The sequence below is a fragment of the Carassius gibelio genome, chromosome B8, assembly GCF_023724105.1.
Source record: "Carassius gibelio isolate Cgi1373 ecotype wild population from Czech Republic chromosome B8, carGib1.2-hapl.c, whole genome shotgun sequence".
NCBI classification, from domain to species: Eukaryota; Metazoa; Chordata; class Actinopteri; order Cypriniformes; family Cyprinidae; genus Carassius; species Carassius gibelio.
Window position 1 is genome coordinate 8112840 of NC_068403.1, and position 235630 is coordinate 8348469.

The following is a 235630-nucleotide window of genomic DNA, read 5'->3' on the forward strand; positions in this document are numbered from 1 at the left end:
AAGATGCTTTAGTCAGTTTAGTCTGTTTACATGCTTTGACTTTTCTTGTGGAGTCCGAAGGTGAATATGAATAGTTTATTAAAATGCAAATTAATTTAGACATTTCAGATGAAAAACGCCCATTTGTGTCCCTGCACCTCTATGTCTGAAGTTTTCTCTAAGAATAACTAGCTGTGAACATTTTATTCAGGTATGTTTCTGGTGCTCACTACTATTTCACCAAAGCTAATAGTAGTTAAATATGTTTCTGATAGAAACGTTAGCAACTTAGAGCAACAAAAAAATGGACAATGTTACTTGGTCTTTGTTTTTTCAGAGCTAAAAGGGCATGTTTATCTTGACCACAGTGCCCAGGAGATTTGGTCCATCTCCAGAATGGGGGAGTGAGCTGTATTATCGGACTCTGACGCAGAAGGAAAAATTGAATATTGTGATGCCGACTGTGTTTCTTATCTTAGACCCAAGCAGCTGTAAGTTTGTCTCAGCATTATAAAACCATCTCCATCTCTCACATCTGAAAAAGAATGATGCTGAGACTGCAAAAAAATGGTCAAGGCCTGGGAAACACATTTGTTGAAATTCTACATTGTTGGTTACAAGTTTCAGTCTCTTCCTGTAATATCAAGAGTGACATTCACTGCAGTTCAAAAGGGGTCACTGAATGTGTTTGTTTGTTTATTTAAAGAAATGCATACTTTTATTCAGGAGTGCATTAAATTTAAAATATTTTTCTAATGTTACATTTCTAATTCAAGTAAATGCTGTTCTTTTAAACTTTTCATTCATCAAAGAATCCTGAAAGTAGCACAATTTCCCCCCCCAAAAATTGAACTATTTTCAACACTCCTAATGTTTGCTGGCCACCAAATGAGCATATTAGAACGATTTCTGAATCAGAATCAGATTGCACTGAAGACTGGAGTAACGATACTGAAAATTCAGCTTCGTATCACAGGAATAAATTACAATTTTAAATTGAAAAAAATGTTTAACAAAATTACTGTTAATGAATAGAAGTCTTCTTTAGAAAACTCAAAATCCCAAACTCAGAATCCCAAACTTTTCATCTGCAGTAATCACTGGTGATGATTTCACAATCACAATGATGCAAATGATGTCAGAGCCCTGACCTTTGGTATAAAACTTCATATATTAATAGAGACTGTATGCCAGCCAGTTTACCTTAATGAGCAGGTCATGTGTGTAAATCATGCTCTATGTGTGTGTGTGTGTGTGTGTGTGTGTGTGTGAATATGTGCTGTGTCTTGGAAGCTCAGATTTGTCACCTGTGAAACTCCAGATAAACTCTAGCATGTCTCTTATCACAGCTCAAGGACAGAGAGGGCCGAGAAAGAGCGTTTCATCTGGACAGACCTCTCACAGAATGATACATGACTGACTTTGAATACCTCTGCCATGTTACACTCATCACTGATTTTACATGAAGAATCTTATTTAACAAACGACACATGTTAATAGTCACTGACAGCAGTTCACAGAATTGTTTAATGACAGTGAACAGCTATTGTAATTAGTAATATACATGAGTAATATAGCTGACCCTCATAAAAGTTGATTTTAGTTTACACTTTTAAATGTGTAGATTGTTCTTAGACTTTTTGTTTTACTATACTATACAATTCTTTATTAAACATCTTTGAACTGTTTTTATTTTTTTGTCCTGTCCTTGTTCATCTTGCTTGTTTTTAACTCTTTCATCACTGCTGCTCTACTGCAATGTAAAAAATGCGGCCTGCAAAGCTAAAGACCTTTGTGAAGAACAACCAAGCCATAACACCAAACTTCACCAATGCATACCAAAAGAAACTTATGCCATGTTTAGATAGTGATAACACACCAAGGCTGTGGTGATATTATTTATTCCCCGTAAACAGACTAATGTTTTTGCCTTAGAGGTCACATATCTAATAATCCAAAAAGAATCTTGGAAACATGCAGCGTTCAGGAGTTCTCACTAGAATATCAGGAATCTGGCTTTATTAATCGTTTTAAATAGAGCTGTTCTGAGTATGTCAGAATATGAAGGGCATTAGAAAGAAAATTAACAGCATGGTAACCTCACAGTTTTCTTTTATTAATTCTATACAAATCTGCTTTAGACACATATTTTACAAGTACCAGAAAACTCTAATCTAACAAAACATAAATTAAACATTAAATATATTCACTAACATCACTAATCTTTCATAAAAGTCACATTTACATTCAAAAAGACTTACCTCAGCCCTCATCAAACACATTCAACTTTAACTTGCTTTGAACTCGTTTACCCACAGACAGAGCGAAGCTGAAAACAAAACTGAATGGAAAAATACAATTCATCTTGTATTCAGCATATGCTTAATGGAACTAGTACAGCCCGTGACAGTTCAGGTTCACCCTGCTCTTCACTATTTTATGGCATCTTAGGCATCCTGTCCTCTAGTTTCTCTTACATATTGCTCAGTTTATACATCTGCCAGGACAGAAGTGTCTTTTATTACTGAAGGAAGGTGATTCATAGGGTCCACACAGGTCAAAAAAAGAGCCAGGACTATCTGATGTGGGGGTGAAATGTTGGTCCTGATGTCATTCTCTCAGTGGAAGGTTGCTGTTGTGTAGAGGAGGGTTGGTTGGTTAGTGAAACTGAATTTCTGGAGTTCCACCGGTAAAGCGTCCGTTCTCTGAGTCTTTGAGAAGCAGCGTCCTCATCTCGGTCCATCTCCGCATGCTTCTGATATCGCTGCTGAAACACCAACCAAAACTGATCTTCCTGCAACAAACAGAAAACGACAGTGTGTATAATTTAAGCAATTTGCTGGGTTTCAAAGTTGCAAGGTTTTGTTCGCTGGAATTGGCAGCATTATTACTTGTGACTCATAAAACACAAAAGGGTTGTTTCTGAACAATATACTGAACCCTTTTTAACCAAACAAAAGTAAATAAAAAGCTATCAACTTCTGTATAACTCGCGCACAACATTCTTGTCAAGTCATATGTGAGGAATAAACTGGAATTTGTGTCATTATTCACTGCAAATCCTCACATCCATTCTAGATCATCTGTTCATGGTTGATTTATGAAAGATGTCTTTTCAAATTCAATTAAAATTTCAATTTCAATTAAAAACAGATGTTAACTGAAATAGAAATAGTGTACACATACATATGCATACATATAAGAATTTAAATGAAAATAAATGGTGGCAACATGGGGTTAACTATGTGAAATAAAATTAGTTTTAAGTACAAAAACTACTCAAACAAAAATACATGGTCTATAAAGGCTAAACAGAAACTAAAAAAGAACTCCTATTCACTGTGATTGAGTGACCAGTTTTACAGAAGAAAGTCAAATGGACTATTTTCATTTTTTGGGTGAACTTTTCCTCTATGCTTTACAAAGGCAAATCAGGTGAACGGGATTTGTGTGTGTGTGTCTGTGGAGTTGAAGTCTTACTGGAGTCTGTTGCAGAGATGCAGGAACGTCACGCTGCAGTCTTTTGGGTTTGGCACAATACGACTCCAAATGCTGGAGGTCACAGCCACGCACACAACACTGCTCTACGATCCCTTTCCCACGAGAGCGGGGACCGCCACTACGGACTGCTCCAGGTTTGCCTAACCACCAACACACACAAAGCAAACTGCTTTTAAATGCCTGTGCCCGTTACATTCATGTGAATTAGCTGCAACTCTCAAACTGCCAATATGGGGTCATGCAAAATGTGCCATAATGTTCCTTTTAAGAAAAGGAGTGAGAGAAAATGTGAGCGAAAAGTGTCAAGGCGGCCTTGGATACGGAACAGGGTGAAAAGGCCTCAGTTAGCAGAAATAAAAATGTTGATATCAACAACCGCAAATCAAGAGTACATGTTGGTGTGGTGAATTATATTGTCATTTATTAAATGTAACTTCATACCACCTACAACAGCAGTCGGTTACTGTTTGCTATTGGTTGGTTGATCTGCATCAACACTATAATGATAACAGCTTGACTTGATAACACTGTCTTTATCTTTAGGGCAAGGCCACTTTTAATACACTGATATTAAGTGTTATGAATATGATATGGTGTTATGAGTGAGCTTAATGATTGAGACATGCAAGTCACTGTGTCCCCACCAAATGGTACATGATAAGTAACTATGTCAGGGTTTGTCCCACTTTCAGCACATGCATCTTTGAAAATACAGGACTTAAGAAGCATAAGATGATGTTAGTCATCTCACCTCTGTAAAAGCCACGGTCTCCACACACAAACTCCAGGTCAGCAACTAGTTCTCGCCCACAGCGTGCTTTGGCAGCCTCGCCGGCATCTGGCAGGGTCAGGACACAGTACAGGGAACAGAGGACACACACACTTCGCCAGCTGGGCACCTGCTTCACCAGAAACAAACACTCTCAGCCACCTGCATCTTATCAGACAGATACTCTTCTTTTTGTCAAAGCAATGGATACAATTCTTGATGGATGACGCACTGAATATTTTGTTTTGCAAACCTTACTGATTTGAAAGCATGTAAGAAAAGTCCAGATGTGAGATCCTTTAAATACTTCATTTCCATGTTGCCTTACACTTGAAAATAAAGGTTCCAGTGATTCTATGGAACCATTTATATTCCCCAAACAGTGCTTTTTCCTGTAGAACTTTTTAATAATCTAAAGGGCCTTTCTTCCACTAGAAATAACTTTTTGTGTAACTGATAGGTTCCACTGATGTTCAGGTTCTTCATCACTTCCAAAAACTAAAAGATTTTACTTCCTCTACAGTCCAAAATCTGGGTGTTATATTAGACAGCAACTTGTCTTTTGAAAACCATATTTCCCAAGTTACAAAAACCGTGTTCTTCATTAAAAACATTGCCAAGCTACGAAACATGCTACCTGTTTCTTATGCAGAAAACCTAGTTCATGCATTCATGACCCCTAGACTGGCCTATTGAAATGCACTTCTAGGTGGTTGACCTGCATCTTCAATAAACAAGCTAAAGGTAGTCCAAAATTCAGCAGACAGAGTCCTTACCAGGTCAAGAAAATAATCAAATTACCCCAATTTTACAGTCCCTGCACTGGCTACCTATTTATCAGTTACAAATTATTATTACTTACCTATAAGGCCCTAAATGTTTTAGCTCCTGCGTACCTAACTAGCCTTCTACCACGCCACAATCCATCACGCTCCCTAAGGTCTCAAAACGCTGGACTTTTGGTAGTTCCTAGGATAGCAAAGTCCTCTAAAGGAGGTAGAGCTTTTTCACATTTGGCAACCAAACTCTGGAATAGCAGTGACTGCATCATATAATAATTGCTGTTAATAGTGTTCTTCATTTAGTTGACTACGTCTTGTATTAATGTTTCTGAAAATTCATGTCATATGAGCATAAACTGAGTCACCACTTACAAGCTACTACTAAATATTGTAGAAATGTAATTTTGCTATAAAGTTTCTTTGCAATGATTGGTATCGTAAAAAAAAGAGATATACAAATAAACTTTAATTTAACTTATTCTAAGAGTGTACACAAAAAGCTGCCGACTCCTAAGATGACCTTTTGCAAAAGCTGTTATAACCTTTTGATATGATGTCATGGATTGGAGATCTATATTTTTCTACATCCCACATGACAAATTGACATCATAATAGCTCCCTGACATGCAAACCTGCATTGGAGGCAGTAATTGTTACTCATAAAAAGGTAATTTGACTCATCCATGGAAACTAGTTATTTAGCAAAAAAAAAAAAAAAAGTTTATTTTTTACTAACTTTTGAGTCTAAATAATCCAAAATTAGATAAAACAAAATTAGCATGAAGTGATCTTTGCTACCCTAATTCTACACCCAGATGACATGCAACATCTGTAATCATCCTTAGTTTCGAAGTCTGATCCCAGTTCAATACAATTTTCTATGGAAGTGCATGTGGAATCTTACCTTCAGGAATTCTTGAAGCATCTGAAGGTGTCTGGCATGACAGATAGACATTCCGTCTGATTGCATGTCTTTTTTTTCAAGGTATGGTCTCTCTAAAGAGCTACTGACGTTCTTACTCCAGTGTGCTCTTATAGGATGACCAGGAGGGGACGGACCAACATCACACACACACACAGACACATCCTACAACTCCTAATCACAAAGCTTGTCTTTTATTGGAGATGCATGAAACTACAAAAGAAATCAGATTAATAAACAACAATAAAACAAAAGTGACACCCTCATGTCTATCATTAAATGCTCAGAAAATTTTAAAGGGATGAATTTATCTGACAGATATTGTTCCTTTATTATGTGCAACTATATACAGCTTTGAATTGTCATCATTATCTTATATAACGTCAGTTTCAAGATTTTCTGCAGTATGACATTGAAATCCATCATAAGAGTGACGACAATGGAGAAAGAAATTATCATGAGTATCTCTCAGCGAGAAAGCAGTTAAGTGATTTTGGAGTGTGTAGGTTTCAGCTGAAATGATAAATGAAACTAAAGATAGATGTAGGAACGCACTTGCAAAGCTTACAGATAAAATATAGACAAAACGTTGTTAATAGTCAGACGTGTGAGTACATTATTAACTTGAGGTACGAGGCACAGCAGTTGGTTTATGAAATTAAATGACTAATGCTCAGTACGACATAAAACCTTTTATTTGAACTGAGAATGAATGTATAATAATTGAAATTCTAGAAGCTACAATTAAAAATTAAATACAAATTGATTTTGTGGTAACTGTCCAAAACCAAACAAATTAGTCACCGTATTTATTGCACAAACATTATGTTCATGAATATTTTTGGTCATAAATATTTTATTTAAATGACAGTATTTGTTCTTTTAAATAATAAACATTTGAATTATTTTTTTTTTTGTCATCATTTACTCGCCTTCAAGATGTCCCAATGCTTTATCAATTTATTTCTTGTCTGATGAACACAAAAGAAGATATTCTGAAGAATGTGGGTAACCACAGAATGGCTCGTATACTATGCAGGCCAACGTCAACCTGCAACTACCCACATTCTTCAAAATTATCTCTTGAGTTCAGCAGAAGATAAATTGACACAGATTTGAAAAACTGGCACAGAACTTGAGGCCGAGTAAATGATGACAAAATATAATTTTTTTGGGATAAACCCTTCCTATATGCTGTTCACATTAAATGATGCACTAGCAACTTGTATACCTCCTGAACTGACATCTTTGACGCAGTCTGATCCTCTAAATCTGATCCGTTGGCTTTGTGTTAAAGATGCTGAGCGCGGCTTCCTTCTGTCTCAGCCGAGCTCGTAGGTGGTTGATTCTCTCCTCCTGGGCCAACTGTTCAAAATCAAATGCAAGACAGCTCTCAGCCCTGGGGAGCAATGCACCCTCTAGACGCTCATTGTCATCCTCGTTCGTCTCTCTTTCTCCTCCTGCTGCTGCTGCTGCTTCAGGCTTTTCTGAGGCAATAGAAGACATGTGGATGATCTGAAGCTGCTGGAGGAGAGTTGGCTGGGAACTAGATGTCTCTTGATCCTCAGGAGGTTTGGGTGGGCTACTCAGTGACCTGGACTCATCTTCCTGTGAATTCAAAGGCAAAATTAATTAATAAATATGAGATCGCAAAGGTTTTGAAACAGCACTAATTACTTAATCACTGTCCTCTTCAAAACTTGTTTCACACAGAGTAAAGTAAAAGATTAAAGCTTGACCTTTTGACCCTCTTTGTATTTCCAGCATTGCACAGGCATTTTTTCAGAGACTTTGTGCAGAAGTGGTGAAATCTGTATGTTAATGTCAAGATCTCTGACTGGAGTCTGAACATCCTGTCTCTGTGGATTGGAAAGAGACGTAAAAAAGGAAAAATTCAATAAAAATCTGTATCACAACCTAAAGCAAACAATGCACAATATCTTACAAAATGTAAAGTGAATAACTAAAAATAGTTATTTTTTCTGAACATTTATCATTTAAAAATGATGTTACGCATGAATTTATCTGACAGATTAAGATCATTTATGTAGAGGCGTAAACAGCTTTGAATTGTCATCATGATCATATTTAGACCTGCTTTCAAGATTCTCTGCAACATGACACTAAAATAAATCTTAAGAGTGATGATAAGAGAAAGAAGTTATTATGAGTATCTCTACAGAAGACAATAGTGTCTTTGTTCATTCAATTCAGTTTAATAACAGTTTCTATGTTGCAAAGTTAGTGTCATTATCCAGCTTATTTCAGTTCAAATTTTGTTCTCATCTGACACTGTCAGTGCAGCTAAAAGGACAGTTAGCCCAAAAATAAAAATTCTGTGATCATTTACTCACCCTCAAGTTGTTCCAAACCTAAGTTTCTCTCTTCTGCCGAACCCAACGTTTATATTTTGAAGTGTTGGTAACCAAACAGTTGCAATAAGCTACTGACGTCCATAGTATAATATTATATTATATATATATACATATATATTTTTTTTGTTTGGTTACCAACATTCTCAAAAATATTAGTCTTTAGTGTTCAGCAAAGGGAGGGGGGCATACAGATTCATATCCATAAGGGTGAGTAACTTATGATAAAGAATTGCATTTTTGGGTGAACTATCTATTCTAAAATTTAAAAATGTGCAATTTAAATCCCAAATGAGAATCAAATCACATTTACACCTCCTGGCAATAATATATTTTCCAGCACAGACTGAAAACTATAATAAAAGATGGGAAGTGTCCTACCTTGCTCTGTTGTGGCCTGGGTGAAGTTTCCAGAAGCGGTTGGGCCTGACAGCTAAGTGTATTTCTTTGGTTCTGTTTACTAGGAGAAACAGGACACACACCTGAAGGTGCTGAGGGAGAGTTTTGGAATCTCACTCGCCTGCAATGTGACTTCCTCACTGAGAGGAAGATCTGGCCATTATACACAATAATAGCATTCTGCCGAACAGATTCCCTGATGCTGGGCAGAGAGGCAGCATCATTTTCCAACCCTGAAAATTTTATTTTAGGCTTATTGACTTTTAAAATAGTTCTTAAGACCTTATAGGCAGTGATGCTGGAACTCACAACAGGCAGTGAAAACTGGCCTGGAGTTATTTTGGAGACCAGTGGCCTCTGGATCAGTGGGACCGGTTCTCTGCTGTCCTTGCCCGCAGTCACTTCTTTTTCCCGGAGCTCAACCGGACAGATCCACGTCACTGTCTGTGGCTTCTGTTTCTCTGATCCATGCGGAAACAGAGCCCCACTGATCTTCCTGGCTGTGGAGCTGGACAGGGACTGCAGAGGCATGTTTTTGACACATGCTTCCTTGGGAATGTACACCACAATGTTTTCCATGCAAGACACTCAGAAGAGTTTGAACCTGTAGGATTGGTTGAATAAAGCCTTCATATTGTTGCAATCTGTTGTTTTATGTACGAGTATTTACTTATCATCTGTGTATTTTGTTTTCACTAAATACTTAACATGTGGAGGTCGCAAATGTAAACTAAACGTCTTAGCATATAAAATCAAGTTAAATACGAGTGCCTTTAACAGAAAACGGTAAAATGGTAACTAGCCAACATCCTTGTTATTTCAGTTTTTTACTAACGTAACGTTACTACTATTATGTAACGTAAACAAACAAAATTAGGAGAGATGACGCTGTATTAATGTATGGTATTTTGTCTGAAAAGATTGTTACGAGGTTGAACTTCCTGGATTTATCCTTAAACACGATCAACGACCTGACAAACGTACACGTTACAGGAAATAAATACCAAACCAAACTGAAAACAAATGTTGACATGTAACGTTACCTAAAACAGGTCACTTGACTTGGGGTATAAGCGGTTAAAATCGTGTTTTCACACCAAAGACCACAACTTTAATTCACGCGAATCTCTTCCGCAAAAATAAACCTGTTTCTTTTGAACATATGCAGCCAGATTCAACACTTTGCACTCGGCGAGGACTTCCGGGGTTTGTTGTCAAAATAAAAGTCATTGTTCTACGTCGTGTGCAATCCTAAGTAGACAGCAGACAGGAAATCAAAAAGTTGGTTATTTTTTTAGTGAATAGTTTATTATTATGCAATTTACCAGTTTATTACCTGGTTATTGTTGATAACTTTTAGTAATTACATTAAAATATTCACACCAGTCGCCTGATGTTAAATGACCGCTCTTCAAAGTCAGGTGGATTCTGGTTGGCTGTCAATGTTTTTTATCGTTCATCATCTGGGGGAAAAACAACATAAAAACTGAAACGTAAAACAAATAATATAAGAAAAAAATATCAATAAAATAATTTAGATTATTTTAATACGATATTATTATACAAACTTTCCTCTCTGTAATTTATCATGTTGGCTATTATAATGGGAGTTATTAACTCAATGTGGCATTTTTTGTTTTCTTCCAATTGTCTATTCATACGTGTTCTTTGTAAACTGCAACTCGTTTAGTTACTATTATCTATATTTAACTTTATTGTAATCGTTATCTTATTCAAAACATACAAAGAAGGGATGCAAAAATGAGTTTACCTTCAAGCATGTCAGCAACGAATCAGTCTCTGGCAGAATATGTGCACTGTTGACCCATGGAATAATGCAGTGTGATGCATACATTTATGATAAATCATGCAGATTTTTAATTACTTTGAATACAAGTTTAAAAGATGAATGAAAGTTAAAGGCTTCCACATGATCTGATCAAGAAATTGCTTGTGTGTCTGAACGTTTTCTATACCGGGGTGTCAAACTCCTGTTCCTGGTTTAGGTCAGACCCCTTTTTTTTTTCAAATAGGTCTGAAGGACATGATAAGCTGGATCAGGCGTGTTTAATTAGGGTTAGCTAAACTAGGAATTAAGTTTCACACCCCTGTTCTATACCCCAAAACACCATATTTTGAACATGTTTTAAAAAAAAAAAGGTCAGATAGGAAAATACATATTCAGGAAATCTTGCTGAGCTGCTTCACTGACATGAAAATGCATCATAAAAATAATTATTGATATGATCTATTGATAGAAATATAGTAGAAAGTATAGATACTTTTCTTTTTTTGTGAGCAGTGTTTTCAGAAATGGGTAAGATGCTCTTGCACCATTGCCTTTTTTTTTTTTTTTTTTATTCCCAGCAAATATTCTAAGATTTTCCTCCAACGGTAAGATTTTATTTTATTTATGCTGCCGCTATATGTTCTGTAATTTCATTTCATTTTTTTTAATTAGGCATACACATCACACTCTAACACAGAAAACAGAGAGAGAGGAACGTGTGGAACCAATGAGAACATAGACACCGATTTTAGCAACAGCAAACAAACAAACAAACAAACAAATACACATACATACAGACTAACGTCATACATACAAACATACTTAGTGATATAAAGTATCATAACTGGAGTATAGTAACCATAGTATTAATTGTCATAGTTTTAGCAGAAATATAACCACTATAATAATTGGAACAATAATGTTATTAACTAAAAGGCGATAGGAGTAATCCTTAAATAAACATCTTTTTTGTACACTTTCCTTAGGCTCACAGTCTTTAAAATCTTTAGTCAGGGTCCATGCCTACACACACGTAGATCCATCTCATTGTTTTGGGTATTTCTTTCCAGTGCAACATACTGTATGAGAACATAATCGGTCACTTTCATGCGGAACGGGATTGTCTTTGGGTCACACAAGACACTGTAAAGAACCACTGAAACATTTTGAAGCAGTGAATCTGTGATAGTGAAAGGAACGAAGATTAGGTACAGAAATAAGCGTTTCTCCGTCTGGCTGGCAGTCTCAATCGGCTGACCTCTGACCTTCAGAGGCACGTCTCCAGGCTGTGCAGAGGGCTCACAGGGCAGGGGGAAACACTCGAGCCCAAGTAGACGCGGTTCTCTGCGGCGTTGTTGTTGCAGTTGAGGGTGACCGGCAGACTCTGCTGCCTCAGTGGGCGAGACGGGTAACGGGATCGCGGGGGCCTCTGGGGCTGAGAGTGAGGGCCGGGGTGACGAAGCGCCACACGCACGTGGTTATGGTTGGAGCGTTCCGATTCGTCGTCCACATCAGTCTCGTCGATCAGGGGGATGTTGTGGACCGAGTCCGTGATGATGAACTCCGGGTGCGCCTGGAAGTCATGAATGGAGTTCCGCGACTCAGGCCGCTCGATGCCATCGTAGAGGGAGCTACGGAAAGCTTTCACCACCCGGATCTATACGTCAAGGGTGCAGGGTAGGAGATGTCAAAGGGAAGAAAATGGAGGGATCAAAGGGACAGAGAGGTGGAGAGAAGTTTAGTCCCCCTTTTGCACCACTCGCACACTTTCAGCTAGCTGAGCTGCGAGAATTGAAAGTTTCACATCCATTAAGGCCTTTGGTGCAGTAGGCCTTTAAAAAGAAACAAAACTCCACAGCCATTCTATAGGCCTCTATAGAATGACGCCCAAAAACAATCATTGAAACCCAAGTTGTAATTACAAGAGGAAAAGGAAATCTCAAGATGATACACAAGACGGCAAACACAAAAAGTTCCAATAAAATGGAAGGATAATCTGTCAAAGCAGCCTTAGCCCCCTGACTGTCTTTCATTTAATACAATTTCAGCTTTAATAATGATCATGATCAAAAAGTTTGACTTTTTTAACCTATGATGTTTTATGAGCAGAAAGGCATGTTAAATTAGTGAACTTAAAAATTAAAAGATAAAATAATTAAGAAAATAATAAAAGGCTTGTATGTCTGGTCAAAAACGGAATTACAACTTTCACTGTTGCCAGTTCAATACCAGGTGATTCAAATTCATGGAACACTAAGAAAAATAAAAATAAAACATGCAAATAAACGACAGTAAACACATAGAAAACAATGATTTTGAAGGCACACACGCCACCATGTGGTACAAACACACACATACACAGTGTACACAGAACACACACAGAAAGAGTGAGGTTTACACTACACGGCTGTGCACAGAATACACAAACACAAAAACATACAGGAAATAAAGACATGCGTATTCACATACTGTTGGTGTTGACAAATTCTGTAATACAGATTCAACAGTCTTGAAAAAACAGATTGCAATAGTTACTGTAAGCATTATTTATTGTTCTGACATCATCAGATTTCTATTTGTTACATTTATAGGGTATATTTGTAAGCCTTTTGAAAATCCACTTTCAATAAATCAATGAAAAAAAAAGAAACATAAAGCAAAGTATCTTTGATTATATTAGCTCATTCTAATACGAGGACATTTAAAAAATCTTGATTGCCTTGTTTTTGTGGAAAGAAAAACCAAACTCTCTATGCCCTCAAAAGTATGAACACATTAAATGGGACTCGTCTCCCATGCAACCATGCACAATAATTCAAAATTCCTCTTCCCGTTCATGCATAGCATGCAAGTACGCATTCAATAGGAAAACATATCCGTAAAAACATTGATCAAAATGGTCCATGTTCCTTTTTCTGACATCCTTTTTCTCGTCATGTGTGATTATACAGCAGCCGTGGTGGAAAATCGTTCATGTGTAACCATGCATGTCGGACCGTCACATTCATCAGACGTAAGTTTTTTTTTTTCCTGCTCTCTGCATTCTACATGCATAGCCAAACCACGTTCGGGAATGACCACAAAGCAATGTGACTGACAGAGGGAGGGGACTTCACAACATGGACACAACAGCGCTTCTGCGGATTTGTTTTTCCAAAGAGCCATTCGTTTTGAGCTTCCTGCTTTTTCATTTAAAGCTGTATTCTTTGCTACGCAGCACTGACATTGTAAACTTTCGAGTATAAGGCCCAGAATTTGTAATGGTCATGATATCAAAGAGGGGAAAAGATACTGTGAGAAATCGGCTAGTCTTTTGTAATTCAGGCACTGGATGGAAAAACAGAAAAGGGATTGTGTTTGAATAGCTCCAAACACATCACATCAGAACTCCTCATGACAGACGGCAAGAGAAGGGAGGTGAAGGATGGAGGTCTAAACCTACAGCACAAATCATGTTCTTTTGTTGTGGTGTGAAGGCCCAACAAAAGCTTTTGAGAAGCAGCCCTCTTGTGCAGCGTCACCAAGGCATATCTCCATTATTTTGCGATAAACAATAATATGATTTTGCTGGAACTTTTCTTTCTCTGTTATATTTATCTAAGATAACAGCACAAAATGCTAAAGACGGATGAAACAAGAACAAAGACAAAAAATTAAAACACTATACCGGACAAGACTGACAGGACAGGACAGGATAAGACACTAAAAACCTATGTTGAAAAATGGTGGACAAAACAGATTTCATTTTTTAAGGTTCATAAATAAAAGGAACTGAAGATTAACATTGAAGGGGAAGTGATAATGATACTGGGGGGCATTCCAGCTGGGCTAATGCTCGGTGGTCTCTTTGAAGGGATTTGGAAATGCTAAGACGCAGCTGTTTTCTTTAGACCACGGAAAAGATCGCTTCTGGTACCTGGAGGGCAATGTTGATGTTATATTTGGTGCATTAAAAACCCTCATAAACAAATCACTGTCTGTGAGAATGGCTTTCAAGAAGACAACTACAGCAGTTTAGTGACAATAAATAATAGCAGCAGATAGTAAGAAAGCTTTTCTTATGTGTAGAAACTCAAGCAGCAACAATCAGCAGGACATTTTCATTAGATGTGGCAGGTTATAACACGAAACCTGTGAAAAGAGAAAGGAGAATCTGAACAAGGTGCACAAAGACAGAGCAAAAAAAACACGGCACACCGTAAGTATGCTTTTTATCCTGAACGGGATAGAAAAATGTTAGCATTATCGATGCTAATATCCCTAATATGAAAATGGCAGCAGAAACCATTATGGGCTTATACTCGCAGGTTTACAACAGTCAATCTTTCGCTTTCATTGTTCCCATGTTGTCAAATGGATCAAACATCTCCACTTTAGTTTCTCTATTCATTTCAATTGTTGATTGGCTCTTTTGAGTTAAATTCTGGTATCCCTTCAAGGCAACATTGATTTGAGGGTGAATTATTGGCAAAATCAAGCAACGGGAGAATAAAAAAAAAGGCAATAATAAAAAGCAAACCAGCCTTATCTTGGCAGCAACAAGCCAGAATTAAACAGCAAGAGCAAGAAATAAGTTATGAGGTAGCAATGAAGGAGGAAAGAAAGTGCGAAAGAAAGTGCGAAAGAAAGAAAGAAAGAAAGAAAGAAAGAAAGGCCACGAACGAATAAGCGAAACTAACTAAAAAGCACATGTAGAGAGATGAAGCAGATGCTCCAATGATAATCTGCTCTCTCTCTCTCTCTCTCTCGCACACACACACACACACACTCAACATTCAGCAAACTAGTTGCGTTTGAAGGCAGGCAACAATGCAGATGTGTGTGTGCGTGTGTTGGTGTGTATGCTAGTCATCTGAGTGCACGGGCTCTACGAGGTGCCGTTAACGGAATGTAAGGACTCACTCCCGGGGGCACCAGTTGCATTGGCAGTGGAGAGAACTACGTGAGAGGGAGTAGAATTATTGGTTACGTCATGGAGCTGGCTGAGCACTGAAGAGCGGCGTCTCGCTGCACCCTGAAACGAACCACTTCTCTTGAAGGTACTCACTACCTCCATCTGCAGGAGAGAGAGAGAAGGACATCACACAGACAGGCGAATGAGCTTCATGAAATGAACGGGATGGGGCTATAATCACTTGAGGGGGTTTTGGGGAGGAACGGCTTGCAGGAAAGCAGCATTTTAAAATTTGCCAGTGTGCACACCAACCAACCAGGGTGTTTCTTCAACTATAAGCACTTTTTTTTATTATAAGTATATTTATTTTTAAGTATAATGTTTTCAATTTTCTTGTTATGTGAAACATTAAAACTACTGGATCATTTTTTTTTGTATCGTTTCACCCTTCAAAGAGCCCAACTTTAAATCTTGAAATATAAAAATACATCACAAAAGTATAAATTTTTTAAAACTATTAATTTGTGAAATAATCAAATAATTCAACTATTTTAGATAAATATCACTATTACACAATTACACAAATTATGACTGTACCTCAGTAGTGACTTTATTTCTATCACAACCTATAATTTTGTTTCTAGCATAAAAAGAAAGGATACAATAGTGTCAGTGAAAAGCATGGTTAAAATAAAGAGAAACATGATGCATTAATTATTTATATTAGGCTACGTTTTATTAGCATTTCCAATCAAGCTGTAATTTTGTAAAATAAAAATAAAAATAGTATATTTTTTCTATTTAGGATACATAAATTGCTACCTGAAATTTGACAAAAATAATTAAAACATCATATCTTATCAAATAGTTTGATACGTCGTGAAAATTACATTTGTTGGTTCAGAAAGTTATTGCAAAAGTGCCTATAACTTGAAGAAACAGGTAACAATTTAAGTATAGGGACCAATTCTGACTATTAACTAGCGTGACTATTATTAATATATTGGCAGTTTATTGGTGCTTATTAATCAAATATGCAGGACCATATTCTACATCCCTAATTCTACCCAATACCTAAACTTAAAAACTATTAATAAGCAGCCAAATTAAGAGTTTATTGAGGCAAAAGTCGTAGTTAATTATTTGTTAATAGAGAGAATTGGACCTTACAATAAAGTGTGCCAAAGAAACATTGTAACCACAATAATATTTATAAGTTAAAAAAAGGCCAATAATAGTTACCAAGGAGCGACATAACACATGGAGACACACGCGAGTAGCAGAGCAAAAAGGTCTCAATAAAACAGCTTGATATAGCAGCAAAGAGAATAAAGGATGAAGTGAGGGAGAGAGAGAAGTTAAGATCTACAACACAGAAAGCTTGTTAAATAATAAATATTTCATCAATTTATAAAGGCTGGTGAAGAAAGAAAAATAGGTTGGAGTTATGAGGAAAGTAAAGTGCGCAAACTACAGCATGTGGCACAGAAGGCATTTGGTATATTTTAAGGCAGTATGCGGGAACAGCTGTCCCTGTCGAAACAACGCAAAAGCAACGTTAAACCAGACAGAACTAGACAAAGCCTGAACGTCACCTGAGTCTGAATTCGGTTGAGTCCTCTGAACCACAGGATCTGTCCTCGTCTCAGCTCTCGCTCGGCATGGTCAATCTCCTCCTCATCCTCAGCTAGATCCTCATCCATGATCATGTCTGGAGCCGACCCATGGCCCGCTTCTTTCAGACACTTCAGCTGATGTGTTGGCACTGATGCGATCACCTAGAGAGAAAACAATACAATGAAGTACAACTAAAGCTGATATTATTTGAAAGTGATTTTCAGTGAGACCATCACATGGCAGCACTTACCTGTCCCCAGACCAGCTCTCCCATTCCCACAAACAGGCACCAAAGCCACTGCTCCACATTTAAAGGGGAACAGCTGAAAGGTTTCCCACCAAACTGCACAATCACAATCTACAAATCATAAACAGAGATATAGGAGTGGACTGGTTTACTTTCATCGATGTGTAAGGCACAAATGCATCAAGTTGTACAAATATATATGATGGAAAGTGTATATTTGAAATGTGTTTTCCATGTGTTTTCAAGCTCTTTAGCATTTGTGTCCTTGCTTAATAATATTAGCATATTACAAAGATTTCTGAAGGATCATGTGACACTGAAGACTGGAGTGATGATGCTGAAAATCAATCTTTGCCATCACTGAAATAAATTACATTTTAAAAATATATTAAAACACTTGTTACTATATTGTACTACAATACTAATATTTTTATTGTATTTTTGATCAAATAAATTCAAACACAAGAGTAAGCATGACATACTTTTTTATAAACATTTACAATAAACAAAGCAAACTTTTGAACAGTTGTGTATATACGTATGGCATTTAGTTTATAAGTAGAAACGGATATCAAGAATCTAGATTTCTATATCTAGAGATCTGTATGTGTTCACCTGTATGGCGAAGGTCCCCAGCACAATTGAACAGAAGATGGGGTTTGAAAAGATTCCATCAAACACGTTCCTCTCTCCGTGGATCTTCCGGGCATTGATCTCATTGAAGAGTTGCATGAGGACAAAGGTGTTAAAGATGATGGTGTAATGCTCGGAGGGAGGAGAGTGAAGTGGAGCGTTACGTCCACTGTCTATGTCAAAGATCCTCTCACCTGAGCACAGGGTCAGGAAAGATGACATCAATCTACAATATCAACTGAAACCAATAAATTAAAACAATATATAATGTTGACCATTACTAATTTGACACATATTGAAAGACAACAATCAAATCCTTTGACGGAAACAGTGCACAGAGTACCGTACCTACAAAGAGCAGGGTGAAGATGATGATGAGCTGGTAAACTGCATGGCCGAGGATGTTCTTCATCATGGTTGTGGATATGAGGGGGTTGTTTCGGCCATAGGGCTTCCTCAGGAGCAACGATTCGGTGGGTGGCTCTGTGGCAAGAGCCAGAGAAGCAAATGTGTCCATGATCAGATTGACCCACAGCATCTGCACAGCCTTAAGGGGAGAGTCCTACATACACAAAAACAGACCAAAAAATAAATAAATAAAACTCAGTTTAGATGTCAGGTTATATTAGTGCATATATACACACACTACCATTCAAATGTTTCAGGTCAGTAAGAAATCTAAAGTTTTTTGAAAGAGGTCTCTTAAGCCCACCAAGACTGAATTTATGTGATCAATAACAGTAAAAACAGTAATAAAGCATCACAACAATTTTTTAATTGCTGTTCTTTATTTCAGTGAAATTTAATTGATTGATTGTGGTGTTCAAGCTAAATTATAATCAGCGTTACTCAAGTCTTTAGTATTATCCTTCAGGTCTTTCAGAAATCATTCTAAAATACTGATTTGGTGCCCTTGAAAATGATTGTGCTGCTGATTTTTTTTGTGCAAACCATGATATACAGTTTTCAGGATGAATAGAAAGTTCAAAAGAACAGTATTTATTTGAAACTGAAATATATGTGTGTGTGTGTGTGTGTGTGTGTGTGTGTGTGTGTGTGTGTGTGTTTGTGTATGCGTGTACCTGCGTGATGCAGGCACCAGTGAAGGCAACTATGACAGCCACCACATTCACTGTGAGCTGAAACTGTAAGAATTTGGAGATGCTGTCATACACATTCCGTCCCCACATCACAGCCTTTACTATGCTTGAGAAGTTATCGTCCGTCAGGATGATGTCAGAGGCCTCCTTGGCCACATCTGTACCAGCAATGCCCTATGCAAACAGAGAAATCAATTACTATTTTGGAGAATTCAGACATATTTAAATCTGCTATGTTTCAATTTAACATTGAATTAAAAAGATAAGAAAATTGTTTTCAATATCGTCTCATATTTAGCTATGTAAAATACATAGCAATGTTTCACATATTTAGTGGATGGATCTTCTCACCATTGCAAACCCAACATCAGCTTTCTTAAGAGCAGGTCCATCATTTGTGCCGTCGCCAGTGACTGCAACCACCTGCCTTTGTTCTACAATGGTGCTGTCTATGATACCTGAACACAAGACACACACAAAGAAATTATACTGTATTGTACTGTAAGTGATTATAAGGGAATTCCATTAAAGACATACAGGAGAAGTGATCATCCCCATAGGAACAAAGTATGAACTCAACTGATGAAGAGACTCACCTTTGACAAGTGTGTGTTTGTCTGTAGGGGAGGAACGAGCAAGAACTCTGAGCTTGGGCCAAATTTTGTCAATGCGCTCTTGCTCAATCTGCAACAAAAAAAAAAAAAAAAAAACAACAAAAAACAGCACCGTTATAAAATCTGAGGTATGTAGGATTTTTAAATGTTTTAAAAAAAGACTCTTATGCCCGACCGGGATGAATTTACTTGATCACAATACAGTAAAAACAGTAATGTTATATCATATTCATATATTAATATTATATTCATATATTAATAAAACTGAAAGCTTATTATTTAAATACTACTTGAATAGATTCTAAAATGTAGTTTATTCCTGTGATGGCAAAGCTGAATTTTCAACAGTCTTTACTCCATCTTCAGTGTCACATGATCCTTCAGAAATTGTTCTAATATGCTGACTTATATAGAAAGAATGCATAAGTTCTGTACATATCTACAAAACTTAGAAGCATACCTCTCCTTTCTCATTTCTGATTCGCCTGTTGAACTCCTTCCCGTCCATACACAGGAAGTCGTCGCCAGGATGGATGATGCCACATTTGGCAGCGATGGCACGTGCAGTGTTGATGTTGTCACCCGTCACCATCCGCACAGTGATGCCTGCTCGCTGGCACTTCCTGATGGCTTCTGGGACCTGATTAGAATCATAATCAGCAAATCAGAACAGATATCATAATTATGCATCAAATACAGCATTTTAAGATTTCTAACTCAGAAGTTATGTTTAGGGTATGTTCAGTTTCTCAGGTAAATAGGAGAGAGTGACTGAAAACTAAGAGTACACAGACATCCAAGACCGTAAACTGGTTTGTATACCTCAGCTCGAACAGGGTCTTCAATGCCGACCACTGTGATGCAGATAAGGTTGGAGACAATGTCCGTCTCATTGTCCCAGTCTGGCATGGGGTCAGCTGGGAACTCTCGGTAAGCAATGCAAATCGTACGAAGGCCTTCACATGCCATCGGTTCAATCACCTTCTTCACCATTTCATCTTTGTCCCGTGGCCGAAAAGCACGAGCCTCACCATCACGGCCCAAGACGAACGAGCACCTAAGATGAAGACAGAACTGTTCAATTAATTTATCTTTACAGTTTATTTTGGACAAAGTGTACACTTTTTTATTTTATTTTGCATGATACTTATTTTCAGAAAAAGTCAACTTTGTTTAACAAATTAATTTCTAAATTTGTGGCAACAAAAATACTTTTCACAAATTAGGTACAAATTAGGCCTTGAAGAAAGTAGTAGTCTTTAGTTTGAGCATTTTTAACAAATGGCCAGTGAACTAAGATGCCTAACCTTCCCAAAATGTTGATCATCAAAATCACAACCAAGTATTATAAAAAATAGTATAACTAAAATAGACTAGCATTTGAAAAGATTCTTGTTCGCCAAGGCTGCGTTTACCAAAAAATGCTGTGAAATATTTGTACAATTTCAACTTTCTAAATAATCTAAACGTTTTAGAATTTTAATATATTTTAAACCAATTTATTCCTGTGATGGCAAAGATTCATTTTCAATAGACATTACTCCAGTCTTCAGTGTCACACGACCCTTCAGAAATGTCTCTCTTCAGGATTCTTTGAAAAAAACAAAGTAGAAAAGCATTTATTTGAAAAAGAGATGTTAGTTACTTTGTGAGCAGGATCTCAGAGGCTCCTTTGCTGTATAAGCGGAAACTTCCATCAGGCATTTGAATGACGGTGCTCATGGATTTTCTGACAGAATTAAAGGTGTAGACTTTATAGAGCTTCTCTTCCGGGATCTGCTCCCTCACAGCTTGGTATTCTTGCTTCAGGTCCAGCACGAGTCCCAGCAGAGCACATTCTGTCTTATTACCCACTTGTTTGGGCAGCCCACCTTCCTTATCTGCAGCCTGGGAGGAAGAGGTGAAAAGAGTGGAAGACATGAAATGACAGAAAATCTGCAGAAATATTATTGTGATGCTGCAAAAGTTGAGTGCTAAAGTAGCCAGTATTTTACTAAAGTACTCTCACTATTATTTTGGAGGTGTAGGCGCAGTTCACGGCAATAGCACTGGTGATGAGCTCCAGTGTCTTTGGGTTAATCTGGTCAGGTCTTGGGATGTTGCGGAAGAGCTGGTCCCCTATATAAATCTGCACTACTGTCATCCGGTTAGTGGTGAGGGTCCCTGTTTTATCTGAGCAAATTGCCGTGGCATTGCCCATGGTCTCACATGCATCCAAATGACGCACCAGATTATTGTCCTTCATCATTTTCTGTGGAAAGGCATTAATAGGAAGAGTGTTAATCTTTGTGGCACTTGCCAATATGAGTGTGTGTGTAAATGACACTTCTATGATGGACTCAACGTTATAAAAACAGGTGCATTCTTCAACATAACTTCATTTTTGCCTCACCTTTACGGAGTAGGCCAGTGATATGGTCACAGCCAGTGGCAAACCCTCTGGCACAGCCACCACCAGAACTGTAACTCCGATGATGAAGAATTTGACAAAGTACTGCACATAAATAGGCGTGCATTCTGTCAGCCAGACCACCCCCTGAATGACGAACGTTTCGATCACGAAGTACAGCATCAGGATGATCACAGTGATGGCGGACATCACCAGACCTGAAATAAATCATACATGTAACTGCTTAGAAATATAATAGCACACCTCTCCTCAAAGAGCCACACTATTTGAGATATCATGGATAATTAATTGGCTGATTTACTGACTGAAATATACACTACCAAGTGTTTGGGGTTGATTTACTCATTTAGTTTTTGACAGAAGTTCAATGCTCAACAAGAATGTAATTATTTGATCAAAAAAGTATTAGTATTATAATACAGTATTATAGACAGATAACATTACCATCTCTATTTTCTCCTTTTAATGGCAAAGTTGTCATTTCAGCAATCATTACTCCAGTGTTCATGGTAATGTATAACATCAGAAATCAAACTATCAAGCAATAAAATACCTTGAAATACCCACTTTATAATATTCATTCACCTTGGGTGGTACAAAAAAAAAACTGAACTGAGAAAGAGACCAATTGTTCTTTTTACAAAATAAATACAAATCTTACTGACCCCAAAATTTTGAACAACAGAACAATACTTCAAGGTTCAGTAAAACTCCTATCCGTTATGTATGAGCAAAAATAATGCTTGACTTAGCAAGCCAATATGATCAGGAGAACTTGCCCTAACTTTAGACCTCCCCACCTGCTTTCCCGATTTGCACTGCGAGCTTGGTGAGCTTGCCCTGAAGAACTGATTTCTCCTTCTTGGCCACACTGGATTTTTTCTTCTCTTTCTCCTCCACTTCCCCTCCTTCTGCACTCTTCAAAGGCTGCATCTCCATGGCAACAGCCTCATCCTGTTTCTTAGCTATAGTGGGTGGAGACAAGGTGATCAGGCAAGCAGAATTATAGGTAATTGTTAGAAATAGCAAACCACACAGAATAGCAAAGAACACTTTTTTTGTAGTTTGCAGTATGTCTACTGCACACAGTATGCACAATATCATTATCAGAACTGACTGACATGACATAAGACAAAAATTATATGAAACATTAATATCGAAAATTGATAATAAAGGCAGCATTCGGTATGTATACTGTGCATTATGCAGTGTTTCATTCTCAAAATAGTTTATCATAATGAGTATTTTATCTCGCCATGAATCAATCTGAACTCGTAACTCAATTCTAATTAAGTCCTGAAAGTCACCTTTATTTTGATTGTTCTCCAGGGTCCCGTCTTGTTTCCCTGTGAAGGTTAATGCAGACATTTAAACGAAACAAATATCGGTTCCACTGCTTAAGGGTCAATGTTGCTGACATGAGAGAACAATAAAGTGCATGAGAAAGAAAACATAAAACATGGAGGGATAATATTCGACAGATATGGAGAGTTTAAACCAGGATGTCTGTTTATGAGTCAACTCTCTCTACTGTGAATGTCACCTACCATTTATGATGTTGTGGTCTTTGGCTTCAACACTGGGGAACTGCGTGGATGAATTACTATGGGCCTCTGATAGAATTGTTGGAAACAGGGGATAGGACAAAAACGAAGGTGGTATGTAAAGACATAAAACAAAACCTAAATGCTGAACAAAAGCAATGAAAAATCAACACAAATGAGTGAGCAAAATTTCTGAGCATTTCAATGCATTGAAACAGAATTGACCCAGACCATTAGACATTTGGTGTCTGGATAATTCCACGTGGGTGTTCAAGCAAAATGGATTTATATTTTATGATGTGAATGTTTTAATCATGCTCAACTTTTAAGCATTTCTAAAATACTTTGAAAGAATTGACAGACGCCAACCTTTCTTGCAGTCTTTCTTCTCTTCCTCCACTTCCCCGGCCCCCAGGAGGGTGAAGATGATTCCCGTTTGAGAGTTGACACCAACAGCAGTCACCAGCATTTTCCCCGAGCCCTCCATTACATGAGTGCCTAAATTTTGGGAAAAAAAGTTTTTTTTGTGTTTTTGCAGTAAATATTTTCAACAATTTCTTCACAACTCTTCCCTTCCCTAATTAAAAAAACTCCACACTACAGTTTTTCCATTTTTCAAACTAATATTAATAATTAAAATAGCTTATTGGCGCCATCTTGTGACTCGGTTGGCTAGCTACTGACTAAAGGACTTCAGTATTCATTGTAATAAATATATTTTAAACATAAAAACCTTTATAAATGACTAGACGTTCAGGTGTCTCCAGTTAGAGCATGTTCAATCTAAAACAATTCATTACACGTTACTGTTTATACAAGTAATGATTTCAAGGAATTCTAAGTGTCATAAAAATATTTTAAATGCATATAAAAAACAGCTCAGTTGTGGAACGCTTACTTAATCTACAGGACTTTTTTAATCTTAAAGTGATGTTAATGGGAAATAAGCCTACACTTTTTTTAATCAATTGTATGAGTCATAGCCTCATTTCATTTACTGATGTTATTTGTTGTGCTCTCACTAGCCCCTGCACTTGTCTAAAACAAGGAACAGAATTAAAGCTGAAGTCTCCTCCATGGCCTTTCCTTTCAGTATTAATGTGTAATACAATTAAATTAAACTGAACCAGATTGCTTCTTTGTTCCCTGATCCACTGCACATTAATTCTTGCTTTCTTTACCGTTATTTTTGTCTTGTTTTCCAGAAAGAAATACCAAGAAACACTTAAAAAGATAGTTGTAAAAACAAAATTGGATAAAAAAAAAATAATCCTACTCCATTGTTTTTTTTAAGAATTCTGTTTGGTTTATGTCTATTGTCAGTGAGAGAAGAGATTTTTTACAGAGATAAACAAAACAAAACTACTGATTAAGACAATTATTTTGTGCAGCGTGCATTTCCTTCTTCACAACAGAAGCCTTCAAACATACATGTTGAGAAGAGATGACTCTCCCATAATGACTGAGAAAATAATATGCACCCCTTGATGATTAATTGAACACACTGATGAACGACAAAAAGGTTGTCAATATAAACAAAAAACCTTCACGGAAACTAGTTATCTTAAAGTTGAGAAACATGAAGCAGGAGATCCTTACTGAGAAAACATATTAGTTTGCACAAGAGTTTCACTACATTTTTCCAAATTCACCCTGACAAATCAAAGCAGTTTTAAATTAAGAACCTTCTGCCTTCAAAACAAGTTTTCCCTCTGGCCATCCACCTCCTCAATGACCTTAAGAACCGACTGCACAGGCTGGAACAGATCCAGTACCGCTATACTTCAATCTACCATCATATATCTTATGAAATCACATCAAATAATAAACTGTTAGTCTTTTTAATTTATTTAGTAACAAAAAAAGTTTAGGATTTTGAACAAGGAACAGTTACGATGTAAAATGATTAAGAAATATTTGCTATTTCTAGGTCATAAATCAAATAAATAAATCAAATTGTGATTGTGAATTGGACACTCAATGGAGTTAATGATATTCCAATTTTTTTCTTTGCTACAAATTAGTATTCATTATTCTTCGTTAATGTCAATTTAGCTATGCAAGCCCACTCTAATCATGTTACACATGCCTTTTTCACATCAAATGTCTAAAAGCATGTTATGTTTCCATTGATTCCATTTCCCATTTTTCCCATTTGATTATGTTGAGGTCATGGGGTAACGCTGCGTGTGTGGCCGAGTGAAGAGAAAACAGCAGCTGCTCTGGTGAACTGCGATCATTAAGAAGAAGTGGCAGAGCAGGTCTCTGGAGGGCCAAACACAAATCATTCTCCAGGAAGCAGTGATGAGCAGGAAGCTGATTAACCTGTTTATCAGACCTCAGGGACGTTCTCTCATTAAACCAGTCAATGGGATTTAGCCCAAGCACTGCACAACCTGAGTGTTAAAAGTACTGACAGAATACTTAGCAAAACCCCCATTCTGCCAAACAGCGAATTGGTTCAATTCAGATGGATTGTAATAGTGCCAGACTAAATTTAATTGATACTGGTAATTCTGTTAAACCTTACAGTATACTACACACGTGATGTCACCATATAATTAAAGGGAATTGTGCCCCTGGGAATAAGGAAACAGAACACCCTTTCCATGTCCAAGCCTGGATTTTTAACCACTAGTCTGTCCCAAGGATCTGTTTGCATCCCGAATCATCTGAATCTTAAACAGATGGCGAATATCTTTTAGTATTCGTATGGTTTTTAATATTCAGAAATATTTATGTAAAAACACACAAACATTCATCACAACCTATGGCCATATGGCCAACCCAGTCCACACAAACCCACGCAAGCATATGTTCGCTTATATAACCTTTACTCCCTACCTGACAGCAGCATGGGATCCTTGGCAATGGATTTGCGTACGTGATCAGACTCTCCAGTGAGGGAGCTCTCATCGATCTTGAGGTCGTTCCCTTGGATGAGAACACCATCCGCAGGCAGGAGGTCGCCTAAGAGACCCCAGAGTGACAGCAACAGATCAATCTTACAAGCCCTTGAGTACTACTACCTTTAATGACCAAAATTAAAACATTAATTATTCAAAAGCATCTTCAGATTCTTTATATATAATTTTTAAAATAACATATATTATTATAATTTATACATATGCACAATTTAAGTACAATTTTAAGAATTTGCTATAATAATAATACAATACTAATATGTTAAACCCATTATAAAATGTACAAATAATTTTTGAATGCAATTTATATATTTTAATTTTACAGAAATTATTTAAGTTAGAATTTATATACATGCACAAATTTAAGGATTTGCTATTTGAATATATTAATAAAATAATAATAATATAGTAATCTAATTATAAATATGTATAAATAATTTATTAAAATTTTTGAATGCATTTATATACTTTAATACTTTATATAAATATATATTATTTATTTTTATACATGCACAATTTTAAGTGTAATTTTAATTATTAGTTATAGAAACAATATAATACTAACAATACAAATTGATTATATGCATAATCTTTTTGCTATTTGAATGAATTGGTTAAGGAGTGAGCTGGACCGCAGACAGAAGGCAACAGGGCCAACAAGTGCTAAGCATCTCTCGGGGAACTCCTTCAAGACTGTTGGAAGACCATTTCAGGTGACTACCTCTTGAAGCTCATCAAGAGAATGCCAAGAGTGTGCAAAGCAGTAATCAAAGCAAAAAGTGGCTACTTTAAAGAACCTACAATATGACATATTTTCAGTTGTTTCACACTTTTTTGTTATGTATATAATTCCACATGTTAATTCATAGTTTTGATGCCTTCTGTGTGAATCTACAATTGTCATAGTCATGAAAATAAAGAAAACTCTTTGAATGAGAAGGTGTGTCCAAACTTTTGGTCTGTACTGTATATAAAATTTGTTCGTAATTATACATAATTATAACTAGAAGTTAAAATCAACTATGCTTAGCATTGTTAACATTTAGTTAATTTTATAAATTGAGTTCATAAAGAATTTAAGCAAGATTTTGTAGGAATCACAGGAACTTAACAGTGCACTTTTAATAGAGACAAGACTCCTAAAGATTTTAATTTTAAGTTTTAATAAAGAATCACCACATGTGGGGCTCACACCATCCAAATTTATGAACCATTTATTCATTAATAATGTAAGATGCTTTCATATAAAACGATTTGTGGAGCAAATTTTGAACTCTACTGACCATATTTGATCTGGGCAATATCCCCCACCACCATCTCAGCCACGGGGATCTGAATGACCGTGCCGTTCCGCACCACAGCGAAGCGCTGCTCCTGTTCAATACGGCTCTGCAGGCCACGGAACTGCTTTTCTTTGCTCCAGTCATTAAACGCGGTCACCAGTACCACGCAGAGCACCGAGAGCAGGATAGCTGCACCCTCGATCCAGCCCGCCTCCGCCTCTCCCTCTTCCTCCGCACCTGCACTCACATTACCACACGCTGGAGAGAAACAGAAAGACAAGGAAAGGTAAAAATGTGTGGGAGGACAATGAGTTTGAGTGTCTACTTGTAATCCTTTATATTATTTTATCTATCCATCATCTCGGACTCTATTCCTTCTATTCTTTGCTTTCTTAGCTATTCATGCCTGGTATTTACACTCAGGATTACTTAAAAAATGCATTCGAATGCATTTCAAATTAACAACACAAGACACACAAGACCATTTTAGGGATGAAACTCTGAAAAAATGTCTAGATATAAGCATGTATGAGTAGCAGTGTAGTTAATATTAGCAGAATAAAGGTCACCAGACTGTTAAATTATTGAAATTTTAATGGGGCTACGACATGAAGCATATAACATCTTCCCTGAGCTTCTGATGAAAGGCCAGAAATCCCTTTTATGGTCATATTATGTATGCATTTAAAAATATATATATATTTCACTGAATACTTAGAGCCCAATTCACCTTCAGTGTCCCCTCCTGGCGGCTGGTAAAAGGACAGTCCGAGGGAAATAATGGCCGCTATTTCCAGGATTATAAGGGTAACATCCTGCAGAGCCTCCCACACGAGCTGAAGGAAGGTCTTGGGCTTCTTAGGAGGGATGAAGTTCATCCCAAACACTTGCCGACGTTTCTCCAGGTCCGCAGGATTGTCCGATAATCCTTTTTGAGGGAAAGATGGTGCTTAAAATCATTGTCACCAATCAAATCTTACTAACGAAACAATGGAAATTCTATGGGATGTAAATTGCTATAATAATATTAGGGTTGCAAAGGGGAGGAACATTTCCAGAAACTTTCAAAAAAATCTCGGAAGACTCCAAAAAATCATTAAAAATATTAATGTCAGTTAAAATAAAATAAATCACAGCAAAGTGTCAACCCGAAATGCATGAAACATTTTCACCCATTTTTTTAACAGGATTTGTTTTACAGAGCAGAAGTAATCAGCCTAGGAACATGTATACTGGTGTAAATCAGAGTTATGGTGCTTAAAGACCCCAAAGCCCCTTTCACACTGCCATTCCAGCAAGTACACGGGAAAAGTGTTCCGGCAATTGTTCCCGGGTCGCTAGATTTTGCACTTTCTCACTGCCAGTGATTACCCGGGATATGTGCGTGCTTTCACACACAACCCGTAAAGATCCCGTAACGACACTTGACATCAGGGCGTGATGTGTATTGTACGAGTCGAAAACGTTAGGCATGTTATACTTTCACGGAAGCAAGCGAACGATCTCGGCGTCAGCGCGGAAAGTGAGGAACTAACTGATCTCTGCTTCATTACAGTTTGCACATATTTTTTTGTCGCGAACGTTGATCTTTCTTCAAAACAGCGGGTAAAAGAGTTGCACGATAACGCGCGTCATCAATTCGACACGGCATTAGATCTGGCTTTTGTTCACACAGCGCTTACCGGGTTAAACCCGGCAATGTTACTAGGTCCCCGACCCGGGTTCAATGCCGGAATCAATCCCGGGACATGTTTGCTTTCACACAGAAGGCAACCCGGCAATGTTCCGGCAATATACCAGGTCCGACGTGCAGTGGGAAAGGGGCTCAAATCATTTATTAATGGGTTTTTCTCCATGCAAATTGCTGGATGCTCATTAGTCATCACTCAATTCTGTTAGCACCAATCCCTGACCTCTTAGGGTGACAGGAAGGAAGGCAAGAGGACATAACAAAAGAACACAAGGCACAGACGGTTAAGTCAGTGTGTTTCGGATGCACCACAGGGTGTGATTTTTGGCAGCAAGACCCAGACAGACTGTCACGCTCTCTGCATCCTCACCCTGCCAATCATCACCTGCTGCCCCTGGCAACCTCTCATCTCTCATCAGAGCTACCCTTTCACTCACTGTTAAACCTAATTGAGTTACTCCAATGGGTTGTATGAAATCATTTCCCTAACTCATTCCAGTTGCCCCGATTAATTCATTCAGTCTCTGTTGAGCACAATATGGCAAGTAAATTAAGACAACCGAAAACCCCAATGCAATCCTCTTTCCACGGACTACAAAAAATGAAAGACTTTTGCAGTACATCCAACCCTCTTTTCGACCCTTTCATCTTTCCATCCATGCCTGTAAGGTTCTCTTTTTGTATCCCTGTCACGCTTTCTGAAGAGTGGATTTTCAAAGAGCAGCATTAAAAGGAGGAGAAAGAGCTTTACAATAAACTTAAAGTAACCTCAACGTGGCTGCATGACTTGGTCTGAAAGCAAGTGGTCAGAACAAGATGCGAATCAATGTGATTATCAGAGCGCAAAGTAGGATCATCTACCCAGAATAGCTGCTGCAATAAAAGATTTCCAGCAAGATGATTCTTTTTTATGTAACTTTGAATGTTTATATCCTAGCAAACGAAACACCGTGATTATCTTTAGTAAACTGTTTCTGATCATTCCAAGCATGAAATATTGAGGCATTAAAAAAATGCTATTCAAGTACAGTATGCTTCCTGATTTATCTCAAAATATGAATGTAGATTTATTATGCAATACAGCAGTGTGACAGAAGAAATGAGAGCTTTGATATTGTCCAATGATGATTTATGAATCACTACTTCAATAAGTTTTAAAGTGCATTTTGAGTTTGCATATGCTTCTGTGTTATTATAATATTATTTATATACTACTATAGTATTTTTAAATGACCTTTTATTTTAATATTTTTTGTTCTCTTTTTAAATTTTAGGACTTTTGTGTGATTTGTATTAATTTTTATTTTTCTATATAGATGCTTAAGATATATAAGTTGCTGAAGAAACATTACTAATTTTAACTTAAGGGTTTCCTCTAATATCTAGATTTTATTTAAGGTTTATTATATTTATTAATTACTGAAAATGATTTGGCAAGCTCCTTTTTAACCTATAAGCTACATATTACATATCATAAAACTTGTGTAAAAATGTGTTGGAAGAATTAATAATTTTCTCTAAATATAAATAAAATGTACTATGATGTTGCATAAAGACATACACAGAGATGTTATGAAAAACTAGAATTTCTTCATCCAAAACCTACTCCAAAAACAGAATAGCAGAGAGATGCTCTCATCTGATAACATGGGTAATGCAAATGTAGAATAAAATTCAACACCAGGTGCTCTTCAGGGATGTCTGCTTTCAAAGGCAGATAAAGGCACCTGGCATCTGGTATTCTTTCCGTGAAGGCAGGCTTGTTTTGAAAAGGAGTGTTTGTGAATATAGGTGCATCTGGACTTTTCCACTCAAAAATGAATTATGTCATAATTTACCCAACCTCATGTCATTCCAAACCTTTGTTTGGAAAAATTTTCTTTTGCAATGCACAAAAAGACCAGCAATAACAATGAATGGGGAATGAAGCATGAACGTATCATAAAAATAGTCCCTACAACTTGTGCACTACATTTAAAGTCTTATCAGTGAACAATTACTTAAATTTTGGTCCATTCCTGATACAAAAATGTTGTAGAGCTGCAGAAGAAACATGAATATGTAATTCACAAGTCTAATGGAAAGAATTTATGATACTTTTATGGTGCTTTCGCATCTTTTCTGATAAAAGCCTCCGTCCCAATAGGCACTAACTGCATGGTACACAGCAATCAGTATAATTCCCCATTTGTGTTCCACGGAATAAATAAAATCGTATGGTTTTGAATTACCTGAGATTAAGTAAATAACCACAACATTTTTATAATAGCTAAAAATGTCTGTCTGTTTCAGGATGCACGTGTGATGTAATTAGCAAGTGACATGGTCACATCCAAACAAGTACTACTCACCATCTGCAGGTGAAGTCTTGAGTCTGTGACAGAGGGTTTCTGTGTCTGTGTAGTTCTCCTGGATCTTCTGCAGGGCCTCGGGTCCCCTGAGCTCCATCAGTGAGCACAGCTCCTCTACTGTCACCCCGAAATCTCCCTCATGACCTCCTTTGTCCAACCCTGGCTTCTTAGGGTGGAAGTCTACTGTGCTATTACCCAGATCCCCCATGATGGTGTGTTGGTTGTGGAAGACTGGAAGCTTTTTAGCAGATGCTATGAGCTAAAAGATGGGTACCTGGGAAAATGGATGATTTTGTCTTATTTATATTCCTAGTCACCTATTTCTAAGATGTTCTCTATGTAGTTCTCCATACTGAGACATGAATTGTGGGATTGTTTGGGGTTTTATATTTTATGGTGTAGCAGCTGGGGTTCCCCTGAAATATCCCCCCATGAAGAAACAGTCAGCAAATAAAGTGGTAGCCATTGTGCCAATCCATCTCTATGAAGACTAAATGAAGCAAGTGTTAGTGATTATTAAACAATAAAGGGGATCTAGTGACACAGGAATAGCGTTGGCTCAAAACCTGAGGAACATAAAAAGCAGAACGTTAATAGTGCACTGCTGAACTTTCTTAAACCAAAAACACACAGCTCTGAAACATCAAAATGCAATCCTAAAATCTTGAGACAAATTAGACATATAATTTTTTTTTTTCATTAAAATGTCACACAAATAAAAAATAACAAAAAACACGATTATCATGGAACATAAAAAATAGCAGCACTATTTGAAAAGTATACTAATCGTTAGGCTATTCACTAATATCATGAAGAAATTAAATAAAGTTTCAACACTAAATCATATCATGAAATTATAAGAATTTTGTTTGAAATATGGCACAGTTTTCGCCAATTATTTAAACAGTAAACTATTACAAAACAGCAAAAAAGAAAAGGCAACAAAACAAATACATCAAAACATTATTTTGGCTTGCGAATTATGAGAACGAATTATGTAAAACTGCAGCATATAAACCACGTGACAACGTTCCCCTATATTTATGACAAAAGCATAAAAAGTGGAGTCAAGCTTTTCGTCTAACATCTGCCTTTACAAGTTAGTAGACTTTTTGTCATATAGCGTTAGCATTATTTTATTTATATATATTTTTTTATTTTACGTTCACTGTTTACCCAGCAGGTATATCCCCTACTTAACCATTAATGTATGCCCACATCTCTTAGATTTCATCGTGAACGTAGGATATTTCTTCCTTATTAAAACGCTCAAAATTGGTTATTTAAACGCTCTGAAATGTGAAGGTGGCATTTTGCTCATCACCAAGGTGTAACAGGTGTAGGAAGTTTGTAGGAAACAAGGAGCCAAGCGTTCATAACGCACACCTACTGCAATGGATTGTTTGCATAACATCCAAAGGAAACCGAGGGCAATCACTTCTTATCTAAACGCCTTTTGAAACACTCTCTCTTGATAAAAGCGTTGTATGTGCGCCTCTCCCCAAACCCATGTACTTCACAGTGCCGCCTCTCGACGCAAAATCTGCCTTCACTCAGACCGAGACGCCTGCGCATGCGCACTTAAACACTTGCCCAATCCTGCTGCAGAACAGATTTACGAAGGCAGCACTACCAGCCATCAGGCCTGCCGTTTCGGATGACATTACAATCCGCTTGAGCTCTGCGCCTCCATTTCCCTGCTGTGACACCAACTTTTGGTTACTGAACATTTAAACCCATATTCTGTGCGCGCTTCCTCATCTTTTATTAAAAAATGGCCAGAAGACTCCTCAACAAACATGCGCTTTATAGACGATAATGCCCTTTCCTGGTAACCTTCAGGAATCAGATGTTCACCTTGGTCCACTGTACAGCTGCTCACAGCTTATAAAAGTGCCTGTAGCATTTGTGGGATGATTTTTCGTTTTAATCATAGCGAGGGGAAGGTAAAACAAATGGTTATTAAAAACATTTGGCGGGGATTCATATGAAGGCTATACAGACTAACCTGACAACTAGGTTACATCCATCCATCACTTTCGTTTCAGTCTATCAAAAATTAATAATTTGTTTCATGCATACAGGTATTTATAGATACACTGCTCTTAATTCAGTTTATGGCATAAAAGTGAAGATTTAATATTTATAAATGTTAAAGAGTTGTTATCAAAGGGATTATAACACTATGGTATATTTGTGATTACTCATTTTTATTATATTAGTTAATGTTGATTTTATTTTTTACTAATATATGATTATCGATCCTGCATTACTATTTTATTTTATGACATTAAAAACAATTGTTGAACAATCATGATCATGAATGACATAAAACATATATTTTGGTGAATTATATCAGCATAAACGTGCTGGGCATACTGTAGATGATGATAATAATTTCCATGGAATGCTTACCTACTGTAATCATAATAATAAAGCACTTTAATAATACATTAGCAGGCGCTGGACTGCAACAAATAAACAAACCCAACACAAAACATATACCCTGTTGACACCACAGGGCACTTGTGAACAAATATATTCACTCACCGCGCAGGCCATGTTCCAAGGACATTTGACGTTGAGTCGAAAAAAAGACAGGAAAAACGGAATGACATCCAGTGATTAAGCCTCAAATCATGCCCATCATGGAGAACACAAAAATGAAAGTCACATAATTTGACCTTTACGCTATTCCAAATGCAGATGGTGCGCAACGGTGCAGAATAGAAATCAAATGAAGGGAGCAGGAGGCAGCAGACGGTGGTGAGCACTTCATCTTATGCGGAAGAAAACCTTAATGATGCAGATGAGACTGTACCATGTCCGCATTAATTCATCGGTTAAAAACGGCGTGTTGTACAGTCGGGAACGTAAAAAGGAGGCTCGTTTTGGTCACATCGTTGCTGTTATTTTTGGCGCTGACTGATAGAGTGATGGGTGAAGGAGAGATGTGGGTCTACATGCTGATGATGCCCGATTGACGCGCATCTCTCAGTGATGGCAGCAGCAGCATCCCAGCGCTGGAGGACGGGAAATGGGGGAGGGGCGTATCGACATCCAGGCCTCTCTCTCTCTCTCTCCGCAATCCCTTCTTTTTCCCGGTAAAATACAAATTCTACTATGGCAAAGGCTAGTTTTTTAATATTCATAACCCGGAGTTTTTTTTTTTTTGCCTTTGGGAGGTAGCCAAGCAAGGTGACAACGCAACGTCAGCACGACTAAACCATATTCATAAGCAGAACATTCGCCATTGGTTGGCTGTCAGGATACGTTAGCATGGTGTACTTAATATTCATGAAGCAGACGTTTGGCATTGGACGATTACCACGCAGCGTGAATACGAGTTTATTAATATTTATGAGCTAGGTCTTATTTAGTCATAGAAGGGTCGCTAACGTGACCACAGCGAGCTGAAATTTTGCGTTCTAGCATATTAACGATATGCAACAACTAATAATAATAATAATAATAAATTCTAGAAAAAAGAAAAGAAAAAAAGAATAAACACTTGCCTGAAACCAAACAAGGTTAGTGACCTAATATAACAACAATAAAAATAATAAAAATAAAAAAGGCAAAGATATAAGATATTGTTAATTTTGCTCTTTAATTAATTTCTATCCCTCTCTTTAGGCTGGGCATCTGAGCATTAATTATAAAGCGAGAACTCATGCAGCCTGCCGCCTGTAGCTCCATTAATAAAACATATTAACAAAGGATTTGAGAACGAGAAAGAGCCTTGGTTCAATTCATATTCATTTCAATTTCAAGTACTTTATTGGCTCAATTATTTTGCATACAGTATTGCCAAAACGTCACACACACACACACACACACACAAACACACACGCACACACACACAGGCACGCACACACAGACACTTTAATTGGTTCATTTTAATTTGAATTGCTGTCACGACAGTTACTTTGTCGTTTTACTTTTAATTTCATTCTGATCATTTAACTGTTTCTTTTGCTAGTTTTTATTTATTTATTTACTTTTGTGTTTGTTTATTTATTTTGTCATGTTAGTATAGAATACTAAACTACAATTATACAGTGGGAAAGCAAAAATGAGGAAAAAACACTGAGCATATGTCATCTGTATCTCTATGCTAGCCACTTAAAATAATTTGAAGTAAGTTTACTTGTTGACACACACTTACGTGGACTGTGTTCGTGTCCTCTACGGTTCTGCTGCATCCAAGTGAAATTAGTGACAATGTTGTCCCCTCTAGTGGAGGGAAATGGCATTGCATCCAGCAGCAGTCACATCCCATGTTGCTGCCCAAGACGTCTTGATTTCTGAAGCCATTCGTGATTAAAGTGATGAATCTTTTACAAGGCAATGAGCTGATGTCTACCATAAAGACTGTATATTTTAAAAGTGCTCTCTCACCCTGCTGATGCAAATAGAGCATTATACCCAGACCAAAAAAGATTCTACTGGACTGAACGGAAATTCTGAAATATAGGAATTTTAGCTTTGCTTCTAAGAAAATTCTTCTTTGACTGGTTCCAAATCATCATAGATCTTCATGATTGCACTCCTTTTAAAATCCTTGAGTAAGAAGTGGAACAATGTGCAGTTTTCCATTCCAAGCTTTCAATATTCCATACTTCTTCTCAAAGGCCTGTTTTAATGAGTCAGATTCAAATAAAGGTTTTAATGTGGATGGAATGTGCTGTAGTAATCCCCTGACATAATCTGTTTTTGAGCCTACCTCTCCCTCTCTCTCTCTCTTCTCTTTCTTTCTTTCTTGCACCAAACACATGATTCAGATCAAGTCCCCTTTTGAGGCTAGATAAACGCACAGAAGAAGTACAATCTGGGCCAAAGTTCAACTTCACGCTGTTCCCAGTCCGGTATCTATGCGAGTCACCATTTTTTTAACAAAAAAATGTGATGGACTTTGCTTGCTCTTTTGCAAGGCTTCCTGCCAGATCAGGAATAAAAACTGCACTGTTATAGGGCGTTCTTTCACACTGTAAAACTTCTCTTCAGGACATCGCAAACAAACCAGGTAGAGTTTCATTTTAATAGTCTGCATGCTTCAGATGTTCCATTTTCAGAGCTGCACGGGTAGATTACTTAGAAACTGTAATCCGTTACTGATTCCTAACTACATGACAAAAATTGTAGTTAGTAACGAATCTATTACATTACAGATTTTAGGTTATAGACTACTTTTTGATTACTTTTAGATTTAGATACAATGATCTCATACCATATCACATTATATAAAAATAGGCTACAAAGAGTAAGAAAATATATTCTATTCCTTGTCATTAATACCAGGAAGTGCATTAAATATTACGTTACTTCAAGGTTTCCCAAACTGCGGTTTGTAAATGAGCTGCAGAGGCTTTATGAGTTTAATGAAAAGCTAATAATGAATTAAATCATAAAAATGAAAAATCAAAATAAGTCATTTTAGAATAACATCAAAATACAACACTTGATAAAAAAAATTTATAGGCTACTTAATTCGTTTACATGTCATGTGAGCATTAACCAACAGAGAATCGTAAACATGCAAATGCAATACTTAATTATGAAAATCACAGGGTACTTGAATTAAATATAGCCTATATTAGTTGAAAGATGTTCAGATGACATTTTTTAAATGCCTGCATTACATGTAAATAAAAAAATAATGTGAATTTGTGTATTTAAAAAATTGTGCATTCATTGTGTAAATGTCCACTAAAAGTTTATATAAGCAGTAGCTATTTTATGAAAAAAAAAGGAATTAGTAAGAATCCATAAATTATGAAACAGTTATTGCTATTGTGTGAATAATATGTAATCATCGATAAAAAAGTAACTCTTGTCCGATTACAGTATTTTAACATTTTATTTAACCCAATTAAAAGTGCTTAATTTTGGGAATTTGATTACATAATCCAGATTACATGTAATCAGTTACCACCCATCTTTGTCCATTTTGCAGTTTAGGTAATGGACATATTAAAATAGATTATTACTATTGCACAGTGTCATTCAGAACAATGCACATTTGCAGTATTTATTTATTTTTTGCAATGAGTTATTAAAAGTTATCAGTTTAAAAACATTTGTGCAAATCACTAAATTGCTTATACTGTGCAACCTATTTAGCCAGGTTTTGATGCTCAAGTCATTGGTATGCTATAGTGTATTCTCAGATGAATAGCCTTTATATAACACATCCATTTAGCATACATGTCAGGGACATATATTTGTGAAAGTTATATGATCGGTGTACTCTATTATCTTTAGTCTCAATGTGTTCAGCTGAGATTGTATACTAGTTCCAGGTCAATGTACAATGATTCTCTCAGATAGGGTAAAGGGGCAGCCACTGCAAGTGAAAGATGAGTGGAAAAAATAAATAAATAAAATTACAAATGAGATTGTGATATCAATTTGCAATCATATATGATCTGGGAATAATACTTCTTTTACACTAACTATACATTATTATCAAAAACATTGTACACTGCCTGCTTTCTGTAATCATACTAATCGATTACTTTATTACAGCTTACAAAATAGCAAATTAACTTGATTTTTTTGAAAGTCCAAGAGGTCCAAACAACACTGGACCCACATTGGTTTCTAAGTTATAAGCACAAGCAATTTTTCCATTGGCCACATTTTGATTATGACTGCCTAACCAATCATATATTTTCAGACAATGTTGCTGCATCCCTCAGTCTTTGTCCTTGTTGCCTTCCTTTGGAGTGTCCCGCCCCTTTCCCTGGCTGGGAAGATCCTGGTGTACCCAGTGGATGGAAGCCACTGGCTTAACATGGACATTTTGCTACGAGAGCTTCATCAGCGAGGTCACAAACTGACAGTTGTCCGTTCTGCCAACAGCTGGTACATCCCAGAGAACACCACCCACTATACACCCATCACCATCAGTGCCGATCATCTCTCCAGCCTGGAGGACCCAGAGTACATGGCGTCCTTTCTAAAGAGAAACATTGAGATTCAGAGAGGGGAAGGATCTGTTTGGTCATTCATAGCACTGCAGAAAGAAGTAATTATTCTTTTAGAAGAGTCTCACAAGTCTTCTGCTGAGATGGTGAAGACCATTCTAGAGGATAAAAAGCTTGTTAAAACACTTAAAGAGTCCAAGTATGATTTGATGCTAACCGATCCTGGTTTTGCAGGAGGGGTCATATTGGGCACGTACTTGGGTTTACCAATGGTATACAATGTACGATGGATAACAAATGCAGAAGGGCACTTTGCAATTGCACCCTCACCGCTTTCTTACATCCCAACTATTGGATCTAGGGTGACAGATAAAATGAGCTTTGCAAATAAAATGAAAAATATCTTGCATTATGGAATCGGCCAATACATAGACCGCTTGATCGCAAGGCCTCTTTATCAAGGAGTTATCGGCGAACACATAGATCCAAACACCAATGTGTACTCTCTGATCCAAGGAGCAGATCTGTGGCTCATGAGAGTCGATTTTGTATTCGAGTTTCCTCGCCCTACTATGCCCAATGTGGTCTACATTGGAGGCTTCCAGTGCAAACCATCCAAACCACTACCAGATGAATTGGAGAAGTTTGTCGAGAGTTCTGGAGAGCACGGAGTGGTGATAATGTCTTTGGGTACTCTGCTTGGAAGTCTGATTCCTGACGTATCCGAAGTCGTAGCCTCCGCCTTTGCTCGCTTGCCACAAAAGGTGATTTGGAGGCACGTAGGAGAAAAGCCATCTACGTTGGGGAACAATACACTGATAGTGGACTGGCTGCCTCAAAACGACCTCTTAGGCCATCCTAAAACTAAAGCTTTCGTCACTCACGGAGGAACGAATGGAATCTACGAGGCTATTTACCACGGCGTTCCGATGCTTGGACTCCCGCTCATCTTCGACCAATTTGACAACATGATTCGCCTGGAAGCCCGAGGGGTGGCTCAAATGCTTGACGTCGCAGCCTTGGATGTAGATACCCTAACACAAGCCCTAAGGGACATACTGGATGAAAATCAACCCTACCAGAAGAACATGCGCAGAATGTCAAGCCTACATCGTGACACTCCACTCAAGCCAATGGACAGTGCCATCTTTTGGCTGGAGTTTGTCATGAGGCATAGGGGTGCGGAGCACTTACGCACCGAGTCCTACAGACTTCCTTGGTATTCCTACTACTGCGTAGATGTGTTAATGCTGATAATGAGTTTGTTTACAGCAGTCAGTGTGCTCTTGATCTTGATGAGCAGGGCATTGTTGAAAGTTTTGCTCAAGAAAAGAAAATCCAAAAAAGAGTGAAGTCAAGTCTTTGGTAACACTAGTTTTTTGCTAAAGGCTAATATCATTAATGGTGCTCTATGCACCAATTCCAGTGTGGAAAGGTTTGGTTAGTTAGCATGTCCCTGTTTAACCCTTCTGGTAGATGTTGTAACTACTCCATCTGGTAAAAATATTTTTTTCCATTGATAATTTGACAAGCAACATTTAAAACGCTAATATACTGATGTATTAAAGTAGACCTTTTATAAACACTTGGGACTGTGGACATTCTTTTGGCGCCATCAGCCAATCAGTGTTGTTCACAGTGAGCAAACAAACCAAATGTAGATTCAGATGATTGGCTAAAATCCAGGCAGCATAAGCAAGTGCCATGGAGATAAATATAAATGCTGTTGGATAACTTCTTTGAGGCGAGATTATATCACATTATATATTTTTGCAGGATTGCAGTCTCTAAACAACTTTCCCAAAACTTCCCCCTATCTTTTGGTTAAGAATGTTACTAGGTCAGGCAGTTCAGGAAAACAAGCCAATGTTTTGAGAATGCCACAGATCAAGCATTTGTAGTTATTTGGAAAAGATGTTCTTGAAATTTGAAGTTTCAGTGTACATAAAATTGCACACATCATACAAATACATTTGGTCAAGTAATGTGTTGCTAACAGGATATTTGTAAGTTTTTAAGAAAGCAACTGCAAGAGATTGTATTTTTCTGTTTGTTTTATTGATTTGTACAGACATTGAATGAACCAGCTTTCTATTTTGCACGTAAATATTTCACTTAACACAACCACCGGCATGGTCAACAAAAATTAAATTATTCATAATGTGACAGATGGCCGATGATGCCGAATGTCTCCTACATTTTGGAATGGTGTATTACTATACAGAATATGGTTACAATAGGTCAAATACTTGAGAGAGAGTAAAAAATAAAGTGCTCCGTCTTCATCTGTTCTACTTGTGTCACTTTGAGAATACTCATCTCACCTCTCCAAAAAGTAGCAATCCCATTTCTTTCTCTATGAAAAACAAAGTATAAAAAGGTTAGAAATGTCTAGATATCTCAAATCTACAGACCACAGCTCAATTGTCACTGTGTGATATTTGTAAGGGGATCAATGTCATATACATGCAAGATATAAAGACAAACACTTGAACACAATCAATAGAACATGTAACCTATATAATAGATACCAGTCTGTAACTTTGTTTAGTTCCATTAGGAAAACATTACAAAATGCTTTTCTTCCTTCTGTAGTAATAATAATAATAATAATAGCAGTAATTGATCCACAGCTAACTTTTCTAAACGTCTGTTCCACTCACCCCACAAGTCACCAATTTTCTTTCAATATTTCAACAGTTTTATTATATCTTAACAGATGGAGGAGAGAATGAGTAAGAGAGAGAGAGAGATATTTAAGGGAGAATGAATGTCTGGGAACAGCTTTGGTATTTTAAAAGTATAGCAAAAATATCTCAAGTCACTCAAATTATACATCTTCCTGCCATTGCATGTTGCTCAGGCATTTTTCTTTCACTTCAGACATGTTAAAACACAGGTTGCACTCCAGGTTGGCACATTTTGTGTCATCTTTCAAAACTTGTTGGACAGAGGTTACTGCAGATTATTTCAACATATAAATCCTGGCAGAGGACACATTTGCTTGAATTCAAATGAGCAGAAATTATAAATATAGCACATTAAATACTGCTATTAAGGAGCAACCCAAAATCATGAGACGAGAAAAAGGTTCAGCTTCTGGTCATGTGTGCTGCATTGTGAGAACCCATTTAAAACTAGCAATAACAGTACAAATGTTTTTACTAGAATCTAATCTTTTTTTGGACTGAACAAAAGTAGCCAATTTGAACTGCCATCACATGCATTTGAACTTTACAAAGGCATATCTTTGTATTATAGCGTTCATGATGCAATCAACGCTCTGCCCAGAAATTCAACCAATAACAAACAATGAAGATTAATTTCAGAGTTAAGTTGGTCCAACATGGATATTAATAGGCCTAGAGAGCCCAAATGTCTTAATCTTTTTGGAAAATTCGGGACAAAGAGCACATATTATGTTGCGAAATAAAAGTGAATATTTGACAGGGTTTAGTTTTTTCCATAACCAAAAGAAAAAGCAAATTACAGGGACATGCATGAAAACACGAACTGCAACAAAGTATATCATAAACCATTCTGAAAAACAATTATCCATGCTTCAGAATCTTCTTTGTGAATTTGCTAAAACCAACCCAATTATGCAATAAATTCAGTGATGAAACAAATGGAGAATAAGTTAAATAGTCATAATTCAAAAGCAAAGTGCAGTGTTGCAGTGTGCAATGAAGATTTTGTGTGATTTAAAAAAAAAATTAAAAAACAGATTCTGCTTATGCAAGTTTACATCCAGAAAAACATGGATGGCTAAACAACATTGAGAGGAGAATGAAGAGAAGCAATGTGACGTTTTAACAGCAAACCAGTCAATCAAACCTTACGCAACCTATCCGCGTTCTTAAACTTTTAGGTGAACATTTCATTTAACCAAGAGAATTTCACTAAGGTTGTGCAACAAGACTTAAATGGAAATGTAGCACAAATAAGAAAAATAAACTAATTCACACAGGCCTAAAAACAAAAGTATTAGTGTTAATTACGCAAGAATAAAGACGAAAGAAACTAAATGCCTTCTTTGTCCGATATTTCCCCCTTCATCTTTTATTTCCACAACTTGAGATACTCAAAATAAAACAGAAATAATGTGACTTTCCAGAACACTTTTAACACCTCTTTTCATCCACATTTGCTAAAGATGCAAATCCCAGCCTCTTTGTAGGGTATCTTTCTTTTAAGAGTCACTTCCACTCCGTTTACATCCCCCCCCCCCCCCCCATGTATACCTTCTCATTAGTGTCCAATCTCTCATTAGGGTCTCTCTGAATTTCCTCCACTTACCGAGTCAATCCCACCACTAGGACAAGGGACCCTCCCTGCTCCCCGTCCCTGCACCAGCACCTCCCGCCACCAGGTTCCTCAGCAACTTCCTCCTGCCAGCTTGGTAGTCTTCCTCATCCACGTTCACCAGGAGCTTAATGGCCTCATGGCCCACTGCCTGCTTTAGAGAGTCTGTGATGAAAACACCCTTCAGGGCTTCCAATAGTGAGCCATTGATGTAGTCCCGCCAGAAGGCGTCCAGGTAGGTCAGCTCTGAGAACTTGATGTCACATATGATGGAACCCAGGTCACGGGATTTGAGGATGGTGTTGGCCTGGTTGAACCGCTCAAACTGCCTCTCCAGCGCCTCCTGCTTGTTGGAGAAGACATTTCCTTGTAGGGCCGACTCGTGCTGACAGTACTCCGCACGCACCCTCAGTCGTATGTCTGCAAGATAAGGAAGCAGGATAAAAAGTTTATTCTGACTGACTGGCTTTAAAAGAAACTTTCAAAGAGGCTGCCGAAAAGTTCATAATTTTAGATTTTACAAACAAACGGTTTTATTCAAGTCACTTCTTATAGGAAAAATTTGGGGAGGAGTGCCGCCTAGTGTTTAACTGTGAATTACAAATGTGTTTTATCATTGCATCAGTGTGTAAATAAAACCATTTGGGGGGGTTGGTTTGTGAGGTTATGATCCAATTAGGCCAACCTTTTCATTCTGAGCCATAAACATTTTTCACTCTTTAGCAGGTTTGTTGTCTTACCACAGGTCTGTTTTTCTCTGCAGTCAGCTGTCGTGTGAGACCTCTTTCTTTTCCTGCTTGGCAGAGGTGGGGTTGGTTTAGCACGGGATGGGCATACCTGGGGTCCTGATGGAGGACAGCAGATCAATGGCTGGTGTCCTGAGAAACAGAACATTGTTAAAATCACTACCACAATAACTGTCTCGCTTTTAGTACATGCATTTCCACCTGTCACGATTAAGTTAAGACCGGAATACACAAAACAGCATTTGCCTCCATTTGAGAACATCAGACCAAGTCAGATTTTGGGCAGTTGGGAGTTGACAGATTTCACAGAAAATCATGTAGTTTATAAGCACAGACTCAAAAAAAATTTTTTAGCTTCAGAATACAGTTCAATCCAGTTCGAAGTCATCAAATGTGTTTAATATTTTGACCTGGTTTAAGAATTTGCTGAAAGTTTGGGAGTTTGTGATCCTGAACCTTTGTAACCATTTACAAACCCAGCAGATTTTAAATCTGTTCATATTTTAAATGTTGTGTTGTGTATTCCAGTCTTCTGTTGTTCTGGAAATTCTTCCAAACCTATGGTGCGTTTGTCACATTGGAAAGATTGCATTTAGGAGTTGAGCACATATGAATGCCACAACAATTAACTGTAATTACAAGAAACTCAGGATTTTCTTTAAACCCCAAGTTTGCAAGTTTACAATAAACCTAACTAAACTGCATGTACAACATATGATCGATTAAAATAACTATTACATTTACAGCACTTTCATAAATTGAATAAAAACAAAGCAAAAACAAAACTGATGTACATTATTCATTACTAGGGCTGTTGCGGTGAAGTTAATATTGAGTGGCTCAATAGCGTGATATGCTATTATATATATATATATATATATATATATATATATATATATATATATATATATATATATATATATATAATCTGTGTGTATGTTACAATATATCGAGTTCATATTCCAAAACCAATGAAGCTGATATCAAATAGCATTGAAACTGGAAGTGAAATAAACAGAAGAGAATGACAAAATAATGGTTCCCATAACAGCACATAAACCTGGCAATAAGATTGTTAGGCTACTGTTAGCCTATATGTATAACAGATAGTTCTGATCATCGAATCTGACTGGACTAGAGACTTTCTATTGATATTTCCATCTGTGTGTTCTAGACAGGCTGTCAGTCAGTGCAGTTAGACTGTTAAGCCACAAGGTGGTGGACCTTTTTATTCTGACTATTCAGACAGGTTCGGGTAGGTACCGCTGCGGAGTAGCCCAGCACCTGCATAATTCTCCATAGACATAAACAGAGAGAAGTAGCTCCGGCTACAATGTTCTCCGCGGTTATGTTTATTAACCGCTAGATCGCCAAAATTACGGACTGCAGCTTTAAATAAAATTAAAAAGTAATACAATAATAATGATAATAATTACAACAGCTCTATTAATACATTTATTATAACATAATTTCACACATAGTATTAAAATTTGGGATCTGTAATATTTTTTGTTTAAAAAAAAACAAAACAAAAACTTATGGCACCAATGAGAAGTCTAAAGCCCACCTGTTCTTCTGTAAGGAGTCTCCTGCTGTGCTTCTCCTGCTCCTCTGGGAGAAACATAACGGACTGACGTCTCCTCCAGGTATTTATCGACTGGATCTGGGCACACTGGAAAATCATTTGCAACACGTTACATGTGCACCTTGCCAAAACATATTGCAGTGATGAAACTGTAGCTTCACTGTACATAATAATCATCTCTCAAAAGTGTAATTGACAAGACCACAAACCTGTCTGTCTCTTGCGCAACGTGACGTATGGCAGCAGGTCATGGCGAGTGATGATGCGGAGCAGCTGAAGAACATGCCGGAAGTTTGTCTCGTCACATCGCCCCTGACGCTCAAGCGCGAGTAGGAAATCTCGCCCGCTCCGTATCCCTCCTCTCTCGTACTCATCAATAACGTCCACAAAAAGGAAGGACAGCACACGTACGTCTCGGTGCGTCAGCTGCGCGCCCACAATATCAAACATGCGGTGAAGAGAGTAAAGCCCATATGCGTCATCCACTGCCTCCTCCGGCCACGGCTCCACCCGACCAGAAGCAGGTCTCCGAGACGAGGAGGATAGACTGCAGGACGCCGGAGCCAATCGGCTCAGAGAGAGCGCAAGAGAGTTACCATGAGCTGCTGCAGATGAGGACCCTGCAACCCAGCCTCTCCGAGGAAAGGAAAGCCCAGAGCGGGAATACGAGTCTATCGGGGAACGGGAAATGTGTTGCCTGCCCTGACTTGATGAAGAGTTCTGTGGCGAGAGGAGGGCAGGGTTGGCATTCCCATGCTGCTGTGAGGTCATCACTCTTCGCTAGGCAGATGACGGGTGAAGGGATGGTGGAAGGCCCTGTCAGTAGTGTGAAGCAGCTCTAACGGTGTCAACACACTCGGCCCGCAGCTCTCACCTCCAACTGCACTCTAGAAGAGAATAAAATTAATGTTCAAGCATTAGTTCACTGACAACACCACAGTATTTAAGATTCATATAACATATTGAATAATAAATTGCCAAACATTACCACACTGCTTTTTAAACTGATCTATTGCTCAACTGTTTTTTTTACTTAATGTCAAAGCGGTCATTGCTCAATCATGCAACAGATCAACAGATCATATACATTATATATTCTGGTTTCACGTCTACATATGAAAAGACAGATTATATATTACATACACCATTACATCAACATATAGATTAAACATTCTGATAACTAATCTACTTTTAAAATCATACAGATTAAATATTTGATCACATCTCCTCTACATATAGTAAGAACCTATTTGAAGTTTAACTACTATAAACCTTGTATTTAACCCTGTTTATTCAGTTTGATCTAATAAAATCTAATAAATAATGATAGACAAAATATTTAAGAAGAGGAACAGTGAAGTTACTGACCTGGTTAGCCTTCTAATTAAAATCTAATAGGTTTAAGGGACTGAAAATCAAAATAGCAGAATGCATCAATCATCTGACTTCCATACCATGTGGCTTTAAAAACACTAACATATGCTCTTTTTATATGCAAGTTTAAAGACTAGAAACGACTGATGAATAAGCAGTTACACATCAACAATCTTATGAAATCTATCAGGACAGCTGTGTGTTAGTTAGCTTGATGCTTAGCATTCACAAGGAATGGCTGAAGAACACCGTGATCTTTTAAGAAAACATATTTTACTGTCAATATTTTATTGCGATCCCCTCTAATGTTTCTATATTCCCACAGCAACTTAAACGTTATTTGTTATTGATATAAACTTCGCTTAGCAACTGCCTGTTGGCTTGCTAACGTCAACAGCGTGTAGCAACACTGAATGTACACAACTGTCTTACCTGTTCGATTTCATGAATCACTGTACAGACACGGAGACTGTGGACGTGGACTCTGCTCAGAACTGCGGCCTGGTCCTCATACATGTACAATAATCGTGTGTGGGGATAATTTAAACGGTTTGGTGAAGCTTGATAATGAGCCCATTTTTTGTTCCTCTACTAAAATGTAGGTACATCCGGGACATGAGCAAGCGTGGGGCAACATCCGGGGATGTAGGAAACGCTCCGCCTTTCAGAAATAACAATAAACTGTCGTGATGTGTAAATAAGCTTTTTTTGACGATTTCGAATAAAGGTACAAGAAAAACGTGAATCAGAATAGGGCTTTGTATAGAATATAAATATTTATTTTTTTAATGATAAAAAAAAACACAACACTGCATTTCCCCTTCACCTTACGAAAAAAATCACCATGGTAACCACGGTTTCATCCTAGATACAATTAGCTTCCCAGTCATTATTACTAATGTAAAAATTAGTAATAATGACTAGGTTCGTTTTAAACCCTGTAAGAAGCTTTCATAGTCTTGAACATTTTGTTTAATGTCTTTCTCTCCACTTGTGGATGATTTTGAAGTTTGACAAAGTTGACAGTTTCTTCCCCCAGGCAATCTACCTCATGAACAGTTAAATGTTCCCCACTTATGCTTATGCAAAAAAAAAACAAAGTGCAATATCCTTATATTTATTTATTACCCATCCATCCTAGTACATCCCTGCATCTTATTCAATCCTATTCCATTATCGTTTATAGCACAGTTGTTTATACACTTATTTATTTGTTGTTGTCTCTGTGTACTGGATGCTTATGTCACTAAAATAAATTCCTTGTATACGCAAGCATACTTGGCAATAAAGCTCTTTCTGATTCTGATTCTGAAGTCAATAAAATCAACATCAAATTTTTTATTTTTTTTAAAGAAACTTCACTTTTAGAAGATATACTTAAAAAACTTCTGGTCTATTCTGCTAAAACAGTTACCTGTAGCCAGGGGCGGACTGGCCATCTGTGTGATCTGGAGAATCACAGAACGGCCAGTACTCCTGGATGGCCGGCGGGCTGACCCACCAACTGCCACACACGCAGACATCACCTGTTTTTTTTCTCCCCACTAATCTGTTTCACACTCCAGTACTGTAGGTGGCAGCAATGGGCCTTTAAGTTGGATGCAAGCTGCACTGGCCATGGCCGCCAAGTAAGGAGAAGAAGAAGTTAAAGAGTAGGAAGAAACCAACAGCAAAGACATTAGATACGGAGCCCCGCACATGACATGCAAGAAAAAAATAAATAAATTGTGCACACAATTTAATTAGTTCCCTCAGTGTACTAAAACGTGTACACAATTACTATTGCATTACCTCATTATTATTACTATTGCATTACCGTGCACGATTTAGCAAATCAAGGGAACGAATTAGTAAATCCTGCGCACAATTTATTTACGAAATAGTAAATCGAGGGAATGCAATAGTAATCGTGAGCAGGTTTTAGTACATTGAGGGAACTAATAAGTAAATCGTACACATGATTTAGCCTTATATTTTTTACTGAATGTCATGTGCGTAGATAGAAGAAGTATAGAAACAAGCAAACAATATGCATATGGGACCGCGGTTAAAAAACGAAAAGAAAAGATGATGGGATGGGATGATGTTAGGAAGTGATATTCAGGTTGCTACATTTTTAATGATTACAGTAGTTAAAACAGCTAAACTTCAACATTTTAGTTGTAAAATGTCACATGCAGTAGCTAATATTAAGAAATATGTTGTGCTTTTACTTTTAAAAATGTTGGTAATGTTACAATTAATGCTTATAAACTTTGAAGATTTTGAATACAGAAGTTACATTTGTAATGGTGTATTTTAATTCAGATGTGGTATTATTGTTTGTGCAGTAAGATTAATTATTGCATAAATTAAATAAGATTATTAAGTTATAAATTCATTTTATGACAGCATGGAATAAATAGATTGCATAATATGCTGTTATAACAGCATATTATATAAACTATTCCATGCTATCTTGGAATAAAACAGTAAAAAAAAAAAAAAAAAAAAAAGGTTTTTTTTTAATCCATTGTATCATTTGTTTATTCAGGTTGAGCTTAGACCAAGAGCAGAGAAAGACACCCACTCCAGCTCAACATCTAGTCAACATCAGTGCTATTGCTGTCATTTGGATGGTATAGTATCATGAGCCACAATTAAAGTCTTGTGACACTCATGCCAGGCGTTATTGTTGTTGCTGTCGAGTTTAGTAAAAGTCCAGGGCCGTTTTTTTAGTCCTAGTCCGTCCCTGCCTGCAGCTGATTAATAATTAGCAACTCTCATGCTTTTGGTTACAATATATGTTTTTAGTTACATAAAACCTACAGAAAATGTTATTTGAACATTATTTGGACCCAAAAAATAATAATTAAAATGGAAACCATATGCTGACATTAGGGGAACGTTCTGTGTTTGCTGGGTGTTGGCTATTTAAAAAAGATGAACTCTTAGATATTTCCCAGATGTTCTGTTGCAATAGACGATGCATTAGCACAGGAAAGAAATCTGCACTTTTCAAGCAATTTAATGGTGTCTTTGTAACTGTGGTGTAAACTGGAAATATGAGTAATAGTGCCATATTAGTTAGAATTGTGAAAAGGACAGTCAGAAAGATGTGAACAGCTTTACTAAACATTCAATGTACATTTTAACTGTATATTTTTGCTTAAAAAAGCAGGTGTAAGATGGTTTAATATGGTCTTCCTGCATAACCAAGCTGGTGCCCTTAACCCAAAACCATTTTAAAACCAGCCAGCAGAACAGCTTGACAAGGCTAGGAGACTAAACAAGACCCTCAGGCACACTGAAGAAACCACTAATTTATATACTATTACAGATCACTGTGAAGAACCCTTTTCCATGACATCAAAAAGGAATCTTAACTGATTTAATGAGTGTGTGAGAAACATCCTTAATCAAACATGATATATATTATTATTGTGATAATCTGTAGTTCTTGGTATTCAGTAGGTTAACTCGATGGCACAAGGAAGCTAAATGATTCTGTAGACTCCACACATTCCTTGTTTTTGGGCTTCCCTGGAATCTGTTAAAACAAAGGAATCAACATCATGTCAGAATAGTCTAAATAAGATGTACAGAACACAGAATGTCTATACTGTTCAATTAAAGCTTTCTTTTTCATGAACTCACCTGATTGCACATAGCTTTACCGGAGCGGACAAATGTGGCAAAGTGCTCACAATTGTGTGTGAAGAGTTTGTAAGTATACTCTTTGTCCAGTAAAGCATCTCGTCGTTTTCTAATTTCATCCACAGGTGAAGGCTCGAGATCGTGCTGGTTATTGCTCACTGAAACACGAGCACCCTTTGGTACGTTAACTTCAGCCAGAAGCTGACGCCTTATCTTAGTTTCTCCAAGCAAAAGATCACCACAAACAGGGAAGATAGTCTGCAGACAATTTCGAAACTTACTCATCACCTGGGATTCATCTGGAAAAAGCATATTTGGTATGAGACAGTTTGAAAGACATATTAATATATATGTATGGATACATATAATTGTAATTATTTTTTAATAGGCATTTAACAAACAAACAAAAAAAATCTAATGTTAACATTTTTGTTTTTACATGCCCTTATTTATTGGGGTAAATTATCTCAGTGTAGTCTGAATTGTATAGTAGTCTAGTCTATATTATTGTGTTGTATAGCATGATTACATCATTATAGAAATAGTATTAATACTAAGGTGAACGTTCTCGTGCTTACCGGCAACCGAGAAGTGAATGATGTATCCATCTCCGTCGTACACGCCCCAGTGTGAGTAGCCAATGGGGTACAAGAACTCTATCAAATCTCCGAATTGCGCGGTGGATACAACCTGCTCAACCTGTGCATGATATTTTTAGTCTGTCAGGATTACACCCGTTTACAGCTGGTACAGGTTTTAAAACAAGTTTGACCACATATGACGGCTGCATTCTTTAATGACGTTACTGATAACCGATTTATAATCACTTTTCTAACAAAGTAATGATTCACAGTTGATAGCTAATCCTAAAGGCCTTTTATACAACACTATTCTAATAAACATACTAATATAGTAACAAAATAGAACACATTCTAAAATATTCACGTTCGAATTTACAGTCGTAACTTTAACGTGACATGATACAGATTGTTTAGGCTATAGGCTAGTATGCAAATATTAATTTATGTCATCTACGCATCAAGTTAATTCTGTAAATATTAGTAACCTTACCTGTTCTTTGTAGTCCATCTCTCGTGTCGTTTAGTCTTTAAGAGCAGAAACTATACGCAAAAGAATTAAAATGACTCTGCCACGCCTCGTAGGCGTGGTCATGCAACCAGCAGAAGGACTTGTTTGTGGAAGCATTGTCTTTTTCAGCGTTTTATGTGCTCCACCTTCACATCTCCTGCCCCTTCTGGGAGGTTATTTTTAATTATACTGAATGCATTTAGGATCTTGACTTTAAAGTTAGAAATAAACATCCTGTAACCTTTAATGTTGGCTGTCTTGTGATAGCACTATAAACATCCACTTTATTACAGTATTACCATGATGAATGATTGACAATCAGCCGTCCTGAATGACAAACTGCGAATTTATCTCAATATTTAAAGATGCAACCCATGAAAACTAAGCAAATGAAGCTGTTGATAGACATCTCAAGGAGTCATCAATGCTGTACTGTATATCAACTTGATTAAACAAAAAGGCATTTTGTGGAATATATATTCATTAATGTCAGCAGGGAATTACACACATTAATATTCAGTTTTGAAAAAGACCGGTTGGACTTTGTCTTTGGTTTAAATGGAGTCCATGTTTCTTCTGAATTGTGCCTCTTCTTCTTCTCCACTCAAATATCTTGATTTACAGAAAATATGGGCGTTTTCCTCTTGTTCTCCTCCTGGATTGGTTTTGTGCATTTTTTTATTTGTTTTATTTCTTGTGGTTGCCAAACTGTACAGCCATCTGGTTACTGACACAGCGGAAAGTAGAGGGCTGCACCTCCCAATACCTGATTGGGTTATCAAAGAGGCTGATGCCATTGTAGAACACCCTCTTCACTCCGAAACCCGTAGGGCAGAAGTCATCCTCTCCAACATTAGTGATGTTGTTTGAATGGAGGTAGACAACCTGTAAAGAAAGTGTGGTTTAGTTTATTCTGTATAAATGAACTAGAATTAGTCGAATCATGTACACAAGCACACCTGCAGATACTTTAAGTGAGGCAGTCCGCTGGGTACACTGGACAGACGGTTGTTGTCAAGGTGCAGGTCTCTCAGGTCAGTGAGGTAAGATAAAGCACCATGCTCAATGTGGCGAATCTGGTTAATGCCAAGTCCCAACCTAAACACAGAGACAGAGGGGTTTTAGCCACTAGAGGACACCCAAAGCTAACTTTATTTCTTAAGTCCATGCAAGTAGTTAAACTGAAGGGAAATGTTTAATTTAATATCACATTAGAAACAAAAACAGTCTGTTTACATATATATATAAACCACACCAAAAAAGTAGGAATGTGTAGGGTTTACCTCTGCAGCTGGGTGTACTGGCTGAGATCCACCAACTCAATGGCCTGAATCTGATTACTGTCCAAATGAAGCTCATTGAGAGTACTGGGAAGGTCTGATAAGAATGAGACAAATTCCACATGGAACAGAATGAGTTGCATTGTGTTTAGACAAGAATGGGAACCATTCCATGTAGAAAAGAATTTTGTATTCTGTAACACAACTACACCCCTACACTGTGTTACCAATTAAACATATGAAAAAATGCCAAAGAGATTGGCAGTAAATTAAGTCAATTACATTTTGAGCATCATTCATATTACCTTTGGGAATTCCGGTGAGTTTGGCTTCAGAAATGCGCAAGTAGTTCAATTTAAGGCCCATAAATGCTCCAGGTTCGAAACCACTGTTCTGAAGAGGATTACGACCCATTTCTGCAATATCAACCAGTGTTTGAGGCACAAATCAAGTCTTCAGTTTTATGTATATAGCTCATTTTATCAGTGAATATCGCCAGAAAACAATGTTACAGGACTATAAACCTCAGCGAGTAACTATAGACTTTAGTCAGGGTAGTGCCATATATATTTTTTGACAGGAATGAAAATGAGGCTGTGAAGTACACATTGTGTTGAATGGATTGTACTACTGTTCAGCTCACAAAATGTCTTTTTGAAAGAAAAAAAAAGTTTGGTAGTCAAAAAGAAGTTTGTGAGTTGTGAAAATAACGTGATACAGTGTATGCCATTGTAATAACTCTATCCCTCATCTGTGATGAATTCAATATGGCATCTTACCTGACAAAGGTCTGTTAGACATCATGAATCAAACACACAGTCTTACCAATGACATGCATGTTGTGGAGGCCTGAGAAGCTAAATGCCGGCACCTTCTTGATGTGATTGTCATGGATACGCAGCTCCACAAGGGATGGAGGCAGGTTTTGGGGGATGGAAGTCAGAAGGTTGTGTGAGATGTATAATTTCTGCAAACGCTTCAAAGGAAGGAATGCCTTGGGATGGACTTTGGAGATCTGGTTATATCTTAACACCAGGGCCTGAAATAGGACAAGGACTATGAGGGAATGCTGTACAAACTTTTATTAACATTAAGCTAAATATTGCATATCTCAATTCATTCACAAAAAGAGAGCAAATGTGATTGTGATACAAATTATGAAATAAAGATATGTTAGGTCTCACATAGAGGTTGGTCATTCCTTTAAAGTCTTCCTCCCTGATCTCTGTGATCCGGTTGCTCTGAAGGTCCAACAGAAGTGTGTCTTTAGGAATATCATATGGCACGTAACCTAAACCTGTTGGGGAAACAAACAAGAACAGATACAATGGTAGAAATAAGATATGGAACACTAAGGACATTGTATAACATTAATGTAACGACAGATGGCGCCAGTTGTGTAAGTAACGAAAGCACCAGTGCACGGTGTGGTATACATGAAAGTAGCGCGGGTCTCAGGTCAGGTCACTTTGCTAAGACAGCACACGGCCTAAAATAAAACAGTTAAAATACTGATACAGCGTTGCCATAAAGGGTCAATGGCAAACATCAGGAAATATCGCCGCCTGCCAGAACTGGCCAATCAAAATCAAATATTCCAGAGAGCCTTAATAATAGACGCTATGCTTCAATTAAAAAAATAAATAAATACAAAAAAAGCATTATGATGCCTTCAGACAGCAGGAAGGCAGTTCATTTAAGAAACAGTTTCTTCAGAATTAACTTCAGAGTCTTTGAGTTCACTTGTAAACTTTTCATCGGGCTATAATTTCGGAAATGCTTGGTAATTCTCTGGGCTTCGGGACTCTGTGTGTGTTTGCTGTGCTCTGTTGTTGTGTGCTAGCATTCCCCTCTAAAAAGCTTCCCATATAATTAAGATGGAGCCAGATGACCATGGCTCCACGTAGCACATTACAACGTGGAGAGAGAGAGAGAGAGAGAGAGAGGAAAAAAGAGAGAAATAGCTGTATTATATGAACTTCACAGAAGAGAGATAGGAAAGAGGGCAGCTGTGCTTGGGTGGTAACTGGCATTCACAGAAACTGTCCAATTTGCTTTGAAATCCATCATTCCTGGTGACCGACATCATAGTTTATGGCACGTTTGCTGTACCGAGTAGAATAACCAGAGCGTCTGTCTTCTCAGGTGACCGACCACACACCACATGTGCTGTCTGATGTGGATGGGCCAGATTAGCGGTGTGTCTGAATTGGTATCCGTCCTCAGGCTAAATTTGATCCTGATCTCATTCAGGCCTTTGATGTGGATTTTAAAACCTGACATTTCTCTTTAGCTTTCAGCTAAAATGTCCTGCTCACTTTCCCTACTTACAGTCACAACTTTCATTAACATTTGATATATAACTCATAACTCATATTCAAACCAATGCATTTCATACCACATTCATTCATACCACATTTTCAAAATGAAATATGATAGGAAGGTCTTTGATCTTTCCTTGATGTCACAGGCTAGTAATTTTGGGATAAGATGGGTGATATAAATGGGATATCCTTTAACTCACACCATCCTAATCACAAACCAGCGTAACTCCACTCTTTACACCAGTAGTTACCAAATGGTGAGTTGCAACCCAAAAATGGGTCACAAGTTTGTTCGGATAATGAAAAACTGTATTAAATAGAAAAAAAAAACAAAATTGCTATGAAATAAAATAAGTAAATTGCTAAGCTATATTTAGTACACCAAAAAAAAAAATTCAAGCAGCAAATATAATATTTTGTTTTCATATTCATCATGTGCATTCCATATTAATATTTGTTTTTCATATTTTTAGAGCTATGCAGTTCATGGTATTTTTCAAAGTTTAGTTTTAAGGACTTTTTTTTCATTTGTGCAGTAAACTATTTTGGCACTGTGTTGTCCAATATAAAAATTTGGGTCTAGAAGCCAAACCTCTTCGTCTAAACAGTCATTATCTTTTCTGTCTATACCAAGACACCACTGCAAACACATATCATCTTAAGCCCACCTAAATCCGAGCACTGTACAACTCTGAGGTCGCACCGACAGCCAAATGGACATGTGGGATGTTCTGGTTGGTATGGATCCATAGCTGAGCCCTCTTCCTGGTCCTTCATCATCATCATCAGCTCTTTCACATCAATGTCCTTGCCTAATTCCCAGAATTCATTCTGCTCGAAGGGAAGGGCGGAAGAGTCTAGTGACAGGTGGGCAGTGCAGAGAAAGAGAAAAACCACATAGACCGACAACATGGTTGCTATGTTTTTAATCTGCGAAAAAGAGAAACACAGAGGAAGTAAACTTTCAAATTATGGCAGTAAAATTGTTTTCCACACTTTTATAAAAACCATAAATGCTACTTTGCATCCAAGAGCTGATTCTGGTCATATCCATCATTCTGTGGTCTCATTAACAACCGTCTCACTGGCAGTCACAATAAACCAATCTGCTCTCCACATTGACAATAGGGAAAATATCTCATTGTTTCTAAAACTAAAGCCTGAGACAGGGAAATAAGTGTTTGGGTCAGATGCATCAAAGTGTGTAAATGTGTATTTTCGTAACCTGTCTTCATGATATATTTACAGTCTGTTTTTTTTCTCCCAGAATGGGTGTATTTCAGTGTATTTTTGCATCCTTTGTTTAGCTGAATTACAGCTGAAACTACACCGATGCAACATCAGTAGGAGATGAAAGCCAAGTGAAAAAATATTTAGCTATTATTGTCCTTTTGGTTCATTTGATCATATGGCTCTACAGAAGAAACGTGACAGATGTACATAATTATGTAAATAAATTAAAGATGTGACTTGATTCACTAATAACTAATAGCAGTTCCATCCTAGAAGAACATTTTATTGCTTTTTCATAGTTCAGGGTACTTTGTTTCATTTAAGTATCAACAGTCTCAGATGTTTAGTCTAAAATTCCTTGGAAGGTATAAAAATGGAAATTGTATAAAGTATAAAGCTATAAAATATGTGTGGATTAAATAGCTCAGATAATTTAGTAAGTCATATCAGAGTTCAGAATAAAACTGATTTTCAGACTGCATTATTTCAGATCCAGTGTTGCTAAAATTATCAACTATTTAAATCTTTTCAGTAATTGAAATTAATCTGAAATAAAAGAAAACATAAATATAAAAAATGAAATTACTAATTGAAACAAGATTATGCTGACGTACTAAAATCACAAAGACTAAAGCTGAAATAAAAATAACAGTTATAACAAACAATAATAAAAATGACAAATGCACATAACAAAATTACTCAAATTAAAGCTAATTGAAAATATTAATAAATACTACAATCGCATGAATGCAACTAAAATAGATTAAATAGATAGATACTAAAAATACTAAAATAGATCATTCACATGCAGACCCACTGATCCATCTGTGACCATCCAGATCTGCTGTAACTAGTTTTTTTGTGCCACGTGTTGTGCGTGTGGTTTTAAACTGCCTCTAAGCTCTTTCTCTCTCTTTAAATTCACTCCCACACCCTTTACCACAAAATGGCAGAAGAACCACATTACTGGCAAGTTTAACAGATTGTTTTTGGAGAGCCACCCTTATTCATGCACCAAAATAAGGCACCAAATTTACCAAAATCATATCCTCTTAAAATATGACAATAATGTTATGTAATAAACTGACAGACTTCATTTAAAAGCACACAAAATGATGACATGCACAGCCTGATTTTACCACTGCCACAACAATTCTACTAATAGTATAATAAAAGTACTAATTAATGGAATGGTTTTTCAGCTTATTAAGAGTCTTTGCCTCAGTCTAAAATAGTTTGCACCCACTTACTTACTTATGAGCTTGATATAGATGTCTTTTAAAAAATAAGAATAATATGTCTAGATTTTCCTTTAAAGATGCATAACATCCAAATGATGCCAAATGGTCAAAGCTGAATTACATCTTATATTAAAGAGATGAGATGGGCTAATTAAAGACTACATTACTGAATGTTGTCAAGATTATAGAGGTGACGTGGATGACTGAGTGACGCACAAAACTACAGAACAACATTTCTAAAGGATTTAAAAATAATTTAAGTGGTAGTTTTTTTTATGTGCTCAAATAAGCTTTGTAAGCTTTTCAAAGAACTGAACTGGTCGCAATGGAAACAGATGAATAAAGTTACTATGGAAACTCATCAGGCGCACAAAACTGGGGAACAGGTCAGGAAGATAAATAAGAGCATTAAAGCATCTTACCTGGTGTGTGAGATGTATTTGCAGGTTATTTCTTCTTTTTAAGGTATCTGATGGCAGATTGATTTATAGTTTGATCATTGTTTTGGATGACTGTCTATTAGGTCCTTGGCTGCCAGCGGTCACACAGCACTGAACACTACCTGTAGTTCAAAACACAGGACAGCTTGCAAAAAGAGGGGAAAAAATGTGCATTTGAGACATTCCCACTTAAGTTGGCTTTCCCTCCCACTGTTTTTCTCTTTCTTTTTGGGTGAAGAGAGAGAGTGAGAGAGCGAGTGAGAGAGAGAGAGAGAGAGAGAGAGAGAGACAGTGTGACATATACAGACAGAGAGACAGACAGATATAGAAAGACAGACAGAAAGCGAGAGAGAGAGAGAGAGAGCGACAAGTGTCTGTATGACATGCTAATAGTCTCAGTGAATACGTTACCACAGACTTCCAGGTTTTCCCACTAAGACTGCTGTTACTCAGGGATATGCTCTTTTAATATAAGGAAGTTTTTCTTCATGGTTTAAGGATATGACCCACGCCCTGGAAATGAAGAGTAGTCACAGAAATATATACATCAACAGAGAATCAATGTAGGGACGGCCCAAAGAAAATAAATCTGGGACAGAGGCCTGCTGTGAGGCAGAATAAGAAGCACTTGTGGCAGAGAGTTACCACTATAAGAGAGTTTCTCTGGACAGAAATAGAACAAGCAGAGAGTGCCAAAGCCCAGTGTGCTAGTCTACAGAGTCATAATACAGAATGATGAACGTGCGACTCAGCACTGACTGCATTTGACTAGCAAGACAAAAAACATCCAGTCAGAAAATGACCTTTTAGTTCATATATTTTTCTCCACTAGTGTAAAGAAGCAAAAGAAAGTAGGGCTGTCAATAGGCCTACATTAAATTAAATGAAAAATTGTTGTAGGGACAAAGCAAACATTTGTCAATCACATTTGTCAAAAGTGACAGCTCAGCATTTAAATGTAAATGTAACTTTTGATAAAAATATATATTTTATTAAATAAAATGTGTAACAATTCTTTTATATCATTCCTTTTTAAACTGTTTTAGGATTTACGTTTACTGACGCCTCCTAGTTGACCAATGAGAGAATCAGGCTCTTCAAGCATATGCTGAATAACTAACTTGTTGAACAAATAGCATACATCAAGACACCAGTGCACCGTTTCCATCAGACATGCACTCATAATATTAATGATACAAAATGCTGAAAAATAACTCTATTTGACACCAGATTATTTGTCACCTCTCAACTTTATTGTAGTTTGTGACAGAATACAAAAGCACATACAACACACGGTATCACAAAACTAAATATAAAAGTCAAAGCCTTAGCTACTGAAAATTGTTAAAACGGTATAAAAAAAGTGATGCATTGCAGTTTAATCAAAATAAATAATGTAAAGGCGATCTATTAAAAACATTTTGCATATAAAAAGAGGGAATTTTCTTGCACATACAACTCCGCTTTATAAGAGATTGTAAATTGCAGACATGCAGGTATAAAACAAACCAAGACAGACATTAGATATGGAAACAACAACAACAGACGTACACAAAATATAATGCCAACTGCAACAAGAAAGATGCACATTTAGCACCATGTAAAATAAAAGGCCTCTGGTGTGAAAGGGGAGCTGCATCTTTATCTTAATTTCACTTAAAACTAATATTTAAGCATTGAATTGAGATGCACTGTAAACGACAGCCCCAAAAATCGCTTTCATTCATGGTGCTCTTCGTATCTCTGGGGCCGCAGAAGGACGCTCTGGTAGGTTTTAATGCAGGAGAAGGCTGTTGGTGGAATCAGGCGGCGGTCGATCAGGTTGTACTCCAGATGAACAGACAACAGCAGGGAGTCCTCACGGGCCGTGGTGTCACACAATGAGTTCATAGTGATGTAGCTACAGAGAGAAGATCAGGTTAAAAAGGCAAAGCAACAGACAGACAGACAGAGAGACCGGCTCACTAACCTGATGTAGTTGTGGTTCAGTCTCAGGTGCTGCAGGTTCTTTAACTGTAGAATGCCTCGTGGGATTGATCTGAGCTGGTTATGGTCCAACAGAAGTTCAGTCAGCGAGTTGTACAGGCCCAGGAAGGACACTTCATTTATCCCGTCCTCACGCAGACGGTTGTACGAGAGCTGCAGGGAGTCCAGACCAGGTCGCAGGTGGCCGAACACATAGCCAGGGATGCGCTCAATTTGGTTGTGATGCAAGATGAGCTGTCGCAGACCAACCGGCAGGAAAGAGGGAACGTGAACCATCTTATTGTGGGAAAGGTCCAAATACTCCAGTTTCCTGTGGATAAAGACATTTTTGAAGATAGTTTTGAAATACTAAAAAGTACTTTGTGTTCACAGTAACACTAATAGTTTTTTGTAAAATAGGGGCTTAATTTTGAGGGATAACTTTTCAGGAAATGTCAGTTTTAGCTGGTTTATTGTCACAGTTAGGTGCTTCTACCCCCTTGTTAATCAGATATCATTTCCCTCTAATTTTAGGAATAAATTATGAGTAGAGTTAGGATTAGGGGTATGGACTGGGTTAATACTACAAAACATGTTGACCAAGGAACATGTCTTACTTGCAAAATCATAGAGACCCTAAACTGTAAAAAATATTCCCTAAAATATACAGTAAAAAAACGGCAGCTGTGGTTGCCAGAATTATACCATAAAAAAACTGTTACTGTTTTTTGTTTAACGGTTTTATAACGTAAAAAAACCCAGCAACAGCGTTTTAGGTTTAACGGTTTTACCATAAATTTACAGTTTAATACTGTAATTTAACAGCAATGATAAAATATTAATATACCAACTTATTGAAAATCTGTTTTGTATATTTGTATTAAACTGGTAACCACCAAAAGCAGGTGGTGATGAGAAAGTCACGTGATGAAACAAAGCCCATCACAAGCAGCTTTTAAATAATAAGATAAATAGAAGGTGTAGAGTTTAAAGTTTAAAGGAAATTACCGTTAACTATTTAACAGGTTTGTACTCTAGCATTTTCACAGTTTTTTACCATTAAAATCACAGTCATTTTTTACAGTGTTAGTGTTCATAAAAGAGCGCTCTTTATTCACCATATAATTACGGTACTTGTCCACTAGATGGCACCTAACAGCAGAGAACTGAGATCTGAACTCACAGCAAGTGTATCCATGCTCTTGGATGAATGCGGTCTTCTCGGATTCGGTTATGGCTGAGGTTCAGGACTCTCAGGTTTGTGGTCTTGTTGAGGAGCCCTGAATGGACCACCTCTATCTTGTTGTCAGACAGGTGTAGCTCCTGGTGAAGTTACAAATCAACAACAATCCATTACCTGCTGCACTGCACCGTATAAAAACACCTCAATACACTTGGCAGTGTCACCAAACTAAAATCTAGTGCACGTTTTACACGAGTATATAGTATGTAAATGTACTGCAATTTTGGCGTTTTGAAAGACAAAATGTAACTGACCTGTACTGAAACAGGCAGACCAGAGGGAATAGCCCTGAACTTATTGTCATCCAGCCTGAGGTAAATCAGCCTCCTGAGAGGCTTGAAGGCCAGAGGAGAGACATTTCCATCGTGGAAATAATTATCCTCTAACTCCAGTGTCAGCAGCTGAGACAAACCTGAGGACAAAATAACATTAATTACACAAAATATGTCATTTATGCTTAATATATCAGTATTTACTGGTAATTGGAAGCTTAACATTTTAAATGTTTTTGAAAGAAATCTCTAATGTTGAAAGACCCTGCATTTGTTTGATAAAAAAATACATGTATCCATTTAATCTCACTGCTATCTTGGAGAAACATTAAAAAGTTAGTGTAATATAATAAATCAAGCAAGTCATTTTAAAATGGCCAGATTAACCCCTAACGTGAAAAACTGATCTTTTAACGGACCAGAGTGTTGAATACGTTCGTATGGACACTGTGGTTTTGTGTTTACCCTGAAAGCTGTGGGGAGTGAGAGCACTGAGTTTATTATCGTTGATCTTCAGCTCCACCAGCGACGGAGGGAGAGATGGCACTTTAGTGAAGTTGTTTCCATCAAGGTTCAACCTCCTGAGCTTCGTCAAGTTCTGCAACAGGCCGAGAAGATACTCATGACACTGTCAAAACCAGACTGGAAATATTTCAAAGCTTGCTGCAAGTCACAGAAGCATCAGTTACACAGAGTTCTGGCATCTGCCATGAGGAACAGACGTTTCTTGATCATGCTACCGAGTGAAAAAAGCACTATTTTGCCCTGTGTCATATATATGTCACCTGTAAAACCTGTGCTTGGCGCCTAATAGATATGACACATGGGTGAGAAAGAGGTCAAAAATGATTGTGTTTCTTTTTAGGGGGTAATATCTATTGACTGAAAATTCCCATGTTCGCTGCAGCATCCTGGTGAGAATTGTCTCGGTGATGTCAGACTTGACATCTTGCGAAAACACGTCAGCTACTTGCTAAATATCAAGCTTGCACTGTGCCGCACCATAAGGCCTGATAACTCACCATCATTACAGATAACAGATCACAAAGCAGTCTCTATTTTTGCAGATCTACATTAATCTGTTCATTATTAGAGTCCAAAGAAATATCACAATGATTGTTATGTGTAAACAAACTGTATGTGTTATGTGTCAGTATGCTTGCTAATATAATAAGCTTTCTTTGACTTTATCTCACCCGAAACACATCTGGACCCAAAGAGAAATCATCCAGCTTGTTCTTGCTGAGGTCGAGCCACTCCAGGTTGGGAAGACCTGCCAGAGCATGCCATGGGATCTTGCTGATTTTGTTATCTGCAACATACCAAGACGAGAGCAATTTTTAACCTTTTTCTTGATCATGGTAAGCTCTGTTTACACTTCTCACATTTCAGTGCCAGCTCTTGCAGTGTCACATACAGTCAATCGTCTGATGGGCAAACAATAGGACACTGCCAGATTGTGTTAGAACTCAGTAAAACATGCAAGGACATCTCTCAAACTCCCTATTTTCAGACTCTTTACTTAACAAAATTTTGTGAGGTTTGTACTTTTTATGTCACATTTTAAATGTGTATACAATTTTTTTGTATGTCACAATATCATATTCTCACAATATGACAAATATTTAAAATAAAATAAAACATAATTTTACATGTATGCTCCTGTTGCAATGTTTATTTGACCAAAATACAGTAAAAACCTCAATATTGTGAAATATTTATACAACTTATAATAACTATTTTCTATTTTAATATATTTTAAAATGTTATACATGTTTTGTCAAGATTCTGTGCTGAGGAAAAAGTTTTTTTCTATTTTTTTACTATTTACTATCACTTCTGATCAATTGAATGTATTCTTGGTGAATTTATTTATTTATTAAAAATAAATACACCCACAAAACCTCTGAATGGTATTGTATATGTAGTATAAAAGGAATTAGGTGTAGCCTAAATGAGAGAAAGAAAGAAAACACTAATGAGGTAAGGAAACACACCTAATTCAAGGTATATTATTCATAAAATGTATTATCTTTTACTATTATTTTTTTACTTATTGTAAGAATGTTCAGATGTTTTTATTGTAAAAAGAGTCAAAAAAACCTGAGATGAGAAAATGATATTCACAGTGTATAATTAGTCCTCATGTGCAAGGAGACCTTCTCTCACCTCACCTGCTAGAAAGAGACTCCGGACCCCAGCATCTTTGATGATGGGCATTTGGGTAAGGCGAGTGTTTCCACAAGCAATAAGAGACTCTGAAAGCAGGCAGCCTGCTGGGAGAGACTCCATATGAACAGAGGTACTGATGACTGGACGGCCAATACCTCGATCCACCAGTCTCCGAGTGGGGGCTGGCAGTGGCCTTCCAGTGGGCAGGATCACAGATTTTCTTGTAGGAAGAGCAAAGGCTGGCTGTGCTCGTGGTCTGGCCGGTTTGAATGTGGGCGGTATTACTCGTCTTTCGAGTGCTGCAGGACGAACAGCAGATCTGAACACCGGAATGCTGCGGTTATCATCGTCATCATCATCACTGTCGCTGTCGTCCTCTAGATAGTCGTCATCATCATGGTCGTCATAATCAAAATGGACTGGTCTCATAAACCTTGGTCCTGTGGGTATTACAGGGGTCTTAGGAGGTTTTCCAGGATCCAGACTCACACTCACCTCCTGGTTTTTCTTCACTTGCTTCTTAGGAACATTTGAGGGAGGCTGAATAAAAAACATAAGCATTTAAATACAATTAAAAGGTCAAATCTGCTTAAAACTAAAATGGTTTGCTATTACTAGCTGGTCTGGTTCGCTGGTTTTATACTTTTGAAATAAAGGTTCTATATTGGCATTTTCTATATTAACATCCATAGAATCTTTCCATTGCACAGAAGTTATAAAATGTTCTTCATACTGTGCACTGAAAGGTTATTTGGGGAACCAAAATGGTTCTTCTGTGACTTTGCAGTGAAAACCCTGTTTATCTCTCATAGCGTTCCAAATCTGTAAGACCTTTGTTCATCTTCAGAACACAAATTAAGATATTTTTGATGAAATCCGAGAGCTTTCTGACTCTGCACAGACAGAAATGCAACTGACACGTTCAAGGCCCAAAAAGTTAGTAATGTCCAAGTGACATCAGTGATCTACCAACCTTAATTTTTTGTGCGCAACAAAAACAAAAATAATGACTTTATTCAACAATTTCTTCTCTTCCGTGTCAGTCTTCAACGCACATTCACAAGAGTACCACCTTGCAATTTGTTTTCCAAAGATGAACGAAGATCATATGGGTTTGGTATGCAATGAGGGTGAGTAATTAATGACAGAATTTTCATTTTTGTGGTGAACTATCCCTTTAAGAGGGGAGAGTGGTTTTCGGAAGACCGACCAGGTAAACCAGCAGAGCACTAGCATAGACAGACTAAAAAAGCAGAAATACCACCTTAAACCAGCTAGGACCAACAAATACACATTTAAAGAAAAAAAAGTACAATAATAAGGGAAAATTAAGTATGAAGTATAAGACATACATTAAATTTTCTCATACACATCCACATACTTGTTTTGCTGGGGTGATCACCAACTTGTTCTTCTTTGGTTTCACCTCCAGAACCTCCATCCCCACAGGTGGTTTTCCATTCCCTGTCAGTCTGTTTTTCGAGCTTGTTTTCCCTACAGATGTTGGACTGGGCTTACTGGCCACAGACTTCAGGGTGGGTGAAGCTAGACATGGTGTGGTAAACAGAAAATCAGTACCCTCCACCAAGCATCCCACTACCTGATGGCACATTTCCCAGCACTGCATTGCACCACACTAGGAGCCAATGTTTTACATAATTCCCAGCCTGCATCACCACAGGGATGCCCACTGTTCTCTTTAGCTTTTACTACAAATTGCTAATCCATTTACTATTTTAAAGTAAACCCCAAAACAACAATCAAAAAGCAAGAATGGAACATGCACTAGGACTACTTAAAAGTTAGAGGTTAAGATTAAATGTATATTTTTATTTATATTAAATATATTTTTATGTTATTTTAACACATTAACTTGTTTTAAACAGGCAGTAAAGACATGTATAATGCTACAAAATATTTATATTTTGAATATTTCTCATTGAAATGCTGTTCTTTTGAGCTTTCTATTCATCAAAAAAGAAATGATGGTGGTTTCCAAACCTCTGGCTGGGCAGGGGATGGTTCGGCAGCTTGCGGCTCCATCTTTACACTGGCACACACTGCAAGGCTCTGGAGACCACACAGCCCCCTCAAACAGAGAAATCCCATTCACCAAACACTGGCTGCTACGCCCTGGCATGTATCCACACAGACAAAATGTAAGAATTCAGCACACAAGAATGACACTGCATAAGATAAATGAATATAATATAATATAATATAATATAATATAATATAATATAATATAATATAATATGGCTGTCAGTAAATTTTTTTTTATCTAATTAATTGCAAATTACATTTGGCTTTTAAAATACCCCCAAAGATTATTTAATGCTATTTTTGTGTGTTTTGAGAAAGTATTTAAGTAGACATTATAAATAGTAGCTTAAGAAAGAAATATTTTATTTGATTCAACATAAAATGTATTTAAACGTTTATTAAACATAAACGTTTAGGCTAACATTTTTCGGGTTCATGCAATGGAAGTCATTGGTAACCAAAACTTTTTTGTTACTAACAGTCTTCAAAATACCTTTTTTATGTTACACAAAAGAAAGTAGCCCAAGTCATTCGGGTTTGAGTAAATTATGACATAAATACAATTTTTTTGGGTGAACTATTCCTTTAAAGTTATTTTTTTTTCTTTTCTAATTTTTTCACTTTAAAAAAACAAAAAAGTTAAATAATACCCTAAATAAGAAACTAAAAATGCCAGCATGTGGCGGTATATGTCTTCACGAGTCTTTTATACATTCGAATGGCTTATTCATTCAGGAATGAAGTAAATGGCTGAATAGTCCTTTGAATCATTGATTCACACGATTCGTTCAAAACGTGGATTCATTCAGTAACGCTTGCTAGGAGACACGCAACAGTTCTGCTGTGCTGTGGATTTATAGAAAATATTTTGATGGCAAAACTGAGCAGAAACATATAATGTGTTTAAAATATAACACAATACTAACTTCATATTTATGCCACATCCTTGTGCCACAAGGATGAGCTGTTTCTATGTGTATTTAGCTTTGATGTGAAATAATACAGCGCATCCTTACGGAGGTCACCTGTAGGAGAAAAAATAAAACAATCCGTGCAGACTGTTTTGCAATCCGTCCCCTCAGTTCATAAACCGTACTCATGAATCCTTAAAATGTTCCCCTGGTTTAACAAATTGCACATTCGGATTAATAAACCGTACCCACAAATTTCTAATCCGTGCGCTCCTTGGATTAATAAACCGTTACCGTACCCACGAATTTCCAATCCGTATGCTCATGGGTACGGTTATTAATCCATGGGTACAATTTGTTTAACCAAGGGAACAGTTTAAGAATTCATGAGTACAGTTTATTAATTTGTGTGCACTATTTGTTAAACCGAGGGAACTATGTGTACAGTTTATAAACTGAGGGGACGGACTGCAAAACTGTAGGCAAGGATTGTTTTTTTTCTCCTACAGGTGACCTGGTCCTTGTGGCGATGAGGACAGCAAGAGAAGAAGAGCGTACACAGCACGGTGGTATGGAGTGACACAGAGGAGAACGTTGACAAAGGAATTATTGAATAAAGTTGTTCTTTTTGTTTTCTTCGCTTACAAAAAGTGTTCCTGTCACTTCATATAACCCAGATTGCACATCTGAAGGCAGATGGAGTATTGTGACGACCACTTTTCATACCTTTTCTGGACCTTGACACTGTTATTTACTTGGCAGTCTACGGGACAGTCTCAAGCCTCCAGGCCTCCAAACATTTTTTTAATTGCATTATTTTTTCATAACTAATTAATTAAATTAATGAGTTAATCTGACAGCCCTAAATATAATATGTTTTAATCAATTTAATTAAAAATATTAACTATAAAAAAATTCAAAACTAAATGAAAATACAATTTATTTTTAGTGTATGATGTCTGTTTCCTAAGGTGTCCCACAAAACAAAAATTGGTTTTAAATTGTTTTGCTTGAAATGTGTTTGTGTTCTGTCAAATGAATGCTACTTGGTTTGATGTTTTGTTGTAATGCAAAGACATTCATACATTTTTAAGCATGACTTTTGTCCAAATATTGTACAGACCTTCTTCAATTCAATTCAGTGTAACAAGTTATTTTCAATAAATAATACTGCACAACGAATTTAAAATAACATATACACACATACATACATATATATTTTACTTTTTTTTTCTTTTTTCTTTGCTTAACCCCTTTTTTAAAACAACAACTTATTTTTACAACAATTACGCAATAAATTTACATATAAAATCACAATATCAGAAAACGATATATTCTCTGATTATTTTTGACTCAAATAAAAAGATGATAAAAGCATTGCTCACCTGGAAGGAAAGGGTTACCATAGTCAGGTGCATCCTCAGTGGATAAGAATCGTCTGGAGCTCTTCTGTCTCTCTCTTCTTCCCTTTTCTTGTTTCCCCTCAGCTGCTAAAAGTGCTAAAAACAGACACAAAGCTAATGGCTTGTACATTGTAAATGTATGCCGGAGATAGTTCAGGTGCAATCTGCCAGAGACAGCTGTCTCAATGACTCTGAGGACTGCACCCTCTGAAAGGCCAGTTATATTCTGCCTCTGGAAATCATGGTCAGCCCATCACCCATCCCTCTGAGGGAGAAAAAAGAAAAAGAAAAGCAAAGGTGAGAGCAGAGATTGAGGAGGCAGGAATGGTACGGAAGCAGGGGAGTGAGAGGGAAAAAATCAAATCAAAACAGTTTCAACAAAGCGCTTCTTTCACTTGCCCTAAAGACCCACCAACCGCCTCTCAACCAACGGCCGTCGGTCTTAAGAGAAAAACAAACTATTAGAGCGTCCTCAAGGGGAAAATAACCTTATCTTTGACATGTTTTAATGTTCTGACATCAATGTATGCACTTCCGGTGTGTCTCACTTTAAGTCTCTCTTAAAATGCTCTTTATTGTTTGTGCTTCTATGCTAGTGCACGTTTGATGGAAGAGCAGAGCAAACATTGGTCTGTAGGGAGCCTGTTGTCATGAAAGGTAGCTCTGTTTGTCCAAGGGCTAACGGCACCACAGTCCTGAGAAATTCTTCAAGTTCCATTGCCTTTTGCAACCTTGCGGCCTCTTTCTGTCCAGTGTGGCCATTTCACTGCATACGAGCACTGTTGCTATAACAACCATTTCATTAAATAGCATTAGAGAGAATTTATGCCATGTTCTATCTGAGAAGTTCTATTATTGACTAAACTGAAATGATCTCAGTGAAGCACGTTTACATTTTTGGAAAATTATTCTAGGCTATTGTAGGTTGTGGTCTAATATGCTGATTTGGTTCTCAGTAAACATTTCTTATTATTATGAATGTTGAAAACAGTTGTGCTGCTTAATATTAAAAAAAAACTTAGATAAATAGAAAGTTAAAAAACGTTAATTGAAATATTGAAATATTTAATGTCACATTTTACTATATACTAGCTGAATAAGCATTCACTTTAAAGTATTTTAAATTCAATACTTTAAAAAAGGAATAAAAGTAAAAAAAAAAATCTTAGTGACCTCAAACTTTTGAACTGTGTGTATATTAATCAAAATTTAAGTACAAGTCACATAAACATACTGAAATAACCTATTATAAAATATTATATATTTTTTATAATGTTAATATCTTATTCAGAATATTAATTTAAAATTTTAATTTGTACTTTTAGGTGCTATAACTTTAATAAAAAATAAATAAATAAAACAGTGTTTGAAATGAGAATGAATATCAGTGCAAGGAAATGTGGTCAGCACAACATTAGCACACAAGTGTAAGCTTGTTTTGATTATATAAAATGTGTTTGGAGAAGGCTGGGACAAATAACTAATTTAGTTCTACTTAATTATTTTTTCATCTCCTACACTCCAGTTTGTTATAGCCTTCCTTTGTTTTTGCCTCCCACACAGAAAATTATTAAGCAATTTGATGTAATGCTCCCCTCCACAAGACATGCCCAGAGCTTCCTGTCTTTCATTCAAAAATAAAAACCCTGAATGTTCATGAAGACAAACAATCATTTTAAACAGGCAAACAACACCACCCACATCTTCCTGCCTTCGGGTTTACCTCGTTCACCTGCTCAGAGTCCAACCAAAAAACAGATTAGACCAGATATAAATGTCACAAACAAATAACGCAGAAATCATTTTAGCAACATCCTTCATCCGTGGTCCGCTATTGGAATGAGTCTGTATATGAAGACCTTCCAAAAATACAGTTTGATATACAACTAAAGTAAGCCAACCTCAGACAGCAAACAGTCTAGTGCGTTCATTTTCTTCATGACAACTTGAGAATCAGTGTTTACTTTTTCCTAGAATTCCCCATCCGTCCACACACACGGCTGGAGCCAAGCCTGTCGAGAACATGATAAATCTACAGCCCAGACTGTTTAGAGAACGTGACTGACCCTAGATAGATAGAACGGCAGAATGATAGATAGAGCAAACGATAAAATGACAGAGCAAAGGAAAGACATAACAAAGATGATAGAATGACAGAACAAAAGATAGATAGATAGATAGATAGATAGATAGATAGATAGATAGATAGATAGATAGATAGATAGATAGATAGATAGAACGATAGAACAATACATAGATAGATAGATAGATAGATAGATAGATAGATAGATAGATAGATAGATAGATAGATAGATAGATAGATAGAACGATAGAACAATACATAGATAGATAGATAGATAGATAGATAGATAGATAGATAGATAGATAGATAGATAGATAGATAGATAGATAGATAGATAGATAAGAACATCTGCAAAGAAATAGATCTCTTCTGTTTATCTCTAGCTGTGTGTATTTGGGAACAGTTTTCTTTTCTTGACTCATTAAAAAGCCGCCTACCACTAGATACTTCTCAGTCCTCTAACAACAGTGATTACTGTCTGTATATTTTTAGTGCTCAGAGGGAGATCTGACCATAAGATTATGGTGCAGATTACAGCGATGCAATATAACTGACATTTTTACTGTCCTTCTTTCTCGCTTTCTGTATCTGTAATGGATCTCTTTGATAGGCTTTGGATATATCCTGTTGCTCACTGGCAAAAAAAGCAGTGCTATATCTGATATATATTAGATATTATGGATATGATACAGAGCTTGAAGGAAAAATAATGGAAATGTTTGCACCTGATATTTAAAAAGTGCAATGAGTTTAATTTAATCACATTTTTTCTAACATATTAGAAAAATATCTATGGTAAGACATGTTTTAAATCAGTTCTGAGGAGTGATTGATTGCATGTATGTACAGTGTTGAGGGGGTAATGCATTACAAGTAACTAATCAGAGTTATGTAATCAGATTACTTTTTTCAAGTAAGTAATGCATTATTTTTCAATTTACAGTAAAAGTTACTTTTTCAAATAAGTAACACCAGCTACTTTGTTTTCCCATTTATTGATTAACAGTTCTCCTATTTCCATGTTGAGAAAAATCAGCAGTAAGTGCAATGTGTAAATACAATGGTTACTGTAGCTCTATGCTAAATGTGAACATGCCTTTACTCATCTCACTTGCACAAAAACAGATTTAGTATTCCTCAAAATGAATAAAAACTTAAATGCAGTCTTAGAATATGCCGCAAAACCTGCAATAATTAAATATGCAATAAAGTTAAATATGGCTTTTACATATGCCAAAAATATACCTTTTCTATCATAAAAATATGCAAGCCCAGCCCAGATGCGAAAAAGTAACGCAAAAGTAATGTAATGCAAGGCAACGAAGAGCAATTAGTTACTCTTTAAGGAGTAGTACTCATTATTGTAATGCATTACTTTTAAAAGTAAAATTCCCCATCACTGTACTATGTATGTATGTATGAATGAATGAATGAATTACATTTTTGGGACTGGTAAAAAAAAAAAAAAAAAAAAAAAAAACTTACCAATTAAGCATTTTTGGCGAAGATTGTAGTTAATATTTCAGTTTTGTTTCAGTCTGCATGGAGCAATCAATATAATGTCACAAACAATGGAAAACTTAATGGGTCATACACTTTTTACAATTCATATTAGGTTTTTTTTTTTAACCAAATTGTCCCTTTTTTATAGACTTATGAACGAACGGGCGTGTTCATCGAAAACTGTCAGTCACAAAAGGGTGGTAACGTTATATAAACCGATTTTACCTCAGTCTCTTTGCCAAGCCACAAGCCAAAGCTGATTCACATAGATTATATGATGCGAATTCGAAAAAACTACTGATGACCCACAGAACATAAATTAACAGTATACGTTTTGTATTGCATATGGAGGACTAACGTGAACTTTCAACAATCATTACAAAATATTTTGGTCCAGTAACATTCCGAGTGGCCCTTGTTTTGATCTACATTCGCCCTCTGGTGGAGAGACACATGAGCAACACTCGTCATAGCCCTTCAAGAGCTCGTCATAGAGTTAAACCAATCAGCGCGCAGATCAGCAGAACCTGCGAACCAATCAGCGCTCACATAAACAGGAACTGCAACAATGGAGGCGAGCATGAAGCCCGTGGGTGTATGACAGCATGTAAACGGCAAATCAAGCGCAAATCCACCAAAATCATAATGCACGCTTTCTAAACGGACAATTAAATGTTCTACGTGTGAAATCGACAGAATGGCTTCGTGGTCGGAGAAAATGCTACAACTGCTGCGTCGAATGAATAACTTTCATTTACCAGGTGGGGAAAGAATCATATGACAGAGTAATCCATATGCATGTGATCCAGCATGAATGCATGTCATATAAAGTTCAATGAAAGATTACTTAATCCGTAAAAATACATTAAAATTCAACTCATGCTGACAAAGTTTTTTTATTATTATCATTATGAACATGTTATCAGTGTATAAATTCAAATATTTGTAACGAGTAAAGATTTATTGATATCCATGACTCACGTTTAATGTATTAAAAAGTCAAGAAAACCTCAAAAATAATATTTGTAAATATTATAAATAATAACTGATGTACACGTGTTACCTTACATTTTTGAAAACCTCTTTAAACTTCTGTGTACTCACCTGTATTCAAGGAAAACATGTTATTACTTTTTATTTTTTTGTTGTTTATCATTGTATAATATAATATGATAATATACATGTCAAATTCATATGCAAATGCATTCATTTACTCAACATCAATGCATTCTTTTACACCAGGTTCTAGTTTAGAGAGCTGTCTACGTTTTAAGGTGGCTGGTGAACAGGTTGGATGGATTTCCCCAAAAGTAGCATCAATTCTTGGGCGTTTTCCTGCTGTCTTCAGACCATACGGGAGCACTATAACCTTCAGCTCCGGTCTTGACACTTTTGAGAGCAGATCAGTGGCCGTGGATGAGGTCTTGCATGAGCTGAGGAGAGAGGCAACATTCACCTGTCTCATAGGCTGGAGAGATGAGGTAAGACATCTCTGGTACTTGCTAGATAATTGCCCATCTTCATTCTTACTTCTTGAGCAGTTGTATGTCAGTTCCTTCCTATGTCAAAAATAATGAGCAAAAATAATGTTTTATTTTTTATTTTTTTTATTAATGGAGATTATTTGCTCCATGCACATGATTTAAAACAACACATCATGCCATCAATTTGTATTACATAAAAAACCCAGAATAATTCACTACAGGGTCATTTTTAAAACTTGATACCTAAGGGCCCTCATTTATAAAGATGTCCTTAGAATCCTAAATGTGGATGGATGACAATTTTTCGTAAATGGTTCTAAAAACAATTTTTTGTAAATTTCCATATGCACAAAATGTTTTCCTAAATGCATACCACTGTATACATTGCAGTGCTACTTCAGTGTAATTTAGATATATTTTCATTTATATTTTAATTTTAATTTTCCATTTTATTTTTATTTCATAATGTATAAATGTCTACATAGTTTTTATTATTTTTTTATTACAGTTTTAGTTAAGTACATCAAGTAAACCGATCAAACTAAATGAAAATGAGAAATAATGATTTTTGTATTTTATAATAAAATTAATGCATAATGTGATTTGTCTGTTTATCTTTGCATTATAATAAACATGAAATTTGATTGGATTATTTACTTAATTAAAATTGGATTACTTTAATTACTGGTAAAAAAATATAATAAATAATCTACGCATTCCGTTAAGTTATACATACAGACATTTTCATAGCCTTTCCTGCAAATTCTGATTTGTTCCTCACTTTTGATACAGGATGAACTTCATGGAATTCGGAATCCAATCTGATCATTCATGCATTTTATAAATAAGCCCTCCATTTTTTTTTTCATAATTATCGGTGTGTATTTATTTTTAGCAATATGCTGTGATGCCCAGGTATTGCGACCCTCCGCTGATGTATATGGAGAGAGCAGCTACAAGTATGTTAATGAAATATGAATTCCCTGCTTCTACTTTGTCACAGAGAGTGACACTTCAAGCTGTTTCTAAATAATGGTCAAACACAGGTCTGTTTGGAGTGAAACGGTACGGCGTCCATATCAATGGCTACACTCGGGATTCAAGTGGCAACCTTAATATGTGGCTGGCACGACGATCTCTGACCAAACAGACATATCCAGGAAGACTTGACAACATGGTAATTTATTAATAAACTAACTAATCAGCTCATAACAACAAGTGACACACCAAACAGGCTGAGTCAACAGTAGGTTGAATCATACTGTTAATTTTAACACTTAAATCTATGACTCCTTCCCACTACACACTCATTTTAAACAGTCATATCTCATGTCGTATCACTTGCCGTCAAAACTCTTTGCACTTCAGTACCGTTCTACCTCAGAGATTCATCCAATTATATTAATGCTACATTTTAACTGCTGCTGTTTAATGACTTAATGCATTCAAGTACATACAACATTTTAAACCCTTCTGTACTGTATTCTGCCTTTGTGTGGGGTTTTGGAATCTGTTGTTTATGCAAGTTCGGTTTGCACTGTTTTTAATTTTTGCACATTTCATTGCTGTCTTTACCTGTGGGAATTTCCCAACTAAGAATTAAATTGTAATATGATGTACCCTGTATCTATGACCGTAAAAAACATTGACTTTGATGTTGGACCATTTAAATACAATTCCGTTCAAAAGTTTGGGGACAGTAAGATTTGTTTTAATTAGTACTTTTATTCAGTAAGTATTAAACTATTTATAGACATTTATAATGTTACCAAAAAAATTATATTTCAAATAAATGCTGTTCATCAGAGAATCCTGATTAAAAACGTATCAAGACTCCTACAAACATGTTTAGCAGCACAACTGTTTTCAACGTTGAGAATGTAAAAACAAAATTTAAAATTAGAATATTTGAATGATTTCAGATCATGGGACACTGAAGACTGGAGTAATGCCTGCAGAAAATTCAGGCTTACCAGTGTAGTAAATAATTACATTTGAACCCTTTAACTGTCACGGGACGCCTACATTTACTTCACTATATTACAATTAAATCTAATCTAATCTTGACAAACTATATATCAATGGAAAGGTCTAAGACTCCCAAATATATATTTTACCAATGTTTTTTGTTAAAAATTATGTAGGAAAAACAATAGATTAATTTATGACAAGAGTGGACCCTCAAAAATCTACATTATAACAGGAGTTCTGACCTTGGTTAAAAAAAGACTTCTTCATTGCATTTTCTCTATCACATTTTAGAAATCATGAGGAATTATATATCAGCTGAAAACTTAAAATCTCAAAATTCATCCTTTAAAAACCATTTTAAAATCAGACATTGCATTTCCATGTAAATGGTACATCAAAATCATGTCACAAAATGTTTTCATTCATGAAAAGTTTGGATTGTGCACTATAAAGTCTATGTTCAAAAATTTGATATTTCACTATTAATTGCTAGATTTTAATCAAATAAATGCGGTCTTGTTGAAGATCAGACACTTTTATAAAGCCAATCCTAAACCTTTGAACAGTAGTGTATAAAACAATTTATATAAATATACAGAGTAATAAATTGTGTATTTCTGCCATAAATTAGTACATTGTGTTTTTAAAGATGACCTCAGAGCTAGCAAACACTTACTAAAAACCACAAATCTCCAATTGTGATGCAATGAGTTCTTTAAAGGATTTGATTTATCACTCAGGCGGCTGGAGGACTGGCAGCAGGCTGTAGTGTAAGGCATACCATGGTAAAAGAGTGTGAAGAGGAGGCCTGTATCCCTCCAGGCCTGGCAGAGCAAGCACGTCCTGTGGGAACCGTGAGGTGCTTAACCACTTTTTTAAAATTATTATTGTTTCTATACTACTATTTAGGTTAGGTCATTAAAGATAGTTTACAAAGCACAAAAGAAATTGCTAACTGCTGAATTTTAAGATTAAAGATGCATGTTAAGAGTTTTTTTTTCTGTTCAAAACCTTTCCAAAATACAAGGGTAGATATAAACTCTCTCAACTCTCCTGCAAGAGACTGATTAATACTGCAGAAATGCCAGAAATAGCTTCCAACTGGCAGGATTTCCAGAGAAATATTCAGTGCGCACGAATGAAGATGACCAGAACTCAAGTTTTATACAGACTCAAAGACATGAATGCCTGTCACAGGAATCATTTCTGCCTGGAAACGGTTTACTATGTTTAGCTAAATTGAAATCCGTTCTGCGATCTTCAATCTCCAGTTGATGCCTCCCTCTTGTCTTTTCTGTAGCTACACCTACGAAGATGACGAAGGAATATTTCCGGAGTGTCAATTTGTCTTTGATTTAGAGCTGCCTCTCAATTTTCAGCCTCACATTGGAGACGGAGAAGTGCAAGCGTTTTACTACTATCCAATAGAGAAGGTGAAGGCATCCCATTGATTTGAGGTTTGAATGCTATGTGATGTGTTTTATATAAGGATAGGTGTGATATGCAGAAAAAAAGTGTGTTTAGCATTAAAAATGGTTACTTTCCTCTCAGACAGCATTCTAAAATATGTGCAATGTCCTAGAATAAGGGGTGACACATCTTACCCCCATTCTCCTATTTATCATTTGTTGATTTCAGGTAAAAGATCTCCTGGTCAGTGAGGAGTTCAAGCCAAACTGCGCAATGGTGGTTCTGGACTTCCTCATCAGACATGCCATTATTGAGCCAGACTCAGGTTTGTTACACACTGGAGGTCAGATGTTAGAATTTGAGATTAGAACTTGATGGCATTTACTTTTAAATAGGAAGTTTAACAAGAGAGAGGCTGTGACTTATGTTTTTCTCTCATTTCAGAGCCCTATTATCACGAATTTGTGGCTGGATTGCACAGATCACTGTAAAAACTGACTGTAAGTGTTTAAGGGTTACTTTACCCAAAAATAAAAATTAGCCCTTAGATGACTCATCCTTACGTCATCCTAGGTGTATATGACTTTCTTCTTTCAGACGATCCAGTCTGAGTTATATAAAAAAATTTTTTTGATCTTCTAAGCTGTTTAATGGCACTCAACAGGTGTTGGAGTGCATCAGTCCAAAAGTTAAATAAAAAGCCCCCATCCATATAAAAAGTGTCTCACACGGCTCCGGGGGGTGAAAAAAGGCCTCCTGTAGCGAATCGATGCGTTTTTGTAAGAAAAATACCCATATCCATATTCAAAATATCATTTTGAGGGTGAGTAATTTATGGGCTAATTTTAATTTTTGGGTCTCCTTTGAAACTTCTGTCAACCTGCAACAGTTTGGTATTTTAGTTATCTACCTCCGCTTTTAACTCCTAACATCGCCAGCATGTGTACTTGTTTACTGAAGACCACATCTGGCCGATGAAGACATTTTACGCCAACATAACCCGAGAAGAGAAGAGACACAGGAGAAGAGACAGAGAATAATGACCCAAGCAAAGTTACCCTATAAGAATTTATTTTTTCAATACATTTCAAATGAGACTGTGGAAATCCAAAGATGCACTGGTATACAAAAGATAATTGATGCATCAAAGGCTCTTTTTTTTTCTTACAATGAAATGTAGAATCTCTTCTAAGAAATGACTTGCATTTAATAATATGGCATTAAACAGCTCTCTCAAAGTCACATTTTCGCAACCTTTCTCCTTCTTTCTTTTAAAACGTTTAAATTCTACGATACTAGAATTTGTAAAATACGCAAAAACGATATTGTGTAAGCCAGTAGAATTTCACAATAAAAAAAAGAAAACCAATACAGTACAGGAGAAAAAGAGGGGAATAATGAAAAGAAAACAAACAGAGTGAAAATGGAGAGTTTTTTTGATTTGTAAAGTGAGATAAAGAAATCTCACGTGTATTTCCTAACACCAAAAAAAGCCTGTCATGCAGGCAAAGAGGAATATGGGCGAAAATAAGGTTACTGTCACCTTTTATAAAACTAATATATATATTGCCAAAAACGAACAGTGTCTGACAGTCAACATACAGAGCTGTGGTTTCGCTTTGAACTCCACAAGGGCTGATCAACCCAAAGTTTTTGTCTTTTTTTTGTAATTACAATACATGAGCAAGCACATAAAATACTCACAAAACAGGTAAATTAGTATGATCATTGCTTAATGCATCTCACTTTAAATTTTATAGGCAAATGGCAAAAAAAGTAGATTGGATTAAAGAATTGTACTACCACTACTTTCAGCTATTTTAAACCAGTGACAAAACCGCCAATTTTGCGACAGGACAGGAGGGCACAGGGGAACCAGTTGTGTTAACCAGCAGTATTAGAGTGTTAACGTAAGAAAAAATACCTTTTTGAAAATCATAGTGCGAAGGACAGGTGTGAATGTTTTACATAAGATGGCACCTGGGAGCTTTATAAACGGGGATCACAGGAGTCAATGTCTTGATCCAAAAAAAACACCTCCCTGCTTGACATGTAGCATACATGATGTAGAGTACTAACTAATGCTTTTTACACCCTGACTAATGCACTTTGTGCCAAAAAACTTTTTAGACCAAGTCGTTTGTTTCTGTTTTTGATAACAGTGCTGACCTTCTAAGCAGAAGATGTGGTATGGGCCAAAGAATACATCGCATATAATCCCACCCCAAAAGCAATCGGTGATTGTGAGCCACTGTGAAACCACATCAGTCTTTACCCTACATATTCACTATCCTTAGACTTCTGATCATTTTGAAGGCTTAAGGTCAACTAATCTTGATTTAAAAGAGGACTGATGACCATAAAAATGCTTAAGTCCCTTTTTGCCGGTGCAGTTGTCCCTACAATCTTCTGTAGTTTCCTTTGGCCTGGATTGAAAATGACCCTCCCTGACCCCCGAGTACATATTTAACACTAGGGGCGTTTCTTCCCTCTATTTGCAAACTTATATAGCTCTTTCATTTTCCTTGGCCTAGTCTGGTTACCCCCTTTCCCTCCCTCGTTCTTTTCCTTTCCTCTCTCGTTCTCTATATCAAAACGCAGGGATTCTTCTTGCCACGTTTTTTGGCTTGGAGCGCCGCTCTTGTGGCCATTTCGAACACTTCCCTCACGCCGTCCTTAGTTTTAGCTGAACACTCCAGGTAGCCGAAGGCATTGATGCGATTAGCCATGTCTCGCCCTTCCTCTGGTTTAACTGGTTCCTGTTCAAGGGAGAAAGCATTGACGGGTGCATTAACTATTATAATTAACTTATGTTATTTCCGTAAAAATATAGTAACTGTTAGTCCACACACCTGTTTCATCTTCTGTAGCTCCCGTCGAGTGTGATCATCATTCCGTAAATCTTTTTTATTACCCACCAGAATTATTGGCACATTTGGACAGAAATGTTTTACCTCCGGTGTCCATTTTTCTGGAATATTCTCTGTGTGAATAGAGTATGGTTATCAATAGGGTAACCGCAGGAATGTGGTCGTACAGTATAAAATACTCAAAGACTGAAATTAAACCGAAATGTAATTCATATAAAGACTGGATACACCAGAAAAAGATGATCTCACCCAAACTGTCAGGACTGTCTATGGAAAAGCACATGAGGATGACATCAGTGTCTGGGTAGGACAGGGGCCTCAGTCTGTCATAGTCCTCTTGTCCAGCTGTATCCCACAGAGCCAGTTCCACCTGCCAACAAATGGTTCAAAATTATATTATCAGCGTAACACTTTGCATAAAAAGTGATTAAACAAAATGAACGTGAATTTCTAAGCATTTAGCAGCACTGTCTGGACTCCACACGTTTGTGTAAAGTCCCATTTTACATTTTGTGCCACAAATTTGAATAATGCCAAATTCATACAAATATTATTCACAAAACTACATGCAGTTGTTATAGTTAACTACCATTCAGAAGTTTGTAAGATTTATTTTTTAAGAAATTAATATTTTATTCCGCAAAGATGCATTTATCTAGTCAAAAGCAAGTTAAGACATTTATTTATCAAAGAATCCTGAAAAGATCTATCACAGTTTCCACAAACATATTGAGCAGCACAACTGTTTTCAATATTGATAATAATAAGAAATGTTTGAGCAGCGAATCAGCATATAAGAATGATTTCTAAAGGATCACGTGACACTGAAGACTGGAGTAACGATGCTGAAAATTCATCGTCGCCATCACAGGAATAAAATACAAATGTATATAAAAATAGGAAATAGTTTTTAAATTGTAATACTATTTTGCAATATAACTTCATTTTTCAATCAAATAAATGCAGCCTTGGTGAACATAAAAGACTTCTTTCCAAAACATTTAAAAATCTTACAGACCAAAAGATTTTGAATGGTAGTGTATGATGAATTTTGTATATTTGAACTATATTTTGATCATGTGTTCATATAAATACACTTATTATAATGATTTTAATGAATCATTTCAAAGATGCACACAATGTTTTCCAACGCAAGCAAAAGACAATCAATCACTCACTGTTGACCCAAAATAAACCCCATTCATTATAAATGAACTCTACATAAAAATGCACAAATTATAATACAGGAAGAACACTATCAAGAAGTTAATGAACAATGTGAGGAAGTTACTTGTTTCAAATGGCTATAGAAGTGACACATGAATGCTGTAACAGACCAGTGGTGATTCTGGTTTTAATGACATTCGTACCTGTTTGCTGTCCACCTCAATATCAGCAACATAGTTCTCGAACACGGTGGGTACGTAGACCTCAGGAAACTGGTCTTTGCTGAAAACGATGAGTAAACACGTTTTTCCACATGCTCCATCCCCAACGATTACAAGCTTCTTACGAATTGCAGCCATCTGTCACACAAAATGAAAAGATCAGCCAATAATTACAGGAGGCAGGTGGAAATTGTTCCTACACTGGAATTGGCAACCATTTTTATTACATAAATCAAACCTTTTTAATAAATAGAGAACTGTTTGTTTATGCCTGTTTCATGTGGAAGAGCCATTCTGAGGTGGAAGTACTCCAGACATTCTTCAAAAAAATATGTAAACCAGGCACAAAGCAGTATTATTTAACTATTTATACCTATACTGTCATTATTCTGACAGATCAGTGTTTGTACAGAGTTCTAAAGTAGCTGAAAAACATACCAGGAACTAATTCTGTGAGAAATTGTCTTGATCAAATCGGATTCAGAAATATTACAAATTCTCAAAAATCAAATATAATAATCTCTTATTTTAAAACGTATGTTATCATAAACCAACGAAATTAAGAGCTTTAGAGTCTGGAGTGGACTTACAAAGCCCCGTGTGCACTATTTAAAGTCACCTGTGTTACATATAAGTGAAAAGCTTGTGTTGTGAGCACATTTAATTCAGCTAATAACTTTTTATATCAGTCTCATTGGGCTCATTAGGAATAACAGGGGTCTATGGTGCTGTTCCCTGCAAACCAACTTGATTGCTTTTAGTTAGAAACAAGTAATTTATCCAAGGTCTTTTCTGTCATATATTTAAAAATAAAACAACAAGTGAACTCATTAGGGTTCCTTCCCCCATGTCTACATTCATATCTTAGCCATTTTAATGATCTGTACACTGGGTTCTTATGTCATTATAGCACTGCAGTATCAACCCCTCCTCTCTCACACACACACACACACACCTCCCAGGTGCTGTCACAACACACCGCACCTTACTCAATTCACTTATCAACAACGGCAAAACACATGAAAGCATTACACATACGTTACATCTGGACCCACGGTGAAACAGCTGACTGCAGTCAGGTCAAAATAGTGTCGCTCAAGTGACCTTTTAACTTTTAACAATGAGGCAACCAATGATTTAACGAGAGTGAACATACAATAGCCGTTTAAAGGGCTGAGTGTTACATTGCAGACAAAAATTAGAGATGGTGATAATAACAGTCGCGTGTCCGCGCCGAACTGGGTCAGTACATGGTTTACTCCCTATGCTAACTGGGACGCCTCATCTCACACCCTAATAAGTGTAAAATAAAAAACGTTTGGATTAGATTCGACTGGCTCCACAGATCAATTCTAGTATTAAACAATCCAGACGTGTTACAGTCGCGATCATCGGAGTTTAATGCAATTATGAACTCGTGCTCGGAATCTTGTTCCTCCGTTTCCGTCATCATCACACTTAGCCGTTTAGCAGTGAGCTAGCCGCATATAAAAGGCATATTTTGTCTCACTGGAGCGGTTTTAAAAAATGCTAATCTGTTGTTTTGGCTCTAACCCGTATGTAAAATTATCAAACATATCGATTATAAATACCAAAGGTGTTTTTGTATGAGTATTTACCGTTTCTGTTTCAGATGTCCTCGCTTTCTTTATCTTTTCCTGTACGACCCAAAGCCCCGCCCCGCAGACGTTGCCACGCCGCTAAGACACGCCCACTCTTCTCTTTTCCACCAATCAGAGGCAGAGACGCTGGAGTGACGTCCAAAAGCAGGAGAACAGCAACATACTTTCTAATTGAAATAGACTTTCTTCTCATATCTCTTAATTTGAAGAACAATAAAAGAGATGACTATATAAAATGAGTCCTAAAACAGTGCAAGGATTGTTTGGAGATAATATTGATGGGGTTCAAGTTACTTCAATATACTACATATTTCCCCTTCCTTTGTTTCCTGCTTTCATGTTCCACTGAAGGTGTACAGTATTTCTGTTTCTTTAATAACAAATTTTGAACTACTGATATATGTGGCTTCTTCAGAAAAACACCACAATACATTAAATGTTTTGTTTTTGTTTAAAGACACCACTGACCATTTTAGTTTTTTATGAAAATAGTCTAAAGATATCGATAAACATAATACAAAATTATTCTCTTAACATATTCTCTTTAGATTCTGCATTTTCACAATCCTCCTTAAAACATAAAGTTTTCGTAATTTTAGCCGAGGTAGGATATTTACCATTTAAATATATATATATATATATATATTAAGTTATATGCCCAACATTATATTGCACCACAAACCAACTACATTCAGTTCTTGTAAAGCATAGAAATACTTGGGCCTTGTCTGTAATTCTAAACCATGTTAATAGTGCATCATTAAAATAAGAAAGTTTGATAGGTTTAAGTTAAGATAAGTTTGCAAACTAAAAGCTGATTCTACAGGTTCATGCTTTTTCAAGTTATTAGTTAAAAATACCACAAACCACAATATTATAACATTTTTATTACATCATAGTCGAAGGGAGACAAATGTACAAAGAAACACAAATTAACAGGATAATTATTGACAGAACGTTGTCTATTCCTCTCCAGAGGATGGCAGAACAATCGTGCTGGGATCGTAATAATTTTCAGTCATGAGGGGAAGACCCTCGGCTTCCCTCTGTTTGATCAACCTTTCAGCTTCCCGGCGAGCCCACTGCCTCATACTGGAAGAGAAAAACATGATAGAGACGGAGATTATGGACATTAGATTAAAGAAAATTGCAAATCATTATTCCTTCAGATTAAATGAAACAACGGAAAATGCACACTTTGAGACCAATGCATTGAAGCAAATCATTAATTAGCCAATTAATGTAGGTCAAGATACAAATAGCTTTAAATTACAATGATGTATAAGCAGCATATTCACCCTCCATATTGCACTTTTAAATAGCTAAATGCTTTTTTCCAAGCTTCAAATTTGAGATGCATGTGTTAAAATCAATAAAAACCCTTACACGTTTTTTGGGGACCTCATTTTATGCCTGTTTTTTTTTTTTTTTTTTTTTTTTTTTTACCTTCTGAACAATTACAGCAAAAAAGTATTCAACAATATCATAATGCTCTTTTACAAACATTCAAACATACAACAATCGATATAGATATTACCTGTCCTCAAAACTCTTCCCAAATATCTAGATTATGAATAATACATTCAAAAACGTTTCAATCGAAATAATGTGCAAAATATAATTGCATAGTAGTAGTAGTAGTAAGAGCTTCACAATTGAGTTATACATTTCATGGTTCACTCATGACTTGTAAAAAACATATTTATTAAGGATTTTAGATTCTAAATGGGTCAATCACTGTATTCTGTTCAAAATTACTTACCCATGATCTGGTAAATAGTGGATGAAAGTCCCTCCAACAACAATAGCCACAGAAATGCCAAAGAAAAATGCCAACCTCATGTTCCATTCATCCACAAAAGAGTCATGATGATGGAAGCCATGGAAATCTGGATTCTGAACAAGATAACACAAACATCACTGCAGTAATAGAAACATAGCAGGCACAGCTTTGCAATATTACAATACCATTGGAGTTGGATCACACTGTGCACAATGTAAACATGTCAAAGCACGTCAAACTTCAGTTTAGAAGCCTCTGCTAATTACTCTTCGTGCATCATTCACATGCGTTTGTAGGCTCTTAACTTACCTTCTCAAACGGGCTGACCTCTGCGTGTCCATGACTGTCCTGAGCAGCGGGAGACAAGGGCTGCAGATCAGACGCCACCGCCGCTCCAGACGCACTGGAGCTCGGCGTCTGCGACACACAACGGCTCCCGAGAGCCGAGCTCAACCGAACCCGAGACAGGGTGGGCCAGATCCGGCTCAGGCGTGAAGCCATTTCCCCCGATTATCTGTACAGAAAAGATATTTCGAGACAGCCACTCTTCCAAGTTATATTTTTCCGGGTTAAAATTAAAGTTTTCTGCGAAATTAGCGCCACCCGGTGTTGCGGATGTATTATAACGCAAAAACCGCCAGTTGTAGGAACCATTGCCAAACAGCAGGTGCCTCCGTTTCGATTTCTAATGTTTACAAATCTAATTTTTCATACCATTACAAACCCATGCCATGAGTGCAATTTTTTTAATATACACATTTTTTTCCTCATTGGACATTTATGTCATATTATTTGTACTCTCTGCACACACATATACACATCTGCATATTATACCATTTTCTGTACTTTTCAGATTATTTCTGTATAAGCTCTCGTTTTTCTTCATGTAGGTTGATATTCTGAGTACCAGACATTAATGTGTAAAAAAAAAAAAAAACTTTTTTTTTTTTTAATTAACAAAGTTAAATTTCCTGTTTGCTTAAGCACTCTGACAGCTTCAAAATGTGCATAAAAAGGCTTTTAAAGGTGTACTTTGGGGATTAGCTGATACACTATGATTTTAAGCATAAATGTATCTCTAAAGGTACATGTGTGTGATGTCAGTTGTCTTCCTGGGTTTGTTATCTGACTGTAGAAGCAGGAAGTTTCAAAACCGCAGGCGTTCAGCTCTTCAACATGTTCCTCCCTCAAAGAAATCCAGTTTACACGCATGAACTTTTGCAAATCTCTTTGTTATATCTCGCATATAAAAGTACGCATGAACACACTCTAGTGCACCATCAGATCCTTTTTGAATTCACCACTATAATATATCTTGAAAAAATGCTGAATATTTAATCATTGTACATTTAGTCTACATAAGTTTTTGAGTAACTTAGGAGTACAATACAACTACAGTACAATACTTTTCAAACAGTGTGAAGTGTACAAAACATTATTTAATAACAAGCTATTAACAAACACTGACAATATTAAAAAGTATCCTTTTTTTCAACGGCATGAGGTCTTGGCATCTAGCAAAAATAACCTTCCTTCATTCAAATCAGTCTTGACTTTGAGGAAGAGAGATTTTATTTCTTCTTATGAGGTTAAGGTATTTCCATATCTCCATTTGTAGACAAACGCTTGTCAGATTCACACCCTCCTCTGCTTTCCACGTTTTCTTTGCTTTCCTCATCCTGCTCATCTGATTTCTGCCTCAAACGTAGTCCTGAATCCTTCTGCGAAGGGACGCGAAAGCTGGAAAAAGATCCGCTTCCTGAGGGCCGCTTTTCTAGATGATGCAAGCAAATAAAAAGAAGGAAGTTAGAGGGCGTGTATTTATTGTGAAATCAGAAAAACAATGGTGAATTATCTTAAAAGAGCTGTCTTAAGGGAATGAGGTTATGTGCTTTTTTTCTCTGAAACCACAGTTCAAACAGACCTAGATTGCATGTCACTCACACTCTTTGCATTAACCTCTTACTCAGCCTATGCTGAAATGTTAACTTAAACCAAAGATCTTGATTAAATATATGTTTTAGATGAATCTTCTCAATATCAGCCAAATTCAAACCATGAAGCATAAGAGCTGAGGAAGTTATAGTCTTGTTAAAGGTTAAACAGTGTGAATGAGATTGTTTTGTGTCTTGAAATTAACCTAACCCTAAGGTAATGTGCGTACCTCCTGGTCCAATTGGATGCATTAATCTGTTCATCTGAACATTCCAGTGTTTAACATTGGTGCTGGCCTGACGAAGCTTCCTTTGAGCAGCCTGTCAGAAAAAAACAATACAGACTTATGTCACCATCAGTTAATGTCAGTTAAAAGAAAATATTACTAATGAATATTACTAATCTTGCAAAAAATAAACCACTGTTCAGAAGTTTTGGGTTTGGTAAGATTGTTTAAAGGGTTAGCTCACCCATGAAAATTCCATCATTAATTGCTCACCCTAATGTTGTTCCAAACCCATAAGACCTTCGTTCATCTTCAGAACTCAAATTAAGATATTTTAGGACATCGACAAAATAGTCCATGTGACATCAGAGGTTCAAGTGTAATTTTACAAAGGTCTTGCAGGTTTGAAATGAATGAAATAAGGGTAATTAATTACAGAAATTAAATTTTAGGCTAAACTATCCCTTCAATGTTATCCTTATGCACACCAAGGCTAATTGATTTGTATATGATTTTATATATATATATATATATATATATATATATATATATATATATATATATATATATATATATATATATATACACACACACACACACACACACACACACACACACACACAGTAATATTGTGACATTGTAAAAAAAAAAAAAAAAAAAAAGGAATATATAAAAAACAAAAAACAATTCATGTAATTGCTCCAGTATTCAGTGTCGAATGATCCTCCAGAAAACATTCTAATATGCTGATTTGGTGCTCAATAAACATTTCTTATTAATATCACAAACAGTTGTGCTGCTTAATTTTTTTGTTATATTGAAAAACATGTTAATGTCCTCACTGTCACTTTTGATCAATTTAATGCATACATTTCTGTTGAATAAAAGTATTAATTTCTTAAATACACAAACACTTTAAAAATGACAGTTGTAGGTCTTTATCAATAGAAGTATTCATTTCGTCAATAAATATAAAAACAAACAAACAAACACTTTAAAATGGTAGTGTAGGTCTTGCATTAAAAACAACAACAACAAAACCATTTATATCCAAACTATAATATATAAATCTGAGCTAATCTCTCTGGCCTTGTTTAGATCAAGACTCACCACCACATCCTGGTCCACTCGGTGGCGATTGGCTCTGACCTCCTCCAGCTGCATCTGTGCCTCCTCCAGAGATCGAGACTTACTTTCCATTTCCTGTTTGAGCTCTTGTTTCTCCCGCTGGGCACGCTGGATATATTCCTCCTGCTCCTCACGGAGAGACATAAGGGCCTTCATCTTCTCCTCTTCCTCAGCCAGTAGCCTGTAACAGTGAGACCGTAAGCGATCAAGCACACTGCAGGTTAAAATAGCAATAGTGTGCTCAAATTAGGCAGGTTTTATTAGCATAATAATTTGAGAAAAATGTTGTGCTTCACTGGATGGAAGAACTTCTGATGTGGCACAAATGTGCTTAGAATTTTAAATATTTTCACATTAATTTTACATTTATCATGTAAAAAAAAAAAAACCTATATATTCAGTGTGGTCTCAGATTAAATGTGCTCTCAGCTGTAAGTTAATATTTAAGTGTGTTTGCTTACAAAGGTCATACTGCATGCATGTATTGTAGAATGAATAGATTTGTAACCGTAGTAGAGTCATATTGTATTTACTTCCATAGAAACAGGTTTTATATCTATATATTATATATCATTATTATGTATGTATTAATTTCTCTGTACAAATATATTTGTTTAAAGTCAATTATTCCTCGGGTAACTTCCGCTTCATTAATTCCTGCATAACCTCATGCAGTTTTACATGGGAGAGCTTTTGAAACATTATATTTCCTCCCTGAATAGAATTAAAGTGCTTAAGCACCTTGTTTTGAGACACAACCCAACACGTTTAATAGAAAATGCAAAGAGGGCACCTAACAGTCTGCAGATGTGCCACTGAAAAGCCCTGTTATGACATCAGTGCATTTGTGTGCAATTCTGAGCATGGGTGTGTTGCTCAACAGTGTTTGTGTGCTGCTGCTCACCGAGCCTGTGCGTAGCGGAAGGCCTCTTCGTCCTGCCTGGCTTTGATTTCCTGTTGTAACGCCTCCTCCAGCCGCTGCTGCATGGCCTCCAGTTCTTTGATTCGTTTTCTCTGTCTCTCAGCCTCAGCCTCCTTCAGCGCCATCTCAGCCTGCATGCTCGCCCGCGCCTGCACACAACAGATATACCTCACACTGACCAATCTTCAGCCACCTATCAGAAATTCATTCAAAATGCTTTTAAATTCCAGTTTAGTTACTGCATTTAAACTGAATTTAAATTACGGTAGCAAACAGGATGCAAAATTGCAATTTGTAATTAAATAAAAAAAAATATTTGCCTTATTTTAAAGCCTTATTTAAAAAGTTCTAAAAAAGGTAAGATTTTCAGACAGACAGATGGATAGATAGATGACCTCTTCAGCCTCTTTGAGTTGGATCTCCAGGGCCTGCTGGAGTTGTTCGTGTTGCTGTCGTCTGCGGAGTTCGTCCTGCTCCAGCAGCGCCTGCGCCTGCCTCTGCGCCTCCTTCAGCAGCTCCAGCTCTGCCATCTTCCTCTCGCGCTCCTCCTGCAGGGCCCGTAAGCGCTGCAGCTCCTGCTCCTTCGCCTCCCTCCTCTTCTCTCTCTGTTCCCGCTGCTCACGCCGTTTCTGCTTTAGGTCCTTATGAAGAGAAGTTTTACCCTCCACTTGCAGCCGGATGGCTGTTTGGATTGCTGGCGGAAAAAAAGGAATAATATAAATCCAATTTTTTTTTTTTTTTTGGTATCAATGTATTCCAAGATGTTTTTTGCTATGCAGTTGCTCTTGTGTTGTGTGTGGTTTCTAGGTAACTACTTTCAGGCCCGAGTCTATAAAAAAAAAAAAGCCCATCTTCAAGTCTCTATGATAACTGAGGCTTAAGTTTATGGGATTTTTTTCCACCTGTGTTATTATCCACCAGGTGAAAATACGTAAGTTTCCCTGTGCAGTTTCATTTTAGAAAGTTTTTCATTTCACAAAACACCTAGTGAGTAAAAAATGTCACAGGTTTCCACTAACAAAGGCGTTTCCATTATAAATAAAATAAAAATCTTTAACCCCTTAACTGTCACTCACATTTTTGAACATAGACTTTATTGTCAACAATTCAAACTTCAATTTTTATAATTCATGAATGAAAACATTTTGTAACATGATTTTGATGTACCATTTACATGGTAATGCAATGTCTGATTTTAAAATGGGTTTTAAAGGATGAATTTTGAGATTTTAAGTTTTCAGTCGTTATATAATTTCTGATGATTTCTAAAATGTGATGGAGAAGAAAAAGGCAACGAAAGAGTCTTTTTTTTAAACAAAGGTCAAAACTCCTTTTTAACAAAAAGCATTGGTAAAATATATATTTGGGAGTCTTAGACCTTTCCAATGATTTGTCAAGATTAGATTTATTTGTAATATAGTGAAGTAAATGTAGGCGTCCCGTATACAGGACAGGGTGACAGTTAAAGGGTTAAAGGTTACACAACAATGGCCAATTGTAAATATATAGAAAAGTGTCCTGATGAACAAGGTGTCTCTTGAAGAAAGGGAAACTAGACAGGGAAATAAACATCTTCGAACTCCCTACAATCTACAGAACACCTGACAAATGATCAAAAAGCCAAATCATAATGTATGCAGACCTGTAGTCCACTCCTGCCTCTGTTTGGTGTCAGATGCACTGAGTTCATAGGTCTTGCTGAGCGTCTTCAGACAGAACATACACCTCTTCCCATCTCTGTCAGGAAGAACCTTATATACAGAGCAGAGAAACATTTCACACATGACTCTGGTGATCACAGAAGCAGTGTTAATGGACAGCCAATAACCAGCTAATAATGCTGACAAGTTCCTGTGTCTCATGCATTCATGAGGTGATACTGATACTACACCACTATAAAATAATACCAGCTTTACTTCTAAAAACAACACATGCAAACCACAGCCACTTGTACACTTGTTCCCTACCTCTACACAGCAGTTTCCATCGAGCTGAATGTTGCCTTTGCGGTCTTTGCGGTCCTCGCTAGTGAAGTAAATTAAAGTGCTGGGTTGGAGGGTGAACCAACGTTCAATCCAGTTTCTTCTCAACTGACCTTTCTTCCACAGATATCCCTGGTGTCAAGAAGCAATGATTTTGGAAATAAATAAATCAGATATACCCCCAGACACATAACTGCATTAAGAGTATTTGCTGAAATTTGTCGGTATTTCAATGTGCGCATGTGTCGCATTATAATGTGGTGATGTTTCACAGGATCTTTCTCATGCCATGCATGTTTAAGGTGTCTTAGTGTCATACTACTGATATTTTAAAAGGATACTGAAACTTAAATCACATTATTTACCTTTGTTTAGTGTGTCACGCCAACCTTATTTTTTATTAAATGTTTTTCATTGAAATGGTAAAAAAAAAAAAAATAGTATTTTGCAAAGCTGTAACTACACATATAGGCTTGGGGTCAGGGTTGCCAGGTCTCCAAAACAAACCAGCCCAATTGTTACTCAAAACCAGGCCAATCACAGCCAAAGCTAACCCAATCATTTACTGGAGAGTCAAAACCTCCTTTCAGGGGGTTCTTAATCTAAAATAACTAAAATAACAACCCACGGGAACAGTATAAAAGTAGCCAAAGTATGGGTGAAAACCATGGACTTGGCAACTTGGGGTAATGGTTTAAGAATCCACTATACACAAACTTATATGATTTAAAGGACACAGACACAATTATCAGATAAATAATAATGTAAATAGCTAATACCTCTTTCAACACATCACCCACTATTTCCCGGTACACCTCCTCTATGGCCATACTGATGGTTTCTTTGGCAATGCCCCTCGTTAGTTTCCCAGAATTCATCATCTCCAGAAAGGCCCATACAATGAAGCCGTTCTGCTGAACAGAATCTTGGGAAATAAAGTCTTCCAGTTCAACACAGTTCAGCTCAACGCTCATAGCCATGCACAACTTCTTCAGTAAATATTCAACCTGTGAAAAAAAGCATTAATATTTATATGTGAGATTGTGCGGAGATAAAAGCAGCCATCTGACGCTGCTGCAGATCATTTAACAACCAGCTTCAAAATACTGGTCAAACAGCACTCGAACGCCAACATTTATGTTTGTACTCCATTTCTTTCTCCTCTTCTGTGAAACTGTAACAAGTTACATTTTACCAACAGTGCCAAAACAGGGCACAGGAAATCAACCAAGCTGCAAGACAAGAAACACCACAGCGGCGTTGGGAAAACAGACACATTCAAGCAAAGACATAGAGAAGAGAAAGAGGACAAAAATGACATTATTTTAACCATGTACATGCAGTTGCCAAAAAATGATATCTAAGAGTCTATAATATTGTAAACAACACTTTGTAAAGGCTTGACCGTAGTATTTTATCAGTCAAATCAGTGACAGTGACATCTTCCCAGTGACATCGCCCTTGTTTCCTAACAAAAGCAGACGACTGCTAGTTTGAAACGCATATGAAAGCGTTTGTGTCGATCACAATGAAAAGCAGACAGGGTACTGAAGAACATGACTTAAGGCTAGACGCAGATTTGGCCCTATGATTATATCTGAAACTGAAAAACCTCCAGGGCTTTTGTTGGTAAACAGTTTCGGTTGAAGAGGAAAAATAGAAATAAGCAAAAATCATACAGCCAATGGTGGTCCTGTGGTTAGCAGCAGGTTTGCAGTGCATGATGTGATTTCTTTAGCATTCAAAGAGTCAGGAGAGAGATAAAGGTACAAAACATATTCTAGTTTTAATAGGAATGATATAAAGAACTGTGTGAATCTCAAAAGAATTTCAAATGTTAATAATCGAATCACATTTTTAGTAGATGTGTGACGTCAGTTCTCCTGAGGATAACCACATGTGAAGTTCATCATAACGTCAGCCAAGATGACAACCAGAAACTGCTGACACATTTGTGTCGTCTTCACTTTGAACAATGTATCTGTTGTTCATCATTTGAAACATAGCCAACTTATTTATCTTTAAGACAGATGGCACTTGGTTTAAAAATGTCCAAAAATCTAATAAAACGTATACATTTACATGGATCTAAATGACACAATGCATGAATCTCACCTCATCAGGGACCATGACCAGAGGATATCTGTCCTCCGAGAGAAATATGAACAGACACCAGAGCCGGAAGGCGTCTTTTCCAGGTAAAACGCACTTTCCCTCTGGTCGATAGTTCTTCTTGGCAGTAAGAGTCCAGCAGAGCTCGTCCACATTCTCTTTGATGAACGTGCCTTCCACCACCTTACAGAGAGGAGACAAACACTCAACGAAATGATTTCCAGTTTGAGTTTTACTGACCAGCAGCTATGCATGCACAAAAAACACATGGCCTTACACAGGATGATATATAAAGCCTGTGTCTCCAAACAGAATACATACTGTAAGAGACTAAGAGAGGCTGTGTACCTTGTCCAGGATGTATTTGTTGAGGTAGGGCATGTATCCCTGACTGGACACTGGACCATCGTCATCATCTCTGAAGTGTTCCTCGAGAGCCGCTGGGTCGTGTGGGATACACAGAACTGTGTAAAGATTATGAGACAAGACCTGCAGAGCAATAGCACAAATCTTAAACAATATTATAGGCCAAAACTCACATACACACAAAGTATTACATGGGAATTTATAATGCTACGTGTCTCCGAATCTGTTCAGATTAAGAAACAAACTCATCTACATTTTGAGGGCTAGTAAATTAAATTTTCAAAAGATTTTCATTTTTGGCAGATCCATTTCTTTACGTTTTCCACCATTTCGCAGTTCAAGCCTGAAACTCGATTTTCAGACGCATTAATATTTCATGCATCATTACATCCTTGAAAGGAAGCAGGCCACAGTTAGAGGTCTGCTCTATTATACACACTCATTCTCTGCTCACACGGAGGTTTGATTTAACCCACAATCACGGGATCAAAAGTCATATTTAATGACTATAAAAATATTTAAAACAACACCAGGCAAAATTTTTAAGCAAACCATATGCTGATAGACTCACAACAGCAACCGCAGGGCTACATTGCATTACTTCTCTAACTTTGCTCAGGAACTTCTCTAAATGATTCTTTAAAAAAGACAGCAGAAGTTGTGGACTAGACAGGAGTAGATCAAACCTGTGATGTTTGAATGTACAAAGGGTGTGATCTCACTACAAACATCCGGTGACCACCGTTCACAAAGCTTAAAATTCAAAGTTGAACAGTTTGAGCCCATTTACAGCGTCAGACCCAAAATGCCCAAGAGTAAGAGATGCTCCGTTACAGCTTGTCAGCTTGAGATATGGACTGGAAAAAACCTAATCAAGGGACTGCAGTCTAATATATATGCTACAAGTTCAGAGATAGCCTTTATAAATGCAGAAAAAAATGAAAGAGAAAGAAAATAAGAATTTCCATTAAATTAATGTGACTATGAATGAACAGGTCTCTTCAGTCTTATAAATAGGCAATTGTAAAAGAAAACCTGAGATCCAGATATTCAGTAAGCTTAAGACCATGTGGCATAACACACAGGAAACACATCGCAAGCAGTTAAACAAGTGCATGGCATCTTTTAAGCATAACACGGAGGAGGAGGAGGAAGAAAGAAGGAAAAAAAAAACTTATGCATGAGTTGATTACTGATCCTTCTTTCTGTCTTCAGATCAAGGAATATTTTAGAGCATCTTAAGACCTTGACATCTGAGAATCATACGGGACCTCAATTTTCAGCCTCCAACATCTGAAAGTTTTATCATAGTGCATAAATGGATTTGCAGCTCACCTTGAGTTGAGACTTGGACACCTTTCCACTCTTCTCCACATCTAGAGCGGTGAAAGCGTACCAAATGGACTTGAGCAGTTCTGAGCGCAAGTCCATGACTGCAGCAATTTTACTCTCCGTTTTTTCTTTTTTCACTGCCTTCTCTTTCTCTCAACACCCACACCCACAGCAAAAGTGTGCATCCTCCGACAGGCAAATCACACCCCCTGCTGGGCCAAAACTCAATCAAAAAGCAAGAAAGTTCATGTGTTTAGATTTGAACCCAAAACAGAAGGCATCAAAGCAAAAATGGGTATATAAAAGTACTTTCGGAGATCAATGAAGTGTTATCTCACACAGAAATTATTACTCTTGCTGGGGCCAGGTCATGATGAACTTGACATTTTGGATCAAACTCAAGTGATCTGCAAGAGCCGAATCCCCTTTCTAAAAACAGAGAGTTTCCTTTCTAAGTTCATATCTTCATCTATTTATAAGCTATGAAAGAGGAAGCACCCATTTGGCTTTGTGAAGTAACTAATTCTTAAAAGAAAGAAAGAAAAAGTTATCTAATATATAACACATTCCCCAAATGAAAGCCATTTGCAAATTACAAGACTCCTCTTAAATAAACAAGCAAAAACTTTCTCTGTGAATATCACAAAACCAGTCAATATATTTGTCAAAAAATAAAAATATTACACATTGTAAACCATAAATCAAATGAAGCTTACCGTAGACCATTAAAATGTCTTGCATATTGACATTTTCATGACAGTTTAACAGTACCACATTTACAATAAATAAATAGATAAATAAATTAGTTATTTGTCAAATGATTAATCATATTCAAAATAAATTATTGTTAACAAAAAGTGTTTGTACTGTGTATATTTATTATGTATGTATAAATACACATGCATATATATATATTTAAGAAAAATTTAATGTTTAGCTTTTTAATATAAATATACATATATACACATGTAAATATATTAAATATATATACTTTATGTGTGTGTGTTCATATATACATAATAAATATATACAGTACACAACACATTATGTAAACAAAAACCTTTATTTTGGATGCGATTAATCATTTGACAGCACTAAAATAAATGTACACCTTTCTAGTATTTATTGTACTGGATTTCCTCAATGGAGGTTTTAATTTAAAGTGTGTTTAATGTAAATGTAAAAAAAGATCGTCAGGAAATATGCTTAAATGTCATAAAAAAAAAAAGATATATGATATGTGAAATATGATCCAGACACTTACCCAGACACAGTTCAAGTTTCTTTGGATATTTGATGCAAAATCTTCTGCCTGTGCAAACATGTATTTAAAAAGCTGGTTTTCCACTGTGGTATGTGCAGATAGATAAATATCAAATAAACCACAAGACCGGATATCTATTGCTATTCCAATTCTTCTGATAAAAAGTAGAGAATTCTGCAAGAATCACGACCCGTTCTTTAAGAACTGCACAACTAGGTTGTTTATTTTGTGATAACTGATACAGGATAAATGTTATACATTCTTTTTTTCAAAACACTGATATTTTTCTGTCATTTTTCTGCTTTAATATGTAAAAATTACACCAAACAAAAGCAAGGATTTGGCGAGATCGATATGATACATGATCGGGATGTTTAACAAAATCGACTATAAATCATGAGCAGTGATTGACGGGTGACACTGGCGATCCTCCGTTCAGTTATAAGAGACGATGAAAACAAGGAACACAAACCAGAACTAAAACAAGGACGTTGCGGACGTGCACCAGAGAAACATCATTTTTCCAAGTCATCATTCATAGCCAAGAAAATGCAAACAGAATAATCTTTCTGCTGTATATATATATGCAATTGCTCGAGCTCTTGAGTCGACTTTACTGTACAAAAAGACACACAGATGTTGTAGACATACTTTAAACCGAATCTCTCAATACTTCAGTATAAACAAAACAAAACTCTGGTTTCAGGAGCTAAAAACTACAATGGACTTTCTTTAAAAAATAATAATAATTAAAAAAAATTGACATTCGCATTTCTGAAACGTCTGGTAACTGCGTCGATCATGATGGACTAGTGTCGAGATGTGATGCTTTTCAATGAAGCATTCCCTCCTTTGAGCAGCTGTCTGTCCTCAAACCACTCCTGTCTGTTCGTCGTGTCTCAGCCAAGCATGTTTCAGCTCGGCCATTTGAAAGAGTGAGCGAGAAAGAGACAAAGAGAGAAGAGAGAGAGAGACAGATCACCAAAATCCATCCCAAGGCTTGAGGTTGTTACGGTGAGGCGGGGGCCTTGCTGTTATAGTGCACCTGGTACCTGTTGACATGTAAGCCTTTGACCTGCATGGAAACACAGGTGGTCTTGCAGGGGATCATGTCCTCGTCCTCTTCTCCCATGAGCCAGTCCTGTACGCTGCGCTCGGCGCTGGAGGACACATGCTCGCTCATCCAGCCCCGGTGCCACTGCTCGAAGCGCTCATGCTGGGCCTGTGCTACTCTGTGCTGGGACTAGAGGAAGAGACGGGACAAAAATAAATACACTACTAGGGGCTTTTGCACCACGTGGTTCTAGGAACTAGCCAGCATGGTTTCGCCCACGAGCCGTTTCCTGGCCGCATTCACACCGGCAGCAGAAATACTGAAGCGTCTTTATTTGTGGCATTTACAAATGTCAACAATGGAGGATGCTGTGATCAGAGCTGTTTTTGTTGTGTGTCGCGGGATTCGTGCCAATGGAGATGGAAATGCACAATTTATGCAACTGAAAAAGCATTTTAAAAAAAGGTTAGATATCATCAAGGCTGAGAAAAGAACAACGCTGCAGACAACAGGCAGCTTAATTATAGCCGTTATTGAAGTTTTCAATGTTGGTGCAGAAAACATTTTTACATGACTTTTTAAAAATGCTGGGTAGCTGTTTTTTTTTTTTTACTTCTTCAGGAAGGATGCATTAAATAGATCAAAAGTGAGAGTAAAGACATTTATAATGTTACAAAAGACGCCCATTTCAAATAAATGTTTTTTTTTTCCTATTAATTAAAAAACACTGAAAAAAAATATGCCAGTTTCCCACAAAACTATAAAGCAGTACAACCATTTTCAACATTTATAATAAGAAGAAATGTTTATTGGACATCAAATCGCCATATTAGAATGATTTATGAAGGATCATGTGGCAGTAAAGAGTGGCATAATGGCTGCAAAAAAACTAATTATATTTAAAAATATATTAAAACAAAAAATGTCATATTTCAAAGTGTTTATTAAATAAATGAAGCCTTACTGAGCATAAGAGAATTCTTTTGAAAACATTATAAAAGTCTTACGGACCACAAACTTTTGAATAGAAGTATATATGGGAATTTGGTAAGATAGTTGAAGCATTTCCATCTCTCTTTTAAAAGTTATTTGGTTGGCATCATTTATTATTTGAATTTAACAGTTCTACAAGTATTTTTGAAAATCGTTTTATAGAGACTGCACTCATTTAACTGATGTAATACCAGAACGAAAGTTTTATATTTCCTGTATGTATATTGTTGTATTTTAGTAACATACCCTCCGAGCCTTCACCAGCGCCCCTCGGCGGTACATGTAGTCTTCGGAGTTCATCACAAACACCATCTTGTGGGTGTTTAGTTTGAAACGGCAGTCCAGGTTCCCAGCTGTCTCCACACCCATCTTCCGATGCCACTCTCTCCGACAGCGCATGGCTTCCACCTGCTTGAGCTGCCAGCCACGGAAATGCCTCAGATTTCTAAAGGTGAGGTGCAGGAAAAAAAAAATTGAAACAAAGTCAATCTAGTTTCACCTTCATTCGACATTTATTATCATCTGAACAAGCAATTTTTCGTTTCTAACACAAAAGCAGTGTACGACTTTATACTGAGACAATCAGCTTCAATTATACCTAATTTATTCCAGAAACAAGGTCAGATAATACATGGGGTCTAAAAATAATGAGTGTTGCTGAGAGAAAGCAAGTGGGCTTGTAAACAATACAAAAATTAAAAAGTAGATTAAAAGTAGAATTCATGCACCTCTAAACAAATGAACAATTAAGCTTCTGGCTACAAAAGAGAAAGAACAGGCATAAATAACGCAGGTTAAACAGTTTTCACCTGGGCAGAAACACAGGCTTGAAGTAGTATCCTTCTGTCTGAGAGCATACAGATTCAGTTCCTATATACTGCTCCATATAATTAGACAGGCTCTGAAACAAGACATAACAATATTAATGCACTAGAAAACAAGATTACACTCCTGCCTCACCAAAACAGTTTAACCTATTAAATTGGACACTTTTAAAATTTTCTAGAAAAAAAACAAACAACCCATGTTTCAGAAATATTTTCTGTCATAAAATACAGAACTTTGTGTGGAGGCACCTGAACATCCAGCGGGTCATCGCCTTGGGCCTCCTCCGTGTCCAGCAACTCGATCGTTAAGGTCACCTGACCTTTGTTTTGAAGGAACATGACCTGATGAGAAACAGCCAAGAAATTACAAACTAAACGGGGTAATATAAATGCAACTGAGGAGGTGAACATGACATCTGAATTTAGATCGCCACATAAATTTGTAATAGGTAGGCACAGCATTAGGTCAAGCACCTTGAAGCAGTTCTCCTCAGCCATGACTCTCTCAGCCTTCCACTGGTAGCTGGCCTCCCAAGCGGCACGGACACACTGGGACGAGAGATTGCCTCCAGCGGCACCCCTCTTCCTCTCAGCCAGGTACAGCTCAGTGACTTGCAGACACACCTCATCACTGACCAAGTGCTGAAGCTGTTGGAGTCAATCAGAGAGAAGAGCAGGTTAACACCGAAGCCAAAAACTAAAAGATTCCTTGTATGCGCAAGCGTACTTACCAATATAGCTCTTTGTGATTCTGAAAAACTAGCATTTAAAACATTTTAAATGTAAATTTCATTGTGAAATAACATTCACAGCCTAAGGGGCCGTTCACACAATGTGTTTTTTCCTTTAACAAACGACTTTTTCCATTGTTTTTCTATGTAGACATGCGCTATATGGATGTGTACAAGCGTTGCGCTCACATCTCTTGGACAGTCTCACATGAGCTTGCATTTTTAAGATACCACGTCAAGCTAAAAGAATTTCAACATTTACACACAGTGAAGTCAGTGGTTCTATCAGAAGACCCTGGAGGCAGGCCAAATGGTGCAAGGTTTTGTTTACAGAAGAGAGTTGGCATGGCAATTGTTTAATTTGACAGAAACATGGTGCGGTGGCATTCTGCACTGTGGTTTTTTAAAACCATTTTCGAGCTCTGCGTGTCATGTTTTTAGATGCAAAGACGTGCTACTTAAGGTTCCCTTCACAGTCAGCTCACGCCGGCCATTTAAGAGACACAAACGGCAAAAAATGTTAAAGTAATTTGGGAAACGTAATGCTTATGATGTAATAATATATCTGAATGATGAATTCGAATAAAACCTAAATCATATTGACTTGAATGCAATTTATTTCAATAAATCTGCATGCCTGTTTAGATACAAATGACAAATGAAGATAATGGGTGAATCAGAACTGAGGTCATTTACATAAAGTCTTCCGAAACTTCAAGAGAAAAACTTATTTGTAAAAGATCTGAGAGTTGAAAATTGTTGTAAAAAGTATACAAATGGCCGAAGAATCTTAGCTCGGTGTAATGCAACGCTTCAACCCACCTGTCTTACGATGTTCTGAATGAGCTTGTCGACGGTAAATCCGATGTAAGCGTGGATGGTGAACATCTCTCTCAGGGTGTCCTCGTATTGCGTGGACTCCAGGTTTCCATCCAGAAGACTGCGTACCATGTCTAAGAATGCTGGGTAATATTCCTCTAACTCTACTTCACCTGATACAACAGACATTACTTGTGAAAATTTGTGCAAGCCTGTTAATTTAGTTCTAAATCTAGATGAGTAACTATCCCAAAGCAAATGTTGTGCACTTGCATCCAATGCAAAACTTGTGTAGGTGTAAGTATACATGTGCATCGTTCAGGAAATCTACTCACTGGGCTGTTTTAGGCGCAGCTCCATAGCCAGGTCGTTTGCCTTTTCTCTGCGCCCCTCTCCCATGAGCAGCCGTTCCCGATTCTGCTCCGCCCTGTGTTCCAGTAACTGTCTCTCGGCCTGCCTGTAAACCCTCAGCAGCCGTGAGCACAGAGTCTGGTGCAGCCGCAGGAAGAAGTACCAGTTATTATTGACGAAGAACAGGTTGTAGACTCCATCCAGCTCCTTCTGGTGCTCAGCCTCTGGGTCCCGCAGATCCACAGCCTCACCTTCTGGATTCATACTGTGGGCGGCCGTAGAGGTGTCCATGCTCTCAGGGGAAGTGCATCGTCTTCGTCTGGAATCACCGTTCAGCTGTTGCTGGCCGCCTGTTGTTGAGACTCCACCTCCTGCGGTGGCGCCGTCCTCACCCTCGGTTTCCTCATCCGTGAACTCCTCCGTCTCGCTAAGCTCTCCACGACGGGCGAAAAAGATGTCGGGGACAAAGTGCTGGATGATACGCTTGATGTGGTCCTTGTCGTCCTTGTGGATGGTGGGTTGTCGCTTGACATGGTAGATGATGAGGGAGGCAGCATCCTCCAGGATCTGTTTGTCTTCGTAAGTGAAGATCATGTGGGGTTCACTGGTCGAATTTGTGCCTGAACCGTCACAACCTTGCTGGCCCACGCCGCCCTCCTCTGTGCTCTGCTCCTGCCGCTGTAGAGGGGAAAAGACAAAAGCACTAGTTATCTGCATGACATATGAAACTCTTGTAGCAAGCATCCTGAGATGAGATTTCACACGGTGTACACTGTTTTTATTGAGAAGGAATGCAAATTAAAATGGTGAAGATGATGAAAATGTGACAAGTTCTTATTGTTTATAAATTAGTTTATTTCGACAATAAAGAAACAGATCTGTGTGTTAATCCTAACTTAAACTGCTTTTACATGGGACTGTACTTGTCTCAGTTCAACCCATTGAGAAGATTGTGTTATTTATTGTAAAAACGAACAAGTAATTCCAAATGTTATTTTGGCAAATAAAACATATCTGGTCTATTGCATTCCCTAAGAAACATTCTCAACGTTATGGATGCTAATATGGATTGAAAGTGGGAAAAAATATCAATAAAATGACCGTGAAAATTGAGAAGAAGTGAGAAACCTCCACTGCGAATACATTTAGTCAAGTCTGTCATTAGCATCATAAACTCTACATAAACTGAAATGATTACCCCTATTGTTAAAATAAAGTAGTATATGAAATTAAAATGGAAAAATGGTTCAGAATAACGAACAGATTAGAATTAAGGAAAAAGCTCTTTTCTAGATCTTGAGAATGAGTCATTAGACCGTCAGAAACAGAAGATCAGCTAAACTCACCTCGTCATAGATGCTCTCTATTTCATTGAGAAGACTCTTGGATCGAAGAGCCTTCATGTCGTTCTGTTTGAAGTTGACACCCTGGTGGTCCAGTGATTTCAGATACGCCTTCTCATATTGCTCTCTCCAGATTTTGTTGAAGCCCTGCTGAGCCTCCCTCCACTCCTCCTCTTTGGCTTTCAATCTATGGCAAGACAACCTTCAATTTATTCTGCAGTCAAAATGTCATTTCTGCTAGACTGAGGAACTCTTAAAACTTTAGAAACACAAATGACTGCAAAATTATGTATATTGTAAAAATGACATCCACTGTTTTCAATTTTGATTAACCATGCTAAGTTTTATTAACTCTGTATACTCTCTTGTAGATCTCAATGATTTTCCCCCTTGTGAGCTAAGAGCAGCAATAAATGAGTTGATGACCTCTGAGCTATTCTATTACTTTTGCTGTCAAATGTAACTGTAGAGATACCCTGATTGGCATTTATGTGAGAGAAAAGAAAAACCTTTTGAGTACGACAGGGACTGCAGTGGCTGGACTCCTCTTTAACCCCTCTATGATTTCTGGAGCCTTGTCACCGTAGATACGATAGATTGCACGACGCTGGATGACCTCAGAAGTTCCACCAAGACAGTCATCCAATCGGAAGCGCTCTTGATCCTCTGGCGAAAGGCGGGATAATTTCTTCTGCACGCTTTCCAAAACTCTTATCGTTGCCAAATTAGTCTCAAGCACAACATCCAGCTACAAAGCAAAAAAGAAAAGAAATCGATATCAATCTCAGCTGAGTTTCAGTTGAAACCTAAATCTCCTGATATTTTTCAAAGAGATCATCTTACCTCAAACCTCTCATCCTCACAGCGATGAAGTTGCTCTTCGTATGGTGTTTTCTTGGAACTCACAAAAGTGGAGTCTTCTGACCAGGAAGGGAATGAGACCCAAATATCATTCAGCACCTACAACAAAATGAGTTCAAAACATTTGTACATTAGCCTTAGCAATAGCTGGATGCACTTTTTAAAGATCTCTCATTCACCAGACACTTCAGATCTGGCATGAATATCTAGCTTATTTTCTACATACAAAATTACTGTTTACAAACAAGCGTTTGGTGGCGACACATCCGGGTTCTCCAGGCACCCTGGAAATAGAGCTATTTATGATAAGTGCTTCAATTCAAATTCAGCTGAAAAAAAGATCAGTGTGGGGGCTGAAACACCCCATTTTCCAAAAGATTCATAGATATTTTGGCTTCTGCGGATTTGTACCATTATCTGTTGATCGGGACCAAGCCAGGATGTGTATCATCATTTACGCCTCTCCTTTAAAGACCTAATGGCAACATTGCTGACATGTTTGTAACGATAGGTTTGTATTTTTATATATATTATATTATTAGCAGATATTTTGGAGGTGAAATATGCATTAAAGCAGTAAAGAAAAAAAAAAGACACACGCAAACACATTAATTATATATAGTCAAAAATGAGTACAAATACTGAGGTAATATGTATACTAACAAATATATAGACATAATTATATGGCATTATTAATTATATTAATACCAGTACAAACATCACATTACTTCCATAAAATTTAACGATTTCAACTATTCCTGAAAATGCAGTACCTCTTTGCATATAGCAGTTCGGCCACTGCATTTGGGCTGCTGGTAGGTCTTGGGCAGAGCTCTGTAGCTGGAACCCAGGCGTTTACAGGAGGCGTAATCCACTTCTCTGCCTCCACCCTCCATGTAGCGGTCAGAGAGGCCGGTGAGGGCATGAGCCAGTTCTTTATCACCCAAAAATGACTTAAACTGGGTATACAGTTCTGGAAACTTCCTGCAGAATGAGGCACCAGTGGCAAATGACTCATGACCGTCATGAAAGGGCTGCGAAACGCACCATATAAAAACAAACAGGATTAAATAAATATGCCGTATTTAAATCTTCCTTACCCCAAGAATGGAGTCACAAGCTGCAAGAGTTCGGCCCCTGAAACCACTTCCTGATTGAACAGAGCTATACAGCGTAAGAAATTCTCGTACACCTCCTGACTCTTGAGCAGACGGCGAACCTAAAAAAATAAATGAAATTGTTCAATGGCTGTGACTGCGTAATAAATCCTATGGCAATGGTGGACTTACTACCATTTACGCTTCAGAGCAATTTTGTTTATGAAACGCACCTTGTCGAAGAACGTGAATTCACGCAAAACTCCATGCTTTCCGACAGAGGCGAAAGATGGGTCCTTGGAGCAGGAATATTTCATTTTTTTCTGTGAATAAAAACAAATAAATTGTTTAAGCACAAGTAACCTGCATATAATGCAGATCTTTAGGAGACAGGGGCATATGATATCCCTGCTATGGCAGAGTTTTGTGAACTCTGACCTTCAGAAGGGGGGTCATGTGGGGCATTAACATGGGTCTAGGTCTCTTCTTGCTGTGTTTAATCATTTCCTCTTCCTCTGCTTTCTTCAGGCTGTCTTTGCCAGGCAAAGAACCTCCAGTAAACTGAAATCAAAGTTAGTCAGAAATAAAAATACTTCCTCTACCTTTCAAAAGTCTGGGGGCAGTAAAATGTTTTAATGGTTACGAAAGAATTGACTTAGGCACTCCAAGACTGTATTTGTTTGATTAATAATAATAATAAATGCAAAAAAAAAAAAAACACAGCAGTTTTCTATTTTAATATATTTTAAAATGTAATTTATTTCTGTGATGGCTAATCAGAATTTTCAGCAGCCATTGCCCCAATCTTTATTGTCACAAGATCCTTCAGAAATCATTCTAATATGCTGATTTGGTGCTCAAACACTATTTTCTTATTATAAATGTGGATAACAGTTGTGCTGAACGTGTTTTACTGAAACTATCACATACTTGTTTAAAAAAATCTCTTACTGACCCCAAACTTTTGCATGACAGTGTGAACAACTGAAAATGTTTAAGAGAAAACCCTTTTGTGGCAAATCAATACAAGTGCAAGAAAATATATATATATTTTAAAGCAGACACAGGTCATTTTCTAACCAGAGATCTCTTTGCATCAGGCAAAAACTGGCCAAACTCTGCAAGCAGATCCTCTTGACCTTTGAAAAGGCTTGCCACTTTAGAGAAAACCTCATCTTCAGTCATTCCTCCAGTGCTACGCCCTCTGCTCTCCTTCACCTCCAGCTGCTCCTTCTGCAGATGGACACAGGACGCACAAATCAATGAACATCGATAAGTTTACGGGATGGGTAGGAAAACAGTCCAAGGGTCTATTTCCTTTAGTGCTAGTAGGTAGTAGCCTAGTTTCAGCCTCAGGCAGAACACCCACGGATGGCCCACAGTCCGTTCACTGACAGTCTGGTGCATACTGCATGAAAAAGGCAGCCATCTGCTAAAAATCACAAGCTGCAATCTGATTGGCTTGCTGAAACTCAAGACACCCACAAGCAGAAATGTATATTTAATGTCTGTGAAATGATGAGAACTTAATATTTTTACAGTGACAGACATTCAGATCACAAGGGCTACAGACATTTTTTGCTGACATAAATGAAAGATAGTAACAAAAGGAAAGTTCTTGACCAGAATATGCTGCGTGGTGGACCAGACTTTATGTTGATAGTCAAAAGTCTTGCTCTGTGATATTGGTGGTAGGCAACCGGTTATTATCTGGGTTGGTAATACAAAAGGTTGCAGGTAGGGTCAAACCTCAAGAAGAAAAAAAATATATAAAAATGTGATTTCACTATTGCTCTCACCTGGTATGTATGTAGAATTTCCAGAAAGGCTCGGTAGGTTTCTGGGTTGTCCAAAAATCGGTTTTTGATCTTATTGACATAACTGATGGCACTATCAAACTCCACAGGACTGGGCTCTGATGTGGGAGGGGACACGGACGTGGTGGCCGGCTGTGATTGGCTCTCTCGGCTGGGCAGAGGAAGTGACAACCTGCTTGATTGTTCAGGAGGTCCAGATGATGAGGTGATGCTCTCCGGAGAGGTCACGGCTTCATTTGGAGCTGGTCCTGCTTCAGCCACTGCTGATGAAGAGGCACTAACAACAGAGCTGTCCGAGCTCCTTCCTGGTCCCGGAGAGACCTGAGAGAAAAGAAACCAAAGAACAACCTTACATTAATACACCAGGAAAGCCAACATCCCCACATAGGTTATTACAACAGGAGAGCAGGAATATTTATTCAACCTTGCTGAATAAAAGTATTAGTTTCATAAAAAAAAAAATAGCTTAGAAGTTGTCTTTTACATTTAAGAAAAAAAGATATAAAACACTCATAACTGGTATGCCTTGAAGGTATGAACAATTCATCAGCAAACTGAAGTCATTGTAAAACTGTGTAAAGTTCCTTTGAATGGAAATACCCAGAATTGGTGAATAGAAATTTAAAGAATTTATTATTATTTTCAAGTTATTACAACTATAAATGATGACCATAACAATCAAAACGACATGGAAGCAATAATAAAGCTCTTATAGATTTTATGAAATAACGGCCCATTTATTCTAAAACTCAAAGCTAATGTCATTTGGACTACTCTCTGACAGTCTATGTGGCATGATGTCACCAAAGTGTGAACTCAAAGGAAGCTAGCAAGGGGCCCATTTGGGACACGGCCAAAGTCAACATGAAATCAATATAAACCCCATTTTCTCTCTCAATACACATTCCAGTCTTATTGTGCGAAGTTCATCAGTGCACATTATTCCAAATACAAAAATATTTGTCTTTGCAGTCACTCATTAAAATGAAATTACTTGCTCCGCCTCTTCTTTCGTCTTCTGCCAGAAAGCCCATGCGTGTTATTAAAAAGGCAAAAAAATAAAAAAATAAATAAATGGCAAACAGCTAGTTAGGCATTGTTTTAGCAAACTTGCATTCTAGTATGCAAAACTTGCTTCACAATCTATTCAAGTACCGTAAGCTAAAAAAGATCTACCCTAAATAGTTTTTCTGCCAATATCTTGCTCCATTCAGAAAGGTCACACAAGTAAAATTAGTTGTGAACGTAGTACAATGATGACCTTTTCATGGTTAATGAACTGAAACAGTGAAAATTAAGAACAAAACACAGATGCAAATAAATAGTAAACTGAAGCACCTCAAGTCCTACCTGTGAGGACAACGGGGACTGAAGAAATGCCATTCCATTCTTGGGAATTTCGATCCGGTAACCAGGTGGTAGAAAGGCATTAAACCCCAGGACAAGGTCAGGATGCCCATGGAAGAGCTGAGAAACTCTGTTGATAACTCCTGGTGTGTCAATGCTGTGGATGGAGACACCAGGAATACAATCACTGAGTGCTTTTTGTGCATCGAAGACCATTTAAAGTGCACAGAAATGTACATACCTTTGAGATTTAAACTCTTTCATGATATCCAGAAACTTATTGTATATTCCCGGATCATTTCCGAACCGTATTTTGACTTGGTCCAAGTAAGATAAGGCATCCTCCACCTGCAAGAGATATAAATCTTGTTTACCCAAATTATGTTTCCAAACAATAGAATACAATATATATGTATACACAGTTACAAAAGTACTGTGGTGGTACCATGGTACAGTAAAGGCATTGGACGGTAATAACATGCATTTATGTCAGTTACTTTTTTGACAAGCACAAGGAAAGTACCTTGGAGCACAATACAAAAATACATTAATTTCACTTGCATGGTATAAACTAAAGTACCATGGTATTACCATATGACAGAACTAACTATACCACAGTACTAATTCTAATGTACTCTGATGAACACCATGGTACATGGCCAAAATACCATGGTGGTCATTTTTTAAAAGACTGCGGGATATCAAGTACAATTCTATTGTGGAGCCACATCAAATTGAATGACTTTTCATTTGCTTCTACTATTGAAGTAACATTGTCTACATTCTTTGAATTATGCAAGAGAAACGAAAAAGCACTGTGAAATCTAAACAACTAAGTACACACAAACAAAACGAAAGTTATTCGATTTTTCTCTGTTCACAAGAACAAAACCCAACGAGAGAAAAAAACGCACGCCTAAATAAACCTTCAAGAAAAAAGAAGTTACAATGTCCGACCAACCAGTTCAATGCAAAAAACTGACCCAAATCAAGCGGCCTGGGAGAAATAAAACAGCCGGTTTATATTCTCTTTGTGGTTTTATTAATATTCAGTGAGGAAAATAAAGGCTCACTGACTCTTTTAGCTTTGCTGCGTTAGCACTAGTGCTAGTCACAACACACAACAACCGCGCTACGATTTCACAACCAAAACAAACAAAACGCGATTCAAACTGCTTTTTAACAGAGAAACGTTTCAGATGTGCTTCACATAACACACACTTTTCATTTCTTTCAAAGGTCGGGTTAAAACGAAAATGGACACATTTATGACAAAATCAGCTGTTAGCAAAGCAACCCCCCTTATTTCACTTATCTACGTCAATTATATAAAACAAACCGGTTTAATCTTAAACAAACGGAGTGTGGTTTTTGGCGAAGCCTCAATAAATATACACCGATTTTTGTTTTAACAAAGAGCAGCGGTGAAAACACGTCCGCGTAAGGAGAAAACATTAGACTTTAATTCATCAGATACACTTCCATCACGTTTGACTGCTAAACTAGCATTGCTAGGAATCTGTGCGTTATGCGACAGCAAATCGACTTTTCCAGCTTGAAATGATGTAAGTTAACGTTAAATAAGTGCGTAAGATTTTCAAATCCATTTACACACACTCAGTGTGAATGCTTTGATATGCTCTATATGCATATGAACAGCACAGCACTTCCTAATACACAATGCGGTGTAAGAGAGAAGGAAACACATGCACTTGCTGCAATGCTTCTTACCTTTAGTTTCTGAAAGTGCTGCTGCTGGACTTGTTTCTGAACCACATAGGCCTTGTCTTGGATCTGGTTGATTTGCTTCGCAGTGCTGCTGCGAGCCTGAATTTTCGCCATGGTGCGTTTCTTTCCCCGCCACCGAAGCCACGATGATTTACCGTCCCTCCGTGTTTGCAGGTTGTTCTGGCGTAAAAAAATCAGTTCGTTTTGGGGGGCCACCCAGCTCTCTTCCCCCCCGACAAGTCCGGAGTACTTTACCGACGGCCACCCAGTTAACGTACTCCAGTATTGACTTCCAGCTCAAGCCCTGCAAGTGTTCAGACCTCTCAATCCCTACTAAAACTACACCGTCAAGTGCTCAGATCAATAACGAACCTTCCTCGATACCCTCGAAGAGAACCAGAAACAACGCATGTATTTTTTTTTTCCAATGGTCGAATTTTTTAAACAAATGATGTATGTCTCTTTAAATTCGGCGGCAGCTGTGCGTTCGATCCTAGCGTCCGGAAACGGAGGGAGTTGTGGAGAATTGAAAAGCGCATGCGCACAAACCGAAAGAAGGCGGAGTGTACCAAAGTGTACGGGATCTCAGCGGCCGCGGGCATGAATGGGATTCTGCACACGTTTTTGTTCATTGGGAGAATGTTGTAGAAAAGTTGTTTTTCATTGATTTAAAATGTTTTATGACGCATTAATTGCTTTGACCATTAATTCTGATAAAATGTATTATATAGACTACATGTACCATTACATATTATTTATTTGTATGTATTAGAGGTTCGTTTTTTTATGTAAAAGTTCACCACACTCTAAACGAGAGATTGCACAAGTGTCACGTTTACTCTTGCTTTAGTCATACATTAAAAAATATATCACATTTGAATATTCATTAAATTAGTTACAGGAGTCGGTCTGTTGTTTTTGAAAAGTAAAATAAAAAGGCTGACACAAAATGAAGGTTTTAAAAATAAGCGTGGTTTATAAAACCCAAATATGACAGGATCACCAAAGTGTATACAGAAACACAAATGAGATCATCAGTGGAACCATCATAGGAATACACTTAACATTTACAAACTACTCTGTAAAAGGGGGACATTTTCTCTCTTTTTATATCTCTATTTAATCACAGAACCACATTTTTTTTCTATTTTTTTTCTCTAAGTCTTTACTACCTCAAAAGTACAACCATCTATCATCTACAAACAGCATCACAGTCAAGTATTTAAGAAGGGATACAACATCAAGATAGGAGTTAGAAAAGATGCAGAGATATCAAGCACTTAACATCATTTTTAGCAAGCAATCAAGTCGACATAGTTGTCCCCCACATGAAGAAATGATGTCAGGGCTTGTGTAATTTCCCAGTTCTGTATTTGTAATAGTAAAAAAAAGTACAAAATAAAAATCCTACATTTTGAAGGTTTGTCTCATAACAGAACCCCTAGATAGGGTGCTAAATGAGAATGTTAACATGTCCCAATCGTCTCCCAATCCTCCCCAGCCAGATCAGTTCACGATATCGACCTAAAACCACCGTCACCCAACAAGTCCTGTCAAATAAGCACAAACCCTGTGAATGAAAGTGTTAGGAGTAGAAATATACACCTACTGTGGATAAAACCGATCACATTCCGTATTCACAAAAGCGTCTTAAGTTACACTATTTCGACATAATTCACATATGTAAGACTGCGACTAATCAAAAATGCCCTTCATCTACCATAATACTGCTCATTTAAAGCAAGTCTCCAACTTGTACATAAATAATTAGTACAATAAATGAACAGACATTCTTTTACACATTTAAAATATCAAAAATTAAACTATTTACAGTGCAAAACAAAAGCAGCATGCAGGCAAGACAATTGGCAATGCATTACAAAAAGCACTGGATGGGGCAAATTTGTGCTCAGCATCCACATACGGTGATATTGGTTCAGAAAGTGTCTCATTTCTACATTTTTTTTGTGTGCCACTTGATAGTCTACTCAATAAAGAATTCAGTCAGTTCTCAGAGTCAAGAACTAAAGACAGCAAAGACACAGTATGCCAAAAGATCATTTTGAGAACAACAAGATTGACATTTCATTAATATTAAAGGACAAGGACCACACGTTAACACAGTAACACCACATTTTCAATGAGGATAGCACTCTATAATCTTTTGCAACCACAAATCACATGTAGTTTTTCCTTTCTTCTGTTAGACTTGTAATCCAAACTATGAACATTTAAATTTAGCCTTAATGTGTAAAAAAATAAATAAAAAAACCTTAGTCAACAAAAATGTTACAAACACAACACCTGCTATCTGTACATTGTTTTTCGTTAGCATTAACACTATTCTTTTAAAAAGCAAATAAGAAGAAAGATTGTGAAGACAAAGCCATCTTTTCATTTGATTTTAGTTACAGCTGAAAGATTGTGCTTGCAAAAATACAAGGACGCATGCTGCTGAAAGAGTATCATAATAAAGTAAAAGCTGGAAAAATTAAGCAAAACATACATATCAGCTAAAACAGCCCTGGTGTTTTCTTTTCTACTTTGATGAAAACGATGGATATTAATCATAATAAAAGTCATTGTAAGTTAAAATGACAGTCCTCACTCTCTGCTGTCGAAGCATGATTATAAAGAGGCGAAAAACAGACGCTTTTCTCCTAAATAAGCTGTTTGAAATTCAGACACTATGTATGAAAATGTATGAAAGACAAAGTAGTTGTACCTGTCTTGCAAAAATGCACATTATAAATGTGCATTATAGAGCACATACAATCAAATTTTTTCATTAAAATGTCAAACTAATTCTAAAGATATTGCCACATTCATCAAGCATACAAATAATCAAACTGTGATCTTATTTAAGATGTTGGCGAGGAAAAAGCTGGAACTACTTTTTGATGCACAACATTTCATATAGATTAACACAATACAAAACTGATATCCCAACCGTAATAATTATAATCGACTGGCAGTCTTAGCATTTCCTCTTTGGCTTGCAGTGGTAAAGGCAATGCTTAATAAGTGATACAAAAAGCCATATAGGAAACACATTAGTTCAATAAAAATGTATCCACTTCCATTCAGTTTGCAGTTGGGTGACAATTATTCCTGAATCTATTCCATTTAGTGCATCATTACATTTGAAATAGTTCACAGAATCATCTGATCTTTTTTTTTTTTTTTTTTTTAAATAGTATTTGAAATATTAACCAGCAATGTCAGGTTTACTTACAGTAGTTTCACTGGTCAAAGTATCAATGAAAATAACAATTCTATTCATCAGCAGGAGGACAGCAGAATATAAACTTTTAGTTTAACATCAGCCATCGTTCCCCAAAAGAACACACACACAAACTCCATTTTTTCAAACATAAACCATACATGGCAAAAATATGACAGCTTTGATATCAAAGCAATGCATGTTTAAAAAAAAAGTTGCATATTAAGTATGATGAAACAATAACTCTCTTAGCATTATACATATGTTTTTCATGATTTAGAAATATGAAGCATTTCCAAAAAGTGCCACCAGGGCCGTACTCTGATGTCATGACAACTAATAAACTTATAAAATGAAAGAAAAAACAACTAAAAGAATATAACAAACATCAGCCACTGAGCTGTAGTTATTTGTTAATGCGCTGCAGTTATAGTGTGCGACTTGAGTCCGTGCAGTGTACGATATATTATTCTTTCATATCATAACTCTCCTCCCTGTAGTTCCTAGTTATTATTTTAAGTTTGTAAACAGTCATATGCAGTAATATAGATTCAAAAACCTAAACAAATGTACAAAAAAAAGTATCAATATAGAAGAACAAAATGACAAAGTCTAATAAAAAAAGTACCTTGAGGAAAACTCCACACTTGGCTTTTCCGTGCGTGTGTATATCTTGTTGTATGTGTGTGTTAGTGTTTGTGCGATGTCACTGTTGTGTCCTGATATGTCTCACGGCTGTTTTTGTGCTTAACTCTGTCCACTGCTCTGTCGTTGTATGGTTTGCTGAGTGCTGAAAAGAGAGAGTGTGTATATATATTTTTGTATCTGTGTGTGTTTGGGGTCAGGTGTGTTGAGGCAGCTCTGTGAGGAACCAACAGAAAGCAGAGACAGGCAGCGTGACAGCGAGATCTGGGTTCAGCTGAAGGCCTCATCATCCGTATCCTCAATGAGCACCTTAGTATCTTTCTTAGACCTGTCAGAAAAACACATATGTATTAATATGCCACTTAGCGACTTCAGATATTTGAAGATTTTGGTTTTGCCAAAACGTCATATCAAATAAATATCGTTCTTTTGAACTTTCATGAAAAAAAGGGTTAATGGTCATGGCTTCCACAACTGTTTTTGATAAAAAATAAGAAATGTTTCTTTAGCACAAATCAACATATTAGAAAAATATAGTAGCTATTATATAATAGATCAATTTTTTACACCATAATTTTTTTTTAAAGTGCGTGTGTGTAACAAAATGCATTTAAATAGGTTTAATTTGGTGATGTTAAATATTAAAACTTGAATAAAATCAATTAGTTTTAAATTGTTACCTTTTTCTTAGTTCATTGTATTATTGATGTTAAATAATATTTATTTTTTACTTAAAGCTGCAGTAGGTAACTTCTGTAAAAATATATTTTTTACATATTTGTTAGACCTGTCATTATGTCCTGACAGTAGAATATGAGACCGATAATCTGTGAAAAAAATCAAGCTCCTCTGGCTCCTCCCAGTGGTCCTATTGCAATTTGCAGAAAGTCATGTGCTCCCGGTAAGAAATCAAACAATCAGAGCTGCGGTCCGTAACTTTGTTTGTGTTCAAAATGTAAAACAATTTATATAATAAGCGAGTACACCATGAATCCATTTTCCAAACCGTGTTTTTAGCTTGTCCTGAATCACTAGGGTGCACCTATAATAAGTGTTTATATTCAGACTATTTTAGATTGCTTCGGGGATACCGCGGCGGAGTAACCCAGTACCTTTGTGATTCTTCATAGACATAAACAGAGAGAAGTAGTTCGAGCTACGATGTTCTTCCGCAAGAGCAAGCAGTTCTGTTTATTAACCGCTAGAGCATCAAAAGTTACCAACTGCAGCTTTAAATACTTTTTTTCTTTCAGTGTATTGGATTATTGGTAGAGTTCAATAATATTTTTTTTAACTTGAATAAAATCAATTCGTTTTTTATTTTGAACATTTTTGCAGTGAATTGGATTACATGTTTATTAATGAGTTGTTTATGAAAGTTTTTGAAGTCTTATCAGTAATTTTATTGAATATGAATTATATACAGGATGTATACAGGTTATACTTATAACTCTGTTTAATATGTATGATATATACAATATAAAAATCTAAATATAAAATAAAATCTAATATACAAATCTCTTACTGTGAGGATAGCAGGGGACGTCGTAAGGACAGGCTGTAACTCCGTTTCCAGCTCTTTTTGCCCTGCCTGTTCCGGACTCCATCCTCCTGGTCCATCATCTGCTCCAGCAGGGTCTGGTCATCAGCGTTTAGAGGAGCCACTGAGATGTCCCGCACCGCTCGGAACTCACCGCAGTTATTCAAGTGCTCATTCTCAAGACGGAAGAAGTTCCACACGAAACGTCTACAGGGAGAAAAAAATAAGAGTTTCAAAAAATGGGCTTTGTGAGGGAGCTGGAGGGGCTTTGTGAATCCATGAAAAACTAATAATTACTCAAATCAGAAAAATTTAAAATAAAATAAACATTTTATTTCTTTACCGCATGTCATGTGACCATTAGCCAACAACAGAAAACAACGAATGTGGATGTGTTGTTAAATTACTGAAATTCTGAGGGGTAACTTTTTTTAGCTCAAAGGGACTGGGCTGATAAAAAAATTGGGAATCCCTGTTTCACACAATCATCTCACCTAAACACTTCCAGAGGAGCTAAAATGGTGACCACGATGTCCTCGATGGAAGGAATGGCAGGAATGGAAGTCAGAGAGATCTGCAGTGTCCAGGCGAAGCGCAGGATCACATCTTCAATAATGGCACAGTAGTAGTAGGCCTAAGAGGAAGAGGAAGTGACATCATGACAACTGGTGGTGACAGATAAATATCCCTGCTGAAAATGAAAACATCTTAAACCAACCTAAGCTGGCCTGCTGGGCTTCAACTGGTTTTGGGCACCAACTAAACCAGTTTAAAGGCATACTCCACCCCAAAATGAACATTTTGTAATTAATCACTTACCCCCATGTCATTACAAACCTGTAAAAGCTTTGTTCGTCTTCAGAATACAATTTAAGATATTTTGGATGAAAACCGGGAGGCTTGTGACTGTCCCATTGACAGCAAAATAAATTACACTGTCAAGGTTCAGAAAAGTATGAAAGACATCGTCAGAATAGTCCATCTGCCATCAGTAGTTCAACCGTAACGTTATGAAGTGACGAGAATACTTTTTGTACACAAAGAACAAAAATATTGACTTTATTCAACAATTCCTGTCAGCGGTGTCCTCTGTGTCTCTCCACATCACTCAAACTGCCTAAGCTCTTCTGTGTCAGCCGCGACACAAGGATGCACTGTTTCTATGTGTATTTATGCTTTGATTTGAAAAAAACAAAAACAAAAAACACAGGAGACTGTTGACAAAATAATTGTTGAATAAAGTCATTATTATTGCTTTCTTCATGTACAAAAAGTATTCTCGTCACATCATAACATTAAGGTTGAACCACTGATGGCAGATGGACTATTCTGACGACGCTTTTCATACTTTTCTGGACTTTGACAGTGTAATTTACTTGGCAGTCAATGGAACAGTCACAAGCCTCCCGGTTTTCATCCAAAATATCTTAAACTGTGTTCCGAAGACAAACAAAGGTTTTACAGATTTGGAATGACACGGGGGTAAGTGATTAATGACAACATTTTTATTTTGGGGTGGAGTATGCCTTTAAGGGCAGCAAACCAACTGTTAAGAAGGATTATTTTGCTTTGCTCCTCGGAAGGTTTGAACCTACTTTGTGCTCACCAGAGCAGATTTTTGACCATTACGCAACACATTTTACAATATGTTTTGACATTCCATATGGTGCATTAAGTTTGTATTATTATTTTCTGCCATATCTTACTTTATGTGGGTAAACAATCTCCTCTCTCAGGAAGGTATTCTCGCCTGCATTGCGGTCAAAAAGACCCCAGTCCATCTTCAGATCCCAGATCAGTGTGTAGAGTGAACTGACGACTGAAGACAGGATCAGCATGTAGAAAAACACCTCAGCATCATTGTGTTTCTGATCTGAAACGGAGGAAGTGAATTTTACATCACCACTATGTCCACTAGAGGGAGACGGTTTACCATCCATCTACACTTCAAACATAAGTTGGATTCAAGATATTACATATTTTGTTTTTGTTTGAGACCAGTGTTTGCAGTACTAATGCCATTGTGTCTATGGTTTTTCATCCAGGACACTGAAAGATCATTCAATTTCAAATGACCTTGTAATATAACAAGGTGTTTATATTATTAAAACAATACAATGACTAAAATGCTTTGCCACCTTTAATTAAAGTTACTACTAGAACAATAAAACTATTTTGATAAAGAATAAAATCTAATTAGCCTGTACTATTTTTAACCTTTGCTGCATATGCATATAATAATGCAGTTTCTTGCAAACTGAAATAAGCATATTAGATGGATTTCTAAAGAATTATTTGACACTGAAGACTAAAAACGAATGCTAAAAATCCAGCTTTGCCATTAAATGAATACATTACATTTAAAATATATGAACATAGAAAACAGTAATTTTTTTTAACTCCTTTAAAATATTTTTACATTTCTGATCAGATAGTTGCATGACAATGTATTGTGGTGACAGTACATTTTGGATCATATAAATGAAACCTTAGCGAGCATAAAATACTTTCTTTCAAAAACATCAACAAATCTTACAAACCTTCTGAACAACAGAGTATATCCAGGCATTTTTACATTACTCTTTCACAAAATTAATACATCACATATAAATCTTACTATTCTAACTCCTTACTCTCATTTATAACAAGTATATCTACATGTAATTTGATCAGCAGCTATTTTTGCTGCAACTAAGACCAATATTACCAATAATACATCCCTTAAACATAAATAACCCAGGAGTAGCTGCATATAATCTGTTGAAAGGCAGAGGATAAAAGCTGTATGGAAAATGAAATTAGCAGCTAGTATTGATGATGAGGCATGGGAGAACATATGGAACCATGCCAGACGATATCCATTTTGCACAAGGGCAATCCAATACAAAAACAGAGTAGGCAGAGCTGAAATATAAGAGTAAGAGGCATCCTGCAGTACAATATAAGAGCATCAGCTTAAGTTAATAGGGGGCGAGACATTTAGAAGATAGTGGAAAAGTGCAGGTCTCAGGTGAGTGAATGGTTAAATCTCTTAGGCCTCAGACAGCAGACGGGGCTGAATCTGGAATAGGCCCATCAGTCTTAATAAAGCCTCTCACACGCTGCCATCCAGGCACCAGGAAACCAGCGGAGGACATTCTTCGCCGGAACACATAATAGCCATGTCCATCCTATTTCAGCCTGATCTACGAGTGCCCATGTTGAATATGGTGTCCTGAGATTACCCGAAAATCGAGATGTTCACCCCATGAGACCCTTTAAGAGTGCAATGCTAATCTCTTCACACAGGCCAGAGGCAATCTGAGAAGCTTGGGCTGATTTTCAGTCTATTGTTTCACACTTTACAATGCAAGATATTTCTCTATTTAATACACGACAGATCATTATTATTGCACTTTGACAAAACCTTTTATTCAACCTTACCAAAATTAGATCACCTACAAAAACTAAGGCATTTACCTTTAAAAGTCTTAAGGTACGGGGGCAAAAATAGCAAAAGTAATTCAGATTTTTATGGTGCTTGTAACCTTCACTAATATTTTATGACAAATAAAATACTATGAAAGTAAATTTAAGTGATTATCTACACCATTCTAATGTTTGGAGTAATTAGTCAGTAATATATATATATATATATATATATATATATATATATATATATATATATTTATATATATATTAGGGGTGTAACGGTTCACAAAATTCACGGTTCGGTTCGATACGATACACTGATGTCACGGTTCGGTTCGGTTCGGTTCGATACGTTTTAGATACAGCAAAATGTAAAAACATCTCAACTTTTCAGAATGCCGCAAGCGCACCGCGGGTCATGTGACAAGAACCAACCAATCAGCTTCATCCTTTCCCGTAACAACGTTGAGAGCTCAGCCAAGATGAAGGAACAGCTGATCATAGTTGTATATGGATTGCAATTTTGAAATAAATTCAGTAGCAGAGCTACTGCAAGCGATTTTTAGAGCTGCAAATCCATTTATCCTTCGCTGAAATTTCCGCGTCTCATGGAGAGAGCACGTCATTGTTGCTTAGCAAAGACAGACGCCTCATGAGCGCTTCTGCCCAAGCGCTTTGGAAAGGAGGAGAAAGACGCGCTTAGCGTTTTCCATGCGTTTTTAGGCACGATATGTGAACGGCCCCTAAGGCGCTCGCTCACTCAGCACGCGCTGAAGGCTCGTTGCAAAATGTCTAATGCATTTAACAGACCAGAAATATAAGATCCTAAAATAACCAACAGGTCTGGTGTTTGGGTTGGATTCCCTGTAAGCTATAGTGTCTAAATGCTGCAGGGATAGTTTGCTGCGTGCATGTTTCTCCTTTTTTTCGTCTTTTCCCAGATAGTACTGACGCATATATCCCAGATATTCCCGCTGTTTTTTTTTTTTTTTTTTTTTTGTATTCCCGCTGGTGTACCCTGTCATGTTGCAGATGCGACATACCGTTGTTTTTTTATCCACCACTCTCTTGCCATCACCATTATAGCTTAAAGGGAATCCAAAGTGCACCCAAACACCAGACCTGTTGGTTATTGGAGGATCTTCTCATTTCTAGTCTGTTAAACGCATTGGCTATTTTGCAACGAGCCTTCAGCGCGTACTGAGTGAGCGAGCGCCTGCTGAGTAGCCTAACATAAACATATAAGATGGTGTTTTTTTCTTCTTCGGGAGTGTCAGGGGCGTTGCCTGTTACGTTGTTTGGGTTATTGGGCTACCTTGTTGAACGCATATCATTATATTTCTTTCTCTCTCTTTTTTTTTTTTTTTCAAATATAATTAATTACTCCAACGAACCGTTCGGTATACATAATGCGTACCGCGTACCGAACCGAAAGCGTCGTACCGAACGGTTCAATACGAATACGCGTATCGTTACACCCCTAATATATATATATATATACACACACACACACACACACACACACACACACACGCACGCGCACGCAGTCACACACACACACACACACACATTAATTAATTAATTAATTCATTCATTCATTCAGCAAGCCTCTATTTTATATAATTGCTGTTTTGTTTCTGAAAAAAAAAAAAGTATGGTGGTCCCAACAAAAATATTAAGCGGCACAACAGTTCATTTGAATATTCATCAAAAAGTAAGGTTAAAAGTTAAAGTTTAAACTGCATTGTTACACATGGTGTTTACTATATTTATTAGATTTTTACTGTATTTCTGATCAGATAAATGCAGCCACTGTGAGCATAAAAGACCAACCAACCTCTAATTTTTTAACAGTAATGTTCACGAAAATATTTGGCCCATTATATTTTTTCTTTCAATAAGACATTTGGATATATATCAAATGGATATGCAAATTACGGCCAAATTGAGCTTAGCAACATTCATCAATAACTGCAAATTAGGCCAATAAACAGAAGTGTTATCTATGTGTTATTACTTATTGTATCAATTCCAGACTCCTTGTCAACTTATAATACACATTTCTGTTTTCAATGATTCAGTGAAAATTAAGTGAATATTCTATTAAATATTTGATCTAATTTGTCATCATTATATTTAAATACAGGCCATCTGCCACCCTACTCTTTAGATATCAGCATCGGCCATTAAAAAACCCATATCAGTCGACCACTACTGGTCACACTGAACTTTGGGTTTCTCTCATTAATACAATGGCAGATTTATGTAAACATGAACCACGGTGACCCAAACCCATTTCCCAGAGGACCACCAATCCCTCTCAACATCCCTGTGTTGTGCTCGGATGCACAAGAAATTGTTTTCATCCTTTCAACACTGACAGCTTTCAAGTGTCTTCGGTAATAGAGTACACAATGGGGAACAGAATGTGTCAGTCTCTGCACCTGACCACGTGATGGCTACATGACAAAAGAAATGAAAAAACAAAACAAATGAATGAATAGAATAAAAACAGCATCATTTATTTTTATTTTTTAATCCAAACCAATACTGACCATAAATGTTAATCTGTCCTAAACTCTAATATTTATGCACATGCTGGGGGTCAACATTAAAACAGTGAAGTTAAAAATCAAGCTGTGATGTGTGACTACATAGTCAATCATTCCTGCATTATCAATCTTGTCCATATGTATTCCTGGGTACATGTGGTCCACAGGAAACAGTTTAAACCAGTCTAATGAAGCCATCAGAGAAGATAAACACCTGTCCATGTACACATCTCTATAGCTCTCCTCTAAAATGCTTGTTTTGATCAAAGATCCAGGTCTGATATAGGAGTGAGAGAGAAAAAAAATCCAATCATAGTTTAGTGCTTCAGAGCTTCATCATTATTCTAGCGATACACTCACACTGTTCTGTCTCGCCACAGGCAGGCAATTACAGCTCAACCTCCTCTGGATAGGCAATTTTTCTTCATTTCCTCTTTTCTTTTTCACTATCTCACTTCATATTTTCTCTCCCCTTTAATCGTTTGTTAGTGTTCACATAGCATCGTTGTTTGCATTTTGCTCTGTCTTGTTGGATGTCACCGAGTTCTTCAGCTGAGTTTAAGCTCAAATCGACATTTCTCATTAAAGTTTAAATAAAATCTTTGAGGATATTGACTCTCTACCATTTCTGCAATCAGTTCTACAATGAAACAGAGCAGTTAAACATGAAAGCAGGTGTAATGATGGATAAGAACCACTTACCAATGCAAAACTTGTGTTCATAATGCCAAGATGCAGGGTGAGTAACACATTTAACTTCAATAATTAAAGTTAGGTTTCAAATCTAGATTTTTATCACTAAGCCACTCTCCACATGGGGAAACAGTGATGCTATTCATCTCTACCACTATTCTCAATCCCACACATCTGTTTGGCTCATGACTATGTTAATTTAAACATTACTTTTGCTCAGACATGTTGCATTCCTTTGGGATTTGCTTACATGAAAACTAAAATAAATTGAATCCACAGACTCATTTATCCGGGCAGCTTACTAGAGCGAACATCAGTTTCAATCAGGGCACAAATGATGGAGGTGATTTCTGATGAATTCATATATTAAACAGGCTCTCTGCCAGGAACGTCTCGAGCGGATCCTAATGAATGCATCAAATGCGTGGCAAGGTTAGATGAGGCCTCTTTTAGTCATATGAGGCAGATGCTCTGGGCTGAGGTCCAGACTTCATCTATATCACTGATACAGAGATGTTTCTAATACACACTGAAGTCTAGAGCAAAACGCACCCATGCTTGATATTTAAACTGACATTTAAGGGAAAAAACTGGAAAATAAATAATGAAATGGATGAAACGGCTTAGCCGAGTGCTTCGAGATCGATTTTGGCTGAAATTGTCTTTCTGAAGAGATACTGAAAAGCATGGAAGCTGACTGTTTGATAAGAGAGTGAAACAGACATGTTTGAGCAGCAGATGGATTTCAGTGGCAGAATATTCAGAGGGTAATTGTAGATAGAGACGTGGGATATGTCTGGAATCTTAATGGCATGCTTTTAAACTCTTTAAGAGTTCATATGAACCAAACGCAGGATTATTACTGTGATTGAATGCATTCTGTTTTGCACTGTTTTGGTGGAGTCTCAGGTCATGTTCCCTCATAATGTTTATTTATTTGTTTGTTTGCTTATGTTATTTTTGTGCTATTATTCACACACGCATGTTGGTTGATAACATAACTGCAATAAAGTAACAGCCTAGTTAACAATACTTGTTTACATAGGATATATAATGTATTTTATATTATTTAGGCACTTAGGCTATAGTTTGATAGAATGTTCTAATTCAATTTGCCATGGGAAAGTCAATCTAACTTAACATCTTCTTATGTTGATATTGTTTATTTCTTTCTCCCTAACAGTTCGTCAGGCTCTTAATGATTTAATTCATGCCATCTCTTGGACTATGTGAAGGCCATCATTAAAACCCTTACACTTGCTCTTATGAAAATGTACCATGGTTCTTAACTGTAGAATGTTATAGCATTTTTAAGTGGCAATTTCTCAATAAATTCAAATAGTACACACATTTTACCATCAGCTTCGCGATAGGAATGGCTCATGCACATTTAAAAAACTGTGCTTCATTCATATTGTGCTGAAAACTGCTCCTTTCGGTTCGTACATGAAGTTAGCACTTATAAAACTACAGAAGGCACATTTTAAATAATTAATTAATAGCTTGATCCTGTGTTTCCATTAACCATGGTATAAATATTTGGTGGGTTGTACTAGGTTTTGGGTGTTTTGTGGTGTTTGCTGACAAATTAGTTTTTATAAAGCATGCAGGTCTTTTTTAAATGCATAAATGTAATGCCAACCGGTTTTCTATAACTCTTTTTATGTTATAAAAATGTCCCAGTTTTTGTGCAATTCATCTCTAACATACAACTTGCTATATAAATCAAGAATCTAACAGACAAGGACAGGCTCAGGGTCATTTTTTCTTTCTCTGCTTTTCTCAAAACATGCTTTTGTTGCCCATTCATCTGTATCTGTAGGCAAACAATGGCACCCAGGTGCTCTCTTTGTACTGAACATTTTACATCCGTCAGTGCTAGGTTATAAAAGCAAAAAGATGAAACATATAGATTTTCTTTAATCTGCTTTAAAGGGATAGTTCACACAAACCGAAAATTCTGTCATTAATTACTCACCCTCATGTCGTTCCAAACCCATAAGTCTTTTGTTCATCTTTGGAACACAAATTAAGATATTTTGATTAAATCTGACAGCTAGAAAAATTGCATCTTCAGACATACGTTGTGTTGTGGTACTGTTGAGAATGGTAGTTGAGACTGACACGGAAGAGAAGAAATCGTTGAATAAAGTCTTTATTTTTGTTTTCTTTGCACAAAAAAATTATTCTTGTAGCTTCATAAAACTGCGGTTGAATCACTGTCGTCACATGGACTATTTTAATGATGACATTGCTACCATTCTGGGCTTTGAATGTGGTAGTTGCATTGCCTTCTAAGCAGGGTCAAAAGCTCTCAGATTTCATAAAAACATCTTAATTTGTCTTCCAAAGAGGAACGAATGTCTTACAGGTTTCGAACTACATAAGGGTGAGTAATTAATGACAAAATCTTCATTTTTTGGGTGAACTATACCTTTAAACTACATTCACCAAACTTGGCACAGACTTTTCATACTGTTGTTTGTCAAGCTGATTATAACAACTGTAACATGCTTTAATAAGTGAATGTACAGGTTACATTATTTGTAATTAATTTCAGTTTGTTTGTTTTTACCTTTATGAGTTCTGTAGAGGGCTGCAAATGTGACCACAAAGAAGGTGGTGGAGTATTTCCCAGCATTCACCAGGTGAGGGAAGGCCCTCTTGGTGTCACGGTAACGTCGCAGACACTGAACAAACCGCAGCCAGGCAGGCAGACAGTGGATGATGGCCCGAACTCCATAAGAATAGCTGTTACACCTTTCATCGCCTTATGTAGAAGGAGACAATTATGAATGCACAGGAATATTTCCAAGACTGTACTCTCAATATTGTAGTAATGTTAAAGTATATAAAGTATACAAACATAAAACCTTATTTTTTTTATATGCATTTCTACAAATCAAATGATAATTATAAAATAGCACAGGACTTAACAATTAGAATTTTTATTTGAAATCTTATGCATTTAGTTTTGATAACCTGAAATATATTTCATATACAAAAATATGTAAATACGGAAACTACTGATAACTTGACCAGACTGTATTGTTGAGCTCTGTTGCTCACATTCTGTTACTCTCTCTTTGCCTTGCTCACACACTTTCCCTCTTCTTCTTTCTCAATATACTTATTCCTGAGCTGGTGTGACATTTCTGCACCATTAGACAGCAACTGCTGCTGTGAATTTCCTGGTCCATTTCACAAGATAAACTCCACTGAACCTGAAGAACTCCTGTCTGTGTTGACACTGCCAGTATAATCTTAATTCATGTGCAAGAGCAACTAATCATAACCGGCCATTCATCTGCCATTACATCTAATGCTGAAATTAGGAGTGTTCAACATGAATGGCTCAGTCATTCAAAACTGGAACCAGCACAATAAAGGATGGCTTCATTCTGAATCAATTACCATATGTGGAGGGCAGTAAGCCGCTGCGATCTCCCCACTGCAGCTCCATGCTGTAGTAACAGACCAGGTACTCCAGATCTGACAGCACAATGACCAGAGAATTGAGTTGATCTGCCAGCCAGAAGTCTGCAAACTCCACGCGGTGGAACGGGGCGGTGAACACACGGAACTACAAACACAGAAAATATGAAGTTGAAATATTTATACTGTATACAGTGCTTAAGGTAATCACTGAGGACAATAATAAACAGGAGAAATCATCACTGGTGTTTTTTCTCTTAATATGAGGTTATGTATATAACAGCTTATCCCTGAGGCAGGGTTAACTCTATAAGACAGCGAGCAAAACCCTTAATGAGAACTCAGCTGGCTAAAAGCAAATCAATGGGGTTTTTATTTGTTTGTCACATGACTATTTATTTCATCATACACAGCTGCCTGTGATTGAGAAATGCATATGAGAAAAGTAATAATAACCATTTTTAATGCTAGAAACATTTTAAAATAGGTTTTATGCAATGTCAAATTAAGTTATTTGGATATAGATCATGAATTATTGAATGAAGTATTTTTTCCCATGTGTGACTTCAGAGTAAACAGTCCCAGCTGCTTTGCCTTCAAATTTAGAAAATATTATTAATAATTGAAATACTAAAAGGTTGAAAAATGTAAAAAAAAATTATAGTAAACTAATACGGGTTTACTAATCAAAAATAAAAACAAAGATTAACTTTTTATATGCATGCAAATAGAATTTTGACCAATTATAAAATAAGATATGTAAATAAACAAATAACACAATTAAACTAATAAAAGAAATGAAATAATGTGAAAAAAATAAATATACTTTTAATAAATAAATAAATCATATGTACTGTACATATAAAAATAAATAATAAAAATGACATAATAAGACAACAAAAACAATTGAATAAAAATGATGTGATGAAAAATAAACAATATATTTATAATAAATAAAATAATATATAACAAAAAATATATACTATATATAGTATAATATATACTATATATAGTATATAATATACACTATATATATTATACATACAGGATCCATGCTAACTTAGGTGAGTTACCTATATTGCCCTTGAGTCACATTGTTTTTTTTTGTGGTTAAATCACACTACCCTATGAAATGAAATTTTACCTCTCTCAGCCTTCAGGCAACTGCTGACATTTCCCAGCGACACTACACCAATCTCTGCCATCATGCTCTTGAGTCTCAAATGCCAGTGAAAATCGATTTCTCCCTACAAAAACCCTGATCAGTTATTTTTACCTGATGAAACAGGTGAATGCGGTCCACAAAATGCTTTTAAACATACAGGACTAAACGTGAGGAACATCTCAAGGTTACAGCTGCATGTGCGATGCACAGCTTGAGTGTGACAGCACGTTTGAGCTCTTGGAGGAAAGCCACCCACTGTTTGGCCATTACGTGTCGGCTTTAATCTACAGGAAGTGTGTGTGTGCCTGTGTGTGCTCCAAGGAATAAGGCTCCAGTCTAGGTCAATTAGATGTGGGGAGGGCAGTGAGACAGAGGCAGGCGGCTGCTGATGACTCCATCCCAATAATGATTGCACAGGCACAGTCTTCACATCCGAAGAGAGAGAGCAGCAATCTATATTCCTTCACCTCACTGCTCCGTGCCTCACACAGAGACACACAAATAATCACACACATGTATGCACAAAGACCTCACTGAAACACTCTGCACAGACAGTTTGGGGTCAGTAATATATTTTTTAAATAGATACTTCTATTCAGCAAGGATCATTAAACTGGAAAAAAGTGAGAGTAAAGACCTTTATGATGTCACAAAAGATATATTTTCTAATAAATGCTGATATTTAGAACTTTCTATTCATCAAATAATCTAATATGTTATATATATATATATATATATATATATATATATATATATATATATATATATATATATATATATATATATATATATATATATATAAAGCAGCTCAGCTGTTTTCAAGAAAAAAAAAAGAAATGTTTCTTGATTGCCAAATTAGCATATTTGAATTCTTTCTGCAGGACACTGAAGACTGGAGTAATATCTGCTGAAAATTAAGCTTTGCCATCACATAAATAAATTACATTTTCATTTATATTAAAGGAGAAAACTGTTACTTTAAATTTTAATAATATTTGACATTATTTTACTGTATTTTTGATCAGATAAATGCACCCTTGGTGAGCATACAAGAAAAAAAAATATATAAAAAAAATATTACAGACTACATGCACACATTATCTTTTTTTCACAAAGGCCAAGGGGAAAACAGTTACTGCTATTATAAAACTAATAGAAACAGAAAGAGAAGGTATGTAGAAATAAATGAAGCTGTTTGAGCATTGAAATGAGCCAATTAGCTCTTTGCTAATTTAACTGAATTTGTTAGAAATGTGTTTGAACAGGTGGTTTTGCTATTAGCAAATTAATTCCAGTGGAAACATTAACATTTTATCGTTTTAAACAAGACAGGATATGATGATTGCAAATGCTGTTTATAACCACTTTACTTGTAATCTGACACAAGTTAAACAGGATCTTTAATGACTTTTTAAATCCATCTGGAACTGATTTGATCATAAAATACGGGTGTTGCATAACTCTATGGAGTCAATTAAAAGCATGCAATAGCCATTGCCGCCAAAATTATGTTGGCGTAAAAGGTTTTTCACTATTTATCATTAAAAAAAATTGTGGCTATAGAAGCTGTATTTTTATCAAACGTAATGGTTTTGTCTCTCACCAGAAGTTTGATGAGCCAGAAACGGGATTTGTAGTAAGCAGTTTTGAAAGGGTTGATGAGGAAGAGCACCATAAAGCCGTAGAGGATCAGGGGGTTCGCCTGCATAGGGACCCAAGTGTAGTCCGCAAACAGACAGGATAGGATGCTGAGACACCACAACACCCCCAAAAACCCAGCGATCTACAGCAAAAGAAAGGGACAAAAAGACCAAAGTCAACATCCAGATGCATTATTATTCTTTCTGATTTTCAAAACCTGGAAAGTTTTCCCTTCACTTTTTCCCTTTCCTAATATTTTATCCGTCAGAATACAATGTCCTTATAGCTATACAATAGTTTTTTAGAAACTGAAGTTTTATTCAGCAAGGATGCATTAAATAGATCCAAACCGGCAGTAAAACATTTATAATGCGACAAAAGATTAAAAAAAAACTGTCTATTCATCAACCAATTCTGAAAAGAGATATATCAGTTTTAACAACATATTTAGCAGCACACATGATTTTTGAAGGACCATGTGACAATGACCATTGAAAATTCAGTTTACATTACAGAAATAAATTCCATTAAAATATATTAAAATAGAAAGCTTTTTAAATTTATAATAATATTTCACAATACTACAGTTCCTTACTGGATTTTTCATTAAATAGATGCAGCCTTTGTGAGCACTCCTTTAAAAAAACTAAACAACAAAAAATCTAACAGACCCCAAATTTTAAAAGGCAGCATATATACAAGTCTTCCTATAAATTTCCCTTCTACGTGACGTGTCTCACCTCAAACAGATGTTGATGTGAAAGATTGTTTCGAGGGTTCAGCTCAAAGATCAGCACATGATTGACACCCGCCTGCCTCCAACCATAAGTGTTAATGCCCAAGAGGAAGAGAAACTGAATCAACAGGAAACCACCACGGTAGATGCGTACCAGTGGCCAGATGTTCTGATTACGAATGAAAAAAGCACCTGAGAGGAAAGGATCAGACAAACAGTTATCAACAAGGCTGTATAAATTACTGCACTCTTCTATCATAAATGAGTGGTATATCAGCAGAAATGCTGGAATTTATACATTAATGTGTGTAGCAAGATGTACATGGACTACGTGTGAAACAAGGTTAAAAAACTGTACCAGTAAGGACAAAGGAGACAGCCAGGACAATGAAGACCCCACAATAAAGTCCCACACGAAAGGTGGTCCAGGCAGGTGCAGGCTGAGAAAAAGCACATTTAAATCACTGCAAATCATTATTATTCTACAATATTCACCCAACTATATTCATGAAAACAAACAAAACACATTTCCGTGTAACTTTTCTATTACAAAACACTCCTACATTGAATAAAATTTATTTGCATTAGCATTTGCACTTGCACATGGGTAATTGTTAAAAAAAAGAGCCTATTTTAGTCACTACAACTTTTGAAGTTTTGAATTTAATAAGAATAGTTATTACAATACATTACAATTAATCGCATCCAAAAGAAAAGTATTTGTTTACATGATATATGTGTGAGTACTGTGTATATTTATTATGTATATATAAATGCAAACACATGCATGTATATATTTAAGAAAAACATGCTACATTTATAATATATTTATATATAATATAAAATAATTTAAATGTATATACATGTAAATATTTTCAAAATATATACTGTATGTGTGAGCATTTATATATACATAAGTGTGCAACAGTACACATACACATAGTATGTTAACAAAAACGTATTTTGAATGTAATTAATCATGATTATTCTTGTGACAGCACTAATTTTTTTATTTATTCTACAAGCACAATTTTTTAAATATTTGTCTTATCCAAAGGAAAGAGAGACATATACATTCTCTCTATTAAAAGGTAAAAGGTACTGTACATGATGTTCCAAGCACAGGTGTATCTCTCCACCCACGCTGCCTTTTACATTATGTAGTTCCTAAGTACTTACTCTTATTGACCTAGAACTAAAAGTACTGCATGAAAAGACACTGCAGATATTTTTCACGTTTTTCATTGGCTTTCATTTGCCATTATGTTATTTTTCTATATTTCTGCATAGAATTTGCTTTAGTATTTTGTTTTTATCATAAAAACAAACTACATGCACTTTATTAAAAGTCACTTCAGTATATAAAATAACTTTGATTCTTCCAAAAATAAAGGTTAATTAACACAATTGCTCCATGCGTGTATGTGTGTGTGCGTCTGCATGTACTATCAAGAGTTTCTTTCTCACCTGTGCTGCTCCAAGAGGTGGGACTCTCAGTCTCTTCATGGCCTTCTGACGGTCACCTCCTTCCAGCTCTGTGGTCACCAGAGCCTGGGCACACAAGGGTCAAAGGTCAGACACCATTCTCTAGTTTAGTCATTTCTGCCCTCAATTCCACTTTGTTCTAATGTGCTCTAGGGTTTTAAGCATCATTTATCAGTTTCAGCAGCTACTAACACCAATACAATTAGATCATGATATGAGCAGGAAGTCAGAAGTCCAAATGCGGAGCCAGGCAGTCTACCTCGGTCTCAGAGATGAGCTGTGTGATCTTCTTACAGGTGTAGAATGGAGCCACCTCCACATGAGCCACACGCCAATCAGCTCCACGCTGCGTGTCCAGAATCTTGTCATGTTTCTTCAGGATCTTACGGAATCCAGTGAAGTTCAGATTCTGTATGTGATTAGGGTAAATCAGTATATGCAAATAAGAATTCACGTCTTTATTTTTGCTATTTAGAATAATGAAATAAAATAATGAAATAAAAAACTCATGCAATAAAATACATAACATGTATAGTGTTTAGATGTGTAGTGGATGCCTGTTGAATGCTTTTTCTTTACCATCCAGTCTAACTCATCCATTTAAATGTAAAAATTAGGAATGCTCCTATTAACCGTTAAAACGTTAACCGAAAGTAAAACAACTGACCAATATGTGAATGTGAAATCGTAAGTAAAAATTAACAGGGAGCGCACATTCAAAAGCGATTTCAATAAAATTATAAGCAGTATAACAATGTATGTGGAAGTTGCCACAAATCGTGGGAGTGACACACACACGTTGCGGGAACGGACAGTAATGGTCAGAAAATTCAGCGGAAACAGCATTACGAAAAAGTTCCACGCAGAGCTCTATTACAGACTATGCGCACAGCACATTGACATTTTAGGCGACTTTTTTAATATATATACTGTATATATAAACTATATATAGACACATTGTGCACTGAGGTAGGCCTGCTATTTATTTTTGTTTCTGACAGGAAAAAAAAAAGACTCGTTCTTTAATGTGCATAGGATTCAGTGTGTTTTCGTTTCATCGTCTTAATGTTAATTATTTAGTTGTAAATATTTATTGTACGCCTATTTTAGTATTATTTTGTTAATTTATTCTGTTTTTCTCTGTTCTTAGAAGTGCTGCAAGTGTGTGATAATAATATCGATTTAATTATAATTTGTTATTCGAATCTAATCAGTTAACGGATAATGTTCGAATAACAAGTAATGGTTGTCGGTCGGGAAAATAAGCCGAAATGAACATCCATAGTAAAAATTTTATATATATCTATGAAACATGTTTCAAGAATTTGAATATCAATATTTAGATCAGGGTTTTTTAAAGGAAACTGGTTTCTGAATTGATGAAAAGCTAATAATTAATTAAATAAGCATTTACATAAAGAAACAGCAGAAAGGTCAAGAAACCCAAGTTCCTCTTGACAACATTGACAAGAGAAGACAAACAACAAAAACAAAAACCATGACAAACTTCAGACCTGGTAGTTCTGCAGGAGGATGAGGCTGAGGTAGAACTCGCTGAAGGCCAGCTGCAGGTCTTTGATGTTGCGATGTTTGTTGCGCTCTTTGTTGGACAAAGGCAACACTGTTTTGCGGCGACTGCGGAGCCCTGGAGCATTGCTCTCCCGCTGGGCATCCAGAGACGTCTGCAGCTCATTCTGCAAAGTTGCAAAGCGGCGCTGTGCCTCAGCAAGTTTCTCTGAGAAGATGCAAGAAGAGAAGACAACATTAATAATTCAGTTTTATGGACAATTACCACTTTACTTGATTTACTGCCTTTGAGAGAACGTGGAAAACAAAAAGCCTGGTTGTACACCAGAATGGAAAACTTGTATCTTAAATGTATTAAAAATTATCCGACTACATCTACTGAGAGACATAAAGCCTGCTTGGCTTACAACCCGGCAATGAAATGCACCAGAATCCATTTTACATGACAAATAAATCCCTCATTCTACCCATCAACTGGAAAGTAAAGCAGACAGATTTCCTGTTAGAGATGAGCCTCTTCCTGGAAGGGTGATATCTCAGACAGCATTATCCACGCTGGCCTGCATCCTAGCGCAGTTTGGTGAACAGGACCCTGCTAACCCATCTCACTTTCAGAGGAAGGAAATGGGATATTATGTTCATCAGACATGTAAATACTAGGAGTCCTGTTGGCGTATGTGTTATAACCCTTAGTAAGGCCCTGAGAAGTCCGAGATGAAAACTGGAGTGAGGAAGATAACTGCCACACTTTGTTCCCAAGTTAATGATTACCCAATTATCTCAAAACCATATTATGACTATAGTTTAAAAAATTGTTTTTTTTTAATTACACGATATTTTAAAAAAGTATTTATTTAACTATATATTTAAATACCATTATATACATTTTGTAACATTTTTATAAATGTTAATTTATTTTATATTTATATTCATAATACATAAACTTATGTTTTATATTAATTAAATATATTTAAAATATACATTTAATATTAGTTATTTTTTAAATAGTATTTGTCATTATACATTTTCATATATTTGAATGTAATATTTGACCATTAAATGGTAAATGTTTTTCTTACAGGTAATTCCAAGAGAGGAATAAATTCATAAACATAAAAAATGCATTCATGGCAAAAAAAAAAAAAATTCGTAAAGATGTTCGTCAGTTAGAGAAACGGTCTAGCTTACAAGTTTAAATAGCTTACAAGCAGAATTTGCAAACAAACAACACATAAAATTAAAACATAAAATGTATGTTTGGAAAGCATTGAACTTGACAAAGATTTGATCTTGTAAAAACAACATATTGAATAGACTGCACATCAGTGTAAATATAGTGTCCAGTCAGCTATAATAGCCTGTCTAAGGTCTGTGCTTCTGCAGGCTGAACATGGTTAAGATGGTGCTAAGATTTTATGTGCTTAGCAGATCTCCTCCACTGGGACAAAGACTGTATGCTCTCAAGGTTTAGAAGCTATGTTGTTAATTCAGGACCACTCAGGGGGGTGGCAGGGGTCTCTGCCGTAACACAGTCTGGGTCAACTAGACAGAATTAGTTATAGTGCACTAACAGTGGCTGCCATCCTTATATAGATTTCAGTACTAAAGGCCAGCACATATGATAACGCCTTGCATTTCACTAAATAAACCTTCAAATCTGACCTGTTTACGGACAACATTACCTGCAGAGCTGAATAACTAAACTAATGTTTATGTTTGAATACTGTTCCTTTTTTGTTTTATCTAACTCTATTTTTGAGCAAATTAAACTTTATTTTATCTTATATTGTCGTTGTGGAAAAAAACATCCATGACATGACAAATATCCAAATAAAAGAATGGGGTCAGAGATTTTTCCAGCCTAATGGACTTGCCAGCTTTCTTTGGCTGGGCAACTCGATTAGAGTTCATTTTTGTCTGTTTGTCAAACCTGCAGCACTGAGGGAGTGAATGATTTTCAGTGGCAACTGAAATATAAAAAAACTAAACCTATTGATGCTTTCTTTTTATGTTAAATTATTAATGGGCATCAGCTTCTTTGTTTCAGAATTAAAGCTGATACATTTGTCTCCGCTCATTCTGAGATTTTATTTAGATGTAGAATTGAGTAGAAATGAGTTAGATCCTCAATGCAATACAACAATGCATCAATGTGCAAAAAAACCATTAATCTTATTCTTTAAAGTTCTTGTTTGTCGTGCCATCCCCTAACCAGCCACTAAAGGCAGTAGAGCTCAAACATTCCTTCTACCCTGAAGTCAAAGCAACAACACAGCTTATGTTGCAGTGTGCATATATTATCAGTACAAACATAGTCTATTGCCCTTTATGCATGTCAAAATGACTACAGCAGGCAGTACTTATTACATCAGGTTTCCAAATAGTGCTGTACAGCCAGACCTCATGCACAGGGAATCCCTTTTTGGCATTTAGCGGTGCACTGCAGTTCAACCACACAGTAAAGATTGTTTCCACTCGTGCTATTTATGAGTTACAAAAAGAAAGCAATGCTGGTAGCCAAACAGTTACGATTATTAAAAGTTAACTATGAATGATTTAATGCTCATCAAAGCTCTCTTTTAATCCTCAAAAAAGATATTGTAAGACTGATTAAGGATATGTGTAGTTTATTTTTGTGGGAAGATGTAAGTGCTTATTACATAAACTCAGTTTTGGAGCCATTAAGATTTTTAAATTAAATTGCAATAATAATTTTATTCAACAGGACCGCATTAAATTAAACAGAAGTGACAGCAAATACTTATTACAGTATTGCAGAAGAGGAGATATAAACATCACTCATCCTAAAATAGTGGAATTTTCAGCAGTTTTGAATGTATGACAGCAAAATTTGTCTTGTCAGTTTATCTTAATTTAATCCTATTATAGGTACTTAATTTTAGAAATCTGATTACATAATCCAGATTACATGTAACCAGTTACTTGCCATTTTTTTTCTTCAATATTTTTGAAGACATGGAGGGAAACGATACCTGAATAGAATGTGTTGATCTTGGAAAGCTCCTTTTCACACGTCTGAAAGAACTTCTCCTCAAACTTGGCATAGTATCGTTTGACGGTGTCTTCATCTGTGACTGAAAGAGACAAAACACAAAGATGTAAATCTGTGTTCATTTGCATATTCAGCATTGGGCACTAATCCACTCAGACCATGTCCCAAAATCCACATCAACATTCACAGCCTCCATCCTTTATATTCACTCCTCAAAGCCAGTTCTTTGAGCTTCAAACAACAAATCTACATTCCAGATTTCAAATGTAATATGTTAAAATGTAAGTTGAGATAAATGTTTGATGTTTAAACATGTTTTACAGTGCAGCTGTCTCTCTCTTCTGCGACTTCAGTAAAGGAAGGATGCCTGAGGCATTTGGCTGTCAAAGTTGTCTCTCTCTATAAATAACCCAGTCAGGTAAAAGCTTTTAGCGTCTATTACAAAAAGATATCAATCAGATACAAGTCGGATTTATTGTTTAGCCTTAAAAACTACATGAAATCATTTTAATGCATGTTACTCATCTACCTGTCTTTTCTTCTGATGATACCAAGGTTGTGTGGGATAAATAATATCACATAACATCAACAATTCAATCAAATCCATATGGATAAAGATCAATTTCCCACTGAATGCTACAAATACATCTCGTTACATACACTAAATAAGTCATAAATACAATTTCATGTCACCTCGGCAAGAAAATTGAAACAAATAGCACAGCTTGTTACAATAAAAGCATGTCTACTCATTAGGTCTGGGTTGTCACGGTAACAGAGGAAGCTCTGTGTGATGTCTTAAGTGGTGTCTTCCTGCTGTTCACCGCGAGAGCCCTGGTTAGCCTTATAATGGTTTTATGGCTGTTTCATGACCCGGACACAAAAGAACATGATTTCAGCAAGAGACCAGACCAAAAAACATGCATGCAAACACTAAAGGTGCAGTGTGTGTTTTTCAGTATTAAAGAAATCAAAGTTGAACAATCCCCTTACTACCTTTCTGAGCCTTGAACGTGTCAGTTACGTTGCTGTCTATGGAGGTCTAGAGAGCTATCAACATCAACATAAATATCAACATTTTTGCTCAAATGAACAAAGGTCTTACGGGTTTGAAATGACATGAGGGTGAGTTTTTTGGGTGAGTGAACTATCCTTTTAATATCATTCAGATTGTTGATGGATGTCAGCCCTATAAGACATACTGTATCATATTTGATACACAAATATCAACATATGAATAACTTTTATATTGTTATTAATATTTCAAGAGAATATACAGCATTTTTAAGAAAAATGTTTAAATACAAAAAATCTAGCTTTTGGAACGGTTATTTTAACATACCTCAATCATTCATGTATTGCACTGCATTATGTTTTGCCCTCAACAATATTAACCCCAGAGCTTTAATCAATAAACTATGATATTTATGTGCATTTTACGCTTGTGGTCTGTTATATGGTTATAAAGATCTCGATTTACATTACAAGCTATCAGAATTACATCTTACCATATAAATAACAGCACCACTAACCCTAACTGCACCAAAATGCATACAAATTTTTTTTTCCTTCTTGAGTAAGAGTCTATATTCTCCTACATAATACTAAAAGTACTAAAAATCAAAAACATAATCCTGATGTTTCAGACATGATACTCAAAATGTCTTTTAGACTTTGTCTAAAGGTCAACTAAAGTTAAAAAAAAGATATATATTTTCTGGCCAAATATTTCATATGTCAGTCTTTACAGGGTTAAATCTCAAACTGAGACTGTATCGTATTTGTACACAACTAAGTTTATGCTTTAATTTAGAAAGTGAAGCACAGAACCCTGACACAGCACACTTTCCCTGACTAAGGAGCTTTGCTATCCGTTCAATCCTGCACATAAATCCCATAAAGCAACGAACACTCGTTTTCTTTTCTGGAGTTATATCTCTCTCTATCATACTCTATCCTGGCAGGCTCACATGAATATAACATTTTCCCTCTGGGTGCCTAGATTTACCAGACCTAACTGTGCCCATGGATCAAGGGATCAAACTGTGCATTGTTTTACCGAAAAAGCCCTGCAGGAAAAGGATTCATCTGTCTATTCTTTCAGAATAAACAGCTAAACATTTTTTTTCTTTCCCAATTCTTTCCCACCAGGATTACAATGCAGGACTGGCAATTTCAATTGAGCATGTTTTACAGCATAGCGCATTGCTTGGCAAGCAGGGATTCCTCGAACGACAGCTGTATGACCTCTCATTTTACAATCCATTTAACTGCCTCAATGTGGTTTATCACCCTCGTCTTGCTGTTTGCATTATCGCACTGTTGAAAACATGGGTGCGAGTCCCTTATCTCCCATCTACACAAAGATCTCAATCATCGCAGTTGAATTAAACTGTTCGCCTGGCGGCAATAAAGAGGCACAGAAAATACTCTGTTGTTGGAGGTTTTTACGAGGACCCATCATCCCGAGTAAGTTAGAGAGGGTGATTATTTGCTCTCGCTGGCACGCTCTATTAAAAGGCTGAAGTGTGTGGGTGGGATTGCAGGAGGACAGCCGAGCGGCAGAACCTGTTAAGCAGGAATGATGCATGCTGGGAAAGAGACACAAAGTGAAAACATGAAACGCAGCACATAAAAGCCTCTTCCATCCATCCGTTCGCCCCCCTGCCCCCTTGCTAAGTTCAACCAGATCCTCTGAGATGAAGGAAAACCCTCAAAGCTGCCCCAGTCTCTCCATCAGCGCTCTTGTGCCTCAAGCCACAATTAGCTCAACCAATCAGGAAGCTTCTATAGTCTGGAGATGATTAGCAATGCACATCAAGTGTCCGTGTAAATAATGTGTCCTGTATAAAAGCAAAGTAAGCATGAGGGAGAATCTCTCAGAGGTCTCAGTCTAGACTCATTCATCAGAGAGCTGTGCAGCACATTGAGAGTGTAAATCTTGGTTTCTGTAGGGTAGGGGGAGGGGGTGGGGAGGGTTTCCCGGCAGCATCCAGACCGGGCGAATGCATTAGGAAGCGGGGTGGATGACACAGATGGGATGTGAAATGGATGGTGAGGAATGAAATCCGAGCAGGTCAGAAACATGACGCTGCCACTGAGTTGGTTCACAAAAATGACACAATGAAATATTCAGCTGAACATGTCATTCTGACAAGATACATTTAGCAAGTGTCTACTAGTTCCTGTTCACTTCTAAATTTAGCCCAAGTATAAGATTTGGGTGGTTTTCACTTATTCACATATTTTATATATATTTTATATATATAGTTTTAATTTGAACTGAGGAAAATTATATTGTGACAATTACTGTAACTGTTTTATCACATTACTATTATTTAAATTTTAATCAAGGAAAATTATATTGTTATAATTTTTTTTTCATTGCCCAGCAGTTCAGTGGGCATTATATTCACAAAGTATTATTTAAAACAGTTATGGTTTTATAATAGTAGTGCATATTTTCAAGAAATCTCTCTAATATATATATATATATATATATATATATATATATATATATATATATAAATAAAATAAAAACTTTAAAGGAGATAAATTAGTGGAAAAGAGAGGACACGGAAATATAGACAGAAAATGAACAGGGATCCACTAGAAGGGAGGAGATCCTAAGAGAACGATGCAGAAAGTAAATAGAATCAAAATGATGCCTTAAAAAGGGCAGCCATATAGTTTAAATAATTTACAACTTAATGAATATAGTTTGAATCATATTTAGCTGTGCTTCGCATGCAACAGGGTGCTAGAAAAGTTTCAGTAACACTTACTGCGATTTAATTTTGTTCATGAATATGATTTTGTTTTGTTTAAAAAACATGTTGATGTTTGTTTTAAAATTAAACTTTCTTTCTCCTGTAATAACCAACAATCTGTTGTTGTGTGTGACATAATATCCTGTGGTGTGACACATAATAGAACTACAGATTTGTTTTGATCTCAAAATATGTTCAATAAAACAGCTGAGTATTGCAGAAGAGGAGATATAAACTTTACTCATCCTAAAATAGTGGAATTTTCAGCAGCTTTGAATGGATGACAGCAAAGTTTGTCTTGTCAGTTTGTCTTAATTTTATCTTATTATAGAACAAAAAGACAAATGATGTGTCTTAACAAAAAGCTAAATTGAAAAAGAAGGGAGTTCCACTGTTTAACAAAATTAATTGGTGAATCCAAGGTTGAAAATATTTTAACATTTCAAATGTTAGTTAATTCAGAATTCAACAATAAAGAAACTTTTTTGTTCTTGGGGAGTGTTAATTTTACACCTTAGAAAAATCATTGAATTAATTCAACATTTCTGAGTTCAGGAATGGCTAGTGAATTAACAAACATATTTTCCTGGCTTCATTTGAAAGCACTCATTAGAAGATACATGAGCTGTCCATGGTTCTGAAATTGTGTTCCCAACAATCCCAAAAAACTATTTTAAACTGTTTATTTAGAACAATCCACTTTTAAACTTCTATAATGAGACATTCCAATTCATTCTCAAAGCACTGAGAGAAAAGCTACAATTAAGGCATTCGTGATTCCACAGTTTGACCTAAATCTTTCAAACTGCATCACAGGAGCCCTTCAAAGTGCACAACTATTTCAGTGTAAACTTTGTTTTCATCCTCCAGACTGTTTATCTCAGGATATCAGATGGGAAGATCTGCTCCATGTCTTCATACTGACAGATCAACACAGAGTCATTCCACAAGAATGTGACTTCACAGTAAACGCTTGTAAACAAGCAAACATAATTTGGGTGATTTGGGCGACTCTACAGTCTGGAGTCTGTTAAGAGAACAGTACAGACAGGATGTTCTCCATTTATTGTGTAAGAGGTTCCTGGGGTGGAAACATCGCATTAGAATTAATCTGGAAACATTAAAGACTGGAGACCTTATTCTTCCTAACTGAACAGTTTAAGGACACATTAAGAGAGAATCTGAGAGGGAATAATAGGAAACATTTAATATGAGAACAGCACTTAGTATAACCACAAATGCATCTCTAAACAAGGAGTGACTACTTATCTCCACAAAATCCCTCATAACACACACAAAAAATATTCAGAGACTCAGCCAGAGATCTGTTTTATTCTGAGATCTGTCTTAAAATATCTCTGTCTTCAGCTGATGTGGGAATGCAAAGCTGACGCTGAGACTGGCAGTGTGCCGACCCCGCTGAGCATCTCAGCTGTGAAGAGTTATCAGTCCAGCTCACAGTCAGACACAGGCCAGACGTCTGCAAGCTCTGCCTTAAAAACAGCTCCATCACAGCCCTGTGAAGATTTCTCTCTTTCTCTCTCTCTCTCTGACTCTCAGGAAGCTAGAAAGGTCAGTGATAAAACATCCACTGAAGATTTATCTCCTTTGCTTAACTCGGATACTTATTTTAAATGCCACGAGTTTAGGTCCACAATAAGAGGAATGTCTGTCTGGCAGATTTATTCAATATAGAGGTAAACTAATAATGCAATATATGAATTGCATATGAATAAGAAAACATTTCTAATAAAACATTAAATACACAGGAAAAAATATTAAAATACAATTTAAAATTACATAATAATAAATATCTGATATTGTATAAAACTAAATAGTAAAGTTCATAGAAAAAAGACCTTAGTATGAAACTCAATTAGCATCAAAACCCTAGTCTAAACCACAGTATGTTTTTTATTTCACCACGTTAAATTAAAATCAAAGCTTGTGCAAGATATTAATTTTAAATACACAGTACAATACTTTTAGGTGCTTTCAGCACATCTATATTTAGTCTTTAAAATGCAAGCCGTTTCTTGAATTAATCATGACATGAAAACATTGTCTACCTCAGCAAGCATTCACAGCAGAGGCCTGAACAAAAATGGAATAAGCACAATATTTAAACTTATTTCACCTGGTGTTTTTCAAATGTGAAGTTTGTTACAAAGTCAGGGTTCCACTGTGACGCTACAGAGGTAATGTCACCTCTGAGAATGGCAGAACGGAGCTTTCAATTATCTTCAGGCAGCATGTCTGCAGGCCAAGAGGCTTATGAAACAAAAGGCTTATTAATCTCGTCCCCAGCGGTGAGCTCTGTCCTCTGAATTAGCAGGGGTGCATATTTTAACATCTCTGTGCACAAGTGCTGCATCTCATCTCCGCTAAATGTCAGAGAACAGAGCTCTAAAAAGAATTTTTTTTTATTAACTAGCTATAGCTTAAAACTTTGGGGTGAGTATGTTTTTTAAAGTATATGGTCACCCAGGCTGCATTTTTTGATACAGTAAAAACAGTAATATTGTGTAATATCATTATTGTTTTATGTTTTAAAACGTATTTCTGTGATTGTAAAGTGAGAATACTCTAGCTTTTCACATGATCCACAAGAAATAACTAACATAGGCCTACTGATTTGGTGCTCAAGAAACATTTCTTATTGTTATCAATGTTGAAAACAACTGCTTAATATTTTTGTGGAAAATGTCATGCAGTTTTTTTTTTTATTCACTGATGACTAGAAAGTTCAAAAAGAACAGCATTTATTTGAAATGTCAAATTGTCGAATTGCCATTTTAAATGTCGTTACTGTCACTTTTGATCAATTTAATGCATCCTTGCTAAATAAAAAGTTAATTAAAAAAAATCTTCTACATCTGATTTCAGTTTTATATTACAATACAAACACAATGTGGCCCTTCTTGTCCAAGCAGGCTGCATTTTGACAGAAAAGTGAGCATATTTAATTTTTTACATTTTGTCATATACTACGCAATGTAAGTCTCTTTTCACCCTGATTCAAATAACACTATTAGAGTTCATATGTTTAACAGCCATGTACAAAGTACTAACATATAATCTTCATCTTAAGTTTTACAACCAATTAACGCACAGCTATTACCTTAATAAGCTTGCTAGTTCACAGATTAGTCTAATGAATAATGAGCTGATTTAAATGCTTTAGGCAGAGCGAACATGAGTGGGTGGTTTAAATCATGTGACACATTACTACTCTCTATTCTCTCTCTCTCTTTCCTCTTCAAACCTGAATAACACTACTCATTATCACCTCCTCCCTTAAATATCTTTGCAAAGACAGTAACCAGTTTATGGATACATTCCACTGCTCTTTCAGACCCATTACACACACACAGGTGCCCATACAGCTCTATTACAGCTGCCAAGGAAGAACAAGAGCCGGATGGAAGCATTTTGACAGGATCTCAAGATACAGAGGACTCTGATAATGCTTGGAGCCGGATACAGTGCCTCCAGAATTGGATCCAGATTTTTAGCGGATATCCTACCTCTTATGCCTCTGAAAGGAATTTAGAGTCACTGATCAATATGTTTGGTCTATTTTCCGGGAACAGAAAGACTACTCTGATATGGACTAAAAGCTACAAATCATCAAATTTGATTAATCCAGTCCATCTGTAGAATATGCTGTCTTACTAGCAAAATAATTAATATAAATATTTATAAAATGATTATATTAAAGCAAGTTATAACAATGCACAACAACAAGTTAGGCCATGTCAACACACCTGTTTCAGTTAATCTACATTACAAGTGAACATCATGACATGACACAATTACATTGCTATCACCATAATCAAGGCCTTACGCCATTCTACGTGCAATCTAAACAGCTTCACTGATTTTAATGGGAGCAATGACATTCTGACAGGGTGTTAAACACACTCTTTTTCATTTTTGTCACTTCACTCCTCCACCTGCCCAGTCTATCAACATCAAATGTGTTGTTTTGTAATAATATTAATTTGTCTTTTATATGGTAGAATAGACATGTTGAAGCAACCTCTGTATAGTCGATTGTAAAACAGGAAAGTGCACCATGCTCAATATTTAAGTCTTGTTGCTGATGACAGTCTTAAGCTGTCTCGCGTCTGTAGGGCACTTCAACGACACATTCAAACAGCGGTTAATGAGATGTCTCGCATTTCTGCCTCCTCAGGCCCTCTTGAGACCAGCACAAGACACACAGCAGCTGCTCCCTGCTTTCTGAAGACTCTCCATATGTATGTGGAAGAGAGAGAGAGAGGCACACACATATATACACACACACACACACACACACACACACACATATATATATATATATATATATATATATATATATATATATATATACACACACACACACACACACACACTTATTGTATTCAAATATAATATTACAATAAAGTGTTTAGAATAAACAGTTGCACACAAAAAAGTTGTATACAATAAAATTGTGCTTACATTTTTCATTTTTTAAAATACTTATACATACTATTGCATCATTCTGAAAAAGCAACAAGCACAAAGTTTCAAACATTTATTTTTCTACTAAAAAACATTCTAAAAAATCTGTCTTTTTTCTTTCTCATATGTTTTCATCTGAAATAATGACATAGCCTAGCAAAGAGCAATTTTATGTCATCTGTGCTTGTGGGACTGACATTGCTGTTATCGACCCGTCACTAGGCTCCCGCCGTTACCTTGTAGCCATTAGCAACCGCCACCAGGAAAACGGCCTTTCAAACGCCCAGCCAACTGCTTTGACATGAGTGTGTGTGTGTGTGTGTGTGTTTTTGTGCATGCATTCGAATGAGCAGGTGTTTGCTGCTTTGTGTGTACATGCATTCCAGCATGTGTGTGTGAGAGATGGAGCCACAGTGGCACTTGTTTTTTTGAGCGTGCATTGTTTCTCCTTTTTTCAATTTTCCATAGGCGACGAAGCATAGCTAACATTTATCCGCATACACAGAAGGCATACATTTCAGATTTTCCTTAAGCTAGAGCTTGTTGCAAGCAATCAGCAGGCAAACTCATCAATGCAGCTTTGACTGGGAAGGCATCCTGCCTTTTCGCTGCCTGGAATCCACCCACCTATTGATTATGCATATGTCGTAATCAATAATACATACAACTATTACCGTCCACAGCACCATTACACAGCAGCGCGTTATGAGATCAGACAAAATCTCCATCACAATGTGTTTGATGATACCAGTGACCAGGCAACACAAATTAGTCTTACTATTTACAAATAGAAACAAATAAGAATATTATTTTATTCACTACCATTCCAAAGTTTTGAAGATTTTTAAATGGTCTTAAAATAAATGTTTTGATTTTACTTTCAACCGTTGTTGATGACAGCTTCTGCTAGATTTTCTGATGGTTTTGAAACACAGAAAACCTTTTAGCTGGGACATGTGTGTGACTCTCACTTACTGGCGCTCAGCTGTAAAAAGAAAGGGATTGTGGGTAAAACCTGTTGTCTGTGTTTCTTTCATTGTATTGGGCTCATCTGTAATTGGTCATGTTTTTCACACTGGTAATTAGCAGAAGGCCTTTGTCTACTGTTACCATGGATACCAGGTCATGTGACGAGCTGGAAAGGTGTGAACTGTATGTATGAGGACCTGTGGGATATACATATGTGTTTGTGGATCTGAATATTTATTCATCCCTGTAAAAGCTCTTAGAGTGATGATGGGCCATGTAACCTCCAGAGATTCACCCCACCCCAGTCAGCCCCACCCCCTCATTTAGCCCCACCCCCAACCTTAACACTCACTGCTTGAATGGAAGAGCTCTGTTGAGCCTGCAATCCTGTCACAAATTCAACACCACACTCTCCAAACATAATCACCAACAATTTTAAGATGCATTAAGATGCACACACCTCACTGCTCCGGGTGTGTGTTCACTGCTGTGTGTGTGCACTTTGGATGGGTTAAACACAGAGCATGAATTCTGAGTATGGGTCACCATACTTGGCTGTATGTCACGCCACTTAACCATGATGCTTAAATTATTTGCTTGATTTACATATATAAATTTGTAGAAAATAAAAGTTACTGGATTTTCTAAAGTTTACCAAGTTGACACATTTGACAGGGCATTTGACATCTACAAGCAGAGCTTTTTTTTTTTAACAAAACATTATATTTGGACACATTTCTTCTTTTTTTCTGTATAATATTGTGATATCAATAATGTTTCTTACCTTGGGATACACAGATATTGATAAGTCAAAAACGATTTTCATGTTATGGTCAATGACCAATAAATAGTCCATATTAAAACCATCTGTAAATTATATTTAAATAAACCAAAATAAAACACAAACACACATACACATACACATACACATACATATACATATACATATACATATACATATACATATAATTATCAGTCCCTCCATGATTTCGCTGGGTATTTTTTTTTTTTGAGATGCAGATAAAATAAAATTTTGTAGCTGTCATTCATAATATCAAAATATAATTTAATAAATGCAGAAAATATATATTAGGGATCGGAAATGACTAATAAGCCTAAAAGTACTTCTCTGCAGAGCTTTCAAGTGCTGGAAAAAGTTGTGTGAAGCATTTAAAAAGACTCGAAGACATTAGACCATTCCTGTCACAAGTTGTTCCTGTAGTTTTACCATTAAAACCCCACACATGGCTTAGGCAGGCATGTATACATGATAATAAGTGGGGTAGATGGTGCCTGAACCCTCCCGAGGTCAACAGCGCTCTAAAATTTTGCAATGTAAATTTGTGGTGAAAAGGGGAACTGCAGTGTGCTCTAATTGAGAGCCATTGGGGCAGTTTTGAGACTGCCCCGCTTATTTTCATGTTACATTATGTGAACCTGGCTAGGGTTGCTCTAGCTCTCTTATTTAACGCTGTTTCAAAATACACTATAAATATATGTGGGATTATTAGCAGAAATCATATCATCGGTCATACTCTTTCGGGGGGACTGTATGCTTGGAAATAATATTTCATATCTTGGCACGCAGCATTGTAGCTGTGTTCAGCTTTTAATTATAGTGTATGCTCTCTTCTAAACTAAATTATTTATAATTATTATTTTTACTTAATTCAAATAAATATTTTGAAAAAAAAACAAATACTAAAAAAAAAATCAAAATAAAGGTGTGGACGGTGTCATGGTGGGAAACTGATGTAACCGTTGAGGCTTAAAACCGGTAACACTGTCAACACCGTCTATGGCGGCAAGCCTAAACCTGGCTCCACGAAGACAATATCAATCCGCTTCAGCTATGTGACTGCATCAGGTCAGTAACTAGTTGGCATGTCTGTTTGTTTGTTTTTTTGTGGGGAGTGGATCAAATTAAAGTATAAATCCTTTAGTTTAATTGTGCTCATATGAATAGCCTTTATGATTATCAGTGTTGTGGGTAACGCGTTACAAAGTAACGCGTTAGAGTACTCTAATTACTTTTTTCCTGAAATTTGTAACTTAACGCGTTAGTTTCGTGCGTAAGTAATCAGTAACTTCGTTATTTTTTTAAAAAAAGTAATCCGTTATTTTAAGGAAAGGAAAATCCCGACTGCAGCCTGCTTTTTGTCAGACAGTAGTCCTAGGTCTACTGTGCCACCTGCGGATGTATCAGCGGAGCCGAAGCTCTGTGATCGTAAAGTCAATGGCTGTGATGCGTCTGTGCCCTGCGCCTGACCCTGTGTGTGTGTGGGGCTTTTTTTTTTTTTTCGAACTCCCGGCAAGATAGCAGAGAGGACAGCGTTTGGTTTATGGAAGTACGCACATTATTTTCAATTTGTCAACGAAAAAGAAAAGAACATAACGGTAAAATGCACACTTTGCTTTGGTGAAAAGCTTCTGTCGACCGCCAAAAATTCTACCTCAAATTTAACGCTACGTTTTAATCACTACTTTGAAGAGTAAATGTAAGAGGACTGTGTTAAAGCGAATTTAGGCTTGTGACTGTGAGTGACACTTTAATAATATTTAGTTCGGCTATTAAGCGATTTGTCATTTGCCTGTGTGGCAGTGAAGGATTTAATTCGGTTTGTTATCATTTTTGTTTGACAGGCAGCTGTTAATTTCTGTTAGATCGTTGGCTGGCTGATTGTTCATCATTTCTAAATGGATTTAAATCTGCAAGCCTGTTTAAGGTTGTGTTTACAAGTAAGCATACTTGTACTTTGATAACTGCATTATTTAAAGTTAAAGAAAAATCAGGAGTTATCTTGTGGTGCTCATAATATACAGTAGCCTAGGCTACCCGGGCTGGGTAACGTTAGGTGCGAATTTTGATTAATAATATGTTCTGTGATAATAAATAAATAAAACGCCATGTGTAATAGCCTATTGCTGACTGTCTTTCCTGTTATTGTTATCCTGCAGTGTTAATTTAGTCAGATGACTGACGTTATTCATTGTCGGGAGTCACGACTTCTAGGTGCATTTAAAGGGGCCGGGGGCTGTGTCTGTCGTGTGTGAGCCGCTGCAAACGGCTTTTAATTTTTGGTAACGCATGAGTACTCTAACGCGTTACTTTTATGAATAGGTAACGCTGTATCATAACTGATTACTTTTAATTGATGGTAACGTTGTAACCTAACTAACTACTTTCCAAAGTAACTATACCCAACACTGATGATTATATTGTGTTTGTTTTATTATTATTCTTAGAGTTGCTCCACAACTTCTAACATTCTAAATCAACATTTGTGGGTGATAAATGCTATATTAAGGCAAATATAATACAGCATTTAATGCATATTATCCAAGCCTGTCCATCAAAATTAGTGTGCAACCCATAGGATAATGCATGGACACCTCTGCCAAAATTTTGTCCATATGTGTTTAGAGATTAGAATATAAAGTTTACAAAATGTTTTTCATAATAGTGCTACTACCCAGAATCTGACCCCACTTAAATTTACTGTCAGGAGCTGCTACTGATATATACTCTCCATATATAAAATCTCTGAAAAGCAGAAGCACCTAAGTAAGCACCTGGCAAGCAACTCTGTTTGACTATGAATGACTAAGAAACAATGAAAAATGTGAAACAATGAAAAACTCTTGTGATTTCAGTAATGTGTGATGTGGCCTTAGAGAATGATAGCACTGATTGGCTCTTGCCCCACAGCTCTGGTATAATGCTAATGCCATGACCTTAGGTATTGATTGCTCTGCTTGTAATGCTAGCACACACACAGTTGTTAAAGGCCTTACTCTCTGGAGTGATTTCAAATGAGCGGAGACCACAACCCCCCTCCTCCGCCCACTTATTGGCAAGGCCCAAATGGAGATTGCCCGCTGTCCAGACAGGGATAAATCTGGCTCATAAATTGGTAGATTGGGGTGTAGTGGGTATGTATGGTCGTGCTCAGAATGGGGGTAAAGAGGCAGTAAAACCATTGTGATTAGATGTGTGTGTGCTTTAGCTTACGGTGAGCTGTCTATCACAGCGATTCAATTATTTTTGTTATGTCCCCACAGGACTGAGCATAATCAGGAAGTCCTTGAGCCCATCTGACATTAATTAGATCAATGCAGAACTAAAGAATACGAGAAAGTTAGAGAAACAAAAGAGAGAGAAACTAAAGAAATTCTTCTGTTCTTTATATCAAGAATATATAAAAATAGCTTCCTTCTCATACTAAAGTCTGGTCATACACACTATTGTTCAAAAGTCTGAGGTTGGTCAAAATACAGTAAAAACTGTTATATTGTGAAATGTTATTACGATTTAAAATAACCTTTCGTTTTTAATTTTTGTATATTTTGAAATGTTATTTTTGTAATTTTCAGCAGCCATTACTCCAGTCTTCAGTGGCACATAAGGTGTGAAATGGAAATGATATCTGGTCACTCAGTTCACCTGCATTAATAAGAGCAGTCAGCAGTGAATCATCCTGATGTGGGCGGCACATTTGCCATCAACATATGATACATGCAATCATGATGTGCACTGCTCCTGTGTTGAAAGGTCAGAAGGTCAGATCTGTGTGTGTGCGTGTGTGCGCATGCGTATGGCTGTAGGAGAAAAATTTGCAATAATAGAGGAAATAAACACATCACTGTGAACACCCAGAGGACCTGAGAGAAAGAAAAATAAAGCGAAAAACTGAGAGAGAGAGAGAGGGTCACCGTTCGGTACACTGGACAATAAAACAAGCACATACACACGTGATAAAAGTCGCAAACTGTGAGGGGGAGCGTCGGAGTCCAGCCACTGAGTTCAAACACTATCGTTTCATCTACACGTCTATCAATATATCACCCTCTGCTCTGTTTCTCTCTTACTTTCATGCCCTCTCTTCTCTTTCAAACACACAATGCATGCACATACATATTTACACATGAAACATACAGGCACTGTTTGTGTATAAACATTTGAGAAGCTGGTTCATTGAATAAACAGAATAATTTACTGCAGGCCTACAAGCTTCAAGCTCTTCCTGCAAGATCTGCAATGCATCTGCAATACACTGCAAACATTCTCTATGAACAGAACCCATGTAACATCAGAGCCTCAAACACTAGCATAATGCTTCCTATTTTCTATTTGATTTCTATTTTCTACACAGCATGATGAAGTAGCAATAGCATGATAAGAATAAATGTTTTAAAAGCAGTAGTTATATACAACATTGTTGTCACATGACCCCAATATGCTGCATGTTTTATAGAAAAGTCAGAGTTTAGATCTTTAAAATAATACAATAAATAAAAATAAAAAACACTTGTCAGTAAGAGAACACTTGTCAGTTCAAGAAAATGACTACAGTAGATGGCTCCAGATTTATCACAGTAAAAATGAAAAGTTAGGACAAGTGCATTGCATTGAGGAAGACAGGATTTCATGCAGTGTGCTCTGCTGTATAATGCAATCAAAAATACATTCATTAAGGAATACAAAAATATTTAAGAAATATACAAACATGCTATATAAAAAAACTATAACTATTAACTAGTTTATTAGCCTGCTTATTATTAACCTATTGGCTGTTTAATAGTACTTATAAAGCACATATTCTAAATGATCATATTCTACATCCCTAATCCTACCCAATACCTAAACATAACTATTACCTTACTAACTATTACAACTTACTATTACCATACTATTTAGAATAAAACCAAACCTGACACAAACCCATTTTGTGGGTCCCATCAGGTTCTAGTTGGTTAGCAGACCATTACTGCACTACGAAAATATTATTAGTAGTATAGCAAAATGTCATTCCAATCATAGCCAGACTTTCTTTTCACTGCAAGTGTGTGTGTGCGCGAAGTGTGGACTCGCTCATATCGGTTTTCACAAACACTGGTGGAGTGCTTCTTAAGTGTTCCTTCACTATTTATAGTGAAACCCTTGACTCCTTGTCTGTTTTAAGAGCCGTTCTTGAACATAATGCCTAGATCAGTGTCTCTCGAGCTCAACAGCCCTTTCCATACCCTCCTTTGCACTCAATTAGGGCAGGAATTAATATCACCTTTTTGAACGACAACTGACATGATCACATTAAATAATTTATTTATTTATCAATCCATCTATTCAGCTATGTATCCAACTCAAACTTAAGCTCTCCAAGGACTAAAATATTTGCTAACAAAGCTATTTTGGATGATGATAATAAAAGCGGATGCATGAGAGAATGAAATAATTTTAATGATATTAGGCCATGTGGGAAAAAAGTAAATTACAACCACAACCAGCAAAAACAAAATAGAAACATTAAACAAGTCTCAATGGATTTTTCTTTGAAAAAGGATTATAACAAAAACAAAAAAAAACATTCTAACTTCCAGGTGCTTTGAGAGCCGCAGCGAGACTTCCTATTGCTAAACAATATTCTTAATGTCACACAAGCGGAATCGGTGAGTAGTTTCCTCTCCTCTGGGTCACAGATTTGCTGCCATTCGCTGCACTGTGGATGGATCACAAGAGTTATCGGCAAAAAACACTCTCCGCTCTTTCCAGCTGGGCATCTCAGTGCTCTCCTCAGCTGGCATCAAGCCCAGCCTTCTGCATTAAATTAACACACCAAATCCCAGCCATAACCCCTGCAAAACATGAGCCAATAATAAAGCAAACTCTGCACTCTATGTTCTCGTCCCAAACAAGGTGAAGGTTGCTTGGCAGTGCATTTCATGGCACTGCATTTCAGCATGCACATGATTTACTTTAAGTTCTACAAGAGTACCGTGTAGGGATACTAATTATGCTAGAAATGATTGGCCAGAGGGGAGTGTAGAATGAATAAATTTACATGCATAATAATGCTACAGGTGTCACGCTGATTTGAGGTCATTCATGTCTGAAGCAGAAAAACAGTGTGAAAAGAGTTGCTCACCAAAGTTTAATATTGATGATTTGGGGTTTGGTCAAAATTGTTCATATTAGTTACATTTTAACAGACTGATTTTGAGTCCAATCAGCCTAACAACAAAACAGATAGTTTTCACGTTTAGCAATTGAAAGCTGGGGAATGACAGTGATGGCAATTTTTTTTTTTTTCAAAAGCTCTTTGCTTTGGCTGGAATTTGCATAATTACAGCACTTATCATGCCATCATGCGGAGAGTGAACAGTTTCGCCCAGAAAGGACTGTCGGCATGGCAACAGAGGCAAGAGTTCAGCAGGGACGTGATCACTCCTTGGCGAAGGAGGGAGGTGCAGAAAGGGGCGGAGATCACCAGATTACTTGTTAAAGGACGCGCAATTCAAAACTCTGAGGTGCGGTTGTACGATATCAGCGGTGATTTCTAGAGCAAGGAAAGACTGCCAAAACAAATGAAAAGGCAGTTTTTAGTGTTTTTTTTTTTTTTTAGGGATCGCAAATCTTTTTATTTGCATTGGGAAAATGGCTGACTATTGAAAGACTACTGACCAGCTGATGACGATTTCAAATCTTTTTCAAACAATTTCAAATCTCATACCTTAATTTTCCCTACATCAGCCGAGAAAATGCCAAATTAAATTAAAGAGAATGTTATTGGATAGCGCTTTCCAGGTATCCTTGTTCTTAAACAACAACATTAAAGATGAAGATAAAGAATGTTGGTAACAAAACCACTGGGTTCCACTGACTTCCACTCTATGGGCAAAAAATACAATAGAAGTTAATGGTAACCAAAATAGTTTGTCACCAAACATTCTTCAAAATAATATCTTCATTGCATGAAAGTGAGTGAACTTTTATTTTTGGATGGACTATTCCCAAAAGGTATGCACTTCGTTCTTTTTTTCAGCATATTATGAAGATTGCTGGTAAGCAAACAGTTGACGGTAGACATTGACTGCTATTATTTTCCATAATATGGAAGTCAATTGCTACCGCCAACTGTTTGGATACCCTCATTCTTCAAAATCTCTTTTGTGCTCAACAGAAGAAAGAAACTCATACAGGTTTAGAGTGACTCGAGGGGTGCATTCATTAAGAACATTTGTTTTAATTTTGGGCTGAACTACTCCTTTAAAGATAATAATAAGTCTAGTATATCTTCCAAGTCCAAAATATCACAGAACAAGACATCTATTCCTGTTAAAAGATTAGGTAGTGTCTGTGACCTATAGTATAGTTCTTTCTGAGAAAGTATAAACATAGTTTATAGCGAACCCCTAAAGCTCAATTTACTGTCTAAAGACTGCAGGGAGGTGAGTCATCCATCCAGACCGTGAATCAGAGAGCAGACTCTGGGCCTCTGTATCAGCACACACTGAATACATAACCAATACCAAAACACCCCTTAAAAACAGACCATAAAGCATATAAACACACACACAGAGCACAAGCCATAGTTTACACTGACAAACAGAACAATGCTACTCAAAATATATAATTACAGGCTGCTTCGAGATGTGTGCTCCCCGTTCCTCAAATTTCAAAGCCTATAGACAAAATGTTCTGAGTGATAGAAAAGCAACAACAACAAAAAAAATACTACTATAATGCTATTTAACATTTCAATCAATCTATGTATAGCGTATAGCTGTCTCTCTATATTCAACTGGGATGAGAGAAAATATTTTATACATTGATACATTATAACATTGATACACTTGGACTTAAATTCAGCAGAAAGTCTGACATCCTTCTTGTTCATCGATTAATCTGTACATCCCCCCCGTCAAATTATTTAGATATAAATCTTAACACAAGAATATCTCTACAGGTTAGAAAACACAATGAAACGTTTGCTAGGTTTACCATTGGCTAACCATAGCAAAAAAAGAATTTAAAATATAAATTAGTGTAAAAAACATGAAAAAGCTGGTGTAAAATTTTAATAAAGTAGTATTTTATTATACTAAATCACAGTGCAAAAAATAGGAAAGAGCTTTAATGACAATATGGTGAGTAACTTGAAACTTAACAATTCTATCTGAACTTAAAAATATATCGTTCCTTTGCTAAAAGTCCTTCGTGCTTTGCTATTAGAGTATAAAAGTCATGGAATCAAGATTACATCAAAAGGCTTAGTAGTCGAATGTAAATAAAAAGTGCTAGAGAGAAAAAGAGAAGAAAATAAAGACAGAGTCAGGTGAAGACAGGAGGAGGTGGGTTGCTTATTTTTTTAGAGCACTTACGATGTCAATCACTTTCAAGGCCACTCTCACAATATGTGAATCTGCTGTTACCAAGCAACGCTCCTGAGTGCCTGAATACTTACAGTAGCTCGCATCCATCAGCCAATCAGCAATCAATGCCGACATCCGCAGTCCTAGTGGACCCACTGACCTTTCAGAGCGTCTCTGCTGCACTGCTACCTATACATCCACATACAACAGCCCGTACTTGTGCAGAATGTTTAACTAGCAACCATCCATCCATCCACCAAAACACAAGAGCATCTCGACAGATTAAAACAAATCGACAGGTTTGCATGAGATGCGAATTACAACTTTGTGAACATTTATTTTGCTTAATATTTTATATTATGTTTGTAAAAACCAACATACATTTTTAAGGATTCTTTTAATGTTATAAAGTATTTTAGCATTTTAATGAAATGTAAATTATTTTTAAGAATGTAAAAGTAATTTCTTGACCAATTTAATGCATAGTCGTTGAATAAAAGTGTAATTACTTTAAAGTGTGCTAACCCCAAACTTTTGAATGGTAGTTTATATATTCAGACTAGGGATGCATCGATCCGATACTCAGAATCGGTATCGGCTCCGATCCTGGTATTTTCTACAGATCAGGTATCGATCAGACGAGACCAATCCAAATCCAACATTGTGCGTATACTATTCTGCGTTATTGTCAAGCACCACGAAAGGCACAAAAACATTATAAAGCACCAAACCGTTTTCGTGGACATATTTCAAGTGTTCTGAAGCTGTTCCATACAGTTCAATGTGAGGTACAGATTAATATTGAAGTCATTAAATTAAAGTTCACCTAAACTCTTCTTTCCGCTGTGGCTGTGGCTTTACACTGAAGTGTAAAACTGTTCAAAGAAAAAAACTCAAACTAATGCACTGATTTAATATACTAAGTATCTTCCCTTTGTACTAGTGATGTCCGGATTGCGAACGAATCGTTCGATTTAACCGGTTCTTCTTAGTGAACCGGTTGAACCAGTTCACCAAATCGGACTGAATCATTTGAACCGGTTTCAAGCTCATCATTCTGCGCACAGAATGTGCACAAGCGCTCTGTGCCGCTCTACATGGGTGCCTTTAGTATTATAATACTTCTCTGCACAATAAAAAATTATTAATATATTTCAATCTAGTAGTCTTCAAATTGCACTGCCAATTATTATTATTTTATTTTATTATCAGCATTCACACTGTATAAATTATAAAATGCAGGCAAAATATCATAATATGCTGGAGAAATGTTGAAAGTTTGGAAAAAAAGCACAGAAAGACTAATGCCAAAACAAAAATCAAAAACAATTTTCAAAAAATTAGCAAAGACTGATATGATCACAGATATATCATGTAACTCGATCTTAAACATGAAGGTAATGAATGAAAAATAAAACCCTCATAAAAATGCAATTATAAACTAATCTGCATATTTCAAACAAATCCAATTCAGTTTATAAAAAAGAAAAAGAAAAATCACAAAGAAGGATTCAAAAGCAATCTGTGCAATCATACTTTGAAGCTTTTGAATGCTTCGTATTATTTAATTTTTTCAACTCAACCGATCTTCATTTTGCTGCAAGGAGTGTTGTTTCAATGAGTAAACACAGGGAGAGTTCTCAGATACTCTCTCACTGACAAAAGAACAGAAACAGGCCTGTCACCGCTCATCTTTGTACTTTCACGCTGACAGCTCTCTGCTTCACAACTTTAGCAGAGTAAACGGTTCTCTAAACAGCCTGTGACAGCCTCTGTGATGAGAGCTTCAGTGTGCGTTTGATCCTGCGGGTAAAAACAGAAATCGCAGCTCCGGAGGAAATCTCATTCTATTAGTAAGCCGTACGAGATCGGAACATTAACAGAGATGCTGGTGTAAACTTCAGACAGCCATTAACACTAAGAAAGGCATCAATAATGCAACGCATCAGCCCAGTATAGCAGGTAAAACATAGAGTCCTGCCACCTGCTGCTAGGGTTTTATTAGGAGGTATGACTACCCCATGCAGCTCAGGGGTCATAAATGCTACAATAAGTGTTGTGTCAATAGCCTGACCAGAGGACATTAATCTCAACCAGAGTGTCTTGGCCACAGTTCAGCCAAGGAAAATACACAACCACAGCCAACAATAGGAGAGAATGACAGTACACTCAGTTAAGCAAAGCCAGGTAGATATTTTGAACATTTTGTAAATTTCCTACCGTATATAAAAACTGAATTTTTGATTAGTAAAATGCATTTCTAAGAACTTGATTTGGACAACTTTAAAGGCGATTTTCTCAGTATTTAGATTTTTTTTTTTTACACCCTCTGATTCCATATTTTCAAATAGTTGCATGTCGACTAAATATTGTCCGATCCTAAACCATACATCAATGGAAAGCTTATTTGTTCAGCTTTCAGATGATGTATAAATCTTGATTTCGAAAATTTCTCGATTTCTTATTAAATTAAATTTATTCTAATATGCTGATTTTGTTGCTGAAGAGACATTTCTTATTATCGTTAATGTTGAAAACATCTGTGCTGCTTAATATTTTTGTAGAAACTTTGATTCTTTGATAACCAGTAAGTTCAAAAGAACAGCATTTACTTAAAAATAGAAATGTTTTGTAAAAATGTAATAGTCTTTGCTGGAACCTTTCAATTTAATTAATTTAATGCATCCAAAAAAAGGTATTAATAGTTTTGAAAAAAGTAAGCTTTTTGGAATAAACCATGAACTTTCTTAAGAATCCAGAGGTTCTTACTTGTAAGCATTTAGAAAAACATTTCTCAGGGCAGTAATAATCACCTGTGAACCCTGACTCCTGAAAATTACATGTGAGCCAGCCAATAAGATTACAGTTGGCAATTACAGGCTTTATTGTGCTTATGAAACTGAGATCACTGTAAAAACCTTCAAACTAACAGACATATTCATACAAAGTTTTCTCTGATAGACCAGTTTGATAATTTGGAAAATATATAGAAAAATCTAAATTTCCTTAAGTTTCTGGACTTGTCAGATACAGCCTGTGACTTTGGAGATGTCTGCATTGCTAGTGTCTCACCTATTGCCAGCTGCAGGCTGTTGATAAGGAGTGAAACCCAGGGCTTTTCTTTGAGGACAGTAATAAAGTGAGTCACGGATACGCTCACGAAGGCCTGTCTGAGTTCTTTGTGTGACAAAAAGATAGGAGAGAATGCTGCTCACAACAATGGATTAACAAGCATGAAATTCCAACTATAAAAACAAAATTATTTGCTTTTTCTTGCAATATTTCACCTGAAATATTGGGAACTTTTTTAAAAATAGGGTGAAAATACAACCTGATGCTATTAAAAATAAGAAGTAATTTTCTTTTTCATCAAATGGTTAGTAGAAACATTCAGAAAATGCTGATGGGTAACCTCAGCAGGTCAAACTAAATATTATATGACCTCTTTTATTTTATATGAGGTTTGATTCCCCCCCCCCCCATTGAATTTGGGACACGTCTCAAGATAGTTTAAATTCACATTCAGTACATTAGAGGTGGAACAGGTCTTTACAGTGTTTTTGATGCATTTTAAACTAGTTCATTTTCAAACAAGACATTTGTGGCTGTATGCCTAAAAAGAAGAGTACCCTCTTGAAGAAGTGGGCATTAATGATACACAAAGAATCAAGCACAAACATATCCTGTAAACCTGCACTGATATACATTTGCTATATACTGTATTGCACTGTCTTCAAGTTGAAATGCACACATTTTTGAAATTTTGAGAGTTTATATGCATCCTGACAGAATAACCAAGAATAAATCTCCCCATAAATAAAATGAGCTTCCCAGTGATTATAATAATGTCATATCTCACAGACACGTGGAACCTCCAGCTGCAGTTTACGGGGGTGAGAAATGACAGATCCTCATTGGCACAAATCCAACTGTGTCTTGACATCCAATAAAAGCACCATCCAATAAAAAGCACTCATTATCCAAAACGCAAGACACGACTTAGGGATAAGGGAAGAATGGGCTAGTAAAAAAATCTTTGACAGGGCAGACAATATGGCAGACAAATTGTTTAAATTTAAAAGCCATCATTAAAAGTCAAGTGCAATATTTTGAAGACTAAAATAATAATAGTAATAAAATAATAATAGATTTAGGAAATGCATCCAATACCTTATGATAAAGTTAACATCTGATTACTGTTATTGTACAGAGGAGAATAATCCTATTAGGTGTGAAGCGGATTGCTGTGCTAGAGGAGGTGGCTAATTTTAGCTTTCTTAATCAGCATGGCTGTTTTGCTCGTCTCTCTCTGGGAATTAATATGTATCTTGTTAACCATGTTCCATGATTCCAGGAAGTCATCTCTAAAAACACTTCTAACTAACATTTTTATCCTTTAACAACTCATGGGACAACTTCCCCACGTTTCCTAACAATATGTTATAGGAGAGCTGTAAACAGCACATGAGCAGAGATGGAAAGCTCTTGTCCTGTGTCATTCCTGTGCTTGTTTTGACACAGTACAGAGACATCCTGACCGCCTGGTGGTTTGAATCCCACTGCTAATGCCCTTAAGAGTTCCTCTTCCATCATCCTGACGCAGGGCCCTATATACGGGAATGCTTCACTCGGCTTGATTTGATTATAAGCAATTTCCATGCTTGATTGAATAATACAACATTGACCTTGGCACTTTCATTTATTTTTTCACAATGACAAACATAGGATGGTAAAATCATTCAAATGCATAATCTAGAATTTCAAATATTTAGCAAACCATTTTCCAGACCTTTGCCAAAGAAAAGTAAACATTTTCACAACTGAGTATTTGCCAGGGTGTTATGTTGTTGCTAAGCTCTTCTGAATGTTTTACGTGTAATGTTTTTAGCCATTTTTATTTAAAAAAAATGCATTAATATACACATATTTAATGGAAATAAGTAAGTTTGATTACTATAATTATTAGCCACACTGAAAAGGTCACTTCATAAATATCTTTGCAAAATATATAGTCAGTTGCCCAGACTAAATTAACATTTCATTTGCATGCAGAATGCATATACAAACTTTTATATTTCTAATTATTAACCAAGTCATTAAAATGATTAACTCATGAGTTAAATAATAAATAATTAGCTTAATATTCAAAAACAGTATGCATGTCATATAAACCAGACACAGAAAGGTCAGATCATGCAATGATATATAATCCAAAAAAACAAAAACAAATCTATGAAATCTTGTCTAATAAAGACACTGGGAACCAGCTACAGGCAGCATAGTGTGATAAACACAATGGAGCTGAACGTATGTTGCTAATGAAAGTATATTAGATGAATCTCTTCATATCACTGACCCCGCCTCCACTCGTCTTACAATCAAATCTCTCCTTTTATCTACTTCTCCAACTCGCGTCTACTTCCTCCCTCTGTCTCCATCGTTGCTTCCCCAGGGCTTACGTGGGCCATCTGTATAAAGCGCGAGAGACTCTGGTGTTGGATTACAATTAGGTTACAGTGGTAATTGGTGATTATTAATACTCATCTCGAATATATTACCCGCGAGCCGTGGATGTGCTGAAATATGCATGTATCCTCAGGCGAGAATGTTAATTGTAAATTGCAGATAATCACTGCATTCTCACTCAAAGAATTACACAGTCATTCTCTAAAAGCTTTACCGGCAGATGTTGAACTGATCTATCAATACGCGCATATGACCGGCTTAAAGATACCAGAGAATATTTACTTCATATAATAAACAATATATCTCATGCCCTAAAAACTAAAATTCTTTGTCTGTTGAGCTGTGGGTGATTTACATACATGCAAAACAACTACAGATCAACACTGATTAACCAGAGCTATTCATCATAATCATAATCATAATATAAATTGTAATAAAATAAAATAGTAAAAAGCTTCAAAACACATCTAATTAACTTAATCTGACAGACTTCATTTAATTTCCAATCCAATAAAATCAGGGTTAAAATGCTGAGGTGGCGTTGCATCTGACATCTTCTCCTCTGTGAATAATTTATCATTTAATATAAATCAAGCTGACCGGGAACAATAACCATCAATAATTCATATAACCATTTCCCTCAGAGTGTCTGGCTTTTCAGAGAGCTCCTATATGATTAATATCTAAAGGCTCCTGGAGAAAAAAAAAACATTTCTTTAAAGATAATACCCTGTTTATTTCAGTGATTAAATACAATGATGATCATTTTATGTAAATTAAATGGGAGGGCTTAGACATGGCTAACGAGAAGTGTATTGTGGTTGTTCAAGCGTAAAGAAATGAGCTCCAGGACTCTTCCTTCTTCCTCTAATGCCAACCAATGCCTGTCAATGTCAACAGAGTTTCTCCAGTCTGTACTTTGCTCTGGGCTGCAGTACGGCTTAAAAGGATCCAAGTCAACATGGGAATACACACACACACACTGACCCACAGGGGCCACACTCAAATTAAACCCACCTGCTTTGGCTCACAAAGGCACTAGGATAAATTTAGCCCCTATATAAAAGTAAAATTTTTCCAACACAACCACTAAATGGGTTCTTGATAAAAAATAAATAAATAAATAAATAAAAAAGCAAATAGGCCAAGGTGACAAAACTGCATGAACACGATGACTAACAGGAAACCAGTAATCCTCTGAGAAACACAATTAGACTACAAAAGATATTTTTTTATTTACTGTTAGCCACAAAATCCCATCAAAATCTAAAACTACCCTCGTATTTCAGCACTTGCAGGACATCCTGTATAGATCTGCTCAATTTTCTCACATTGCTATGGGGGTGTTGGCACCTGTAAACTCCCTGGAGAGAAAGCCCATTAGAATATAGATGAAAGATGAATGTGTGGAAGACAGCAGACCTCTCAGCAACACAATCTGTTCTGTAGAGACACACTAGAGACAGATCAACCAATCAGAGTGCAGCAATCAAAGTGCAAGTGGAGATTCTGATGATGGATGGATTTTTTTTTTTTTTTATGCATAAAGGGGTAGGAATGTCCCAGGATGACCTTATAGGAATGGAAACAGTCTATATATCAAGTTTACTTGCTGAAATGTAGCTGAAGAAACTATATTTATTCCTATCAAATGGAAAGTTCCTGAGCAAGGTCATATGTATATATTTCTTTTGTGTAACTTCACCAACTAAATTGTGTGAACAGCTCCAAGGTAAATGTTAAAACTATTTTCGACATTACCATTTAAAAGGGAAAAAAAGCTTTTATTCCACAAGGATGCATTATATTGATCAAATATTACAGTAAATTCATCTAAAATGTTATGAAAGATTTCCATTTTAAATAAAGCTATTGTTTTGAACTTCCTATTCATCAAGAATTCTTCTTTTTATCAAAATAAAATTAAAAAATCCACAAAAACATAGGCAGCACAAACGTTCTCAATATTAATAAGAATTATTTCTTGAGCAGTAAATTAGCATATTTGAATGATTTTTGAAGAAACAGGTGACACTAAAAAATTGAGAAAATGCTGCTGAAAATTCAGTTTATAAATTCCATTTAATTTAATCACAAAATAAATTACATTTTAAAATAAATTAAGACTTATTTTAAATTGTAATAATATTTCACAAGTTTACTACGTACTTACGGTATTTTTTAACAAAATGCAGCCTTGCTTTGGATGAGACTTCTTCCAAGAAAAATCTTACTGAACCCAAACATTTGAACAGTAGTGTATAAAACAAGAAATCACAGGACTAAGACGCCAAAACAAGAGAAAATGTGCTTTTGAATGCGTGGCAGAAATTTGAAATACCTGAGCATATGGTATCACAGCCGCCTCCTATAGTTTCCTTTCGACCTCCTCCCTTTAGACACTGTACCCGAATATTGTGGGTGCATATAAATGAAAGGCAATGCATTTGAAAGAACAAACAGAGCAGCTTACTCCTCTAGTCGCATATGACATCTACAGAAAATTAATAAGCTCAACAATCTGTTTTAAAACAAGAACTAAAGTGTGTATTCTATGGTTCATTTACAAAGGGAAATATAACCTGCTAAATGTCAATGTGTCATAGTGGCCAAAATGAAAATGTTTGATAATACAAGTTCTTCACTTTTCAAGATACTGCCGTCAATAGTTTTTATGCTACACATCAAGTAAAGTGTAAAATCTTTTACGGTCTACACTGCATTTCTATTCATCTTTATGCTGCGGCTTCTGGATATTGAAACAGGGAGTCATACGTGCATCCATCATGTGCTGTCTTAGATGTTTAAAAGCTTAAGTGCACATTGTCAAATAAGACCTTGACTCCTCCTGTCTCCCATAACCTCCTGTCCTCCCCTCCCCCTGTCCTTCCTCTGCTCCTGACAATCCCCCACACTGTTCGGCCTAGATGTAATTCACAGATGAATTATGGATGGACTTTCATCTCTCCTGGATTTGAGGTTCACTGCTCTAAGATACTGTAGCAGAGGCAACTGCATTTAACATGAGATGTGGGATTCTCCTACAGTCCGCCTGACTATCTCTGTTAGCTGTCAGTCCGTGCGCTAGTTTAGGCTGTCAATAGCAGATTTCAAACCATCCTGTCCTGTTCTGAAATGTTTCACTCCAGTACAGGAGGAAGAGATTTGTCAAATCTTACTATACATACTCTTTTTGCTCACTACGTTTTTTTCTTCTTAAAATGACTGTCCCTCAGCAACCATTTTTGCAAGCTTTCAATTCACTTCATTTCCATTTGTTGCTCGTCTTGAATGCTTTTAGTATAAAAGCTCATGGCATTAATCAAGGCAAAATGAAATCAAAAATGACTATTTCACTTTCCTACATGCCTACATTTCCTGAAGTGTCCATGGTTTTATTGCACAAATATTTGCAGTGCACATTACTCTGAAATAAATAAATAAATGCATAAATAAATGTTAATTAAATTACTTTTTCACCTCTTGAACAAGTTTTTTTAAAAATATAAAATAAAATTAGCAAAAATAAATAAATACAATTTAATAAAGATAATATAAACAAGACAAAAAAACAATAATTTCTCTGAAAAATTTACCTTTATCCCCTGAATAATGAATTTGATTTACCAAATCAAATTCAGATAAATAAAATCATGTACTGCTCTATATTCAACAGAACAAATTCACTCCATTTATAACAAATGTATAAATGTTTATTTATTCATCACAGTGTTTTTTGCATGTTTGTTTCTCCACCAAGAAGGAAGTAAAAACAACCCCGCTAGTGCACAATTAGCATCGAGCTGCACATCTGAGTGACAGCTTGTGAAGAAGTCCATCAATAATGCAGAGTACTGGGCGCCGTGTTGTTTCTGCCAAGCTAGTGGCCCCCTTGAATGTGGCCCCTGCCTGGCCTCGTGTCCTTGGGCCAGCACAACTGGGGAACAGCGCACTCCCAAAGCTCCCTGATCGGAATCTGTGCTAATGAGAGACACGGAACCTCCACTCGTGTGCCGAATAACAACAACAAGATCTCCTCCACTTAAAATAAGACACCACATGTCTGTCAAAACAGGAGGAGGGGTACTAATCTGAAAATACACCTCCATGGCACAAGAGCTGAGAGAACGAAAAATGCCATTGTTATTTATGCAATGGCTTTAATTAATTGGGTTACATGAATCTTGTATTCAAATGTTCTTTTAGGAATTTTAGGTAGTCCAGATGGTCTGTAAAATGGCTTATTCATCCCTGATAAATTAGCAAACAAAAAGCCGAATGAAAGGCAAATGTGATCGGATCTTTTTGAATACATGTGCACAGAGATGGGTGTGAATAAAGTGTGCCGGAATAATATAAATGGATAATAAAAACACTATGAACCAGACAACCAAGGTTTATCAGAACTTGTGTGTGTGTGCATGTGTGAACTGTATCCAGGCTCAAAGTTGAAGTAAGAGAATGATGCTGTTTGCTGCTCTTTGATCAGAACGAGCCCCAAACACTAATTACGCTGGCTGCTCTCTCAGCAGGCAACAAGCTGTTCACAGCTCCCCATGACAAGAGCCCTACTCAGCTTTAAATGAGCTGTGGGAGTGTCAGTTAGACAACATACACACACATACAAAACACTGGCTACGTTTACATGCACAATTTTTGGTTCATTTGGACAAAATTTTTATCCGATTGATGAATCTGATTTTAGTGTTTACATGAACGCTAAACAAAGTGATTGGGTTGATGCGCACATTTATATGTCACAAGCCTCAAATGGGAATAGTTTTTTTTTTTTACATGCGCTCACTGCACAATTTTTTTTTTTTGTTAAATCTTATTTGCTTTCAACAGCAGAATTAATATTTATCCATTTATGGATCATCTATGTTGTATTTGAATAAAATATTAAAATGTGAATCTTCCACATCATTGCATTGTTTTTATTCACAATTTGTACAGTGTCCCAACTTTTTTAAGAATCGGGTTTGTATAAACTGCTGTGTCGTGCTGCTCATATTAAACACAAAAAAAAACCCTCCCCGCACCCAAAACGGGTTGCCTGTGGATGAGTATCCAAAACAAGGTTGTCCTTCTCCACTTCACAGTTCCCGAGTAAAAGGAGAGTTTTATAATGACAGGACACGCATTTATACAACACTTTATTCAAAAGTATATTTCACACGTCATATGTCATTACGCTATTTTCATCATTGCAAATGCGCAGTCATTTCAGTTTCCTGGTTCAATCCGATCGAGTGTTTACATGCACTCTCAATCGTATTAGAGGAGGAATAAACCACCCCCTTCAATCCAACAGAAATTTCATTCTGATCAAGATCAATCAGATTAAGGTGTTTACATGAATGCTTTTCAGTCCAACTGAGCTGTCAAACAGATTACAAACTGATTATTTGGTTGCATGTAAATGTAGCCACTGTCAAATACATCCTTTTTTAATCAGTAAAAAATATAATACATTGTTCGACCATTTAATTTTTTTATTTTTCACAATATTTACCTTATTTTGCAATACAGAATTATGTGTGTGATTTCCTATTCATTAGCCACTATAGGCATATAACTAGAAGAATAGAGTGCAGTAAACATTACAACTATTTGTGCTATGAAGTTGTGTGTTTATAATTAAGAAAATAAACAATAAAATAAAATAATAAGAAATATCAAGCAGCATAACAGTCTGTTTTTGTACAGGTAAAATAACTGGAGGTCAGTAGTTTAGGTAGTTTACCAATAAGATGTTTTACAGTAGCATTTTAAGTTTTTGTTTTGTCAAAATTACTACCATTTAGAAAAATACAGAGTAGAAAAATAATTTAAATGCAGTTCCAAAGCGTATGTGACCTACAGATACAAGATTCGAGGTCATCCAGTTCCTTTGTTTTGTGTTCTATAGAGATCAGGGCCCTACTGTATACTAGATACTTTCTTATTTCCCTGTGTTCATTCAACCAGGAAGATCATTTCACCTCATCTCTCTTGCTTTATTGGATGACTGGAGGTGTGCTCAAACAGCCAGCCAACCAACCAGGAGCTTAACCTGTAGAGAAGAAGATGCACACAATTGCTTTTCTGCCGGTATTGATTCAGCATCATTAAACCTTGAAAGGCTTGAGGATTCAATGGAAATGGGTCATGAATCTGTCCATACAAAGACAGAAACAACAAAAAAAGGGAGATTTCAGGCACTTGTGCATGAAGACATGCCAAACGGATGGATATTTTAAGGATACTCACTCAGGAGAATTATACAATAGAAAATACATTTTAATTATTTGATTTTGGAACTGACTGGTCTGTAAAAAAAGTGATTTCTATATGACAAGCAGAAATTATGCCAGTTTAAAAAAGAAAAAAAAAAAAAGACTATGTTGTTATGTCAGTCATACACAGTTCCTAACCAAAATAAGTCGCTGAACCAGACTGCCACATTTTTCCACAATTTTCAATGTGGTCATACACAATTAACACCCCATTCTAATAAAATAGGTATCATTAAATGTAGAAATTTCTACACTGTTGACTTGCTATGCCCCTGACTTTCACAAGCACAAATTGCACTTATTTTGCCTGTTACTGTAGTTACTGTTTGTAAATCTGAAGTAATGATCAGATTAATTTACAGTCACTTGATCTCATATCTTTACTCAATATACATTGTCTGCATACAAAATAAATTGAACAGATTTTAACTTGAGTGCTGCTCTTTTAGATTGGCATGACACAGTCAAACACATCCATCTGCCTTGTTTACATAGAAAAACAATGGAAAAGTAGCACAGTAGAATGGAAAAACGTGTTCTGTGTGAACTAGCCCCAAGGCAACATAGAGGTTTAATGATTTACAAGATAACAGAGGGAGCTTCGTTGATTTGGTTACTAATTTCTTCAAGAATCGACTTAAAACCCATCTCTTCCATCTTTATTTGACCCTCTAACTTTAACGCTCACTATTCTAATTCTATTCTTAAAAAAAATCTTACTACCTTTCTAATCTTTTTGTATTCTATTTTCTTTTCATTGTGTGTGTGTGTGTGTGTGATCATGCCCATCTAATCAGTAAATCTGGTTCCGTGATTAGTGCTAAATCACCATTACCTGCTTTCAAATGGAGCGGCACTTAATAGACAGAGACGTAGATCACTGACAAGCTACGCAATATCTATTTACTGGCTAAATGTGCATGACCATATTAGATATATCGCCCAGCCCTAGTTGCCTTCCTTTGTATGCTGCCTGTTGATGAAGCATTTTCCAGCTTTCAAATGAGTGCCTTTATCTTATATTTTCTATTAATATTTGTTGGTATTTTTATTATTTTATTTTCTATTATTTTTTGTCTATTGCTGTTGTTGCTGTGTCCTATTCAATTCCTCCTATGAAGATTGATAAAGATGCATGTACATCCACATATCAATAGGCCAAACCAGATACAAGCAAGTAAGAAATTAAGCAAGCAAAAATAGAAGGCTAGCGCTCATATTTCATTCACTGCTGTCTTGTCTTTAATTAAAACCTCTGGGCTCAGACAAAAGGTCCGCAGTGCAGGCTAAATACCACATGAGACTCCAAATCCATAAAAGTCTTGGAAAGCGCAGACGAAGGCAATATGAATGCACTCACCTCAATTACAGCTAAACTGAAGCGAGTTAAACTGGCAAGCTAAGCTGAAAGGCAGGACCACAATGTTATGAATCACGTTGTGGTGGGAGTCAGATGACCTTTAGGTAACCATGGGCAAACAATTTCTGTCCCTTTCAAAAAAAATAGTGTCCTGGCAAACCCTTCTGGCTCAAGTTCATATTTACACATGCTAATGAGCTTTGTTTGAAACAAATCTGCTCACAGTTGATCATGTTAGCATGCTGCTGCTAAGCTAATGAACCATTTCTTAAATAACCAAAAATTGAAAATAAACAACAGTGTTCAATATTTTATATTAGACCAAATCATTTTTTCAATGCTTTTTGTATTGTTTTTGTATATCACTGAACATGCTTTAAATTCTGAGATTACTTCTTTCATTGTTCCCTTTTAAAGGTGCACTACAGTAAGCGATTTCTGAAAAACACTTTTGTCCACAGCATCAAACCAAGTCCCAAAACACTTGTAGCCAATCAGAAGTAAGGGGGTATGTCAATGTGAGTGCACAAAGACAGATCTTAGCAGATTGACTATAGATAGAGGGAGAGGGCAGAAAAAAAAGAGGAAAATATCAGAGAAAAAAAAACGTTAAAAAGATAGTTTACAATCAGGTCAGGTCCTACACCCGCGTTAATATCAGAGCAGCTTTCCAGCTGTGGAGAGAACTCAAGGAGCGGGAAGGGGTCAAATCGCACACCAAGTTTGCATTGTTTCTTCATGATAGGTGAGTAATGCTGATTTTGCTTGGTTTCGCACAACTTATCCGTGTTGTCTTTTATTTGAATATGCTTGTGTGTCATCTTCACTTGTTTCCGTGATCATCGTTGCCATGGTTGTGTAGGTACATGTGGGGCAGAGATGTCAAAAAAGGGGTGAGGTACGTACTGTTGTTGGGGTATGGCCGTGTTTGTTTTGGTGCTTTCAAATATCAACATCATTTGTCAAAAATCGCTTGGCAAAAAAGTGCACATTTAAGAACATTGACATACCATTAGGTAAGTGTCGGTATACTATGTTTGTCACAAAATAGGGGTCTTGCATAAGGGTCTACAGCAAGTTTACATTGATCTTTCTTCCTCTGTCTTTCAAAGAATTTATAAAAACTCTCACGTACCTCAGGCCAATTAGGGACCTCAATTGCTTATTTCCGTAGCCGAACACATTAGCATTCGGTTTCGATTCGTGTTCCTGACAGTCTAAGGGGAAAGCTGACACTTTGAACTGCCCCTCTCTCAATATTGAGCTTTCAATATGACTATATCAGATCAGGCCAGAGAGAAAGAGGGCCGTAATAACCCAATAAATTGCATCCCTTGGGCACCAGTGTGTTCACAGAATATCAAAACTTTCTTATACTCCGCAGGCGGTGATGAAAAAAGCTGCCTCATAAGTCTAGCTGTGGTAATAAGAGTTTCATGGGAGGTTTATTTAATAAAATCATCTCTTGATCTCAACAGAATCTGACAATGCAAACCTACAGTATATGTGAAAAACAACTGCGTTAAGCCTCACAAATCATGTTAAGAGTTTTGATAGACACAGCAACTTAATATAAAAGCCACATGACAGGTGCTTCAATAAGTTTGCCTATTCCTTTACTCTATTTTCCTCCCTTTCATTTTCCATCAATTCACTTTCACTGTAGAGGGACATCAAAGCGCTTTTGAAAGAAAGAAGAGAACACAGCACCACAGCTGAACTGATACTGGAAACTGTGTGGGGCTTCGACTAAATGCTGGGAAAGCGAGAAAGCCATTGATCCGTATGGATTAATTCTGCTGGATTTAGACATTGGCATTGATTACAATAATTTACTGGCCACATTATCATTAAGACTTAAACCAGCTTAATCCAGTAGTTACATGATATCACAACTGTTCCTCAGTAGATCACTGCTTGTATTTAAATATAAAAAAACTATAACTTGAGTAATTTTACGTGTACCTCACCTTAAGTGTAAGTCTATGGTATTTTTGTCTAGAGGTGAACCGATATAAAAATTCTGGTTTATTTGACAAGCCGGTAGGTTCACGGTTAGTACCTAGTTATTACATAGTTATTGTAATTACTATAATAAGTACATAGTATGTACATGGGGAACAGGACTGTAAAATAAAGTGCTACCAACATTTCAATAACCAATATTGACCAAAACATACAATATTGATAAAATGAAAGCTAAATAAAATATATCATACTGTCCTATAAACGATATGGTACACTGTAAAAAATGACTGTGATTTTAACAGTAAAAAATGGTGAAAATGCTACAGTACAAACCCGTTTACTGGTTAACGGTAATTTCCTGTAAACTTTATAGGGAAAAACCGTAAACTTACGTTCCCAGAATTCTCTGCGTTGCATTTTTGAATTTGATGTTTTTTCTTTGAAATAACTATGTTTCTTCTTAATTTTTTCTCATCTGTTATGTTTATTAGGTTTGTATGTTACATAAAATGTTGTTAAATTAATGTTTATTGCATATTTCAGTTTAATGAGTCTCACCATGATGGTGTTTAGTGCTTGTGTGAATGGCACCGTGCACCTTCTATGTATCTTATTATTTAAAAGCTGCTTGTGATGGGCTTTGTTTCACCACGTGACTCTCTCATCACCACCTGCTTTTGGTGGTTACCAGTGTAATACAAAGGTACAAAACAGATTTCAGTGCTTTAATAAGTTCCTATATTAATAATATATCAGTTAAATTATGGTATTAAACTGTAAATATAAAGTAAAACCGTTAAACCTACAACAGTGTAACTGTATTTTTTACGGTATAAAACCGTTAAACCAAAAACGGTTTTACCGTATTTTTTACGGTATAATTCTGGCAACCACAGCTGCCGGTTTTTTACCGTATATTTTACGGAATATTTTTAACAGTGTAGAGATATATTGCATGCCTAATTATTCACTCATTTTATCATCCTCCTCCAGGCTAACAAAAATGCAAGTCTGATTGCTTACAAAAGTAATAACACTCTTTCTGCAATAAGCTCCATGAGCAAATATGTGGGATGAATTGTATAACTAAGTTCATGTTCAAATGTCTAACCCAAATTATAAAGGTTCATGCCACAGAAATGACCACTAATAACAATTTCTGTGTTGGTACTGAGTAAATCACAGTTACAAGCAACCCATGGATTAAAGTAATGTTAAAACAGGGTAACTATATACAGGAAAAAGTATTTGTATGCCAGTAAGCAAAGCCCAGTTAAAATGCAGCTCAGCCACTTTCCTCTTTTCCACCAATAACGTTTTAACACAATAAATCTTTTATCCTGACCAACAGACACGCCAGCTTTACTTTCATTTCCCACCTCAATGAAACCCTGAATTCCAAAAACAAGGTCAAATGGCCTGCCAGATGCACACACAAAGTCTGTCAGAGACATACAGAAGCACTGACTGGAAAGAACATCTCTTCTTTAGTTTGACAGGATCTTACAAACACACACACACAATCTCCAGAGGGCTGTTTGATGGATGCCAAACTGTGTGGACCTTCTGCAGGTGCCTGGCACTGTTATGAATGGCTTGCTCAGTCTTGTTTCTGGCAAAAAATACGTTGAATCGCTCCTGATTCCTACTGACTCTCTCATAGGACACTTTAAACTAGAATTAATTCTTGCATCATATAATTTCATGTTACGGCAAAGCATGTTGTGTCATTTTCAATTTAAAGGGGTGGTCTGTTTCGCTTTTTGAGTGTTAGTTAGTGTGTTATGTTGCTGTTTTTACGAAGCTAAATTTTCAATGCAAATGGAGAGATATCGTCTTTTAAAATTATGGAAGTTAAATTCCCATAAAAACAGCTAATACGGACTACCACGAGCAACTTCCCGGGTTTGTGACACCACAAAGCCTAACAAAAAACACCCCCCGGGAACATGTAACAAAGGGGGCAAGGCTATCTGCTATATAGAAGAGGAAGAGAAAACTATGGGTGCATGTAAAAATCTGTTCATTTATATATTGTGATTCTGTCTTCTAGTTACTCAAATCAATGTTCTAAGGCAGCCCATTTATAGGGACAGGGAGGTGTAGAATAAAGGTAAATTATGTGAAAAATCATGCGTTTTTTAAAAATGAAACATTAACATGTTAGACTGCCCCACATAAACACAACCAAGCCTAGAAAAAAAACCAGCCAACCACCCCTTTAAAGTCACATGAAACCAAGACATAAAACTTTTTCACTGACGTCTCCAACCAAATGTTCACCTTGAAACATCCACCATATAGGAAAACAGAGGTAATTGACTCATTTAAAAGTACTTGAACAACATAAACGCTGCATCACTTTGAAACTCAGTGACTTGAAACCCTAGAACTCCGTTTACTTCTTTGCGACAGTGCCTCAGATCAACTATTTCCCCGTCACACCCCGTCACCCTCACGCCTCGGCGGACATCAGACGTCCTGTATTAATTATAGCTATACCGAGCTGCCCCACTGTCTTGCGAGAGATGTGGCAGTGCTGAAATTTCTTCTATTTATAGTAGGAGTTCATTCTAGGGTGGTGGAAACGAGTACAGAATGGAAAAAAGGTTTGGTCGGTTACATGTTCAGAAGGGAGTTTCCTTACCTTCTATGGATGGGGCCTGGTCCTGGGCGGCATAGAGCATCTCCTTGAAAGCCTGTGTCAAAAAAATAGACACGGTAATGATGAGATCACAAGTCTAATGGTACAGGTCAATAGGGCAATGTTGTACAGAAGTCTTACATAGCCTATTAAGGCAACTTGTCTTGACAAAGAGAGTTGACTTGGGTGGATATGTAGGCTAATTGAGGTTATTTCAAACATTGTTCTAGCATGTAATAAGGGCATTGTTGTTTCTTTAAACATGAATATTAAAATATTGAAATGATGACTTTCAGTTCTTTGGGAATATGGTTACCTACTTCTCTTAGCATGTCATTAACCTTGCAGATAATGAAAAACATTGGACAATTATGCATAGTCTAATTCCAGAATCTTCTGGCTGTGAAAACATATAACTTTATTCCCTACGGTCTCTGATAGATTTTTCTATAGGGCTGTCTCAGATTCTTCTATAGGGCTGTCTCAGTATTTTGAATGTATTTTATTTTATGACAGTAAGGTTTGATCTCAGTAATTGATTTAGTTTTATTCATTCGAGAACTGTTTCTTTTTTAATTAAACAAATTATTTAAGCATCTTAAAGTATGCTTTAAAATATGTCAGCATGTTTGCTGTAAAAGTGCAATTGCAATATTAAGGACAAGTAAATCAGTTTCTACCTGAAATTACAGTAATATTAAACTATAAATTAAAAAAAAAGATTTTTTTTTTTTACATATAGACTAATTTTGTCAGGTAAATTAAAATGTGCTTGATGGACTAAATTAACTGGTTTTAGTCATGTTAAAATATAATTTGATATGTTTAAATAAATGTAATATATTTTACATAAATACATAATGTTAATATCAAGCAAATGTTTATTTACCTGACAAAACCCTTCTTTATATAATAAAATAAGATCTATCAGGATTTAGTCAACGTAAACATTTAGCACACGGGATGAAACTTTATCTGGCAATTTACTACACAATCTACTGTCCATGCAGGGATGTGCTCAGTCAATATATAGCATAGATTGAAATGCATATCTAGACACAACAAAAGACAAATCACAATCAAGAACATTTATTTGCTAAGCAGACATCCTTCGTTTAAGCTAATGGCCAACCAAAGCCAATTAACATAGGGCTGTACAGATGCTGTGAACACTTCTTTTCAATATAAAAAATCTCACACTCAAGGCCAAAGCCTGGCCAGTGTGTCAACCAATGAGATAAGAGAATCGTCAAGATGGCGACATTGCCATGGCAATGGTGCTGATGACACAAAGGTTAGATGTGCTCTATAGAGTATTCAATTATACAACCAAAGACTGTAACCAGGATACATTTGCACTATACATCTGCCCATCCTCCAGAAATATTTGTGCATGAATTTGTGTGTGGTTTGGGCAGATCTTTGCGTCCAGCGAGCCTGACAGCAGATGTCATCCCAGTGGGAGAGGGAGCCCAAGTCCCTGTGTGTATATGTGTTTGTGTGTGTAAGTGTGTGTCAGTGCATGTGTGAACAGCAGGTCTGTGAAGTCAGCCAGCAAGATCCATAGCATAAATCCCAGCCAGTAAGCAGACACGCTGCTCTGAAGAAATATAGAGTATGCATGCTCAAAACAAGCTATACTATGTATTTGGTAAAGCAAGTATCACTAGAACTATCACTCCAGGTAACATTGTTAGTTTTAGTGATTTATTCCTATAAACCCTTTAAATGAAAAAATTTGCCTCCCAAAATCTGACTTGTACTGTTGTGCTACACACATGAATTTTACCTCAAATTGGACTAATATTTTCCACCAGAGGACAATAAATCAGGAGAAATTAATCTTACAGATGTACATTAATGGAAGTAGGGGTGAATGATATACTGCTAAACACAATTAACCAGTAGAAATCTTTTGACTGGTAGAGATTTTGGACTGCTCTTTCTATCACTGCTACAAGCTGACACAATGTTGCTGTGTTACATGGGCACAAAACGTATTGTTTTGAATGCATTTTAAAGCATTTTGGTTTAAAAACAAGTGATTTTAACCAGTGAAATGCAATCAGCAGCGAAAAATAACTCATTTTGGTTTCATCTGAGAGTCATGCGCACATGAAGATGGTGCTCATAGGATGTGGGAGTATTGAACAGATTTTATTTTTGATAGGCCTTAAATGGTTAAATGCACTATCATGACGGTGTCTTTCATACTTTTCTGTACCTTGACAGTGTAAGTTACTTGGCAGAAGGCCGTTTTTTTATCCAAAGTAAACAAAGCTTTTACGGGTTTGGAACGACATGGAGGTATGTGATTAATGACAACATTTTCATTTTGGGGTGGAGTATCCCTTTAAGTGAGAGCAAACAGCTGAGAAAGAAAACACACATGTAACAGTATATTGGATCTGGGCAGATCTTAAAGCGACAGCAGTCTAATATTCCTCCTTTCTGTCATTCATGTTAATCAAACAACAAAAGAGAAAATCTTTCACTTCTCTTGACTAAATCTCTTTTGTAACTTTAGTAAGAAGAATATGCTTAATTTACAAAGTGAAGAATATGCAGTGTTTATACAGTAGATACATTAGAGTGTATGTAGCATTTCTTATTTATTTGTTTTACTTTAGTTTTTTTGTCCTGTTGCTTGTAACTAGTTTCTTATTCTTATTTAATCTCAGACAGTTGTCTTCAGTGAGTCTTCAGTTTACTTACATTTGTGATATTGACATTGGTGACAATTATGAAATTTCAATGGTACCAAAATTGCTCATATAATAAATTCCTTATTTAAAGCAAAAATAAATATATCATGAAAAATATTGTTACAGTGAAATAAATTTACTCCTATCGTGAAATAAGATTTTGGTCATATGCTTATTTAAAGACAGTGTTTAAAGCTACTGTATATCGCGATGTTGTTACAATTAAATAAAATTACGCATATCGCCCACCCCTAAAAGGAAGGATCCAAGCCCTGATTAGGGATCACAAATACTTGGTTGACTCCTTTCATTTTGCACTCCGCAAAAACAATGCCCTATAGCAACTGCTTAGAACAGAGTAGCAACCACATAGCAAAACATTAAGAACCTCTCGGAATATTTAACAACTTCACAGCAACACCTAAGAAACTGCCAAGAGCAACATGGCAACCACACAGAAAACCACTCTGAACACTGGATAGATAGAATCACCAAAGTAGCAACCACCCAAAAAACCCTAACAACCAGCTACTTTTAGAACACTTAGGAAATGCATATCAACACTACAACCACCCACAACACCTTAGCATTCACACACACACACACACAAAAAATTATAATAATAATAACAATAAAATAAAATAAAAATAATATATATATTTTTTTTAATTATAGTTTTGCTTTTCTATAATTAATCAGAAATTAATGAAAAGATTAAAATAATCAGTATTGACCTTAGATGATTCTCCTGATGACATTGTTTCAATTAAAACATGGCATTGCTAAATATACAGTACAGACCAAAAGTTTGGACACACCTTCTCATTCAAAGAGTTTTCTTTATTTTAATGACTATGAAAATTGTAGAGTCACACTGAAGACATCAAGGGCTATTTGACCAAGAAGGAGAGTGATGGGGTGCTGCACCATTTCAGGTGACTACCTCTTGAAGCTCATCAAGAGAAAGCCAAGAGTGTGCAAAGCAGTAATCAAAGCAAAAATTGGCTACTTTAAAGAACCTACAATATGACATATTTTCAGTTGTTTCACACTTTTTTGTTATGTATATAATTCCATATATAATTCCACATGTTAATTCATAGTTTTAATGCCTTCAGTGTGAATCTACAATTTTCGTAGTCATGAAAATAAAGAAAACTCTTTGAATGAGAACGTGTCCAAACTTTTGGTCTGTACTGTATATTCCTAGTCAGCCTTAAAAAAAAGATACTAAAGCTACTTAAAATGCACATGGCGGAGTGTGAGACCTCATTAATGTATCACTCAATCAGTTTGTCAATTTATCAACTGGGAGACTAAATGTGTCATCAACCTTCTTTCACCCTTCTATTATTGTAATCTTCTTTCCACTTTAGCATGTAAATCACTCAATGTGTCTATATTTTCAAGGTCGGTTGTTGTTTAGATGTTATGTGAAGTATTCAACAATACACACATTGCATTGTTCAAAGTTTGAAGGAAAGGACTAATAAGGAAGCTTGTCGCTTTCTTAAGAAGTCCATTTTTTATAAGCTTCCTAAAATCAGTTTATGGGCTCAGTTTTATTGCGTAGAGCCTGTGGGGCTGCTTCCCATTGACTTTCTATGGTACTGTCAGCCACAGGCAGCAAAGCAATAGATGAGCAAAGACTGAGTCCATCTAGTAATCATGACATACCTGCTCACCGAGGGACTTCAATGACAAACAATAATAAATTCTTTTCTTTGGGATACACTCCATAGGACAGAGCTGCAATGGATCATATTGTATTGAATGTAGCTAAAAAAAATGTTGTCTTCATCTTGCCAAGATAAAATCAAAGCCTAGACTTCCACTTCTGCACAATCTATCACCGCATGTAAAGAATGGATCCAGACAGTTCATTGATAAGGCTGTACAGTGCTGGAAAATATATTGATAATCATATATCTCTGTCATGTAAATTGTTTATATACAGCTTGCATATCCATATAACATTCCCTGTTAATATCAAATGACAGGTTGATCATTATGAATTAAAAATGTTCCTCAAGTCCTTTGTCTTGTCCTGGACAGATCAAGCTGGAATCTCACTGCAGTCCATTCACACATGCAAACTGGCACATGAGTCTAGTAGTAAGTGAGGTTTGACAATTAAAGTCCACCCAAAGATGACTGAGATTAATCAATCTTAGATGCAACAGATATAAAGCACATGCGAATATCTGCAACAGATGCATCTATTTTCTATTAAACTGTCCAAATTAAACAATCTGTCAAACTATGTAAAAAATACAATTTACTACCATGATTCTTTATAGGCAATCACTGCAATTTTCTTGGATAAATGTGTTTTGTTCAGTTTTTCCAACAGTTCATGTTTGTCTGGGTTCTGTGTCTGATTACGGATTCAGTGCTCCAGACAAAGGATTTCTCCTCCTTTGCGCCAAGACGGCTGCTCAAGCTCTGACCAATCCACCATCACAGAACAAATAGCATTGATTTATTGTCAAGGGTGCAGTCAATAATTTTACAACATAGAAACAATCAATAAACCAACATACGATTAAAATCATTCTTAAAAACATTCATTATTCAACAGTTTGAATGATCAGTCCAACATTTTCCAGCTACTGTTTAGAGGTCAGTAAAAACAGCATAAGGAAAAAAAAACATTATTAAAATATATAATAATTTCTGTTTCCCACAGACTAACACTCTTTGTGTGGCGGCACTTCCCCTGGGGGAAATATACATGTATATAAAGTAAATTAGGGCTGTCACTTTTTATTCTATATTCGAATATGCATTCGAACATGACGTGAAATATCCGTAATCGAACTATAAATAAAATATCAGTTTTTTTAAATGCCATGTGTAGTGCATTTTTTACAGTCTATGATTAGACCGTTTGATTTTTATTTTATTCTTTGCCATCTTATCCGGTAGAGGGCACTCTAGACGTATTGTAGCGTAGGCCCATGACCAAATCTAGCGAATAAGAGCTAGTAGCCAAGTTAAAAACATCTCAACTTTTCAGAAATGCCGCAAGTGCACCGCGGGTCATGTGACAAGAACTAACCAATCAGCTTCATCCTTTCCCGTAACAACGTTGAAAGCTCAGCCAAGATGAAGGAACAGCTGACCATAGCTATATATGGATTGCCATTCTGAAATAAATTTAGTAGCAGAGCTACGTTACTGCAAGCGATTTTCAGTGGGTTGGTGGTGTCACGTAGATTTTTGAATATATTCAAATACATTGCATGATATTCGATATCCGTCTGAATTAGATTTTTCTAAAAAGTGACAGCCCTAATGTAAATATAAAACAGCAGACGGGCCAACTGAAAATGCCAATTCATTCTCTGCCAGCAGGAGGTACTTTAAGAGCAAAAGAAACAGTGGTTTGTAGCTGTAATCAAAAAAGTGCTATGCTCATGAACGCTAACTTATTAGACATTATAGGAAAGATTAAATGAAAATGGCATCAAAACTTTTTGCAAGACAATCGGTCCCCTTTAAAAAAAAGACACATTTATATAAAAACACTTGTGCAGCATTTTGATTTTGAAATATGCAGTGCTCTTGTTTATTCAATGTAGTCAAAGCATTTTGGAAAATCTATTTGTGTCGGTCAGTGTTGATACTGTGACGGGAACACAACAAATAAATCAATACACGGCAAATAGTAATAATTTCTGAACAGTAATGTCTTAAAGAAGGTTTTTCCTAATTATACTTTTTTTTAAGTGGAATTACATTGTACTGAAGCAGTGCCTTGATAGTGGTGCATGTTATATATTTAGCAAAAAAAAAAAGATTTAAAAAGATTTTATTGAAGAAATAATTTGAACTCCTACACTCAGCAAATTAATTGCTGCAGACATAAAGTGGGTGAGCAAACTAATTGCTTTAAATGACCTTTCTGGCTCAATCCCAAAAAAGTAAAATTTAAGAAAGAATTTAGGTGAGTTTACGTAATGTAACTTTATAATTCTGTTATATTAAAACAGAAAAGAATATATCGATTTTTAAGGTGATTTCTCTTTCTTTGTCCCAAATGTGCATGCAGGTGTTTGACAATGCTCCAGATGCACTCCAGATTGTGAGAATGTCGAGAAACAAAAATAAAAATCACTATTATCCGAAATATAAAAAAGGAAAATACTAATAAATACATTTAAACATAAAAAATGTCTGGATGTAAAAGCTGCCAATGGTTCCCTCATTAATAAATATCAAAGAACATGAATAGACAAATGATGTATATGATGCATACTATATTATCATATTGCATGTTTCAATGGCAAATTATTCAGCAGAGACATTATTGTTTCACTTTAGCTATGATACATTTTTTTTTCTTTTATAAATATAGATCATATTACTTAGCAATTTAAACAATATTTCATAGCTTGCACAATACTCAAAACTACAAGCTGTTCAAATCAAATAACCCGCTTAAGTTTTGCTCATATTGGTACCTCCGAGTTGCTTCAAAATCTGTGGGACGCAACTAACGTTACAGACTACATGCACCAAAAAAGAAAAAAAGAAAAGAAAAAAAACCTTAAATAAATCTCTTACCTCGTACTGAATATATTGTTTCCTCCATTCTGGAGTAATATGGGCAGACAGGTGCTCCGCAAACTTCATGCTGGCGGAGCAGATATCCACAGTAGGACTATAATAATATCCTCGGCTCGGGCAGCGTCTTCTTTTGGGGCTTTTGTTATTTCTGTCACTAAGTTACAGAGCCGCACGCGCTGTCTAAATCCTGTCCGGTCTATCACAGTCCAATATCCCCCGGTCCCACATATTACCCCGTTCAAAGTGAAACGCGCCACAAAAATGACTAAAAGGAACCTCCTTCTACTTCCCAAAACATGTGCCTAAATGACAGCGCTACAGCCCCGGTGCGGGCGTCTCTGGGAGGGACTCTCTGGGCGTCTGAAGTAGCTGCTGTCCGCCATCAGCGTGCACTGAGCGAAAGACGTGTGTGCGTCACAGCGCGCCGTGAGGTGCTTTTAGAAAAAAGCTGCTTGTGATTAATCTTATCATGCTTTTTTGTTTTAATATTTACAAATAAAAGTACATATTATTTTTTTTACATATTATGTTTTTAGATAAATTTCTATTATTAATGTAAATTTCTATTGATTTTTCTTTTAATTAAAAAAGTGTAAAAAAAAAAAAGGTGTTTTGTAATAATAATATTATTGCATATAAATCGTAATATATATTATCTAACACATAATTTATTACCCCATTTATTACTAATTCGTTATTTTTACTGTGTTGTCAGACGTATGTAGCCTACCCTATCTGGTCTACAATGATTTTTACCAGGCCAGAAGGAAACAAGTAACAGTAAAAAGTAATCCTATATACATACATACACACACACGCACGCACGCACGCACACACACACACACATATATATGATTTTCTTTTATTTGCCAATTAATCTCATTATGAGCTTGACTGGCCAATTCTGTGCTGACAACTACTGACAAGCTTTTTGTGGAAGCTCTGTATTGCAAAACTTATCGTTAGACATTATTAGTTATTTTTATTAGTTATGACATAATACTAACATTAATTCTGCTTATAACATGATATGCATAGATATAATATGCAAAAATTATATTAAATACACATAGGCCCTATGTTTTGTCAAATGGGATGATGGCAGTGGTTTATTTCTTGGTGGTGGTGGGGTGGGGGGGGGTGGTTATTAGTTCAGTTATAGCTGGCCTACTTTTCTCAAAAAAGAGCATGCTACTATCAAAGGGAACAACAGTCTTCCCAAATATTAAATCTGTTGTATATGCTATCAAACTGATGGATATTAATCAGGATTAAATGTCATTAATGATTTAAGTTTAGTGCAAAACAAAATAAAGTTAAAATAGCCATCCAGCAGTCCTTCTGAGCCCTTGACTCTAGTTTATGTAGAATCTGCTTGCTTACATTTAACTGATAGACTGCTTGCTGACTCAAGGCTATAGAGAACTGATTTATGCCCCTTAAGAGGCCTGCATTCCTGCTTTATGTTGTTATATTTTAGAACACCGTGGTGGCACTTAGCTTCTGGGCAACATAGCGAAGTATAAATAAAATATTTTGGACTACTACTACACTCCAGGCTTAATCACTCTGAGTATTTGGTCAGAAATAAATTTTAAAAAGCGGGAACTGGGTATAGAACCTGAATATGAATAAAATGGAAAGTGGGGCGCGTAGTACCGAGATTCGCTTAGGAAAATGTGATTTGTGTGCCATCTTGTGGACAATGTGTGTATTGTAAAATATGCGCATAAATCCCTGACAAGTGTTAATAAATTATATTAAGAAAAGAGCAAATAAAGTTTGTTGCAAACCATATCATGTAAATTACATTTTTGTATCTCTTCTGTGTTGAAATTCTAGATAATACAAGTTCTAGTATGGTAGCAATATTCCATTTCACGCATCATGCGTCTACTGTAAAACTGGTAGGACCTAAAAACCGTTGGAACTGATAGCATTAGTCGCAGGACGCACTCGTGCTTATTATTGTGACGTACCATTCACGGACTAATTCTCAAAACAAGTCCGACTGCATCGGATTACGGGATAACGTGCTGTAGCAGTCAACTGCCTGCGCTGTTTTTATTATAATTAAGGTAAATACTGTTGATTACCCCTATAAGGTATCTTAATTCTCTTCAATGGCGTCTAGATCTCCTTCATCCTCCCCCGACTCAGCGACGGGCTCCGGTACTGATCCAGCCCGGCCTGACACCGGAGAACCGCTCGGTGGAGGATCCGATTCGGATTCAGATTTCGGATTAGGGAAATTTGACTGTGGTGCTGGGGATACAACGCTTCGACTAGAAGGAGCCGATCTGGAGAATGAGTTTGAGGCGGCAGCGGACCGCGTCAGAGACCTCGTGCAGACCGCGAGTAGAGAGCAGCTGCTGTATCTGTACGCCAGGTTCAAACAGGTAAATCCAGCTTTCTTGTTATTGACATAGTTGATACTCTGAAGTCATAATACTTTAACATGAGATCACCTGCAAACACGATACGAAGTTTGGAGATTGTCTGGCATTTTATTAAACAGTGGCGGCTTGTATAAAGTTAGCCCAGTTTATGCAGCAACAGTAACTGCATTGATAGTTTTTTAATAAACATTGTTACATGACTAGGTTCTGACAGATGAAGATGTCTGTTGGTTCTGGAGTATAAAACATCTATATAAAATATATTTGGGTATTGGACAGTAATTGTCCAATTGACCCCCCCTTTAAGAAAACATGAAATATATTAGTTATTAGTTGAGATGTGGTGCTTATGTGAGTGATGCAGGTTTATGTCCAGCCAGCAACGTGTCCTTGATTTATTACCTTTTGGCTTTTTCTCTCGCTGATAAATATTATGTCGCTCTCTGCAGTCTGTTAAAAAGAAGAAGAAGAAGAAGAAGAAAAAATAGATTAATTATAAATAATAAATATAGTTTTATAGTCTAAAATATTTGACATACTTTCAGTTATTGGAACAATTTGTTATTATTAAGTAAACCATAAATATATTAATAAACGTATGTTTTACAGGTCAAAGTTGGAAAGTGCAATACACCAAAACCTGGTTTCTTCGATTTCGAGGGTCAGAGAAAATGGTAAGTCTCTTAACAAGGCATGCATTTCGTGATAAATCTTGAATTTTGATTTGGACATTGCATTGTTGATGATGACATCTGATGTCTTCAAAACCTTAGTCAGTTCTTGACTAGTACTATTAATAATGTAGTTGGCTCTTATGACAAATAACTTGTGGTTTTATTTAACTGCAAGTCTTTGGATAAAATCGACTGCTTAATAAATGAATGTAAATGTAAAATCACTTTGTGTCCAGCAATATGAGCTTTTTGGGAGTTATGAACTTTAGAGTCTTTAAATCTAACAGAGTGCTTCCTGTTGACAGGTCAGCATGGAAACAGCTGGGGGAAATGAGTGCGGAGCAGGCCATGCAGGAGTATGTGTCCTGTGTACATGCTCTGGATCCAGAAGGCAGCCAGAAGGTAAGGACTAGACCTACTGCAGGATGGGATGTAAAACAAGATTTTTCTTAATCTTTTGCAATTGAATAATTTGAGTTACTGAGTAATATGTGTTGATATTCACAAGTCCACAAGTTGAAAATGAAAAATTATGGAAAACAGATCTACATTGTATTGTTTTGGAGAGATTTTCACTTCTTAACTTGGAGGTTGACTTTTTTGTTGTTGTTGCTCTCAGGTGAAGCATAACATTAATTAGTATGTTTTTACAATTACATATAGTAAGTGGATCTGCCTTTTGGTAAACTATAGGCATTGTTCTGTAATGTTACTGAATAACATGTCCAGGAGAGGGCAGTCTCTGATTGTGCAGTTGTTATGGCCGTGCATCCTTCTCAAACAGGTCAGCTTTTAGAAAATATCCTATCGTTTTTACAAGGATGTTGAGAGTAATACTAAAATCATGTTAATAATACTATGCAATCATGTTTAAGCATACATTTATGTTGCTATTGCAAAGCTTTGATGCAGGTTTAAGACCAGCCTGCAATGTGTTTGCAATTTATTATAGTTTTATTAAATGTCCTGTCTAATAAAAGAGGAAGAAACCAATTATACAGACCCACTCCACCTATAAATAAAATAATATCCAAATATATTCTGAGTCAAGTTTCATTTTCTCTAGCTTTAAGCTCTTCCTTTCTCTTTTGTTCTTGTAGTCCCTCCATATCTATCTTCTCTCTGCCTTATTGCTTTTTACCCATAATCCCCATGTCAGAAAAGACACATCCCTTTCACTGACAGGGCTGCAGGTAACACAATCTGACTGCCATCCAGACGGGCACAAAAGCACATAAACAAATTCCCCACCTTACAGAATGAACTGATTGTGTTAGTGTGTTAAAAGCGGGCAGGAAGCTCCATTACGAGATGGAGATATAGAGACGGGGAGGGAGGTTAGACAATAGCTTGTTCCTTCTGTTGTTCCGTGCACCTGCTGTGGAGGAACAAAAGGAAAGTGCACAAATTTACGGTATTTTAATACAAGCCTACTATTCAAGCAGAAGTGCAGATGCAGCACTTTTCTGTTCAAAACAGTAATATTTTGAAGTCATTTAATTAAAATGGCTGTATAATAGAGCTGACTGGCTGCACAAAGGAATATTAACCTATTCCTCAGTGGGCTTGAATACCCAGAGTCCTTTGCCAAATTCTGTTGTATCTGCAAAGGGAAAAAAAGTGAATTTAACAATGTCAAAAATACAAACCTGTCTAGCGCAAGTTTAGTAGCATGTCCAGTGTCCTGCCAGTTTTCGGTCATGCTTTTGAAATGTGAAATCTGCCGTAAATGTTCTCACCCTCGGATCCTCCAAGATGCAGATGAGCTTGTTTCTTTATCAAGAAATTTTGCATTACATCACTTGCACATTAATGCATCCAAATGGATCCAAACATCTGATAAAAACATCACCATAATCAACAATTAATCCACACGACTCCAGGCCATCGGTTAATGATTCATAAAGTGAAAAGTGTTTGTTATAAAGAAATACATTCTTAAGATGATTTTAACTTCAGTTTGTTAATTCTTGTTAAAATCCTCTATCCATAATATTGCATTCTCTAGTTAAACAGTTTTTTTGTCTGAATCAGGAGATTCTTACAAGCACAGTTTTTCACATCACAAGACGTTTATTGATGGAATGGATTTATGTAGATTACTTGTGGATGTTTTTATCAGCTGTTAGGACTCTTATTATGTATATGATCTATTGCTGAGCAAGTGTGTCTACAAACAAACTCATCTACATCTTGAAAGGTCTGAGGTTGAGTATATTTCAAACAAATATTAATTTATGAGTGAACTACTCCTTTAAAATCTTAAAATGGATCTCTAGGCTTCATTATGAAAGTTTCCTGTTTATTCTTTGTGTGTGACTTGATTCTTTGTCTTTCTTTCAGTCATCAGAGCAAAGAGGAGGAGAGATTCGGAGTGGATTCGGCGGGCCAGCAGTTAGCTCTCTGTACCAAGAAGAAAAGATAAGGTAACAAGTCCTGCTTATGAATATGAAGATTTTATTACAATTTGCTTCAGTTTTTTTTTTTATTTGATCCAGTGATCACTCTCGCATTAGTGTGGCATAATTCATTTTCTTGCTCATGGAACTCACATATACTAGACGCCCCGATGCTTCTTCCATTTAACAAAACTGAATTCACATGGTTTTACCTTTCTTATATGAACAGTATTAGTATGCGTGCATAGGGGGTGAAGAGGCTTCAGGAAGCGGTAGAGTTTAATTACTTTTTATGATTATATAAATGATAAGAATGTAAAACGGATCCAGGCATGGATGGATGAAAGAAATATATGGAAGTATCAATGCAACAGGGGTTCGTTCCCCAAGTTGACACGTCCCAGGAGAATGTGAGTCGTTCATTGGGGACGGAAAAGCAAAGAGGCAATTAACATCCCGTTCCCCCTCCTCTCCGCTGAGCGGCCCATTTCGGGCGTGACCCAATCAGACTGCCATGCAGACTGCTTCGCTGCTTTCCAATTTCCAAGCTCGGTGATTGAGAGCCCTCCTGCATATTCAGACCTCTCGTTAGCATCTGATTAAAGAGTCTTAATGGCTTCTGCATTGCCCAATTGCTAAACCAAACGACCTGTAACTCCAAGGCCATCTAATTTTTTTTTTTTTTTTTTTAGCTTAAACTCACTTGGGAAACAACAGCTGATAAGTTGAATAACCCTGTGCTTCTCCAGCAGTCAAGAATGAGGAATATTTCTCCTCTGAAGAATGCATGATAGACGAGTTGTTCTATGAGGACGCCTTGGACAGAGATAAATCAGATTGATCTGATCTGATTGATGGGAGCAGAGGTGTCAGTTTCAGAATATCAGGCTATTTTGGAGGGCGGAGCTTTTGTGCACAAGGTGTGGCGTGTGTTTGGCTCTACCGATCACTGATCGATGGTGTTAAAGGAAAAGTTCACCCCAAAATGAAAATTGTCATTATTTACTCACTCTAATATTGTTCATACCTGTTTGACTTACTTTTTTCATGGAACATATGATATTTTCGTAACCAAAAAAAGTTTCAGGTTCCTACTGACTTCCATTGTATGCACAGAAATACATTGAAAATCCTTGGGAAATGTTTGGTGAGTAAAAGATGGCAGACTTTTCATTTTTGGGATCTCTTTTGCATGGCCTTGCGAGCATGAAAGACTCACGCTGTGTACTAAAGAGTTGTTTGTTATATTGTAATATTTGAAGCTTTTACACAGATTCACCTTTATAATCTGCATTGGAGTCTGTGTGTGAAAACATCAGCATAGATCTTTTGTTTGATCTCTCACTAGTCAGAAAATGTTGATGAAGTGGTGTGGAATGACATAGTAGCCGGTGACCTTCCCAGCATGCTCAGCGGCATCGCTGCTGCCATGTCGTTTATCAGTGGGCTATTAATCTGGTGTAAGCGTGCGCTTGTGTGCGCGTGTGTACTCGGGCTTTAGGAGCACAGGCCAGCATCAGTCTGACGAATGAGCAGTTTTATTGATTAGTTGCCCCGGGAGACGAATGATGCCCACATGGCACAAACACACTGGGTCACGGTAAGACCACAAACACTCACATATTCAGCCTTATTTACTACAACGGAGATAAGGCCGGGTTTACTGCATGCATATATAAGCATAAGCCAATTTCCATGATAACTGTGCACTTTGTTGTACCATTACTTTTTAAAACACAAGTTTTTGAATTTGTTCAGATATGTTGGATAAACTATCGTATTATGTACATGTATGATACAAGAGTGAAAAGTAGCTAGTTTTAAACGACTGGTCAGGACCTTCATGAATACAATGAATGATTATGAATATGTCATAACTGTGACATAGTCTGATGTTAATTTTGTGTTAAAAATAGATTACTTTGAATAAAATGTCCTACTCCAGTATCCATTCTGACATAGTCGTCTTTTTATTTGATACATTTTGCATATTTAACTTTGAAAATAACAAATTTAAATACACTTAATTCATATTTAATTGATACATTTTAATATAATAATAAAAAAACTTGATATACAGGTAATTTCTTTTGTACCTTATTTGTGGAATCTGCTATAAATGTAAATGTCCTACTGTAAGTAGTTTATTGAATTTTATGTCAATTTGTAGATTAATATATTGATGTATTTTGTTCAGAATATGAAAAAAAATCTCTTTGTCACATACCTTTTGCCCTACTGTATGTATATTTGTAATATGTATTATATTTATTATGTATTTTGTGTCAGTGTATTGATTCTATAACATTGACATACTCTGTACTGCACTGATTCACTCTCAGAAATGCTGCCAGTCTCATCTGCCCTGTCCCTGTAATGACAGTGAGGGGCGGCCACACAATAGTGCTCCAAATGCAATTAATCTGCCATCCTGCATGGGCAAGAGGGGCAGGGGTAAATCTCTTAATGAGATTTCTCCAACCAACTGTACCTCATCCCCTATAACCCTTTTCTTTCTCTCTCTCGATCTCTCGCTCTGCCCTGCCTGGCTCGGCCCAAATGCCACAAGGTGATTAGAGAGGAAAATAATTAAAACTGCTGTGGTGAGCGCCAGGCTCCTGAGAATGTGCATCCACAGAGGTGGATAAGCCTGTGACCATGAGACCCCTGCCAGTAACATGATTTTGGCGGCACCTGTGCACATCAGTTTAGCACTGTTTAGTCTGGCATTATCTTCCTTCTTGGGTGATCACTCAGGAATATACATTTATTGGACCTAGAATTTCTAGACTTGACAGCCCTGACCCTAGTTATGTATTATTTAAGATTAGACTATTGTGTTTCTTAATTCTTTACTGCGATTTAATGCTATTTCAAATGTTCTTTAATTGATTTCTATGAAATCTTGTAATAGGTTTGGTGTGATCATTGCTTCACATTCTTTCAGAGCATTTTCTCTCTTGTTGTGTTTGACTTTAGGGAAGAGGACAAAAACATTTTTGACTATTGCAGAGAGAACAACATCGAACATGTCAGCAAGGCCATCAGCTCCAAGAAAGTGGACGTGAATACAAGGGATGAAGAGGTAAGCTTTTCATTTTCTACATTTAGGAAATAAATACAATTGTACATATAAAATGTTATAGAATTGTACATGTTTACACGTTGTATATAATTTGCCAATAATAAATTATTATTATCAATTATAAAAATGCAACATTTTACAGCATTAGAATGATTTCTGAAGGATTATGTGACTGAAGACTGGAGCTTTACCATCACACAAATACATTTCATTTTAATTTATATTATAAAGGAAAACTGTTTTTGCCTTTGAGCGTGACACCTTCAAAAACATCTTACAGATAGTAGTATTATTTTCTGTATTATCTATAGTAGTATTTTGTATTATTATTTTATGTAAAACATATATGTATTTACACAAGCATAACCAAAAATATTTATCTGTTTGACTCGTGTGTTTGTTGAGAAGTCAAGGAAAGTGAATTTGATGTCCCTGTTCAGTGTATAGGGAGCTTTGAACACTGCGTAGGGACCCAGTGAATTGAAGCACAGCTTCTCTCTTTCACCCTACTTCTGTCTCTCTCTCTATCTGTGCATTTCCAACACATCTAAAACTCCAAAGGTCACTAGATGCACCATCCATCCGCTCAACCCATTTTTATTAATGTATCATCGTGACCAACTGGCCCGTTTCATTTCTCTCAGCACTCCAATTCTGAAAGTGGGGAACCAGTTGGCTCACCATCAGGTCGGCCAGATGGCAGCCATTGTCAGTCCACCATTGTTTGTCCTGCTGGTGCAGTCCAACAGATTAACCTCTAGAGGGCACTATTAAGTTTTAAAACCTGCTGTATTTATATACATATATATATACCCATATATGTATTATGTATGTGTCTGCCATCTTCCCGTCTTCCACTACATGCTCGAGGTCAGACCTGTGAGAATTGAGGCCTCGCTTCCAACCTGAAGTCCTAAACACCGACAGCGTGACTTTAACTCACTGCAGCATTCAAATGTGACGTATGCTTTCTGTTCGAAACATAATGCCATTTGATGTTTTCAGCAGAGGTTGTTGCCAGTGGTTTAATTTGGGCTGAGATGAGCTTCATGGCTGCCATTTGACCTCGTTCTGCTCGGCCCATCTCTGCAGGGGTCAAATACATTACCCCTTAATGTACAAGTGCAGCTGAGTGCAGGCCAGTGTGGAAATAATCTAAATGATGATGACAATAGATCAGGATAAACTGACAAACTTGGAGTTATTCCATGTGGGATGATAGCGGATGGTGACCAGAGGGGTGCTGGGACCTGGGGGATACCAGGTGCTTTACACTTCACTACTGGAGAGATGGGAGAACGGATTGCACAACCATGGCCACACACTGAAGGTGGATGTGATTATTTAGGGTTGCCTTGTGTTTGGCAATCTGAGAGACACACTGACTGATCACATGATTCTATTATCTGAAAAACTGCTTTGTCTTAAAAAAATACTTGCTCAGAGATTACAGTTTGATCTATACTCACTAATATTTCCACAATGATGTTTAAAAAATATATATTATTATCACCATTATTTTTTATTATTATTTAATTTGAAAATTAAAGACATGAATTCTCTGAAACTTGTTTGGAAAAAATGATCAGATTTATGTATTTCTGATGAGAGAAATTGATTCTTTATTTATTATAATTTTTATTTTTTATAATATATGTAATTTAAAAAATGCTATTAAAATAATACAAAAATGCTAATTGTAAGTATTTTACTAGTGGTCTCAGACTTTTGATGATTCTATAATAATAATAGTAATAATAATATTAATGTTATTTATAAATTATAAAAAGTAGGATAATGTTTTTTTTTTTCTAATAATCCAGCTGTTTTACATTAATTATATTATATAGGAATTTAAAACAATCAAGGAAATTGTCGATTATTAAATTCATTTTTTTAATTCAACAGTATACTATTTCAAAGTACTGTGATATTGCAATCTCATAGTATCACTCTATTACCACATTCTGTTAACTGAAAACAACAGCGCTCTAACACATTCACTAACATCTGACTTATCGAAGAGCTTTTATTAAATCAGCAGTGTGAATTTAGGTGTTTTTTGCTGCTTTATGACATGCATTGTGTGTCATGTTTTTTCTGTCTTATTATGGTGATGCCTTAAATTCCCTGTGGACGACAGGTCTACTCACGCCTCTGATAGGCACGAGCTCCTCCGCCTGATCAAAAGAGGGCTGGACTCATTTGTGCAGATGTCCCAAGAATTTCTTGCTTTCCTTTTCTCTCTCTGTTTGTGCTGGAACAGCCCCATCAATTACAGGCAATTGAGCCGGCAGCTCTCCACCCTCTTTGGCAAGGACATTGTAAAGCAAGAGCTTTCCTATTCATCTGCACTGAGCCCTGCTCAATGTACCGGCCCGCAGTAGAGTCCATGCCTGTCACACTTAATCCACTGCTCTCACCCGGGACAGAAAGGTCTAATCAGTGGGATTTCTAGATCTTTCCTGTTTCTACAGCTCTTCCGCTCAGCTGGAAGGAAATTGGGGAAGGTGATATAGTTCTGTTTGCTGAGACATTGTCACCAGAAGGATGATTTTAACACTTTCTGCATTCACATCTTAGTAGAATTTCTTAATTACTGAGTGTTTCATGTACTAGGAAATCATTTTTTTGAGTAACAACATTGATTCATACATGTCTTTATTTACAGCTAAATACTTGAGTTATTCAAAATTACTTTAAATTCATATAAATAGATACTTTTCAAAAGTTTGGGGTCTAAAAGTTTTTTTAGTTTTTTTGTTTCTGAATTGTCTTACGCTCACCAAGGCTGCATTTATTTGATTAAAAATACAGTTAAAACTAACATTGTGGAATATTATTACAGTTTTAAATAAATGTATTCTATTTGAACATATTTTCAAATAAAATCTATTCCCAGGATGGCAAAATGTAATTTTCAGCAGCCAGATTTTATTCTAATACACTGATTTGATGCTCGAGAAATATATAAAACTGTTGTGCTTCTAAATTTCTTAGTGGAAACTGATACGTCCTAGATAAAATTAATAATTTCTTGAAATAAGAAAAAAAAACTTACTGACCCCAAATTGACCTTATTATAATAATAATAATAATAATAAGTATAGTCATTTCTTTATAACTTAGAGACTTTTTACTTTGCAGTTGCTTTTTACTTTATTTCTAATAATGGCAACTTTTCTAATTTTATATCTAGTCTTACAACTACCTAATTTCTTTTTTTTTTTACTCCGAAGGGAGAAACAAGCTTTGATAAAATTACATATCAAATTGAAAAAGCAGCAGCTTCTTAACTAGCTTTTTAAACCACTTTGTAAATCATTTAGGTTGTTATTTGTATCTTCTAATTACAAGTTTGACAAAAACAGTTACTGGTTACTCCATTTAGGTAAATCCAAAATTATGTGATATAATACAAATGGTGTAATAATAATACAGTGGTGCTCTAATATATACCATGGTATATATTCATGTGCGATTCTTTTCGATTTACACGTCTAGAAGACATGGTATTATCTATCCATTGTAGTTCAATTAGTTAGCCAAGGGCTACGGATCCAGAGAGGAGTGTGTCTTGGGAGGAGAGTAGGAGAAAAGAAAAATGTTTGACTATATCTCTGATGAAAATTTGACAAACAGTCCAGGGGACACCCTCCTCTCCAAAAAGAAAAAAAAAAAACTTGTGGTGTAAGTCTTCAGACTCTCATAAATATCAATTTTAACATGCAGCATTGGAGATCAATATCATTTCAGCCATGGAATACGACTTAAGGAGTTGGCTTTATCTAATTGGCCTTCACTGAAAAATGAACTCTGCAGCCTTGATAGGGACAAGCGGCTTCAGGCCTGGGGGGCGGCGCTGGTGATCAAGGGTCTGCTCTCTTTTTGTCCCCAGAACCGCATCAATCACTGTTAAAGAGTCTCCCGTCCCACTGCAATTTGTTACTGGAGCGCCCATGATCTTTCCCTCCCACAATGCCCTTCTCTCTCGCCTGCACGGTGGCCAGAGAAGAACTCATCCTGTCAGCACGTCGTTAAATAGTTGGGTCTAAAGGCTCTGAGTTATAAATTGTTGTGCATAATTTATTTTTTCTGGAGGAGAGAAATCTATTGTGAAGTTAACTTTATAGAGGTCCGCATAACAAAAGGGAATAAATGAATGTGTTAGAGGTGAAGAGGGATTCATCCATCTGAAGGACTCGACCTGTAGGTTGTGTGGACGTCTATGGTTTTGGGTCGCAGAGATCTTTTGCAAATACTGGGATGTTATTGAATATTCTCAACGTCTCTTGGCTAGTGCTCATTTTTATGCACCATATGAAAGCCAGAAAGTTTACTAAATAAGAGTAACGGATTGAATTATGGGATCGAACTCCCTAGATTGACTTAAAGACATATAATGCAAAGTCTGAGCCAAAAAATTGTCTGTCCTGATATTTTGTATTTGCATTTGCATCCACGAGTTTTCACTCGATGAAGTTTCATGGTTAGTAATTATTTGTGTGTTTCAGGGCCGGGCTCTCCTGCACTGGGCGTGTGACAGGGGCCACAAAGACCTGGTGTCGCTACTCTTGCAGAACAACGCTGATATCAATAGCCAGGTGAGTCTAAGCACACATTAACACATTCTGGCTGATCAACAATGATGATGGTTTTCATGCTATAGCTGAGAACCGACGTGATGGCAAAGAAGTCATTTGTCCATGACGACTAAATTACAAAATAGATGGCTTTGAACTACAGAAAAGTGATGGATTTAAGCTCAATGATATGGAATAAAACAAACAATTTATAGGAATTGGTTGGTATTGAATATTTAATGGAACATGCTCATTTTCTACATTTACATTTTAGTTTACTCTTGCCCTTATTTAAATCTCAGTTATGTTTTAAAATTGCTAATCATTAGGCATAATAACATAGTCTGGTTACTGATTTTTATACATATAAATGTGTCTTTATTTATTTAGGTTGATATTTTTTGTTTACAGGTTTAGTGTCTTTTTAAGATGTTTGTTTTTTAAATAAGTTTCTGCATTTATTTATTTGATAAAAAATGCAAAAACATTATTATAATTAAGTCTCTTATGCACTTACCGGTAAGCTTATTGCTCAAGAAACATTTCTTCTTCTGTTTTTGCTGCCTAGTATTTTTATGGCAGCAGTTATAGACTACCATTTTAAAGTTTGGTGTAAGAAAGAAAAAAAAGGAAATTAACATATTTATTCATTTTTATTCAATTGCAAAATGGATTGTTGTGAACTGTTATTAATGGGGTTCGGTTCAGTGATATGGAATGTCATGAATGAATCTAATCTAAATTAAAGGGGTCATATGATGCAATTTTAATTTTTCCTTTCTCTTTGGATTGTTACAAGCTCTTGGTGCATGAAGAAGATCTGTGCATTTGCATAGACTAAAGTCTCAAATCCAAAGAGATATTCTTTATAAAAGTTAAGACTCGTCCACTCCCCCCTAAAACGGCACGTTCTAACACGCCCCTACGTCTCTACGTCACTATTTGGGAAGATTTGAACACAGATCAGATGTTCACTCAAAGAAAGAAGAACTTTGCACTGTGGATTGCCGGATCGCCTTAGAAGCGGAGTTCAGCAAGAGGTCATCACATGTGGTTGCCGCAAGTTCCTTCGTACAATTTGCCACCCGCGCTGTTCTCAAGCGCTCTCCACTCACTTTGCTCACTCAAGACCATGGTGTGTAACGCTTTTTCGGTGATAAAGTGAAACTACTAGTTCTTCCAAAAGAGGACACGACTAGAAATCATGTTTAAATCACATTTATAATGGGTTTTATGTTTATGTCTTGTCGCTCTGGACAGACAGGGCATCACAATATGTTAAGGGGCGTAACATTTCCGTCACACGATTAAGGTATTCGGCCAATCACAACGCACTGGATAGCTGGCCAATCAGAGCACACCTCGCTTTTCAGAGCGATGAAAAGAGGAGAAACAATAATGTACAGTATGTGGAAATTTTATTTATTTATTTTTTTTTTACCTTAAACCACATAAACACATTACACCAAATAATGTTCTTTTTTAGCAGCATCATATGACCTCTTAAAATAATTTATTGTTCTAATATTTGACCAATACTTGATTCAATATGGTGACTAATACATATATTGTGTATTCTGGGTGCATTATATATTGGATATAGGTTGATATAAGAGTTTTCTTTTATTTACTGTATCAGTTGATGATGAATTTTTAATTGTGTATGCTCATATTGCCCTATATTTTAACATTCAGATTATCTTTGCTGTCATCTTAATCTAAATAATGCAATTAAAGTTCATTTAACTTAATTTAATAACAGTCTTAAATGTCATTTTCAGCAAATCTCAAAATTGTGCAAAATACTGTGAAAATCTATATAGTTCTATTTGACTTCTTGATCCCAGAGCTGATAGACTCTCCTCATCACTGATCTAGGAGAACAGTGAATTGGGAAAGTTCTGCTGCCATCCCTGAGCTTAGCAGCGGCTGTACTTTAATCATTTAGAGATATTGTATCAGCATCGGTCGGTGTTAAGCAACACACTATAAGCAAGTAGCTGTATTTAAAAAAAAACACTACAGGTCATAATGGCAGATTTAGCTTTGTTTTAAGCTGGCTGAATGCTGCATTGGGAAATTAATACGGTGAAGTACAGTTATGCGGTCACTGGCTTGATCTGATTCTCACTAAGACAAATCAATTGGAAGTAATCAGCCAAATTGTTTGCATTATACAACCCATATAATCAGAACATTTGCAAATGACTCACTTTTTTATTAATTTTTTTGGTGGCTGTGGACCTTAATTGTGTGGGTGGAGAGTAAACGCTTGGCCTAGACAACAATCAGTGCTGTTTTATTGTTGTATTTTAACAGTTAGACTAATGTGAAATCCCCGCTAGAGCTTTAATAGACAACATAAAATAATATTATACGTAACAGACATTTAATCACTGGCCATGTATAGCATAAATATATAATAAAATGTATTATTTAATATTTTATAATATGTATAAATAAATATATAGTACATATGTATTTTGGAGCCAAGCATTGCATTTCTTTGGAAATAAAATCATTACTTGAATTTGGATATAAATTGGCCTGTTTTTGTTGCTTCTTTTTGGATCAGCCTTAAAAGAACCTACAGAATTTCTTTTGGGTTACTGCACTGACCAGCAGAAGGGGAATATTGCTGGACTACAGCAGGAGAATTATTGAGGGCAGATTTATTAAGTAGCGTTCAGGTGGCATGAGAGAAAATATGGCCTTATTAAATCATGCTACTGCTCCTGCCAAAATTATTATCCTATGTTAATACTTTCAGGAAGTGTGATTTGATAGCAATATAAAACCACTCATTAGGTTCAAGTGTGAGCCATGACTGCCTTTGAAAAGCACACAAAGAATAGCTCAATCTAGATGTATTTTCTTATTCATGAATATTTCCTGATACTTATACATTCATATTTTCCAAGTGACTTTGATTATATAAAATCTAAGACTAAAGGTAGAACATTTATAAATGAAAATATTACAAAAGACCAATAATGGGTGAACCATGAACTGTGAGCGAGGGCAGCGTTTTCACGCATCTGTCCTATGATCCGATTTCAGCTTAGTGTTAAATAAAGATAAAAGTGGTTTCTATTTTTAATTTGTTGATTGAAAAAGGGGCAATGGAGAAAAAAGGCTATTATGTCTTCAAATGAAAATTGTATTGAAATTAATCAGCTGATGGATGCGGTGGTCGCGGAGAGTGTGGTAGTTTGAATATGGTGGTGTAATCCTGGATCAAGGGGAACCACAATAGGAGCAAAAAAGTCCCCTTGTTCTCTCAGATTAGCTCATATGCCACCTGTCAACAGCCACCTGGACAACATCACAACGACAACACGTATTCAGTTCTCTCTGCATAATTGAACAGAACTGGGACACATGGGAGAGTTTGGGGGGATTCGTTTTTTTTCACGCTCATGGAATGTAGTTCATCTGTGGTAGAGTCAGATTTGTACTGGGAAAGTCTGGGTTCATGAGTTCATGCATCTGTTGTTTTCAGCTGCACTTCAACTATGGGCATGTGTTCTTGTATATGAGAGGCCTGATGCATCAAAACCTTAGTATTTACATTATAATCGATGAAGAGGTCTATAATGAAAGCATCCATTGTGATTTTGTCATGATGACATGATTTTATTTTATTTGTTTTATTTCTGATGTCTGAAATAAGTTGGATTTATTTACTGATGGTTTCGCATGAAATTCTTTATTTAAAAACTTGTCTCACAGCTGATTGGTCCATGTTAGCGAGGCTTTAGAGGTGATGTGCAACTTTGATGTTTTCTGTGTGAACATCTGCTGTTGCTGATGAAGGATCCGATTTTATGTGAATACCAAACAGAACACAAACAACATTTATTAGAGATTGGATTCATAGGTGCTGGTAAAGCTCAACTTATCACTGCAATTATGCACCTCCTAGCTGCATCTTCAGTATTAAAATGGATGTATACAACCACACAGTTCTAGACTGTTCTTTATTCATTCAGGGGCAGATGTTTTGCAAGTTATTTGCATTTTAAACAATGTAAACACAGTTTTAGTGGCATGATCAGAAATTAGAGCATGGCATATAGAGCTTAATGAGCTTAACACCACAAAGCATGTTTTGAGTCTCAAAGGCCCGACTAATGAGCGCTTCTTTCAAACAAAGAAGCATGCTTTTGGTGAAACTTCTGTGAAAATATAAAACATTATGATTAACACTCTGTATAATGTTTATTTTTTGCATTGCCTGGAAGGCAGCAAAAAAGTGATTTTTCAAAGTTAAATTAAAGTAAATTAAACTTACTGGATTATAAGAAAACATTTCTAATTCAAAAGTTCCATGTTTAATTAATTGGTTTCTTGCTGTTTCTTTTTAATTAATTGTTAATTTATTTATTTATTTGCAAATTCTGAGTAAAAAATGGTTTCTACAAATATTGCAAATATTCTGTCCCCATTATATTTAAATCTTCCACAATTAATTTAGTTCGAATCACTTTATGTACTACAGACTAAGTTCAAACATTGTTTTGTTGATCATTTCAGCCTTTGACATAAAACTTGGTACACTATCAAAAAAAAGTCTTTCTTCTTTAAAAATTCACTTTTTATTCAATGTGTCTAATTAATCGGCTGCGCTGGCCACACGCTCTGTCCATCAGATTGAAATTCATAACTTAATTGAGGTCAGAGCCTGGAGCCGAGAGAACAAAAGACCCTGGCGAGGACCAGGTAGATCAATAGTGGTAAATATCTGCCTGGGTTACAAGTAGTTCATGGTGAGGAATTGTTTGGGACAGAGAAAGGATGCTGTTTCTTTACAGGTAATTTAGTGGTGCTGTGGAAATGCAAGGATAATCTGAGGTTTCCGATTCGTGTTAGTTCCTGACAACCGTTTTAAGGGTTTTATTGGTTTTACAAAATGTCACCTGTTGCATAATTTATTTTAAAATTATGCATGAAATTGTAGTTGGCTGACTACATATTAAAAATGATTGTGCTTCTAGATGCTTTCTTAATCCCAGCAACTGTTTAAATTTCTGTTGAGAACATTCTTACACATTCAGGTCCTTCTGCTGCTGCCGCCACAGGTCCACGATAACAAATGGTTCCATCCTCCACGTCATAACAAATACCTAAAGCAATCTGTCATAAGATTGTCGAGGAGAGGCGTCCAATCGCCAGCTGCATGAGAATGGGGCTCAGTGGTGGGAGGGTTTAGCCGCATGGGGTGAAACACCTGAGAGTCGCACTCTTACAGCTCCTTCAGAAGACTTTTGCTTCTGATCTGAGGCTGGCATTGCTATACAAACTGTAATCATGATAGGGTAACAGAGCAGCACTACAGGGCAGTCAGTGATTTTGGTTTCTCTAGTTTTGATTGCTAGTTCTGCGAGTATTGTGAAGTTCAATTTATTTTAGTGAAAGCAAAGAAAAAAGCAATCTGTGCAAATCATTGTTTTATAATGTTCCTAGAAGTCCCTGTGCTGCTTTTTTTTTTTGTTTTTTTTTTATTTATAAGTGAAACATTTTCTGTGTTGTCCATCATTAGAAATAGAATTGATCAAACATTTGTTTATGGTTGTAATTTGACTTCCAGACAAGTGATTTAAAAACCCTTAAAAATGAATTCAGGCTAATTATTAACTTTTATGTTTGGAACCAGTTCATGCATTTCCTGGGAATTAAACATGACCTTAGTGTTGCCAGTGCTATTTTTTGCTCTTTGAGCCACAAGAATCCTGTAGGCATTAGCATAATCGTCATTCTTTTCACCTCCTTTTAATGTAACTTAGGTTTTATTGTGGAATTTATTTTATGAATATGTATTATTACTCACAAAAGTGAACACTTTTTGCCTGTCAGATTTAAAGGCATAGTCTTCTCTGTCATCGTTTGCTCACTCCTGTGTCGTGCCATGTCTGTATCTTTATTTCGTCTGTAGAACTAATTGGTAACCAGACAGTTCCCATTGACTTCCAGTGTATGGACAAATATACAACTCAAGTCAATAGAAACCCTAAATGTTTATCAACATTCATCAAAATATCTTCTATGTTTCACAGAATAAAGAATGTCATACAGGTTTGGAATGACATGAGGGTGAGTAAACGATGACAGAATTTTCCTTTTTGGGTGGAGTATTCCTTTAACATTGTTTAAAAGGGTAGTGCAGTTTTGTTTAAAGAAATCGAGGAAAAACAGGCACTTTATTTTACAGTACGTCTACTTACATGTACTTATAGTGTACTTGGTGTATTTATCTAAGAACGTTCTGGTAATACAAGGTAACTACATGGGATTAGGTTTAGGGGTAGGTTCAGGGTTAGTACCTAGTTATTACATAGTTATTGTAATTACTATAATAAGTACATAGTATGTATCTGGGGAACAGGACTGTAAAATAAAGTGTTACAGAAAAAACATAACTGGTTCATGTTTATATCGCACTGTAAATTAGTAAGTAAAAATTTATTTTAAAATGATGATACAGCTCAAAAAGTAGACCAAGGTGCTAGCAGCAGAATCTGTATTGCATGGAGCGCTATATCAGGGTTGCCAGGTTTACACAAGAAAACCTGCACAATCTCTACTCAAAACTAGCCCAATTGCAAAAACCCCGGATAAATAACATGTTGCAATTGCTTCAACCCACGGCATCATTGTTAAACAAGTCCAATTCCGCTGGAAAACCGCAGACTTGGCAACACTGTGCTATATAAATAAAGGTGACTTGACACCAAGTTCATGGGTTTGATACCAAGAGAACACGGTGTATACCACTTTGTATAAAAGCATGAGAAATATACACATGCAACTGCGACACACGCAACTGCAAGTCCTATTACAAGTCCTATTACAAGTCCTATAAGTACACCAGACTGGCCTGCAAAATGGCCATCCACGAAATCGTGCAATTTGGCAAATCTTTTTGCACCATCTCCTGATTTGCATAATTCCCTCAGCGAATCATGTGCTAAAATGCAGAAATCGTGTGAAAATAAACAACGCTATCGGCGGGTTCAATTCATTCTCGGCAAAGTGTTTCATTCTAGCCGCAGGCAGCTAAACTCCTCTGATGAAAAGCCTCTCCAGAACCATCTGTTTCTCCTTCTTCCTGCCGCCTTGCCACAATACGTACACTCAACAGTTTTCTTCCTGTTTTCAAACCATCCACATAAATTGTGAAGGACATTAAAGCTGTCCACAGCTGTGTGCTGAGAAAGAGGGAGAGCAAGAGAGAGAGATTGAGCATATTTCCCAGCAGGGCCAGAACTTGCCCTGTGGTTTATTAGTTTTCCCCCCACAGCGATTTAGCTTGCGCCTGCAACATTGATTTTCATATTAGAGCGGTTTATGCATTTATTTATTTTATGTATTTCTTTTTGAACTGCTCTGATGATCCTGGACTTGCCCATGGTAATTCTCCGCCACTCTTGGCCCATGCGAAATTGCTTAATGGATCCTAAGACGTCCCTTGGGGTGGACACTGAGACGCAGACACAGACAAGAGGGGGGCGGGACTGAATTCCACGAATGTGTTTTGTTTTCATTTGCGCTTCTTTTTAAATGCTCTGCGTTTACCCAAGGACTGTCAATGGGAAAAGAGAGTCACTAATTCAAGGAGAACAAAAACAAAACCCAGACAATGATTTAATGCTGTTCTAGGAAGGCGTGAGTGCTGGTTATGCGGCTTATTAACATACGTATGCTGTTGTGCATTAGAGAGAAAAGAAGTGAACGCCGCTCTGCCTCCAGGATTGACTGTAAAAGAAAAAAAATCAATCAGTCGTGCTGCTACTAATCAATCTCCCTCTGAATATTACAGCCAACTCAAACGGCCCCATCCTCCACAAGTGTTTCCTTGAAAACAATGTGTCTACATCTTGTGTTTTTTTGTTTTTTTACTGCTAAGGCACAGATTTAAGTCTGTTAGGTGAGGTATCTACATGTAGATAATGTCATTGTGTTTATATTTTCAATTTAGGTGCATATTTATTAACCGGAATAAGGATTTAGTCAAAAATAGTCCTACGTCACAAGAGCCTTTGGTAACTTGAATGATTTTTTTTCTCTCATGTAATGGCAGCAACAGTAGTATGATAAAAATTGACCAGCGTTCAATAAATAATTACATTACAATGAACTTCATCCATCAAATAATATAATTTATTATCCAAACTGTGAGTGGTATTGTTATAGACTCACTGCTTTAATACAGAATTGATGTGCGGTTGCAGGTGTATATTTTTACAGTCGCTCCAAACCATCCAATCAGATTTCAGATTCTGTTTTATTGTATAGTATCCACCATCTGCATTATGTTGATAATTGATTGTGGTGTGATGGATGCCTTCTGCCTCAGTGAAGATGTTCGAGTGTTTTGAGATGGTACTGTGAGGGGGAAAAACCTGACATGATCTTTACAGAGGGTTTGTCAAGGACATTTTGGGATTGAGTGATATGCACCGACAGGCTAACCCTCACACACACAGACTGGCTGGCAAGGTTAACACACTGCACAGAGAGGTGAAATAGATTCAATTAGGAGCAGTCCACCCGCCTGATCCTTTTAACACAGCTTTCCCAACGAGAATGTACCCTTGTGTGCACACTCATATGGGTCAGTCCTACTATGCAGTGTTCTTGTGTCTTCTTGTCTTTAGTTAAAATATTAAACTCACTTTTTTTTTTATTGTTTTGTGTGTTTTATTTATTATTTAGTTTTCTGTAATCACAGTGTCACAAGTACATTTTGGAATGTTTGTTTTCTACTTTCTTGAAAAGAACATTTCCTTTAAAACTGTCCAAATGAAGTTTGTAGCATAGCAATGCATATTACTAATCAGAAATTAAGTTTTAATATATGTATGGTAGGAAATATACAAAATATCTTCATGGAACGTGATCTTAATATCCTAATGATTTTTGGCATGAAAGAAAAATCTAATTTTGACCCATACAGTGTATTTTTGGCTATTGCTACAAATATACCCCAGTGACTTATATTTTGAAATATTGTTTTAACTGCTAATGTATTAAGGTCCTTGATCATATCATGAGGAAATTACAGAATTTTCAGTCAAAAAACATCAAGAACATAAAAAAAAATATATATATATATATATATATATATATATATATATATATAAAAAGTTTACAAATTCTTTGTTTCGTGGTATTAGTGTTTCTCTCTTTCTGTAACATTTTGAAAGAAGTCTTTTATGCTCATCAAGGCTGCAATCATTTGATCAAAAATACAGTTAAAAAACGGTAATATTGTTATATTACAATAACATTTTTATAAATGCGGTTTATTCTTATGATAGCAAAACTGAATTTTCCGCAACCATTACTCCATTCTTCAGTGTCATATGATCCTTCAGAAATCCTTCTAATATGCTGATTGCTAATATGATTCTTAATGTTATCAACGTTTAAATTATGAATGTTTAAAAAGTGCCTAGATTTGATACAAAATTCTCAGTTCATTATACCATAAATACCTATTATAAATTACAGACCAGCTTTTAGTCATTTTTGAACATTTCTAAAGATACCGCATATCAATAATCACGTTAACATGCACTCTCTTTGCAGCTTGAATATCTGAGTTTAATATACATTATGCAAAAGAACAAGAACATATTTATTGTAAAGAAGGAACCCAGATGTTCATAAATCTTGTATTATATCCGTGTAAGACTATAGGTGTTATGATCATGAATACGACTGCATTTTCTGCATGCTTTGATTAATGGCACCTGCTCATCATAAGCGTATCTGCATATGAATGGCGTGTGGTTATATCGATTCACTCCTCTGTCTATCCCTCTCTTCTCCTCCTGTCTACTGCCAGGGTCATTAAAAACCCCTGCGCTCCCTGCATCCAGTCATCATAAATCATAATTGCATGTGCATTTTTCCCCATTTGTTTAATGTTTCTGTCTGGGACAGTAGAGGGAAAGAAAGCAAGTGAGAGAGGGAGATAAAGAGAAAAGGGTGTTCCTGTGAGAGATTTAGTCGTGCTAGATAAAGCCGTGACAGTGGCTCCCAGCACACCTACCATATGCCACGGGGAACTGCCGGGTTGTGCTGGTATGAAAACATAAAAGCTTTTAGTGACCTGGTGGGCAGCGTATGTATGCCAGCTCCCGTTGAAGCCTTTACAGATGGATACAACAGACGCCTCCGAAACATAGTCTAATCCTTTTCACTATTACATTTCACCTCATCTTTGCTATTTCTCTTCCATTTCTGCCTCTTTTTTCTCCACTTTACCCTGATATACTGTTCTTTTTCCATTAATCGCTTTTATATTGTTGTTTTCGCTTTCTTCCTGTGTTGTCATTAGAGGGCTGTTTTTAGGTCTTTGGGTTAGTCTTAGACGATGCTCCCTGAATGGATTGAAATACAGTGGCCGTAATGGGAAAGAGAAGTTTTCTAGAGTGTTTTCTTTTTCAAATAGCGAAGATGAGGTGAAATGTAATAGTGGAACGGATAAGACTGGGGGGGGGGGATCTTGGCCTACTGGTTAGAGAGTATGACTCCTAACCCCAAGGTTGTAGGTTCGAGTCTCGGGCCAGCAATACCACGACTGAGGCAAGGCACCGAACCCCCAATTGCTCCCCAGGTGCTGCAGCATAAATGGCTGCCCACTGCTCCAGGTGTGTGTTCACGGTTTGTGCGTGTTCACTGCTGTGTGTGTGTGCACTTTGGATGGGTTAAATGCAGAGCACAAATTCTGAATATGGGTCACCATACTTGGCTGTATGTCAGAAAAACAATAGTATGGTGAATAGTATGTATATGTATTCTCTCACTCATGTGTCTCGGGATATTTATGTTTTCTGCAACGCAAGGAAACCTAGTCTAGCAGTTTCTTTCTATGTAGTTTCCTGATTAGGATGAAGTTTGAAATAGTCTTGAAATAAATGCTATGCCGGCTTCTTACTTGACTTTCCCTTGAAAACCAAATGGAGGACAATCCAATTTATGCCTGATTCCATCAGACTGCTCTAGAGACATTAGTCTCTGACCCCCTCACAAACGCAAACACATAAATACATATAAGCATGTGCTCACACATACATGCACTCACACACAGAGCTGCATGTTTTTAATTCACCAAATTAGAAAATCAGTCTAAGAATTATTTTATGAATTTTTTTTGTCTTGTTGCAATGGAAGTTCGTGGAGTAACAGTAAGGAGAAGCATCAAGTAAGCAATCAGCATATTTATGAATTTTTTCTGTATTGTTTAAAAAGAATCCCAGGGTTGAACGGTGTACTTAAAATATTACAGTATATGATTCTGCTAATGCAAATAGACTAACAGGTGTATGTCTATATCCATTTTCCATGAATCATAGCAGTTAACGTTCGAGCCAACCTGTTTGTCTGCTGTCTCCGTCCTCACAGTGACTCTTGTGTCCATGCTCTAGAGCTCTGGGCCAATGCGGATGTTGCCTGCACACAAGATTAGTGAAAGAAGATTATGTTTTGTAAAGCCCTCACTGTTTAATTATGGCTATATGTATTTATGTGCATCTCCATATTCTGTATCCACCATTCTCATAAACATCTGCCACTTTTTACTCCGTCAAGAAGGAAAAATAATTTTGCTCATTTATTTCTTCTGATTTTTTTTAACAGTGCATGTGTCAACAATAAATATTCGAACTGACAAATTTCTATATTCAATAATGCATTTATAATATGATTTTAAGTTTTAATGTTTCCCTTACCGTTATGTGTTCTGTCAAAATGACATAGGTCATAGTTACAGTTGCAACGTTAAAATCAAACAATTTTTTTTGTTGTTGTTTTTAAGTTACCACATTATTATCACAGTTTCCAAAAAATTTGTACTAACTATAGCGTTTTGGTGCAAACTGTGGTCATTATTGTGAATATAAGAGTGTTTTTGAATATATATATATATATATATATATATAATATATATATATATATATATATATTACCAAATTTGCATCACAAGAAAATATGAAAATAAATACATAATTGTTTATTATTAATTAAAAACCAGAAACAGCTATGTCTGTTTGTGTTCTCGCATTTTATTGTTTACGGATATTCGTGTACTCCTTATCCTGTTCAGAGGGCAGTAACTGTATCAGAGAAGGTGAGGAGAGAGACTGCATCAGTATTCTGTTCGTCTAGGGGGATTTTAACCAGCTAATCCAATCAGAGAGCCCCTGGAGTCGCTCTCTCGCCTCTCCATAAACAATAGCATCTGACTCTAGGATCGTTTGAGAGCCCTGGCCCTGGTGCGATGAAGATTTTTGTATTAGGAACAATGGGATCAGACTTAAGCAGCATCTGACTGACAAGGGCATTCACCTTGGCTTACTACTTTGGAAAATAAATTTCACTCGGTTACAGATTAAAAGAACAAAGTTCTGAACGATAGCATCACTTTTCAATAATTGATAATGGCTGTTCCAAAACCTACTCTCTAAGGCATTATAGGCTCTCCTGATGCAAAGCTTGTTTTAAAATATAATCTGCGGAACGCCTTCCAGTTTTGCACCATCATGTTTCCAAAAATTTATTGCAACAAGCTCAAATGGCAGACAGAGAAATGTTACTAAACCATATTTTCCAGAACATAAAACACAATTTTTATCTTAGTTGGATTAGCATTGGATTATAAATATACTTTGTTTTTATGAAAATACCAGAGATTGCTTGAAGAACACCGATAAACCATATATTGTCATTTGTGTGTTTACTGTATTCATGTTTGATCAGTTTTAAGCATTTGCAAAGTTAAGCAAAATGTTTGTACAAAATAGTTTTGAGTTTGTACAGTCAAAGGTAGACACTGCTATTTTTTTGAACACACCCCTTTCAACTAATTGCCCAATTGCACAGCCTTAAGAGCGTGCATATCATGAATGCTGGGTCTCATTTGTTTTCTGAGAATCTACTGAACCTACTGGTAACTTGTTTGCCACGTAGCAATAAAAAAATATACGAAAAACCTTGATTATTCTGGTTAGTCACATTGTACTGCTATTATTTTGAACAATACTGTATATCTTCTTTTTATTCAGTCATAGCTATAGCTAAAGCCTTTGCTCATATTAGGGATTTCCTGGAGCGTCATGAGTTCTATTATGTCTGTGATGACTGTGTGTAGTTTCCACGTGAGGGTGCCCTCTGGTGTCCAGCATGAAACCGATTAAAGATCCAGTAAGATGAAAATTCTAAGCTTCCTATCACTGTTTATAAGTCCTGTACAATAGGTTTAAATCCATCCAAGGTTAAAAAACATTGTCATTTTGTCAAAATATCATTTTAAAATTACCTCAATTCTCAGAGATCCCCAAATGGTTCGCGCGAAGCTGTTCAAAAGATTCAGTTTCCTTAAACCCCACCTTTCACTAGCATACTGTGTTCTGATTGGTCAACTGACATAGGTTTGATTGGTTGTTCTGCACACAACTTCATGGTAAACAATGCGTTAGAATCTTTTTGGGGTGAATTATGTCTTATTCCTCTCATCGCGAAGCAAACAGTAAAATAAAAAACTTGAACAGTCTCGCTGCTTTTTCTTCTGTGTGGGTGTATTCAAGCCGCGCTTCAGTTTGAATCTGAATAACGCGTTCAGCGTGGGGGCGTGATCACATTAGATATAACGAAGGGAGACATGAAAAACAGACATCGCGTTGTTTTCATATGGATTACTTTATCACAGAATATCTATAAGCAGCACTTATTTAGTTTTAAAGTAGACATGTCAAGCTTTCTATAGATATCTCTCTCATGTCTCTTCGTTGAGTATTCACGGAGTTACACTTCATTTTAATGACGTGTTTGTAAATGACGATCAGCACAGACAAAGGCTGGAGACAGCACACATACTGATAAGATGCTCGGGAGAAAACAAACACATAACTTCATAATCATACTTCGCGTTGTGATTCAGAGATGCTCGTTGTTCTAAATAAAGTTGGTAATGAACCCTCTTTTATGGCCAAACGCTTTGAAAATCCCGCCTTGTACTCACCGAGATTAGAAAAGCAGTCATCAGTGAAATGTTGTGAACACAACAAAAGGGATTTGTTGTACTGCTCTGGTATTGTGGTAAAAATGAATTTTAGCCATTGGTTCTTCTGATCTTCATTCTTTGGCAGTGAAAATAAAACAAACTTGCCTTTACAATTAAAAACATACTGTCTCCTCGACATGATGCTATCACACCAACCAGAGCATCTGTGTCTGTGTGTGGGGGTGGGGCAGGTCAGAGTTATGTTTCTCTCAAGACGGTAGGCAGAGATTATTATGCAAAGTGTTCTAGTGACGTACATAGAGATGGGCAAAAGATTTGAAATCTCCTTTGAAGATTTGAAGTCGACTCCTTACTTTAGAAGCCAATAACTTTATAAATCGTGTACTTTTTGGTTTAATTATTTGCACATTGTTTACACCGATGGACAGCTACATCATACACTGTAATACAGGTAATTTTTGATTTCCCATCTGTGTGGCTCTTTAAGTGTGTTTAGCGCTCAGTGATGTGCACCCCACCCTATTTTGGGCATAAACAGGAAAAATAATCCTTTTCTCTAATGACATTTGTGAATGTTTTGTTTAAATGTAGAGTTTGCTTAATACTCTATGCATTGTTTTAATTAATATAGCAAAACAAGCTTTTTGTAAAAAAAAAATTTTTTTCCAGATTATATTTCTTTTTTTAAGTCTGATGATGCGAATGGTATTTTGTGGCCTTTTGCATTTTATGTGATTTAAAGTTCGCGTTCACTTTATGCTTGGTGTTCATAATAAAAGTTATTTATACAGAAATTTAATTTGACATTTACACTAATATACAATTTGTTTTTACAATTTTCAAAATTCTGTTCTATTCTGAACAATGTTAAATTTGCAGTGTAACAAAAACTAGTGTTTATAATGCTTGTAAATGACTTCAACAATGTAATTTTGGTCTAATCCAATTCATAGTCAGGTGTGACCTATTTTCTGAAAATTATGTTAATGCTTCTATTAACTCAATAATGAAAAGTTTTACTTGTTAGAGTGTAAAACTGTAAAACTGTAAGCTTTACAACATGATAATAACACAATGCATGACCTGTAGAGTAAATCCTTTGTGCAGTGGGCTAATGATATCTTCTATGGAGGATAATGCAGGCTGATGTTGTGTCAGATGGGGCAAACGTGCGACATGTCATAAAAACTCTCCCTGTAGTTCTCATTGAGTGCTGATGATCTCCACCAACCACTCAGCCAAAACAATAATGTTGTATGTCATCATTATTAGGGTGGGAAGGCATATTAAAGTAGCAATTAAAATAAAATTTAGCCCGACGACACATGTTATGCGCAGAACTTCCTGACCCCTGCGTGTTGCATTCCACTGGATTTATATCCACACACATGCAGGATCCTTAATCCTTGCCCTAAATATGGCTTTCTCTGCATCGCACCTCTGATACCACAAGCTGTGGCAATTTGTCACCAGCACACCAGGCAGATTGGGCTATTGTGTAAGCATCTATTGTTGTGTGATGCCCTCGGTCTCTGTGGCTAATGCATCGGACACGGTCCCAGCAGGGGATGATGAATAGATCATCCTAGACCTTTATACACATTCAGCATGATGGCCTCATAGCCTCGTTGAGCACTTGGGTCAAAGGTTTGTTTATATTAAGCTGGTTTATATGTCCATCTAAACAAAGTCCTCAAGCTCCTCTGATCCTGGTTATTTGTTCAAAAGTCTGTTTTGGAGGTTACAGGATCTAATTGTTTATCTGACAGGAAATCAATGTTTAATCTGTTCTCCTAATCCTTTCCAAGTTGAAATCACCTGTTTTAGGCTGTATCATGTGGCGGTAGTTGAGCTCAACAGGCAGGCCTTACACTTGAACATGTTTGTTTGCTTTATGGCTCTTTTTGGAATCTAAGTCATTTTAGAGAAAGATTAGAAAGTGTCTAAAGAGTTTCACAATAGATGTAATGGTCGATATCTTTTATAACTCTAAACTTCTTTTTTTCTCTCTCTCACAGGATGATGAAGGTCAGACCGCACTGCACTACGGTAAGAACAGAACTATGCTGTGGCAATCTATTTTTTTTATCCTTAAACTCAAAATGGGAGTCGTATATGTTAAAGGAATATTTTAGTTTAATCCAAGTTGCCATGCTGGCAAAAGAAAATAACATAATACAACAATTTCAATTCCATTAATTTCCAATGGACGTCAATGGAGCAAAGCATGTGGATAAATGTTTTAATTCACTTTTTAAAAACTATAGACTATGTGTTTAAAATACTGGGATCTTATTTATAACAGGTTGTATTCAATTTTCAATATCTATTCTAATATGACTATGCAAAGCTGGTAAACAGAGTAAAATCATAAATCATTCTAATATACTATGTTTTGTCCGAGAAACATTCTTTTTATTATTATCAATGTTGAAAACATTTGTGCTGCATGCCTATTTTTGTGGAAACGTGGAAACCGCGATTGTTTTTTTTTTTTTCAGGATTCACTGATGAATAGAAAAGTTAAAAACAAATGCATTTATTTGAAATAGAAATCTTTTGTAACATGAATATGAATGTTTTTACTATTTTTTTTTATTTTATATATCCTTATGAAATGTATATAAAATGTTTTCTGAATGAAGTTCTTATCCACCTCATCTGAGGTTACAGAAGGAAGGTGTATGTGTGTGTGAGCATGGTCACATTTATCCACAGACACATGTGTGGTAAATAGGACCTGTAATAATCACCAGTTGTCCCAGAGGAAATCAACAGTGTTCCTCTGTCATGTGACTACACAAGGGCAGCCTCCAGGCCCTTGTTCTCTATGTTTGTGTGTGTGTGTGTGTTTGCCATCTGTCCTCAGGTTGGTCGCGTGGCAGGGTGAATGTCTGAAGATGAGCACTCCTTTGGGAAGGGGGAGCAGAAAAATGATGGGGGGGGGGGGGGTATAAAAAAGTGACTAATAAACATAAGCGATGAACTCAGAGAGACGAATAGCACAGAATGAAAATTCATTTCCACTTCTCCCTGTGTGGGGCCATGCGGCTGACACATGATTAATTGAGGGGTTTACTGCACGCTGTAAATTGTTCTTCTTCTCTACGGCTCCCCAGAGGCACTAGGGGCTTTACTGCCCAAGGACCCACACGCGTGCAGAAAATAAAACTGTACTGTAACAAAAAAATGGACTAGAGAGAGAGAAAAAAAAAATCGAACAGTTTTCCTTTTCTGCTTCCTACTTAAAGTGACAGTTAACCCAAAAATCTGTTATCATTTACTCAGTCTCATGTTGTCTTAGACCTGTATGATTTTTTAAAAGAGATATTTCATACAGTGAATGTAAATGGGGACTAAGTACAAGCATGATCACCATTCCCTTTCAATGTATAGAGAAAAGCAGCTTGGGCATTCTACATCTACTTTTATTACACACACAAAGGAAGGTCATATGGGGTTTTCTAACAACACGAAGGTGAGTAAACGATGACTGATTAAAAAAAGATTTTCATCTTCATATATCTTTATGAGGTCTAGTGGAGCATGCTAAGGCAGTAATCTTTATTAGTACATTTAATTATGTAGTACATGCTTTTATCTAAAGCTTAGATTATTTATCGTATTATTTATCATACTAACTTAACACTAGCACATCTTATTTTATTTTAAAATTAATTACAAATTAGAGAAAAACTGAGAGAGCTGGGTAGTAACTGATTACATGTAATCTGGATTACATAATCAGATACCAAAAATAAAGTACTTGTAATATAGAGTAAATTACATTTTAAAATACTCTTAATCAAACTACAGTTACAGTTATTGATTATATGATTACACATTATTCACACAATAGCAACAAACTATTTATAGTTTCTTGATTCTTTCTAATTCCTCTTTTTTTCATCTTTGACATTTTCCTTTCACTTATACAGGTGCTGGTCATATAATTAGAATATCATCAAAAAAATTATTTATTCCACTAATTACAAATTTCAAATGTTTATTTCTTTTAATTTTGATGATTATAACTGACAACTAAGGAAAATCCCAAATTCAGTATGTCAGAAAATTTGAATATTACTTAAGACCAATACAAAGAAAGGATTTTTAGAAATCTTGGCCAACTAAAAAAGTATGAACATGAAAAGTATAAGCATGTGTACAGCACTCAATACATAGTTGGGGCTCCTTTTGCCTGAATTACTGCAGCAATGCGGTGTGGCATGGAGTCGATCAGTCTGGCACTGCTCATGTGTTATGAGAGCCCAGGTTGCTCTGATAGTGGCCTTCAGCTCTTCTGCATTGTTGGGTCTGGCATATCGCATCTTCCTCTTCACAATACCCACAATACAATTTTCTATGTGGTTAAGGTCAGGCGAGTTTGCTGGCCAATTAAGAACCGGGATACCATGGTCCTTAAACCAGGTACTGGTAGCTTTGACACTGTGTGCAGGTGCCAAGTCCTGTTGGAAAATGAAATCTGCATCTTCATAAAGTTGGTCAACAGCAGGAAGCATGAAGTGCTCTAAAACTTCCTGGTAAACGGCTGTGTTGCGAACTTCCTTTGACCTCAGAAAACACAGTGGACCAACACCAGCAGATGACATGACACTTTTTTTTTTTAATTTGAATTTTTTGATGAATTTACTTTCATCAGAGAACATAACTTTGGACCACTCAGCAGCAGTCTGGTCCTTTTCGAAGCAAGGCATTTCTGACGCTGTCTGTCGTTCAAGAGTGGCTTGACACATGGAATGCAACAGCTGAAAGCCATGTCTTGCATATGTCTGTGCATAGTGGTTCTTGAAGCACTGACTCCAGCTGCAGTCCACTCTTTGTGAATCTCCCCCACATTTTTGAATGGATTTTGTTTCACAATCCTCTCCAGGGTGCGGTTATCCCTATTGCTTGTACACTTTTTTTTGCTTTTACATCTTTTTTCCCCCCCTTCGCCTCTCTATTAATGTGCTTAGACACAGAGCTCTGTGAACAGCCAGCCTCTTTTGCAATGACCTTTTGTGTCTTGCCCTCCTTGTGCAAGGTGTCAGTGGTCATCTTTTGGACAACTGTCAAGTCAGCAGTCTTCCACATGATTGTGTAGCCTACAGAACTAGATTGAGACCATTTAAAGGCTTTGCAGGTGTTTTGAGTTAATTAGCTGATTAGAGTGTGGCACCAGGTGTCTTCAATATTGAATCTTTTCACAATATTCAAATTTTGAATATTGAAAGCTATTCAAAGATACTGAATTTGGGATTTTCCTTAGTTGTCAGTTATAATCATCAAAATTAAAATAAATAAACATTAGAAATATATTAGTATGTGTGTAATGAATGAATATTATATACAAGTTTCATTTTTTGAATGGAATTAGTGAAATAAGTCAACTTTTTGGTGATATTCTATTTATATATGACCAGCACCTGTATACACTCAGAATGTCCAGTTTTGATCAGTCACTAGTCAGGTGCTGCACAACATCTGGTTTACAAAAATCAGGTTTAAGAAGTGTTTCAACATTTAACATCAACTACTGTTCAACACGAGTTAAGACAAAAGTAATTTAAAAGTAATTTAAAAGTAATCTAAAAGAAGTCTGATTACGTTACCTAAAACGGATTATTATGGATTACATTACCAACTACAATTTTTGTCATACAAATTAAAATCCATTCCTGATTCCAAATTGCAAGTAATATAGCTCTGTGTGTGTGTGTGTGTCTGTACTATCTATATATATATATATATATATATATATAGTTTTTTTTACCTACCACACAATAAAACATGGGGGACAAATCACAGATCTGCTGTTCAAAATATTTGGGTCAGGATTTTTTTTTTTTTTTTTAAGAAATGTATACTTCTATTCCACAAGCATGCATTAAATTGAGCAAAAGTGTCAGTAAAGGAGTTTTTACATTGTTACAAAAGATTTATAGTTTAAATAAATGGTGTTGACTTTCTGTTCATTAAAGACTTCTGGAAAAATGTATAGTGGCTTCCCCAAAAATATTAAGCAGGACGACTGTGTTTCTTAAGCAGCAAATCAGCATATTAGAATGATTTCTGAAGGATCATGTGACACTGAAGACTGGAGTAATGATGCTGAAAATTCAACTTTGTCATTGCAGGAATAAACTACATTTTAAAATGTATTCAAGCAGAACAGTTATTTTAAACTGTTATAATATTATTGGTTTTACTGTATTTTTTTATTAAATAGTTTAAGAAACTTTAAAAATCATACCAGCCCCAAAAATATAACTGATAGTGCTGAAGTGGGATATGATCCATGTATTGAGACCAGATATCTTAGAGATCTCTTAAGATGGGCTCTTATGACTTTGGCCAGTGAGCATTCACTTAGTACTAAGTTTCAACCACACTCTTGTACTTGCCTTCTCTTTCACTCTCCTTCACTCTTAATCTCTCGTTTCCTCTCCCTTCCCTCATTCTCTCATGGTCAGGGGTCTGAGGTTAAAAGCCACTCTTGTCACTCATGGTTTTCCTGCTGACATCAGCCACTCACCTAAGAGAAAGAATAAGGAGAGCGTTTTTCCTCCTTTTTAAAAGAAGGCAATAGTTGACACAGACGTGGAAAAGCACTCAAGTTTAGAGGAATGTTCCTGCATCAGCGTGGCAGATGACACTAACAGGGTTACAGGAGTGCCGCCCCTTTCAGCCCTGCAGCCTCCTAATGGGGCACAAATGCAAGCCTGCTGCTCAACTACAGATGCAGCTTGCACATCGAGTCTTCATACATACTGTAACAATTACTTTAAATGTACGAGAGAGTAAACAGGACTGGATTACGTTTTTAAGGTGGCATGTTACCTAAGAACTGGTAGCAGTGTTATAAATAATAATATTTTGTAATATTTTGTTTTCATTCTAGTTTTAGTAAGTCATTTTAGTAATATATATATATGTCTAAAGTTATGTTTTTATTTCAGTTTTAGTTATTTATTTATTGGCTTGGCATCTAGCTGAAATAAACCGTTTTTATAAATATTTTATAATAAGTATTTAGAATATGTAGTTAGTATTTAATAAGTATTTTTATTTCAATTCATGTTTTTTATTTAATGAAACATTTTTTTATTATGTTAATATATTAATTAATTACCTATGACTACAACTACCCATAACTAACCTAAAACGTAAAATATTATATTATTAAATATTAAATTATAATTTTATTTGAATCAATTAATATAGTTCTTTTTTTTTCTATTGACTTGAGAAAAGAGTCACATTTCCCACTAGAGTACTGTTCTATCAGTGTGTCTGACTGACTCCCTTGCAAAAAATGCAAATATACCCAACATTGTTTATATTTTTTCTTGTGTTCACTCTCCCTAGCCTCAGCTTGTGAGTTTGCAGAAATAGTTGAGCTACTCCTGAAGGCCGGAGCTGACCCATCAATCAAAGATCAAGAAGGCTCCCTTCCAGAAGAGGTGACAGAGTCTAGCGATATCTCCTCTCTCCTGCGCCAGTACACTGCTCCCAAAGGCTAAATCTCACTCTGTGAAATCTCACTCCAAAAATCAAACCAAACCCACATGATCAAGTTAAAAGTTCATGCAAACTGTGCTCCTCATCCACATGGTACATGCCTGCGGTCAAACTGACACTAGTTCCAGACCTGAACTCAATCAGTTCAGCATTCTAGAACTATTATCATTGATTCCATTTGGCTCTGAAGCACAGTTGTTATACTTTCAAACAGTTAAGTTCAGACAACCTGTCCTCCCTCGTCCTAGAATGATACATTCCAATGAATGTGTTAATGTTGTTACTATTAAAGACATGGAAACACACAATGGTGTCTCTTTTTTTTTTTACTTTTTTGCTACTTGTTTTAAATTAACCAAAAATTGGTAAATGTAAAGCAATGCGCCAATTATTATATAAATTATGTAAGTGATTCCAAAACTGGAGGGAATTGAGGTTTGTTAAGCTAAGCCATACACATTTCTTTCTGATTTAATGGATATTAAAACCTCTTTTTGATTCTCAGTTTAGACATTAAAAAATGCAATAGTTACAGTACACAAAAATTTAACAATTTTAAATTTTTAACTGCAGAGGATCCACTTGCTCACCAGTGGATCCTCTGCAGTTAATGGGTGCCATCAGAATGAGAGTCCAAACAAATGATAAAAACATCACAATAATCCACAACCAATCCAGTCCATTAATTAGCATCTTGTGAAGCGAAAAGCTGCCTTTTTTTTTTTTTTTTTGGAGAAATCCATCAAGGGGATTTATCTTTAAACTAATATTTCTGGTCAAAATCCAAAGAGACTCTCATTCTAAAGGCGCCCATCCACTGCAAAGAATTCTCTTGTAAGTGGTAAATGTCTCCAAATCTGTTCCAATGAAGAAACAAACTCATCTACATCTCGGATTGCCTAAGGATTAGTCAATTTTAAGGATATTTTCATGTGTGGGTTAATTATTCCTTTAATAGTAAGTGTAGCACAATTCTATAGTGCATAAGTTGTTCTACTCATTGGTCTCTGGAGGGTAACCTCTGATCAGTGCCTCCTTTCTGTTATCATAGAATTTTTGGTTGGTGAAGCTTTATTTGAATTTTTATGCTTTAAAACAACAAATACACTGGGTGACTTTGTGTGTTTTTTACATTCTCCAATCCGCCAACACATATTAGAAATCCTCAAAACTCTATTTTACCCAATGCTCTACAGCTGATAGACATTTGTTCAAAAACAATCTCAAAGTATGATGGACTGAATAAAAACAGGACTCAAGTGGAGGAATGAGAAACATTGGCCGGGTTTGGGTCTGTAGAGCTGCATCCCTCCTCGAGGGCAAAATCCTCTGTCTGTCGCTTTAGATATTCTATAGACAGGCAGGAATTATGGTATCGGTTTGTTTGTGAAGGCTGTTTGTCCCTTATTCCGGTAATTTCCATAAATCTGCTGGAGTTGGGGGAGGCTCAATGCCGCTGACGGCATCCTCCATGGGCTTGTCTGCACGACAGTGACACTAAGCCCATTACGTTTCCATTATGTGCCTCAATTTCCCCCTGAGCTCTTCACTTTTGACACGGACTCCTCTAAAATCATGTCCCATATTGCTCAGCTTTCTTTACTTAACGTTTATGCATTTTTACAAGTCGCCTCTCTGGATGCTTCCCTAACACCATTAGTGGCAGATGGTGGAGGTTTGTTACTCTCACTCGTTCCCTCTCTCACTGGCTGTCCCTTTCACTTTCTCTCTTTTTGTCGGTCTCTTTCTCTATTCAGCCGGTTGTCCAGCTTATAAATGGAATGGCATGTACAGGGCTACTTCTAATGCAATGCTTTACTCCACCCTCACTTAGAATTTGCCAGCCAGCAAAAAATGCTGAAAAATATCCCACTAATATAAAAAAAAAGGTAATATTTTTGTAGACCAACGCGAACATGTAATTACATTTAATGTCACCGACAACCTATATAGTTCCATTTAGCCGCTTGTTAACAATGGGTTTACTGATGTATTAACCAGAAACCCATAAAAAAACAAGCGATGGAACTGAAAGAGCTAAAATGCAAACTCAAAGGTTTTGCATCATCCCTGCAACTCTTAATAAATAGAGTGTCCAAATTGGCACACTATGCAGTGCACTTATACACTGTGTATACTTATGCACTATGTAGGCTTCTTAACCGCGTAGTGTATGAAATAAGTAAGCTTACTTAGGAGACGCTGAGTATTATTACATTTCAAACTGGATGGTGCATTGACCAATCAGAATCAAGAATTCCAGAGTTCCAGTCAATTAAAGGCCAAGGTCAATCTGATGCATTGAGTAGGCTATCAATATGAGCACAGCTTCTTTATTACATCAAATGCAAATGAAAATACTGCCCACTAAGTTACACCTCTACAGTTATACTGACACGTGACCATTTGTCCTTGCAAAATGACCCTTTCTTTATTTGTATGGCTGTTGAATTAAAATGCCAAACAAGATGCCAGTGAACGCCATCATACACGAGAAAAAATAGCCGGTCTGTGCAGCCCAGATTACATTTAAACTGAATAACTATTTGCATGTTAATTTATTCCTTCTCACCCGGGAGGCTGGTGAATCGTTAGCTTCAGGAAGTTCGTAATAAAAGCTCGCAGATCGATGATAATGGCATTTGCGCGTGTGTTTGTCATCTTTGCAAAAGCAACAGTGCAGGAATTTGCTCCGATTTATATGTATACTAGTGCTGTAAGTGGCGTGTAAATTATCCCAACTGTCTTTGTCGCTGTTTATCTTTGTAAGACTGAACTATTAAAGGCCGAACAGTAATGGCCGCGGCAGCCCCAATCAATGGCTGAGTGAAATCAGCTTGTTTGTGGCGCGTTTCTCTATTTTATTTTTTCCGGTTTTTTTTTTCATAAATATTGCTTTCATACCATTAAATCGATACGTCTCCCATGTTTTCCACTTAAGCACAGCCTAACGTATAACCTAACCTTACTAACACATATTAAATGTGTTGTTTTAGATAACACATTTTGCCTCTTTTATGCAATGGGATATTTCAGGCAATGGATTTGTCGATACAATACACCAAACGTTTAATAGCACCTATAGTAGTGTCTATGCATGATATATATATCCGTAAATAAATAGGCCTTCGCTTTTTTTTTGGTAAATGGAATGCGCATTCCCATTCAAGTGGAATCCACATATTAAAATGCACGTGTCCTAATTGTAGCCTGCTGCATCTTTTGTCTGTTGTGTTTTACTCACAGTTGTGTTTTCTGGCCGTTGAGAACGTCAAGCAGCCTGTTTGTCCTCATTTCACAGAGCAGTTTACAATTAGGTAACATTTAGAGGCTTAGGGAAGGTTTGACCAAACAGCAATCTGCTCCAGTCTATGGAAGCAGAAGGATGAGCGCGTGGAAACGGCGAACAGATGTGCGTCTGATCAAAGTTCCACATGTTTGTGTGTGTGGCGGGCTTTGCAGAAATGTTATTCCTTTGTTCCCGTGCAACTAAAATGTAGTATACACATAGATATTTTTTTGTAGTTAATAACCGCGAATTGGTTTGTTCAAGTGCTACCGCCAATTTACAAAACAAACAACAACAAAAATGGTATTGCTTGGAATATGCAAAGTGCATATTACAATTGGGTAATTCAGTTAGAGCCCCTCATAAACACTTAAAAACCTTGCTTGGTCAATTCCTTTTGCAACCAATTTCCAATTTTAATTGAGATGACATCATTAAACATGGTGACGTCAGTAGTTGAGTTTAACGACTTTAAACCAGTGCTGTGATATTATACATTTCTTATATATATATGTATATATATTCTGTGTTATACTAAGCTGTTTATCTTTACATTCAAGATCAATAAAAGCATGTAAAGTAAATAAAAAAGAACATTGCAGTAACCCAAAGACAATTCGGCTTTATTTCTCCATATAGATTTGACTGTACACAATTCATACCATTGGACAGAAGGCATATAGGACTAAATTCAGTGCTCTTTTTTTCTTTTTTCTTTTTTTTTTCAAAGATCCATAGCAATAAATAGTGCTCATGAAACAAGACTGTCGACACTGTTTGAGACTTTACAAAATTTACAGCCATTAAGACTCAACATAGATTCAACAAAACATATTTCTGAGTGGTTATTTTTCTTTTTTCCATGTTGCTCTTTGTTAGCTTATATGTTCACTCTTTCAGCATAGCTTCATCTTAACTCAGTTTTCCATTATGTGGGTCAAAATTCTGCCACAACAAATTTTCCTCATGTTTACAATTATATCCCCAGTTTTGTAGTTTTACATCAACTCACTGCACTCTCCCATGATCAACCTCTTCATAATACTGACATATGTACCCATAACAGGAATAAATAACACTAAATCCTCATAGTTGTTGCTTAAATGTGTCAAATAAGAAAAAAAAACTACAGTGTAAATTTCCCTTTCACATGTTTTGCTTGATAATAATTGATGAGGCCATTAAGGTACTTGTGTCTGTGTAATAGAACTTGTCATCTGTTCTGCTATCCATTTTTGCTCATGAAGCAATGAGTACGAAACAAAAATGGCAATTGTAAACAAAGGTGTTTTGATGGTTTAAAAAACCTTATCAATAACAAATAAACTGAACTGTAACGGAAATAAATATTAACTTTAATTGTAATCTTTTAAACTATATATTTTGTTTCATTTTGCCCCAAAATATGTGGAAAAAAAACACTAAACGGACAGGGACCATTGACAACTCAGAGCAGTGCATGCGGATTCATCCTTATTAAAAATAATTTTGATCTATTCTTCAGACCTAATGTGAAGGGCCATCTCTAGTAGAGTCGTTTAGAAAGTTTCAACCATCAAAATCCCAAACCCTTGTAAGTAGGAAAGATACACTTGTGCCACTTGTTTAAATATCTCCCCTTGTTCGGTGCGCTCCTCTTTTTCCTGTATTCAGCCTGCCGTGTGCAGTCGAGGAGGAATATACAGTAAAGTGCGTCGCCATTTTGAATGTGGACAGTTCTCTTCCTCATTCGGAAGCATGCATGGACCCTCTTGTTCTCAAAAACATGGTGGATCGTGATTGTTTTTCCAGGGTGGTCTGGGGTTTGAACGCCATTCGCAGCTGCACACCATTTCATGCTGGAAATCGTCCAATCCAGTTTTGAGAACAATGAAAAAACACGAGTTATAAAATTATGATACAGAGCAGACATTCCACGGTGGGTTGCTCGTATCAGCGCGCCATTCAGCAAAGTCAAGCCACCGTGTTAAAGTAGGTGCTGTTTTGGGCCTCACTGCACAAACGTCACCAGTTCTTGGAAAGACGTCTATAAAATCTTCAGATTTCTTGTCCATAGTACCGCACTTTCCATTATGACCTTTGACTTCAGAACTGGGAGTGGTCCATTTCATCAAGCCACGAGGCAGGGCTAGTGGGGAAGTCTGGGTAGCCCGTGCTGCTTCCTGTCGACAGGTCAGAGGTGGGTCCGCCGGCCATTGCTCTCAGAGCTTGACCTACATTAGGCTGACCGCCCTGACCCATGATGCCGTCTATGTTGAAGCCTAAGTTGTTGAGCAGCGGGGTGTGGCCTGGGAGGGAAGTGATGGATGAGGGGGACTGTGGCAGGCCGTAGGGACTTCCTGCCCGCAGGTCATGGTATGGCTGCCCACCCCCCTCCAGGGAGAAGCTCCCGTTAAGCATGTTGCCGTTCGTGACATCTCCGACGCTTCCATACAAGCCGTTAGCATGACCAAGGTCTGACAGGATTTGGTCTTCTGTTGGAAAGAGCAGACAAAATCGGTTTCAAGATTTTCCAAAAAAATACAGCTGTACTGAAAATACATTTTCGCTCAGAAGTTGATAGTAAATATCACAATTATTTAGAAATAATGGGCAAGTAACATTGGATTAAATGTGAAATTTTGAGGTTGAGAGAATGAGTAGTATTTTTTTGTAAAAAAAAAAAAAAAATTTAATCTTATAAAACTTTCTATTCTTCAAACAATCCTGAAAATATTTTTAACAAAAATATTAAGTAGCACGACTGTTTTCAATATTGATAATAATAATACAATTTTTTTTTTTTTTTTTTGAGCATCGAATCAGCATATTAGAATGATTTCTGAAGGATCATGTGACACTGAATACTTGAGTAATTGCTGTAGAAAATATATCTTTGCCATCACAGGAATAAATTATATTAAAAAAACTTACTGACACCAAGCTTTTGAATGGTGGTGTATAGATGTTTTTACACATAGAAGAAGAATTGTAGTTATGACAAAGACCTCATTAACACGGGGGTTACATGCTTCTGGAAATATCTGAGCATTTGTGATTTACTCTCCGTACACACAGGAGCGCAACCAGTCTCTGTTCTTTCAACCACACAACAAAGGCCCTGTGTGCTTTCTCTCTAATCAACTAAAAGCTTCACAAATTTTATAGCGTTTGTGCATCGCTGCTTTCATTTTGCATAAACATGGCTCTAGACTTTTATGAATTCTCAAAACGGGTTGACAAAAATGAAATAATCATAAAAAAACAGCAGAACCAAAAACCTCATTTGAATATTCCAAACAATCCACCAAGTGGAATATTTTCAAAAGGAAGGAAATGAATGATTTAAGGGAAATAAAAGAAGAGAGAGAAAAACAACGCAAGGCATCATGGGAGATGTAAACAGACTCACCTCTGAAACTAAGTTCGCTATCGCTGAGTCCTGCATCATCAGCTGAGCTCTCCTTCTCCGTCTTACTGGACCCTCGATTGCGTTTGACGCTTTTGTAGAACTGACCCCAGCGGTGCCGACCAGCGTCCTTCTTCAGCCGTTTCTCTTTTGCTCGCCTGTTTTGAAACCACACCTGTGGACAGACAAGCCTGAGTAAAGGCACCCATTTAATCATATAAAACACTTGAGCTTGAAGTCTGACTTATAGTCTGACCTGCACTACTCTCATGTCCAGCCCCGTCTCTGAGGAGAGCTGCTCGCGCACATGTCGTGCAGGCTTAGGCGAGTTCTTGTAGGCGCTTTTGAGCGTCTCCAGCTGTTTGGCTGTGATGGTGGTTCGTGGACGTTTTGCTCCTGTCTCTGAATCATCTGTAACAGTCAAATTTGAAGAACTTTAAAATTTTCATTACTGTGCTGCCATTGGTTGGTCAAACCGTGCCACTTATTTGTGACCCTGCAGCACAAAAGCAGTCATAAGTAGTATGGGTATATTTGTAGCATTAGCCAAAAATACATTGTGTGGGTCAAAATGATAGAGTTTTCTTTTATGCCCAAAATGATGAGAATATTAAGTAAAAATTGTTCCATGAATATATTTTGTAAATTTCCTACCTTAAATATATCAAAACTACATTTTTGATTGGTATTATGCATTTCTAAAGACTTTCACTTTAAAGGCAATTTTCTCAATATTTAGATTTTTTGCACCCTCAGATTCCAGATTTTCAAATAGTTGTATCTCGGGCAAATATTGTCCTGTCCTAACAAACCATACATCAATGGAAAGCTTATTTATAGATTACATTTTCTTTTATTTATTTTTTTACCCTTTTGTGGTCCAGATTCACATTTATAGATTTATTTGCATATTAATATGGAGAACTAAATATTTTTACTGTACTGTTTATTATTCTCACCAAGGCTAGATTTTTTTGAGCAAAACACAGTATAAATGTATTATTTTAAATAGTATTTAGTGCCGGCAACAATTAATTTTGATTATTTGCATCCAAAATAAAAGTTTATGTACATTATATATGTGTGTGTACTGTGTATATTTATTATTTATACTTTATATAAAGACACACACATTTGGTATATATTTAGAAAATATTTACATGTATTTGCATGCACATATTTATATTTATATAATTTAAATAATATATAAATAGATTTAAAATATAAACAAAACGTATTTATCTTAAATATATTCATACATGTGTGTGTATTTATATATAAATAATAAATATAAACAGTACACACACATATATTATGTACACAAAAACTTTTATTTTGGATGCGTTGCCCAGCACTAATATTATTACAATTTAAAATAACTGAAATACATTTCAAAATAGTTGTGTTGTGTACAAATTTTTGTGGAAACCATGATAAGTTTAGTTTTTCAGGATTCTTTGATGAATAGAAACTAAAAAATAAAAGAAAAAAATCTATTTCAATATCTAAAATCTTTTATAACATAAAATACTGATCCATTAAGCAATAAAACAGTCAATTGTTTTCTAAGGAGTTCATAATATTTTAAATAACCAACTTCTGAAATAACTTTCATAATGAAAAACACAAGCATAAAGGTGAAAGGTAGTAATAGCAGGACTAAACCGAACTCAAAAAAGTGAATGAAAACACTTAAATTCAACTAAACTGATTCGCTGTTGAAGAAAGTGAAGCAAATTTCTCAAACATGAGGCAAAATGTCAGGAGCTCATCTATTTTGAGGTATGAGTAAGTACGAGTTTGTGGGATGCTTTGAGTGAAAGTGCTCACACATGGCCAGTCGATACTCTCCTGAAACTGTCACACTGTGGTGGAAGAGGGAATAAATCTCTTCTGAGAATGGCATGCCAGTGCGAGTTATTGGGGCCCTACCGTAAAAGTGCATTGCATCACTTAATATAATCAATCAACAGCTCACAGAAATCTCCATAAATACAGTGTGAGGGGCTTTCAGAGGCAGATCCATGAGAGGTCAGATCACCGAGGGGCTTAATATGCCAGACTCTGAGACCCCACAAGACTGTAGTTAATGATGATTTTGTCTCCTTACTACCATCCTGTTGCCTCCTCTGATCTCTCAGTGTCTCTTTATAATTTTAAAAGGAGAAGTTAATTACACCATCTCCACTCCTGAACTTTGCTGTCAGAATGATTTCCAATTGTGACAGAAAATCCAGCAACGTGGGCAAAGTCTGGGACAGTGCTTCTATATACCACAGCCACTGTCTAAAAACATTTTAAATGCCAGTTCAGCAAACAGCCACTATTCTCAATGGGTCAGTAGCAACTGGCATAACTCATCTATATAAATATTAATATATTTTTATTAAAATGTCATCTATCTATCTATCTATCTTTCTATATGTGTATCTATTATCTAACTAATAAAAAGTGAATTCTTAATTACATCGTTCTCTAGGAACATAATTTCACTGTTTTTGCCATGTTTTGTTCTTTAAAACATTCCATCATATGTAATAAAATTACAGAACTTGATATGATTTAAAAAATAACATAAAAAATATTCAACGGACGATTAAAAATATATATTTAAATTACTTATTGAGGGTCGAAATCCTAATGTAGGTAAACTCTCAGTCTCAGTCACTTACTGAGCAATGGTTTTTACTTCTTTCCCTAACTTGCCATTGTTTAAAAACAATCAAGAATAACTGCTGAATAACTGCTGCATATTTCTGGAATTCTGATATAGACTTCCGACTGCTTTTATAGAAATACTTCCTCAAATTAAAACACAGATGTGTAACAAAACTCAATATATATTGCATAAGATGAGCGGTACAATTGTTGGTTCCAGAAGGTAATTATTTATTCTGATCTGAAGATGACAGCTCACCATTTTGTTTGGCTGTTTCGTAGTCCTCTTTGCACACGAGCCTCCCGTCCTCCATGAGGTAGAACTCATCACCGGTGGCCAGCTGCCTGCTGCACATTACACAAGCGAAGCAGTGAAGGTGGTACACAAAGTCCTGAGCTTTCCGGACCACCTGCGTTGGGGGAATCCCCTGCTGGCACGATGCACATTTTGTCCCAAAACGCCTGCAAGTACAAATATAGACACTTCAGTTTGATACAGATTCAGATTCAGGTATTAAGCCTTAATTACCAGCAAAAGCAGCCACAAAGACATGATTCCTATTTTCCGTTGAGGCGGTTTATAACCATTTGTTCAATGATTTTCACATAATTAATACATTATTTTATGCCTAATCCATATTCCAAGGTTACAATTATGGCCAATAACAGAAGCAAAAGCAAACATGACGCAGAAGTTTTCTATATCTATGGGTGTTTTGCTACATCCAAACAGTGACAGAATATTACAGATTTTGAGAACAAATGCTTATTTACAAACTTGTGTTTATGTTCATTGACATTAAATTGAGTATTTTTATTTTTATTCTAAGAGTTTGATACATTTTGAATACTTCTTTTTGCCATTAAATATTAAACATTGACATTTGACTGGTTTTGTAATTTGATAAGTGCATTAAAGCTGATATATACATATATAATATGAAAAATGTTATTTTGTGAAAAAAATATTTTATAATCATGTATAGAGTATATATGCATGTATATAAATATGTTCATTTGTACATATACCTATACATTTTGAGAATATTTTTAAATATTCAAATGATAATTAGTTCAAAACATAAGTATTCAAATATATACAAATACTGTACATCAAATATATATAAATGTATCATGTTTTAATGCTACCTTTTGTTATTTTGATAAGTGCGTTAAAGCTGATACATATATCATTTGAAAACATTTTCTTTGTGAACAAATCTACGGATGGTGGAATATAACTAATCATGTATAATAAATCATATTTTTTTTAATTATGTTAAAATAAAGTTTTTATTGACATTTTTAACTCGCAAAGTTATGTAATAACTTTTTCTGTTATTAAATGTTAAAATGAACATTAGTTAAGATTATGTAATGATGTAAAAGTATTATTCATTCTTAGTTCATGTTAACTTATGTTTTTAACCAATTTTAACAATTAAAACCTTATTGTAAAGTGTTACCCAAACTTGTTTTAGGGATTAAGCATCATTACATCTTGAATTTTCCTATGGCTATTTTCATAAGCAATCGTTTTATAAATGCAAAGGCTGTGATAAGTTAACAAAAGCTCAGAATACTATAGCAGGCATTTTTCTTTGTGCTTGTCATGTCCCTGGAGTTGACAAATGGTCTTGATCAATGTAGCAGAGGCAAAAGGATTCACAGGAGAGAGAGAGAGAGAGAGAGAGAGAGGCGACTGAATGCACATACAGAATGCCCCATAAAGCACTGAGTCAGAATAGGCTGTAAATCACAGTGTGAATACTCCTAAATAAACCCTCCTTTAACTTAACCAAGGTGAAGTTTTTGCAACATGAACTGGAAGGCCAGCCCCCGCCCCCTCGCCTGTGAACCACCAGCATTTGCTCCTCCATCCCCCTCTCCATCTTCCTCAGCAGCACCACCACGGTCTTAACATTAAAATCCCTTCTTTTGTCCCCACGGGCTTGCTAATAAAGTTAGCCTCCACTCTGAGTCTTGCTATAGCGTTTTAGGTCTCATTGAAGCCTGTGACATTAAAACCTCTCAAACATGATTTGGTAAAAGCCACTACTGATCCTGTTTTGGATAAAAGTCAAACTTAATTTCCTTCCTTAAAGCCAAGAGGAAAATCCAATCGCTAAAAAAAAGAAGAAAAGAAGAAAGAAAGGAAGGGAAGACACAGGAAAGATGAGTAAAAAAAAATGCTAAGTTGCTTTCTTGTGTTCTTCTAAAGCACTGGGAATTGAATTTGGGAACATGCGGTCTTTGCGGCTGAGTTCCAGCACACTGTGCTTCCTAACCTGACACAAGAAAAATGAAACACTGCACTTTATTAACCATGACAGAGAATCTATGTGCCTTTCCTTGAACATACTCCCACACACACACACACACACACACAGAGAGAGAGAGACACAGAGACACAGGCTAGTGCCAAACAGCACTAAAAAGCACAAGGAATCACATGTGAAATGCCTCTGTGTGAAGAAATTTGACAAAGCTTTTGTCTGAATGTTTTATGTCATGCTCTCCAGTCCTTGATAATTCATGCAGCCAATATAGTGACCGAAACAATGTCCAACATAGAATCGAAATTAAATAACATCTCTCATCATATTATGTCCAATGATGTACTGGACTACATAAGATTTTGCTCCATTAATGACTTAAAATACACATTTATTTAATTGGATAAGTAAAGGTTGAATGTCTTCTATTTGTTTAGCTATGTGATCTCTATTTGTCATACTCTAAAAAGAATTAATATTCATAATCGCGTCACATTTTGCTTTGCATACATCAACAAGCTTAAATGTGCTTAAGGTATTTATGATTTTATTGTTTAGCTTCATAAAATGTATTAAACAAGAATAAAAAAGGGAACTGGATAGATAGATAGATAGATAGATAGATAGATAGATAGATAGATAGATAGATAGATAGATAGATAGATAGATAGATAGATAGATAGATAGATAGATATGGGCATAAAACATTGATATAAGATAGATACTGATGGTGGGGAAAGGTAAATGCTAACAGTGCAAGAGAACATGGACTCACTTGAAGAAATCCTCTTTGCAGTAGACATTCCCCGCGCGAGAGAAACACTTGTCTGCTAGGAGCGCGTGACAGTCGGCACACTTGAGACATTTTGAGTGCCAGTGTCGATCCAACACCTTCAAAATAAACTTATCCAGGATGTGTTGACTGCAGCCTGCGCACTGAGGGATCTCTGGAGAAACACATGCACAGAAAGCGATTTAGGTCAAATGTGCCTAATGAAATGCTGAACTTGGTTTAAACAATATTTAGATAAAGTAACACTTTATGAAATTTCTAATAGGTTTAATAATTTTAAGTCAATAACAAATATGGTTGCATTATATAATGCTGACAGTCCTTTAGGTATTACACATTCAAATATACAGAAATGTCCTGACATTACGCTTCATACTTTATATATATTCCTTTAATTGAAAAAGCTATTGATCTGTAGTAATCTTGGGTAGGCCTATAGAAGCAGCAACGATCATATTTAAAGTTCTCAAATACGTACGTACAACCTTCTGTTGAGATGGAAGAACATACTGGGGATACCTTTACTTTTTAAACATGTCATTAGCATTTAATATTTGTAAAAAGTAAACGACATCACAAAAAAAAAAAAAACTGAGGAAGAATGATGACAACAGCATTGAAAAAGACAAGAATAAAAACAAATAAATGTATAGCCTATAATAATATCATGCGCATGGAATTGTTATAATAAATAAGACTTGTATAAAACAAGTTAAACAAATAGTATTTAATATTAAAATATATAAATGATAATTATTAGTGCTTAATAAGTAATTAACGGACTTCAGAGATTATTGTGAAAGTAATTTGAGGACTTTCCGCAAGACAACCTATGGGGACCGGTAAACGCTGGACAGGTGAGGAAAGGTGTCCATTTCATGGTAAATAATCAATATCCCAGAAGAAAACAGGCGAGGACAAGAGGACATTGAGGATAAAATCATATAACTGGTCCATCGATCCTTTAACAGAGACAGTTGACAGTCACTTCAATTACTGTTGCTCAAGAACAAGTGCACGAACAAAACAAACACACAAATCAGAAATCTTAAACCAAACAGAAATAAAATGCAATTGATATTATTCCTTAAAATAGAGGAAATCAGTTTAAGCGTTCAGAGAACGAGAGGAATACTCTGTATAATTTCTTCAAATCACAATATCATGACATTTAATATCGATATTTGACCTCTGATCCTCTATTCTTTCTGTCGACAAGTTCTCAAACGTGCTGTTTCAATGGATTCAACAAAAGCCAGGATTCTAATATGACGCAAGAGGATAGTATTTTTTTTTTTTCAAATAAATAATTTTAATACCAGCAGGTGCTAAAATCCGTAATCACCTGAATAGCGTTTTATGCGTAGTGTAAACGTGCGGCAAATGTCTTAAAGTTCATCAAAACTGGCCTCTACAGCAACCATATAGCTAATAATATCACAATGACAGAGAACAGTGTTATCCACAAACACCATCAACACTAAAACAATGCTAGAAAACACTGTAACATAAAATACAGACATACATCAAATAAATGAACATAACATCAAACACACACACACACATTTTCAACGTAATGCAAACAAATGTGATTCTGTGAATGACGTTTACTAATAAAATAACTAGCATTTTTGTTTGGTTGGTTTTTACAATTTTACTTAACACAATATTTTACCGTAAAATTGTACGAGTTAAATATGTTAAAATTGCCTCAGTATATCCTATAGTATTTTAAAATATAAAATAATGTTATGTTGATTTAATTTACAGGTAATTAAGTATTTTTACAGTAGCATTTTCCATTCTTGTTCCGCTGAAATGACTGCTGATAGTGCTGTGTGTGGTGCTGAAAGAACAGCGCCCAGCGCAGCTTCACTCATTCAACCGTCTTCAGCTTTTAACGCTCATTTAGTCTGAGGAATCTATTTGCTTAGCCAGTCAGTTAAAAGATGGCTACCACAACGTGCCTTCATTTCACTTCAAAGTATGCATCTGAAATATACCAATTCACTTTTGGTTTGTCTGATACTGGTTTTAAATCTTTGTTTTATCATTCAACGCTTTCTCATTTAAATCTGGTTGTCGTGCTTCTATTTTCGAATGTTTTCTTTTAAAAAAAAACATATGTTGGTTTTAAAGCACCTTATTCATTTGAATAATAATATTTAGATCCATACCGCAAGAACAGATTATTCTTAAAATAATCCTCACTTAATCCATCATTTACACGACAAGGGGGGCTGAGTAGCAATATCTTTTAATCTACTATTATTTAATGAAATTAAGCATTCGCCACTGACAGATCTATATTGCCTACTTAACCTTTTGACCATTCTTTAACAAATTAATAAATAAATAAATGGTTCGTTTTCTTTCTAATTATTTTCCAGCATTTTTATCAGTGTTCAGTGAAATACAGTTTGATATTTTATTACGAACGGATCTAGTGACTAAAATTATGTTTTCTCTTTTTTTGAAAGAGGTAGAAACCAAGTCTGGTTCAAACAAGACGAGGTCCATCTGTAGATTTCTGAAGCAAGACTGTGAATAATTAGGTCAGGAATTTATCAAATTCAAACTCCATCTTGATGGTGAGATCAGATTATATAGGCCTAACGCAGATTAATTTGCGACTGATAAAGACCAGATGCGAAGATAATAGGCAATGCCTTTAAAAAAAATTAAATGTTCGTGTGGGCCTACTGTATCTAAATGGTTTTATAATCTCTTCTTCATTGTGACAAATAACATGGGATACACTCTGCCACATTTAACCACTGCATTATAGAAACTCGGATTAATTGTTTTTTTTTTAAGGATATATATTTGTTTAATTTCTAGCACCTAGACTGTTGTTCCCCAACCAACCAAACTTGTTAAAAAGATGCAATGTAACTGTTGTAGCCAGCTGTGCGATCTAAAATTAGTCTGACTAATCAGAAATCAGTCTGGCTATATATATATATATATATATATATATATATATATATATATATATATATATATATATATATATATATATATATATATATATATATATATATATATATATATACTGTGATATTATAAATCTACACTTACACCAGACAAATTTTTACGATGCTATTGTGTGAATTCTGTTGCAGAAGCTCAGTTACGATCATATTCAAAAAGAACATTAATCTGTTCTCATCACAAAATAATATTTGGTAATCTGATAGACTCGAGATTAGATCAGAATTTCCGATTAACGAAGTATATGCTATAGTTAAAGCTATTTAGATTAAAATAATAATATACAATATGTCTGAATTGATTTTACCACCCAGATAGTGGTTTACATATAATTCCCCAGTGGAGTTTAATTAAAAGCTACATATTATTTAACAGTGGTGGCCTGCAGACGCCCGGAGGAGGCCTGCCGATTTTCTGATGAACTAATCAATATAAGCAGAAGATAAAGCCCTTACGTTGCAGTGGCACTCCGAGGATGTCCGGCAGACCCTTCACCGCGCTCTCGCCGGGCAACACAGCCGCACTTTGCATCATTTTCATCCAGTCCGAGAAAACGCACACATGCACCCGCTCGCGGAGGTCGGAGAATCTCAGATGTGCGTAAAATAATTGTTCTCCCCGGATAGTCTCCTTTTACAGTCCTCGCGCCTGTGGTTATCCTCGTGAAATAGTCGCGCGTGAGTTCGAGCTCGTGCGTTCTTTCGCTGTGTGTCACACAAACCGCTTGATTCATTCACACTGCAGGGGCGGCCCTGACGTCACATCCCCGGGGGGCCAATGGGAGGCGTGGACGGGAGCGAGAGGGGCGGGAACTTCTTCGGCTTGCACTCTCAGGTGAGCAGAAAAAGCGATAAGGAAGTGATGAGGATAAATACGGTGCCGCGACTGAAACCACAGGATTTGAAGTGTTTTAAACAATTGTGTGACATGGCAGGGGCCAGTCAAGCAAGTAACGTAAATATTAGGACTACGTGAATATTTAACACCTAGTTTCATTTCAGCGTTGCTTTAGTTGATACTTATATATTGAGATGTAGGCTTCTGTAGCCTGTTTAGATATAGCCTAGCTAGACTGTAAACACAAGAATAACAAAAAATACGTAAAATATTCGTAAATCCTGTAAATTGATTGCTTGTAAGTTAACTTAACATACACTGTAAAATAAAATAAAAAATACGTTACTAGTAGGATAATAAAATGTTTTGCTGTATGAAATTGTAAAAAATAAAAGAATGCATTTACAGTTATATTTATAGAATTACAGTTATAAATTATCCCCACATTCTGAGAAAATGTATATGTAGAAGGCTATAGGCTACTCACTGTAAGATAACTTATACTGTTAAAATTGCTTAAAAATATGTAGTGAATTCCATTCATGCACAGTTACATTAGTTTACATTTTATTTAAAAGTAGTTGGTTTCTTTTTAATCTAATCTTTTCATCAGTCTACATGTACACTTTAAATGGCTGAAATTAGCTCTCATAATTTCGCCCTGTTGACCAGGACAGTTCGCAGGACAAACACACTCAACAGTGCCTGGAATACGTTTGTAAAAAAAAAAAAATACAAACTCAAGTGAACCTTTACTTTGTTTATCAGCAGTCTCGACACAGTCGATCCTGACAGGACTCATTTCATTCGAGCTTTCTCCCTCCGGAGAGAGCGGAGTTCAAGCGAGATGAACTCAATCTTCACTTCCAATTCTCTTCATGGACAGTATAATGCGGCGCGTGAGCTCGCGAGCTCTGACAGTCACCGCTTCATGAAAACAAGCTTCAGTCTGGAGCAGTCAGTCTCTCCATCGTCAGTCTGGCTGCTTTTCGTAACCTGTATCATGTCTGTTTTGAGTGTTTCGTTATACCCCACTCCTCTCATGCACATTTTTACAACTAGCCTACATCAAAAGCACGTTTTTATATTACAACATATGGTTTTCAAGCTCTGTGAAATGCTGTAATCAAGAAGATACAGTAAACGGCTGATGCGCAAAAGGCAAAACTGTGCATATAGGCTACTGTAATTTGTATTTTTTTATTTTTTAAATAAAAATTAGGTTCGGTTATTTCAAATGGCAATTCATTCTATTAAATTATATCAGAATGCATTAATTCTACCTACCTTCTTACAAACAATTCTATCCAACACACAACACTTAACTGATTTTATATCTCTCAGACTGCTGGTCAGTCTTGTTGAAACCAGTTAATGCCATATTTCAGAACACCAATTAAATGAAAGGCAATTCTTCCACTTGAGACTGGAGGCACACAAAGTAACATCTAAAACAGATCAAATCGTCTCGTGTATAGCTGCACGTACGTATTTCAATCCCTGATAATCTTGCTTGCCTGATGTAAGAAAAAAAAGTGTATAAAATTATAAATCATGGACAGCTATATGTTACAGGAATATGTAGGCTATATAAGACGTGGATGTCATCAAAGTCCGATTATCTCAAGTTTTAAACCCCGTCCACAGTCTTGCTTAATGGCTCCAGTGTAATTTAGTTACATGAAAGTGATCATCAAGCTGATTAAATGGTGGCAAACACAGCAGCCCTCGAGCTTCACCAGATTCCCTCTGCATGGGCCAATGGTGGACATGGGAATTATCCCGGGCCACGCTTTTGATTTTCATTTTGATTATGGCTAGGAGTTATTATGCAGATTATTCAATTACGCTGATGGTCAAGTGAAAATGTGAATTTAGTCTTGCTTTAACAGAACAGAGGAGCAAATGCTCTTAATGCTCAATGATTTGCCACACGATTAAATACATTAATTCATGAAAAGTGGACGCGTTTTCACGAGCGCGTAGCTCTTTTTTGCGTCTCAGAGTCTGTTTAAGTCACTATAAATGCACTAAAGGGCACCTGTCCGAACAATGAGAGACCTGTGCACTATAATTCAGCGAAAGGGTGCGACTCCCGCTGACCCGAGCACCTTTAATTACAGACAGTATTTCACATTATCCGCATTCTGACACCACGAGCTTATATCTCGTGGTGTATCATATCAGAGCTTGTATCATATCAGTAAAATACAGGTCTCTGTAGAGATCAGATATCAACTCCTTAACCTCCTCCTGTGAGGCCAATGAGCTTACACTTGGCCAAATTCATACAACTATAGGCTACTGAAAATAAAATTACCCCTTAAGAGAATGTACGAAATACAATCAGTTTAAATAATTATAAATGGGTGAAAAAATATCATGAACTATTCCCTCCGGTGAGAGTAGAAATTGAAGAATATATGTAGAAAAATATATAGCTATTTACCTGTAAAGATGTATCTTATTATGCCTATTTTAGCCTATTACGTGATTTATAATGTTTAATAGATTCATCTAAATCAGAAAGTTCATTTGATAATAGAATAGAATCCACTCAAATATCTTTAAATCAATATCCTAAAAAAAAAGAAAAGATATAGATGGGAAGAGTTTCAAATGTATTTGTACTTGAGCCACAAATATTGCACAAAATGGTATAGTGTATGTATAAATGTTTCTGTTTGTTGCTTTTACCTCTTAATACTAAATTACATTACTAGAAATAGTTATGACGGGGGAGTACATAATTATGCACAACATTCAAAACGTCCATGTTTACAACCCACCTCCGGAGTGAAGCAGATTCTGACAACCTCTCTCTTTGTTCTTGTCTGTAATTTACACCATTTGAGCAGAAGTTGCCGATCTCTAAAGTTTAATTTGTTGCACACAAATACGAGATAATTGTTCTTATGCTGACAGACACAGTTATAAACACACAATTACAAACAAATAATTCTCACTCTCCCATGCTGACTATTAGCCTTCTTGTAAAATGCTTTGTTGTCATTCCTTCTGTTTGTTAATATGAAACATTTCAGACAGTATCATATGCAGAAACATCTTAAACAAATACGACTCGAATACGACACGAAAATAAACAATGTTTCCGCGTTTAAAAAAGAAGCACATCACGTCTCAGAGAGCGTCGTGCAAACCTACCGACAGTCGCGTGGCATGTATTTCTGCGCCTATACAGCGCTCGAGCTTACAGGAAGTCGATATAGAATTTTCGTTCCACAGATACATAGAAAGACTACAGAAACGTTACCTGTCTACATCGGTCTGGTGGTTTCTATTCCTCGAAAAGAGTAAATAAAGACTCGAACGTCAATGTCAGAAGCCGTTCTCCCCATTTTCCCTGCAAAGGAAAGACAGAAAGAGACGAAGAGACCTCAAGAGAGGGCAACAGAGAAAATTAAATTGCACTTGGGGGCAAATTCTATTAGGGAATAGTTATTGTCTCTTGACAGGTCCTGTCCATTTACGTAATTAGTTGAAGTACGAGGTTCGGCATTGTTTAATCAGAATCAGAATTCAGGTTTATTGGCTTAGTAAGTTAGCTAGGAGACATTGATGGGAAGCTTCAAAAATTACAGTTAACCAAACATATCAGTCAGTAATACAAGAAATTTACTGACAATATACATTCAATATATACACCTAGTATGCAATATACATTGAACAATAGGCATACAATACAATAAAATGCTTTTTTTAATGGTGTACTAGATTGTGTAATTGTATAATAGAATCAAATAGTAAATCTGAATCATGTAAAACTTCAAAAGTAAACAATGACCCTCCAAAGCAATGCATCAATGCACCTGGCCATTGTAGACCAGGTCAGAGATAATACATTATAATTGTCTAATACATTATAATTGGCTAAGGGGTAGATCCTGCTTAGGTTAGAAATTCAATTAAAGGCGACGGTGTTTCACCTTAAGCTTACCATTAAACAATGAAGGATCCCCTGTAATGTTTTTACTTGCTTCAGCAATCGATATTTTTATTTATGTGTATTTAAGTGGGGCCCCCAATGAAGCCTAATGATTCTGATCTTATGCATGGTTTTTATTGTTTTATTCAATTGAATAAAATACCCTAAAGTGCACATCTAATAGTATAATTAGATATGCAGTGAATAATACTAATGCACACCATGCACTTCTATGTAGGTCTAATTGTTTGTTTGTTTTGTGATAACATGAATGCACATTGTAATTGGTACTTACATAAAGCATAATATTTGTTACATGACACTATAATGTTGAATGAATAGTTCATCTAAAAATGAATATTTGCTGAAAATCTTTTCACCTTCAGGCCATCCAAGATGTAGATGAGTTTGTTATTTCATAAAAAAAAAAAAAAGGATATTTGGAGAAATGTAGAATTCACTTGCATCAATGGATCCTTTGCAGAGAATGGGTGCCGTCAGAATGAGCTTTGTGAAAGATGTTTTTAATGCCAAACCTTTGCTTGTGGCTAAAATATTAGTTTTCTATCCATAATATTGCTTTCTCCAGAAAAAGCTGTTTTGTCTGATTCAGGAGAGAAATATGCACAGATCAAGCACTAACAATCCATTCGTTTTTAACACATGTGTTGGTAGATTTTTGATATGAGAGGACAACAGGGGATGGATTTTTAGAGGAAGCATTATTACGGATTATGGACTGTTATTTTGGCCAGAAGTGATGGTTTAAAGTTTAAAAACGCCTTCACAAAGATGTTAATTGATGGACTAGAATTATACAATGTTTTATAGATTATTATCCATTGGTGAGAAAGTGGTGTAATAGTATATTTATCCAAATCTGTTGTTTCTTCTGATTAAGAAACAAACTCATCTACATCTTAGATGGTCTGTGGGTGAATATACATTTTCAGCAGATTTTCATTTTTGGTAGAAACTATTCCTTTGATTATTACCAGTACAACACAAGTTTATCCAGACCAAATAATGAACCTGCTTCTTATTTACAAAATCTTAAACTGAGGTGACTTAAGACAGACTGGGGTAAAAGTGAAGGGCATTTAACTAGTAATATGTAATTGGTTATATGACACTGATGAACCTCTTTGAAACATCTTCATGGAGATTACATTTCCGGTGTTTGCTGACAAGACTGTTCATTCTGCTTCATTAACACATGTTGATGGACATGCTCTGGAAACCGTCCAAACTCATCTTATTGACATCTTATTGAGAAGAATGTAAGATTTCAGGAAAGAGGTTAGACTTACGCTGATCTCAGACGACCTTTTTCACTTTTTTCTGCAGTCTGTATATGAAGACCAGTAGCACTGATCTCAAGTCAGCAGATCCACAGCCACTGCCAAGAAGCTGTGCATACATCTACTTGCTTTTATATGACACTGGATTGAAAGAGGATAATGTATTATACCTGAATAAGGTGTATCTTTAATGTTTCAGCATCATAGTGCTCCTGTGTGCATGGTATTTATAATTTACTGAACGAAACTTGACTGACCTTCACACAATCCAAACCTGAAATCCTCAGAGATGAATTGGAACAATGAATGTAATCTAACATCACTTCTTCACCTTACTGATATTATAGTGTCTGAATGGGACCAAATACCTGCATTCATGTTCCAAAGCTTTCACAGGAGAACAGAATCTGTAACAGTAGTACAGAAAACACAGACTTACTATTAATACACAAGGTTTTGATCAAAGAGGACCACAAATCTATGGTTATGTACTAGTATGTAGGGACATTGACGTGTTCTTGTTAGTTCCAAAAACAAATCAAACAGAGATACTAAGAAACTTAAAAAAATAATTTAACCCATCTAAAGGCCTAGACAATATAATGTAATCTGTTTATGTTATTTTTCTCATTATTTAACCTTTCAACTTGATTTGTGGGGCTTATATAAATAAAATCTCATTACATGGATTCAGTATGATGACGAAGTTCAGATTTGTGCATATCCTTTGTAAATCATACATGTATATATGCATGTATATATATATATATATATATATATATATATATATATATATTACATTTAATACACAAATGATATTAAGATACAATATAATCATTCTAAATATATAATCATATCTTTTTATGTTTTATGTATATTTTATACAAGTAATAATATAATCAAATATATAAAATTTTAATTAAAATTAATTATAAATTCAAATACAACATTATTAATAATATAATATAATGCACCGTCTCTCAAGCGCAGCTGATAACTCTAGTAAGGGCTTGTTTGGCATGTTTTGCCTCCTCTCGCCTGTCAACAGTCCATCCGTCCATTCTGACTGACAGCATTAAAGCTGCGAATGAGTGCTGCATCTCAAAATATGTATTATGTACAAGGGGAGGAATACTGGTAGTAAAATGAGATTAATCTGACCTGTTTGGCTCCTGCTTCAGGGCTAAATGTGGCATTCAGGGGTCAAGAGTATAAATGAGCTACAATAACAGAACCATATATTAACCCTTTTCCTCTCTTCACAGAATTAATTCACTCTCACTGTGCATACACTCGGTGAACACCCATGGCAGAAGCTTTATTGTATTATTAAAATCAGAGTGGTATGACAGCAGAGGTATCAAACCTGTCCAGCATTTTAATACCAGTATGCGATAGGCCATAAACACGCAAAGTACATGTTGGAGGGCCTCAGCAATAAAACCCAGCATTGTCTCATTTATGGAACACAACACTAGCAACACAAGGTGATGTTTTACCCTTGCTTTCTGCTGCTTTTGCTTGGGGGCTGGGAATGTTGCTTTTGTTCCATTGTTCTCATGGCACACAGACAGGTCCCTCACTCAGGTCTGGCAGGGAATAGGAAGTGTATTCTGTCTGATTTGTACATAGAAACACTAGCAAGGATGGACAGAAAATCCAGAAAAGATGCTGGGATGGACAAAAATCTGCCAGTTCAGCCAATTTAAAAAAAGTTAGATATAATATACAGGGTAATCTACATGAAATACAAATAATAAATACAATTTGAATAGTTTAACATTTAATTTTTTTTTTTTTGCAAATTTAAATGATCCAACTGAGATTACGTAGGAACTCCAATAACCTAAAAAGTAATCGCAGAGCTCACTTAAATAGGTCTTAAAGAGAAAATTTACATTCAAAAAAATAAATGTCGATGTTTTGAACATTTGTTGTCTTTAGAATTAAAAAGTCAAATGGAATCCAATGTTGTTCTTCAAAATATCTTATGTTCTATAGATAAAAGCAAGTCATACAATTTTGGAATTACACGATTTTGGGTGAAGTGTCCCTTTAAATGCAGCGAGTTGAGAAAAGTTAGTTTTTTGGGCATCTGATCTATACTCATCCTCTTTGTCCTCTGCTAGAAGCCTTGAACTTCAGAGCTTTCCTTTTCAACAGTTTTCAAAAGGCTCAACACTGTCAACACAAAGGTTCATACAGTACATCTAGTAACGGAAATGGGGCAAGCAGATAGAGATGTGGGACAAAAGGGCGGAGCTCAGATTTCCACGAAAACCCTAAAGCTCAAGATCAAGTGATGGTGTCCTTCAGATGAGCCTGTGTAATCTGGAACACTTCAAACCCTTGTCTTCCAGCGCTCCACTTCAGATCCTCTCTCCCTGGGGTCACCACCCCCTCACGGGCACAGCCAACTTCCAAGTGTGTGAGGCAAGAGGCCTTGAAAGCCGATTGCGTTTTAATAAAGTTTATTATCGGTGGGGGCTAATCCCCGTGGTAATCTCCCGCAGACCCAAAGGAAAGCAGGATTACTCACTTGCTATAATCCCAATGAAATTGTTAGGATTTAGCTAGCAAAGCAGACCAGATGGCAACAGGCTTGTTCTTCCACCCGTGGGCCCGCTCACCCCTTTCCAGACCACTCCTCACCCCAGAC

General features: G+C 36.4%; 15 protein-coding genes across 33 annotated transcripts; 3 read left to right on the forward strand and 12 right to left on the reverse strand.

Annotated features, from left to right (window-relative positions):
- Positions 1 to 2073: 2073 nt before the first annotated feature.
- Positions 2074 to 6075, reverse strand: LOC127963582 (insulin-like growth factor I). Of its 2 annotated transcripts, none has more exons than XM_052563574.1 (4): positions 5936 to 6075; positions 4232 to 4379; positions 3460 to 3620; positions 2074 to 2773 (listed from the first exon to the last, which is right to left on the reverse strand). In XM_052563574.1, the coding sequence occupies exons 1-4, from the start codon at positions 5999 to 6001 to the stop codon at positions 2555 to 2557; spliced, it is 594 nt and encodes a 197-aa protein (XP_052419534.1). In that variant the 5' UTR covers positions 6002 to 6075; the 3' UTR covers positions 2074 to 2554. The 2 variants fall into 2 exon arrangements, with proteins under 2 accessions (XP_052419534.1, XP_052419533.1); XM_052563573.1 differs by having other exon boundaries at positions 4232 to 4382; positions 5936 to 6053.
- Positions 6076 to 6128: 53 nt separating this feature from the next.
- si:dkeyp-110g5.4 (uncharacterized protein LOC561637 homolog) lies at positions 6129 to 9946 on the reverse strand. Of its 2 annotated transcripts, XM_052563569.1 has the most exons (4): positions 9768 to 9946; positions 8707 to 9328; positions 7693 to 7812; positions 6129 to 7561 (listed from the first exon to the last, which is right to left on the reverse strand). In XM_052563569.1, the coding sequence occupies exons 2-4, from the start codon at positions 9301 to 9303 to the stop codon at positions 7220 to 7222; spliced, it is 1059 nt and encodes a 352-aa protein (XP_052419529.1). In that variant the 5' UTR covers positions 9304 to 9328; positions 9768 to 9946; the 3' UTR covers positions 6129 to 7219. The 2 variants fall into 2 exon arrangements, with proteins under 2 accessions (XP_052419529.1, XP_052419530.1); XM_052563570.1 differs by having other exon boundaries at positions 8707 to 9946.
- A 632-nt stretch (positions 9947 to 10578) lies between these two features.
- On the reverse strand, positions 10579 to 34550 carry atp2b3a (ATPase plasma membrane Ca2+ transporting 3a). 11 transcript variants are annotated; one of them, XM_052563545.1, is made up of 23 exons: positions 34371 to 34550; positions 31821 to 32386; positions 28510 to 28707; positions 27780 to 28037; positions 26417 to 26542; positions 23942 to 24070; positions 23576 to 23641; positions 23336 to 23374; positions 22829 to 22993; positions 22011 to 22225; positions 21627 to 21869; positions 21264 to 21505; positions 20441 to 20675; positions 20079 to 20258; positions 19601 to 19688; positions 19356 to 19462; positions 18987 to 19178; positions 18253 to 18466; positions 17887 to 18098; positions 17275 to 17382; positions 17003 to 17185; positions 15483 to 15569; positions 10579 to 12170 (listed from the first exon to the last, which is right to left on the reverse strand). In XM_052563545.1, exons 2-23 carry the CDS (start codon positions 32026 to 32028, stop codon positions 11781 to 11783), a joined length of 3885 nt encoding a protein of 1294 aa, XP_052419505.1. In that variant the 5' UTR covers positions 32029 to 32386; positions 34371 to 34550; the 3' UTR covers positions 10579 to 11780. The 11 variants fall into 11 exon arrangements, with proteins under 11 accessions (XP_052419505.1, XP_052419506.1, XP_052419507.1 ...); XM_052563551.1 differs by having other exon boundaries at positions 12009 to 12170; positions 15416 to 15569; XM_052563552.1 differs by lacking the exon at positions 10579 to 12170 and adding an exon at positions 13045 to 14644 and having other exon boundaries at positions 15416 to 15569.
- A 1347-nt stretch (positions 34551 to 35897) lies between these two features.
- ugt5e1 (UDP glucuronosyltransferase 5 family, polypeptide E1) lies at positions 35898 to 41034 on the forward strand. Its single transcript, XM_052563564.1, has 2 exons — positions 35898 to 36846; positions 38500 to 41034. The coding sequence occupies exon 2, from the start codon at positions 38503 to 38505 to the stop codon at positions 40099 to 40101; it is 1599 nt and encodes a 532-aa protein (XP_052419524.1). The 5' UTR covers positions 35898 to 36846; positions 38500 to 38502; the 3' UTR covers positions 40102 to 41034.
- On the reverse strand, positions 37563 to 47403 carry dedd (death effector domain containing). 2 transcript variants are annotated; one of them, XM_052563566.1, is made up of 6 exons: positions 47192 to 47403; positions 45595 to 46272; positions 45368 to 45472; positions 43795 to 43932; positions 43049 to 43474; positions 37563 to 38781 (listed from the first exon to the last, which is right to left on the reverse strand). In XM_052563566.1, the coding sequence occupies exons 2-5, from the start codon at positions 46154 to 46156 to the stop codon at positions 43065 to 43067; spliced, it is 1215 nt and encodes a 404-aa protein (XP_052419526.1). In that variant the 5' UTR covers positions 46157 to 46272; positions 47192 to 47403; the 3' UTR covers positions 37563 to 38781; positions 43049 to 43064. The 2 variants fall into 2 exon arrangements, with proteins under 2 accessions (XP_052419526.1, XP_052419525.1); XM_052563565.1 differs by lacking the exon at positions 37563 to 38781 and adding an exon at positions 40786 to 41105 and having other exon boundaries at positions 47192 to 47402.
- Positions 47404 to 51703: 4300 nt separating this feature from the next.
- On the reverse strand, positions 51704 to 58432 carry bgna (biglycan a). The gene is made up of 9 exons (XM_052563568.1): positions 58414 to 58432; positions 57985 to 58124; positions 55757 to 56018; positions 53949 to 54061; positions 53590 to 53803; positions 53070 to 53180; positions 52768 to 52861; positions 52444 to 52582; positions 51704 to 52369 (listed from the first exon to the last, which is right to left on the reverse strand). The coding sequence occupies exons 3-9, from the start codon at positions 55998 to 56000 to the stop codon at positions 52172 to 52174; spliced, it is 1113 nt and encodes a 370-aa protein (XP_052419528.1). The 5' UTR covers positions 56001 to 56018; positions 57985 to 58124; positions 58414 to 58432; the 3' UTR covers positions 51704 to 52171.
- Positions 58433 to 59233: 801 nt separating this feature from the next.
- si:dkey-6n6.1 (uncharacterized protein LOC100170811 homolog) lies at positions 59234 to 68436 on the reverse strand. The gene is made up of 10 exons (XM_052563561.1): positions 67994 to 68436; positions 65656 to 65787; positions 65036 to 65199; positions 63657 to 64194; positions 62679 to 62794; positions 61948 to 62080; positions 61465 to 61622; positions 61151 to 61290; positions 59972 to 60298; positions 59234 to 59902 (listed from the first exon to the last, which is right to left on the reverse strand). Exons 1-10 carry the CDS (start codon positions 68139 to 68141, stop codon positions 59722 to 59724), a joined length of 2037 nt encoding a protein of 678 aa, XP_052419521.1. The 5' UTR covers positions 68142 to 68436; the 3' UTR covers positions 59234 to 59721.
- A 3707-nt stretch (positions 68437 to 72143) lies between these two features.
- Positions 72144 to 77827, forward strand: LOC127963581 (uncharacterized). Of its 2 annotated transcripts, none has more exons than XM_052563572.1 (9): positions 72144 to 72358; positions 72840 to 73078; positions 73977 to 74040; positions 74128 to 74258; positions 75793 to 75911; positions 76353 to 76485; positions 76691 to 76787; positions 76907 to 76962; positions 77423 to 77827. In XM_052563572.1, exons 1-8 carry the CDS (start codon positions 72295 to 72297, stop codon positions 76951 to 76953), a joined length of 894 nt encoding a protein of 297 aa, XP_052419532.1. In that variant the 5' UTR covers positions 72144 to 72294; the 3' UTR covers positions 76954 to 76962; positions 77423 to 77827. The 2 variants fall into 2 exon arrangements, with proteins under 2 accessions (XP_052419532.1, XP_052419531.1); XM_052563571.1 differs by having other exon boundaries at positions 72145 to 72358; positions 77401 to 77827.
- Positions 77517 to 82479, reverse strand: LOC127963583 (rho-related GTP-binding protein RhoA-A-like). Its single transcript, XM_052563575.1, has 5 exons — positions 82340 to 82479; positions 80703 to 80858; positions 79582 to 79702; positions 79315 to 79445; positions 77517 to 79221 (listed from the first exon to the last, which is right to left on the reverse strand). The coding sequence occupies exons 2-5, from the start codon at positions 80856 to 80858 to the stop codon at positions 79048 to 79050; spliced, it is 582 nt and encodes a 193-aa protein (XP_052419535.1). The 5' UTR covers positions 82340 to 82479; the 3' UTR covers positions 77517 to 79047.
- Positions 82480 to 83212: 733 nt separating this feature from the next.
- ndufb11 (NADH:ubiquinone oxidoreductase subunit B11) lies at positions 83213 to 84712 on the reverse strand. Its single transcript, XM_052563576.1, has 3 exons — positions 84435 to 84712; positions 84105 to 84238; positions 83213 to 83434 (listed from the first exon to the last, which is right to left on the reverse strand). Exons 1-3 carry the CDS (start codon positions 84624 to 84626, stop codon positions 83305 to 83307), a joined length of 456 nt encoding a protein of 151 aa, XP_052419536.1. The 5' UTR covers positions 84627 to 84712; the 3' UTR covers positions 83213 to 83304.
- An 834-nt stretch (positions 84713 to 85546) lies between these two features.
- Positions 85547 to 94314, reverse strand: LOC127963575 (differentially expressed in FDCP 6 homolog). 2 transcript variants are annotated; one of them, XM_052563562.1, is made up of 11 exons: positions 94132 to 94314; positions 92779 to 92919; positions 92434 to 92613; positions 91098 to 91325; positions 90304 to 90450; positions 89979 to 90087; positions 88732 to 89030; positions 88319 to 88485; positions 87397 to 87595; positions 86266 to 86380; positions 85547 to 85899 (listed from the first exon to the last, which is right to left on the reverse strand). In XM_052563562.1, the coding sequence occupies exons 1-11, from the start codon at positions 94225 to 94227 to the stop codon at positions 85715 to 85717; spliced, it is 1866 nt and encodes a 621-aa protein (XP_052419522.1). In that variant the 5' UTR covers positions 94228 to 94314; the 3' UTR covers positions 85547 to 85714. The 2 variants fall into 2 exon arrangements, with proteins under 2 accessions (XP_052419522.1, XP_052419523.1); XM_052563563.1 differs by having other exon boundaries at positions 86290 to 86380; positions 94132 to 94302.
- A 1271-nt stretch (positions 94315 to 95585) lies between these two features.
- Positions 95586 to 108952, reverse strand: LOC127963571 (paired amphipathic helix protein Sin3b). 4 transcript variants are annotated; one of them, XM_052563557.1, is made up of 20 exons: positions 108364 to 108952; positions 106874 to 106980; positions 106636 to 106789; positions 105268 to 105606; positions 105092 to 105178; positions 104549 to 104701; positions 103907 to 104029; positions 103702 to 103791; positions 103472 to 103590; positions 103145 to 103355; positions 102354 to 102470; positions 102020 to 102258; positions 101514 to 101697; positions 100152 to 100845; positions 99820 to 99989; positions 98741 to 98914; positions 98516 to 98608; positions 98249 to 98340; positions 97686 to 97884; positions 95586 to 96635 (listed from the first exon to the last, which is right to left on the reverse strand). In XM_052563557.1, the coding sequence occupies exons 1-20, from the start codon at positions 108472 to 108474 to the stop codon at positions 96402 to 96404; spliced, it is 3690 nt and encodes a 1229-aa protein (XP_052419517.1). In that variant the 5' UTR covers positions 108475 to 108952; the 3' UTR covers positions 95586 to 96401. The 4 variants fall into 4 exon arrangements, with proteins under 4 accessions (XP_052419517.1, XP_052419516.1, XP_052419519.1 ...); XM_052563556.1 differs by having other exon boundaries at positions 106624 to 106789; positions 108364 to 108889; XM_052563559.1 differs by lacking the exon at positions 105092 to 105178 and having other exon boundaries at positions 108364 to 108951.
- A 358-nt stretch (positions 108953 to 109310) lies between these two features.
- On the reverse strand, positions 109311 to 177207 carry xpr1a (xenotropic and polytropic retrovirus receptor 1a). The gene is made up of 15 exons (XM_052563560.1): positions 176794 to 177207; positions 169523 to 169574; positions 133407 to 133508; positions 130401 to 130621; positions 129146 to 129295; positions 128869 to 128952; positions 127760 to 127841; positions 127406 to 127593; positions 126628 to 126807; positions 123839 to 124007; positions 123000 to 123194; positions 115475 to 115641; positions 114263 to 114402; positions 113754 to 113975; positions 109311 to 112556 (listed from the first exon to the last, which is right to left on the reverse strand). The coding sequence occupies exons 1-15, from the start codon at positions 176860 to 176862 to the stop codon at positions 112499 to 112501; spliced, it is 2079 nt and encodes a 692-aa protein (XP_052419520.1). The 5' UTR covers positions 176863 to 177207; the 3' UTR covers positions 109311 to 112498.
- A 1553-nt stretch (positions 177208 to 178760) lies between these two features.
- On the forward strand, positions 178761 to 211797 carry acbd6 (acyl-CoA binding domain containing 6). Its single transcript, XM_052564172.1, has 8 exons — positions 178761 to 179195; positions 179805 to 179869; positions 180175 to 180271; positions 182213 to 182295; positions 185248 to 185353; positions 189868 to 189957; positions 205984 to 206014; positions 211337 to 211797. The coding sequence occupies exons 1-8, from the start codon at positions 178920 to 178922 to the stop codon at positions 211489 to 211491; spliced, it is 903 nt and encodes a 300-aa protein (XP_052420132.1). The 5' UTR covers positions 178761 to 178919; the 3' UTR covers positions 211492 to 211797.
- Positions 211798 to 215173: 3376 nt separating this feature from the next.
- lhx4 (LIM homeobox 4) lies at positions 215174 to 227580 on the reverse strand. Its single transcript, XM_052562830.1, has 6 exons — positions 227343 to 227580; positions 223876 to 224047; positions 221084 to 221286; positions 218423 to 218577; positions 218170 to 218341; positions 215174 to 217252 (listed from the first exon to the last, which is right to left on the reverse strand). The coding sequence occupies exons 1-6, from the start codon at positions 227425 to 227427 to the stop codon at positions 216864 to 216866; spliced, it is 1176 nt and encodes a 391-aa protein (XP_052418790.1). The 5' UTR covers positions 227428 to 227580; the 3' UTR covers positions 215174 to 216863.
- Positions 227581 to 235630: the final 8050 nt, after the last annotated feature.

Bases quoted from the DNA above. Each gene is read 5' to 3' on its own strand.
- LOC127963582 (XM_052563573.1), bottom strand. From the start codon at position 6,001: ATGCAATCAGACGGAATGTCTATCTGTCATGCCAGACACCTTCAGATG. The intron at 4,383-5,935 runs GTAAGATTCCAC...TTTCTGGTGAAG, and splicing joins TGCTTCAAGAATTCCTGAAG to CAGGTGCCCAGCTGGCGAAG. The intron at 2,774-3,459 runs GTAAGACTTCAA...TGTTTGTTGCAG, and splicing joins CATCTCTGCAACAGACTCCA to GAAGATCAGTTTTGGTTGGT.
- LOC127963581 (XM_052563572.1), top strand. From the start codon at position 72,295: ATGGCTTCGTGGTCGGAGAAAATGCTACAACTGCTGCGTCGAATGAAT. The intron at 74,041-74,127 runs GTATGTTAATGA...GGTCAAACACAG, and splicing joins TATGGAGAGAGCAGCTACAA to GTCTGTTTGGAGTGAAACGG. The intron at 75,912-76,352 runs GTGCTTAACCAC...TCTTTTCTGTAG, and splicing joins CGTCCTGTGGGAACCGTGAG to CTACACCTACGAAGATGACG.
- atp2b3a (XM_052563545.1), bottom strand. From the start codon at position 32,028: ATGGGGGATCTGGGTAATAGCACAGTAGACTTCCACCCTAAGAAGCCA. The intron at 24,071-26,416 runs GTAGGGAGTAAA...CCCAAAATTTAG, and splicing joins GGATCCCATGCTGCTGTCAG to GCACTCATGTAATGGAGGGC. The intron at 21,870-22,010 runs GTGAGGCAAAAA...GCCTTTCCACAG, and splicing joins CACTGGCCTACTCCGTAAAG to AAAATGATGAAGGACAATAA.
- ndufb11 (XM_052563576.1), bottom strand. From the start codon at position 84,626: ATGGCTTCACGCCTGAGCCGGATCTGGCCCACCCTGTCTCGGGTTCGG. The intron at 84,239-84,434 runs GTAAGTTAAGAG...TATCTTGTTCAG, and splicing joins AGGTCAGCCCGTTTGAGAAG to AATCCAGATTTCCATGGCTT. The intron at 83,435-84,104 runs GTAAGTAATTTT...TTTCTCTTCCAG, and splicing joins CACTATTTACCAGATCATGG to TATGAGGCAGTGGGCTCGCC.
- dedd (XM_052563566.1), bottom strand. From the start codon at position 46,156: ATGACCTCACAGCAGCATGGGAATGCCAACCCTGCCCTCCTCTCGCCA. The intron at 45,473-45,594 runs GTTTGTGGTCTT...ATGATTTTCCAG, and splicing joins GTTGCGCAAGAGACAGACAG to TGTGCCCAGATCCAGTCGAT. The intron at 43,475-43,794 runs GTAAGACAACAA...CTTATCTTGCAG, and splicing joins CAGAGAAAAACAGACCTGTG to ACATACGACTGAGGGTGCGT.
- LOC127963575 (XM_052563562.1), bottom strand. From the start codon at position 94,227: ATGGACTTGCGCTCAGAACTGCTCAAGTCCATTTGGTACGCTTTCACC. The intron at 91,326-92,433 runs GTGAGATTCATG...TTTTTTTCACAG, and splicing joins TGGTCATGGTCCCTGATGAG to GTTGAATATTTACTGAAGAA. The intron at 86,381-87,396 runs GTGAGTCTTGAT...TTTTTCTGACAG, and splicing joins GAGTGGACCAGGATGTGGTG to GCTGCTCAAAGGAAGCTTCG.
- xpr1a (XM_052563560.1), bottom strand. From the start codon at position 176,862: ATGAAGTTTGCGGAGCACCTGTCTGCCCATATTACTCCAGAATGGAGG. The intron at 126,808-127,405 runs GTGAGACACGTC...CTTTTGCTGTAG, and splicing joins CACATCAACATCTGTTTGAG to ATCGCTGGGTTTTTGGGGGT. The intron at 124,008-126,627 runs GTGAGAGACAAA...CTGTGTTTGTAG, and splicing joins TCTGGCTCATCAAACTTCTG to TTCCGTGTGTTCACCGCCCC.
- ugt5e1 (XM_052563564.1), top strand. From the start codon at position 38,503: ATGTTGCTGCATCCCTCAGTCTTTGTCCTTGTTGCCTTCCTTTGGAGT.
- si:dkey-6n6.1 (XM_052563561.1), bottom strand. From the start codon at position 68,141: ATGTACAAGCCATTAGCTTTGTGTCTGTTTTTAGCACTTTTAGCAGCT. The intron at 65,788-67,993 runs GTGAGCAATGCT...GATACATGCCAG, and splicing joins TGGTAACCCTTTCCTTCCAG to GGCGTAGCAGCCAGTGTTTG. The intron at 61,291-61,464 runs GTCAGTTACATT...TAACTTCACCAG, and splicing joins GTCTGCCTGTTTCAGTACAG to GAGCTACACCTGTCTGACAA.
- lhx4 (XM_052562830.1), bottom strand. From the start codon at position 227,427: ATGAAAATGATGCAAAGTGCGGCTGTGTTGCCCGGCGAGAGCGCGGTG. The intron at 224,048-227,342 runs GTAAGGGCTTTA...GTGTTTCTCCAG, and splicing joins CCTCGGAGTGCCACTGCAAC to AGATCCCTCAGTGCGCAGGC. The intron at 218,578-221,083 runs GTGAGCTGTCAT...TGACTGTTACAG, and splicing joins CGAAACAGCCAAACAAAATG to ATGATTCAGAGACAGGAGCA.
- LOC127963583 (XM_052563575.1), bottom strand. From the start codon at position 80,858: ATGGCTGCAATTCGTAAGAAGCTTGTAATCGTTGGGGATGGAGCATGT. The intron at 79,703-80,702 runs GTACGAATGTCA...ATTTGTTGGCAG, and splicing joins TTGAGGTGGACAGCAAACAG to GTGGAACTGGCTCTGTGGGA. The intron at 79,222-79,314 runs GTGTGTGGACTA...TCCCTTGAACAG, and splicing joins AGCTACAGAAGATGAAACAG to GAACCAGTTAAACCAGAGGA.
- bgna (XM_052563568.1), bottom strand. From the start codon at position 56,000: ATGTTGTCGGTCTATGTGGTTTTTCTCTTTCTCTGCACTGCCCACCTG. The intron at 53,804-53,948 runs GTGAGACCTAAC...GTCCTATTTCAG, and splicing joins AAGGAATGACCAACCTCTAT to GCCCTGGTGTTAAGATATAA. The intron at 52,583-52,767 runs GTAAACCCTACA...CTCTGTGTTTAG, and splicing joins CAGTACACCCAGCTGCAGAG to GTTGGGACTTGGCATTAACC.
- LOC127963571 (XM_052563556.1), bottom strand. From the start codon at position 108,474: ATGGCGAAAATTCAGGCTCGCAGCAGCACTGCGAAGCAAATCAACCAG. The intron at 106,981-108,363 runs GTAAGAAGCATT...TATCTCTTGCAG, and splicing joins AGCACTTTCAGAAACTAAAG to GTGGAGGATGCCTTATCTTA. The intron at 97,885-98,248 runs GTGAAAACTGTT...CCTCACCTTTAG, and splicing joins AAGCCTGTGTTTCTGCCCAG to AAATCTGAGGCATTTCCGTG.
- acbd6 (XM_052564172.1), top strand. From the start codon at position 178,920: ATGGCGTCTAGATCTCCTTCATCCTCCCCCGACTCAGCGACGGGCTCC. The intron at 189,958-205,983 runs GTGAGTCTAAGC...TCTCTCTCACAG, and splicing joins ACGCTGATATCAATAGCCAG to GATGATGAAGGTCAGACCGC. The intron at 206,015-211,336 runs GTAAGAACAGAA...CACTCTCCCTAG, and splicing joins TCAGACCGCACTGCACTACG to CCTCAGCTTGTGAGTTTGCA.
- si:dkeyp-110g5.4 (XM_052563569.1), bottom strand. From the start codon at position 9,303: ATGGAAAACATTGTGGTGTACATTCCCAAGGAAGCATGTGTCAAAAAC. The intron at 7,813-8,706 runs GTAGGACACTTC...TCCAATCCACAG, and splicing joins CCAGGCCACAACAGAGCAAG to AGACAGGATGTTCAGACTCC. The intron at 7,562-7,692 runs GTCAAGCTTTAA...TTGAATTCACAG, and splicing joins AATACAAAGAGGGTCAAAAG to GAAGATGAGTCCAGGTCACT.